Below are 288,358 nucleotides of genomic sequence, written 5' to 3'. Positions count from 1 at the left end.
AGAAAGTTGTCTTGACATGCATCTGGTGAATTTTCCATCCTATCTGCATTGCTAGGGATATAAATGACTGGATAGAAGTATATTTGGCAACTAGGGTGAAGGTCTCCTCATAGTCTATCCCTTCTTTCTGTGCATACCCGTTCGACACAAACCTAGCCTTGTACTTCTCCACGCTACCGTCTGCAGCATATTTGATCTTGTAGATCCTTCGAGAGCCCACAATTGACCTACCCACAGGTCTCGAAACTACCTATGAAACATCATTAGTCATGATAGAACTATACTCTACCATGGCATCTATCCACACTTGATGTTGTGTGGCCTCTTGATAGCTGGAAGATTCTTCAACCTATGCCACCAATGCTTGGTACTTGTCTGGTTGTCTACGTTATCTCTTGTTCATCCTTGGCGCTTGAATGAACTCCTCTACATTTCTCAATGTCTGATGAGCTTCACCGTTGGCTTGACCACTAGTGGTGGGAGGATCAACCAACTCCTCATCCTACCTTTGTTGCGCCGTCTACTGCAAACTCACTGGATATCCTACACCTGAGGATATGTTGGTATTGGTAATTGTACTAGATCCCTATGACTGTCCTTGCAACGGTCCTAGCAGTTTCCTCTGCTGCTGGGCCAATGGAGCTTCTGTTGGCTCACTCTGATCACCTACTAGCATTTCGCGAGATTTCTTGAAGGCTTTATCCTCCATGAACGTTACATCGCATCTCACTATAATCTTCTTGCTGCTAGGTACATAAATCATGTATGCCTCGGAGGTTTTGTTATACCCAACGTAATAACCTATCTTTATAGTCTGATCCAACTAGTTGCGCTTCTCATCTGATACATGGAAATAACCTTTGCCACCAAATATTCTGAAGTGACTGGCCCTCAACTTCTTCACTGGGAAGACTTATTCTTGTGTTATCTTCGCCAACACCTTGTGAGGAACCTTGTTTTGAATATACACAACCGTGTTACATGCCTTTGCCCATAAGAACCTAGGCAAATCCTAGTCATATAAGATCGCCTTACATCTGTTCTTCCACTTTGCTACCCCATTCTGCTGTGGATTGTATGGAGTTTTCCACTAGCTCATAATGCCTTCACACAAAAACCTATGAAGTCACTATCTGAGTACTCACCTCCGTTAATTGAGAGAAGTACCCTAATCTTTTTCCCTGTTGCATTCTCCACTAGAGCCTTTAACTCGAAGCAATTGAAGACCTCATCCTTGCACATTTCAACTTTCTTCAATGTCACCTTGACTATCCAATTGATTACCTTTTGTGGGGCTTTGCGACTGATTATAATATTTGTCATGGATTAGGTTAGTCAAAATATTCAAAGCACAGGTTAGGCTAGCAAAGTCAAGGATACGACTAGGATCCTTCTCATAGGTACACCTCATTATGTCGAGTTGCACTTGTGTTTACCTATGAAACTTGAGCATGAGTTCCTTATCCATATCTTCCAAGAAATCTTGATACAATTATACATATTTATCCACATTCTTTTGCAGTTCTTAAATGTCTTGGTTATTGAGTTTTGCAAATGTAGAGCCAAGATTAATCTCTCTTTTATGATAGTCCATTTTTTATGATTTTGCATATTAGGATTAAAATGGAGTCACCAGGGTGAATTAAAGTTCCTTGAGAGATGCATGCTTCACCTTACGAGCATTAACTTTTGAAGCTCAATGAAGAACTTGGGTTTCGTGCTTCCAATTGAGTCGCCAATAATGATATATCAATATGCCTTATGGGGAACCAAAACATGTTTCGTTTCCTTGGCAACGATGCCAAATTATTACCGCTCAAACTAGTAGCGGTCCTAGGAGGGAATCCTAAAAGGGCACTACTAGGTCAAAGGCAATAATGGAGCGATAGCCTACTATCACCTCAGCTAAGGCTCCCTGCTATTTACGGACTTTCACTGATGGGAGGAGACCTGGTATAAAGGGAATCATTAGATGAATGAGTCAATAAGGGATAAGGAGTGATTCCTAAGGCCTATTCACAAGAGAGACTCAATTGTATGGATTGCTTGCTTGAGAAGCAAGGTGTAAGGATAAGAGTTGTAAAGGAGATACCTAGTCCTAGAAATCCTTGTGGGAACTTGGTTTCCAAGTGGTTTTTGTGAAATTAGCTTCAATAAGTTGTGGGACCACACGAGACCAAGTGGACCCAAAATTAAGTCAAGGGGGTGGAGTTGACCAGTCAGGGTGTGCTTGATCTAATTGAGGGGGAGAATGGGATCAAAGGGTAAAATTTTAATAATTTTGATGTAATAATCCCAATGAGGTCACTAGCCAAGGGAAACCAAGGGCAAGAATCAATCTCGAAGCTAGGGCTTGAAATATATCAATATTCCACCGTTGAAATTGCTTCAAATTTGGAGGGCCTCTAGAAGACACAACAACACAGTAGAGGGAAAGAGATCGAACTTTTTGGTTGGGTGAATCGTGAGAAAATTGATGCCCTAGGTGACCTATGGAGGCTAGGACTTTGGGGAATATGGAGTCATTATGAAATTTGTGTTTTTAGAATAACTTCACCCAATCAAGGACAACTTCGCATGGAAATAAGGGCATGAGCACAACTTCTAGAAGAGTTTATATTTCAATGTGCATTAATACATAAATTATCAAGATTTCTTCAATAGAAACAATCTCTAGTAACATTCACCCCTTTACACACGATACATGAGATGATGCAATGCTATAAAGACTAAATTTCCACAATTTCGCATTAAAAAAACAGGAAATTTCAGGTCTATTATAACGAAAATCTCAACAACATCAATGTCATAAAGTAAATAAATAGAATAAGCATGAAAGGAGTACTTACATGTGCAAAAAGAGTATATCCAATCATCATATTATGCCAATAATGAAGCTCCAAGACGAGAGAGAATATCCAAACATCAAAATTCATCCATTACATCCAAATTCATCCTCCAAGAAGGATAGCGAAAATATCACAAGAGAGCGTCTCAATCCAAGTGATGATGATCAAAATGATTCATTTCAATTCTATTTATACACACTCTAATGAATTTGATTTAGCTAATTTGGCCTAATTTAGCCTCTAAACTAAAATAATGTGCATAATAACAAAACTTTTGGTGTCAAGCCCACAACTTCTAGAAGAGTTTATATTTCAATGTGCATTAATACATAAATTATCAAGATATCTTCAATAGAAACAATCTCTAGGAACATTCACCCCTTTACACATGATACATGAGATGATGCAATGCTATAAAGACTAAATTTCCACAATTTCGCATTAAAATAAAAGGAAATTTCAGGTCTAGTATAGCGAAAATCTCAACAACATCAATGTCATAAAGTAAATAACAAGAATAAGCATGAAAGGAGTACTTACATGTGCAAAAAGAGTATATCCAATCATCATGTTATGCTAATAATGAAGCTCCAAGACAAGAGAGAGAATATCCAAACATCAAAATTCATCCTTCAAGAAGGATAGCGAAAATATCACAAGAGAGAGTCTCAATCCAAGTGATGATGATCAAAATGATTCATCTCAATTCTGTTTATACACACTCTAATGAATTCGATTTAGCTAATTTGGCCTAATTTAGCCTCTAAACTAAAATAATGTGCATAATAACAAAACTTTTGGTGTCAAGCCCACCAAATAGCTCAATAATGTAAAGATAAGCCTCTCAAGAGGATTGTATGATCAATAAAGTGAATCGTTTTGCCTTTGAGGAGGCCTAATGAAGTCCAAGGGGTGCCATGATGCAGAAATTGACTCCAAACATAGTGCACAAGGGGTTGGCCCCTTGTTTTCCAAGTAAGAACATGTGGTGCTCCCAAGTGGGTGTGGGAGCACAAGGACATCCTCATGGGTCTCAAAATGGATTAAATATGCCTATAAACAATTTATAAGGGATGGAGTAATGACATAAGTTCTCCCTCTACAACGGGAGGTACCCTGGAACATCTGCCAAGTGTATGGTGCAACTATGGAGTTGGCTTGGCATGGTGGACTAGGTGCCATCCTCTTCCAAAAGGTGGAACACGAGCAATCTATGAACACTGTTGGGGATCCATGAAGTAATATTTGCTATATGGTGAAGGCCCATGGCTCTCAATGCTCATCCTACAAGTGCCAATGTGGGCCCTTTAGAGGGCTAGGACCGCGTATAGGGTGACCGGGCCCCAAACGGAGACCCACCTACAATCCTGCATCACATCCCATGTGTCCCTTTTGCCCTCCAATACAACCGGTCATTAGAATAATCAAATAATAAAGCTTACAAGTCATTGGATCAATTGGGTCATGGTGGCACGCCCTTTAATAGTGGGTTTTGGCATGTACAAGTGTCTCCAAGCAAGGACCCTATCAGGTGGTGGTTTCAACCTCTAAAGGGGTTGCCATGTCCATGGTACATCATTTAAGTGGTAGGTGGCAAATGATATAATAATGGAATCGAGTGTGGATCAGGGGAATCATCCAGACCACATGCCAAGGTGCAAGGGTAGGTATAATATGGGAAGACCACACCTAGGTATATGAGTGTAGGAGGGAGCAAATCGTGGTATATGAGTTACTCTGGCCTTTGTTTTTCCACCCTTCTTCATATGCCTCTTGCCTTTGATTGATTTTTCTTCATAACTTCTTGGAGCTTCGGGGGATGTAGGGCATGATGTGTAATATGTAGCAGTGTGAAATTTTATCTATTGCAACTACTGGAAATTATTCTTTTAACTCAAAAATTAATTATGTAGTTTATGTGCTACGACAAATAACAAATAAAATCACAACTCCAATTTTCACCATAAAAATACTACGGAAAATAATATATTGGAAACTGCGATATTCTAGCACACAATAATTTTGGCACAAGATTCTTTGGACAATTGTCCCCAGAAAAACCCAACTTGGGAAAACTGATGCAACAAATGAGGGTTTTATTATTAATATTCAACAGCAATTATGAGTACAATAATTTAGATTCCAAGCTGACAATCTAATCTGAGGAAAAACTGGCAAAAATATCGTGAGAATTTCTCTCACCCCACTACTATTTTCTGCCTCTGAAATCGCTTTCCCAACCTTTGCGCTAAGTTCCCTGTGTCACCCTCTGTGCAGAGATTACGTTGGCCCTCTAGATATTTCGACCTTCCTTCCTTTGCCTCTTTCGAGAATTGGAAATCTTCCGAAAATTCTCACCCCACTACTATTTTCTGCCTCTGAAATCGCTTTCCCAACCTTTGCGCTAAGCTCCCTATGTCACCCTCTATGCAGAGATTACGTTGGCCCTCTAGAGATTTCGACCTTCCTTCCTTTGCCTCTTTTGGGAATTGGAAATCTTCCTCTCAGAATGCTACTGCCCTCCTCTTCCACCTGCTACTCACCCTCTGGATCTATCTTCTTTGCTGAGCTACTTCTTCTGAGAAAATCGAACTGCCTGGGCAACTAAGTAATTGCATTGGATAATTTCTCCATCACCACATCAACCTTCTCTTATAATCTTTTGTTGGAGCACCAATGACCAAGATTTAAACTTAATCAATGGCTAGAATCATCTTTGGATTGATCTGTGCGAGTTTCTAGATGATTCTCACCTTGTCTCAATTAATACTGATTAATTAACCATATTCCCTAAATTTAGACTTTGGAAATATTTAAAAATCGGTTAATACTCTAATAGAGACACTTCTATGTGGAATTTCTAGAAATGATTTTTGGGTTTTCGAGATCTCATGTATTCCAATCTCTCCACAAAATTTCAAGGCTAGAACACATCCGATGCTACAAAAACTAACACTCCCTCTTAGCAAGGAATGTGTTTTAGTGCTACTGCACACCCTGTAGCAACACCCTAACTCTGCATCATCTCTTGTCATGCTACTGATGTCTGGTTGCTGCTGCCCACCAACAACTGAGCAACTCTGATATACGTTGCATTCGTGTTGTTGTTGATACTGCCATACTGTTGCCAAAACTACATATGTAGTGCAACTCCCCCTCATCTTTTGTTGCTATTGCTACAACTTCTACAACTCAAAAGCATCTAAAATAGCCAGTCCCTATGTTCTCTAAAATAGAAGAACTTAGCTCTCCCTAGAGCTTTTGTTAGTATATCTGCTCCATGTTGTACACAATCTCTAATGAAGTGACTCCTAATATCGATGTGCTTCGACCCGTCATGGAACATTGGATTTCCAGGGAGCTTTATGCAACTCTGATTATCACAATAGACACTGGTCACCTCCATCCTCTGTTCGAACAAGCTTACTAGCAACTTCGAAGCCATATAGCTTCGCACATAGCTGTGCTGGTTGCCATATACTCCACTTCTGCAGAGTTCAATGCTACTGACTTCCACATAAACTAAAGTACAGATAGAACATTAAACGATGGACAGAAAACAAGCCAAGACAAGAGACACAAGATGTGGCGGCTAGCCAGGGACAAACCCCATAATGTGTGGGGAAACCCTTTGATCAAATCTTCTTTTATCTTCAATAATTCAGCAGAGAGAAATAGTACAATAAATCTGATTCATATCAGCAGTAGCAAACCCTAGATCAGCAGCATCAACATTAGCGGCTTCATTATCAAACTAGAGCAGACAATATCTTACAAACCGACCCTCGGATTGACTTCATTCCATCACCAAAAGTTTCGGCTTCCAGAGGAGGTTCAGATGAACCTACAGCGCAATTCAGATGAGGAGATCTTCTAGGCCACGCAGGTCAATCTTTAATTCTACAGTTGCAGCTTCAATTTCAGCAGTTTCCGGCTTCAAACTAGGGCAGTCGATATCTTGCAAACCGTTCGTTGGATTGACTTCATTCCATCACCAAAAGTTGCGGCTTTCAGAGGAGGTTCAGATGAACCTACAACGAAGTTCCAAAGAGGAGATCTTCTAGGCCACGCAAGTCAATCTTTACTTCTGTAGTTGCAGCTTCAAATTCAACAGTTTCCGGCTTCAAACTGGGCAGTCGATATCTTGCAAACCGTTCATTGGATTGACTTCATTCCACCACCAAAAGTTGCGGCTTTCAGAGGAGGTTCAGATGAACCTACAACGCAGTTCCAAAGAGGAGATCTTCTAGGCCACGCAAGTCAATCTTTACTTCTGCAGTTGCAGCTTCAAATTCAGCAGTTTCCGGCTTCACATGTGTGAGAGAGAGACCCATTTCAGCGCAGTAGAGAAGCGACTCATTTCTGCGCAGTAGAGAGAGAGAGATGTGATGAGATGAGTGAGTCCAAATGAGGAAAAGTCCTCTTATATATATATACACAACGTTGGTAGGTGAATAGATGCGACTGTTGGGCTTCTGAGCCTACATGAGTTGTAGGTCGGCTTGATAATAATTCCATAATCAAAATAAATTCATATCTCCATGAATACTTATCGGAATCGGATGATCTTTATACCAATCCTACGCCTCTCGACGAGAGGAATCTAATAAAAATATTATCAGCCATGAATAAGATGACCCACATGAAGTTTTTCCCTGGTTGCCAATTTTAACAAGAAACCATCCATGATCCAACACTGAAGCAATACCCGGAGGTACTTTTCCTGTCCACTGAACTCCCTGCCAAATCTGCATATGTGTACCCACAAATTCTGACGTCATCCCCGTGAGTATATGTCAACCCATACTTGAATGTGTTGCGAATATGCCTCAGAATATGCCTTGCTACTACCCAATGTACCCTCTTCGATTCTACCATGAACTGACTAAGGGTAATGATTGAGATGTAGATATCTGGCCTAATGTTGACCAAATACATTTGAGACCCAATGAGTTGTACATACAAGGTGGGGTCGACATCCTTTTCATCTGACGAATCTATCTTCTTCGAATTGGTAATCATGGGTGTAGACATGGGTCTGTAATCTTGCATTATGAACCTCTACCTTCATGGGTGATCGCTTTGTCCAATCTGATGACAAAATTGGAAGCCCCGTCCAATCTATCCTGATCCTTCAATCTGTTAACTGCCATCTCTGCTCCTCTTTTCTAGAATCCCTCTAAGTCCTGATTTCCCTCTCGGAAATCCTTCGTCCAATTGTCGAATCACTCCTCTCCATCCTCCTTTGCCGCTGCAACCCAGATCTATATTTCTTTGCTAGAAATCTGTCGAGGTAGTGCTTCCCTCTACCTTGGTTCAGTCTTCTTAGACACTGTTATGCACCAACAGAAACAACATCTCACCAACTCCTCGAATCAAAATTTTCACAACTCCCTTGGCCCCGGAAACTCGAAGAATCTTAGCCCTTCAAGCTCTACGCAATCACTGCGTGGGCTGAATCTGCTCCTCCCGGCCAACTACGTCAATCCTTCTTGGCTCAGAAAGATGACGTGGCTCTACGTGAGCCTGGTTTGCCCTCGTCTTGCCTCTGTGCTAGCCTATTAAATTGGCAACTAGGGCCAAACTCCATGTGGGTCAGCTTATTTATGGCAACTAATAATTTTATTGGATCCCTCTCGTCGAGAGGTGTAGGATTGATCCAAAGATCATCCGATTCCGATAAGTATTTATGGAGATATGAATTTATTTTGTTTATGTAATTATTATCAAGCCGACCAGCACTTATGTAGGCTCTAGAAGCCCAACCGACGTGTCTATTCATCATCCTCATTTTTAGTATAAATAAGAGAAGACTTTAAGTCATTTGACACACTCTTCATGTGATCTCCTCCTCACCACGTCTTGGGTTTTTGGTGAAGGAGAGACACACAAGAAGATATATGGGATGATGTCCTAGCTTATGCGTGGATGGATATACTAGTATATACACAGCTATACACGGTCCAACATAAATGTAGCTGCAGTAAAATAAAAGAGCCGCAGTCATAACATGAGGAGACCATAATCGCATAGCCATATATACGCAGGACAGCAATATATATATATATATATATATATATATACGCAGGCCATCCGCTGAGATGTATACATCTACTAATTGAACCGCCGCAATATATGGAATCTTCTGGAGAAACCCTACACGTTGTAATGATCACCGTCAAAGGGCGCACTGTAGTCAATGGAGAAGTTGATCCCATACGCAGTTCATGGAAGACATAGATATGTTGAAGCACCCATACGCTGGTTGATATGCCATGCAGAATCATATGTAAGTCAACATATATATAATGGAACGCAAGATATATTGGATACCACGCAACCATATTGGAATTCTGTCATATACCACGCAATATCACATCTTGGAACGCAGTCATATACCACGCAGTCATCACATCTTGGAATGTAGTCATATACCACGCAATCATCATATCTTGGAACACAATCATATATGGAAAGGAAGCTGTAGTGGCCACGCAATCTTAAATATACGCTTATGGAACAGAGTCATGGACATACGTAGGCACACAGTCATGGACATACATACATAGAGGCACAGGATTCAAGCAATATACATATGCACATCGCAGGTGGATATGCAGCAAACTCAATGAATATATACATGCACAATAATAACACAGTCTTGGAAATTTATACGCTCGACATGAGAGTCATATTCATGGGACACAGTCATATACAAGTCATATGGACAGTCATGGGACGCAATGATGTCTGGAATGCATATACGCAGCAATGAGTTCTAACACACAGCAATGGGGACATGTACAACGTGATGCCATATACGATGTATATAAACCTAAGTTAATACACTGCAAAAGGAGACTTCTACACACAGTCAACGTGAGGCCATCTACGTTGTACATGAAGAAGATATATACGCAGATCCGGGAGACACCTACACTATACATGTTCATACGCTATCATGGTAACAACATGATACACTGGTTCATGGAGAAACTCTATACACTGTAATAGAGACCTGTAAACGTTGTAATGGAAAACTGTTAACACATGAAGACCTGTTAACATAGAAAGAAGGATAAGTTAAGAAGTATGCCGAATAGGATCTATACCCTAGTTGCTTTGCTAGGCTGCAAGCCATAGCAAGCAGCTAAGGCTGATATCAACAGAGGCAAATTGTTGCAGCATGATGAAGCAATGAGAAGACAGAGGCAGCAGCATGGTGGGCAGCACTATGAGATCATGTGCATGGGTAGTACAATGATGCATTAGCAGGGGCAACAGCATGATGATGATGCACATTAGTTTGAGCAGCATTATGATGGATAAGATCATGGACATGGGCAACATGAGATCATGGAAATGAAGGGCAGCATGATGATGGATAAGATCATGGACATGAGCAACGTGATTAGTGAAGTATGGTGCAGTATGAGTGGTACAGCAAGAGAACCAAATGCAGCACAATGATAGGTGAAGGAGTCACCTTGGAGAATCAGTTGAAGCAGAATGTCTTCAACTGATCTCATTGTTATAGAAGATGATCTATGGTTAGATCTAGACAAGTCAAAGTGTTGACTTCTGTTGTAATTATACTCTCTCTCTCTCTCTCTCTTTCTCTGCTGAACTTTGAAGATAAAAGAAGATTTGATCAAAGGGTTTCCCCACACATTGTGGGGTTTGTCCCTGGCTCGCACCATATCTTGTGTCCTCTTGCCTTGGCTTGTCTTCTGCGTTTTATATTTATGTTCTATCTGCAGTTTATCGTAATGCTGATGTGATTGCTAACTGTGAATTTTTAAATAAATTGCTCTAGCATAGAACATACCTAATCTTAACATAGCCCTGATGGCTGATGCAACTACTACGTGTGCTCCTCCTAGCTACTGCATCTTCCTCTGTTGGCTTAGAATGCTGACACAGGCATTACGTGAGCCTCTAAGTCACCTCTCCTGCACTGCGTCCCTCCTCCTTCTGCCTCTCCGGCTCTCGAATACCGCTGTCTCTCGGGACAACTGCTTCTCTGCTGCAAATTCTCAGATTTCTCAACTGGTGTCTTCAGTCTTCTATGATCTGCAATCCCTCTGATACCATGTGAAAATTCCTGAATCTAACACATCAGAAATCCTTACTGCAATTACTGGTTTACAATCTCCTACTTATTCTTTACATTTAACAAGTTATTTAATTGCATAAACATTGAAATAAACACTATTGCAACCTTCATGAATATATAGATCATGCACTGAAATAAACAAAGACAATAACACAAGGGACATCGTTATTTTTGGACAATCGTCCTCGGGAAAACCCAATTCGTGAAAACCGGTGCAACATATAGAGGGTTTGTATTATTAAGCAGATTTCGTGAATACAACTACGGTGCCAGAAATGGCTCACCCAACAAAGAATATCCTCGGCAGTAGTATCTCTATTCGAAGACAAATATTCCGGCAAATCAGCAAATGGATGATCAAACCCCACAGCGATTCCCGCTGTTCCTTATGCTGGACAACGAAAGCTGCTCCAAGCACTGCTCTGGAACTGCATCACTCCTCTAGGAGCTGCGACACCTTTTCCCTGCTCAGAATCTGCTGATCTGCTCCTAGTCTGCCCCACAGAATCTCCCCAACGCTACCTTTGAGGCCCAATGTCAACCTCTAGGGCTTCTGCGTCACCTGCGTTAGCCTTTTGCATCCTCTGCATCAGCTCTTCGGCCTCTGCATCAGCCCTTCTAGGGCCTATGTTGTCTCTCCTGGCACTGCACTGCCTCTCTGCTATGTATTCTTCAGCCTTAGATGAAAATCCCTTGTTGAATTGCCCCTCACTGCAACTTTGATCATTAACTCGATTTCCGTAGCAAACCTCACTCCAGAAAATTGAATTCTTTTATCACTTGGTATATCTCCAACTGACCCTCAAGCCTCCTCTTATACTTTTCTCGTTGACGAATCAACGACCAAGATTAAGTCCCTAATCAATGGCTAAGATTAGAACTAGCTTGATCCTCGTCACTTAGAACTTTCTCACCCATATTTTATTAATACACATTAATATTTTTATTTTCCTAAGTTTAGACTTAGGAACTCATTAAAAATATTAATTATTTTAATAACTCCTCATCAGGTGGAATTTCTCCAAACGATTTTTGGGTCTTGGAGATCTCATGTGCCTTAGCCTCTCCACCAATTTTCAAGGCTAGAGCACATCCGATGCTCCCCCAAATCAACATGAAGCGTATCTTCCTTGTCCAAGGAAGATATCCCCATAATTTTGCCACACTTCTAATCCTAGGAAATAGTGCATCAACCCCAAAACCTTCATGTCAAATTTTGCTGCCAGGTTCCTCTTGCAGTCCTCTATGAGCCCTGATGATCCCGTAAAAGAGAGATCATCCACATACAAAACTAGAATGAGTGGCTCACCCTCTACCATCAAATAGTAAAGGGTGGGATTTGCGTTACTCTTGACGAATCCCATGTGCTGCAAGTAGGTGTCAATTTTTATTGATTTGGGGTAGCATCGGATGTGCTCTAGCCATGAAAATTGGTGGAGAGGCTAAAACACATGAGATCTCCAAGACCCATAAATGGTTTGGGTAGATTCTAACCAGTCTAGGAGATATTAAAATAATTAATATTTTTAATGGAGTTCCTAACTCTAAACTTAGGAAAAATAAAATATTAATGGGTATTAATATAAAATTGGGTTAGAAGGTTCCAAAAGTCATGGATCAAGCCAAATCTAATCTTAGCCATTGATTAGAGATTTAATCTTGGCCGTTGAAGGATCAATAGGAAAAGTATAAGAAGAGGCTTGAGGGTCAGTTGGAGAACACACTGATGGAGACCAATCAGTTTGATTTTTGGAGCGGGTTAGCTGAGAAATTCGAACTAGTGGTCTGGAGAGCAGCAAGACGTAGCAAGTACGGAACAAAGAGTCAGGAACAACACCAGAAGACTAGCGCAGATGTTGGAGAGGCAAACGCAGAGACAACTTCTGCGCAGTCACTAGAGGGCCTGCGTGGGTGACGCAGAGAGACCCCGTGCTAATGCAGAGAGGCAGGAGTTGACGCAGAGGGTCTGGGAGCTGCGCAGAGGTCAACAAGTCTGACGCTGAGACTGGAAGAAGTGCTTGATAATTTTTCTCTGTTGGGTAAGCCAATATGGCACCTAGTTGTACTGAAGAATTGTTGAAAATATAAAATACTCGTCTACTGCACCAGTTTTCCCACATTGGGTTTTTTCAGGGACAATTTTCCAAAATATATGTGTTCATGTGTTGATTCTTGTGCATGTGTTTGTTTCTGTATTATAGTGTGATATCTGCAGCAGAATTTATTTTAATTTTTACTGAAGGGTTTTCATAAATAACTCATTGAGAAATAAGTAGGTAAAATAAATCAGTTGTTGCAGTGATAGAATTTTCACAATTTTACCATACCATGCCCTGGAAGCCTACTCGAGTCCATATAGAGCTTTCTTCAATCTGCATACATCTGTGCGCCTCTCCCGAGTCTCAAAACCCTCTGGTTGTTCTATGTACACTTCTTCCTATATCACCCTATTCAAGAAGGCTATATTAAGGCTATTCCCTCTAAAATTATAAATTAATGTGCAAAATATGCCTAGGTCACAAACCGACCTAGGAGCTTTAGTGATGTAAAATTAATCTCCGCATGATCAAATCAAAATGATGATGTCATGCTAGTGTAGGCTTCTTTAGGGCTTGTTACTGCTCAAAATAGCAGGGGTCCTAGGAGGGAATCCTACAAAGCAACTACTAGGTCAAGGGGCAACAATGGAGCAATAGCCCACTGTCACCTTAGCTAAAGCACCCTGCTCTTTAGAGACTTTCACCAATGGGAGGAGTCTTGGTATGAGAGGAATCACTATAATATATGATTGAATGATGGGATATGAGGTGATTTCTAAAGCCTATTCACAAGAGAGGCTCAGATAATGGGCTTACTTGCTATAGAAGCAAGATGAATGGCCCTCTTAGAAGGGATAGGGGATTACCAAGACCTAGGGTTGGCAAGCATTACTTGAAACGAGGTGCCCAAGAATCAAGGATTCTTGAAGAATAGGGTTTTTAGGTAATCTTTGTGAAATTGAAGTTATATGGTAGTGGGACCACAAAGAACCCCAAGTGGGCCCAGACGAGGTTAAGGGTTTGGATTAGAGCAACCAATAGATGATCTTTACCAAGTTATGGAGGAGAATAGGATCAAAGGAATTGAATCTCTCTTGGAATTTGAGTGAAATGATCCTAATGAAGCCACCAACCAAAGGGAACCTAGGGGAGAGAATGGTCCTCAAGCTAGGGTTTGGAATATCTCGAGATCCCACCATGGGATTGAACTCAAATTTGTATGACCTCTCAAGAAGACCCATTCTAATGGACCAATTTTCATGGATGTTCAATGGTTAAACATGATTTTATGATCATGCCCTAGGGAGCTAACTAGGTTGGGGTTTAGAAAGAGGAATAGAAGGCAAGAAGAATATTTTTTCGTGATCACCTTAGGATTAGACCAGTGCCTAGCTAATTGGGAGAATGGAGTAAAATGAAATCAATGTTTAGATAGGCTTAATTCTAGCCAAGAAGTTCCCCAACAACTTTGTATGGCTCGAGAAACAACTAGGTTACAAAGGGAAATTTATATTTCTGTATATTGCAAATGATGACTTATCAAGGAAATTCATGAACATTCATGTACCTCTAGGGCAATAATGCACCATACTTCAAATGTATCTTGCAAGGTTTAGATACTAGTGGGCAGTAGCATGCCTCCTACTAAGCACATGATATCCACCTAGCCTACCACTTGCCTAAGTGTGAGCAATATATGGAGTCTCACTTCTATGCAACAACAAGCTATCTCAATACTAAGGAAGCGGCCAAGATGTGGGTAAAGGAACTGTCAAAGTTTCGCCAGACACCAAACAATACTTACAAGACCAAATCACTTATAAAGGTGTTTCAGTACTTGATAGAGTTGTGTTGCCAAATTTATGGGCACAAGAATATTGAATCCTTCCCAGAAGGATGGGTGTACATGCTGTATCAGATTGTTTCATAATGGAAGATATTCAACTAGTCTGATCTTGTGTCTCAGCAGCTAAACATCAACTTGAACAAGTCAAGAATCCACTTGTTAGCACTCTGTAATTTCCTTTAGGCTGAAAAAGGATTACAAAGGTAACCACATACCACTTTTAGGCTAGAATCTAGCCCTTCTAGCCTTGGAGAGGGCTCTCTCACTAAAGTTATCTCAATCAATTAGTTGACTAAATGATTTTTGATCTTAGGCTAGTTATGAGGATCAAAAGAGCAGGTTGATTTCAATGTTTTGCAGGCAGATGGGAGAAGACACATCCATTGGGCATGGAGTCACCCTCTATTAATGGTTTCAAGTGAATAAGGGATAATGAGGTGATTTAGGTAGGGGCAGGATAGGCAGTTGTTGGTATTTTAATTTGATTCGTTGTAGATAGGGCAAATGAACAGTTGTGAGGATGACACTAGAGCATCAGATTACAAGATGAATTCTAAATGTCGTAAGAGGAAAACATAGACTATTCAGCGAACATAAAACAGAGCACAAGAAGTCGTTAATTCAGAGATATTTTCGTGTTAAGCCAAACATGAAGACATGTATTAAAGCATGAAACTGACAATAAATGATTCACAATACAGAAAAACACATTACCAACAAGGTCTGACACATGAATCCCTGTTAAACCACTCCAACCTTCTTCTATTCACTTGAAAAAATGATTGAGAGTACAAAATAGTAGTCCTCTTTCCACACACTGACTAACCCCCCTTATTGAATACCTCATCCTTATGATTGGTGGGCATGCAATAATCTAGGTATCTATCCAAAAATGTTTGTTTCATATCATTCCAAGTCCTAATAGATTGGGTGACTACCATGAACCATTTCAAAGCAGCTCCTTTCAATGTTGAAGGAAACAGTTTGAGTTTTTGAGAGTCTTCCATATAGTCATAGGTCCGACACAAGACATCAAACTCAAATAGAAATGTTTCAGGATCCTCACTTCGCAACCCATAAAAGTTTGGGAGGACAGATGGTGAAATGTTTTTCATTGTTGTATGAGTCTCCTCAGCGGCTATAGGGAATCCAAATGAGTTATCTCCATCCCTATTTCCCCCATTGTTACCTCTACCTCCTCCATTGTTTCCTCCTCCTCTACCTCTACATCTACCCCCTCCTCCAAATCCATTTACTACTTCCTCTGTCATGATAGTTTCCTCAGAGTTCTCAGAGTCCTCTAGTTCTTCTATTAATGGCAAACGAGGAAGAATTTCTCCCTCTTCTTCTTTAGGTGATTCTACTTCTTTGATTACAATATGTTCCCCTGTAGAAGTGAAGAAAGGTTCTTCTCCTATGTCATATTTGATGGATAGTGTGGGAGAGTCTCCTAATTCAGCTGCTGCCCCTTGAATTCTAGGAATCCTAAGGCTGGGAGTGTGAGTCGGAGATGATGGAGGTGTATCTTGTCTATGCCTTGAAGTAGCTGGAGTTGTGAAAATCGAAATTTTCGCCCTAGCTATAAACCTTCCCCTAGAATCTCTTGCTCTATGCATGTCATTTTTTATTTTTTATTTTTCAAGTCGGGCTAGTAATTCTCTTTCTGATCTTCCAGGTCACACTAGGTGCAAGAAGAGAGCATAATAAAGAAATTATTAAACTAACAACTCCACTAGGTGCAAGAGGAGAGCATACTTCAAGAAGTTATCAATTTTCCCTTTTTTTTTTTTAAGAGATTGGCTACCTAGGTACACTTCACCGACAATGGTGCCAAAATGTTTAGTTAATTTAGTATGTCCTAAATTTCTACATTAACTATCAGTCCGGGATTCGTAAACTGATGAAGTGTGGCGCACTATATGTGCAAGATAGCCTCTTTCTTATATTTTTGTCGTTTTTCAATTTTTATTTTGTTTTGGGGGTTTTTATCTCCGTTTATCTCCTAATGTGAATGGCTATTCTTAAGTCTTTAGAAGGGAAGCATGGATATGGATTTTAGGCAATTATGTCCTCTATAATGGTTTCCAGCACTTTACACTTTAGAAGATCTTAGAATATACTAGTGATGACAGTAATGCTTGAATAAAAATGAAAAATGTGTTGCTATTTAAAACAAGTAAATAATGAACTACTGATCATGAAACTAGTATCTCTGCTGCTGTCTAAATACATAAAAGTGATTTAAGCTACTGCATTCAAAGAAATAAAAAATTGCAAGGAAAGTAAAACTAAAATCAAATTACATCATTCATAATCCGATTTCTCGCCAGTTAGTCTAGCTATGGCTTTCAGAGATAATCGTCAATAACATGAGCAATATGATATCTAATTGCAGAAAAGTAAAACTAAAATCAAATTACAACATTCATAATCTGATTCCTCGTCAGTTATTCTAGCTATGGCTTTCGGAGGTAATCGTCAATGACATGAGCAATCTGATATCTAATTGCAGAAAAGTAAAACTAAAATCAATTCACAACATTCATAATCTGATTCCTCGCCAGTTATTCTAGCTATGGCTTTCGGAGGTAATCGTCAATGACATGAGCAAGTTGATTTCTAAACTAACTAACAAAGCAAATGAACAAGACTGAAATCAACAAAACAGAATTGGAATTAAAAAAACTAAGAAAAGAAAAGTCAGTAGAGAATTAATCCCAAACTAACTAACAAAGCAAATGAACAAGACTGAAATCAACAAAACAGAACTGGAATTAAAAAAACTAAGAAAAGAAAAGTCAGTAGAGAATTAATCCCATGTCACTAGTCATTACGAAAATTATATGCAGATGCCCGGGCTGCCTACTCTATCCTGAAACATACATACACTGATCAGCGTCATACAAAGCTTGTAAAATCATGAACAAAAGTGAAATGTTAATACCATAACAATTGAAATATACACAGGTGGATAACTATGGAATATATGCAATGGAAATAAGGAAACAATGCATAAAACTGTACAACAACAAGGAAAACGAAACCTCAGCGTACAGGGGCCCTCTGCACAGCCTCGGTCAACAGGCTATCAATCCAAAATTATGTTCACGCAATCATGTAGAAACAGAGTCTTCTCATATATTTCAAAACACAGTTACAACAATAAGACTAGTGTCACGGCACAGTGAACTTTGAACAACAAAATTACATTCAAAAAAAGCTAACTCTATGCGTATAGAAATGCGTTATTTATAACAAAGGTTACATAACTGTTTTCTTGTAAAACTACGTGAATAGGAGACACGTAAAAGACAGTGTCCATGGATTTAGCATAATGGTTGCCAAGACTATTAAATCTATCAACTGTGGCTATTGGATTTGCATCGTGGGGCAGTCTACAGGTGGCAACATGACCCCAGAGATTTAGGAATGGCCACGCATCCTTCAGAATCCTTCACATGTTTGAAAATAGAGTCCCGCTGCCGTAAGACTCTTATGTTGAACCACCGTTTGACCACCGTTGACCAGAGCTTCCCTTGATGAATCCGGCTGAACCAATAGGACCTGATCCATGTCCAGGTCATTTCTAACTTGCCCATGTGGCTTGTTTTGCCTGATGACACCTGCAACCTAGAGTTTAACAAAAACAACTGCGGAAAGTTGAATCAGCTGCGGAAAGTGACTGGATTCCGCAGCTAATGAGCAAAATCTAGTTCAAACAACAAACACAAAAACATAATCAGAAAACCACTTAAATGCTCTTTTAGAATAAATATGCAATGATCTCTGATAGCTTATGGAGTGTTGGTGAGGGGAAAAAGTCTAGGAAAATGTGTAGGAGATGTGTAATTTCAAAGCTCTACAGGCATCAGGTTTTTTACGATTCTTTTAAGTATTTATTCCGCATTATAGAATCGTAATTTTGCTTTCAATATGCTGATTCAGCATATTATTTATGTTAATCATATTTTCTATTAATTTAAGCAGCTTGAGTGGCAGAATTTTGATTGTGTGACATGTTTTCAAAAATTGTTAAAGGTTGTATAAAGTGTGAGAAGTACTTTTTCTAATTCTTAAGTGGCAGAAATTTGATTGTGTGCCATGTTTTCAAAAATTGCTAAAGGTTCTCGAAATGCTATAACATGTGAGAAGTACTTTTAGTAATTATATTTTAGAAGCAAATTTGGAAAATAGAAAAATGCCTGGTTAATGGTGTTTTTCTATTGGCGTATTTGCAATATATATCTAAACAGAGTGGCAGAAATTTGATTGCGTGCCATGTTTTCGCAATATATATTTAAACGAGTGGCAGAAAATTGATGGTGTGCCATGTTTTAAAAAATTGTTAAAGGTCCTGGAAATGCTATAACATGTGAGAAGTATTTTTAGTAATTATATTTTAGAAGCAAATTTGGAAAATAGAAAAATGCCTGGTTAATGGTGCTTTTCTATTGGCGTATTTTGCAATATATATTTAAACGAGTGGCAGAAATTTGATTGCGTGCCATGTTTTCGCAATATATATTTAAACGAGAGGCAGAAATTTGATTGTGTGGCATGTTTTCGCAATATATATTTAAACGAGTGCCAGAAATTTGATTGTGTGCCATGTTTTAAAAAATTGTTAAAGGTTCTGGAAATGCTATAACATATGAGAAGTACTTTTTCTAATTATATTTTAGAAGCAAATTTGGAAAATAGAAAAATGCCTTGTTAATGGTGCTTTTCTATGTGAGAAGTACTTTTAGTAATTATATTTTAGAAGCAAATTTGGAAAATAGAAAAATGCCTTGCTAATGGTGCTTTTCTATTGGCGTATTTTGCAATATATATTTCATGTTTAAAGAGAGTGGAAAAAATTTGATTGTGCCATGTTTTCAAAAATTGTTAAAGGTTCCTGAAAGGCTATAACATGTGAAAAGTACTTTTAGTAATTATAAAAAATGCCTTGTTAATGGTGCCTTTCTTGGCATATTTTGCAATATATATTTCATGTTTAATGGTTCTTTTCTATTGGCGTATTTTGCAATATATATTTCATGTTTAGAGAAGTTCGCTTTTCAACCCATTTCCATTACTCTTCCTATATAACACATCTAGCATGAATGTTAAGAACAAAGAAATGGATGAAATATTTATTGCCAACTTAAAGAGACTAAGAAGAACAGAGTGAGAGCAGAGAGTAATATGACCTCTTTCTCTTCATGCACTTCTGATAATCATACAAGCCTTAGTTACATCGCAATTACCTTAAAATTTGATGTAAAAGTACTTTTCAGGACGATCTCCTCCTTCCCCTTTTAGATCAGGGGATTTGAGGAGATTTAAGGAGTTGGATTTGCTTTGAGGAGATTTAAGGAATGGGCTTTGCTTGTGAAAGTCAAATGTGTCTTTTGTTGTGTAAATTATGTTTCTCTTCATGAGTAGGAGTATATGCTTGCCATTTAGCTTTTTTTGGGTGGGGTATTTCTTCATGAGTAGGGGTATACTTTTCAGGAGGATCTCCTCCGTCCCCTTTTAGATCAGGGGATTTAAGGAGATTTAAGGAATTGGCTTTTGCTTGTGAAAGTCAAATGTGTCTTTTGTTGTGTAAATTATGTTTCTCTTCATGAGTAGGAGTATATGCTTGCCATTTAGCTTTTTTGGGTGGGGTATTTCTTCATGAGTAGGAGTATACTTTTCAGGAGGATCTCCTCCTTCCCCTTTTAGATCAGGGGATTCGAGGAGATTTAAGGAGTAGGCTTTGCTTTGAGGAGATTTAAGGAATTGGCTTTGCTTGTGAAAGTCAAATGTGTCTTTTGTTGTGATGTAAATTATGTTTCTCTTCATGAGTAGGAGTATATGCTTGCTATTTAGCTTTTTTTTGGGTGGGGTATTTTTGGTACAGTCCCCTTTTTCTTGGTGTGCAGGAGCAAGTGCTTGCTTTTTCGGTTTTCGTGAGTCGGGATTTTCCTGGTACCCTTGTTATCCTTGTCATCTACCTCTCTGACTTATGATGCACTTATTTGTTCCTTTAAAGAATCAGCTTCCACCTTAGAAAGAAGTCTCCATCGTTGGAAAAACTTAAAAGCTTTCCATCCTTATCTTTCACTGGTTGATTTATTTCCAGTACGCTTTGCTTTTCATGTGCATGCTATGAGCCCAACCGGAAAAGTCACAGAGCATTTGGTCATGGAGAAAAGGTTTGGATGCTGGAGGTGATATGAACTTTAGAGGTGACCAAACAGAAAATGCTGATTCAAAAAAGGTTCCTTCATTTCTGATCACAGGAATGAAATGAATGATGCGAGATGAAAACCCTTTTTAAGGAATAAAGAGATGGCAATATATTTCTACTGGATGGCTAGCTTTTGCTTTATCTCGAGACCAATCCGTCATATTAGTATCAAGTAATTGTCCCACAGATTTGGGCAGCGAATAAAGTGGTCTCTTCACATTATCCATGGACAAGTCAAATACTTAAACCAAATATTTAAGGGTTATTTTATCATGCAAAGCATAATTGGCTGTCTTGATTTCATTGTTTCACACAAGACTCCTTGATCCGATTGTGGGTGGAAAGCAATGATTTCATGGTTTTCAGATGCACTCTGTGGGAAGACAGCATCTCATGTAAGGTACCACAAAATTATTGCTTGTTACAAATACATGAGGATAAGTCCCCATCATTATCGTATCCACCACACTATCCCCCAAAATATATGGATGTTGCCTGTCAATCAAGGCAGGCTTTATTGTTTGCTGGCAGAGTGGTTATTATGTCAGGTTAGAACTTCTGGAAATGGCTAAAACACTCCCATCAACATTTGCTGAGATTGTGGAGATTTTATGTGGTGATTCTGTTCAACAAGCATTGGGATTCTACCAAAAGTTTGTTGATCATGCACATACAGAAAAAGGGAAAGTTGCAGGAAATGTGCTTCCAAGTTTAAGCAGAGATCTTCATGACAACCTTCCTGTTCTTGATGTTTTTTCAAGTTCCGAGGTTGCAGCTACTGCAGTCCTGACTAAAGAACAGGAAAAAACATTTTAGGTGGAAGTTAAAATGTTTAAGTCCCCATCATTACCGTATCCAACACACTATCCCCCAGAATATCTGGGTGATGCCTGTCAATCAAGGCAGCCTTTATTGTTTGCTGGCAGAGAGGTTATTATGAGAGGTTAGTATGTCAGGTTAGAACTTCTGGAAATGGCTAAAACACTCCCATCAACATTTGATGAGATTGTGGAGATTTTATGTGGTGATTCTGTTCAAAAAGCATTGGCATTCTACCAAAAGTTTGTTGATCATGCACACATACAGAAAAGGGAAAGTTGCAGGAAATGTGCTTCCAAGTTTAAGCAGAGATCTTCATGACAACCTTCTTGTTCTTGATGTTTTTTTTCAAGTTCCGAGGTTGCAGCTACTGCAATTCTGACAAAAGAACAGGAAAAAACATTTTAGGTGGAACTTTCCTCAAATGATATTGTAATATTCCTAATTAGCCATGGCTAATTGGAATATTCGATTTTGCTCAATTTTGCCTTCTATAGTTATTTATAAATAAAAAAGGTGAGGAAAGGGGGGACATAACTCACTTTTAGAATAAAGTCACTCCTCAACCTTGTAACTTAAAGGGGGGCCAAGGGGGCCAAAGGACCACGTAGAGGAGGGACCCACACAGACACTTGGAGGGACTGCGCAGATGGAGAGGAGCACGTGGCAAGAGAAGGGGCTACGTTGGAGGAGGTGGGCCTCGGGGTTGAGACAGGCCAACACTATAAAGGGGAGAGGAGCCTCCTCATTTTGTCATTCGATTATGTGCATTTGAGCTAGTCACTTCGACTTGGAGCACGCTGGTTGTTTAGCCTGTCTGCAGCACTATTTAGTGCATTGAGTGTCTCCGTTCGGAGATCTCACCCTTAGCCCCGGAGGACTTCGAGTGCCTACTCGAGCAAGGTAGTTTTCAGCAGTCTTTTGTAGTAGGATTGATTTTTGGCATTGAGGAGGAGTTGAGCATTTGAGGACTGCGCAGTCTTGAGAGAGAGGGACGCAGTTCTTTTGGAGGTAATTCTAGATTGGGGGTTTTGTGGAGGATTTGAGTGGAGAGATTGAGCAAGGGATCAGCCCTCGCATATTGGAGGATTTTGGCAGAGTTTTGGAGGATTCTACTCAGTGGCAGCGCAAAGCCTTGAGGGGCAGCGTAGATCCCCATGGGGGTGATTTTCGGGGGTCGATTATTTCAAAAAATCTTTCTGGGTTTTTCTGGGTTTCTTGAGTAGAGTTTGATTCCAGAGTTTCAGCATTTTCTGAGGAAGGGAACAACCCCAAATCCTCATTTGATTTCCAGTAGCAGCAACAGCACGACAGTTCTCCAGCAGCTTGGACGCAGTTCAGAGAGAGGCCATTTCTTTACTATTCTGAGTGTATTTCTTTACTTGCCTTGTGCAAGTCGAGGTGATCTTTCCGATCACCTCTTGTACTCATTCCATTACTCAGTATAATAAAATGGCTTAGCATTTTTCTCTGCATTTCTTGAGTATCTGATTATATTTCATGTTTACATTATTATATGTTGCACCACTGTTATTTCTATCACTTTGAGCTTCCCAGTTACTATATCATTTGTACGTATTTGGTTGGATTTTACTGGGGTTTTGGGGAATATCCCTGAAATGGGATATTACAGTGGTGTCAGAGCATAAATTTGGCTCAGCCTGTGGAGCTAGCAATCTATGACACCGGAGGAAAAGCCCTACATCTGTTACAGAGGTAGGAGATACAGAGACACTGGGCGTAGGTTGGAGAACACCTACGGAGAGGGAGACTGTGTTCGGGTGGTGGACACAGAACAGGAGGAGCCTGTGGTGAACGCTGAACAGGAAGAGCTTGTGGTGGACGCAGAACAGGAGGATCTGATGGCAGATGAGGACGGGAAGAGATTTGCGGACATGCTCCTAAAATCAGTGCAGGATCTGTCAAGGCAGATGGAGGTGATGGGGTAGAGATTCACGGCAGTGGAGGCTAGACAGCGTGAAAACCCACAGGTTTTCCAAGTTGGTGAGGGATCGGGCACATCCCACCATTTTCCAGAGCAGGGTGCCACTCAGCGTGATATTACTCCGCAGATGGCCTCACATGCCCCTACACGCTCTACCATGCCCACTTTCCTAGGAGCAGACACGGGGGCCAGAGCCCAGCAGGACGCAGAGCCCAGTCATATAGGCGATTATTTTGCAGAGTACCAGGCCTATGGGCAGGAGTTTAGGGATGCTCTCTCATTCAGAGACTTTGTTCAGCTCCAGCGAGATAGTAGACCCTGCGACCATCACAGAGGACACCGACATTATCACGATGGAGACACCCACCGCACAGCTAGTAGATTCCACTTGCCTACGTTTGATGGTTCATCAAACAGTTCGGCAAGGTCTTGGGTGGAGAAGCTGGACATCTATTTCTAGCTTAACTAGATGTCGAAGGCAGAGGCCATCAAGGTGGCGACATTACATTTGGATGGTGAGGCCCAGGATTGGTGGTTCCATGGGATGGTTACACTCGGACACTCCTCAGTGACGACATATGCCGAGTTCACCAGGAGATTGATGGAGAGGTTTGACCGGAGGGATCCGGAACAACACTTTGTTGAGCTGACGAGGCTCAAACAGACAGGGAGCCCAGAGACCTACATTGCAGACTTCTTGAGGATTTCAGTGATGGTGCCAGATCTATCCACGACACGGAGGATCTACATGTTTGTTGAGGGGTTAGCAGAGCCACTTCGGGGTCTAGTCAGGTCCACTAGACCAGCCACACTCCAAGATGCTATTAGCAGGACCCGAGACTTACAGGATACCTTACCCAGGACCTGGACGCCTTACCCACAGAGACAGGCTTTCCAGCCTAAGGGGAAGGATGTGAGGATTCCGCCTCCGAAGGGGAATCCAGGACGAGCACAGATTGATGATGATGCCAGGAGGGAGTTGAAGAAGAAGCGGTTGTGCTTTACCTGTCAGGAGCCGTGGGCACCAGGACATAGATGTGCTGCTGGCAAAGCACATTTTATTGAGGTCTTCTCCGAGAGCAATGGGGAAGAGGATGAGGAGGACGATGTGGAGGCAGGAGATAGTCATGCCATGTAGGGTCCCTTGCCGCCTCCACCACCACCAGCAGGTGGTGCAGCTTTTGCACCTACCGGAGGAGCCCTTGCAGCATTGCGAGGAGTTCCCAAGTATTTGACGCTGCGCGTACGGGGGACAGTACGTGGCCAACGAGTATTAGTTTTGGTTGACAGTGGGGCACCCAAAACTTCATCGATGCACAGATGGTTGAGTGGAGAGGTATACCGATAGAGAGCTTCAATGGATTTTCAGTTTTGGTCCTAGGAGATCAGACCATGGTGTGTGCTCGTTATGTTCCAGAGTTATCAGTGACGATGGGCACCTACACATTGACTGACCACTTCTTCGTGGTCAATATTCCGGACACCAACATACTACTAGGTGTCCAGTGGCTTATCACATTTGGGAAGGTCATGACAGATTGGAAGGCCCTAGAGATGGAGTGGAATGACGAGAAAACAAGGAAGCATGAGAAGATACGGGGACAGCACACATACCCGCCTCAAACTGTTTCAGCTCATCGGATGGAGGCAGTCTTTCGGAAGGGAGACGTAGAGTGGGCAGTGGAACTTCGTGCATCAGAGGTAGGGACTACAGGGCAGAGAGTGCACCTAGAGATACAGTCCATCCTTGACCGGTATGCCATAGTATTTGGGGAGATTCCGCCGGGACAGCCACCGGACTGGGGGTTTGTGCACACCATCAAGCTTGAGCGGGGCATACAGGCAGTGATTACTATCCGTTATAGGCATCCCAAGGCCTATCGGTATGAGATTGAGTTGGCCATTCAGGAGTTGCTGGCTCTTGGGCACATTCGGCGAAACACGAGTCCTTTTGTTTCTTCCATGGTGTTCGTGAAGAAGAAGGACGACACATTGAGGATGTGCATTGACTATAGGACCCTGAACAAGAAGGCAATGAAGAACAGGTACCCCATACCCAAGATCGATGAGTTGATGGATGAATTGAGAGGAGCACGGTTCTTCTCAAAGATTGATTTGAGATCTGGGTACCATCAAATTCCCGTGAGGGAACAAGACATTCCCAAGACCGCCTTTAGGTGTCACTATGGGCACTTTGAGTTTTTGGTGATGCCCTTTGGGCTAACCAACGCTCCAACTACATTCCAATCTTGCATGAATCACATCTTCCGCAGTCACTTAAGGAAGTTCATGTTGGTGTTCTTTGATGATATCCTCATTTACAGCAGGACTTGGGAGGAGCATCTCCAGCACATTGAGACAGTATTGCACATCTTGGAGCAGCAGTTCTATGCCAAGCTCTCCAAGTGTGAGTTTGGTTGACGAAGATGTTATACTTGGGACACATCATAGGGGTGGACGGAGTGAGGGTCCACGAGGAGAAGATCAGGGCCATCAGAGATTGGCCAGAGCCGAGGAACGTGACAGAACTTCGAGGATTCAAGAGTTTCTCACAGCTTGCTGCACCCCTGACGGATTTGACGAGGAAGGGGGCATTCAATTGGTCGGATACAACGTAGCGAGCCTTTGATAGGCTCAAGGAGGTTATGAGCAGCTGCCCAGTGCTTGCATTGCCGGATTTTTTGCAGCAATTTGTTTTGGAGTGTGATGCGTCGAGAGAGGGGATTGGCGCAATATTGATGCAGGGAGGTCACCCTATAGCCTTTGAGAGATGGAAGCTCCTTCCGCACGAGAGGTTGTATTCTATATATGACAAGGAGATGCTGGCCATCATGCATGCATTGGCCAAGTTCTAGCAGTATTTAGTGGGCAACAGGTTCAAGGTGAGGACTGATCACAACAGCCTCAGGTTCTTTTTGGAGCAAAAGTAGCTACAGGAGAGGCAACAGAAGTGGATCAGTAAGATCCAAGTATATGACTTTGACATTGAGTATGTCAAGGGTAAGAACAACGTGGTAGCACATGCCCTTTCACGCAGACCAGCCATGTTGTCTCTTATGAGCTTGGACGTAGATTGGAGGGCTCGACTCTTAGTAGAGTACTCTAAGGACAGATTTGCATGTGAGGTTCTGGATGGACAGGTGGCGAATGACAGGTACAAGGTGGTCGATGAGATCATCTACTACAGGGACCGAATCTTCTTGACTGAGGGGTCTCAGCTCAAGAAGAAGATACTTCAAGCATCACATGATTCACCATTGGCCGGCCATCAGAGGTTTACCAAAACCTACAGGGCCATTAGAGAGAGGTTCTCATGGAAGGGCCTCAAGGAGGACGTACTCCAGCATGTCCGGGAGTGCGATGTTTGCCAAAGGAACAAGGGGGAGATGAAACATCCCGCAGAATTATTGCAACATCTTCCAATTCCGGAGGGGAAAGGGAGTGTATTTCGATGGACTTCATAACAGGGTTTCCCATGGTACAGGGCAAGGATTGCATCTTTGTTGTCGTTGATCTACTGACAAAGTACTCACACTTTTTCGCCATATCTGCACACTACATAGCAGCACAGATGGCCGAGCTATTCTTCAGAGAGATCTTCAGGTTATATGGTCTTCCCAAGACCATCACCAATGACAACGACAACCGTTTCATGGGCGGATTTTGGCAGGAGCTTTTCCAGTTGGTGGGGACGGAATTGACATCGAGTACTAGTTATCACCCATAGACGGACGGGCAGATAGAGATAGTTAACAAGTGGCTGGTGGGCTACTTGCGTAACTATGTCAGTGGGTAGCAGTGAGCATGGCTGAAGTGGCTGCATCTGGGGGAGCACTGCTACAACACTACGCATCACATGTCCATTGGTATGTCACCATTCTATGCTTTGTATGGATATCATCCTTGATCTTTTGCTGACATGATGTTTGGTGCTAGCAAGGCTCCGAGAGCCAAGATTTGGATACAAGAGAGTCAGGATATTCTCCGAGCTCTCGAAGATAATATGGCAACAGCGCAGAATCAACAGAAGTTGTATGCTGACAAGGGTCGGGTGGAGAGACAATTTGAGGTAGGGGACTTGGTCTACCTATGATTACAACCATACTGACAGTCGTCACTGAAGCAGAAGGGGGCTGAGAAGCTCAAGCCCCGCTTTTATGGGCCATACAGGGTGATACGCAGGATTGGACAGGTTGCTTATGAGTTGGAGCTGCCCCAAGGCAGCAAGATCCATAACGTCTTTCATGTATCATGCCTAAAGAAGGCATTGGGGCAGCGTGTGACAGTGACAGATGAGCTACCACCCACGGATGATGAGGGGCATTTGGTGTTGCAGCCAGAGGCTATTATTGATACCAGGGAGAGGCAGCTACAGAACAGGACAGTCCAGGAATTCTTGGTGAGGTGGAAGAATTTACCGGATGAGGATGCCACTTGTGAGAGTGAGAAAATTTTGCAGCATCCATCACTTCAGTTGTTTGAGGACAAGCAACATTTTGCCGGGGGAGATTGTAATATTCCTAATTAGCCATGGCTAATTGGAATATTCGATTTTGCTCAATTTTGCCTTCTATAGTTATTTATAAATAAAAAGGTGAGGAAAGGGGGGACATAACCCACTTTTAGAATAAAGTCACTCCCTAGTAGCACAACATTGTAACTTAAAGGGGAGCCAAGGGGGCCAAAGGACCATGTAGAGGAGGGGCCCACGCAGACACTTGGAGGGACTGCGCAAATGGAGAGGAGCATGTGGCAAGAGAAGGGGCTACGTTGGAGGAGGTAGGCCTTGGGGTTGAGAGAGGCCAACGCTATAAAGGGGAGAGGAGCCTCCTCATTTTGTCATTCGATTAGATGCATTTGAGCTAGTCACTTTGACTTGGAGCACGTTGGCTGTTTAGCTTGTTTACAACACTGTTTAGTGCATTGAGTGTCTCCGTTCGAAGATCTCACCCTTAGCCCTGGGGGACTTCGAGTGCCTACTCGGGCAAGGTAGTTTTCAGCAGTTTTTTGGAGTAGGATTGATCTTTGGCATTGAGGAGGAGCTGAGCATTTGAGGACTGCGCGGTCTTGAGAGAGAGGGACGCAGTTCTTCTGGAGGTAGTTCTGATTGGGGGTTTTTTGGAGGATTTGAGCGGGGAGATTGAGCAAGGGATTAGCCCTTGCATATTGGAGGATTTTGGCAGAGTTTCAGGCAGAGTTTTGGAGGATTCTACTCAGTGGCAACGCAGAGCCTTGAGGGGCAGCGTAGATCCTCAAGAGGGTGATTTTCGGGGGTCGACTATTTCAAAAAAGCTTTCTGGCTTTTTCTGGGTTTCTTGAGTAGAGTCTGATTCCAAAGTTTCAACATTTTCTGAGGAGGGGAACAACCCCAAATCCTCATTTGATTTCCAGCAGCAGTAGCAGCACGGCAATTCTCCAGCAGCTTGGACACAGTTCAGAGAGAGGCCATTCCTTTACTATTCTGAGTGTATTTCTTCACTTGCCTTGTGCAAGTCGAGGTGCCATCTTTCCGATCACCTCCTGTATTCATTCCATTACTCAGTATAATAAAATGGCTTAGCATTTCTCTTTGCATTCTTAAGTATCTGCTTATATTTCATGTTTACATTATTATATGCTGCACCACTGTTATTTCTATCACTTTGAGCTTCCCGGTTACTATATCATTTGTACGTATTTGGTTGGAGTTTACTGGGGTTTTGGGGAATATCCCTACAAATATTGATTGGAACATTAACATAATAGCTGATGAGACCACTGAGATCGACTTGGAAATCGGTACCATTGAGCAATCTGAGACTTGTAGAAATGACAAAGTGGAACAAACTTTACATCCAGCCAGTGAAAAAATCGAGTTTGTATTACAGGATGACACTTTAAAAGGTGGATTTCAGTCATTAGATACTAAGAATGACAGAATTGACCATGTAGAAGATACTGGAGTATCTGAAGCTATTAAACCAGAAGTATGCTGAGACATTAGCATTGAAGATGCTTCCGTAGCTGCGACTGAAGAAACTGTGGAACAGGAGTCATCAGCACACCATTTGAGCAACTTCCCTGAAGCAACTGAAAATGAAAAACACCCTCTTATTTGTTTAGGTTTTGAGAAGTATATTATATAAATATGCATTCCATAACTTCGCAAAATCAGTTGAAACAAGACTGCTTTAATCATTTATTAACTTTATCAAAAGTTTATGCTTTTCTAGATCGTGGAATACATGAAATCTCAGAACCGAATCCTGGTTCTCTAGATTCTTTTGGCAATCCAGGGGATTGTTGTCGTGTTTTATTTCTTGTCTAACATTGTTGAGGATGCAATTACCATATTGGGTCCCTCAATCTTGAGATATGTGCACATGGAGAAGGTAACCCAGGCTGCTGTATGTGCATATGGAATACTGGGGAACGTCTCCTACATATTTAAGAGGGTGACCACTTTTGTTTATGAAACGAGCACAATGTAGGTATTTTGGTGCTGTATATGTGGGGCCTGGTGTACATATCGGTCTTGAGTCCATTCATTTCAGGAAACATATTTTTTGGGGGATATTCCACAAAGAAAATGCTTCATTTCAGAACCCAACGAGGGCTCTGTAGTATGTACACATGTATGCTATCACAGTTGAACATACAGTGTTTTGCCACTTTTATCAAGAATAGATATTTTGTGTGAAATAGTTTTGGTCACGTATTCAAGTGTTGTGAATGTATTCCAGGCTCTTGATTTGATAAGGGGAAAAAATATGCTACCTGTTGACCTCTACTGGTCAACTACCCATGCAGTACGCCCCCTTCTTTGCCAGAAGGGGCAGCACCTGATCAGCGTTTCCGTGCCATCCTGCAGTCATCAGCAGCTTGATCATTTTGATTGTAAACCCAGTCTGCATGTATGAATTGTAAATAATCTTAGCAGACATGAGTCGTGTATGTGTATTGCCTAGGTGGACCTAACTTTCTAGTGGTAATCTACGTCCCGGAAGGTTTTTCGTCTCACCGATCCATGGATCGGCAGAGTTTTCCTTCAAACCTGACCCCAAAGCCGGGATGGATTTTGTCATTAGAACTTTAGGAGAATCCTAGTGTGTTGATCTGCTAGATTATAGTTGTGTCGCAGAACTAGGTGTTTTGTGAGGGTCTATGTTAAAGGGGTTTTCTCCCTTAAGATGTAAATTGTAAAAGTCATGATGTAATGTGTCCTGAGGGTCGAGAAATGTTTTAAATCCCCTCGTGAGTCCTAAGTCCTAGGTCCTAGGTGATGTTTCCGAAGGCTTAGTTCGATGATCCATTTAAAAAATGAAATAAAATAATAAATAATAAAAAATTTAAAAATTTAAAAATTTAAAAAATGAAATAAATTAAAAAAAATAATAAAAAATTTAAAAATTTAAAAAAACTAAATAAATAAAAAAATAATAAAAAATTTAAAAATTTAAAAAATTAAATAAATAAAAAATAATAAAAAATTTAAAAAATTTAAAAATTTAAAAAATAAAAAAATTTAAAAATGAAATAAATAATAAATAATAAAAAATTTAAAAAATTAAAAAATTAAAAAAATAAAATAAAATAATATTTTAAGTGAATAAATCGACGGATGAGATCAAGAGATGTCTTGATCCTCATCAACGGTCGAGATCATTTCTACATGGATCATTCGAACTAGCCGTTGGGATCATTTCCTTTATATAGGGTCTTAGGTGGTCATTTCAGAGTCATTGGATCTGTGAGTCTAAGACTGAAGAAGCTCTCTTGTAAATCTGTTTCTGGTTAATAAAAGAAGACTTTGGGATCCATATCTTGCTGGTGTTACTCTCTTAAAATGCTGTGAGATTGTTTCATTTTCTGCATATGTTATTTTCAGCCGTTAATAATAGCTTTTTGTAGAGTATTGTGAGCACAGGTATCTTGTTCACTTGCTGGGGTTTGGGTGCTGTTAGGATTTCTGAAGTAATGGCAGGTATCTCCATTACTTGAGATCTAGCAGCATTTTTGCCCTCTTTATTGACAGTTGTTTTGAGCTGTGCAGAAAACATCATTGAAGGAAATTTTGTGGGTGTTCGGGAAGTTCTCGGCTGAACCAGCCAACTCCCACAAGCATTTTGTGTTGAGCCCAGTTGGATTTGATCCTAGGTCTATCATTCGGTTTATTTTCTAATTTGCATGAGAGATTTTTTGAAGTTCTTCACAGTGAAAATCTGAATGCTTTATTTCTTTAAAATATTCCTGTGCTTACTGCTAAATCTGGCTGTTAAGGGGCTAAATCTGTACATTAATCAGTTGTCTTAGGGTTTCAATTTTTTCTGATCTTCGGTTTCAATCTTTTGTTTTATCCAGATTTAAGATTAGGGTTTCATTCTTTTTCCTTTTTATTTATGTTGCAGCTGCTCAGCCAGCAAATCCAAGCCACAGGAAAATACTCAGCACGGAACCAACCTCAATGACCTGTCATGCACTGGATCTCACACGTTTTCAACCAGATCCGTCATTTTCTTTTGGGTTTTGTTCAGATCGCATGAGTTCCGGGGATGCAGTTTTATGCAAAGATTAGATCTGTCTCTATTTACATATCAGAGTGCATGATCTTTTGGGCCACGATTTGTTTCAAGTTTCATTGAGTGATCCATCGTTCCTGCGTGATTAAAAGTATTGAAACTGCACAGCGGGTAAAAATCAGAGGACGCAGCGTGTGATCGAGCTCTACAGGCTTACGATTTGGTCATTCCAGTCGTCCGCCATCGTATTCATGCTTGCACATGTCTTTCTGGTGGGCGTTAGGGAAATTTGCTTGGGTTTTGATAGAATCGTTGGCGATCAAATCCGTCCAAGCCGAAGTCTTTGCTACCTTCCCCACGTCTTTCCACACCTGCAAACGATCAGAAGTTTCTGCGGCCGTCCCGCCATACACTAAAGCACTCAGCAGAATTCTTTTCTTATGAATAGAATAGCGTATTGAGGAACCGAAACTGGAATAGAGTCTTTTCATGCCGCCAACAGATCGAAATCTTTCCAGCAACCCATCACGTAGGTTTTACTCACTGAAATCCACAGGTACCATTGCATTTCATCGGGCCAGGTAAATCGCGCTCAGCTGAGTTTCATATGTCGCCGCCATCCCTGGTCGAAGGTTTATGCGTGATAGCGAAATCGATTTTGTTTTGTGTTGTAGTCATGCGTGGTTACGTAGGTTAGCATAGCGTTTAGGTTAGTGTTAGTATTTAGTTAGGTTTTGTTTTTTTTTATTAGATTTTAATTCGATTTTAGTTTAGATTTGTTTTATAAAATTTTTAAGTTTAGTAAGTTCAGATTTAAAATTTTCATAGTTTTGATTTATCTTTAAAATAGATTCTATGTTAGTTTTTTTTAGATGTAAATCTTGTATAGTTTTCTTTTATATTTAAAATAGATTTTAGATTTAGATCTTAATTAAATTTAAATTAGATTTTAAATTAGATTTTTTGATTTGGTTTTAAAATAAAAAAGAAATAAAAAAAAAATTTAGTTTTATTTTTATAGTTTGGTTATTTTTTTTTATTTTTAGGTTTTGCTTGATATTTAAAAAAAAAAAAAAATTGGGGAAAATTTTCTTTTTCGGATCCAGTTTCAGTTGTTTATCACGTTATATCTTTCATGCTGAGATCTAAAATTTTCAAGTCGAGATACGAATACGATATTTGGTTAATGATTCTTGTGGTGGTTTTAAAGTATTCATCTTTTCGAAATTTTCAGTTTGGATATCGTTTTGGTCATTTTAAGAGCATTGTGATTTAGCTGATGATAGATGATTGTTGTTCATGGTCCATATTTTTTATATCATTTAACAAGTAATTGTTTTAAACACAATCTCTTAAGGCACTGGTCTGCTAAATTAATCAAATCCATCTAGTGCTTTTCATGTCGTGTCTCGTATCTCCCAACCAACTGGTCAACAGTTGGTCTCATCATCTCACAGGGACTACCCCCCTTAGCCGCGGGAGATAGGCTTAAACGGAGGGATCGGGGATCAGAGTGACAGCCCCCGGTCTGAGCGTTGTCGTGTCAATCCGCGCGACAACACTACCACTAATGGATTCTCACTTAGAAGGGAAATTTCTAACAGAAGAAGGAACTGAGTTTGTGCGCATTGCTTCGCGTTAATTACAAGCTGACCAGCTTCCACAAAAGCAGACCTGGATCAATATTTTTGAAGGCCTTTGGGGGTAGTGGTATTTTTGCTGTGGGGTTAATGTGAATAGGTATGTTATGGCAGAACAATTTCTTTTTCCAAGGAGGCATAAACCTGTTAAAAAAGTGGGGTTTATTGGCTTGGATCAATATTTTTGAAGGCCTTTGGGGGTAGTGGTATTTTTGCTGTGGGGTTAATGTGAATAGGTATGTTATGGCAGAACAATTTCTTTTTCCAAGGAGGCATAAACCTGTTAAAAAAGTGGGGTTTATTGGCTTGGAAAGATGGCAAGAGGTAACAGCAAAAACTGCAGCATAAAATGAACACATGCATCAATAACATTGAGTTATGGAAAGAATAGCACGAGACGTCTATTAACATATAACAAATTCTCCCTTCAGCAGGTACAAAGAATAATCTGCTGATAAGAGGTTTCCCATCTCACCTACACCTCGGAGTACTCCAACTTCCAAGGCATCTTCATTTTATGCATGCCTATGCCTCTATCTGTTACACTACAAAAGAGATTTCAATAATGGCAGCAATTACAAAACTATGCGTTACTGTTCACCTGTTTTTATAAAATAAACAACATTGCAAACATAATTAACAATTAAAACTATTTCCAACGAAAGAAACTTAAAGAAACTTGTTTGTAGGCTGACTAGCCTTGGCAAAAGCAAACATAGTTCAATGTTTTCGAAGATCTTGGGAATAACAGTATTTTCGTATTCATGGGTTCCTTAACGATGAAAGAGGGACTCATAGGGGCCCTACGAACCAGGGTGATGGCCATAATGATAGGAGGTAGAGCTCATGTTTGGCTTTTTCCCGCGTGCTGAATTTTATTGTCCCAACCATCTTTTTCATTTTGTGGTACATTTCCGCTTGTATGTGGCCATATTATGCTTTTATGTTTCTTTTTCGCTGCATCAACTTCCGAGCCATCATTCCGAGCCTGATCCAAGGTATGGACAAGGGGAGGTGGAGGCTAACACCTTGTGGACCCAATGGAAAAATGTAAACGTAGATGGACAAAATGTGAATAGGACTTGTAATGAGCGGAGGGAAATGAGATACAAGGTACCGCGAAGCAGGACCACACAACCAAAATCAAGGTTTCCCATGTAGTGCCACTCCTAAAGCTAATGGCCAATAAAGGAGATCCCATGGGACTAGGATACAAGATAACCCCAAAACTAGCTGGAACCGTAATTCAACAAACTTACTGGGAACATGTCAAGAGCTATCCAAAGCCTCTCAAGGTTGATATTTAGGGGATATAGTCTCTGGATAGCTAAGAGGGCATCCAGAGTTGTATTCAGAACTACTGCTTAATAATTGAAAACCCTCAGAGCTGCTGCACCATTCTTGCTGCATTGAGTTTTTTCGGTGACGTTTATCCAAAAATAACGGTGTCCCTTGTGTATTTGTCTCATTCTATTTTTAGTTCATCATCTGTATGTATGTGTAGTCTACAATAGTGTTTTCATTGTTGTTTAAATAATTAAATAACTTGTTGAATGTAAAAACAAGTAGGAGATGATAAACCAGTGATTGCAGTAGGATTTCTGATGTGTAGATTCAGAAATTTTCACACGGTATTAGAGCATTGCAGATCATAGGAGACTGAAGACACCAACCAAGAGATCCAAAGAATTAGCTGTAGAGAAGCAGTTGTCCCAAGTGACATCACTATTTCAGAGGCAGAGGAGCAGCTGTAGGAGTGATGCAGAGGCTCATGCAGTGCCTGCGTCAACATTTCGAGCCTGCAAAGGGTGACGCAGAACCCGAGAGGAGCTTACGCAGTGACTGCGTCAGCTCTCTGGGCCAGTGTAGAGCCAGAGAGGTTCGAATTAGTTAGTTGTCGAGGTTGGAGGAGCAGAGCACATTCGATCAGTGGAGCTGGTGGGACATTGTTGTTGTTGGTGTAGAACAGTGCATATGGAGACAAAGCCGAGGTAAAGGGAGTCACTACCTGACAAATTTCTAGCTAAAGAAATCTAGATCCGGGTTGCAGCAGCAAAGGAGGATTTCCGGGTTGCAACAACAAAGGAGGATTTCCGGGTTGCAACAACAAAGGAGGATTGGAGAGGAGTGATTCGATAGTTGGCAAAAGGACTTCCGTGAAGGAAATCAAAATTCAAAGGGAGCTTGTTCCTTAGAGAATTTTTAGCGCCAAAGAAATCCAGATCTGAGTTTTGCTTGGGCAGTAGCGAAAGAGGGAGAGGGAGGTGGGGTGATCTAGAGTTGTAGTTTGAAAAAGCTACAAAAGGGGCAGGATCCTTGAGGTGCCCAAACTCTTGGATCACATACGGCTACGAGAGCCCTTAACAACAGTAGCAAAATGACAGGCGTCGGTTGGAGCGAGGTGTGATGGAGCAATAGTGGCAGAGCTAGAGTGCCAAAGTCTGAGGCAGGGTAGTGGATATTGTAGCATCGCAAGAGGCACAGAGCAGGTTGCAGCTGCCAGCAGCGCAGTAGCAGCAGAGGGTCAACACAAATTAGCAGCAAAGGTAGCTTCAGCATCACGAGGCATTCATACTGACCAGCATGTCAGTTCTTGGGTGAGTTTTATGTTGCTTACTTCTCAGCAACTGAGTTGCAATGCAACAGTTAGCAGTGGCAGTGCTATGGGCAACATGATGTAGCATATTGAGAGGGAGCTGTAGTACAAATGTAGCAATGGCAGTGGCAATGTCATGGGAAACAATACAAGATGCAGCAGTGCAGTGGATGAAGGGCAGCAGGCCAAGCATTAGCAGCACAAAGGACCGATGTTGTGGTTAGTGTAATGCTTTTGTTGACAAGTGTTACTAGAGCACATTCTTTTAAGAGGGAGTGTTGATTTTGGGTAGCATTGGATGTGCTCTAGCTCCGAAATTTTGTGGAGGGGCTAGAATACATGATATATCAAGAACCCAGAAATCGTTTGGAGAAATTCCACACAGTTGAGGAGTTATTAAAATAATTAATATTTTTAATGGGTTCGTTAGTCTAAACTTAGGAAAATAAAAATATTAATGGGTATTAATAAGAATATGAGTGAGAAACTTCTAAGTGACAAAGATAAAGTCTGTTTTAATCTTAGCCATTGATTAGGGACTTAATCTCGACTATTGATTCATCAACAAGAAAAGTATAAGAGGAGGCTTGAGGGCCAGTTGGAGATACACTTGAGAGATCAATCAGTTCGATTTTTCTGGGGCGAGATTTGCTAAGAAAATCGAACGAGTGATCTGTTGCAGCAGAGGGGTAGGGATAGTTGAGGTTGGAGGACCTTCTCCGAGACCTTGAATACACAGCTGAGAGAGGCTTAGAGACGCCAGAGGAGGCAGTGCAGACCCAGGGAGGCTGACGGTGGGCCAGGAAGAGCCCACGCATTTCCAGCGCAGGGGTAGAGCTACCCTCCAGAAGAAACCCGAATTCAATTGAGGAGCAACAGGATCAGCGAAAAAGGCTGACGTTGGAGCTCCAGGAGGCAGAGGAGGCAACGCAGTGCTGACGCAGTGTCCCAGTGTGCTCCACGCAAGCCCACACAGCTACTGCGAAGGGGCAGCGCAGTTGTAGCCGGGGACAGTCAGTCCAGTTGCCGGAACGGAGAGATTTTTTCCAGGTGAAGTTAGGTAATCTCACTTAGGTTTCTGCCAGTATATTTTTATCTTTGTAACTGGATAGCCAAGAGGGCATCTTGAGTTGAATTCAGAACTATTGCCTAATAATAGAAAACCCTGAGAGCTGCTGCACCGGTTTTCCCACATTGTGTTTTTCCGGGGACGTTTGTCCAAAAATAGAGGTGTCCCTTGTGTATTTGTCTCATTTTATTTTGAGTTCATGATCTGTATGTATGTGTAGTCTGCAATAGTGTTTTTCATCATTGTTTAAATAATTGAATAACTTGTTGAATGTAAAAACAATTAGGAGATGATAAACCAGTGATTGTAGTAGGCTTTTTGATGTGTAGATTCATAAATTTTCATAGTCCTAAAGTTTAGTATTCTAAAGCATACCTTGATGGATTGAGTTAGGCAGAGAAGAGGCCAAGTTCCTTTTCAAAATCGTAGAACTTGTTGAAGTTACTTGGATTGAGGGACCGAATCATGTTGCTAGTGCCTAATGAATTTGTCATATGTCTCTAATCCCGACATCTTTAGGTGGGGATTCTGTAGAAGAATGTTGGACTTGCAAGAAGAATCTAGGGATTGAAAAATTGAACATTCTAAGGATTTAGATAACTCAGGTTAGTAAACCCTAGCAAGCAAAAATGGTTTGGACAAGCAAGCCCTAGGGCTCATGGGAAAAACCCTAGGATTGGACTTTTTCTCTATGAATAGAAATTCTAGATCTTGCAAGGAAGGAATGTGAAAATTTCTAACATGAAACTCTACTGCAGTAACTGATTTATTTCTCCTACATATTTCCCACAATAAGTTATTTACAAAACCCTTCAGTAAACATTAAAATAAATTCTACTGCAGTTATCACATAATTACATAGAGAAACTAACAATGAAATACAAGCACAAGAATCAATCACATCAACACATTTGTTTTCGGGCAATTGTCCCCAGAAAAAACCCAATGTGGGAAAAACGGTGCAGCAGATATGGGTTTATTTATTAATCTTTAGCAACAATCACTTTACAAGGAATGATTCTATAGGAAAACTAAGACACTTCTGAGAGAAACACCTGAGACAAAGTTTCTCCTCCTCCTGGAGAAGTTCTGACACCTTGGAGACCCTTCACCCACTTCTGCGTCACTCTGCGTGAGGACTGTGTCTCCAATGGTGTTGTCTCCCTGCTCTTCCCTATGTGTTGTCTCTCAACTGCCTTGCGTCACCTCCTCCTTAGTCCCTGACTACTGTTGATGTCTTCCTCTTCCTTCACCCCGCAACTCTCTCTCTAAAATCGAACTCCTCGAGAATTGATTTTCTTTGGGTTATTGAGTATTTTCTCGGTGCATCTCCAAATGATTCTCAAGTCTTTTCTTATACTTTTCTTGTTGATGAATCAACAACCGAGATTAAGTCTCTAATCAATAAATAAGATTAAAACAGACTTGATCCTCATCTCTTAGAAGCTTCTCACCCATATCTTTATTAATACCCATTAATATCTTCATTTTCCTAAGTTTAAACTTAGGAACACATTAAAATATTAATTATTTTAATAATAGACGGCCTCACCTCATGGTACTCCAACTAGTTCAGGATTGGCATCTCTCATGGTCAAACCCTAGGGAAACTCATGTCTCAAATCCACATGCGTCACTCTAGGCCATGATGCTGAAGAGATACCCACTCCATGAGTGTCCAGGTCTCAGGGACCATTCTCTCTAGAATGTCTGTCGCTCATGTTATCACATCAATGCTCCCTCTTACTAATAGAAGGATTAAGGAAAGATCAATATTAAGATGAGCATCATCATCAATATCAGAATCACCAACATCAACATAATCAAATTTCACCATCAAACAACTATAGACATAGTCTAGGTGAAACACCAAAGGCTTCATCAATGGTAAACAAGCTCACTCTAGAAAGAGATTTGAGCACGATGCTAGGAGGTTCCTGCTCACTATATAAAGAGATCTGAGTGACCACTGGAATATTCTCCAACCAAGGTCTAACCGACACAAGGAGAATATCCTCTGTCGAACAATTCTTCAAACCAAGGTCAAAGTGAAAGAGGGAGAATGCCTTCTATTAGATCATTCTCCAACCAAGGTTAAAGTGACACAAGATTAATGTCAATCCACCAGACCATTCTTCAACCAAGGTGTATGTGCTTGACACATGGATAATCTCCCTATTAGGTCATAGTACATGACACAAGAAGAAGAATGTTAATCCATGATTTTATCTAATTTGTCAAACCATTCTCTAGCCAAGGTCATAATGACATAGGGAGAACTTCTCCAACCAAGGTCATGATGACATAGGGAGAATATCAGACCATTCTCCAACCAAGGTCATGAAGACATAGGGAGAATGTCCATGAAGTCTCATCAACTCTCCCTCTCAATGAGAGAGACAATCTCCACAAGCCCAAGCTTGTCCCGGAAGTACATAAACTTCCCTCTAAAAAGAGGCATTGTAAGAATATCAACTATCTATGTAAGAATATCAACTATCTACTTATCAGTGGAGATTTCTCTATCTATGTAAGAATATCAACTATCTACTTATCAGTGGAGATTTCTTGGAGCTTCATAGCTCCCTTCAACACCCTATCTCAAATGAAGTGATACGTACTTTGACCTATCATCTTGGTCACCACCAGCACCTGATAAAAAAATAATCCAACAAGTAGCCTCAGAAGTCATACAAATTCTCAACTTGCCAATCCAACTGCAATATACTTGGTCTCTAGCATACGAAGTGCAACAGATGACGACTTCGTGTTTATCCAAGAAAATTATAACGGAGCCCAAACTAAAGCAACAAATTATTTCTATCTTCAGCACTCTTTGCCCAAACTAAGTTTGCAATTGTACTTCTCATTCATGAACAAATGTACCATGTTGGTAACACATGTTGAGCAACTTCGGTTACATGGTAGTATGCCAAACTCCCAAATATCCTAAAATGACTTACCTCTGGCTTCTTATCGGTGAAGACATTCTCTAGAGTAATCTTACCTAAAGCCCTGTGAGGGGTCCTGTTTTGGACATACACTGCCATGTTGCATGCTTCTGCCCATAGAAACTTGGGCATGTCCTGATCATACAAGATCGTCCTGGCTGCTTCAACAATAGTCTAGTTCTTCCTTTCTGCTACTCCATTCTGCTCCGGATATAGGGGGTTGTCCACTTTCCTCTGATGCCTTCCCTTGCACAAAAATCAGTGAAGTCCTTGTCGACGTATTCTCCACCATTGTCTGAGCGCAATATCTTTAACTTCTTTCTGGTCAAATTCTCAACTAGAGCCTTGAACTCTTTGAATCAACCAAAAACCTCATCCTTGGTTTTTAGAAAGTAGATCGAAGTCTTTCTGGAATGGTCATCAATGAAGGTGATGAAGTATTCAGCACCACTAAGAGCTTTTGTGGACATGGGTCCGCAGATATCTGAGTGTATCAATCCCAGAACACTCTTAGCCCTATTGTTGCTTATGGAAAATGTTACCTTGGTGTACTTGCCTAGTGCACATCCTTTGCATACATCATCTCGTTCAGTACTTAATTCTGGAACTCTTGATACTATTCTCCCGAGAATTCTTGGAGCCTCATGGTGTAAGTGTCCCATCCTCCTGTGCAATAGTTCATTGAAATCTTTTTCCCCATTGCTGCCTATCAATGCCATTGGATATTCTAGTTGTAATCTATACAACCTGTTACTTCTGACTCCAATCTGGGCCTTCTTTTTCCAACTCAAGTGTTTGACATATACTTTCTCCTTAATGAAGAAAACATCATATCCCTTGTTTTGAAGCTGAGATACATAGAGTAAGTTCTTCCCCATTGCTGGCACATGCAGCACATTGGTTGCTCGAAGCCGATCCCCTGCTTTTGTTTGAGAGATTACAGTACCTCTTCCTACGGGGGTACATTTTGACTTATTTTCCTTCCCATGGTGATCTGAAAGTTCATCCTTTCTTCCTGATAATTCGAAAAACATTCTCGTATTCCTATCATATGCCAGGAAGCTCCACTATCATTATACCAAACCTCAGAGGAGGCAGAACTTGCTAGGAAAGTGACTTCTTCTTCTAATTTGGAAGCTAACATAGAATAATCATGATCCATATTCTTCATGCTCTCTTCTTTCTCTGGAGATCTGCGTGAGTCCCTTTGAGTTGATGCCCCAACATCATGCTCCTGACTCATAGCAGATTCTTCAATCTTGTTGCCCGATCTCTACTCTGATACCATGTGGGAATCACAATTGTCGTTAGACCAAAACCCGCAGGTGTTAGTCAACAATCGCATCACCAAAGATAAGGATTCACGAGAGGCGGTTAATCCATGTCACGAAACACACGAGGAGTGTTGGTTTATCCAATGTCCAACAATCTCCCCCCAACGTGAGCCAAGTGTGTATCGAACTCGTGACCTACGCTCTGATACCATGTGAAAATTTCTAACACGAAATTCTACTGCAGTAACTGATTTATTTCTCCTACTTATTTCCCATAATAAGTTATTTACAAAACCCTTCAGTAAACATTAAAATAAATTATACTGTAGTTATCACATAATTACATAGAGAAAGTAACAGTGAAATACAAGCACAAGAATCAATCACATCAACACATTTGTTTTTGGACAATTGTCTCCAGAAAAACCCAATGTGAGAAAACCAATGCAGCAGATGACGGTTTATTTATTAATCTTCAACAACAATCGCTTTACAAGGAATGATTCTATAGGAAAACTGAGACACTTCTAAGAGAAACACCTGAGACAAAGTTTCTCCTCCTCCTGGAGAAGTTCTGACACCCTGGAGACCTTTCACCTACTTCTGCATCACTTCTGCATCACTCTGCGTCAGCCTGCGTGAGGACAGTGTCTCCAATGGTGTTGTCTCCCTGCTCTTCCCTCTGCGATGTCTCTCGAATGCCCTGCATGACCTCCTCCTCAAACCCTGACCAGTGTTGCACGAAGCGGGGACGAAACGGGGACGTTTTTTGGAAGCGGGGACGCGGAAGCGTCATTTTCCAAAAATCTAGGAAGCGAAGCGTCTGCTATATATATATATTTCTATTTTTTTTGCATTTATACTCAAAACAAACATCCCAAATACCAAATTAGTTGTAGAAGACATGAAAACATGCATATTTTTGCATAAATCAAGATAGATATAACATCCATTGTACATTAATGATTAATTATTCGAGCATCAACCATCTAGAATCTAGATTCTTCTCCTCTTGTCTAGCCTTTGCCTCTACCTCGATTGTCTAGGGATATTAGTCAACATTGCCCAATTTTGATCAAACTACCTAATCCAAGACTTAAAATATGGTAGAAAAAGCTTAACATGCTTGATCGATGATTTTGACTTGATTGAAAGGTAATTTTTTGCTAAGGGCGTGACAAAGGAGTTCAACAATTAACACCACCAACATTAGGGTACATATAGGGCTTGGTGCTCTTGATTAAATGCTAATCACATACCTTCCTACTTGATATAATTTAATGAAATGCCACAATCCCATTGATCCTGAATTCCTGAAAACTGTTAAGTCTGCTGAATTTTGAATAGGATATGAAATTCTATTTTCTCCATATGAAGTCCAATGAGGCTAGAACCACTCTCAAACATCCTGAGTCATTTCATGGTAATGTTAAAAATTTAAGTAAAAGGATGAAAATGAAAAATAAAGGAGAATGTCACTTTTACTTTAAGAATTTAACATTACCATGAGGGAGCATCTGCTATATTTATATTTTTTTTTATATTTTTTTTGCCTTCATTCCTCACCCTAACCCAAGGTGGACCCACCCCCAACAAGAAAACAATTAAAAAAAAATTAAAAAAAACCGATTTTTTTAGGCCGCACGGCGCACTTTTCTGAAGCGCGTACAGAATCATACAGGAACCGTATGATTCGGCGTCCGAAGTGTCGCGCTTCGTATGGCCAAAGTGTCGTACGAAACACGCTCCGGGGATTCTGAAACGCGTTTCGGAGGGACACTTGCGAAATTTCCAGGAAGCGTCATTATCAGTCCGAAATGCGTTTCGGAATTTTGGAAGCGCGTTTCGGGAGGCGCTTCCTGGACGCATCCGTACGAACCGCGCTTCGGGGGTTAGATCCGGAGGGGACGTTTCCTGCAACATTGTCCCCGACTGCTGTTGATGCCCTCCTCTTCCTCCACCCTGCAACACTCCCTCTGAAATCGAACTCTTCCTTGAGAATCAATTTCCTCGAGTTACTAAATATTTGCCCAGTGTATTTCCAAATGACTCTCAAGTCTTCTCTTCTACTTTTCTCGATGATGAATCAACGACCGAAATTAAGTCTCAAATCAATGGCTAAGATTAAAACAGAGATGATCCTGGTCTCTTAGAAGCTTCTCACCCAATCCCATATCTTTATTAATACCCATTAATATTTTTATTTTCCTAAGTTTAGATTTCAGAACACATTTAAAATAATAATTATTTTAATAACTCCTCATCCAAGTGGAATTTCTACAAATGATTTCTGGGTTTTGGAGATCTCATGTGTTCTAGTCCCTCCACAAAATTTTAGAGCTAGAGCACATCCAATGCTACCCAAAATAAACAAGGAATGACATCATGATGATGTAGGTGAAGCTGATAAAGTTGTAGATGGAACCAAGAGGTTTAAGGATCAAGAAAGAGTTGATATCAAAAGATAAGAATTATATATCTCTTATTTGATTATTATTATTATTATTGTAGTCATTTTACTATTAGTTATTCTCTTATCTTTGAGTTCTCTACTTGGTTGTAATTATTCTTCCATGGCCTCCTAGTGAGGATAGTAGGTACATAATAAAGACTACCAAGGTTTTCACAAGCTGATGGAAGAAGTGAATAAGATCCTCCAACCTCAACTATCCTTGCCCCTCTACTGCAACAGATCACTTGTTCGACTTTCTCAGCAAATCTCCCCCCAAAAAAATCGAACTAATTGATCTTGTTGACCACTACCGGTCAACTACCCATGCAGTACTCCCCCCTTTTCTTTGCAAAAAGGGGCAGCACCTGAGCGACATGTCCGTGCCAGCCTACAGTCATCAACAGCTTGATCATTTTAATTGTAAACCCAGTCTGCATGTATGAATTGTAAATAATCTAAGCAGATCAGAGTCATGTATGTAAAATTGCCTAGGTGGACCTAACTTTCTAATGATAATCTACGTCCCGGGAGGTTTTTCGTCTCACCAATCTACGATCGGCAGAGTTTTCCTTCAACCTAACCCCAAAGCCGGGATGCATTTTGTTACTAGAACTTTAGGAGAATCCTAGTGTGTTAATCTACTAGATTATAGTTGTGTCGCAGAAACTGGGTATTTTGTGAGGATCTGTATTAAGTGGGTTTGTCCCCTTAAGATGTAAATTGTAAAAGTCATGATGTAATGTGTCTTGAGGGTTGAAAAATGTTTTAGTCCCCTCATGAGTCCTAAGTCCTAGGTCCTAGGTGATGTTTCCAACGGCTTAGTTCGAATGATCCATTTAATAAAATAAATAAAAAATTAAAAAATGAAATAAATAAAAAATAATAAAAAGTTCATAAAATAAAGCAAAAACCCTAAATAATAAAATAATAATATTTTTGTGAATGCATGCAAAATATCATTTTTTAATAAAATCGACGGATGAGATTAAGAGATGTCTTAATCCTCATCAACGGTTGAGATCACTTCAACATGGATCACTCAAACTAGTCGTTGGGATCATTTCCTTTATATAGGGTCTTAGTCTTAGGGGGTCATTTCAGAGGTTTATCTGATCTGTGAGTCTGTACTGTAAAAAAAGCTCTCTTGTAATCTGATTTCTGGTTAATAAAAGAAGACTTTGGGGTCCAAATCTTGCTGGTGTTACTCTCTGGAATTGCTGTGAGATCTTTAATTTTCTGCATATTTCAGTTTGTTTTTAGAGTATTGTGAGCACAGGTATCTTGTTCACTTGCTAGGGTTTGAGTGTTGCCAGGGTTTCTGAAATAATGGCAGGTATCTCCATTATTTCCCGAGATCTAGCAGCATTCTTTCTTTCTTTGCTGATGGTTGCTTGAGATGTGCAGGAAAACCTTTTATTAAAGAATATTGGTGGGCGTTTGGGGAAGTTCTAGGCTGGACCAGCCGACTCCCACAGGCTCTTCTTTGCAGAGCCCAGCTGATTTTGCCCTGGGTTAATCATTTTAAAAGTTGCTTTTCTGGTTTACATGAGAGATTTCTGAAATATTATCTGATATTCTAAAATATTCCTGTTCTTATTTGTTGAATCTGGCTGAAGAGGGGCCAAAATTTGTAGATTAATCAGCTGTTTTGGGGTTTTGCTCATATAGGTTTAATTAGGGTTTTTCAGTGATCTTTTACTTCTCAGGTTGCCATGAAATTGTGAGAGCTTGCAGTTCAGTTGTGTGACTTTTTGCCAACAAAGGTGCTGAAGCGTTAGTATCGTGGTCTGCTGATATTACGGCTAAAGGATTAAATCATTGTAAACCTGTGCAAAGGATTGAAGGACGCAGTACTTTTAGAAAGCGCTGGAGGCTGCATGTTTCAAGAAAATAGCCGAACCTTAGTATCATTACATTTGCGTTGTTCGCCTTTCTGCCATCCTCAGAATCATCTAGTGGTGAGAAAGCACAATGTACATCGTACCAGTCAAAGCTTCCGCAAGAATTGTGAGAGAGGTAGCATCTACGTATCTCTATTCAGCACGAAAGCTTCAAGATTTCAGGTATCTGCAAATCATCCGGCGGGCCAGGTAAAAATCCTAAACAATTTTTCGACCTCCATTAAGAAAAGGAATATCTCTGAGTGAATTGATTTATTCATTGAGATCTTCTCAGCCCGCATTTTCCAAAATTTACGCACGGTGACAGCTAAACCGACTTTTACTGTTGTGATCACATTTTAGTTCTGCAATCTGGAAATTGAATTTAATGTGTATCCTTTGGGAAACATTTGAAAGGTCCTACGTATGATCCTTTGCCTGCGTGAGATTTTCTTTGTATGAACCAGGGTCACAGGTGTTCATCAACTCTTAAAAAGCCGTGGGCTGTAGCACGTTTAAACCTCGGTGTTCAAGTGTTCCCCGAGTTCTGTCACGCGTCTCAGGTAATAACACAAATCGCTTTCGAATTCTGTTGAGAGATATCGCATGCCAGGTAGCGTAGCTGGAGTGGTAATGCATTGTTTTGGTCAGCACTTGCTTATGATGTTCTGATTGACGGCTAGGGTTTTCATTTCGATGCGTTCTGATTTCTTTTTGTTTTATCGCTGGTTAGCATAGTCTTAGTTAGGTTCAATAATCATGTAGTTTTGTTTTATATTAAAAATACTTTTGTTTATTAGTTTTTTTTTTTTTTAGACTTAGGCTTACGTTTTCATATAGTTAATGTTTTAGATTTCATTTAAAATAGATTGTAATTTTTCCTTCTTATTTAGGATTTAAATATGGTTCAGCTTTTTAGATTTTAAATTCAACTTATAAATTTTCTCTCTTTTAGATTTTTATTATATAAAAAAATAAATAAAAAAAAGGGATTTATTTAACATAGTTTAGGTTTTTTTTTTTTTTTTTTTATTATAGTTTAGGTTTTAGAATAATTTCTAGTTTTCATTTTTAGATTCAAAAAAAAAAAAAAAAAATTGGAAAATTTTCTTGCTTGCAGAAATTTTCATGTTCAGATTCAAAAGTTACTGATGTGGAATGAATATTTACTCGTACATGAATGTTAGCTGCATATGGTATCTAGTCAATGACTGTGTGATTGATTAAAGCATTTATTTCTTTTTAGTCGCTGGATATATTTATTTGAGGAACTTTGTGGTTTTACTGGATATTTAAAGCATTGTTCTCATTATTTGATGATAAATGATTGTTGTTTATGGTTCATGTTCTTATATTGTCTAGCAAGTAGTCATTTAAGCACCAATCTTATAAGGCACTGGTCTATCAAATTAATAAAACCATTTTAGTGCATCTCGTCTCCTAGCCCAACTGTTTGGCAGTTGGCCTTCATCATTTCACAGGGTCTACCCCCCTTAGCCACAGGAGACAAGCTTAAACGGAGAGACCGGGGATCAGAGTGACAGCCCCCGGTCTGAGCGTTGTCGTGCCAATTCGTGCGACAACATTTTTTGGCGCCGTTGCCGGGGATAGAGTTTTTCTGTCCTTGGTACTTTCATTTCAAGCTTTTCTGTGTTCAATTTCTTGTTCAGGTGGCGACTCCACTTCCTATATTATCTGCAAGAGTGTACACTAGAAGACATCCAAGCAGTCTGTGCAATCCTACTCCTGATCCTGAAAAGGTTTATAGGGTGCGATCACACAAACTCGCTTCTCGTACACTTCTTGGAAATCTTGGACAAGAAACCCTCTCCGATATTCATTTGCTCTTTAAAGGTCAAGTTAGGTGCAGCACCATGAGTCTGTATGCCCCTTGTGATTTTTCTAACATTCCTGGATACCCCAATGCTATTCCATCTGTTGGGATAGACAAATTGCCTAGCTTTCAAGGAGATAATGCTATTACTGTTAATTTCCATTTGCAAGATTTCAATATATGGATGGCTAAGTATGCTAGATCTCCTGATTTTGATCATGAAGATCTCGGGATGACTCTTTTTATCTTGACTCTAGGAGGTGATGCTTATGACTGGTTTACAGAAAAACCTCCAAATTCATTTGACTCTTTACAATCGATCATTAATTCATTTAGAGAAAAATATGGAGATAAGAGAGAGGGAAGACATCTTGTAAAAGCCCTTACTCTAATGAAAAAGAGAGAGGATGAAACTGTTGAAGAATTTAATAAAAGGTTTAATGGTATTATTAGAGAACTACCTCAAGACTATAAACCTACAGATAAAACTCTCCAAGACTTTTACATTGATGCCTTTAGTCCTGAACCATCTTATGAGTTAAGGCGTGCTAAACTTAATGATTATAGAGATTGCCAAGCCTTAGCTATAGAACTTGAAAAGGACAAGGCAGCTTCTGGGAAGTCTGAAATCCCAGGTTTTGATAGGGCTGCTACAAAACTAAAGGAACCTAAGGGAAAAGCAGTCCAAGAACCTGAAAGTGAACTTGTTCTCAAGTTGCTTCAAAAAATTGAAACTATGGAAATTAATCATAATAAGGAGATAAACACTTTGCAGAATAGGTTAATTCAAATGGAAAGAGCGCAATCGCAAAATTTTCAACCTCGAAATAATAATAACAGAAATAGTAATTGGCAAAGAAAGGGTCAATCTAGTGAGCAGAGGCCTCCTAATCCGCTTACTAATCTGGTTGATAATGCTCCTCCTTATTGTCGTGCTTGCGATGCTTTTCACGAAGAGTCCTCTTGTCCCATCATCAGAAGACTCTTGGATAATGGAATGTTTGGGACAGGTGAGCAAATAAACGTAGTAGGGAGCAAATTTCCTCTGCTTACGAATGATTGGATAGAGGTTAAGGAAAGGAGCTATGATGTTATGAATCCTTCATCTGTTTTTAGTATAAATAACCTTGAAAACGAAGATGACATTTTGGCTAGGTTATATGGTGAGAAACCCTCTCCTGAGAAAATTTTAGAAATTGCTAGAGATAAGGGTTTAACATACCAAAGAAGGGATAAAGATCAGAGCGGGAATCAAATTCCCCCTCGAACTTTAAACCCTGGTATAAACTCTGGAATAGATGTCGATTTGGGAAGTTGGTTTAATAATGCTAAAATCTGGGTTCCTGTATCTGAGATCGCTATGATCCCTTCCCAAAGAGACAAGTTACTAAAAGCAATTCAGGGTCCTCAAGTCAACGCTTCTCAACAGAAGATTCATGAGGTTGATTATCATGATGCTCCTATTTATCTGCAAAGCGTAGATGCTGATAACAAAGATCATCAACCCTTCTTTATCACCTTATTAGTCAATGGGTATAAATTGAATAACTGCATGTTGGATTCAGGTGCATCTGCTTGTGTTATGACTAAAAGGGTTATGGAACAGCTTAACTTAAGAGTTTCCAGACCCTACTATAATATATGTGCCATGGATTCTAAGAAAATCGAAGTACATGGTTTAATCAAGGATTTGCAAGTTCATCTTTCGGTTTACCCAGACATCATGGTTGTTATGGATATTGTTGTTGTTGATGTACCTGATGCTTGGGGTATGCTGTTATCGAGAAAGTGGGCCTCTGATCTAGGGGGAAGCATTCAGATGAATTGGTCATATGCTATGATTCCTTCTCCTAGCGGTGGTGGTTTCGTTAGACTAAATAGAGAGCCTGAGAGGAAATTTCATGTTGAAGATCCTAAGAAGCCTCATAACGAAATAATTAGAGAACAATCTGACATCGGGAACTACTCTATCATGTCCAATTTCATAATTCCTCCCGATGATGAGATTAAAGATCTTAAGGATGAAGTCTGGTATATGTACTTTGATGGTGCGTCCTCTAGTCATGGTAAAGGTGTCGGAATAGTGCTTAAGTCTCCCCTTGGTCACATATTCAAGTTTGCCTATCGTTTAGAATTTGAAGCAACCAACAATGTCGCTGAGTATGAAGCCATATTGTTGGGACTTGAATTGGCCAAAGCTTTCAGGATTAAATTACTTAGCATCAAGGGGGATTCCGATCTGGTTATCATGCAGCTTAAAAACAAATTCACATGTAGAAATCAAAGATTAAGAAACTATCGAAATGCTGTGTGGGATACTATGGAGCACTTCGATGCCCTTAACCTTGAAGCAATTCCTAGGGAGCTAAATAGTTTGGCAGATGAACTTGCCGTAGCTGCTACCACTTTCCAGTTGTCTAACGCGTTAATTAACGATAAAATTAAAATGGAAGTAATATTCAGACCATCTGTTCCAGACAACTCAGAGCATTGGCAAGTTTTTAATGATGAAAAACAAGTCGTTCGTTTTCTCAATAGTTTGGATGAGTTTGAGGATTTCCGGATAGTTTCTGGCGAGGATTGTTCTTTAGATCATAGACATATCATAAATCCTACTCCCAGAAATGTGGTTGCCTTAGAGCAACATTTCGATCGGCATGATGCCACGAAGCTGAGAGAAGAAAACAAGTTGGACCCAGGCGAGTACCTTGAAGTTAACATTGGTACTCCTAAAAAACCGAAAATGGTTAAAATCGGTAAAGGTACTAGTTTAGAGGAAAGGAAAAAGTTAACTGATTTACTTCGCGAATATCGAGATGTTTTAGCTTTTTCCTATGATGAGTTGAAGGGCTATAGGGAAGATATTATGGAGCATACTATTCCCTTAAAAGACGAAAATGCTAAACCCTTTCGGTAGAAACTTAGGCAGATTAATCCTAAGTTAGCCCCCCTGGTCCAGAAAGAACTTGCGAAGATGCTTCCAGCAGGAATCATCGCTCAAACTAGGCATTCGACATGGTGTTCGAATTTGGTGATTGTCAGGAAGAAGAATGGTACAATAAGACTTTGTGTCGATTTTAGAAACCTTAATCTAGCATGCAAAAAGGATAATTACACTTTGCGAAACATGGAAACTTTGTTGCAAAGGGTAACTGGGTCTGGAATGATGTCATTGCTAGATGGCTTTTCTGGGTACAATCAAGTTTGGGTTAAAAGGGAAGATCGACACAAGACCACATTCACAACACCATGGGGCACTCTTGAATACATTAGAATGCCATTTGGGTTGACAAACGCTGGGGCTACATTCCAGAGGGCCATGGATTATGCCTTCAAAGGGTTGATCGAGAAAATTATCGAAATTTACCAAGACGATCTTACCGTTTTCTCTAAAGATGGTATCAGTCATATAGATCATCTTAGGAAAGTTTCGATAGATGTAGAGAATATGGAATTTCTTTGAATCCGGCTAAATCTGTTTTTGGGGTAATAGAAGGGAAATTACTCGGTCATATCATTTCTAAGGAAGGAATCAAGATCGATCCCGAACGAGTTGAAGCGATTCAAAAGATTCCTCTCCCACATAATCTCAAATCCCTTCAGTCTTTCCTTGGAAAGATAAATTTTATTAGAAGATTCATCCCAAATTATGCAGAAATAGCTAAGCCCATTCAAAGTCTTCTGAAGAAAGATGCGAAATTTGTCTGGCAAGAAGAGGGCAAAAGGGCTTTCCAAGAAATCAAGTCTGCTATTGCAAAAGCTCCTGTCTTGGTTAGTCCTGACTACTCCAAGGATTTCATGATTTTTTCTTTCGCTTCTGAAGATACCATCGCCGGTGTTTTGCTTCAAAAGAATAAAGATGGTCACGAACAGCCTATTGCTTTCATGAGTAGAGCACTTCAAAACTTTGAGTTGAAGTACAATACCATGGAAAAGCAGGCCTATGCCCTAGTCAAGTCTCTCAAGCATTTTAAAACTTATGTGGGTTATTCTAAGATCATTGCTTTCGTCCCACATTCTGCTGTTAAGGACATATTAACTCAAACTGATTGCTTAGGGACTCGTGCTAGGTGGGTTACTAAGATACAGGAGTACGATTTAGAAATTAGACCCACCAAGCTGATCAAAGGCCAAGGTTTAGCTCAAATGTTAACTGAAAGTAATGAAAAGACTCTTGGTTTGTTCTGCCTTGACGATCTATCTTCACCAGAGTTGAGAAGATTAGCAGAGCATGAATGGTATAAGGACATAGTTTACTATTTGACAAATCTTGCATGTCCTAACCATTTAGTCGCTCATAAGAGAAGGGCTCTTAGACTAAAAGCCACTAAGTATTGCCTTATGAAGGATGGCCTTGGATGGAGAAATCCTGAGGGCATAGTGCTTAGGTGTGTTGATGATGTTGAGTCCAAAAGATTAATCTCCGAATTTCATTCAGGATTTTGTGGTGGTCATTATGCCGCTAGAACTACCGCCCACAAAATCCTGAGAGCTGGCTATTATTGGCCTTCGATTTTTTCTGATGTGCACAAGTATGTTAGAACGTGTCAAGCCTGTCAACTATTCACTGGGTAGCAGAAGCTTGCTGCCCTTCCTCTACAACCTGTTATTGTAGAGGCACCTTTTCAGCATTGGGGTCTGGACTTCGTAGGGAAGTTCCATGAAAATTCTAGCAATGGCTACTCTTGGATTTTGACTGCTACAGATTATTTCACTAAATGGGTCGAAGCCATTCTTGCTAAGAATGCCACTGAAAGGGTTATTATGGATTTCATTGAAAATAACATCATTACTAGATTTGGTGTCCCCGCTAAGATCACTATAGACAATGCCAAGGCTTTTAGTTCTTCAGAGTTTACATCTTTTTGTTTCAAGTATGGCATTGTCTTATCTCATTCGTCGAATTACTATCCTCAGGGTAATGGTTTGGCTGAATCAAGTAATAAAAATCTCATAACCATTATCAAGAAGATAGTAGGAGATAACAAGAAATCTTGGGACAGCAAAATCAAGTATGCTTTGTGGGCAGACAGAATTACTAAGAAGAAATCTACTGGTAAATCTCCCTTTGAATTGGTTTATGGCTTGGATGTTACCTTACCTGTGCACCTGAAGTTGCCAGCTTATCAGCTTCTCCAAAATTTTTCTACTAATAAAAATGTTGTTCAGAATAGAATAGATCAGATTGTCGAGTTAGATGAGGCTCGTCGTACAGCTTTTGAGGCTATATGTAAAAATCAATCTAACATTAAGAAAAGCTTTGATAAATGCTCTCGATCTAGATCTTTGCAGGTTGGAGACATGGTTTTACTTTGGGATCGCAAGAATGAAAAACCGGGAAAACATAAGAAGTTTGACAGCTTGTGGCTGGGACCATACATCATTAGAGATATAGCTGGGCCAAACTCATTCTACTTGAGCAAATTGGATGGTGAACCACTTGATCTACAAGCGAACAGCCAAATGCTCAAGTTGTTCTTCAGAGATGATATCTGATGCCATGGGGCATCTTTTGTATTGTATTTCTATCCCTACTCCTTGTCTTTTCAGCATTTCATTTCTGTTTTTAGGATTAGATTTACTTTTCATGTTATTAGTTAGTCAATAAATGAAGAGCTTTTATCTTTCCTGTACTTAATGTATATGATGATTTTGGAATGGACGCTACTTATTTTTATTTGTGTGTTGTATGGATGCAGATTCTGGATTCTCACATTCCTACAGTGCAGCAACGTGTCCCCAAGTAGAGCCAGATGTTGACCACTACCGGTCAACTACCCATGCAGTACTCCCCCCTTTTCTTTGCAAAAAGGGGCAGCACCTAAGCGACGTGTCCGTGCCAGCCTACAGTCATCAACAACTTGATCATTTTAATTGTAAACCCAGTCTGCATGTATGAATTGTAAATAATCTAAGCAGATCAGAGTCATGTATGTAAAATTGTCTAGGTGGACCTAACTTTCTAATGATAATCTACGTCCCGGGAGGTTTTTCGTCTCACCGATCTACGATCAGCAGAGTTTTCCTTCAACCTGACCCCAAAGCCGGGATGCATTTTGTTACTAGAACTTTAGGAGAATCCTAGTGTGTTAATTTGCTAGATTATAGTTGTGTCGCAGAAACTGGGTATTTTGTGAGGGTCTGTATTAAGTGGGTTTGTCCCCTTAAGATGTAAATTGTAAAAGTCATGATGTAATGTGTCTTGAGGGTTGAAAAATGTTTTAGTCCCCTCATGAGTCCTAAGTCCTAGGTCCTAGGTGATGTTTCCAACGGCTTAGTTCGAATGATCCATTTAATAAAATAAATAAAAAATTAAAAAATTAAAAAATGAAATAAATAAAAAATAATAAAAAGTTCATAAAATAAAGCAAAAACCCTAAATAATAAAATAATAATATTTTTGTGAATGTATGCAAAATATCATTTTTTAATAAAATCGACGGATGAGATTAAGAGATGTCTTAATCTTCATCGATGGTTGAGATCACTTCAACATGGATCACTCAAACTAGCCGTTGGGATCATTTCCTTTATATAGGGTCTTAGGGGTCATTTCAGAGGTTTATCTGATCTGTGAGTCTGTACTGTAAAAAAAGCTCTCTTGTAATCTGATTTCTGGTTAATAAAAGAAGACTTTGGGGTCCAAATCTTGCTGGTGTTACTCTCTAGAATTGCTGTGAGATATTTAATTTTCTGCATATTTCAGTTTTCAGCCATTAATCATAGCTTGTTTTTAGAGTATTGTGAGCACAGGTATCTTGTTCACTTGCTAGGGTTTGAGTGTTGCCAGGGTTTCTGAAATAATGGCAGGGATCTCCATTATTTCCTGAGATCTAGCAGCATTCTTTCTCTCTTTGCTGATGGTTGCTTGAGATGTGTAGGAAAACCTTTTAGTAAAGAATATTGGTGGGCATTTGGGGAAGTTCTAGGCTAGACCAGCCGACTCCCACAGGCTCTTCTTTGCAGAGCCTAGCTGATTTTGCCCTGGGTTAATCATTTTAAAAGTTGCTTTTCTGGTTTACATGAGAGATTTCTGAAATATTATCTGATATTCTAAAATATTCCTGCTCTTATTTGTTGAATCTGGCTGAAGAGGGGCCAAAATTTGTAGATTAATCAGCTGTTTTGGGGTTTTGCTCATATAGGTTTAATTAGGGTTTTTCAGTGATCTTTTACTTCTCAGGTTGCCATGAAATTGTGAGAGCTTGCAGTTCAGCTGTGTGACTTTTTGCCAACAAAGGAAGGTGCTGAAGCGTTAGTATCGTGGTCTGCTGATATTACGGCTAAAGGATTAAATCATTGTAAACCTGTGCAAAGGATTGAAGGACGCAGCATTTTTAGAAAGTTGCTGGAGGCTGCATGCTTCAGATCTACACAAAAAATAGCCGAACCTTAGTATCATTACATGTGTATTGTTCGCCTTTCTGCCATCCTCAGAATCATCTAGTGGTGAGAACGCACAACGTACATCGTACCAGTCAAAGCTTCTACAAGCATTGTGAGAGAGGTAGCATCTACGTATCTCTATTCAGCACGAAAGCTTCAAGATTTCAGGTATCTGCAAATCATCCGCCGGGCCAAGTAAAAATCCTAAACAATTTTTCGACCTCCACTAAGAAAAGGAATATCTCTGAGTGAATTGATTTATTCATTGAGATCTTCTCAGCCCGCATTTTCCAAAATTTACGCACGGTGACAGCTAAACCGACTTTTACTGTTGTGATCACATTTTAGTTCTGTAATTTGGAAATTGAATTTAATGCGTATCCTTTGGGAAACATTTGAAAGGTCCTACGTATGATCCTTTGCCTGCGTGAGATTTTCTTTGTATGAACCAGGGTCACAGGTGTTCATCAACTCTTAAAAAGCCGTGGGCTGTAGCACGTTTAAACCTCAGTGTTCAAGTGTTCCCCGAGTTCTGTCACGCGTCTCAGGCAGTGTTGTTAAAATCGCGATAAAATCGCGATTTTATCGGAAAATCGCGATTTTTTCCCCTTCCCGCTTAAATCGCGATTTTTATACGAAAAAATCGCCTACTTTTTTTTTGCCGATTTTTACTGAAAAAATCGCGCTTTTTTCAAAAAATCGCGCGATTTTTAACGAAAAAATCGTGGGGGCTCAGGACAGCATAGTTTTATAACTTTTTTTGGGTTTTTTCATGCAATGTTTTTTGAAAGAAACAAATAATTTTTGAGTGGGGTAGCTTAATGATCAAGTCTAGGCCCTAGTATGGATATGCTATTCATGGTAATGTTAAATTCTTAAAGTAAAAGTGACATTCTCCTTAATCTTCATTTTCATCCTTTTACTTAAATTTTTAACATTACCATGAAATGACTCAGGATGTTTGAGAGTGGTTCCAGCCTCATTGGATTTCATATGGAGAAAGTAGAATTTTAGATTTCATTTAAAATCCAGCAGACTTATCAGTTTTTTAGGATTTCAGGATTGGGAGATTGTAATGTTTCCAGGTGACACCACCTGCCCGGGCTACCCCTGCCACCAGTAGAGGACGTGGTCTACCTCCTATAGCTCCTACTTCTAGTTCTTCAATGTCTAGATCACATCAGACTCCACTGCCATTTCCACCTGCACGGGCACCAGCATCTACATCTAGAGGGAAAGGGAAAGCTGTGGCATTTTCTCGCAAGAGGGGCAGAGGAAATCAATAGGATTAGACTTTCATTTTATTGTATATGACATTATGACATGATGAGATACATTATCATATTTTTTGTTGATATTTTGAGGCTGAGTTGGGACTTACTATTCAGGACATGATTCAATGTTATGTGTGATTTTAGCGCTAGAAATGATATTAAACATCTTATATATTAGTTTTTTTATCATATTTATGTGTCAATGTATTTATTTTATGTTGTAGATGGTTTAGATATTAAAAAAATTGAAAAAAAATGAAAAAAAATGAATATTTTTGTACCAAACGATTTTTTCCCGCTTTTTTCCGATTTTTTCCCGATTTTTTCCGATTCGTTCCCCGCGTCGATTTAATCCCGATCGCGCTTTTAACAACATTGGTCTCAGGTAATAACACAAATCGCTTTCGAATTCTGTTGAGAGATATCGCATGCCAGGTAGCGTAGCTAGAGTGGTAATGCGTTGTTTTGGTCAGCACTTGCTTATGATGTTCTGATTGACGGCTAGGGTTTTCATTTCGATGCGTTCTAATTTCTTTTTGTTTTATCGCTGGTTAGCATAGTCTTAGTTAGGTTCAATAATCGTGTAGTTTTGTTTTATATTAAAAATACTTTTGTTTATTAGTTTTTTTTTTTTTTTTAGACTTAGGTTTACGTTTTCATATAGTTAATGTTTTAGATTTCATTTAAAATAGATTGTAATTTTTCCTTCGTATTTAGGATTTAAATATGGTTCAGCTTTTTAGATTTTAAATTCAACTTATAAATTTTCTCTCTTTTAGATTTTTATTATATAAAAAAAAAATTAAAAAAAGGGATTTATTTAACATAGTTTAGGTTTTTTTTTTTTTTAATATAGTTTAGGTTTTAGAATAATTTCTAGTTTTCATTTTTAGATTCAAAAAAAAAAAAAAATTGGAAAATTTTCTTGCTTGCAGAAATTTTCATGTTCAGATTCAAATGTTACTGATGTGGAATGAATATTTACTCGTACATGAATGTTAGCTGCATATGGTATCTAGTCAATGACTGTGTGATTGATTAAAGCATTTATTTCTTTTTAGTCGCTGGATATCTTTATTTGAGGAACTTTGTGGTTTTACTGGATATTTAAAGCATTGTTCTCATTATTTGATGATAAATGATTGTTGTTTATGGTTCATGTTCTTATATCATCTAGCAAGTAGTCATTTAAGCACCAATCTCATAAGGCACTGGTCTATCAAATTAATAAAACCATTTTAGTGCATCTCGTCTCCTAGCCCAACTGTTTGGCAGTTGGCCTTCATCATTTCACAGGGTCTACCCCCCTTAGCCACAGGAGACAGGCTTAAACGGAGAGACCGGGGATCAGAGTGACAGCCCCCGGTCTGAGCATTGTCGTGCCAATTCGTGCGACAACAGATCTCTCAAGTGTATCTCCAACTGACCGTCAAGCCTCGTCTTATAATTTTCCTGTTGATGAATCAACGACCGAGATTAAGTCCCTAATCAATGGCTAAGATTAAAACAAACTTGATCCTCATCACGTAGAAGTTTCTCACCCATATTCTTATTAATACCCATTAATATTTTTATTTTCCTAAGTTTAGACTTAGGAACCCATTAAAAATATTAATTCTTTTAATAACTCCTCATCCGGGTGGAATTTCTCCAAACGATTTATGGGTTCTGGAGATCGCACGTATTCTAGCCCCCCCCCCCCCAAAAAATTTCGGAGCTAGAGCACATCCGATGCTACCCAAAATCAACACTCCCTCTTAGCGAGGAATGTACTCTAGTAACACTTCTCAACAAAAGCATTACAATGATCCACGACATCGGTCCTTTGTGTTGCTGATGATCCACTGCTTTGCTGCATCCTGTATTGTTGCCCATGACACTGCCACTACCACTGCTGCATCCTGTACTGTTGCCCATGACACTGCCACTGCCACTGCTACATCTGTACTACAACTCCCTCTCAATATGTTGCATCATGTTGCCCATAACACTACCACTACTAATTGCTGCACTGCAACTCAGTTGTTGAGAAGAAAGCAACTTAAAACTCACCAAAGAACTGGCATGTTGGTCAGTATGGATGCATCGTGATGCTGAAGCTACCTCTGCTGCTAATCTGTGCTGACCCTCTGGTACTACTGCGCTGCTGCAACCTGCTCCATGCGTCTCACACTACTACAACATCCACTGCACTGCCTCAAACTTTGGCACTCTAGCTCTACCACTATCGCTCCATCACACGTCGCTCCAACCGACACTTGTCATTTTGCTGTTAAGGGCGCCCGTAGACGTATGTGATCCAAGAGTTTGGGCACCTCAAGGATCCTGCCCCTTTTGTATCTTTTTCGAACTACAACTCTAGATCACCCCACCTCCCTCCTGGAGATGTGGATGCCATCTCTGCCAAACGAATGTCGAACTAGTTCCTCCTCTCCCTCTTTCGCTGCTGCCCCAGCAAAACTCGGATCTGGATTTCTTTGGCGCTAGAAATTCTCTAAGGAACAACTCCCTCTGAATTTCGATTTCCTTCACGGAAATCCTTCTGCCAATTTTCGAATCACTCCTCTCCGATCCTGCTTTGCTGTTGCAACCCAGATCTAGGTTTCTTTGGCTAGAAATTTGTCAAGGCAATGACTCCCTCTACCTTATCTGTCTCCACAGACACTATTTTGCACCAACATCGATAGCGTCCCACAACCTCCACTGATCGAATATGCTCTGCTCCTCCAGCCCTGACAACTGACTGATTCGAACCTCTCTCGATCTGCACTAGACCAGAGAGCTGAGGCAGTCATAGCGTAAGCTCCTCTCGGGTTCTGTGTCACCCATTGCAGGCTCAAAATGCTGACCAGGCACTACGTGAGCCTCTGTATCACTTCTCTGGCTCTGCGTCACTCCTGCCGCTGCTCCTCTGCCTCTGAAACAACACTGTCACTCGAGACAGCTGCTTCTCCACAACTAATTCTCTAGATCTCTCGGCTGGTGTCTTCAGTCTCCTATGATTTGCAATGCTCTGATACCATGTGAAAAATTCTGAATCTACACATCAAAAATGCTACTGCAATCACTGGTTTATCATCTCCTACTTGTTTTTACATTCAACAAGTTATTTAATATTTAAACAACAATGAAAAACACTATTGTAGACTACACATACATACAAATCATGAACTGAAAATAGAATGAGACAAATACACAAGGGACATCGCTATTTTTGGACATACCTCCCTGGAAAAACTTAATGCGGGAAAACCGGTGCAGCAACTCTAAGGATTTTCGATTATTAAGCAGTAGTTCCGAATACAACTCTAGATGCCCTCTCAGCTATCCAGTTACAGAATAAAAATATACTGGCAGAAACCTAAGTGAGATTACCTCACTTCACTCAGAAAAATATCTCCATTTCAGCAACTGGACTGACTGTCCTTGGCTACAACTGCGTAGTCCCTTCGCAGTAGCTTTGTGGGCCTACGTGGAGCACACTGGGACACTATGTTAGCACTGCGCTGCCTCCTCTGCCTCCTCGAGCTTTGACGTCAGCCTTCTCGACTGATCCTGCTGCTCCTCGACTGAATTTAGGTTTCTACTAAAGGGTGGCTCTACCCCTGCGCTGGAAATGCATGGACCCTTCCTAGCCCAGTGTCAACCTCCCTAGGTCTGCGCTGACTCATCTAGCATCTCTATGCCTCTGCTGTGTATTCGAAGTCCCAGAGAAGATCCTCCAACCTCAACTATCCCTGCCCCTCTACTGCAACAAATCACTTGTTCGATTTTCTCAACAAACCTCGCCCTAGAAAAATCGAACTGATTGCTCTCTCAAGTGTATCTCCAACTGACCCTCAAGCCTCCTCTTATACTTTTCCCGTTGATGAATCAACGACCAAGATTAAGTCCCTAATCAATGGCTAAGATTAAAACAGATTTGATCCTCATCACTTAGAAGTTTCTCACCCATATTCTTATTAATTCCCATTAATATTTTTATTTTTGTAAGTTTAGACTTAGGAACCCATTAAAAATATTAATTATTTTAATAACTCCTCATTTGGGTTGAATTTCTCCAAACTATTTCTGGGTTCTAGAGATCTCATATATTCTAGCCCCCCCACAAAATTTCAAAGCTAGAACACATCCGATGCTACCCAAAATCAACATTCCTTCTTACAGAGGAATGTGCTCTAGTAACACTTCTCAACAAAAGCATTACGCTGATCCACAACATCGGTCCTCTGTGTTGCTAATGCTTGGTATGCTGCCCTTCATCCACTAGCATTGTTGCATCTTGTACTGCTGCCCATGACCCTGCCACTGCCACTGCTACATTTGTACTACAACTCCCTCTCAATATGCTGCATCACGCTGCCCATAGCACTGCCACTACTAACTACTACACTACAACTCAGTTGTTGAGAAGTAAGCAACTTAAAACTCACCCAAGAACTGACATGCTGGTTAGTATGGATGCCTCATGATGCTGAAGCTACCTCTGCTGCTATTGCGCTATTGCAACCTGCTTTGTGCCTCTTGCACCACTACGCTGCCTCAAACTTTGGCACTCTAGCTCTGCCACTGTCACTCCATCACACCTCGCTCCAACCGACACCCGTCATTTTGCTACCGTCGTTAAGGGCTCTCGTAGCCGTATGTGATCCAAGAGTTTGGGCACCTCAAGGATCCTGCCCCTTCTGTATCTTTTTCGAACTACAGCTCTAGATCACCCCACCTCCCTCCTGGAGATGTGGTTGCCATCTTTGCCAAACGAATGTTAAACTGGTTCTTCCTCTCCCTCTTTCGCTGTTGTCCCAGCAAAACTCGGATGTGGATTTCTTTGGTGCTAGAAATTCTCTAAGGAACAAGCTCCCTCTGGATTCCGATTTCCTTCACGGAAAAATCCTTCTACCAACTGTTGAATCACTCCTCTACGATCCTCCTTTGCTGCAGCAACCCGGATCTAGATTTCTTTGGCTATAAATTTGTCAAGGCAGTGACTCCCTCTACGTCAGCTTTGTCTCCACAGACACTGTTTTGCACCAATAGCAACAACGTCCCACCAGCTCCATTGATCGAATATGCTCTGCTCATCCAGCCCTGACAACTGACTGATTCAAACCTCTTTGGCTCTGCACTAGCGCAGAGAGTTGACGCAGTCACTACATAAGCTCCTCTCAGGTTTTGATACCATGTGAAAATTTCTGAATCTACACATCAAAAATCCTACTGCAATCATTGGTTTATCATCTCCTACTTGTTTTTACAGTCAACAAGTTATTTAATTATTTAAACAATGATGAAAAACACTATTCTAGACTACACATACATACAAATTGTGAACTGAAAATAGAATGAAACAAATACACAAGGGACACCGTTATTTTTGGACAAACGTCCCCGAAAAAACTCAATGCGGGAAAACCGGTGCAGCAGCTCTGAGGGTTTTCTATTATTAAGCAGTAGTTCTAAATACAACTCTGGATGCCCTCTCGGCTATCTAGTTACAGAGATAAAAATATACTGGCAAAAACCTAAGTGAGATTACCTCACTTCACCTCGCAAAAATCTCTCTGTTTCGGCAACTGGACTAACTGTCCCCGGCTACAACTGTGCTGCCCCTTCGCAGTAGCTGCATGGGCCTGCGTGGAGCACAATGGGACACTGTGTCAGCACTACGCTGCCTCCTCTGCCTCCTGGAGCTCTGACGTCAGCCTTCTCGGCTGATCTTGCTGCTCCTCGACTGAATTCGGATTTCTACTGGAGGGTGGCTCTACCCTTGCGTCGGAAATGCGTGGGCCCTTCCTGGCCTAGCGTCATCCTTCCTAAGTCTGCGCTGCCTCCTCTAGAGTCTCTCTGCCTCTCTCTACTATGTATTCGAGGTCCCGAGAAGATCCTCCAACCTCAACTATCCCTACCCCTCTGATGCAACAGATCACTTGTTTAGTTTTCTCAGCAAAACTCGCCCCAGAAAAATCTAACTAATTGATCTCTCAAGTGTATCTCCAACTGACCCTCAAGCCTTCTCTTATACTTTTCCCGTTGTTGAATCAACGGCCGGGATTAAGTCCCTAATCAATGACTAAAATTAAAACAGACTTAATCCTCGTCACTCAGAAGTTTCTCAGACATATTCTTATTAATACCCATTAATATTTTTATTTTCCTAAGTTTAGACTTAGGAACCCACTAAAAATATTAATTATTTTAATAACTCCTCATCCAGGTGGAATTTCTCCAAATGATTCCTAGGTCCTGGAGATCTCATATATTCTAGCCCCTCCACAAAATTTCGGAGCTAGAGCGCACTGATGCTGCCCAAAATCAACAAGGACTGGCAGCCATATCTTGTCATTAGCACAAAATCAATCTTTTCAACATCTGCTACCTTCAAATGTTCATTACTATGTTTTTGAAGACATACCAATCCTTACACCTTCAACACTTTATACACAGGTCATAATCATAACATATCAAGATGGATCAGAAGGTGTATGCATAACTCTTCATAAGCAGCAAAGTGAGTTGCACATGGACCTTTGGATGATAGATTGGGTGTCATAGGTTTGTTGGAGGGCAGCGTGTTGGCTACCCAAAGTATCCCTAGAGCAACAGATAAGAAGGACGTTGTTGGTGCGTGATTGGGTGATGGATTGCAGCCTTATGTGTAGCTCTTTGATGGACAAAAGAGGCTACTAGAAGGCAGATTGGAGCCCGAGACTTGTGTGTGGAGAAGGACTTCTACAACAGATGATGGGCAGTCCTCCTAGACCATGTTCATTGTGGGAGATGGACATCTTGTAGTGATAGGTGGCAGCCCTCTGTGCCCTATGTTGGTCTTCATCGGAGCAGCACATGAAGACCATAGAAGGTGGAAGTCCCTAAGTAGCTGAGGAGTAGCAGTGGGCAGTTGAGAGTTGTTCACAAGTGGAACTATGAACAACTCGACAAGAGTCTCGATGTTTTGTGGCCTTGATGGACCTTTAGGCACAACTAGAGAGCAGATTGGATAGCCGAGGTTCAGTGGCCAGATGGACTTGGAGCATTGATAGAGGCAGAAGCTGCAGATCAGAAGCTGAAGGATCGGGAAGGTATAGGGTACGACCGAGAGGAGCTAAGAGAGCATGTGATATCTAGATAGTCAAAGTAACTTGTTGAGGGTAGATTGGTTGTCGATGGACAGACACCAAGCCCCAGTTTGTATCTTGTACTAGTGGATGTATGAGGGCCATTATCCCTGGTACGGGAGCCCTAGATTGTTGTATTATATGTTGTTTAATATAATGAAGTTGGGTTGAAAATTGTAAAAAGTTATGTTCTGTGCATGTGTGATTGACTTCTTTATATTCCATTGTGCAAAGTAGTATCGTTGAGATTCTTGGTTTGGTAGCATCAAAGATTTTAAGATTCTGTCCTAGACCCAAGATCGTAGAAATTCAACAGTATCTTTGCAGCTATGTGAGACACCATGTGATCTCGAACCCCATTGAGAATCAATCTCTTTTCTTTCGCCATCTCCTTCTTGTAGGCCTTCAGCAAATCCGCATTTGCAGGTACAACTACCATGCTATCGATATAAGCTTTAAGATCGTATTCATCTAGAAGACACGAAATTCTTGCCTTCTAGATCACATAGTTGGAGGCTCCCTCCAATCGATCTTGATCTCTTAAGACCTATTGATGCCATCTCTGCAAAAATTTTGAATTCCCCCTCTTCTCCTTTGCGCAGCTGCTCACTGGCTCTACACACTCCTTGCAGGAGTGGGCAAATCTGCTCACAACTACTGCTGCTCTGCTAGGAAAAATCGAATTTCTGGACTAGAAGTCCCCTAAGAAAAGAATTCCCTCATTGTGTGCTCTTTCTCCCTCCTCATGCTATTTTGCACTAGCAAACCACTGCAAAATATCCCCGTCCTAGCTAAATATTTGCTCTACAAGGAAAATTGGTTCTACTCCCTCTGCCTCTGATAATCTTCGATCTGGAAAATTTATTCTCAGTCGACTCTCTCAGAGAAATAAACTTTCCTCGAAAATTGACCCTCTTGGCCAAGGAACTGTGCTGCTGCTAAGGGTTTCGGACTGTTGCCTAGGTAGAGTTTCAAAATTCCTCCGTCCTTCTGCAACTGAGCTCTTTGACTTCTATCTACGCTCTGATCAAGTTTCTTCTATTTATTAAATAACTTGAACAAATTATTTACTGCATTCAACGTAAATATCAAAATTAATATGCTGCAACCTTCACAAATATAAAACTGCGGAAGAAAAATAGTGTTGGAAGAATAGATGCACGCACACAAAAATAACATTGTTATTTTTGGACCAATGTCCCTGGAGAAACCCAACTCGGGAAAACCCGTGCAACAACTGAGGGTTTTATTATTATGCAATAGTAAATCTGGGTACAAATCTATGAATAGATGCACACAGACACAAATAACACTGTTATTTTTGGACCAATGTCCTTGGAAAAACCGGTGCAACAACTAAGGGTTTGATTATTATGCAGTAGTAAATCTGAGTACAAATCTATGGAAGCTCAAATCTAGCTATCCATATAGAGAAATGACTGGCATGAGATCTAGTGAGACAAATCTCACTCCCACCGATGATCCAACATTGACCTTGGCTCAAGATGAGATGCTCCTTGATGCCTCTACGTTAGCCTACAACGTTTTTCTTCCCACAAATCAGACCAACATCTCTCTCACTAACTGATCAACTACTATCTGGAAAATCGATCCTCCTGACCTCCGGGCTCCCACTCCATCTTCTGTCACTGAATTTTGACTTCTCCCTAGCTGAATACAAATCTCCCTCTGAAGCACTGCGTTGCCTCTCTATGGCACTCACTACCTCTCTACTATGCACTCACTAGACTGGAAAAATATCCTTCTGGCCTAACTATCCCTACCCCTCTCTCACTGCTTCAACTTCACTAAATCACCTCTGACAACTGACTGCGGCTACTATGGAGATCGATTTACCAGCAAAATCGAATTCCTTGTCTCTCAAGTGTGTTCTCCAACCCTCATCGAATTTCTTCTTATAATCTCTCGTTGAGGCATCAACGACCAAGATTAAAACATAATTGATGGCTAAGATTAACCAAAAATTGATCTAAGTCTTCTTCTAGAAGATTCTCACCATGACTTAATTAATACCTATGTTGCAGGAAATGTGGGGGGGGCGTTTCCGGTTGGAAACTGGGACGAAACGCGGAAATGCGTTTGGTACGGCCAGGAAACGCGTTTCCGGCCATACTGCCACGTTTCCCAAAACGGAAACGTGGCAGTACGGTCGGAAACGCGTTTCCCAGCTGTACAGCCCGCGTTTCCCAATTGAATTGTGTTTTTTTTTTATTTTATTTTTTCAAATTTGTTTTTTAATTTTCTAGATGTGTGTCTAAAGTTATAAAAGTGAATTTTTTGCCCTAGTGTTGACATGCAGTTCATGGTAATGTTAAATTCTTAAAGTAAAAGTGATATTCTCTTTTATTTTTCATTTTCATCCTTTTACTTAAATTTTTAACATTACCATGAAATGACTCAGGATGTTTGAGAGTGGTTTCGCCCTCATTGGATTTCATATGGAGAAAGTAGAATTTTAGATCTCACTCAAAATCCAACAGACTTATTTGTTTTTCAGGATTTCAGGATTGGGGGGATTGCAATGTTTCCATTGGATTTTATCATGTACTAGGGTATGGAACTTCTATTTAATCAAGAGAACCAAGCCCTCTATGCAAGGGAAACTCCCAATAATCAAAATCATGTAGGGTACTAGGGTATGAAACGTGTATTTAATCAAGAGCACTAAGGTCGTTCGACTATGTAGGAGGAGACTCCCAATACAATAGTGGTCCTTCTAAAGAATGGGATGTGGATGCAGAAAATCCTGATTTGGATCTCTCTCTTGCAGCCTTATAGTCTTTATTGTACTTGCAACCTCATATATTAATATAAATAAAGGCTGATTTTGAGATTTGGATATCTAATAAAGGTTGCTTTTGGATATTCCGATAGTTTTATTTTCATTATGTGATCATTCATGAGTAAATGTGATGTAAATTAAATCTTAATGTTTAAGTGTAATAAATTATAATGTATCATTTATGCTTTATGATTGCACACACACACACACACACACACACACACACACACATATATATATATATTTAAATATTTTCTATATATATATATATATATATATTCGCGTTTCCCCATTTCCAAAATTTGGGGAGGTCGCGTTTCGTATCGCTTCCCGTTTCGGAAACTCGTACCCGTTTCCCCGTTTCGTGCAACTTAGATTAATACCCTTTAATTAATCAGTTTTTCTAAGTTTAGACTTAGGTACCATTAAAAAAATATTAATTATTTTAATTAGGTCATCTCTAGTTGGAATTTCCAGAAACGATATATAGGTTTTGGAGAATACATGTATTCTAGCCTCTCCAAAAAGTTTTGTGGCTAGAACACATCTGATGCTGCAAAAACTAACACAAAACTACTGCCAACACTGCATCTGCAATGCAACTCCCTCTCCATCTACTGTTGCTCCAACTGCAACAACTGCAACTGAAAAGCATCCAAAACACTGAATCAATGTGATCAGTATGATGCATCTGTCTCCCGAGTCTTTGACTGCTGCTAGTCTTTGCACTCTCACTGAAGCCTCTGTGCTGCTGCTAACTCTGCTCTATGCCAACTGCACTGCTACCAACTCTGCACTGCACTACTAGTATTTGACTGCTACTAGGTACTGCATCTGTCACTCTAGCATCTGACTGTATCATCTACAGCTAATCCATCCTGCAATCGAAATACTGTGGGCTCCAGTAGCAAGGTTTTGATTCAAGAGGTGGACCTCAAGAATCCTACCCATCGTGTAGCTCTCTGGGGCTACAAAACCAAATCACCCCACCTCACTCTTGAAGGTATATCGGTGGTCATGGAAAACTCTTCCTCCAGTCTGGAGGACAACCTGTCGATCTCCGTAGATGTAGCCTGCTGATCCTGCTTCTCCTCTTTGTCCTTGTTTCTGAGAGGACATTGAGTGTTGTAGTGGCCAAACTCACCACATTTGAAGCATTTAACCTTGGAAAGGTCTTTCTTCCTCTTGCACTGCTCCTGTTGCACCTTTGATGCGAGGGCCACATTTTCCTCTTCCTTCACTTGCTTCATCCCACTATTGTTACTGTTGCCACTGATGGTGCTCTTCACCAAATCTAGCCTCATCTCCTGCTGCAAATCAACCCACATTTGATCCCACTCTAACAACTTGTCTCTACCCAAAATACTCTAGATGAAGACCTACCAATCTTCAGAAACGTTGTTGAGAGCTAACTACATCAATTTTGTAGGCTGGGGTGCTGACCCCACTGTATACAGTTGGTCTCGGACATCCTGAATCCTACTGAGGAAGGGGTCTATACATTCCCCTTTCTGCATCCTTATACATCTCAACTTCTCCTCAAGATACATCTTGCTGCTTCCTCTGCCTCTGGTAATCTTTGATCTGGAAAATTTATTCTTTATCGACTCTCTTAGATAAATAAACTTTTCCTCAAAAATTGACCCTCCTGGCCAAGGAACTGCACTGCTTTTGGGGTTTTGATCTGCTACCCACAATGAACAACAGAACTCCTTTCTTCGCTACTAAGCTCTCTGGTTGATCATCTGCGTTCTGATACCATGTGAAAATTCGGCTAACCCCAAATCCTACTACAACAACTGATTTAGTTTCTTTATTTGTTAAATAATTGAACAAATTATTTACTGTGTTCTACGGTAAATATTGAAAATAATACACGACAACCTTCACAAAATAAAATACCATAGAAGCAAAAAAATAAGGCTAGAAGAATAAAGGCACACACACACAAATACACAATTATTTTTGGACTAAGTCCCCGGAAAAACCCAACTTGGAAAAACCGGTGCAACAACTAGGGGTTTTAATATTATGCAGTAGTAATTCTGAGTACAAATCTATGGATGCTCAAATCTAGTAATCCGTACAAAGAAGTGACCAACAATAAATCTAGTGAGAAAAATACCACTCCCACTGGCGATCCGACACTGACCTTGGCTCAAGTTGAGCTGCTCTCTGCTGCCTCTGTGCAGTCCCTGCGTCAGCCTACACAGTACTGTGTCCCACAACTCGGAACTACTTCCCTCACGCTATTTGACCAACTTCCATCTGGAGATGGGCCCTTCTGGCCTCTGGACTCTCTTCGGCTTTTGGCATTGAATCACTGCTTCTCCCCAACAAATTACGAAATTCCCTCTGAGCATTGCATTGCCTCTGCATGGCTCTGCATTGTCTCTCTGTGGCACTCACTACCTCTCTGCAATGCACTTACTGGAACTGAAAATCCTTCCTCCGACCTTACTATCCCTACCCCTCTCTCAATGCTTTGAGCTCACTAGTTCTCTCTGGCAACTCAATGCTGCTACTTTGGAGTTCAATCTGCCAGTGAAATTGAACTGCTGGTGTCCAATGTGTGTTCTCCAAGCCCCATCGAGTTTCTTCATTTAATCTCTCGTTGAGACATCAACGACCATGATTTAAACTTAATTGATGTCTAAGATTAACTAAAACTCGATCCATGTCTTTTTCTAGAAGGTTCTCACCATGAATTAATTAATACCCTTTAATTAATCAGATTTCCTAAGTCTAAAAGGTTCTCACCATGAATTAATTAATACCCTTTAATTAATCAGATTTCCTAAGTTTAGACTTAGGAAACATTAAAAAATGATCAATTATTTTAATTAAGTCGTCTTTAGGTGGAATTTCCATAAACAATTTCTTAGTTTTGAAGAATACATGTATGCTAGCCTCTCCACCAAATTTCGTGGTTAGAACACATCCAATGCTACAAAAACTAACACATAAACTTCCCTCTAGAAAGAGGCATTGTAAGAATATCAACTATCTACTTATTAGTGGAGATACTTCCCTCTAGAAAGAGGCATTGTAAGAATATCAACTATCTACTTATTAGTGGAGATGTCCTGGAGCTTCATAGCTCCCTTCAACACCACGTCTCAAATGAAGTGATACGTGATCCCTTCAACACCCTGTCTCAAATGAAGTGATATGTGATTTGACCTCTCATCTTGGTCACCACTAACACCTGATCAATAAATAATCCAACAAGTAGCCTCATAAGTCATACAACTTCTCAACTTGCCAATCCAGCTGCAATATACATAGCCTCTAGCATACGTCGTGCAATAGATGATGACCTCGTGCTTATCCAAGAAAATTATAACGGAGCCCAAATTGAAGCAAAAAATTATTTCTATCTTCAACACTCTCTGCCCAAACTAAGTTTGCAATTGTATTTCTCGCTCATGAACAAATGTATCATGCTGGAAACACATGTTGAGCAACATATCTTGGTTCAGCCATAGACTTTTATGTTTCCTTCACTCGATCACAACTGCTTTCTGGACTCCCTTTTGTGGTAATTAAATCTGCTCCCTCTACCACTGTTGTCTTTCAATATACTAGACATCAATGAACTATTCTACTCACAAGCTTGAGATAGCTCTTATGTACACTTCTTCCTCCTCAATTATTGAGGAAAATAGTCTCTACATCAACCTGGTGCAATCTTCAAAACAATGATAATAGAAGTGTACCTCACAATAGGGACAAATGTCTTGTCACAATCCTCTCCCTCTTACTGGGAGAACCTTCCATTGCTAGACCTTGTAGACATCCTGATCAAAGCATACTTCAAGCTTTTTGATCTGATCACTCCCTCCGAGTTCAGGTACAATATCTCCCATTGCTAGACCTTGTAGACATCGTGATCAAAGCATACTTCAATCTTTTTGATCTAATCACTCTCTCCGAGTTCAGGTACAATATCTCTCAACACAAGTCATGATTATGAGAAACTCCTCTTTCTTTGATTCGTTCCTTCACTTCTTCCATCGGCTTGTGAAAACCTTGGTAGAGAACTCAAAGACAACCAAGTAGAGAACTCAAAGACAAGAGAATAATTAATAGTAAAATGACAACAATAGTAATAATCAAATAAGAGATATAGAATCTTATCTTTTGATATTAGCTCTCTCTTGATCCTTAGACCTCTTGGTTCCATCTGCAACTTTATCAGCTTCATCTACATCATCATGTTGTCATTCCTTCCTTGCAAGATCTAGAATTTCTATTCTTATTAAAAATGTCCAATCATAGGGTTTTTCCCATGCGCCCTAGTGCTTGCTTGTCCAAACCCCTTTTGCTTGCTAGGGTTTACTAACCTGAGTTATCTAAATCCTTAGAATGTTCAATTTTCAAACCCTAGATTCTTCTTGCAAGTCCAACGTTCTTCTATAGAATCCCAACCTAAAGATATCGGGATTAGAGACATATGACAAATTCATTGTATACTGCTTTAGCAACATGATTCGGTCCCTCAGTCCAAGTAACTTCAACAAGTTCTGCAATTTTGGAAAGGAACTTGGCCTCTTGTGTGCCTAACTCAATCCATCAAGGTATGCTTTCGAATATTGAACTTTAGGACTGGCAGCCATATCTTGTCATTAGCACAAAATCAATCTTTTCAACATCTGCTATCTTCAAATGTTCAATACTATGTTTTTGAAGACATACCAGTCCTTACACCTTCAACACTTTATACATGGGTCATAATCATAACATATCAAGATGGCTTACATACAGTACATCAGAAGGTGTATTCATAACTGCTCTTCATAAGATCGTATGGCCATTTCACATTGTAGTATGAAAACTCTTTCAAAGAAAGCTTCAATGTTGATGCTTAATACATACAGCACATCAGAAGGTGTATGCATAACTGTTGTTCATAAGATCGTATGGCCATTTCACATTTTAGTATGAAAACTCTTTCAAATAAAGCTTCAATGTTGATGCTACTTTAAGCATATTCGCCCTTTACCACAAAGCTTCAGAGAATCATCTGAAATCTTTTGGCGTTGCACAGAGAATTGACTTCGCATAGAGCAGAACTCCTCTAGATTCTGGTCATAAATTCAATCTATAGACAGTGAATCTCAATACAAGGGAAGACATCTTTCAGCTTCATAATCAGAGTGTAGGCTGACCCTAAGCTTCAGAGAATCATCTGAAATCTTTTGGCATTGCACAGAGAATTGACTTCGCATAGAGCAGAACTCGCTCCTCTAGATTCTGGTCATAAAGTCAATCTATAGACAGTGAATCTCAATACAAGGGAAGACATCTTTAACCTTCATAATCAGAGTGTAGGCTGACCATATTCCTGAGATACAGTCTCGAATCTTTTGAGGGTCCTGAGGTATGGACCCGAGGTTCTTCATATCTTTAAGAAAGAACACCTTCCAGATTTACTGAGATCTTACAGTTGTATACAATAGAGACTTCCACCTATCTGCAATATATATAAGCTTGAAGGTCTGATACATTGGATTTTCGTACTTCATCAGACATTTGACAACACCAGGAGACTTCAGTCTTGAGGTATACAAAATCACAGTTTTCTATCATCAAGGAACCTCAGCTTTTTGGCCTACAGCAATTGGTCTTTAGGGTTTCTTTTCAAAAAAGTAGGATGGCTGGTGTTTACCCATTACTATGTTGATTTTTACATAGTCTTCTATATGGATAATTACTTTTGATGATTTGATTTTCAAAGACACATATTTATTACTCGTTATTCCATCATTAAGCAATTATACAACAAGATGACCAACCACCAAACACCAAATCAGCCCTCCACAATTCTGTCCACAGAAGCTCTGCAACAAGGTCAAAAATGTCCTCCAAGTCTGCCTCAGAACTTGCACTATACAAAGAGATATATCACAGATAAAGACTCCAAGAGGGCTGAAACAGGTCCTCTGTCTCAGCTCAGAATGCGCACTAAATCACAGAGATGTAGCACAGAAATCAAGGTCTCAAGAAGGCCTAAGTTTGACCTCTGTCTCAACCTCAAAGTTCGGATTGTTCCACAAAATTGATGCCTCAGACATTCACATTCTACCTCAAGAATTTTGCACCATGTCTCAGAGATATGTCTCTGGGCTTTCTACAGAATTTGGCTATCTTTATTGCTAGAGAGAGCGAGTGCTTTCCTTCTGATTTTTTCTTCACACAGAATAGAGATATAATGTGTGATCCGAATCTAGCTTTGGAGGAGAGCAAATAAGCTCAATTTATAGTGATCTCATGGGCAGGCCTACTTGGTCACTTGTGGAGGCAAAATACAAATCCAAAATTTTCATTTTTCCTGCTCTTGATGAGCCTTATAATTTTCTTTTTGAATACAAAATAAATTTTTTTCTTTTTCTTGAAAGCATGAAGACCATAAATAAATTTTCTTTTACAAATATAAGTGAAAATATTATGAAGACCAACCATAGTTACAAAATTCAACATTACAAATGATTAAATTCATCTATAGCACGGGACCCTCAATATTTACAGTTATCCCCAATACAAACTTGAAATTTGAAACATACGAGTATGCCTAGCAGAAAACCCACCATATAACAAGATATTAAGTTCACATTAGCAACATAGTACTGTGAACCAGATCCTATAGCCACACCTGATCAAATATGGGTTTAGATGTTAGCTTCCATTTCCTTTTATAATTTCCCTCTAATGTGCATGGTTATTTAATTAACCATGTAACAAATAGTTAATTAATAAAAAAAAATCATCAGAGGGGCAGATGTTAAGTACTTACCTGACAGCACTGCCTGTATTCCATTAAGAAGGATAGATGCAGTAAGAAATGGAACCAACTCTGAGACTCTTTCTGCGACAGTCGGGCTGCTTGTGAAGAGATAACCCAAGACATTTTTGCAAAGAAGAAAAACTATTGCAAAGAATATGCTGATAATTGAAGATGTAGCGACCGAAACAAAAACTGAAAAGCATGCAGCCTCAGCATTCCCAGCACCAAGTTCATTGGAGACCCTTACACTGCAAAAGGGAATATTATGAAGCGCGGGGAACATCTGGAGCATAATGTATATGGCAGTCATATATTACAGAAATTGTTTAATTACGAACCATAATGTATATGGCAGTCATATATTACAGAAATTGTTTAACTATGAAACCCAAAGAATATAGTTAGTAAACAACTAAAGCATTAGGCAGATCATATGGCATGACCCTGCTTTTATCTTGTATCTGTACAAGATTTTGCAGTGCACATGGGCTGTGCATTCAGATTTTCTTAATAGAAGTGTATAAATTTATAAAATAAAATAAAAAACGATCAAGTGAAACACAAATGGTTCAAAATGATTATGAAGATTAAGCAAATTATATAGCTCCTCAACCATATCGAACTGCATTTTAGGAATGATGTGACTACCTTTAAGCTCCATAAGATTTCTTCTTCAGCTTAGATACACTTTCACATTGTCATTGAATAAAATGCTTAAGTTGGAAATTTGGAATAGCATTATAGCAGAGAAGAAGAATAAGATCTAGGGCACTGGATTCTAACAGTACTAGCGCTGCTTATGGCTGTGACCAACTGGTTTAGCTTGACTTTGAAAGTTTGAACACAAGCCTGTTCACATAATTATATCAATCAGATGCCTATCTTAGAAGTTTCTCTCCAATTTAACATACGCGCCCTCAATTTATAATGGATTAAAACCAATGGACTAGCCAAGAAGTTTTCTCTGACTATTGCCTCACTTTATTCATATGCCCAATCTCTAGATGTAAGAGGGAAATATGTCCAACTACATCAGATATCAAGAAATTGTGTCACTGTTTTCAGGTCATTGTAGACAAAGAAATTACATGTATAAATTTTGTACGTTGGCATTGTTGTATATATCAGAGTTCAAGTTTAAGTTTGTAATCAAAGCAGAGAATGCATCATTCATATTACTCTGTCTAAATCTAGTAAGTCTAGCAAGAGAGAGAGATGAGATAAGATCTACATTATTCATGTTCAGACTAGCGATAACAAAAATCTTGTAGCTATTTTTTGTTGATTTAGGGTAGCATCGGATGTGCTCTAGCCACGAAAATTGGTGGAGAGGCTAAGGCATATGAGATCTCTAATACCCAGAAAGGGTTTGGGCAGATTCTAAACAGTTTGGGAGATATTAAAATAATTAATATTTTTAAAGAAGTCCCTAAGTCTAAACTTAGGGAAAATAAAATATTAATGTAAATTAATATAAAACTGTGTTAGAATGGTCCAAAAGTCATGGATCAAGCCAGATCTTATCTTAGCCGTTGGTTAGGGACTTAATCTCGGCCATTGATTTGTCAACGAGAAAAATATAAGAGGCGGCTTGAGGGTCACTTGGAGAACACACCAACAGATAAAGATTTCGACTTTTTGGGGCTGGGTTTGCTGAGAAAGTTGAGAGAGTGATAAGAGTTGCAACTGAGGGGCAGTGAATACATAAGCAGAGAGGCAGAGATAGCATCGGGAGGATCAGCGCAGTAGTCGGAGAGAGGGACACAGAAGCAGCCAAGGGTTCACGTAGAGGCAGCCAGGGGTTGCGCAATGCCTCAGAGGGCCAGCGTGGGTGACGCAAAGGGCCAGAGCACTGACGCAATGCCTCCAGAGGCTGACGCAAGCCAAGCCAGAGTCACGCTGGGCTAGAGAGAGGCTGACACAATCCCTAGAGGCTAACGTTGGGGTTTCGTGGGGTAGATTGGAGTTGTGGAGCTACCGGAGTGTTTATCCGGGGTTTTAGCCAAAATATCTACTTCCGAGTAGAGAGGTACTACTGGCGAGATTTTTCTCCGTTGGGTGAGCTAGATTTGGCACCCAGATTGTATTCTGAAACTGCGTAATGAATCAAACCCTTAGATAGCTTCACTGGTTTTCCCACATTGGGTTTTTCGGGGACATTAGTCCAAAAACAACGGTGTCACTTGTGTGCTTGTTTCTATTTCCTTCAATTGATGATTTGTAATGTGTTGAGCATGTACTTGTATTTATTTCCAATATTTACATGGTAAATAACTTGTTAATTAACAAAACAAGTAGGTAGGAATAAATCAATAAAGTACATGAAGGGTTTCTAACGTGTCAGACTTGGAAATTCAACAATTTTCAATATTTTGTTTTACAAACGATTGTAATAAAGCACTTAAAAAAGTTCTCCAGGTTTAAGATTCACCTTATAGCAAGGTTGAAGCCATTCACCTTATAGCAAGGTTGAAGCCAAGTGGTATCATCATCTCCTGAAGTATCATACTAATGTTGCAATTTAAAAAGAGAAGCCCATTCAAACTAAGATTCTAGTATCGTTTTGAATTCAAAAAAGAACGAATTTAGATATATCATGCAGTTTCTGTTAAATCACAAATTGACCATCACACTAAAGGTTTCAAACTATTAGAAGTCCAAAATCTATTAGGAATTATCAAACAGATCGTTATAATCTGGTAGTTATTGATAAATATTAAAAATGATGCAGACAACAATTTAACCAAAAACATAATTAATGACCTTTGATAAGCAATGTCATGGAGCATCAGGATTAACTACCTTATGGAATGTGGAATGTGCATCCATATCAACTTCTGGATCATTCACTATTCCAACAAGAAAAAAGAGGATTTGATAGTACCATATCTGCAAACTAATTTATAATTTTATATAACCCAACATGATTCAAAGAAGAAAACAATGAGAAAATTGAAAGCATTACATAACATGCCGCTGCAAGGAAGTGACTATTATAGATAACAAGAGTTGAATACTTACAATACCATTATGACCGATAATATAGATAGTCTTAAGCATGATAGAAGTTCGCAGAATGCAATTAATTTGAAGCCCGTCTGTGAAGATTACGAGTATAGAAGCTGCCAACACAATACATTGTGTCATGACAATACTAACGAGACCTAGTTTTAGTTTAAAGTAAAAGATTAACACTCCTAAGAATGATAGAAGTTGGCAGAATGCAATTAATTTGAAGCTTGTCTATGAAGCTTTGCATGAAGCATAACACATTATGTATAGAAGCTCAATGATGGTCATATGCCAGCACGATACATTGTGTCGTGACAATACCAATGAGACTTAGTTTTAGTTTAAAGGCAATTATCATTTAGAACATTCTCACCTAGTTTTATATTAATACCCATTAATATTTTAATTTTCCTAAGTTTAGACTTAGGAACTCCATTAAAAATATTAATTATTTTAATATCTCTCTAACCAGGTGGAATTTCCCCAAACCATTTCTGGGTCTTGGAGATCTCATGTGATTTAGCCTCTCCACCAATTTTCATGGCTAGAGCACATCCGATGCTACCCCAAATCAACACTCCCTCTTAGCGAGGAATGTGCTCTAGTAATGCTCCACCACTGAACATCACACTGATCATCCGGCATCAATACCTGTGCGGATGCTTGGTCTGCTTCCAACATCCTCTGCACTGCTGCTTCCTGTATCGTTGCCCATGGCTCCATCACTGCCACTGCTGCTTCTTGTACTGTTGCCCATGGCTTTGTCACTGCCACTACTACATCTGTACTGTAGCTCCCTCTGCATCCTTGCTGTTGCTGGTCCTTCCTCCCAACACTGCATCTGCACTGTAGTGTTGAAATTTCTAAGTATTACCTGTTAGAATTTTTTCTGTATTCTCTGGTTTATTTCGCCTACTTGTTTAATTAGTAACAAGTTATTTAACCATATAAACATTGAAATAAACACAATACAGTCTCAACCATCTACAGATTACAAACTGAAAGAAATGAACAAACACACAAGGGACACCATTATTTTTGGACAATCTTCGCCGGAAAAACCTAGCATGGGAAAACCGATGCAACAGTTCTGAGGGTTTTATTATTAAGCATCTTTTCTTGAGTACACTTGGTGCCAAACTGGCTGAACCGACAGAGAAAATAATCTGGCAACAATACCTCTCTTCGGAAGTGGATATTTTGGAAGTTTTCTCCATGAAACCCTCTCCAGCACCTCTCTGAGGCACTGCGTCAGCCCTCTAAGGCTTTGCGCAACCTCTTTGGCCCTCTACGTCACTTCTGCAGCCTCTGCATCAATCATGCAGGCCCTCTGGGCCTCTGTGCAGTCACTGTTGGCCTCTACGTGGCTTCCTCCGGCTCTGTGACTGCCTCTTTGCCTTTGCACTGGTCTTCCGACACTATCTCTGCCTCTGTACTCACTGCCCCTCGCTGCAATACTGATCACTGGTTCAATTTCTCTTAGCAAACCCAGCTCTAGAAAATCAAACTCACTAATCACTTTGGTGTATTCTCCAACTGACCCTCAAGCCTCCTCTTATACTTTTTCTATTGAGTCTTTGTTAAAATTGGAAACTAGGGCCAAACTCCATGTGGGTCATCTTATTAATGGAAGCTGATATTTTTCTTGGATCCCTCTCATCGAGAGGGGTAGGATTGATCTAAAGATCGTCCGATTCCGATAAGTATTCATGGAGATATGAATTTATTTGTGTTATGGGACAATTCATCAAGGTTTGCCAGCAACCAAATAAACCCCACTTGTTCTCAACGTTTTAGTATAAATAAAGGTGGCCTTCAAGTCATTTTCAACACACTTGGGATCTCTTCCTCTCTACTTGTCTTTGGGTTTTAGTAGGAGAAGAGATCCTAAGGGATAACGCTGCCCTAATCTAGAGGGCAGAAGTAAGAACTGCCAGGAACTGCTGAAACAGCCGGAACTGTCGAGAACTACCAGGAACAGCCGGAACTGTCGAGAACTGTCGAGAACAGCCAGAACATCTGGAACTGGCAGAACTGTCGGAACAGCCGAAGCTGCGAGAACTATCGGGAACTGCTGGAACTGGCGGAACTGTCGGGAACTGTCGGAGCATCTATCTCTGAAGGAGAGTAGCATTCGGAGAGCAGCATGCAAAGGACAACTAACTAACATTGGGACAGTTGTATGGTACTTAACAGCAAATACACCAAGCATGCAATGTTACAACTAGCATGCAAGGGATAGCTAGCATGCAACAGCAAGCATGCTAAGGACAACAAGCATGCTAGGGACAACAAGCAAGCAAGGTGCAGCCAGAGCATAGGTCAGCACGACAACATGGTGAAGCAATGGCACATAATGCAGTACAGTGATGGGTACAGTCATGATTAATGAAGCGTGATGAGATGCAGCATAGTGATGAGTGTGCAGCATGGTGTAGCGCGGTGAGTTACAGCATGATGACGAAATGCAACACAACGATAGGTGAAGGAGTCACCTTGGAGAATCAGTTGAAGCATCATGTCTTCAACTGATCTCCTGTATCATCTTCTTAGAGATGATCTTTGCTCTTATCTAGATAAGTCAAAGTGTTGACTTCTGTTGTAAACGTACTATCTCTCTCTCTTTCTCTCTGTTGAACCATTGAAGAACATATAAGAAGAATTGATCAAGGGTTCCCCCACATTGGGGTTTGTCCCTGGCTAGCGCCACATCTTATGTCCTCTTGTATTGGCTTGTCTTCTGCGATTTATGTTTATTTTCTATCTACAGTTTACTTTAATGCTGATGTGATTGCTAATCTGGAAAAGATATTGAGCTAACAGTGAAAATTGAAATAAAGTGCTCTAAGCATTGAACATACCTAAAATTAATAGTCTTCAATGGCCGAGATTACATCTCTAATCAATGACTAAGATTAGATTTGGTTTGATCCATGCCCTTAAGAACCTTCTAACCCAGTTTTATATTAATACCCATTAATATTTTATTTTTCCTAAGTTTAGACTTACGAACTCCATTAAAAATATTAATTATTTTAATATCTCCTAAACCAGGTAGAATTTGCCCAAACCATTTCTAGGTCTTGGAGATCTGATATGCTTTAGACTCTCCACCAATTTTCATGGATAGAGCACATCTGATGCCACCCCCAATCAACACTCCCTCTTAGCGAGGAATGTGCTCTAGTAATGTTCCATATCTAAACATCACTCAGATCATACGGCATCGGTACCTATGCTGATGCTAGGCCTCCCCGCCCAACATCCTTTGCGCTGCTGCATTCTGTACTGTTGCTCATGGCTCTACCACTGCCACTGCTACATCTGTACTGCAGCTCCTCTGCATCCGTGTTGCTTCTAGTCCTTTCTCCCAACACTGCATCTGCACTGCAACCCCCTCTCATCATGCTGCATCGTGCTACTGTTACTACTACTACACTGCAACTCAGTTATTGAGAAATAAGTAACTAATCCACCCAACTACTGACATCCTTGTCAGGCTAGAAACACTCTTGATGCCGAAGCTCCCTTTGTCGCTATCTCGTACTCCCTTTGCTTCTCTGCGCTACTGCAACAACTCCATGCCTCTCGCACCGCTGAAACCCCTCTGTGCCTTCCTGCATTGTTGTAACATCCACCGTGCCTCTCACACTGTTGCAATCCCTACTGCGTTGCCAGGGACCACTCCATTGTAGCACTCTCTGTTGCTTCATCCGCATCCGTTTCTACCGACATCAGCCATCCTGCTACTGTCTCTTTAGGGCTCCCATAGCTGGATCTGATCTAAGAGTTCGGGTACCTCAAAGATCCTACCCCTTATCGCCTGTAGTCTTCCTGACTACAGCTCGATGTCTCCCCACCGCTTCTCTAGAGGTACATGAGCGCTCATGGCACAATCGTCATCCTCCTTTACCTCCTTCTCCGCCTTCGCTGGTTGTGCCTTGGAGTCAGACGCCTCTCCCTTATTCTTCTTCCTCGGACATTGGTTCACATAATGCCCCAGTTCCCCATAGTTGAAGCACTTAATCTTGGAGAGGTCCTTTTTCTTTCTCTTCCCCTGCTTGCCCCACAGATGCCAGAGCTGCATCCCCTTCCTCCTCTTTCTTGACCCAAGCTGCTTACCGCCTTGGTCAGCCGTCTAATCTCTTCTTGGTGAAAGTTTCCCATAGTTCTTCCCATACTAGAAGAATCGCTCTGCCCAAAATACTTTGGACGAATGTCTCCCACTCCTCGGATACTACGTTTAAGGCAGTCCTCACCATTAATTCCTGATCTGGCATGACCCCTATGGAAGTCAGTTGGTCCTAGATCTCCTGCAACTTGCTGAGGAAGTGATCTATCTGCTCCCCCTTCTACATCTAGTATGACCACAACTAATTCTCTAGAAGCATCTTCATCTGCACGAAAGTGCCTTGATACAACTTCGTCAAGGTGTCCCACATTTCCTTTGCCGTCTCTTTCTCGACAATATGCTGGACCACATGATCCTTGACCCCGTCAAGGATTATGCATTTCGCCTTAGCCATCGCATCCTCATACCTCTCATTTTCAGTTGGATCGACCGGGATAGCCACGACTCTCAAGGCGAAGGCCTTGATGTGATGCCTATCTAGAACGGACAGGATCCTGGCCTTCCAGATGACAAAGTTGGACGCCCTGTCCAGCCTATCCTGATCCCTCAGTCCATTCATGGCCATCTCTGCGCTCTTCTTTTCGACTCCCTCTCTGTTGGAATTTCTAAGTCTAACCGTTAGAAATTCTTCCTGTACTATCTGATTTATTTATTCTTACTTGTTAAGTTACTTAACAAGTTATTTACCATGTAAATATTGAAAATAAATACAAGTACAGTATCAACACATACAGATCATCCACTGAAGGAAACAAGCACACAAGTGACACCGTTGTTTTTGGACTAATGTCCCCGGAAAAACCCAATGCGGGAAAATCGGTGCAACTATCAGAGGGCTTTATTATTAGGTAGTTTCATAATACAATTTGGGTGCCAGAAATAGTTCAACCAACAGAGAATGGCCTCGACAGTAGTACCTCTCAGTCGGAGATACATATCAGCGCCAATCTGCCCCACGAAATCTCCCAGCATCATCCTCTAGGGTGTGCATCAACCTCTCTAGCCCAGCATCAGCCTCTGGAGCCTCTGCGTCTCCCACGCTGGCCCTTCTCAAGCTCTGCGCGGCTACTGGCTGCCTCTACGTGGCCTCTAGCTGGCTCTGCGTCAACCCTCTCCCGGATTTTGCGCTAATGCTCCCGGTACTATCTCTGCCTCTCTGCTACTGTATTCACTGCCCCTCAGCTGCAACTCTGATCACTCCTTCGATTTCCTCAGCAAGCCCTGCCCCAGAAAATCGAATTCTTGATCAACTCAATGTATTCTCCAACTGACCCTCAAGCCTCTTCTTATACTTTTCTCGTTGACAATTCAACGGCTGAGATTAAGTCCCTAATCAATGACTAAGATTAGATCTGGCTTGATCCATGACTTTTGGACCATTCTAACTCAGTTTTATATTAATTCACATTAATATTTTATTTTCCCTAAGTTTAGACTTAGGAACTCCATTAAAAATATTAATTATTTTAATAGCTCTCAAACTGGTTAGATTTTGCCAAACCATTTTTGGGTCTTGGAGATCTCATGTGCTTTAGCCTCTCCACCAATTTTCAAGGCTAGAGCACATCTGATGCTACCCAAAATCAACACTCCCTCTTAGCGAGGACTGTGCTCTAGTAATACTCCTCACTGAGTATCACCCTGATCATCTGACATCGGTCCCTATGCTGATGCTAGGCCTGCTGCCCAACATCCTCTGCACTGTTGCATCATGTACTGCTACCCATGGCCCTGCCACTACCACTGCTGCATCCGTACGACAACTCCCTCTGCATCCGTGTTGTTGCCCATGGTCCTGCCACTGCCATTGCTACATCCGCATTGCATCCCCTCTCATCATGCTGCTCATAGCACTGCCACTGCAACTTAGTTACTAAGAAGTAAGTAACTGATCTCCCAACTTTGACATCTCTGTCAAGCTAGAAACATTCCCGATGCTAAAGCTCCCTCTGTCGCTGACAAGTGCTCCCTGACCTCTACATTGCTGCATCAACTTTGTGCATCTCGCACTGCTGCCTTACGATGTCCTGGGACTCTTGCACTGTATGCCTCTCTGTCGCTCCATCTGCATCTGTCTCTACAGACATCTGCCAGTCTTGCTACTCCTCTTCGGGGCTCCCATAGCAAGGTATAATCCAAGAGGTTGGGTACCTCGAGGATCCTGCCACTCATCCCCTGTAGTCTGTCTAACTACAACTCAATGTGTCCCCACCTCTTCTCTCAAGGTGCATGAGCACTCATGGCACAGTCGTCATCAGTCTCCACTTCCTTCTCCACCTTAGCCAACGCAGTCTTGGTCTCAGAAGCCTCTCCCTTGCTCTTCTTCCTAGGACATTGGTTCGCATAATAACCCAGTTCCCCACAATGGAAGCACTTGACCTTGGAGACGTCCTTCTTTCTTTTCTCCTGCTTTCCCGCAAATGTGAGAGCCACATCTTCTTCTTCCTCCTTTTTGGTTCTGACCCCTTTTCCGTTACTCCCCGCCTTGGACACCCGTTTGATCTCTTCTTGACAAAGAGTCGTCCACAGTTCCTCCCAATCTGGAAGGCTTGTCCTGCCCAGTATGCTCTGGACAAATACCTCCCAATCCTCTGAGACTGCGTTCAATGCGGTCCTCACCATTAGTTCCTGATCCGGTGTGACCCCTATGGAAGTTAGTTGATCACAGATCTCCTTCAGTCCACCAAGGAAGACATCTATCTGCTCTCCCTTATGCATCTGATATGACTGGTTTTCAAGTAACATCCTCCTTTGCACAAAAGTATTATGGTACAATTTCTTCAGGGCCTCCCACATCTCATTTGCCGTCTCCTTCTCAGCAATGTGTAGCACCACGTGATCCTTGACACCATCAAGGATGATGCACTTTTCCCTGGCCATTGCATCCTCGTACTTGTCATTTTCAGCTGGGTCAATCGGGATTGCTATCGTTTTTAAGGTGAAGTGTTTGATGCGATACCTGTCTAGAATGGACAAGATCCTGGCCTTCCAGACTACGAAGTTTGAAGCTCTGTCCAATCTATCCTGATCTCTTATAGCCCATTCATTGCCATTTCACTCCTCCTCTTTTGACTCTTTCAGTCTCTCTACTTCCCGTTTGGAAGTTCTCGGTTTGACTCCCTCTGAGCCTCGATTTCCCTTCTGGAAATCCCTCTACCAATTCTCGACAGTGACTCCCTCCTCCTTGGTCTTGCCCTGTTAGGTACTGTTCTGACCACAGGTTCCCACCAGTTTCGCACTGCAACTTACCCACAACCTCCTATGCCCCAGCAGTCTGAAGATTAGAGCCTCTAGGCTCTGCGCAATCTCGACACCGGCACAATCTGCACCTCTTGGCTACGTAGGTCAGGTTTTCTCCTCTCTGCTTTAGCGTTGATCCTCCTCCTGGCTCGAACTGATGACGCAGGCTCTCTGCATCACCCCTTCTTGTTGCTTTCTGCTAGGAACAACTTCTGTCACTCGGGACAACTATTTCCGCTGCTACTACTCTACTCGGATGATGCCTTCAGTTATCCTGTGGTCTACAACCACGCTCTAATACCATGTTGGAATTTCTAAGTCTAACCATCAGAAATTCTTCCTGTACTATCTGTTTGATTTCTTCCTACTTGTTCAATTACTTAACAAGTTATTTACCATGTAAATACTGAAAATAAATACAAGTACAGTATCAACACATACAAATCATCAACTGAAGGAAACAAGCACACAAGTGACACCATTGTTTTTGGACTAATGTTCTCGGAAAAACCCAATGCGGGAAAACAGGTGCAACTATCAGAGGGTTTTATTATTAAGCAATTTCAGAATACAATCTGGGTGCCAGAAATAGCTCACGCAACAGAGAATGCCCTCGGCAGTAGTACCTCTCAGTCGGAGACAGATATTAGCTCCAATATGCCCCACGAAATCTCCCAGCGTTAGCCTCTAGGTTTTGCGTCAGCCTCTCTAGCCCAGCGTCAGCCTGTGGAGCCTTTGCATCTCCCATGCTGGCCCTCTTCAGGCTCTACGCAACTCCGGGCTGCCTTTGCATGGCCTCTAGCTGGCTCTACGTCAACCCTCTCCCGGCTTTTGCACTGATGCTCCCGGTACTATCTCTGCCTCTCTGCTACTGTATTCACTACCCCTTCGCTGCAACTTTGATCACTCCTTCGATTTCCTCAGCAAGCCCTGCCCCAGAAAATCGAATTCTTGATCAACTCAATGTGTTTTCCAACTGACCCTTAAGGCTCTTCTTATACGTTTCTCGTTTACAATTCAACGACCGAGATTAAGTCTCTAATCAATGACTAAGATTAGATCTGGCTTGATCCATGACTCTTGGACCATTCTAACTCAGTTTTATATTAATTCACATTAATATTTTATTTTCCCTAAGTTTAGACTTAGAGACTCCATTAAAAATATTAATTATTTTAATATCTCTCAAACTAGTTAGATTCTTCCCAACCATTTCTAGGTCTTGGAGATCTCATGTGTTTTAGCCTCTCCATCAATTTTCAAGGCTAGAGCACATTCGCTGCTACCCCAAATCAACACTTTGAGTCTCTACTTCCCTCTCGGAAGTTCTCTGCTAGAATCCCTATGAGTCTCGATTTCCCTCCTGGAAATCCTCCTGCAAATAGTCGAATCGCACCTCTCTGATCCCCTATGCTCCTACAACACTGATCTGGATTTCTTGGCTAGAAATCTGCCTAGGTAGCGACTCCCTCTACCTTGGTTCTATCCCGTTAGGTACTGTTCTGCCTCGACAACAACAACACCCCACCAACTTCACTCTCTGCAATCTTCCCACAGCTTCCTATGTCCAAGTAACTGAAGAACTGAGCGTCTAGGCTCTACGCAATCCCGATAGTGGCTGAATTTCTCCACTAGCCAATTGCGTCACTCCTACTTGGCTGAGCAGGATGACGTGGTTCTTCGTGAGCCTCTTTTTCCTCTCACTGCTACTACGCTAGCCCCTTCTCTGGCTCGAACTGATGACGCAGGCCCTCTGCATCACCTCTTCTTTGCTTCTTTCAGCTAAGGAACAACTTCTGTCACTCAGGACAACTGTTTCTATTGCAAATTCTTTGATTCAGCGGGTGCCTTCAGCTCTCCTATGATCTGCAACACTCTCGTACCATGTTGAAATTTCTAAGTATTACCTGTTAGAAATTTTTCTGTATTCTCTGGTTTATTTCACCTACTTGTTTAATTACAAACAAGTTATTTAACCATATAAACACTGAAATAAACACAATACAGTCTCAACCATCTACAAATCAACAACTGAAAGAAATGAACAAACACACAAGGGACACCGTTATTTTTGGACAATCGTCCCCGAAAAAACCAACTTGGGAAAACCGGTGCAACAATTCTGAGGATTTTGTTATTAAGCAGCTTATCTTGAGTACATTGGGTGCCAAACTGGCTCACTCGATAGAGAAAATAATTCGAAAGTAATACCTCTCTTCGGAAGCAAATATTCTGAAAGTTTGCTCCACGAAACCCTCTCTAGCACCTCTTTGAGGCACTGCGTTAGCCCTCTAAGGCTTTGCGTAGCGTCTCTGGCCCTTTGCGTCACTTCTGAGCCTCTGCATCAATCACGCATGCCCTCTGGGCCTCTACGTGGCTTTCTTTGGCTTTGCGTCTACCTCTCTGCCTCTGCACTGGTCTTCCAGCACTATTTCTCTTAGCAAACCCCGCTCTAGAAAATCGAACTCACTAATACACTTTGTTGTATTCTCCAACTGACCCTTAAGCCTCCTCTTATAATTTTTCTATTGAGTCTTCAACGACCGAGATTACATCTCTAATCAATGACTAAGATTAGGTTTTATATTAATACCCATTAATATTTATTTTTCCTAAGTTTAGACTTAGGAACTCCATTAAAAATATTAATTATTTTAATATCTCCTAAACCGGGTAGAATCTGTCCAAACCATTTTTGGGTCTTGGAGATCTCATGTGCTTTAGCCTCTCCACCAATTTTCATGGATAGAGCACATCCGATGCTACCCCAAATCAACACTCCCTCTTAGCGAGGAATGTGCTCTAGTAATGTTCCACATCTGAACATCACTCAGATCATAAGGCATCGGTACCTGTGCTGATGCTAGGCCTCCCCACCCAACATCTCTAATGCTACCCCAAATCAACATGCAGCTCTCTCTCATCATGTTGCATCATGCTGCCCATCGCACTACCACTGCTAATTGTTGCACTGCAACTCAGTTACTGAGACGTAAGTAACTGATCTACCCAACCACTGACTTCCTTGTCAGGTTAGAAGCCCCGTGATGTTGAAGCTACCTCTGTTGCTATCCTGTGCTCCCTTTGTTGCCTCTATATTGCTGCAACATCACTGTGCCTTCCTGCATTGCTGCAATCACCTCTGTGCCTCTCGCTCTGTTGCAATCCCCACTGTGTTGCCAGGGATCCCTACACTCTAGCACTGCCTTGTCGCTCCATCCGCATCTGCTTCTGCCAACATCCGTCATCTTCCTACTGTCTCTCGAGGCTCCCATAGCCGGATATGATCCGAGAGTTTGGGTACCTCAAGGATCCTGCCCCTCATCTTTTGTAGTCCTCTTGACTACAGCTCCATGTCTCCCCACCTCTTCTCTAGAGGTGCATGAACACTCATGGCAACATCCACTGCCATCTCAGCTCCTTTTCTTGGACTCCTTCTGAGTCTCAACTTCCCTCCTGGAAGTTCTCTCCTAGACTCCCTCTGAGTCTCGATTTCCCTCCTGGAAATCCTCCTACCAACTGTCGAACTGCTCCTCTCTGATCCTCTTTGCACCTGCAACACGGATCTGGATTTCTTGGCTAGAAATCCCTCAAGGCAACGACTCCCTCTACCTTGGTTCTGTCCCATTAGGTACTATTCTGCTTCGACAGCAACAACACCCCACCAGCTTCCCAATCCACAATCTGCCCACAACTCCCTAGGCCCCAGTAGTTGAAGAAACCGAGCCTCTTAGCTCTGCGCAATGCCGGTGAGACTGAATCGCTCCTCTGGCCAACTGCATTAAGCCTACCTAACTGAGTAGGATGACATGGCTCTTCGCGAGCCTCTTCTGCCTCTCTTTGCCTCTGCACTGGCCCTCTCTTTGGCTCGAAATGATGATGCAGGACCTCTGCGTCTCTCCTCTGTTGCTTTCTACTTAGGAACAACTCTATCTCTCGGGACAGTTGTCTCTGCTGCAAATTTTCTGATTTTGTTGGTGCCTTCAGTGCTCCTGTGATCTGCAACCCTTTGATACCATGCTGAAATTTCTAACACATCAAAAATTCTTCTGGCATTATCTGGTTTATTTCACCTACTTGTTTATTCCTTAACAAGTTATTTAACCATATAAATACTGAAAATAAACACAAATGCAATCTCAACTCATCTACAGATCATCAACTGAAATAACAGACAAACACACAAGGGGCACCGTTATTTTTGGACAATCGTCCCTGGAAAAATCCAACTTGGGAAAACCGGTGCAGCAGTTTTGAGAGTTTTATTATTAAGCAGCTTTCTTGAGTACAAGTAGGGTGCCAAACTGGCTCACCCAACAGAAATATCTATCTGGCAGTAATACCTCTCTTCGGAAGCAGATATTCAACAAGTCTACTCCACAAAAATCCTTCCAACGCTTCTCAGAGGCTCTGCGTCAGCCCTCCTGGCCTCTACGTCACTCTGGAACCCTTTGCATCAACCCTCTAATGCTCTGCGTTGACTCTCCGGCCTTCTGCGTCACCCACGCAGGCCCTGTTAGCCTCTACGCAATCCCTCTGGCCCTCTGTGTGGCTCCTACTGGCTCTTCGTAGCCTCCCCAGTCACTGTGCTGGCCCTCCAGCACTATCTCTGCCTCTCTGCTATGCACTCACTGCCCCTCGCTGCAACTTAGACCACTAGTTCAAATTTCTCAGCAAACCCTGCTTCAGAAATCGAACTGACTGGCCTCTCCTGGTGTATCTCCAACTGAACCTCAAGCCTCCTCTTATACTTTTCCTGTTGAGTCTTCAACGGCCGAGATTAAGTCTCTAATCAACAGCTAAGATTAGATTTGGCTTTATCCAGACATTTAGAACATTCTCACCCAGTTTTATATTAATACCCATTAATATTTAATTTTCCTAAGTTTAGACTTAGGAACTTCATTAAAAATATAAATTATTTTAATCTCTCACTAACCGGGTGGAATTTCCCCGAACCATTTCTAGGTCTTGAATATCTCATGTGCTTTAGCCTCTCAACGAATTTTCATGGCTAGAGCAAATTAGATGCTATCCCAAATCAACATTAATCATAGACACAAAATAAAAAAACTTATATCAATCATTCATTAACATATAACATTCATTCATTCATCATTAAAAAAAATATGTGATTTTGTAAATAAAGAAACATACAACAATCATTCATTAACATATAATCAACATTAATCATAAACACAAAATAAAGAAACATATATCAATCATTCATTAACATATAACATTCATTCATTCATCATAAAAAAACATATGTGATTTTGTAAATAAAGAAACATACAACAATCATTCATTAACATATAACATTTATTCATTTATGATTTTGTAAATAAAGAAACATACGACAATCATTCATTAACATATAAAATTCATTCATTTATTAATCATAGACACAAAATAATTCATCTCAATAAATTTTATCATCAAAAATATGTTTTCATAATATGAACATGATGGACAGATGCCCTAAGCAGATAAAGGATTGGCTGAGATTTGGTATAGGCACTGCAAGTAGTGAACTGATGGACGAAGTTATAAATGCAGGTCGACTAGGACTATGCAGGAACAGTCTACCCTCCCAGCGCAATTAAGGCACTGCGTCATTTACTCTTTGTACATAAATGAAGTTAAGACTTGGAATTCCATTCTGTCGGAGATAGGTTATGTAGAGACAAATAGGTTACACTTGGTGGGAAAATTTTCCTTTATTCTTGTTGCCTGTGGACACTTACATTTCCTCTGACAATAGTTATCATAGTCTTGATGGCTTGTTTTGTATCTTCACTTGCAATTGGTGTTCTTGAGATGGTACTTGAGTTGCTAATTCAATTTATGCAGTTTTTTGCCAGCCCCTTGTGTATCCAAATTGAGTTTCTACACAATAATGCATGTGATTTATCTCTGGCTTAGAATCATTTAGAGAATATTGTGGTCAACATTGATTGTGTGCTCTGAGTGCAGCTGCTTTTGTTGATATATTGTTTTGCAGTTTCTTCTCTTATAGGTTTTGGCACTGTTGATTTCTTGACAGTGTTTTCTCTCACCTAAGCCTAAATTTTAGTACCTAATAAGAAACTTGAGGAAGGGAGATACGTCAAACCTAGAAGCACAACATTATGTGACATTACCGAAGACTCTACCTCAAGAGTCAAGATGTCCCATGTAGTCACAAAATAAAAATTAGCATTTGGTCATTAAGTACATGAAAACATGTCAGGAAACCTTCCTATTTGCCGTGTTTGAGTTTTGCATGGGAAAATGTTACTTATGTAATCATCAGGTTTTTACATAAACCTTAAGTGGATGTCAACCAGAATTGGTCAAAACAAGATCTTCTAATGTTTTTCTCTGTAATTGTTTCTCTTTTAATATGGTTAGAGCAAACTGTCAGTTTACAATTATTTAATAAGAGATCTACCATCATGATGACACCTTAGTTCCCATTTGAACTCTATGGTACCCCAGAATAACTTATCACCATTTGGACTAGAGTAAACTAACTTTGATACTGTCTCAAACAGCAATGCTTGCAGGTTCAAAGTTGAAACTATACCGTCCAAAAATATATGGTAGTTTAGCATCATAGTTGAAACTACAATTTGAGTGTTGGCCAACTTGTAGCCATTCATAGCTTTTGGTCCCAATTCTTATTACATTGAGAAAAAAATCATTTGACAAGTTCAATTGATTATGGCTGCAATGTGCTTGAAACCTAATGATATGTCTCAAGCATGTCAAAACGTGTTATCATTGTGTCAAAATATTTTTTGATTGTCCTAAAGATGCTGAAGTTGTGTGGCATGCCCAGATAAGGATTGGAAAATTTTGCATTGCAGAACAATTCCAAGAATTTTGTAACTTGTTAAAATGTCTCCAGCATCACTCTATGACCCCATGTAGAAAACAAGGTTTTGATGTTTGTAAAATTTTATGATGTGTGTGAGCTTTGGCCATTTGCACTAAAGAAAGGAAGGTTTGAAAAACTGCTGGTTACCCAAACTGCATTTTGAGCATCTTTTCACACACGCATACACATATTTTTATGGAAAACTTCTTCTGGGAAACCCTGCAAGCATTTTTTCACATTAATTTTGTGGATGGTGCTTGGGGTAAATGCTGATGTATTCCTAATCTGAAGGGACCTAGGTGGATTTGACCTCATGACCTCCTTAGCTAATATGGCTTCTGCATTGCAAGTCAAACCACTCAACTAACCCTCGGGACTGGAAATACTTCATATATGTGTGTGTCTTATTTTTAATCTAAATGTAGAGCTAGTGACCATATAAGCAAACATTTTTTATGTGCAACATTTCCAACGAGGTTGGATTCTAGGATTCCTTTCCTTTTTCACTCCCAAAAATAAATTAAAAGAGCACAAACAGGGATCCCAATCTATGACAAAACTATGATGTACACCAAAATATAGCAATATAGAATCTAGATTTAAAACTAAATGCAAAATCTGAAATCATTTCATAAAGAAAATCATCAAGGGGAAGCTAATGAGGTTACGGATGAATATAATCACAACTAACTTAGTAAGATTAACAGGTAATTCTTCTTGTGATCAAAGCTTTGGCTTGGAGTACTAACATGATCTATTAACACATGGCCAGCTAAGTATACAGAAAAGTAAGTTTTTTGGTAATTCTTCTTGTGATCAAAGCTTTGGGTTGGACTACTAACATGATCTATTAACACATGGCCAACTAAGTATACAGAAAAGTAAGTGTTTTAGTATTCTGTAGTATTTTATGACTATGAATTTCTAACAAATGAAGCAAAACTACCTGATTGGTCAAACAGGGCTCTCAACCTCTTAGTAGTTCAAATTCATTTCTTGATACTCATCTTCCTTTGTGGCAGGTATCTTGATGTTGGACGAGCCATTGTTGTCAGTTTACAATATGCTGCACAATGCCCTTGTGGATATTGTCACATAGCAGATGTAGAATCCCACCAACAAGATGATCACATGGAAAGCTTTTTCCTTGCTGAAACAGTATGGCTCATGATGAGTGGATGTGTGTAGTGTTAATAGTATGTTGCACTTCCTCAGCGTTTATTTATGCCTTGTTTTCTTTATGCATTTTGCATCCATGGAACCTTTGTAGTGAAATAGAGCTATTAACTCATTACAGTGGTACAAAAGATATCAACTTCACAGTTAAAAATTTTCAAATTGGAAAAGGCAATGCTTACATGTGTTGACCAAGAGCATCCATCAAAAAGTAGGGGTCCTTCAAGGTAGTTATTGGCAAGCTAGCCAAAATGAGAGCAAATCTATGAACCAATAGAAAATCTTAAAGGGTTGATCAATCCTCAATGGTAATTGGTCTCCATTGGCTAATCTTGTTTGGAGGAATGTCTATAATAACATAAACATAGTTACTTTTGATGAGACACGAAAGAATGAGTAGAGGATAGCCAACAAGGTCAAAGCCCTAATAATTGAATCAATACTTTTAACGAGAAGGGAAAGAATGAGTAGAGGATAGCCAACAAGATCAAAACCCTCATAATTAAATCAATACTTTTAATGAGAAGAAATAATGAGTAAAGGATAGCCAACAAGGTCAAATCCTTACTAATTGAATCAATAGAAACTATGAGGAAAGAATAGAAATCAATCAATTACGATGAAGAAAGAATGGCTCAATTAATAAGAATTAGTGAATTAGATAAATCTAGAAAATCTTGTAGAGAAAATTTCCTTTCTCCCAATAATCCTCAAAAGAAACAAAGCCTCCTCAAAAGAAACAAAGCCTCATATTTATTTGATGGCACTTAATTGTGAGAACAGCTTGGTTGGACCACGTTAGACTCACTCAATTCAACCTCTTCTTGGCATGTCAAAATGAATGTATGTATTTATATTTTGTACTTGCCATGTCTTTTGCAATATCTTCTCGATCCAAATCAAATTCTTGGCTCTTTTGCCTCACCATTTTTTTGTCAATTTCAAGCCTAGTTACTTTAAATGCTCATTTCAATTAGGCATTGTCACAGCAACCATGACGATTGAGGGACTCTCTACAGCTTTGTATAGATTGAGAAGGACACTAGACCATGGCATTTACAAGGTTGACATTTATGGAGACTCAAATTTAATTTTAATCTTTTTGGCAAGATATTAGCTCCTTTCCAACCAAGATTGATTGACATATTGGACTGAGATATTAGCTCCTTGCCAACCAAGACTCATTGACTTATTGGACCGAGATATTAACTCTTTGCCAACCAAGACTGATTGACTTATTGAACAAGACATGGCAGATTGTGAAACATGAATACTTTTGAGGATGTCTACATACAACATGTTGACAAGATTTGGAATCATGTAACTAATAGGCACACAAAAGAAGCAAAGGAATTGCACAATGAAGTTTGAACAGATGGATACATTTAGACAACAACCCTTGACCATTCTGAGAAGGTTGAAGAGGAAGCACGTAATTAAGAAATTGATTTAAAAAACAAATTTCTTGTCCTAATTTGAGTTAGACATACGTTACAACACCCTTGTTCATTTTTTGGAAATGTTGTGGACAATATTACAACACTGTGGGTTCACTCATCAACACCCTACTTAATACTCTAAACTATCAGAAAGTACACTAGAGACAATTACGCTATTTCTATAAACCAAGAAGGTAACAAGTGCTATGTTAACTATATCATTACAACAATCACAGGATATGTCAATGTGCTAAATCAATCAATCATTCCAAAATTTCATGTGAAACACAGCGAACTAATATCCAATCACACAAAAAGACACCATGAGCATGTGAAACCAATGTGGAAAAAGCCGACCTTGGGAATAAATTGGCAAGGGTCTAGAAATTGAAAAAGTCTTTAAAGTCGGGAGGTTTTTGAAAAAATTGGCAAAACTCAAAATTTAAAAAAATACAAAAATATTAATTTAAAAATAAAAAAATAAATGCATTTCAACATAAATATGAAAAAAAAATCTAATATATAATATGTATAAGAAGTCTAGTGCTACATCACATATCAAAATAGTGAATCAAGTCTTGAACCCTGACTCAGTCTCAACTCTCATGAGTCAAAATATCAACAAAAAATATAATAAACGTATATCATGAGTCATCTACATGTCATAAAGTAATCAGTCACTGAGATCCTCTGCCCCTTTTACGGGAAAAGGAGGTGGCCTCTGTCCTCTGCTGCTACCCATACTAGATGGTGTCACCTCCTCCTCCTCAGAGAGAGAGAAATTAAAATACATACCTGGCAGCAACAAATGTTGAATTTTCTAAGTCTATTCGTTAGAAAATTAATCTATATTCTGCTGATCTATTTCTTCTACTTGTTTAAAAATCGAACAAGTTATTTAATGCATTAAATACCGAAATAAACACAAGACAATCACAACATCTAAAGATCATTAACTGAAAGAAAACAAGCACACAAGTGACACCGTTATTTTAGACCAATGTCCCCGGAAAAACCCAATGCAGGAAAACCGTTGCTGCTATTCTGAGGGTTATATTATTATGCAGTCTATCGGAGTACAACAGGGTGCCTAATCTAGCTCACTCGACAGAGAAAAATACACAGCAACAACACCTCTATATCCAAAAACAGGTATTCAGAAAACTTGTCCCACGAAACCCTCTCCGGCACAACTGAAGCTCAGCGTTGGCCCTTCTGGGCTCTGCGTCAGCCTCCTATTGACCTGCGTCAACCCTAGGACCCTTTGTGTCAACCCTCTGAGGCACTGTGCAGGCCTCTGCATCACTCCCTCTGCCCTCTACATGGATGACGCAGTCTCTCTGGGCTCTGTGTATCCTGAACTGACTGTGGATTTCGCTCTCTCTGCTTCTGTGCTGGTCTCCTAGTATTGTCCCTGCATCTCTACCTCGTACTTGTTAGTGTCGGTCATGATGCCCTCCATCAGTGATCAAAAAATCTCTTTGCATATGCATAAGTAGGTGTCTCATCATGTCAGTTTTGCATTCCATTAGGCATGCCATAAAACTGATGGAGGAGCTGGTCCTTGTTCCCTTCTTGGCTTTGCTGGATCAGGTCATATCCGTTAATGAACTTGTGTCACGCTTGTTTTGTTTTGTCTTGAAATCCAAAGCCTTAGGTCTAGGGTTTCAGTCAAATGTCATTGCAAGATCATGAGTCAGAGGTCCATGAGTCCCCAGCAAGCCAGAAGGAAGTATGTAAATATGTTTCATTGATATTTTTCATCATGTACAGCTTATTTATACCTTGGATTTAAAACCCCTGTTTTTAAAGCCAAAGTCATGTCAATTTTGTAAAGCAATAAGGAAATTTCAAAAATTCTTCAAAATGCCGGCAATAACCCTGGTCTCCTCCCTAGAGTCCATCAGATGGTCTACCTGCAAAAAGAACGGAGCTAAAACACCCAAAAGATCAAATTCAGAACAAAGGAAAACTCAAAACAGTGTTAAAAGAAAGTGTCAAGGCAAAACATTAGAAAGTGGGTTTGGTAAGTAATTTTTTTTTAAATTGAGCTTATAAAGAGTCAAATTCCCTCTCAATACCCTCATTGTGCATCCAAAGAGCTTGCAAGAAGAAGTGAGAGGGCGAAGAGGCGAAAGGAGGCAAAGTGCAGAGAAATTGAACCAATTTCAGGTGCGCTACCCGTCAGAGGTTGTGCGCTACGTGTTGGGCTGTGCGCTACCCGTCAGGCGCCTCCCAGCAGTGGTAATTTGTAACGGGCGCTACGTGTCAGGCTGTGCGCTACCCGTTGAGTGCCCTGCGCTACTCGTCAAGCTGTTAACACCAAAACCGCCCCAAATTTTGTCCAATCGCCCTCTAAGTTGCAAAATCGACCGAGGTAGGGTCTATACACTTGATGAATTGATGAATGGTGAATGATGAGCTTTCATTTATATGTTTTATCACTAAGAATGCAAAGAAAATAGATTTTGGTGATTGCTTGTCAATGTAGGCATAATGCTAGGGTTTGGTGTTTTCTTTTCAAGGTTTTAATTTCCCATTTATGCTCCCTCCATGTTTCCCCATTGATTTCACAATTGTCATCATATGTCTCTATCTTATCTTATTTGCAAAGAATATGAAATTTTCCTCCTTCCAAGTATCAAACCCTACCCCTCCCTAAACACATTCCCAAAACCCTAAATACCCTCCATTGTGATGTAAAAACACACACAGCAAAAAGAACAAAATGCTATGAAAGAAAAACAAAATGATTATGTAAAAAAAAAAGAAAGCAATATGATGATAAAATGCCAAAACAAAAAATAAAGAAAATGTGGCTGTGTATATAAACAAAAGCAAAGGAAATATTGCTATGTATATTTGATCAAAAGTAATGTTGTTGTGGTCCTAAAAAGCAAAAACCATGTTTTCCCTTTTATCCCCTAATATCCTTGTCAATAAAACCCCTTTTCCCTTTTGACAAAATGTCAATGAAGCCCTTTTCCCCTAGCCTCAAATGTACATGAACCCCTTTGAAAAAACAGAGTGTGCCTTATGATGTACATTGAAAGACAGAAATCAAATGAGCGAGTTATCTATGCTGTCCCATTCCCCTGTTGAGCATACATGTCATTTCCCTTGGTTATTATTATCCATGTTACCCTAATAAAAACATTTCTTTGCAAATGATTTCCCGCTGATTAAGATGAGATTATATGTTTGACAGTTTATGAATTGTCCCTTGAAAATTCCTTGTTTTCATATGTTTCCCTTTCCTTGTTAAAAAAATCCCCTCCCCTAACATTTCCTTCATGATTTTTTCCCCTTGAAAACAGCATACAACTCAGCATTTTTGCAGGCAAGGGCAGCAGTTTACTTTGTCTATTTTCTCCACTTTGCTCAAAAGCACCATGTCAACCACCGAGACCTATGAGCAAGGTGATGACCAGTCTTCTTCTACAGAGGTTGAGGTACAGCGGAGGCCTCGTAGAGGGGGCAAAGGTGGTCGTCCTAAGAGAGAGGAACCCACCTCATTGGCAGAATTGCAGGCCTGTCCTTTGGCAGTGAGTTGCTTTCGGTATATGTCATGTTTTCAGTTTTGCGAGAGGCTTGCTCAGGTCCAGCACCACAGGGAGTTGGCCCGATTATTTGTTTTGCACCTTCATGATGGGCAGGTCACTCTGGCAGGTGTGAACTTTGTGTTGTCTCCGGAAGTGATTTCAGAGGCTACTGGGATACCAAATGTGGGTGAGGTGTGGCCTAAGCGCAAAGTGTTGGATTATGTTCATTTTGAGCCATATGTCATGCCAGCCTTCATGAGACACTTGTCGGGGGTTTTTCCTTTCAGATTTCTCTGGAGGGAGTATGCTCCGATCTTGAGACTCATCATGCGTTACTTTACATGTGAGGGCAGGTTTTCACTGGTGTACTCTTATCACATCCGTCTGTTGATGCACTTCACCCGAGTGAGGATGATGAACATCCCAGTTTTCTTCTTCCAGAATATTCAGAGGATGGTGCCTATATTACAGAGGAAGACCCCAACCCAGCAGTTTACGAGTTTATATCACTTTGGTCTCATCCAGCTCATTGTTTCCCATCAGCTGAGCCAGCAGGGCATTCCATGGGAAGAGTTCATCTCTCATGAATTCTTCACAGCGCCACCACAGCCACAGCCTGAGCCAGAGGTCATTTATGAGGAGGGAGGTCCATCTCACCAGCCAGAGATCACTGTTCCGAGACATGTAGCTTCCTCACCTCGGGTCACCTATCAGAAAGGCCCAAGGGCCTTGTTTGCAGCAGCTCGGCGAGTACTTTCTCCACAGCAGGTGGAAGGGGTCTCGCCTTCATCTTCAGATCAGCGAGTGTTATCTCCACATCAGGTGGAAGGGGCCTCGCTTTCTTCATCAGCACAGGAACTGCAGAGGGGCAAAGAGCCCATGATTCATGAGGATCCAGTGATTGATCTCGAGGCCAGTTCTCCTAGCCAAGAGGCGAAGGAGATCATTCAGCATCTTAGGGCTGAAAATGATGTTTTACAGAGGAGACTTGAGGGTGCCCAATGGACCATCACCTACCTGGAGCAGCGGAACAAACAGTTAGAGGAGGAGAAAGTACTTGATGAGTTATGGAAGATTCGTACTGACCGAGTCCTGAACCGAAGAAGACCCGGTGATCTATTGCCTGCTGAGAGAGAATCCATGCTCATCCGGGTCAATGCACACTTGGAGAGGTTGTTGGCTAAGGCCAACCAAGAGAAGAAGCTACTGAGAAACATGAAAAATAATTATTGGGCAAGGATGCATGTTTGCAAGGCGAAGATGAAAATATTCCAAAGAAGGTTGACCGAAGCTCTTGGGAAGAAGAAGAAGGCCAACCCACTCTGTATCTTGGCTGAGGCCTCTCTCACTCACCATGATACTCATTAGCCTCTTCCTAGCAGCTAGCACAAGAAATTTTGAAAGTTTTGAGGCATTTTTGGCATTTTTGGGAAATTGACAGGTTTTGGCCTTTTAACGGGTAGCGCCCCGTGCGCTACCCTACATGGGGGCAACTCAGAACGGGAAAAACTCAGCATTTTTGGAATTGTCATGCAAAGTTACACCTACCTCTGGATGGACTTCAGTTTTTATGGAGATTTGGGCCTCCAAAAGGTCAAAACACATGCAAATTTTGACTTTCTGCCCCTATTTTGAGTTGCAGAAAGCTGTCTTGGGAGAATTGAGTTTTGAGGGGTCAAATGAACTCCAAATTCAAAAATTCCGGTGGGGTTGGAAAGAAGACTCGCAGACCTTTCCAATGAGCTAGCTTGCACCTGATTTGGACACCGGGAAGGCCCTCAAACAGGCCTCTCAATGTGCGCTACCCGTCAGGCACATGTGCGCTACATGTCAGGGAATTTTGCCTATTTTGACCAGTTCGGCCAGAAAAGTACAGTTTTGACTTGGGTTACCTTTTTGGGCATGTAAATCATGGATTTTTATGTAACTTTCATGGCTCTAAGATACTTTTACTCTCCTTGATCACTTCTAGAAGTTTCTTGAATGTAAATGGTAAATATTTAATGCATGGATAGGTTTCCTAAGTTTTAGAGGCAAGTTGTTTTGACTGCCTATTATCTAGTGCTTAGTTTGGAATTAGTTGAAACAGCTCCTAGGAAGCTGAGCTCGACCCCTAGAGGTGGGGAAAGGAGTTAGATCATCTATATTATGCCTTCTCTTGCTCATTTTCATGGTTGGACTCTTGAGGGAGAAGCCCCTTTTGTATATTTTACTTGTATCTCTGCAATTTGAGGAAAGGGAAGACCAGGGTTTTGCAGACATCATTGGGATTCTTGTGGACTCTTGTGTTGATGGTGTGTTCTCTTATTGTAATTGTAAGTGTGTTTATGTGTTCCATCTCTTTCTTTACTGCATCTTATTAAACAAATGAAGTGATAAAGTTTGAATTCATGCTTGCCATGCTCAGCTTTCAAATTTGTTTAATGTTTATGTTTTCCACTGTCTAGAGAGGATTCAATGTCATTGTTTGCCCTCTTTAGCTTCTCTTTTTTCTTCTTTGATCATCCATCTCAGCTAAAGGCATCAGCACAAACTCCTACCTTGCCCCAAAGACCCACCTGCAAAAACTAAGCTCAATCCCCGCACCCTGAATCGCACTCCCTCCAATTGCCACCAAAAACTTTAAATCAACCCCCCTTATCAGTTTCCTAGCCTAATATCAGTGTTCCTAATTGGGTCAGCTCATCCTATTGAAAGATCTACCGAGTTTGACCGGAGAGAGCCTTCTCATACCCCATAGGGCTAGCTACGAGGTGAAATGGTTTGATGTTGCCTTGAAGGTTTACCTTCCTCAGCCTAGGGTGAAATCTCAAGTGCTAACAGTACTCACTGCCCCTCGCTGCTAATCACTAATTCAACTTTGCTTAGCAACCCCGCTCTAGCAAAATGAATGACTGATCACTCTGGTGTGTTCTGCAACTGACCCTCAAGCCTCCTCTTATACTTTTCTCGTTGGTCCATCAACGACCGAGATTAAATCTCTAATCAACGACTAAGATTAGATTTGGCTTCATCCGTGACTTTTGGAACATTTTAACCGAGCTTTATATTAATAACCATTAATATTTTATTTTTCCCCAAGTTTTAGACTTAGAAACTGCCTTAAAAATATTAATTATTTAAATATCTCCCAAACCAGTTAGAATCTACCCAAACCATTTATGGGTCTTGGAGATCTCATGTGCTTTAGCCTCTCCACCAATTTTCATGGCTAGAGCACATCCGATGCTACCCCAAATCAACACTCCCTCTTAGTGAGGACTGTGCTCTAGTAATACTCCTCACTGAGCATTACTCTGATTATCCGACACCAATCCCTGTGCTGATTCTAGGCCTACCCACCCAACATCCTATGCACTGTTGCATCTTGTACTGCTGCCCATGGCCTTGCCACTGTCGTTGTTGCATCCGTACGGCAGCTCCCTCTGCATTTGTGGTGCTACTGGCCCATCCTCCCAGCACTGCATTTGCACTCCATCCCCTCTCATCATGTTGCATCGTGCTACTACATATTGATACTGCACTGCAACTCAATTACTGAGAAAGAAGTAACTGATTCAACCAACATCTGACATCCTTGTCAGGCTAGAAACACTCCTGATGTTGAAGCTCCCTCTGCGACTAACAAGTGCTCCCTCTACTGACCTTTGCGCTGCTGCAACAACTTCCTGCATCTCGCACCCTTGCACACCTCTTTGTGCCACCTTGCACTGGTGCAACACTCCCGTGCCTCTCGCATTGTTGCAGTCTGCTAGCCTCGCGCTCTCCCGGGACTCCTGCACTGTAGCACTCTCTGTCGCTCCATCCGCATCCATTTCTATCGACATCTTCCAGTTTGCTACAGCTTTTCGAGGCTCCTATAGCAAGGTATAATCCAAGAGGTTGGGTACCTCAAGGATCCTGCCCCTCATCGCCTGTAGTCTGTCTGACTACAACTCAATGTCTCCCGACTTCTTCTCAAGTGGCACATGAGCACTCCTGGCACAATCGTCATTCTCCTCGACTTCTTTCTCCGCCTTCATTGGCGCTACCTTCGAGTCAGAAGCCTTTCCCTTACTCTTCTTCCTCGAACACTGGTTCGCGAAATGAACCAATCCCCCACAATGGAAGCACTTGACCTTGGAGAGTTCCTTCTTCTTCCTCTTTTCTTGCTTTCCCGCAGATGCTAGAGCCACCTCCTCTTCTTCCTCCTCCTTGATCCTACCCCCTTTGCCTCTACTCCCCGCCTTGGTCATCTGTCTGATCTCTTCTTGATGAAGAGCAACCCACATTTCTTCCCAATCCGAAAGACTCGTCCTGCCCAATATGCTCTAGACAAATACCTCCCAATCCTCGGAAACTATGTTAAGTGCGGTCCTCACCATTAATTCCTCATCCAGCGTGGCCCCTATGGAAGTTAGTTGGTCGCGAATCTCCCTCAACCCACTGAGGAAGACATCTATCTGCTCTCCCTTTTGCATTTGGTATGCCCTTTAGCTAGTTCTCCAAGAGCATCTTCCTCTACACGGAAGTATGCTAGTACAATGTCTTCAAGGTGTCCCACATCTCCGTTGTCGTTTCCTTCTTGGTAATATGTGGTACCACATGATCCTTGACCCCATCAAGGATGATGTACTTAGCCTTAGCAATTGCCTCCTCATACCTATCATTTGCTATCGGGTCAACTGGGATAGCCATCGTTCTCAAGGTGAAGCCCTTGATGCAATGTCTGTCTAGAATGGAAAAGATCCTAGCCTTCTAGACCACACAGTTGGACGCTTCGTCCAGCATATCCTGATTTCTCAGCCCATTCATGACCATCTCTCTGCGCTTCTCTATTGACTCCTCCGAGTCTCTCTACTTCCCACCTAGAAGTTCTCGGTTTGACTCCTGCTGAGTCTCTCTACTTCCTGTCTGGAGGTTCTCTTCTCAACTCCCTCTGAGTCCCGATTTCCTGCCTGGAAATCCTTGCCAACATCAAGTTGCCCCACTTCGATCGTCTGTGAAATTGCAACATTGATCCGAATTCCTTGGCTAGAAATCCGCTTCGGCAACAAGTCCCTCTACCTTGGTATTGCCCTGTTAGGTAATGTTCTGACCACAATACCCCACCAGCTTTGCTCCGCAAACTACCCACAGCCTCCTATGCCTCAGCAACTGAAGGATTGAGCCTTTTGGCTCCGCAAAATCCTGCCACAGGCAAAACAACTCCCTCAACCAACTGCGTCAACCCTCTTGGCCTCTACGTGGGCTTGTTTCTGCCCTCGTTGGCCTCTGCGCTGCCTCTCTCTGGCCCAAACTGATGACACAGTCCCTCTGCATCACTCCTTCCTCTGTCAAAATCAACTCTGTCACTCGGGATAGCTGAATCTGCTGCAAATGCTCTGCTAAGCTGATGCCTTCAGTTTTCCTATGATAGCAACCACGCTCTAATACCATGTTGAATTTTCTAAGTCTATCTGTTAGAAAATTAATCTTTATTCTGCTGGTTTATTTCTTCTACTTGTTTAAAAATCGAACAAGTTATTTAATAGATTAAATACCGAAATAAACAAAATACAGTCACAACATCTAGAGATCATCAACTTAAAGAAAACAAGCACACAAGTGGCACCGTTATTTTGGACCAATGTCCCCGAAAAAACCCGATGCGGGAAAACTGGTGTAGCTATTCTGAGGGTTATATTACTATGCAATCTATCTGAGTACAACAGGGTGCCTAATCTGGCTCACCCGATAGAGAAAAATACACGGCAGCAATACCTCTATATCTGAAAACAAGTATTCAGAAAACCTGTCCTACGAAACCCTCTTTGGCACAACTGAAGCTCAGCGCTGGCCCTTCTGGACTTTGCGTCAACCTCCTGCTGACTTGCGTCAACCTCCTGCTGACCTGCGTCAGCCCTCTGAGGCACTGTGCAGCCTCTAGGAGCCTCTCCGTCACTCCCTCTTGTTGAGATTTTCTGTTTTGGAGCAAAATAGGAAAAATCTCAGCTGATGACAACAATAGAAATTCAGTTCCTAGATTAGCTCCAGGTTGTTGGGAGGGAGTTAATGCCTCCTATATTTGATGTGAGTGAGTTAATGAGGCTGTTAGATTCTCTATGCTATATAACAGGCAACCATTCGGATGGTTTGGTGTGAGTGTGAGAGATTTGTGAGGATTTCTTGATGTAATCTACTGTTTATTTAATAAATTCCTGATGCCTATGTTTGGTGGACGTAGCCCAGATTGGTTGGGTGAACCACGTTAAATACTGTGTCATATGTGTATGATATTCTGCTGTGTGTTTAATTAATATTGTTGTGCCTCTGAATTCCAACAATTGGTATCAGAGCATGTTGGAGGTGCTGCCTGGAGGAGCTGACTGGAGGCACTGCGTGTGTGTAAGTGATCTGATACGTGGAGCGCTGAGGGAGCTGTTTGCGCACTGCTGTGTATACCCTGTGCAGCCTACGTATACCTGAAGCCTTTGACCATGCGGTGCGTTTGCTGTGCGCTTTGATTGGAGAATTGAATGCTGGTGCGTTCTCCAGGTATTTTGTTTTTGTTTTTAAACAAACACACCTGCGCGTTGAATATGGGAAGCAATCCTTGCATTTTTTAAAACGTTTCACATTATAATGCAACCAAATTTAAGATAATCGTATTAAGGATCCGGTGGCCCACGAATCCACACAGAACCGTAATTGTTTTTTTTTTTTAAACTGCAACACGAAATTGTAATCTGGTTATGTGTGGGTTATGTTTTCGGAATCGTTGTGCTGTGAGAGCACTCCGTGGACGGGGAGAACATGATCAGAACCGAGAGTTTGAAAAAAAAAAATCTGTTTACGGTGGGCCTGTATTCATGCTTCAATACTTTAATTCCTGGTGTAAAGTGTATCACATGTTATAACTTACCAGCGACCATATAACAAACGATCAGTCCCTAGCTGTCAAAGCCTACATGAATTGCAGTAAGGAAGTGAGTGCGCGGTAAAGTTTTGGTGATACCATCGAACAGTACTTTCAAATTTTAATCTGCATTATGATCCAAATGCCCAAAAGGCTTTTGCATGTTAGCACGGTCCTCAAAGTTTGAAAAACTTCTTAAAAGAAGCTAATTCTGGAATCAACGCAGGGGAGTTGGATTCCATTTTTTTTTGTGTCCAAATCACGTGAAACTATGCTAACAGTTGCACAGAAATAAGTTAGTTTTTTTTTTGTGCGTAAGTGCAAAGGGCAGTTTTTTTTTAAAAGGCACAGGTACAAAGGCATAGGCAGGTCTGGAAGGTAAAGATGCACGATCTGCTGGTTCAACAAGGTGTGGCAAAAGCACCGTTGGGGAAAAACAAAAGGCCTCCTTCCATGACGGAGGATGAATGGGATGAGATGGACGATAGAGCTCTGAGCACAATTCGGTTATGTCTAGCGGACGATGTTCTGTTCAACATTGTGTCAGAGAAAACCGCCGCAGGCTTGTGGTCGAAGCTTGAGAAGCTCTATATGACGAAATCTTTGACAAATCGGATTCTCCTGAAACGGCAGCTTTACGGTTTGCGGATGAAAGAAGGTACCTCAATTGCTGATCACCTGAATGTTTTTAATACCTTACTGGTGCAATTAGACAGTCTAGATGTGAAATTTGATTCAGAGGATAAGGCAATAACTCTATTATGTTCTTTGCCTGAATCCTGGGATCACTTTGTTACTTCCATAAGCTTTAGTACATCAGAAATTCTTGAGTTTGACGATGTTGTTGGAGCCTTGTTGGTTGAGGAGACGAGGAAGAGGTCGAATGCAGACACCTCTACATCAGAGGTAATGATGGCCAGAGGTCGCTCACGAGAGAGACACTCCGGGGGAAAGCATAGCGACTCTCGCTCAAAGTCCAAAGGAAAGAAGCCAAAGGTGAAGTGCTGGCATTGTGGCAAGGCTGGACATCTGAAAAAGGACTGCTGGAAGCGAAAGCAAGCTGCTAAAGAAGGCTCTTCGACAGAAAAGAAGGAAGCCAACACCACAGATACAGGTTCAGTATCTGGTTCAGGTATGAGTGATGAGGTATTGTCTGTTAATGTTTCAAAACATGATCAACATTGGTTGTTAGCTTCTGGGGCATCTAACCACATGTGTATTCATAAAGATTGGTTTAAAACATATAAATCAATTGATGATGGTGTTGTGTACATGGGTAATGATGTAACATGTAATATTGTGGGAATTGGGAGCATACAACTGCAAATGTTTGATGGGACAACAAAAATATTAACAGATGTGAGGCATGTACCAGATTTAAGGAAAAATTTGATTTCATTAGGAGCACTTGATTCAAATGGATACAAAACTGTAATTGAAGGTGGAGTTATGAAAATCTATAAAGGTATCTTACTAGTTATGAAAGCTAAGAAAGTAGGAAATCTATTTCAGTTAGAAGGTAGAACTGGGTCAGATCATGTGTCTGTGTCTGAACATGACAATAGTTCCATTCACTTATGGCATCAAAGATTGGGGCATATGAGTGAAAGAGGATTGAAAATTTTGGCTGACCGAAAGTTACTTCCTAATCTAAGATCTGGAAAATTGGATTTCTGTAAACATTGTCTGTTTGGTAAAAACAGTAAACAAAAGTTTAAAACAGGCAAACATACTAGTAAAGGCATACTTGATTATATCCATTCAGATGTTTGGGGTCCAGCCCCTATAGCGTCATATGGTGGCTCGTCATATTTTGTATCATTCATTGATGACTTTTCTAGGAAGGTTTGGGTCTACATGTTGAAGAGAAAGTCTGATGTTTTTACAGTTTTCAAGCAGTTTAGAGCATTGGTAGAAAACAACACTGGTAGAACTATAAAATGTTTAAGAACTGACAATGGTGGTGAGTTTTCCTCCAAGGAGTTTGACAGCTATTTCAAGGATGCAGGGATCGAGAGACATAAGACCACGGTTTATACTCCTCAGCAGAATGGAGTTGCTGAACGCATGAACAGGACTCTTCTAGAGAGAGAAAGGTGTATGCTGAGTAACGCCGGGTTGCAGAAGGAGTTGTGGACGGAAGCGGTGGCAACAGCTTGTTATGTGATAAACCGGTCTCCATCAATGACCATAGACTGCAAGATTTCGCAAGAGGTATGGAAAGGACACCCTTGTGACTATTTTAAACTCAGAGTGTTTGGTTGTGATGCATATGCTCTAGTGCCTAAACATCAGCGAACTAAGTTAGATCCAAAGTCTAAAAGGTATATCTTTGTTGGGTATGGTGATGGAACAAAGGGATATAGATTGTGGGATCCTACTACCCGCAAAATCATCATCAACAAAGAAGTAAAGTTTAATGAATCCTCTCTTGTACAGTTAGATGTAGATAATAGATTGAAACAGGATGATGTATCTGATTTCCAGCATATTCAGTTTGACAGCATTTCTAGTGATAGTCATAACGACCATAGTTTAGATTCTAGTCATGAACAGGTTTCAGAATCAGATTATGAACAGGGTTCAGATGGAGGTCATGAACAGGTCTCAGATGGAAATCATGAAGAAGTTCCTACAGATGATAGACAACCAATTGTGGAAGCACCAGAAACATTCTTAAGGAGGTCTACAAGGATCAAACGCCCTCCGAGAAGGTATGATGATCATGTTACTTCAGTTGCTTTGATCGCTAATGATGATGAACCTTTGTGTTATCAGGAAGCTGTAGAAGGTTCAAATAGTGACAAATGGAAAGCAGCCATGAAGGAAGAAATGATGGCCTTAGGTAAGAATGGCACGTGGGATCTGGTTGAACTTCCCAAAGGTAGGAAAACTGTGGGATGCAAGTGGGTGTTCAAGGTGAAACGGGGTGTGAATGATACGGAAGACAGGTACAAAGCGAGACTGGTTGCAAAAGGGTTTTCTCAGAAAGCTGGCATAGACTTTCATGAGATATTTTCACCAGTGGTTAAAATTGTTTCAATTAGACTTGTGTTAGCATTAGTGGCTTTGCTTGATTTAGAGTTGCAGCAGTTAGATGTTAAGACTGCATTTCTACATGGTGATTTAGATGAGGAAATATATATGGAACAACCGGAAGGGTTTGTTCACCATCGCAATGAGAAATTTGTCTGCAGGCTCAAGAAGTCTTTATATGGCCTGAAGCAGTCGCCTCGGCATTGGTATAAGAAGTTTGATTCTTTCATGTTGAGTCAGAAATATGTTAGAAGTGAATATGATCATTGTGTTTATTTTAAACAGTTGAATAATGGCATATTCATTATCTTGGTATTGTATGTTGACGATATGATTTTAGCAAGCAAAAGCATAGAAGAAATCAACAGGTTGAAGGCTCAAATGGCAAGGACATTTGATATGAAAGATCTAGGAGCAGCAAGACAGATTTTGGGCATGGAGATTTTCAGAGACAGGAGTAATGGTAAGCTATGGCTATCACAACAAAAGTATATTGAGAAAATACTTTTGAGGTTTGGTATGAATAATGTGAAGCCTATTTCAGTCCCTTTAGCTTCCCATTTTAAGCTTTCTTCGAGTTTATGTCCTAATACAGATGAAGAAAAGGATTATATGTCTCGAATTCCATATGCCAATGTAGTAGGATGTTTAATGTATGCGATGGTTTGTACTCGACCAGATATTTCACATGCAGTTGGGGTTGTCAGCAGGTACATGGCAAATCCGGGTAAAGAACACTGGTCAGCAGTGAAATGGGTGCTTCGGTACTTGAGAGGCACAAGTAGTTATTGTATTTCTTACAATAAGAGTAGTGAATTTGTTTGCGGATATGTTGATTCCAATTTTGCAGGTGATTTGGATAAGAGAAGATCAACTTCAGGGTACGTCTTTACTCTTGCAGGTGGAGCTATAAGCTGGATGTCAAAGCTACAGAATATTGTTGCTTTATCCACTACTGAAGCAGAATACATTGCTGCTTCTCATGCTTGCAAAGAGGCGGTTTTGTTGAAAGGTTTGCTTGGTGAGTTTGGTAGGTTACAGGACAACATCAGGTTACTTTGTGATAGTCAAAGTGCAATACATTTGGCTAAGAATCCAGCCTATCATAGTAAATCAAAGTATATTCCAATTAAGTACCATTTTGTAAGACAGGTTATCACTGAAAGGGGAGTCTCTCTGGAAAAGGTGCATACAAAGGAGAACTGTGCAGACATGTTCTTGAAACCAGTTTTGTTGGAGAAGCTACGCTGGTGTTTGGCTTCTCTTGGCTTGCAGAAAAGATAAAATAATAATAACAGGGCATCAGGCTAATTGTTGTCAAGGTGGAGATTGTTGAGATTTTCTGTTTTGGAGCAAAATAGGAAAAATCTCAGCTGATGACAACAATAGAAATTCAGTTCCTAGATTAGCTCCAGGTTGTTGGGAGGGAGTTAATGCCTCCTATATTTGATGTGAGTGAGTTAATGAGGCTATTAGATTCTCTATGCTATATAACAGGCAACCATTCGGATGGTTTGGTGTGAGTGTGAGAGATTTGTGAGGATTTCTTGATGTAATCTCCTGTTTATTTAATAAATTCCTGATGCCTATGTTTGGTGGACGTAGCCCAGATTGGTTGGGTGAACCACGTTAAAGACTGTGTCATATGTGTATGATATTCTGCTGTGTGTTTAATTAATATTGCTGTGCCTCTGAATTCCAACACCTCTGCCCTCTGCGTGGATGACACAGTCTCTCTAGGCTCTGCGTAGCCTAGATTGACTATTGCTTTCGCTCTCTCAGCTTCTGTGCTAGTCTCCCAGTATTGTCTCATGCTCACTGCCCCTCGCTGTTGATCACTGATTCAAATTTGCTTAGCAACCCCGCTCTAGAAAAATGAATGACTGATCACTCTGACGTGTTCTCCAAATGACCCTCAAGCCTCTTCTTATACTTTTTTCGTTGGTCCATCAATGGCCGAGATTAAATCTCTAACCAACAGCTAAGATCTTATACTTTTCTCGTTGGTCCATCAACGGCCGAGATTAAATCTCTAATCAACGGCTAAGACTAGTTTTGGCTTGATCCATGAATTTTGGAACATTTTAACCCAGTTTTATATTAATACCCATTAATATTTTATTTTTTCTAAGTTTAAACTTAGGAACCTCATTAAAAATATTAATAATTTTAATATCTCCCAAACCATTAAAATCTGCCCAAACCATTTCTGGGTCTTGGAGATCTCATGTGCTTTAGCCTCTCCATCTATAGACTAAAACATGCCTTTAACTACACCAAGAATAGCCTAAAGCACATGAGATCTCCAATACCCATAAATGGTTTGGGATGATTCTAAACAGTTTGGGAGACATTAAAATAATTAATATTTTTAATGGAGTCCCTAAGTCTAAACTTAGGGAAAATAAAATATTAATGTGAATTAATATAAAACTATGTTAGAATGGTCCAAAAGTCATGGATCAAGCCAGATATAATCTTAGTCGTTGATTGGGGACTTAATCTTGGCCGTTGATTTGTCAATGAGAAAAGTATAAGAGGAGGCTTTAGGATCACTTGGAGAACACACCGAGTTGATCAAGATTTTGACTTTCTAGGGTTTGGTTTGCTGAAGAAGTCGAGAGAGTGATCAGAGTTGCAGCTGAGGGGCAGTGAATACAAAAGCAAAAAGGTAGAGAAAGCATCAGGAGGATCAGTGTAGTCGCCGAGAGTGAGGGACGCAAAACCAGCCAGGGGTTCACACAGAGCTAGCCAGGGCTCAAGCAAAGGCAGCCAGGAGCTACGCAGTGCCTCAAAGGGCCAGTGTGGGTGACGCAGAGGGCCAGAGCGCTGACGCAGGCCAAGCCAGAGTGGCACTAGGCGAATGCTGGGCCAGAAAGGGCCAACGCTGTCCCTTGAGGCTGATGCTGGGGTTTCGTGGGGCAGATTGGAGCTGTCGAAGTGATTATCCGGGGTTTCAGCCAGAATATCTACTTTCGAGTAGAGAGGTACTACTGCCGAGATTATTCTATGTTAAGTGAGCTGGTTTTGGCACCCAGATTGTATTCAGAAACTGCATAATAATAAAACCCTTAGATAGCTACATCGGTTTTCCCGCATTGGGTTTTTCTGGGGACATTGGTCCAAAGACAACGGTGTCACTTGTGTGCTTGTTTTGTTTCCTTCAATTGATGATCTGTAATGTGTTGAGCATGTACTTGTATTTATTTCCAATATTTACATGGTAAATAACTTGTTAATTAACAGAACAAGTAGGTAGGAATAAATCAGTAAAGTACATGAAGGGTTTCTAACAGTTAGATTTAGAAACTTCAACAACATACAATTAGCCATTTCCTTTAAGGTATGATTCTTCCTTTTAGCTACACCATTTTGTTGTGGAGTGTATGTGTCAGACCAGGCAGTAACTCCTCAACCAAAATTGATTCGTGTGTATTATTCCTTCAGATAGGTCTTCATTATATACATGAGGGACAGACTGTTCACTTCATCTCCTGATGACTGTTCATATTACTTATTTATCTATTTACATTATATTCACCCAATCATGAGGATTAGGTGTCAACATTTCCCCCCTTAATCTGAAGGGATGTTGGTGAGTCCAAGCATCATTCTGAATCGTTCAAGCTTTTCTCTTCCAAGCACTTTGGTGAAGATGTCTGCAATTTGCTCATTTGTGGAACAATGACGGAGATGGATTGTTTTGGCCTCAACATGATGTCGAATCAGATGATATTTAGTATTGATGTGCTTCATTCGATCATGGAACTTTGGATTCTTGGCCAACTTTATTGCAGAGGTATTGTCAATCATGAGTGGAGTTGATTGTACTTGTTTTACCTGCAAATCTTCAAGAATTTTCCTGAGCCACACAATTTCTTTTGTTGCTTCAACTGCTGCCACGTATTCTGCTTCTATTGTGGAATCTGCTGGAACTGATTGTTTACGTGATCTCCAGGAGACAGCGCCTGATCCAAGACTCATAACATATCCTGAAGTAGATACCCCAGTTTCTTTGTCTCCATTGAAGTCTGAATCAGAGTATCCAATCAAGCTAAAGTCGTCCACCTGTGTATACTTGATTCCAAATTCTTGAGTTCCCTTCAAGTACCTTAGAACTCTTTTTGCAGCAGACCAATGTCCCTCACAAGGCTTTTGCATAAACCTGGAGAGGATTCCAACAGCAAACGAAATGTCTGGTCTGGTAGTAGTTAGGTAGTTGAGACTTCCTACAAGCTGTCTATACTTTGTTGCATCCTCAAATTCTTTTCCTTCAATAGATGTGAGCTTTAAGTTTTGTTCCATTGGAGTAGTAAGAGAATTGCATTCTGTCATGCCAAACCTCTTCAACAGATCTCCAATGTATTTCTTTTCAGAAAGAAATATGGACTTCGGATGTTGGGTTACTTCAATGCCAAGATAGTAATGAACATAGCCCAAATCAGTCATTTCAAAACTTTTCCCCAATTCCTTCTTTATGGATGCAATGTAGCTTTCATTGTTCCCTGTCATCAAAAGATCATCTACATATACCACAAGATATACAACTGTTTTGCCAACTTTCTTGACAAATAAAGTTGCATCATCAAGATCATAATGTTTGAAATTGAGTTTCAGAAGATGCTCAGTGAGTTTTTCATACCAAGCTCGCGGTGCTTGTTTGAGGCCATACAAGGACTTCACAAGTTTGCATACTTTATGTTCATGTCCTTTCACAGCAAATCCTTCAGGCTGAGACATAAAAACATTCTCTTTTAGATCTCCATTTAAGAAAGCAGTTTTTACATCCATTTGATGGACTTTCTAATCGTTCTGAGCTGCTAGGGCAAAGAGTGTCCGGATGGTAGCCCATTTTGCTATGGGGGAAAAAGTCTCCTCATAATCGACCCCTTCCTTCTCTGCAAAACCTTTTGCCACAAGCCTAGCTTTGTGCTTGTCAAGTGAACCAGCAGCTTTATACTTGTTCTTGTAGACCCACTTGCAGCGAATTGGTTTGGTTTCTAATGGAGGATCAACCAGCGTCCAAGTGTCGTTCTTTATTAGGGCATCATACTCCTTTTGCATCGCTTCTTTCCATTCATCATGAGAAACAACTTTTTTGAAGGAAGTTGGTTCAAAATCTGTAGACAAGTTCAATTCACAATCATAAGAAACATCCATATCAACAGGTGAATTAGAGTCATCCACATAACCTCCATTCTGCCGGTTTGAATTTCTAGTTCCTGTCTTTCCAACTTCATCAAGATGAACACTTTCAAGTGTCTTTGTCAGCCACTTTGGGGGGGGCCTTTTTTAGATGGTCGAGGCTGCTCCACTGATTGAATTGGGACTGAATCAAGATTGAGTCTCCCAATTCTATCAATCACATCACTTAAAGCATCATCCGTTGTTGGAGTTTCATGCAGGGGAGAGTGTTCTTCAGAAGAAGATTCCACATGTTGATCTAGTATAGGAATCCCCCCTTCAAGATGTGGAATCTGATTATCAAATTCTTGAAATGATTTTGCTTTTGCTAATCTATCCAAGCGATCAAGAACATTGTCAGTTTTGGATGATTCAAGAAAAATTACATCTCTAGATACAACAAACTTTTTATTTACTTCATCATAGAGACGGTATGCTTTGGAAGTGTTTGAATACCCCAGGAAGATACACTTACGAATTCTAGCACCAAGTTTGTTTCTATGTACCTTTGGTATCAAGGCATAACAGGTGGAACCAAAGACCCTCAAATGCTTTACCAAAGGAAAATGTCCATACCACATTTCATATGGAGTCTTGTTTCTAATAGCATTAGATGAACAGCTATTCTTTATATATGCAGCACATAGAACATCATCAGCCCAAAACATTATCTTTACATTTTTTAAGAAGAGCATGGATCGTACCATATTTAAGATTGTCCTATTCATTCTTTCAGCTACACTATTCTGTTGGGGATTATAAGGTATAGTTCTTTGATGTTTGATCCCATGTTGGCGAAAATAGTTTTCAAATTCATTTGATGTGTATTCTTTTCCATTATCAGTGCGAATAGACCCAATATGAGATTGTGCATCATTTTCAATCCATTTATGAAAATTCTTGAATGTTTGAAAAGCATCAGATTTGTTCTTCAATAAATAAACCCAACACATTCTAGTGTAGTCATCAATAAATGTCATCTTATATTTATTTCCATTTGCAGAAGGAACATGCATTGGACCAATATCTGAATGAATGAGTTCAAGTTTTATAAATGCTCTTGAATGTGATTCATGAAAACACTGTTTGCTATGCTTTCCTAGAATGCAAGCATTGCTTAAATTTCCTAGGAATTGTAGGCAAACTAGCAACACCATTTTTCTTCAACAAGCGGAGGTTGTCATAGTTCAAATGTCCAAATCTAGCATGCCATAATAAACTTGATGGAAGTGTACCTTCTTCACGATGAGAATTGTATGAGAAATGTTGTGCACAAGCAAAGGTTCCTTGCAGCTTGAGAAGCCTTTCTTCTTCTAGTCCCCTCATGACAAGTGAGTGATCAGATACTTTTCTTACCTCAAGCTTGCCATCAAATATATGAATGGAGTGACCTTGTTAGCGGATGTGGACCAAGGACATCAAGTTTCCCTTGAGCTGTGGGAGATATAGAACATGATGCAAAAGAAAGTCTGAAAGACCAGGCAGTTTAAGCCTGATTGTGCCAAGCCCTGATGGCTTGATTTTTGATTGGTCTGCAAAGTATATTGCTCCATCAACATTGTCAGTAAATTCTTCAAAAAAATCTTTTCTATGAGTCATGTGGTAGGTTGTTCCTGAATCAAGCAACCAATCATTTTTCCAAGAAGCAAGTGAAGCATTAAATAAATCTTCATTTACTCCAATGTTACATTGTGCCACAACATAGTGAGCAGATTCGGGTGCTTTACCTTTGTCTGTATCATCAGTTTTACCTTTTTGTTGGTTTCTTTGCTGCTCAATTTTGTCCCATGGTAGCTTGCATGTAGAGGCATCATGTGATCCATTTCTTTTGCAACGTATGCGGTGAAAATCTGCCTTTTCTCCTTGAAAGTGTCTGCCCCCCTACCTCTGAAATGTCTTCCTCTTCCTCTTCGACCACCTCTTCCTCTTGAAGAATCTTGAGCAGGATGTTTTTCTTTATGAGCAAGGCACACAGCCCCTTCAGAAGATTCAGGGGTTGTCTTCTTTCCAAAAGCTTTCTCTCTTTCAGCAAACTTTTTCACAAGAGAGTCAACAGTGATATCTTTGAGATTTCCATTTGCTTGCAATGACTCAAGATAATTGGAGTAAGTAGGATAAAGTTCCTTAAGAAAAGCAATAAGAGGAATATCCAATTCAACCTTAGTGGATTTGATATCATGCATTATAGACTTTACTTCAGATGCAAGAGCAAGAGGATCATTATTTTGCAGTTCAAGAGTGAAGAGTTTAATCATGAGTTGAACAACTTCAAGTGCAGAATGTGAGTCATAAAGTTCTTTCAGCTTTTGTAAGGCTTCAAAGGCAGTTGAAAATGACGAAATATGGCGACTCACCTCTTCATTTACAGATGTTGCGATTAATGCGTAAGCTTTGTTGTTCTTGTTTTCCCAAATGACAAGCTCTTTGTCTGAGGTAGGTTGTTCTGGTTCATTGTCTCTGTCTCCGACACACACTCCTTTCCACAACTCATTGAAAATGAGGGTGTGTTTTATCATCCGAGACCACTCAAGATAGTTCTCCTTGCCAGTGAGAACTATTCCCACAATAGATATGATTGAATGCATACTATAAAAAAACTTCTGCTAGAAAAAAAATCTGTGTACTGTAAAAGTACTTCTACTGGGAAAATATGCTTCAAAATACTATAGCCTTATTCTTCCTTCTCATTTAATATACAAAGTTCAAGACTCTATTCTATGCATATAGACTATCACAAATTTTTATTTTTATTTTTTGTATTACAATATGCTTGCAATTCAAGAGAAATAATATATAAGTTATTATATAAGTCTTCAAACTTAGCTTCTGGACTTTCGAATGAGTCTTCAAACTCAGCTTCTGGACTACATATATATGTGAACAACTTCTGGACTTTTGAGCGAGTCTTCAAACTCAGCTTCTGGACTGCGTATATATGTGAACAGCTTCTGGACTGCGTATATGGAGCAGCGTTCATATACCTTAATCGGAGCAGTGTTCAACTCTTCCACTACGCCACTCTATTGTGAAGTCAGATGCAATACCATTGTCGTCATTGTGGTTGGAATGGATGCGCACCAGTGGCAAGACAACGTTGTTGCATCGACTTATTGCTCACACAAAGATGTCAGAAATACGAGGATATGTTTTGAATCTTGACCCTACAGTGATGACTCTGCCTTTTGCTGCTAATATCGACATTCGAGACACTGTCAAGTACAAGGAAGTAATGAAAGAGTTTAACCTCACATGAAGCATCGTGAAGATGCCATTTCCGTTCACATTCCCAGCTTGACCATTACCTTCTCACGCCATTAAATTATCTCATCTATATATACAGGTACAGGCCGGTGGGCAATACTAGTAATTCAGCAGGAGCAGGTGCGCCACATTTGGTAGAAAAACAACAATGTGTTTCTGCTATCAATTTTCAAAGTAAAGCAAAGCAATGGACAGAGAACCAGAGGATCACCAGTTCCTCGTCATCATGGGAATCGCTGGAGAGGCCTTCAAGGTCGTTCAAGGTCCTACCAGCAGCGGCGTCACAATTTGGGAACCGTTTCACCTTCCAAACGTAAATGGAGACACCAAGATCAACATGAAACACGCCAATGACAGATTACAGGACCAACGTGTATACAACGTTCAGAAAAAAGCAAAGAACGCTTTTCGAAAATCGCCCTTTGCAATGGAGCGCTGCTACCAGGTCAGGGAGGTCAGTTCTGCAATATGGGCAGAAAATAGGCCAGGCAGAAAAGGGAGTTACAAGGGCAGGAATACTAAAAATAGAGCTAGCTTTGATACCAATGTCAGACCAGGCAGTAACTCCTCAACCAAAATTGATTCGTGTGTATTATTCCTTCAGGTAGGTCTTCATTATATACATGAGGGAGAGACTGTTCACTTCATCTCCCGATGACTGTTCATATTACTTATTTATCTATTTACATTATATTCACCCAATCCTGAGGATTAGGTGTCAACAGTATGGAACAGTATGTTGCATTTGAATTCCATGCTCAATGAAAAAGTTGATGAATTTGTTGTTAACATATTCTCCGCCATTATCAGATCTTAGCTTAAGAGTTTGATGTCCAGATTGTTCCTCAACAAAGGCCTTAAAGGCCAAGAACATGTTAAATACTTCACTCTTGAGTTTTAAGAAGTATACCCAAGTGCGTCTGGAGAAATCATCAATGAAAGTTAAGAAATACTTGTAGCTAGAGAATGAAACAACTGGAAGTGGACCACATAAATCACTATGCACAAGCTGTAAAGGGGCTGAGACGTGCCAAGAGGCATGTTTTTCAAAATTATCCTGATGATGTTTTCCGAGTACACATCTGGAACAAACACCATCTCTGCAAGATACCATACCAAGACCTATCACCATATTTCTTTACATAGATTTTGAAGGGAGTGATAGTTTAAGTGACCAAATTGTTCATACCAAAGTTTGCTCACTTCATCATTATGAGCAACAAATATTGAGAGAAGAGTTGATGACCCAAAGTTGTTAAAATTATACAACCTTGTAGAATCATCAACAATTCCAGTAGCTAAAATATGTCTAGGATCTCTTAAGTTCTTAATTACAACATTGTGAGGTGAAAATTCAATGGTTTTACCTTCACCTGAATGAGTTATCTGATATACAGATAGAAGGTTGCAGGATTAGGTTGGAACACATAATACATCATTAAATTGACCATTGTCTAGATGAATAGTTCGAGTCCCTACAACACTAAGAGATCTATCATCACCAACATATATATTTTTGGTGTTACAATCATTAAAAGAAGAAAACATGGCTTTGTTTCTGGCCATGTGATAAGAAGCTCCAAAATCAATGAGCCACTCATGAGAATGAGAAGAAGAAGATACATTTAGTGCATAACTAGACCGAGATGCATGACAACCACATGCAGAAAGTGCTATTCTTGAAGATGAAGTTGAAGTTGAAGAGTGCTCCAAATGGATGTTATGCTTCTTCATTGCTGCTTCCAAGGCTTCCATCTTGGATTCTAAATGGCCATCTCGATTACAAAAGTTGCAATGTCTATCAATCTTCTTCCCTTTGTTTTTATTTGCCTTATCATTTTGTTGAATTGATTTTTCATTTTGTTGAGACTGAAAGTGCTTAGGACCCTTGTTTGGTTTAGGACCATTCTTTTTAGGATACTGCTTCTTAGGATTCTTTGAATTTGGTTGTTGCTGGGCTGCTAAGGCTTTCTTAGAAGAGTTTCCAGTATTAAGAAGACCAAGATGTAAGAATTTTTCTTGTTCTCTTATTAAAGAATCACAAAAGACATCAAAAGAAGGGGACTTGTAGGCTTGTCCTTGAGAAATAAAGGCTTTTCTAATAGAATGGAAGGTGGAAACAAACATAGAGTAGGTTGGTCATAACTTAGTAAGAATGGAATAGATAAGGCTGCCATCTTCTTTCTTAACCTTAACACCTTCCAAGAGAAGTCTAAGGGTCTTGAACTTGGACAAAAAAATCTTCAATGAAAGAAAAATTATTGGGGTCCAACGTAAGCAACTTATTTTCAAGTTGATGGGCTCTAATTTCATTTTTAATTCCAAAAACTTTATTGCGTTGTTTCATTGCTTCATCAGGGTTATCAAGTTCTGTGATATGAAATTTAAGGTTTGAAGAAATAGACATCTCTATCAACACACGTGCTTGATCTTGCTTATTTTCCCATTTGACTGCCTTATCTTCATCTTTAGGTTTAGATTCTTGGCCTGAGGCTATTTTATAAAGACCTTTACTTCTAAGTAAATCCTCCATATAGAACACCCATTGGAAGTAGTTGGCCCTGTCAAGAATAACTTGGCATGGAATTTCTAGTTTAACAGAAATTGAAGCTATAGATGCTGAAACTAAGTGTTCCAATGGAAATATCTCAAGAAATTAAGCCGATTAAAAAAAATGGCTCTGAAAATGACTTTCGGATGAAATTATGGTTTTTTGAAGAAAAGTTGTTGATGATGCCGACGAAGTACGTGAATGTGAGGAAGTGAATTATAATGTTATATTTAAAAAAATCCCCCCTCTTTCCAAACTTAATATAATTAGCTCACTTTAAAAAAAAAAATATGTGACCCTCTTTTATAAATAAATGAAAGTCACTTTTACAATGATACTTTATGAACTACCCACTAAATTGTAACTTAAATAAAAGATAAAGAGACTTTAGAATTATAAGTGACTCACTTTTTATAATGGGTGAGAACATTTTTACATAAAATAACTTTAAAACATAAGATACATGTGCTTTTTGAAAAAGTAACTCAACAAAAAGAAAGACTTGAACCCAATACCTCTATTCTCATAAAGTAACTTTGGACCAAGTGAGCTAGTTTAAAAGGTTAGTAATGTTTGGAAAAGAGGAAGGGTTTTTCTTTTAGTCACTGAAGCTTTGGAGTGCGTGCTTACTCGAGAAAGTGTTTTTGCCTACAAAACAAAAAACCACACAACCCAAAATGGACATGCAAAAAAACAAAACCTTACGACTTGAAGTTAGATTTTCCCGGAAACTAAATATTTTCCTCCATGTTTTCGGTTTTTCGAGATCACACTACGGCGCAGAGGAAAAGAGCATACGCATGAGAAAAATCATTCCTTTCTGTTTCTGATTTGCCCAGATCGCACAGAGTCGCGGGGCAAAGAGCATATGCAGAAATGAAAGGTATAGATCCGGTAATAAAAAACAGAGAGAAATAAACCGAAATAAACAAAGAGATAAATAACTAAAACTGCAAATAAAGACAGTATACCTCCAGATCTTAAAAATGACGTAGTCAGGGCTATCGCAAACCTTTTCGCGTGAAACGAAAAGGGTTCCTCACTAGAACAAATGCTCCTAACACAATAGAGCAGTCCTCTCGGCCCGAAAGCAATCAGAAACAATAGATCTAGGAAGCGAAAGTCGGATCTAGTTGTATCGGCTTCGAATTTGGATCACCAACAAATGCGACCCTCAAATAGCTCTGATACCATGTAGGAATTTTTGGGTAAGTTTCTTAGATAGAACACCGAAGGACACCGCTCACAAACAGATCACATATCAGTACACCAGTATTCTTGACGTGGTTAAAACCCTCAAAGAGGGAAACAGTCCACGACCTGAGCCAATGCGACCACTTCAGGCAATTTATTAATGTAAAAGAAAGAAAATTTACATAAACTTCTCTCATGAACGATCACCTTACAAATGACCCTCTATGCTTTTTAAATAGAGATCATGGACCAATCAGGTGTTAAGCCATAGATCAAGTGTCGGTAATATCGAGAAGAGAATGAACCGTCGGATCACTTCATGTCTAGAACATATCGTGACCGTCAGATTGTTAGTTACAAAAGTACATAGTAAAGAAACACACTTTACCTAACTCTACAGTAGACCAAGTTATACTTAACTATTTCCTATGTGTCATGACAATACCAATGAGACCTAGTTTTATTTTAAAAGCAATTATCTAAGAGAATATAAAGTGAAAGATTAACACTCCTGCCGAGATCCAAACTATAGGTAAGAATAAACTCTGTGCATGTAAAAACTTTTGAACAAATACATTTACCACAAATGTAAACAGTTGGGGAAGCATGCATTTCAAGAGAACTCTCGATTTAGTAGTAATGGCAGTTGTTTGGCCAAACAGTTTGAATATAGGTTCTGCAAAAAGGCATGGAATGGAAAATAAAAGTGTAGCTCCTGTGAGTATGATGATTGATTTCCTGTGAGTATGATGATTGACAATTGCATGTAGATCTAAAGCATATGGAATTGTCTAGATCCAAAAGCTTGTCCGCAAGTGTTCCTAAAGCACTTAAAGAATCAGCAAAATAATAAAATAAATTAACAAACATTTTTATGACTAAATAATAATTTAAAAGACTTGAGTGCTTGAATACCTAAATGAGCTCCTCTTGGTTTCTAAAATAATTTATTCAAGTAGTCTAATCTTATAGCAAACCTCCCTCGATTTGAGGGAGCAACATCAAAGTCAACATTGACTTTGTTGTTGCTCTGTTGGATTGAGGGAGGTTTGCTCCAAGATTATCCAAATCCTAATTGTAGTTTAGATCCAAAAGCTTGTCCATAAAGTGTTCCTAAAGCACTTAAAGAATTAGCAAAATAATAAAATAAATTAACAAACATTTTTGTGACTAAATAATAATTTAAAACACTTGAGTGCATGAATACCTGAATGAGATCCTCTTGGTTTCAAGAATAATTTATTGGAGTAGTCTAATCTTGGAGCAAACCTCCCTCGATTTGATAGAGCAACATCAAAGTCAACATTAATTTTGGTGTTGCTCTGTTGGATTGAGGGAGGTTTGCTCCAAGATTATCCAAATCTTAATTTATTCTCTGCTAAACAGGGCCAACCGCGTGAAGGTGGAAACTCTTATAGCCCCTCCCCCCCCTCACATCACTCTCAATTCCCTAGTACCCAATCTATCTACTAGAAAATAGTTGAAAGAAACACATTAAGATTCATGCATCGATATTAGCAAAACCAAAAAGTCATTAAAAAACATATGTGATTTTGTAAATAAAGAAACATATAGCAATCATTCATTAACATATAACATTCATTCATTCATCATAAAAAAACATATGTGATTTTGTAAATAAAGAAACATATAGCAACCATTCATTAACATATAACATTCATTCATTTATTAACCATAGACACAAAATAATTCATCTCAATAAATTTTATCATCAAAAATATGCTTTCATAATATGCATATGATGGACAGATGCCCTAAGCAGATAAAGAATTGGCTGATATTTGGTATAGGCACTACAAGTAGTGAATGTTGAAGTTTTCAAGTCTACTAGTTAGAAACCCTCCATGCACTTTATTTTATTTATTCCTACCTACTTGTTTCGTTACATTACAAGTCATTTACAATTTAAATACTGAAAATAAACACTAGTGCATGCTCAACATATTACAGATCAACAACTGAAGGAAACAGAAACAATCACACCATATGACACCATTATTTTTGGACCAATGTCCCTAGAAAAACCAAATGTGGGAAAACCGGTGCAGCTATCTGAGGGTTTTCTTATTAAGCAATATCAAAGTACAATATGGGTGCCGAAACTAGCCTACCCAATAGAGAATTTCCTTGGCAATAATACCTCTCAGTTTGAGACAAATCTCTTCGCTGAAACCCCGGATAATCCTTCCGGCAGCTCCTCAGCACCAATCCGCCCTAGAAACCCCAGCGTCAGCCTTCTCTGGACTGCGTCAGCCCCTCTCTGCCCAGCGCTGGCCTTGTGTAACCCCGGATTGGTTTGTGTCAGCCTTACGAGGCCCTGTGTCAGCCCTCTGGCCCTCTGCGTCAGCAACACTGACCTCTCTGAGGCTCTGCACAACTCCCGGCTACCTCTGCGTGGCCCTGCGTGAGCCCTGGTTGGTCCTCACTGTCCCCAGTTTCTGCGCTGCTCTCCCAGCACTATCTCTGCCTCTCTGTCTCTCTGTACTCAATGCCCCTCAGCTACAACTCCGATCACTGATTCTATCTCTCTTTGCAAACCCCGCTCTAGAGGATAGAATGATTAATCACTCTGGTGTGTTCTCCAAGTGACCCTCAATCCTCTTATACTTTTCCTGTTGACATATCAACGACCGAGATTAAGTCCCTAATCAACGACTAATATTAGCTCTTGCTTGATCCATGTCTTTTGGACCATTCTAACACAGATTCATATTAACACACATTAATATTTTATTTTCCCTAAGTTTAGACTTAGGGACTCCATTAAAAATATTAATTATTTTAATATCTCCTGATCTGTTTAGAATCTGTCCAAACCCTTTCTGGGCATTGGATATCCCATGTGCCCCAACCTCTCCACCAAATTTCATAGCTAGAGCACATCCTATGCTACCCCAAATCAACACTCCCTCTTAGCGAGGACAGGGCTCTAGCAATACTCCTCACTGAGTATTACTCTGATCATCCGGCATCGGTCCTTGTGCTGATGCTAGGCCTGCTGCCCACCATCCTCTGCACTGCTCTATCTTGTACTGCTGCTCATGGTTCTGCCACTGCCACTGTTGCATCTGTACGACAGCTCCCTCTACATCTGTGTTGTTGTTGGTCCTTTCTCCCAGCACTACATCTGCACTGCACCTCCTCTCATCATGTTGCATCTTGCTGCGCACTACAACTCAGTTACTAAGAAGTGAGTAACTGATCTCCCAACCTGACCTCTCTGTCGAGCTAGAGACACCCACTGATGCTAAAGCTCCCTCTGCCACTGACAAGTGCTCCATCTCTGACCTCTGCACTGCTGCAACAACTCCCTGCATCTCGCACTGTTGCACACCTCATTGTGCCATCCTGCACTAGTGCAACACTCCCTTGCCTCTCGCACTGTCGCAGCCTACTAGCTTCATGTTGTCTTGGGACTCCTGCACTGTAGCTCTCTCTATCACTCCATCTGCATCCATCTCTACCCACTCAGCGAGTCCTGCTACTCCTCTTTAGGGCTCCCATAGCAAGGTCTAATCTAGGAGGTTGGGTACCTCGAGGATCCTGCCCCTCATCGCTTGTAGTCTGCCTGACTACAACTCTATGTCTCCTCAACTTCTGCTCAAGTGGTGCATGTGCATTCATGGCACAATCATCGCCTATCAAAACTTCCTTCTCTGCCCTTGCTAGGGCTGCCTTAGTCTCGGAAGACTCTCCCTTACTCTTCTTTCTTGGACACTGGGTCACATAATGACCCAGCTCCCCACAGTGGAAGCACTTGATCTCGGAGAGATCCTTCTTCTTCCGCTTTTCCTACTTTCCATCAGATGCTAGGGCAACATCTTCCTCCTCCTGCTTGACTTTGATCCCCTTGCTGCTGCTATCGGTCTTCGACTGCCATCTGATATTTTCCTGACAAAGAGCCGCCCACATCTCGTCCCAAGGTGGGAGAGTCCCTCTGCCCAGTGTACTCTGGATAAACACCTCCCAGTCTTCTGAGACAACATTCAGGGTTGTCCTCACTATCAACTCCTGATCCGGCGTGGCTTCTATAGCAGTCAACTGATCTCGGATCTCATTCATTCCTCCGAGGAAGGTGTCAATCAGTTCTCCCTTCTTCATCTGATACGACCTCAATTGATTTTCAAGTAGCATTCTTCTCTACACATAATTATGCTGGTACAATTTCTTGAGGGCATCCCACATCTCATATGCCGTTTCCTTCTTGGCAATGTGTGGTACTACATGGTCCTTGACCCCATCAAGGATGATGCTCTTGGCCCTCGCCATTGCCTCGTACTTGTCGTTATCATTGGGGTCGACCGGAATAGCTATAACCTTCAAGGCAAAGTTCTTGACACGATTTCTATCAAGTACAGATAAGATTTTGGCCTTCCAGACTGCGAAGTTCGACGCTCCGTCCAGTCTATCCTGGTCTCTTACTCCGTGTAGTGCCATGATGCTCTTCTACTTCCCTCCTGGAAGTTCTCTGTTCGACTCCTCCGAGTCTCTACTTCCCGTCTGGAAGTTCTCTTCTGGACTCCCTCTGAGTCTCGATTTCCCTCCTGGAAATCCTTCTACCACTGTCGAGATGCCCCCTACTCTGATCGTCTTATGCAACCACACCACTGATCCAGGTTCCTCGGCTAGAAACTCTCGGTAGCACCCTCCTCTTGGGCTTTCTCTGTCAGGTATTGTTCTGACTACAGTACCTCACCAACTCCACTCTGCAATATTCCCACAGCCTTCTAAACGCCAACAACCTGAAGGTGAGAGCTCCTAGGCTCTGCGCAATCCTGACAACAGCAACCCAACCTCCTCAGCCAACTACGTTAGCCCTCCCAGCTTCTGCGTGGCTGTGCGTGAGGCTCCCTTTGCCTTCCTTAGCCTCTGTGCTGCCTCTTCCCGACTCACCCTTGATGATGCAGGCACTGTGTCACCCTTCCCTTGTTGTTGCTCTGCTAGAAACAACTTCTGTCACCTCAGGACAATTGTTTTCATTTGCTATTGCTATGCTCAGCTGATGTCCTCAATCCTCCTATGATCTGCAATCACACTCTAATACCATGTTGAAGTTTTTAAGTCTACTATTTAGAAACCCTCCATGCACTTTATCTGATTTATTCCTACCTACTTGTTCTGTTACTTTACAAGTCATTTACAATGTAAATACTGAAAATAAACACTAGTGCATGCTCAACATATTATAGATCAACAATTAAAGGAAACAAAAACATTCACACCATATGACACCATTATTTTTTTACCAATGTCCCTGGAAAAAACCAATGTGAGAAAACCAGTGCAGTTATCTGAGGGTTTTCTTATTAAGCAATATCAAAGTACAATCTGGGTGTCGAAACTAGCCTACCCAACAAAGAATTTCCTTGGCAGTAATACCTCTCTGTTTGAAACAAATATCCTGGCTGAAACCCTAGATAATCCTTCCGGCAGCTTCTCAGCACCAATCTGCCCTAGAAACCCCAGCGTCAGCCTTCTCTAGACTGCGTCAGCCCCTCTATGCCCAGCGTTGGCCTTGCATAACCCCGGATGGGTCTGCGTTAGTCTCCCCGATTTCTGCGCTGCTCTCCCAATACTATCTCTGCCTCTCTGTCTCTCTGTACTCAATGCCCCTTAGCTGCAACTCCGATCACTAATTCTATCTCTCTTAGACAACCGCGCTCTAGAGAATAGAATGACTAATCACTCTAGTGTGTTCTCCGAGTGACCTTCAAGCCTTCTCCTATACTTTTTCTGTTGACATATCAACGACCGAGATTAAGTCCCTAATCAACATCTAAGATTAGATTTGGCTTCATCCATGTCTTTTGGACCATTCTAACATAGATTCATATTAACACACATTAATATTTTATTTTCCCTAAGTGATGCAGGAGCATTCAGCTCAAGAAAAATCATTGTATTTTAACAGACATAGGGGGTCTTGTGTTTCCAAAGAGGTTGGTTTCCTAAGTGTTGGATTAATTTAATTATTAAGGTTTTGAGTGATTTTAATGAGAGAAGCTAGAATAGGAATTAAATTAAGAATAATGAGGCATATTTGTAAATGTTCTTAAATATAGGAGAACATGAGAGAATCAGGATAGTTGAGAGATTGAGAGATTCGAGAATTAATTGTAAAACTTGGATTAGGAGTTAGTTCATGATTTTGTGGATTAGAGAGGATCCTTAAAGATAAGGAAGAGATTTTAAAATTTTGTTGAGAAGTTTATGGATCTAAACTAGGAATTGGTTATAAAAACCTTTTGTATAAATGTAAGCTAAAAAGGCAGATAAAAGAGTTAGATAGTTAGCTGGTTAGCTAGTTAGAGTGTGAAGAAGTTGATTGTAAGCCTATGGGCAGATTGTGAAATAAAGGCCACTGATATTGGAAATCAGGCTTGAGAGAGAAATTGTGTAAATGTTTATTTATCAATACAGAAAATTCGATTTCTGATTGTGTGGTGTATGTAGTTATGTAATTAGTGTAATTCTGCATAGTATATGTATGCGGGTGAGGTTCGAGCAAAACATAGAGAAGAAGGGGAGTATGTAGGATCGAGGTTTGTCGATGAATCCGATCAAAGGATCCAAGTGAAGTTCAAGGATGGCAGTGAATAGAGTACACAAAGTTAAGCTCAGGAGGAATTGTTATGCAGAACAACTAAAGAACTAGAAACCCTGAAGTAAGTCGAAACCAAAGAAGCACACTGAAGAAATGGCATAAAGCCGAAGTAAAGAGAAGGACGAAGGAATGAAGTGATGATGCATAGGAGTCGTTGATTTATAAGATCAACGAACGAGGTTGAAGGCGATGGGCATCCAAGATTAAGTCGCACAACATTAAGTAAAAGGAATGAACAACGGAGATAGGAGAGAGGAAACTGCTTTATCGGATAGGTAATCCTCTTGTAAGTGACCTGTGCGATATCGTTGCTAACCGTTGGACCAAGTGCGCTTGATCAAACGGTAGAGGATAGCCGATAAGCCCTGCATCGCAATATTTCCTTCATGAGTGAATGAACCTTGGGCCTTAAGAAAATGCGATGTGCGATGCGCGATGCGTTCGCTGATTAGTTTCGCATCGCAATATTCCATGGGTGGATGTACCTTGGCCCTAAGCAATTGCGATATGCGATGTGTATCATCAACCATTGGATTGAAGGGTAAGATCAACGGTGGAGGATCGCCAATTAGAATCGCATCGCAATATTTCAGGAGTGAATGAACCCTGGCCTTAATCGATTTGCGATGTGCAATATCAAATGGTGGAGAATCGACAATTGGGTTTGTTGATCGAGGATATCATCAACCGTCGGATTAAAGGTAAGATCAACAATGGAGATTGAGGCCGATAATGCTTGGGACTAAGCGGACCCGAGAAGGTTATGGATGCGGTTTTATTTTATTTGGAGTCCGGTTGTGTTTATCGCATATCGCATGCGAGAGGAGTCTTAGGAATGCAGTGTAGAGTCACATGTTAGTATGATCCACGATATTGCGATGTCGTTGATCTGATGGAGTAAAATCAATGGTGGAGGATGAATGTCATAAAGGTAGAGCGTCGGGAAATTTGTAAGGTCGTGGAATGGCGGAAAGCGTGATAACATCCCGCGAATCGGGAGTTCCGAATGCCAGGTTCTTAAGAGTCCTTTGAATCCCACGGTTGTGATAAAGGTAAGGTTTACGAACGCTTTGTGAAATATTTCTATTATATAAGAATTATAATAGAAATAAAGCGATTAAAGGTTTTATGGGATAAGTTCGAATATAACCAAAGTTAAGAGTGGGGTTTGGTTAATGTGCGTAGGGCATAGAGATTAACGAAGGTTTATGAGGGTGAATAAAGTTCCGCTGAAGAGGTTCAAAAGGGTTTCACCATGGAGGAAGCAATAAGGCCTGGGACAAGTGACATGCAATGATATTTTTGCATAATGTGGGTATTGTTGGGGTTGCCCAACATTAAAGTGGTATCAGAGCAGAACAAATAAATTTTGTGTGAAAGTTTCTTTGAGAAAATTTAGAACAGAGTTATGTGTTAAGTTGTGTATGCAGGAAAGAGGAGATCAGATTCTAATATGACAAACAGTAAGCACACAAAGATAATGTGCAACAGAATTTAAAGATGCGGAGATAGAGAACAATCCATTCAAACTGCAGGAGAATGGTAGAACAAGATCATGCAGAGATCTTGAAGGTAGCAGCATAAGGAGGTGAGAAGACTACAACAACCTAGAGCAAGGAGTGCTCAATTGGTTATAGAGGAAAGAACAAGAAAAATGCTAAAAGACTAAGCTCAGAGGAGAAAAGATTAGCGAAGCATATGTAGCAAGAAGGAGACTTGTTACTGCAGAGGTATTGTTGCAGCTCACAAAGGCAATTCCACAAACGATGTGGGTAGAATTGCTAAGGGATAAAAGAAGCTCGTAAAAGTTTCCGAATGAAAACAGAATGTGGCAGAACCTTGAGGAATTCCAACAGAGGTTGGATAAAGAGGACAGTTGTGTTCTTAAGAGGTGCAAATGAGTTGAAGCCTAGAAGGAGCAGAGAAAAGTGCTCAAAAGAGGTTCCAGAGACAGAATACCAAGTGCTTGCCAAAATACCAAGTACAGAGATGTTAAATTGTCAACTAGGGCCAAACTCCATGTGGGTCAGCTTATTTATGGCAGCTGATATTTTTACTAGATCCCTCTCGTCGAGAGGTGTAGGATTGATCCAAAGATCATCAAATTCCGATAAGTATTTATGGAGATATGAATTTATTTTGATTATGTAGTTATTATCAAGCCGACCAGCTCTTATGTAGGCTCTAGAAGCCCAAACGTCATGTCCATTCAACCTCTACATTTTTAGTATAAATAGAAGAGAACTTGAAGACATTTTACCCACATCTCTTGTGATCTCTCTCCACGTGTTTGAGTTTTGTGGACAAAGAGATCTAGAGGAGAATATGTTGTTCTAAAGGCTGATCTAGCCTTACCCTAGCTGCAGTCAAAGAAGGCATAACAACAGTCTGATTGGAGCTCAAGTGCCCTAGCCGCAGGTCAATCAATAGCCCTAATCTACGCAGTCAAGGAGGCTTCCATAACGCAGTAAAGGGAGGCTTGAACGTTGTCAAAGGAAACCCTAAACGAGATCTAGCCGTAGTCATAAAGGTTATCTAAGCCGCAGTTGGAAAGGCCTGAACCAACAGTATGTGAAGGCCTAAATCCACAGTTCTAAAGAGCCCTTATACGTTGTCCAAAGAGGCCCTCTCACGCTAAACAGAGGTGCCCTAAATCTACAGTCTATTGGGCCCTAAATCTCTGTTTTATTGGGTGCAAGTAAGGGCATTTCCAGTGAAGGAATAAGGGACGTTTAGGTCACTCCTATGACTGTTTTGGAGTGAAAATTAACCAGCAGAAAGGCCACAATAAAGGAGACAAATTTTGCGCTGTTTTGAATATTATGTGTGGGCTGGAAACTCTGTTTCAGTAGGCCGTGGGTACAGGAAGCCACCTGTGGTAGGCCGCAGGCCCTAACCCCACTGAAAAGGCATTGCGTGGGACTGTTTTGGGGCTAGATTGAGCCCTAATCAACAACGTGGAGGCAGAGGACTTATACAAGGGTAGGACGCAGTTTTTGAAGGTTGTTTGGTGACTTGGTTAAGGGTTGTTGCAGCATATCGATGCCCTAACTAGTCACAGCTAGGAACAGTAGCAAAAACAGATTAGAACAGCAATTTGTGCATTGTGTTGGGTCAAGAAAGTTGACTAGTTTTGGATCAGATTGTTGGGCAGCCTGTTGGAGCAAGGGCAGCGTGATGTATGAGATCATGAGCAGCATGATGTAGCATGATGGTGCTACACAGTAAGGTGCAACGAATGGACGAGATGCTGAATGATGATACGTGAAGGAGTCACCTTGGAGAATCAGTTGAAGCAGAATGTCTTCAACTGATTTCATCGTTATACGAAATGATCTATGTTAGATCTAGATAAGTCAAAGTGTTGACTTCTGTTGTAAATGTACTATCTCTCTCTCTTTCTCTGCTGAACTTTGAAGAACATAAAAGAAGAATTGATCAAGGGTTTCCCCACACATTGTGGGGTTTGTCCCTGGCTTGCGCCACATCTTGTGTCCTCTTGTCTTGGCTTGTCTTCTGCGATTTATATTTATGTTCTATATGCAGTTTACTTTATGCTGATGTGATTGCTAATATGGAAAAGAAATTAAATAAATTGCTCTAGCATAGAACATACCTAAAATTAACATGGAATCAGAGCTGAGGTGAAGACAATGCCCAAGCAAGAGTGAAAGAGCAATCACTGAAGACAGTTGGGACAAGACAGAAGGATCAATGGGTTCCTCATAATTCACCTAGAGTGAAGTTGAAGCAGAGAATGTTATCAGAATGACACAGCGGAAGTTTCTGATGGCATACCTAAAGATCACTTCATTGGGAAGTTCGGATCTAAGGGTGGATGGAAAGGTAGATGTCTTGGTTATGAGTTCGGCCCTTATGTGAAGGAGTGTCCGAATGACAGAGATGCAAGTCATCAAAGACACGGCTGACTCTTCAAGGAAGCAAGGAACCCCAGGTAAGAAGAATCAAATATTGTTTCTGATAAAGAAGTGTTATCTTGTATTGGCCCTCTCCTTCAGATTCTTTGGAAATCTGGCATATTGATTGTAAAGGCACTTCATCGGACAGAAGGGTGCACTCTCTAATTTGGTAGAGAGGGAAACTATCATGGGATTACACTTGGAGCCAATGCCACCTATCCTGAAATGGGAATGGAAGTCAAAGGTTTTATGGTGGCATTCGTCAATGGAAAGGTACATGTTTGAAAATTGAATTTTCGAAGATGTTCTAGAGTTCAAGGATGTATCAAGTTGGAGGAAGTTCACTGGGGACCATGTCCATTGACACAGCGCTGGAGGTCTGTGAGTCAAATGGTCACAGAGATGCCCGAATTCAAAAAGAGCATGAAGGTACATGTTTGAGATGTACCAAAGGAAAATCTTACAAGGGGACCATTTCCCTCATGTCGCAGGTCCACAGGTGTGGAACAACCCGAGGGGTTTGAGATTGATGATCAGGAATCTCACATAGGCTGGTGGAAGAAAGCCCTCTATGGCTTGAAGCAAAGCACCCTGGGCGTAATATGAGAGGATTGATAGCTGTCAGATGAAGCTGAGATTCACTAAGAGTGAAACCGATCCAAACCATTACCCGAAGGTTGAGGATGATAGACCTCTCATACCAGCACCTATGTCTGACAGGTGCAGACCCTCTCATTTGTAGAAGACAAAGGGAGTTGGATTCCGGATGTGGAATGATAAACTGCAAGCCTGTGACTACCTTGAGGATTGTAAGTTATATGGTAGTGATGTCGGACCAGATTTGGGAATGCCTCAAAATTTCATAAACTCATTCGCATTGATGTTCTTGGTGAACACTCCGTTCGAACATATGTTTCGCAGTTAGCATGGTGAGTTCATATTTGGTTGAGCCTCATTGGATTGGTGCCAAGAATCTTCTGAGATATCTTCAGGGCAAAATCTCATGGATTAAGATACACTATCGGAAAGATGAAATTGCATTATTATTCGAATGTTGAATGGGTAGGCAGTGTGGAGGATCACTAGAGCACTTTTCAGTGTTGGTTCTCTTTGGATTCTGCTTCGATGCAGGAAGCAGAATTCGGTCGCTATAAGCACCGCCAAGACCAAATACATGGCTACGAGCATGATCTCGTATGACGCTACATGGTTGCGGAAGCTCTTAAGTGAGTTGTTTTTCTCTGTGACAACCAGAGGTGGGATTCGATTATTGACGAATCCTATATTCGACAATTGCTCCAGCAAACAAACATCAGATACTGCCTTATTTGGGATATGGAAATTCGATGAGCAAGGAGGCTCCATCGCATTGAGATGATGTACAGGTTGCTAAAGCCCCAGGGAAAAGATCAAATCTGTGATTTTCCCGAACGATTTGGAGTCGTCGAGAGACCTTTGTAAAAGAGTTCTTCATGTTGCATACATTGAGCTCTTGGAACTCTGGAGGGCTTGCGGTTCTTACTGGAGCAACATACGACCAAAGGGTGACTCACCCTCCCATGGTGGTGCGCACTAAAATAAGATGATTCGCTCTCTTATGGGACAAGATGATTCACTCTCTTGTGGAACAGGATGATTCGCTCTCCTGTGTAGCAGGATGATTAGTTCTCCTGTGAGGCCTGGATTGATGTGTTCTCCATGGCGACTGTAGCAGGATTGATGTGTTCTCCTGTGAGGCCTCGATTGATGTGTTCTCCATGGCGATTGTAGCAGGATTGATGTGTTCTCCTATGAGTCCTGGATTGATGTGTTCTCCATGGCGACTGTAGTTGGATTGATGTGTTCTCCTGTGAGGACAAGATTGATTAGTTCTCCTGTCGAGGCATCCTACCCATGCAGTCTGGGACTCATGGGAAGTACCTCTCATCTGATCAATGAGCAAGGAAATGAAGTTAGGGACCATAGTAGTACCGATGGACGCATCGTTGTATCTACCATACTCCCTACGCTAGGATGACCTCCATTGATCTGGGATCAATGATACTGGTCTGGACCAGTGGTAGGAGTGGTACCTACTATGAAGCTGACTTCGGGTCGGTTGAGACTAGTCTAGGACCAGTGGTACATACTCTGAGACTGACTTTGTGTCAGTGCAGTACTAGTCTGGGACCAGTGAGAGTGGTACATACTATGACGCTGGCTTCAGGTCGGTTGAGACTGGTCAGGGACCAGTGGTAAACTCTCTGAGACTGCGATGCTAGTCTAGGACCAGTGGTAGGAGTGGTACCTACTATGAAGCTAACTTCGGGTCGGTTGAAATTGGTCTGAGACCAGTGGTACATACTCTGAGACTAACTTTGTGTAAGTGTAGCGCTGGTCTGGGACCAGTGAGAGTGGTACATACTATGATGCTGACTTCGGGTCAGCTGAGACTGGTCTGGGACCAGTGGTACACTCTCTGAGACTGCGTTGCTGGTATGGGACCAATGGTAGGAGTGGTACCTACTATGAAGCTGACTTTGGGTCGGTTGAGATTGGTCTGGGACCAGTGGTACGCACTCTGAGACTGACTTCGGGTCAGTGGAGAGTGGTATGAGACATTCTCGATCAATTCTTCTTCTTCATAGTTCAGCAGAGCTAAGTAGAGCAGAGCTGAGTTAGAGTCAGCAGAGTCGAGCCAGCAGAGCGAGCAGAGCAGAGCCAACAGCGCTGAGCAGAGCCGAGCCAGAGCCAGCAGAGCTAAGCAGAGCCAGCAGAGCTGAGTAGAGCAAAGCAGAGCCAGCAGAGCTAAGCCAGAGCCAGCAGAGCTAGCAGAGCTAAGCAAAGTTGAGCTAGAGCCAGAAGAGTTATGCAGAGCAGTGCAGGGCACTGATGACAAAGATAGTACTGTTAGACTTATGGATCAACGGATGGAGTTCTCCCTAGTTGAGAGGGAGTGTTAAATTGGAAACTAGGGCCAAACTCCATGTCGGTCAACTTATTTATGGCAACTGATATTTTTATTGGATCCCTCTCGTCGAGAGGTGTAAGATTGATCCAAAGATCATCAAATTCCGATAAGTATTTATGGAGATATGAATCTATTTTGATTATGTAATTATTATCAAGCCGACTAGCTCTTATCTAGGCTCTAGAAGCCCAAACGTCATGTCTATTCAACCTCTACGTTTTTAGTATAAATAGAAGAGAACTTGAAGACATTTTACACACCTCTTGTGATCTCTCTCCACGTGTTTGGGTTTTGTGGACAGAGAGATCTAGAGGAGAATACATTGTTCTAAAGGTTGATCTAGCCTTACCCTAGCTGCAGTCAAAGAAGGCATAACCGCAGTCTGATTGGAGCTCAAGTGCCCTAGCCGCAGGTCAATCAGCAGCCCTAATCTATGCAGTCAAGGAGGCTTCCATAACGCAATAAAGGGAGGCTTGAACACTGTCAAAGGAAACCCTAAACGAGATCTAGCTGCAGTTATAAAGGTTATCTAAGCCGCAGCTGGAAAGCCATGAACCAACCGTATGTGAAGGCCTAAATCCGTAGTTCTAAAGAGCCCTTATACATTGTCCAAAGAGGCCCTTTCACGCTAAACAGAGGTGCCCTAAATCTGCAGTCTATTGGGCCCTAAATCTCTGTTTTATTGGGTGCAGGTAAGGGAATTTCCAGTGAAGGAAGAAGGGACGTTTAGGTCACTCCTATGACTGTTTTGGAGTGAAAATTAACCAGTAGAAAGGCCACAATAAAGGAGACAAATTCTGGGTTGTTTTGAATATTATGTGTGGGCTGGAAACTCTGTTTCAGTAGGCCGTGGGTACAGGAAGCCACCTGTGGTAGGCCGCAGGCCCTAACCCCACTGAAAAGGCATTGCGTGGGACTGTTTTGGGGCTAGATTGAGCCCTAATCAACAGCGTGGAGGCAGAGGACTTATACAAGGGTAGGACGCAGTTTTTGAAGGCTATTTGGTGACTTGGTTAAGGGTTGTTGCAGCATATGGATGCCCTAACCAGTCACAGTTAGGAACAGTAGCGAAAACAAATTGGAACAGCAATTTGTGCCTTGTGTTGGGTCAAGAAAGTTGACTAGTTTTGGATTAGATTGTTGGGCAGCTTGTGGGAGCAAATTTGGAGGCTTGATTGGGTGATCGTAAGCCTTCATCAGTGCAAATCTTACAGTGTAGTATTGGATACCATTGACATGATGTAAGGGCAGCGTGATGTATGATATCATGAGCAGCATGATGATGCATGATGGTGCTACACAGTAAGGTGGAGCAAATGGACGAGATGTAGAACGATGATACGTGAAGGAGTCACCTTAGGGAATCAATTGAAGCAGAATGTCTTCAACTGATTTCATCGTTATACGAAATGATCTATGTTAGATCTAGATAAGTCAAAGTGTTGACTTCTGTTGTAAATGTACTATCTCTCTCTCTCTCTCTTTCTCTGTTGAACTTTGAAGAACATAAAAGAAGAAGGCAGGGGGCATTCAGTTGGTTGGATACAACGCAGCGAGCCTTTGATAGGCTCAAGGAGGTTATGAGCAGCTGCCCAGTGCTTGCATTGCTGGATTTTTCGCAGCCATTTGTTTGGAGTGTGATGCGTCGGGAGAGGGGATCAACGCAGTATTGATGCAAGGAGGTCACCCTAAGCCTTTGAGAGCCGGAAGCTCCTTCCGCACAAGAGGTTGTATTCTATATACGATAAGGAGATGCTGGCCATCATGCATGCATTGGCCAAGATCCGACAATATTTAGTGGGTAACAGGTTTAGGGTGAGGACTGATCACAATAGCCTCAGGTTCTTTTTGGAGCAGAAGCATCTACAGGAGAGGCAGCAGAAGTGGATCAGTAAGATCCAAGCATATGACTTTGACATTGAATATGTCAAGGGTAAGAACAACATGGTAGCAGATGCCCTTTCACATAGACCAGCCACGTTGTCTCTTATGAGCTTGGACGCACACTGGAGGGCTCGACTCTTAGTTGAGTACTCCAAGGACAAATTTGCATGTGAGGTTCTGGATGGGCAGGTGGCAGATGACAGGTACAGGGTGGTCGATGAGATCTTCTATTACAGGGACCAGATCTTCTTGACTAAGGAGTCTCAGCTCAAGAAGAAGATACTTCAGGCATCACATGATTCACCATTGGCCGCCCATCAGGGGTTTACCAAAACCTACAGGGCCATTAGAGAGAGGTTCTCATGGAAGGGCCTCAAGAAGGACGTACTCCAACATGTTTGGCAGTGCGATGTTTGCCAGAGGAACAAGGGGGAGATGAACCATCCCACAGGATTATTGCAGCCTCTTCCCATTCCGGAGGGGAAATGGGAGTGTATTTCAATGGACTTCATCACAGGGTTGCCCATGGTACAGGGCAAGGATTGCATCTTTGTCGTCGTTGATCGACTGACAAAGTACTCATACTTTTTCGCCATATCTGCACATTACACAGCAGCACAGGTGGCCGAGCTGTTCTTCAGAGAGATCTTCATGTTACACGGTCTTCCCAAGACCATCACCAATCACAGGGACAACCGTTTCATGGGCGAATTTTGGCAGGAGCTTTTCCAGTTGGTGGGGACGGAGTTGACACCGAGTACCAGTTATCACCCACAGACGAACAAGCAGACAGAGATAGTTAACAAGTGGTTGGAGGGCTACTTGCGTAACCATGTCAGTGGGCAGCAACGAGCATGGCTGAAGTGGCTGCATCTGGGGGAGTACTGCTACAACACTACACATCACATGTCCATTGGTATGTCACCATTCTATGCTTTATATGGATATCATCCTTTATCTTTCGCTGACGTGATGTTTGGTGCTAGCAAGGCTCCGAGAGCCAAGATTTGGATCCAAGAGAGTCAGGATATTCTCCGAGCTCTCAAGGATAATATGGCTACAGCGCAGAACCAGCAGAAGCTGTATGCTGACAGGGGTCGGGTGGAAAGACAGTTTGAGGTAGGGGACTTGGTCTACCTATGATTACAGCCATACCGACAGTCGTCACTGAAACAGAAGGGGGCTGAGAAGCTCAAGTCCCGCTTTTATGGGCCATACAGGGTGACGCGCAGGATTGGACAGGTGGCATATGAGTTGGAGTTGCCCCAAGGCAGCAAGATTCATAACGTCTTTCATGTATCATGCCTGAAGAAGGCACTGGGGCAACATGTGACAGTGACAGATGAGCTACCACCCACGGATGATGAGGGGCATTTGGTGTTGCAGCCAGAGGCTATTATTGATACCAGGGAGAGGCAGCTACGAACAGGACAGTCTGGGAATTCTTGGTGAGGTGGAAGAATTTGACGGATGAGGATGCCACTTGGTAAAGAGAAAATTTTGCAGCATCCATCACTTTAGTTGCTTGAGGACAAGCAACATTTTGCTGGGGAGAATGTAATATTCCTAATTAGCCATGGCTAATTGGAATATTAGATTTTGCTTAATTTTGCCTTCTATAGTTATTTATAAATAAAAAGGTGAGGAAGGGGGAGACATAACTCACTTTTAGAATAAAGACACTCCCTAGTAGCACAACATTGTAACTTAAAGGGGAGCCAAGGGGGGGGGGGGCAAAGAACCACATAGAGGAGGGGCCCACGCAGACACTTGGAGTGACTGCACAGATGGAAAGGAGCACGTGGCAAGAGAAGGAGCTACGTTGCAGGAGATGAGCCTTGGGGATGGGATAGGCCAACGCTATAAAGGGGAGAGGAGCCTCCTCATTTTGTCATTCGATTATGTGCATTTGAGCTAGTCACTTCAACTTGGAGCACGCTAGCTGTTTAGCCTGTCTGCAGCACTATTTAGTGCATTGAGTGTCTCCGTTCAAAGATCTCACCCTTAGCCCCGGGTGACTTCGAGTGCCTACTCGGGCAAGGTAGTTTTCAACAGCCTTTTGCAGTGGGATTGATATTTGGCATTGAGGGGGAGCTGAGCATTTGAGGACTGTGCAGTCGTGGGAGAGAGGGAAGCAGTTCTTCTGGAGGCAGTTCCGGATTGGGGGTTTTGTGGAGGATTTGAGCTAGGAGATTGAGCAAGGGATCAGCCCTTGCATATTGGAGGATTTTGGCAGAGTTTTGAAGGATTCCATTCAGGGGCAGTGCAGAGCCTTGAGGGACAGCGTAGATCCCCAAGGGGGTGATTTTTGGGGATCGGCTATTTCAGAAAAGCTTTCTAGGTTTTTCTGGGTTTCTTGAGTAGAGTCTGATTTCAAAATTTCATCATTTTTTGAAGAGGGAAACAGCCCCAAATCCCCATTTGATTTCTAGCAGTAGCAGCAGCACGACAGTACTCCAGCAGCTTGGATGCAGTTCAGAGAGAGGCCATTCCGTTACTATTCTGAGTGTATTTCTTCACTTGCCTTGTGCAAGTCGAGGTGCCATCTTTCCGATCACCTCCTGTACTCATTCCATTACTCAGTATAATAAAATGGCTTAGCATTTCTCTCTGCATTTCTTGAGTATGTGCTTATATTTCATGTTTACATTATTATTTGTTGCACCACTGTTATTTCTATCACTTTGAGCTTCCCAGTTACTATATCATTTGTACGTTTTTGGTTGGGGTTTACGGGGTTTGTGGAATATCCCTGAAACGGGATATTACAGCTACTTTAAGCATATTCGCCCTTACCACAAAGCTTCAAAGAATCATCTGAAATATTTTGGCGTTGCACAAAGAATTGACTTCACATCAATGTTGCAAACATCAGCATCGGGATAAAATCGACAAGGGTTCGAAAAACCAAAAAATCTGTAAAATCGGTAAAATATCGGTAAAAATCGGCAAACCTTAGCAAAATTAAGATGCCATCAAAATATCTGTAAAAATCGGAAAACATCGGCTAGGCCAAAAAAGCGTGATTTCTAGATAAAATCAGGATGTTATCGAGATGTTTGCAACACTGCTTCACATATAGTAGAACTCAGTCCTCTAGATTCTGATCATAAATTCAATCTATAGACAGTGAATCTCAATACAAGGGAAGACATCTTTCAACTTCATAATCAGAGTGTAGGTTGACCTTAATCCTGAGATACAGTCTCAAACCTTTTGAGGGTCCTGAGGTATCGACCTGAGGTTCTTCGTATCATTAAGAAAGAACACCTTCCAGATTCACTGAGATCTTACAATTGTATACAATAGAGACTTCGACCTATGTGCAATATATATAAGCTCGAAGGTCTGATGAATAGGATTTTCGCACTTCTTCAAACATTTGACTACACCAAGAGACTTCGGTCTTGAAGTATGTTATGGTATGTTCTATGCTTATAACAATTCACTTCTTTTCCTTATTATATTCGATAGATTAGCAATCACATGCACATAAATTTAAGTGCAGATAGAACATTAAACAATCAACAAAAATCAAGCCAAGACAAGAGACACAAGATGTGACGGCTAGCTAGGGACAAACCCCACAATGTGTGGGGAAACCCTTTGATCAAATCTTCTTTTATCTTCAATAATTCAGCAGAGAGAAATAGTACAATAAATCTGATTTATATCAGCAGTAGCAAACCCTAGATCGGCAGCATCAGCATTAGCGGCTTCATCATCAAACTAGGGCAGACGATATCTCACAAATCGACCATCGGATCGACTTGATTCCACCACCAAAAGTTGCGGCTTTCAGAGGAGGTTCAGATGAACCTACAATGTAGTTCAAATGAGGAAATATTCTAGTCCACGCAAGTCAAACTTTACTTCTGCAGTTGCAGCTTCAGTTTCAGCAGCTTCCTTCAAACTAGGGCAGTTGATATCTTGCAAACCGTGCGTCAGATTGACTTGATTCCACCACCAAAAGTTGCGGCTTTCAGAGGAGGTTCAGATGAACCTTCAGTGCAGTTCAGATGAGGAGATCTTATAGTCCACGCAGGTCAAACTTTACTTCTGCAGTTGCAGCTTCATTTTCAGCAGCTTTGGGCTTCACGTGTGAGGGAGAGACCCTTTTCTGTGCAGTAGAGAAGAGACTCTTTTCTGCGCAGTAGAGAAAGAGAGATGTGATGAGATGAGTGAGTCCAAATGAGGAAAAGTCTTATATTTATACACAATGTTGGTGTTTGAATAGATGCGACTGTTGGGCTTCTGAGCCTACGAGTTGTAGGTCGGCTTGATAATAATTCCATAATAAAAAAAAATTCATATCTCCATGAATACTTATCGGAATCGGATGATCTTTATATCAATCCTACACCTCTCGACAAGAGGGATCTAATAAAAATATTATCAGCCATGAATAAGATGACCCACATGAAGTTTTACCCTAGTTGCCAATTTTAACACTCCCTCTCAACTAGGGAGAACTTCATCTACAATCTGTCTATCAGTCGTTACTATTCATCCATCAAATGCACTGCCCTGTACAGCTTGACCCTTGCCCTGCTCTACTCTATTCTGCCTGTTCTGCTTTATCTTGTTCTGCCCTGTACTGATCTATACGACTTTGCTCCGTTAAGTGGTGCTCTGCTTTGTTCTATTTTGCTCTGCTTTTGTCCGAATTATGAAGAAGAAATTATCGAGGATGTATCATACTGACTCAAAATTAGTCTCAGAGTATGTACCACTGGTCCCAGACCAGTGTCAACCAACCCAAAGTCAGCATCATAGTGAGTACAACTCCACTGGTCCCAGACCAATATCATCCTCCACTGACTCAAAGTTAGTCTCAGAGTGCGTACAACTGGTCCCAGACCAGTCTCAATTGATCCGAAGTCAGCTTCATAGTAAGTACCACTCCTACCACTGGTCCTAGACCAGTATCACAGTCTCAGAGAGTGTACCACTAGTCCCAGACCAGTCTCAACCGACCCGAAGTCCCCGTCATAGTTTGTACCACTCTCACTGGTGCCAGACCAGTACTGCACTGACACAAAGTCAGTCTCAAAGTATGTACCACTGGTCCCAGACCAGTCTCAACCGACCCAAAGTCAGCTTCATAGTATGGTACAACTCCTACCACTGGTCCCAGACCAGTACCATTGATCCCAAATCAATGGAGGTCATCCTAGCGTAAGGAGTACGGTAGATACAACGATGCATCCATCGGTACTACTATGGTCCCTAACTTTATTTCCCTGCTCATTGATCAGATGAGAGGTACTTCCCATGAGTCCCAGGCTGCATGGGTAGGATGCCTCGACAGGAGAACACATCAATCCTGCTACAATCGCCATGGCGAACACATCAATCGAGGCCGCCATGGAGAACACATCAATCCAGGCCTCACAGGAGAACACATCAATCCTGCTACAATCGCCATGGAGAACACATCAATCCAGGTCTCACGGGAGAACACATCAATCCTACTACAATCGCCATGGAGAACACATTAATCCAGGCCTCACAAGAGAACACATCATCCTGCTACACAGGAGAGCGAATCATCTTGTTCCACAAGAGAGTGAATCATCTTGTCCCACAAGAGAGTGAATCATCTTGTTCCAGTGCACACCACCAGGAGAGGGTGAGTCACCCTGTGGTCGTATGTTGCTCCAGTAAGAACCGCAAGCCCTTAGAGCTCCCAGAGCTCAATGTATGCAACATGCAGGACCCTTGTACAAGGGTTTCTTGACGACTCCAAGTCGTTTGGGAAAATCACAGATTAGATCTTTCCTCGGGGCTTTGACCAGGTGTATCGGCCTGTACATCATCTTAATGCGATGGAGCCTCCTTGCTCATCAACTTACCATATCCCAGATGATGTCTATCTGCTGGAGCAATCGACGAATACGGGATTCCTCAATAATCAAATCCCACCTCTGGTTATTATAGAGAATCACAATGGTATGTGTTCAAACAGCTCACTGAAGAGCTTCCCCAACCCAACAAATTCATACTCGTAGATATGTATCCGGTCTCAGCGGTGCTTATGGCAACCGACTTCTGCTTCCTGCTCATCCATTATATCGAAGCAGAATACAAAGGGAAACAACACTAAAAGTGCTCCAGTGATCCTCCACACTACCTACCTAATCAGCGTTCAAATAATCATGCAGTTTCATATTTCCGGCAGTGTATCTCAATCCATGAGAGATTGTGTCCTGAAGACATCTCAGAAGATTCTTGGCACCAATCTAGTGAGGCTCAACCAAATATGAGCTCACAATGCTAACTGCAAAACATATGTTCGGACGGAGGTTCACCAAGAACATCAACGCAAATGAGTTTCTGAAACTCAGAGGCATTTCCCAAATCTGGTCTGACATCACTACCATATAACTTCTGAAATTTAAGATCCTCGAGGTAGTCACAGGGTTGCAGTCCACCACACCAAATCTTTTCGGAATCTTCACCACATATTTTCCTTGAGATAGGAAAATTTCCCTTGGCTTCTGCCACACTTCAAGTCCTTGGTTCTTCATTTCAAATTTAGAAGCCAACTCCCTCTTACATTTGTGAATGAGAGGGTATGCACTTGTTAGAAAGAGGTCATCCACGTACAACACCAATCTGAGAGGCTTGTCATCTCCAACCTTAAGGTAAAGGTTAGGATTGGCTTCACTCTTAGTGAATCCCAGCTTCATCAAGTAGCTATCGATCCTCTCATACCATGCTTGGGGTGCTTGCTTCAGCCCATCGAGAGTCTTCTTCAACCTGCATACATGAGATTTTCAATCATAAATCTCAAATCCTTCAGGTTGCTCCACATAGACTTCTTGTTTGATCGAACCGTGCAAGAACACAGTCTATCCATCTGATGTAGGTTCCATCCTTGTGAAGCCACAAGGGCTATGATCAAGCGGATGGTCGTATATATGGCAACAGGTGCAAATATCATAGTCTATACCTTCCTTCTGGGAGAAACCATGAGCAACAAAACAAGCCTTATACTTTTTCGTGCTTCCATCTGCTGCGTACTTTATCTTGTAAATCCATTTTGAAGTAACAATTGTCTTGTCCGGGGTCTGGGAACTACTTCCCAGACATCATTCTCCACAATAGACTCATATTCTATGGTCATAGCATCCTTCCATACTTGATGCTTGACGACATCTCAGAATGATGAAGGCTCATTTTGTATGATCGTGCTCATGATGGTCAGGTATCCCTGATACCTGTTAGGTTTCTTACTTTGGCGGAAGGTTCCTTAGGGTGCAGCATGTCCTTCACCATCATCAAGTAACCCCCTAAGCCATGAAGGCCTCTTCCTAGAAGAGGAAGGCTCATGTGGATGAGGATCAATCGGATCCATGGGTTCTTCTACATCATGCATTGATTCATCATCCTTTTCTTTCGGTTCCCTGGTGTCGGCTTCTTGAGAGCTCCTCAAAGTCGGAAGATTGTCCACCTTGCTGAGAGCCATATCTTCGTCAAAGGTGACATCATGACTAATCACGACTTCCCTTTGACCGGCTACATAGATTCTATAGCCTTTAGTATTTTCACCATAGCCCACGAAAATTCCTTTCTTTCCAGATGCACCCAATTTATTTCTTTTCTCTTTCGGCACATAAAAATATACAGGGCTTCCAAAAAAATCAGAAACATCAGGTTTCTTACCGGTGAACATTTTTTAGGAGTTTTGGAACCTAATGCTTGATGAGGGCATAGATTTTGTACATAATCGGCGGTGTTTGTAGTTTCAGCCCATGGAAACTTCGGAAGTATTTGATCATATAGCATGGCCCGGACAGCGTCCATAATCGTACGTTCTTCCTTCCCGCCACACCATTCTACTCAGGAGTATGTGGTGTAGCAGTCTCCCACTTAATGCCAGCCTCAGATATGCCTGAGTGAACCAACTGTAATATATCGGAGGCCTTGCTTTGGCTTGAGGGGAATGGTCCCCTTTTGAGCTTTCCTTCGGCACACCCTGGACATACACCTTCTTTCTCTACTCGGAATTCGAGCATCTCTATCACCATTTGTCTTACACCGAGTATAGCTTTATAATGAAGGGGGGCAAACCTCCAATGCCAAAGTTCGGACTGAAGAGATGTGTCATAAGACATGACACATAGCGGACTTCCATCGACCTGATATAATGAATCAACACTAAACCCAAGATTAAAGGCATCTTTAACATTATTTTTCCATATACGTACCTTGCCATCACTGAAGGTTACCTTGTAGCCTTTGTCTTCCATTGTCGAGATGGACACTAGGTTCTTTTTGAGGTCAGGTGCATTTAATACATCCTGGAATTTCTAGCCTTCTTGAATGGTTGTCCTCTTCCACGATTCCCAGCTCTCTTCTTAACTTTTGCTATTGAATTTGTCATTCCTTTGATTGCCATCAAAGGGATTTTGATCATCGTCCCAGTGTGAGTCCTTTCTATCAGGACACTCCCTTGCATAGTGACCTGCTTTATCGCAGATGTAACATCGTCATTTTCTTCCACCCTTAGGTCCAACATTTCCTTTTGATTTAGTCCCTGAATTATTTCTTTTCTTAGCATGAGAAGAAAAGGCAGTAGGAGGACCTTTAGGCATGAGCATTTCTTGCTCTTCTTCCCTTGTTTCTTCTTGAATGCATCTAGCCATTAATTCCTCGAAACCAGGAATTACATTATTGTTCAGAAGAGTAGTCCTGAACACGTACCATTCGGATGGTAATCCTCCAAGAGTCGTGAGTGCCATTTCCCTGTCAGTAATAGCCTCCCCAATAGATAGGAGATCGTTCTTGATCTTGGTTATTCTTAAGAAGTATGCTTGCATACTCTCATCTTTACCCTTCTTGATTTCCCTCAACTTATTTCTAAGAAACAAAACTTGATTTGCATCATTAACTTTAAATAAACTCACCAGTCTATCATAGATTTCCTTGGAGGTGTTCAGGTCAGAGATGTAGACCACCAAGTGCTTGTCGATAGAGTCCCGGATGATCTTCTGTTTTGACTTCTCTGGTTTTCCATTTGTTCCATGCAGCAACAGATGCATTTGATGGAGGCTCAACAATATTGCCTCTTACATGGTCCAGCACTCCTTGATCTTCTAGGGTTAGATCGATAGACATCTTTCATCTGTGATAGTCAGCTTTCTCACGAAGCTTGCCTTCGGCAGAGTGTTAAGGACCCCATAGTTCTTTTAGGATAGCCTCGCCAATCTTCTCTTAGTGATTGCTCTTGCTCTTTCTCGGGCTTTGTCTTCACCTCAGCTCCGATTCCATGTTAAGTTATGGTGTGTTCTATGCTTATAACCAGTGTTGATAATATCGGTATCGGGGAAATATCGGCGAGGGTCCAGAAAATATCTTAGCGGCAATATCGGCGAAAATATCGGCAAAATATCGGCAAGCATAAAAAATGCATAATATATTCATTTTTTTAAGATTTTTAAACATATAAAGCAATAACAACATGAAATAAACACATTGGCACATAAATATGAAGGAAAAACTGATATATATGATGTCAAATAGAAATGATACATCAAAGGCGATACCAAATCCTGTTGATCCCTGATAATTGTCCATTCAAGGACTCAAATGTGGAGAACCAATACAAAATAACATCACATATATAGAAGTATCTCATCATCATGAATTATATGTAGCATAACAAATAAAACTAGTAGCTATATATCTGAAATCACTGCCCTCTCCCCCTTTTACGGGAAAACATGATGGGCTGTTTTCCAGGCCTGCCCCTAGTAGCAAGAGGCCTTGACCCTGCCTCTGCACCTAATGTCAAATAATGAGTGCTAGGTATGGGGCTATGCTCTCCTATATCTATAGCAGATGGTGTTGATGTTGATGCTCCCGCAGTGTCCTCCTCCTCCTCCTCCTGCTCCTCCTCTGAGTGTTGCTGCTCCTCTAACTCCGAGTCATCCTCTTGCTGCCCCTGCTCTAATGGATCATCTGCGACTGGCTCTAACCATGAAGGTGACTCCTCCAAGAGGGGCTCCTCAGACTCCACCCTCCACGGAGACAATACATCAATATTGTCTAAGCTAAGTCACATGACACGAGGACACGAGACACGGAGGACACGTAAATACGAGTATTCAATACGAAATGCAACGACCTGGAAACAAGACACGGAGGACACGTTTTATATATATATATATATATACCGAAATATAGTTTTTTTATCCATATTAAATTGCAAGTTGCAGCTTATCTAATCAAATTAAAATATAATTACTTCTCAAATTTCATAGTTCACTTTAAAAAAATAAATAGAATCAAAATTTACTATTTAGAAATTAGAATGTGATATGCTTGGCTTGATTCTTGAATATTCAATGTTCATTGTTCATGTACAACTTACAAGCACATAAGAAAATAACTAAAGCCTAATCCTATTGATTTCCTCTGCCCCTCTTGCGAGAAAATGCCACAGCTTTCCCTTTCCCTCTAGATGTAGATGCTGGTGCTGGTGGAGTTGGCAGTGGAGTTTGCTATGCTCTAGAAGCTGAAGAACTAGAAGTAGGAGCTATAGGAGGTAGACCACGTCCTCTACTAGTGGCAGGGGTAGCCCGGGCAGGTGGTGTCACCTGGAAACATTACAATCTCCCAATCCTGAAATCCTAAAAAACTAGTAAGTCTGCTGCATTTTGAATGAAATCTGAAATTCTACTTTCTCCATATGAAATCCAATGAGGCCGGAACCACTCTCAAACATCCTGAGTCATGGTAATGTTAAAAATTTAAGTAAAAGGATGAAAATGAAGATTAAGGAGAATGTCATTTTTACTTTAAGAATTTAACATTACCATGAATAGCATATCAATACTAGGGCCTACAACGCTCAAACCCTCCTTGGCAGCAACCACATAGCTCTCCCCTTCCTTCTCCAGCAATCAAAAATGAAAATGATATGAAAAAAAACCAAAATCAGATTTTTATAGGGCATGCAGAAATTTGTTACAGTCACCGGGCGATATTTTCGATCATCGCGCGATATTTTCTGAAATATCGGCGATATTTCGGAAATCGCGTGATATTTTCAAAAGCCGAAAATATCGCGATATTTTGTCGGTGATATATCGGCTCGCCGAAAATATCGCTATATTTCTGAATATCATCAATATCTCGCGATATTATCAACACTGCTTATAACAATTTACTTCTTTTCCTTATTATATTCCACAGATTAGCAATCACATGTACATAAAGTAAAGTGCAGATAGAACATTAAACGATCGATAGAAAACAAGCCAAGACAAGAGACACAAGATGTGGCGGCTAGCCAGGGACAAACCCCACAATGTGTGGGGAAAACCTTTGATCAAATCTTCTTTTATCTTCAATAATTCAGCAGAGAGAAATAGCACAATAAATCTGATTTATATCAGCAGTAGCAAACCCTAGATCAGCAGCATCAGCATTAGCGGCTTCATCATCAAACTAGCGCAGACGATATCTCACAAACCGACCGTCGGATCGGCTTGATTCCACCACCAAAAGTTGCGGCTTTCAGAGGAGGTTCAGATGAACCTACAATGCAATTCAAATTAGAAGATATTCTAGTCCACGCAAGTCAATCTTTACTTCTGCAGTTGCAGCTTCAGTTTCAGCAGCTTCCTTCAAACTAGGGCAGTCGATATCTTGCAAACCGTCTGTTGGATTGACTTGATTCCACCACCAAAAGTTGCGGCTTTCAGAGGAGGTTCAGATGAACCTTCAGTGCAGTTCAGATGAGGAGATCTTCTAGTCCACGCAGGTAAAACTTTACTTCTGCAGTTGCAGCTTCATTTTTAGCAGCTTTGGGCTTCATGTGTGTGAGGGAGAGACCCTTTTTTGTGCAGTAGAGAAGAGACTCTTTTCTGCGCAGTAGAGAGAGAGAGAGATGTGATGAGATGAGTGAGTCCAAATGAGGAAAAGTCCTCATGTATTTATATACAACGTTGGTCTTTGAAAAGATGCGATTGTTGGGCTTTTGACCCTACATGAATTGTAGGTCGGCTTGATAATAATTCCATAATCAAAATAAATTCATATCTCCATGAATACTTATCGGAATCGGATGATCTTTATATCAATCCTACACCTCTCGACGAGAGGGATCTAATAAAAATATTATCAGCCATGAATAAGATGACCCACATGAATTTTTGCCCTAGTTGCCAATTTTAACAAAGTATACAAAATCACAGATTTCTTTCATCAAGGAACCTTAACTTTTTGGCCTACAACAATTGGTCTTTAGGGTTTCTTTTTCAAAGTAGGATGGCTGGTCTTTACCTATTACCATGTTTGAATTTTAAATAGTCTTCTATATGGATAATTACTTTTGATGATTTGATTTTTCCAGACACATTTATTGCTCATTATTCCATCATTAAGCAACTATACAACAAGATGACCAACACCAAACACCAAATCAGCCCTCCAAAATTATGTCCACAGAAGCTCTGCAACAATGTCAAAAATGTCCTCCAAGCCTGCCTCAGAAATTGCACTATACACAGAGAAAGTCCATCAAAGGTCTTCTACATCTTCCACCTTTTACCTCACCATTTCTGACTCTATATGCCCAATCAATGAAAGGCACTAGTCTATGTATGTTGATTTTATAAAACTTATCTTCTTTTTCTACTTTTATCGTAAACTAGGGTTAGGGTTTGGAAAAATCTATATTTATTAGCTTAACTCACCTTATATGTTATTGTCCTAGAGCTAGGGTTTGGATCTTCTAAACTGAGAAGGGAAAAATTATCATATTATGCATTTTTCAACCATAATTCTAGGGCTAACGTCTAAGGTTTGGTAATTGTTTTGTTGAAACCATAATTCTAGGGCTAACAACTGGTTTCATAATTGTTTTGTGTATTTCAACAATTGAAAATATGTTTTATCCTTTCTCTTGTTTACCTATTGTAATTACTTCGTTGATAATTATCATTTGTGAGATATTTATCATTGTTGTCATAAATTTTGCATGCTTTAAAATGTCTTGATTTCAAACCCTATTTTGTAATAGCAATCCCTCAATTAATGGTGATATCTTTGGAATCTATTTTGAATATCACCAGGAATTATATTAGCCCTCTAGACTTAGGTAATTGGTTCCTTACACTCACCTTCTCATTTTGACCTAGTTCCTTACATTATTGAATATATTTCTTGGCTGTCTAAATTAACAAATTCCTTAGAGGGTATTTAGCCTAGGAATCCTTGGGTCACTTAATTTCTATGACTTGTTGGGGGTTCGCCATTGTGGGGATAACATTCATCAATAAAAGAGTTGATAGTGAAAGTGGTGGGTGATCTCGTTGTTTCCCTAGCTCTAGAGTGTCTACTAAGACTTTGCATTAGGCTGTTAGATTTTACAGCAACAAAGGCAATGGATTAATATCAAATGCCTATAAACATTGAATGTTCAAACTTCAACCCAACCATAGTAATTGTTGCACTCAATATTTTTCCAATAAGCCACCCCTGAGATGGGGCTATTAGGCCATATGGTCAAACACCTATTGTTGTCTCTATCTTTGACACACATCCCAATTTCGAAACTAAAACGGTTGTAGTTTGTTCACTCTAAAAAAATCTCAACTCAACAACTCTCTTTCCTCTTTCATATTAACTACCAAAGAAGGGAATTCTCTTCCCTACAATACAATCACTATGGCTATCCTAGCTACTCACAAGGCTCTAACTCTAACATAAATTGATCTAGAAAACTCTTTCCTAGGAATTATAGGGATACTTATATATCACGAACTCTTATCAATGCCAATAATTTCTCATGGCACATGGGCATATTTTTCACATGGGTTACCCTGACATAATTTATTTCAATCACGGCATGTTGACTTAGCATTCAGAGAGTTGCGCAACTACAATCTAGGGAAAGGATCAAGCGTTCCGGGACAAAACCAAAGAAGCCTACGTAACTCACTTTCACCACTAAAACCAAGGTGGGTATGACATAGAATGACATAAGTTGGGACTTTAACTAGGAATAAAATATTATAACTTGTGTTTGGCCGCTTTCAGACCCTTACGCCAAATTGCTTCCTTCTCTTGTGGAATCATAGCCCCCATGTACTTTTCCTTGTTCTTTGCAATGATGATGTATTTTATTATGATTACATTCAACTTAAGCGTTTACATATTACTATTGAAATTTTGATGTTATGTGTTGTAACAATTACTTATTTCAAAAACTTATTTCCACTGCAATATTAGTTAAGCAATTGTAGATAAAACATAAACCAAATGCACAATTAAAAACAACCAAGAACATAAATGGGACACAAAGAATATAGGTCCAATGACCAAGGCAAAACCCACAGGGGGAAAACCCAGCCAGATTCTTCTTCTATTAGATATCAATTGTTTAGCAGAGATACAAAGTACAATGAGAGCTCAGGAGAATGAGTAATTTCGCCCACATCTGAACAAGTTGTAGCATGAAGATCACTAGTAGAAGCTGCTGATGCAAACACTGAATGATCCTTCAAGTTCTGCTCTTACTCTCCAAGTCTCTCTCTCTCTCACAATCTGCTTCAAATCTCTCCAACTCAATCTCTCTCAGTTCAAATCCTTCTTTCAAATTGCACAAGTAGTGAGTAGATGAGATGATATGAAATACATATCTAGGAGGAGCAACAAATTCTAGTCATAAAGGAGGAGTAATACACATGCCTTGAGAAAGAGTAATATATGCCATTTAGGGATTATAACTCGTGCCATTATGAAGAGGAAACACCTGCCTTGTAACTTATGTCATTAAGATGAAGGCAACACATGCCTAAATGGGGGAATCCCACATGGCTTAGTAACTTATGCCATAAAGGAGAGAGGTATGCAGGCCTTAATAGTTTATGCCATAAAGGAGAGAGTGTAACATATGCATTAAAGAGTGCATAAGAGGAATCTTTTATGACATGCTTTAATGAGTGTGTAAGAGGAATATGCCATGCTTTTGATGAGTGCATAAGAGAGAGTGTAACGAATCCATTAAGTGAGAGAGTAACATATGCATTAATTGAAGAGAGTTACATATGACATGATTGAGTGCCATGATTAAGAGACATGAATTTCCTTTTAATAATAATATAATAATATCATAAGGGATAATAGTAATAATAATAATATAGATTATTAAGTCGAGATTGAACTATTAGGATTGATTAATGATAAGTTAAATGATTTTCCATCAAGTATACTTGATTACCAATTGATGTAACATGATTTACTATTTTTGTAAATTCATGCTTGAGATGATAGACATGACTTTCTATTTTTAGAAAGTCACTCCAGAATTGTCAGAAATGGAATTTTATTTAAGGAAATTCCTCTGTGAGCTGCCAATTTTCAATAATTACATCACTTTGCCCTCATCCATTCATTGTATGTACAAAGATGCATTGTCAATCAAGGATCAACATCGATGATTGTAGAAGCATGTGAAAGATGTGAGCATCGTAATCTCTTTACCAAACTCTGCTATGCTCTGATGATAACAATGACGAGTGTTTTGTCGAGGACCGAATGTCAAACCAACTCACTAGGAAGGACAAGAGGCAAACAAAAGAGAGAGAAGAAAACATTGGAGATAGTAATGGTGGTGAAGTGTAAATGAAGATGGAATGCGGAAATGCACATGCAAGTCACGAAAGTGCATCAAAAGGTGGATTAAATACCTATGAAGGTAATGGCTAGCAATGCAAGCAAGGTTGCAAGAAATGTGAAGATTGGTGGAGCATCAATGAAGGCAAGATCTAGAAATACTAGCACAAATGTAGTTATTACACAAGAGACAAAGACTTTAAGAGGCAACAACAAATGCTACATCAGGCAACACTGGCATGGAACAAGATAGGGGATGAGTGACAACAATTCTTTTGAGGTACAAATACAGATGGAAATCAACACGTAGCTAGTGAGAGAATGAGGAAAGAAGAATGAAAAAAGGAAGAAACATAGAAAGAGAAGAAGCAAAGAATGGCAGCAATGACACCAAAGAAGTACTTGCAAAGTAGCAATGCAAGATTCTAGAGAATAATACATTGGATACATGAAGCATGCTCATGTAATTATGACTTAAACATTCAAAACTATAATTGTAGATTCTTTATTGAACATAAAGAACATTTAAGTCCACATTTTACACCATATGAGTAAGGACAATGGACCATAACACTTATCTTTTATGAAAAAGAAGTATCGAATGGCTACAAACATTGAACATTCCACCCCACCATAGGCATTGTTGCACTCAATATTTTCACAATAGGCCACCCCCAAGCTAGGGCTATGAGTCGATGAGAACAAACACCTATGGTTGGATCTAAGATAAATGTATCAATGTCCAACAAATGATTATAGAGGTAGATCATTGGGACAAACAAGCATAACTACTTCAATTCTAATACAATATCTAAGCTATGATAAACAACTATTGAAATAAGGCAAGAGGCAACTAACCTAACCCTCATAGAAGTAGAATCTTAGCTATACTCCAAAATTAAATGCTAAAACACAATCTTGGAGTGAGAATGTAAGAGAATGATACCTGCACTTACCCAAACATGACCAATGTAATGTAAGAGTCAATTCAAGGAATGACATCTGAAAAATTAATCCTCGTTTACACCCTAAGGGAAAAGATGTCAGTAGTATACAATAAGATCCATAAACAAGGTGCAGAAAGGAAAGTGAAAGTATTATTTCCCAAATTTGACTTGGTTTCCCTCATATAAAGAGAGGTAAGTCGAAATTAGGAGGATCTTTGTCACACACACTCATTTCTCTTTTGTAGGAGTGCACACTAGTTCTCTCTCTCTATAGCGAATTGTCTTAGGGAAGATAAAATTGCATGGATAAACTTTTTTAGATTGATGAAGTGATGCTTTTGATGAATGGTGCAAGTTTATTGTGAGTATTTTCTAGCATTTTTCTAATGTACTGAAATTTGGCTTTTTATTGATTCTTCATGATATGTTATATCTTTTCTGGACTCTAACATATCCATATGCAATATTTGTTGGAAATATTACCTATACTAAGAAGGGGGTGAATCAGTATTGGACACTTTGAACAATTGTTTAAAACTTCATAGACAACATGCAAATAATACTTATTAACAATGCATTAATTTATGCACGAAACTTATCAATGTTTACAAGTACCAACTTGAAGGAGGAAACAACCCCTTAGTTTACCAACACCTATTAGAAGGAGGCACCAACCCCCTAATTTACAGGCTTCAACCTGAAGGAAGCTACAACTCCCTTGCCATGCTCCACCTTGCCACGCTTGATTTAACAAAGAGAAATAAGGGCCCTCGTACTAAGGATATTGGCCCTCTCACATACACTACATGAGAAAGAGCTACAGTAGTACCTGTTGTCCAAGGTGCAGGCCTATAACAACCTTCAAAAAGTGTTTCAAAACCCTTTTTAAAAATGTGCCAAATAGAACTTCAAAAACTATGCCAAAACCCTTTAAAATGTTCCAAAATCCCTTCCATAGATAGCCTCTTCAATCCAGCCTCTCCTTACTTTTGGTTCATAAGATATGAACCCCATAAAAGCTTATTTTCTTCGCTTGTTTAAACAAATCCAAATTTTCCTTGAGCGAATTGCTAAAATGCCTCCTCCTCATGCCTATATATAGCATTCTTCGGGGTCCAAACCATCACTATGGGGCTGACTTGTCACTGGCTGGGAACGACTTGTTAAAGGTAACATAATTAATAAACTTCAAAAATTCATTATCTCCTCAACAGTAAGGAGTAAGAGTGTGACAGATACTGTTCGAAAAGGTCTTGAAATAATTTTTCCAACCATCTATGTTATGCTTCAATTTGAGCTAGGTAAATGGAGTAGAAATGCATTCAAAGAAAAGGTATCAAATTCTCTTTTTCTTGGACAACCTTTGACATCAATGACAACTTCTTTCAACAATATTTGTCACCAAGTATCCATCAAGGAAACCAGAGTTGCATTCCTTGACCTTAAGTCTCCTCGTATTGAAAGTCTCTAGGGTTTGGCTGAGAAGTTCTCTTATCCCTCTCCCACTCCATCCAAGGTCTTCAACGTCTTCCACCTTTGACCTCACCATTTTTTACTCCATATACCCAATCAACAGAAGGCACTAGTTTATGTATGTTGATCTTATAAAACTTATTTTATTTTTCTACTTTTATTGTAAACTAGGGTTAGGGTTTTGAAAAATCTATATTTATTAGCTTAACTCACCTTATATGTTATTGTCCTAGAGCTAGGGTTTGCATCTTCTAAATTGAGAAGGGAAAAATTATCATATTATGCATTTTTCAACCATAATTCTAAGGCTAATGTCTAAGGTTTCGTAATTGTTTTGTTGAAAAGGGAAAAATTATCATCTTATGCATTTTTCAACCATAGAAAACTATAATTCTAGGGCTAACAACTGGTTTCGTAATTGTTTTGTGTATTTTCAACCACTGAAAATATGTTTTATCCTTTCCCTTGTTTAGCTATTCAATAGCCTTAATTACTTCTTTGATAATTATCATTTGTGAGATATTTATCATTGTTTTCATAAATTTTGCATGCTTTAAAATGTTTTGATTTCAAACCCTAATTTGTAATAGCAATCCCTCAATTAATGGCGATGTGTTTGGAAACTATTTTGAACATCACCAGGAATTATATTAGCCCTCAAGACTTAGGCAATTGGTTCCTTACACTCCTCATTTTGACCCAGTTCCTTACATTATAGAATATATTTCTTGGCTATCTAAATTAACAAATTACTTAGAGGGTATTTATCCTAGGAATACTTGGGTCACTTAATCTCTGACTTGTTGGAGAGTCACCATTGTGGGGATAACATCCATCAACAAAAGAGTTGAAGAACAACCACTATAGTGAAAGTGGTGGGTGATCTCATTGTTTCCCTGGCTCTAGGTGTCTACTAAGACTTTGCATTAGGCTGTTAGATTTTACAGTAACAAAGGCAATGGACTATAACACTTATCTTTTTAAAAATGAGGTATCGAATGCCTATAAACATTGAATGTTTAACCCAACCATAGGCACTGTTGCACTCAATATTTTTACAATAGGCCACCCCAATGATGGGGCTATTAGGCCATAAGGACAAACACCTATTGTTCTCTGTAACTTCAACACACACATCCCAATTTCGAAACTGAAACTGTTGTAGCTTGTTCATTCTAAAAACAATCTCAACTCAACCACTCTCTTTTCTTTTTAATGTCAACTACCAAAGAAGGGGATTCCCTTCCTTACAATACCATCACTATGGCTATCCTAGTTACTCGCAAGGCTCTAACTCCAACACAAACTAATCTAGAAAACTCTTTCCTAGGAATTATAGGGATAGTTATCTATCATGAATTCTTATCAATACTAGTAATTTCTCATAGCACATGGGCATAATTTTCGCATGGGTTACTCTAACATAATTTATTTCAATCACGACATGTTGACTTAGCATTCAAAGAGCTGCTCTCGTACAATCTACGGAAAAGGATCGAGAGTTCTCGCACAACAACCAAAATCCATGTAATATGTATGCATGTCCACAACTAACCACATGGCTCCCAAATAAGCCCATGTAACTAACTTTCCAACTAAAACTAAGGTGGGTATGACATATAATGGCATAAGTTGGGAATTTAACTAGGAATAAATGTAATGTTCCAAACTTATAAACAATGAAATATAAAGAAAGATCGATTTACAACACAAAAATTTTAAACATTCAGCCTTAAGTTGCACTGAAACAGATACGGGAATGGATACAGATACGAGGTTTGAAACGGATACGACAAATTTTCAAAAAATCAGATACGATACGGCAGGAAATGACACACACACATATATATAACAAAAAAGAATTTCGTATTACCATTCATCTTTTAGAATCTATATTTTTGGTAGCATCGGATGTGCTCTAGCCATGAAAATTGGCGGAGAGGCCAAGGCACATGAGATCTCCAAGACCCAAAAATCGTTTGGGGAAATTCCACCCGAATGGAGAGATTAAAAAATTAATATTTTTAATGGGGTTCCTAAGTCTAAACTTAGGAAAATTAAAATATTAATGTGTATTAATATAAAAAGGGTGAAGAAGTTCTAAATAACGAGGAACCAGCCAAATCTAATCTTATTCATTGATTAGGGACTTAATCTCGGCCGTTGAATCGTCAACAGGAAAAGTATAAGAGGAGGCTTGAGCGTCAATTGGAGATACACCAAGGAGGCATGAGCGTCAATTGGAGGCATGAGATCTCCAAGACCCTAAAATCGTTTGGGGAAATTCCACCCGAATGGAGAGATATTAAAAAATTAATATTTTTAATGGGGTTCCTAAGTCTAAACTTAGGAAAATTAAAATATTAATGTGTATTAATATAAAAAGGGTGAAGAAGTTCTAAATAACGAGGAACCAGCCAAATCTAATCTTATTCATTGATTAGGGACTTAATCTCGGTCGTTGAATCGTCAACGGGAAAAGTATAAGAGGAGGCTTGAGCATCAATTGGATATCCTCAATCCTCCGAGGAAGGTGTCAATCAGTTCTCCCTTCTTCATCTGATACGACCTCAACTGATTCTCAAGGAGCATTCTTCTTTGCACAAAAGTATGATGATGGTACAGCTTCTTGAGAGCCTCCCACATCTCAAATGTCATTTCCTTCTCGGCTATGTGTGGTACTACATGATCCTTGACCCCGTCAAGGATAATGCTCTTGGCCCTCGCCATCGCCTCCTCGTACCTGTCATTATCATTGGGGTCGACTGGGATAGCTATTACCTTCAAGGTGAAGTTCTTGACACGATTCCTGTCAAGTACGGATAAGATTCTGGCCTTCCAAACTGTGAAGTTCGACGCTCCGTCCAGTCTATCCTGGTCTCTTACTCCGTGTAGTGCCATGATGCTCCTCTACTTCCCTCCTAGAAGTTCTCTGTTCGACTCCTCTGAGTCTCTACTTCCCGTCTGGAAGTTCTCTTCTGGACTCCCTCTGAGTCCTGATTTCCCTCCTGGAAATCCTTCTGCCGCTGTCGAGATGCCCCCTACTCTGATTGTCTTGTGCAACCGCACCACTAATCTGGGTTCCTCGGCTAGAAACCCTCGGTAGCAACTCCTCTGGCCTTTCTCTGTCAAGTAATTTTCTGATTACAGTACCTCACCAACTCCACTTTGCAATATTCCCGAAGCCTTCTAAACCCCAGGAACCCGAAGGTGAGAGCTCTTAGGCTCTGCGCAATCCCGACACCAGCAACCCGGCCTCCTCAGCCAACTGCGTCAGACCTCCCAGCTATTGTGTGGCTCTGTAATAGGCTCCTTTTTCCTTCCTTAGCCTCTGCGCTGCCTCTTCCCGGCTCACCCTTGATGACACAAGCATTTCGTCACCCTTCCTTGTTGCTGCTCTGCTAGAAACAGCTTCTGTCACCTCAGGACAACTGTTTTCTGTTGTTATTACTCCGTTCGGCTGATGTTCTTTAGTCCTCCTATGATCTGCAATCACCCTCTGATACCATGTTGAAGTTTCTAAGTTTACTTAGTTAGAAACCCTCCATGCACTTTATCTGATTTATTCCTACCTACTTGTTATTTTCCTTAACAAGTTATTTAAAATGTAAATAATGAAAGTAAACACTAGTGCATGCTCAACATATTACAGACCAGCAACTAAAAGAAACAGAAACAAACACACCATATGACACCATTATTTTTGGACTAATGTCCCCGGAAAAACCCAATGTGGGAAAATCAGTGTAGCCATCTGAGGGTTTTCTTATTAAGCAATATCAGAGTACAATCTGGTCTACCCAACAGAGAATTTCCTTTGCAGTAATACCTCTCAATTTCTGACAAATCTCCTAGTTGAAACCCCAGATAATCCTTCCAGCAGCTACTCAGCACCAATCTGCCCCAAAAACCCCAGCACCAGCCTCTCTCTGGACTGCATCAACCCCTCTCTACCTCACGCTAGCCCTGCGTCACCCCAGATGGGTTTGCGTTAGCCTTAAGAGGCCCTGCATCAGCCCTCTGGCCCTCTACGTCAGCAACGCTGGCCTATCTGAGGCTTTGTGCAACTCGCAGCTGCCTCTCCGTGGCCCTGTGTGAGCCCTAGATGGCTCTGCGTCATTCTCCCTAACTATTGTTCTGCTCTCCTGACACTATCTCTGCCTCTCTATCTATCTGTACTCAACTGCATCTCCCGATCACTAATTCTATATCTCTTAGCAAAACCCGCTCTAGAGAATAGAATGACTGATCACTCTAGTGCATTCTCTAAGTGACCCTCAAGCCTCCTCTTATACTTTTACTGTTGAGATATCAAAGTCGAAATTAAGTCCCTAATCAATGGCTAAGATTAGATCTGGCTTGATCCATGTCTTTTGGACCATTCTAACATAGTTTCATATTAATTCCCATTAATATTTTAATTTCCCTAAGTTTAGACTTAGGGACTCCATTAAAAATATTAATTATTTTAATATCTCTTGAACTGTTTAGAATTCGCCCAAACCCTTTCTGGGTATTGGAGATCTCATGTGCCCCAACCTATCCACCAAATTTCATGGCTAGAGCACATCCAATGCTACCGCAAATCAACAGTTGTTTTATCTGCTTTGTGCCTCCTGCACTGCTACAACACTCTACTGCGCTGCTTCAGAATTTGGCACTCTAGCTCTACCATTGTCGCTCCATCATCCCTCGCACCAACTGACTCCCATCATCCTTCTAGTGTCATTAAGGGCTCCCGTAGCCATATGTGATCCAAGAGTTTGGGCACCTCAAGGATCTTGCCCCTTTTACTGTAGTCCTCCCGACTACAACTCAACAATATCACCCCACCTCTTCTCTAGAGGGGCATAAGCACTCATGGCACAATCATCATCATCGCCCTCTTTGTCAGCTTGCGCTGGAGCAGCCTTTGAGTCAGACTTCTCTTCCTTGCCCTTCTTCCGACGGCACTGATTGGAAAAATTACCCAGTTCTCCAAATCTGAAGCATCTGACTTTGGATATATCTTTCTTTTTCCTCTTCTGTTGCCCTTGTTGTCCTGCTGATGCGAGAGTTGCATCCTCCTTTTCCTCCTTCTAGACTCTGATCCCTTTGCCGCTGCTTCCCACCTTGGTCAACCGTCTATTCTCTTCCTGTCGGAGAGTTGCCCACATCTCCTCCCAATTGGGGAGAGAAGACCTGCCCAAGATGCTCTGGGAAAAAGGTTTCTCTGTCTTCAGTGACTTCATTCAGGGCAATCCTGACCATGAATTCAGGATCTGATGTAGACCCTACAGAAGTTAACTAGTCTCGGATCCCTTGCAACCTCAGAAGGAAGGGACAGATTTCTTCTCCCTTCTGCATCTAATATTGTCTCAGTTGACTCTCAAGCAACATCTTCCGTTGAACGGAAGTTCCCTCGTCCAAAGTGGTCAAGGCCTCCCACATTTCCCTTGTTGTGTCCTTCTCAGCAATATGTGGGATCATATGATCCTTGACCACGTTCAAGATCATGCACTTCGCTTTTGCCTGAGCCTCCTCGTACCTCTTGAGAGAATCAACATCAACCGAAACAACAACCGTCTTCAGGCATAATCCTTGATGCAATTTTTGTGCAAGACTGCTAGGATCTTGGCCTTCCAGATGACAAAGTTGGATGCTCCATCCAATGTGTCTTGATCCCTTAATCCTAACTGCCATCTTTGCTCAAATGAGAGTCGAACAGGTTCTCTTCTCCCTCTTTTGTTGTTGCCCTAGCAAAACTCGGATATGGATTTCTTTGGTGCTAGAAATCCTCTAAGGAACAAGCTCCCTCTTAAATTCGATTTCTTTCACGGAAATCCTTCTGCTAACAACTGTTGAACCACCCCTCTCTAATCTCTCTTTGTTGTTGCTCAGCGTTGGATCTAGATTTATTGGAAAGAGGTCTTTTGAGGAACTAATTCCCTCTACTTTACTTCAAACCCCACTAGGTATTGTTCTGCACCAACAAAATCAGCACCCCACTAGCAACTCCAGATGAAGTCTACGCTGCACCTCTAGCCTTGGAAACCAGAAAAATGAGACTCAATAGTCTCTGTGCTGGCCCAACAATCACTACGTTGCCCTCTGCAGCTACAACGTCACACGAACACGCTGACGCGGGCTCTACGTGAGCCTCCCTTGTTGATTGTGTCACCCCTCCTTTGCTCTCTCTGCTAAAAACTGTGTTGTTTCTCAGGACAACGGTCTTCAACACAGATTCTCCTTTGTCCTTTCGCTAATGGCTTCAGTCCTCCTTGATTTGCAATCACTCTAATACCATGTGAAAAATTCTGAATTTAATAAACGAGAAATCCTACTACAATAAACTGATTTACATTACCTACTTGTTTTCTTCATTTAACAAGTTATTTTTGGAAAATATTCAGAAAATATAAATGTAAATACACTGCAGCCTACACCACTATACAGATCAAGAACTAAAAAATAAATGAGACATCATGCAAAGGACACTTATTTTTGGACTAAACGTCCCCAGAAAAACCCAATGCGAGAAAACCAGTGCAACAGTTTTGAGGGTTTTCTATTATGAAGCAGAAGTTTTGAATACAAATGTTGGTTGCCTTCTTGGCAAAGAAGTGATAGAGAAATACAATAATGGAGAACCTGAGTGAGTTTTACCTCACTTTACCCGACAGAACCGGCTGATCTGGTAGCAAAACTGGTTGGCCCCAGCTACAACTTCGCAGTAACTGCGTTCAGCCCTTCTGCCCACACTGTCAACTTTCCCGGTTGTTCCGGCAGTTTCCAGCAGCTCCCCGACTTTCTACGTTTAAGGCAGTTCTTCCTCCGCGCTGGCCCTCCTGACTCTGCATCAAGGCTGCGTGGGCCCAGACTAGCCCAATGTTAGCTCTCCCGGCTACTGCGCTACCTCCAAAAGTCTCTCTCTGCCTCTGTCTGTATTCCCGAACTATCACTGTCCCTCAACTACAAGATCTCCCCAATCGATTTCCCTCCTGAGAACTTCTCACCTCAAAAAATCGATTTCCTCAATCTCTCTCTCTCTCTGTGTTCTCCAATTGACCCCAAAGATCCATTTATACTTTTCCTGTTGAGAAATCAGCGACCATGATCTAATCTCTAATCAACGACTAAGATTAAATTAGACTTGATCCTCGTCTCCTAGAAGCTTCTCACCCATATTTTCATTAATACCCATTAATATTTTAATTTTCCTAAGTTTAGATTTAGAAACCCCATTAAAAATATTAATTATTTTAATAAACTACAATCCGGGTGGAATTTCACCAAACGATTTCTGGGTCTCGGAGATATCATGTGTTCTAGTCCCTCCACAAAATTTCGAAGCTAGAGCACATCCAATGCTACCCAAAAACCAACAAAACCAAGGTGGGTATGACATAGCATGACATAAGTTGCAACTTTAACTAGGAATAAAATATTATAATTTTTGTTTTCCCACTTTCAACCCCACTTGCTTCCTTCTCTTATGGAATCATAAACCCCATGTTCTTGTCCCTTGTCTGCAATCGATGATATACCTTATTATGATTACTTTCAATCTGCGAGCTTATATATTAAATCACTCTGCCCTCATCCATTCATCATATATATGCATTTTGTCAATCGAAGGGTCAAAATTGGAGCCTTTTGAAGCATATGAAAGATGTGAGCATTGTAATCTCCTTACAAATATATGGCATGTTTCTATGATAACAATGCTAGTGTGTTTTGTAGAGGATTGAAGGTCACAACAACTCACCGGGAAGGAAAAGAGGCGAACAAAAGAGGATAAGAAAACATTGGAGGTAGTAATAGTGCTTAAGTGCAATCAAAGACAAAAGGCCAAAATGCGCATGCAACTCAAGAAAGTGCATCAAATTTGGGGAAGTTCATGAAATACCTATGAAGGTAAGGGTTGGCAATGCCAGCTAAGCTACGAGAAATGTGAAGATTGGTCGAGCATCAATGAAGGCAAGATCTAGAAATAATAGCACAAATGTATTTGCAGCGCAAGAGGGAATGAATTTAGGCATCAATGAACACTATAGCAGGCAACATTGGCATGGAACAGGATTGGGGGTGAGTGATGACGATGCTTCTAAGGTACAAATGAAGATAGAAATCTTGGACATCAATAAGCTATTGAGAGAACGAGAAAATAGGAATGAAAAATAGAAGAAACATATATGGAGGAGGAAAGAAAGGTAGCGATGACACCAAGGATGTACTAGTGGAATAGGATTGGGGGTGAGTGACAACGATGCTTCTAAGGTACAAATGAAGATAGAAATCTTGGACATCAATAAGTAGCTATTGAGAGAACAAGAAGATAGGAATGAAAAATAGAAGAAACATATATGGAGGAGGAAAGAAAGGTAGCGACGACACCAAGGATGTACTAGTGAAGTCGGAATGCAAGAGTTTAGAGAAGATTACATTGGATAAATGATTTAGGAAGCAATCCGCTAGCTGCAGTCTAGAGGAAGAAAAAACCAATACCAATGTTTTTTAGAAGAGATGAGGAGCAAATAGCATGGTGACTCGTACGATCTAGGAAAAAGTTATATTGAGTCGAGCCCTGCTCAATACAACGGCCTAGACGGAACCAACCATTGACGAGGTGATCGAAAGCGAATGACACCAAAGGCAAACAAAGATAGGCAAAATGCAAGAAATGGAAAAGACTAATTCCATCATTACAGGGACAATTTTATAGGTTAGGTATGGATCCCCAAATCTCATATAAAAAATGCTATACCTAATCATTGATGCGAAACAAAGTTACAAGGATTGATTGTAAGAATTATGATGACAAGCAAGCATAAGCAAAGAAAAAAGAAATGGGAAGGAGCCGATGTGTTATGTGTAGTTGAAAATAAGGAGATAGTAGAAATAATAAGATAAATGCACCAATGTCCAAAAAACAACCATTGAAGTAGGTCACTAGGACAAATAAGTCCAACTACTTCAATTCTAATACAATAGCATATGCAGCTACCTAAATAAGGTAACAAGCAATAAACATAAGTATCATAGAGGTAGAAAATTAGCTATACTATGAAATTAAGTGCTAAAACACAATTTTAGAGGGAAATATAAGAAAATGACACGTACACTTACCGAAATGACTTATCCAAATGCAAGCACTGCAATGCAATGCAAGAGCCAAATAAAGGCATTTTATTAAAAAACTAAGACCCTATTTTCACATGCTAGAGACAAAGATGTGAGTAAAATACAATAACATCCATAAACATGATGCAAAAAGGAAAGTCAAAAGATTTAGAAAAATGATACATGTGCTTACCTATACACAAAAAATAATGATCTAAAAGTTGTTGAGGCATGCAAAAAATGTGAAACATAGTAATCTCATTGTCTAATCAACATACCTACTATGATAAATTTATCGCTTTGGCTTGAGTAGAGGCAGAAGGAACACCATCTCCTTAGAAAGTACAAGAAATGAGTCGATGTGAGAGCGGAAAGGAAAAGATGTAACTACATTAGTAAAGCACCAGTTAAGTCAAGAAACAACCATGCCAACCTGCATCTAGAAACATAAACAAGTGGTCTCAATCCTAGAGAAACACCCACAAATTTATCAAGTGGAAATGTAACTAATAAGATGGAAAATAGAGGCAAGAAAACGAAATGGATGACGCAAAGATGTATCTCAAGTTTACAATGATGGGAGAGTAGAGAAACAAGTTTACCAACAAAAATCTTAAAACAATAACTGAACTGTCATATGTAAGTATTGAACTAACACGAGACATAAGAAGCCTAACTACCATAGGGATACAATAGTCACCAGATTTGTCTTCAGCAGGCAACCCCTGATAGTCACCAGTGTGGCCGATATATTTTTCCATTTGAACTCTGCTCCCTGAGCCAGTCATATGTCCCCCCGCCCATCTGTCAAGAGCTTATGTTTGGAGGTGGGCAGTCCAATCCTAAAGGTATGTTTTTCATTGTGCAATCAGGTGCTTATGCTTGTTTTTCCTCGAGCACTTTCGGCATGGATTATTGGGTGACTTGCAAGAAGGAATGGTTTTGACTTTAGTTTTGTTCCCTCACCTTAAATGGGGGTTTAATCCTCAATCCTAGTCCCATGGGATCACCCCAATTGGCTTATAGCTTCAATAAAAGCACTACTTGGGAAACCTCGATTTTGGTAGTGCAGTTCTATTTTCCCATTTCACATTTTTCACTCCCCTCCGCACATTACAAGCCCTATTTCATCATCTTCCCTCTCTAGGTCCACATGACCACTAGTACACCCCCTCCCCTTGTCCACATGTTTGGGTCGGGCCTAGAAATGTTGCCCCGGAGGTTGATGCAGCTAAAAAAAAGGTTAAAAGCATATCATGGCCACAAAAAAAGAAGAGAATATCATAAAATACAAAAGATGACTGGGACATTAAGATAGCACATGGACCAAAGCCAAACATGAGCTCTACCCCTTCATTATGGCCACCACCTTGGTTCCTAGGGCCCCATGAGTGCCCCCTCCGCATCATTAAGGAACCCATGGACGTCCCAACAGTGGTGAGTGATGAACTAACCCACCATACGGGGATAATAAATGCTTATATCATTCACAGCATGCTCTCATCTCCTAGAGCCCCGAACAATAATACAAAGAAAAATCAAGAAAAGGCAAAAGGCATATGAAGAAGGGTGGAAAAAACAAAGGTCGAGGTAACTCATGTATCCACAATTTTCCCCCTACATCTATACAAGTAAATATATGGGCATCCCTCATCATTACCACCCTTGACCCCATGGCATTGGGCCTTGAGACCCCTGTGTCCCTATCCACCTCATCATTATTCACATGACCACTATCACTTGAAGGATGTACCTCGGACCTGTCTTTCCCCTTCGAGATGGGGAACACCTAATAGGGTAGGCACTCCTACCTAGGGAGGTAACAATACTACATGCTCAAAGCCCCAAATTTGGAAGGGAAGCCCATTATGAAGTCTCATTTGTGCCCTTGATTGACAAGATTGGTTCACTTAGATGCACTAATGAATTATTGTACCTAAAGGTGAGGAAGTACATTGGATCTTATATGTAATTGGCAGGTGGTACCATCATGGGTTGGGTGTTGATTTCTGTAGCATCAGATGTGCTCTAGCCTCAAGATTTTGTAGAGAGGCTAAGACACATGCATTCTCCAATACCTAGAAGTTGTTTGGGAAAATTCCACCTAGAGATGATTTAATTGAAATAATTAAATTTTTTAAATGGTTCCCTAAGTCTAAACTTAGGAAATCTTGTTAATTAAAGGGTATTAATCAAATCTGGTGTGAATCTTTTAGAACAAGACAAGGATCAACTCCCAGTTAATCTTAGCCTTTGATTATGTTTTAATCTTGGTCGGTGGTGCTCCAATGAGAGATTATAAGAAGGAGCTTGATGGGCACTTGGAGAACATATCGAATGGGAGAGATCAAGAGATCAAATTTCTCAAGAGTAGCAGTGTTGAGTTGCCTAAGTAAGATCGAGTGATCTTCTTGCAGTGAAGGGCAGGGATAGTAGTCCAGAGGAGAGTTTTCAAGATCCGGAGAGTACAACGCAGAGGAGGCATAGAGAGATTGAGAGACGCAGCACAGTGCCACACAAAGGCAACGCAAAGATTCAGAGGGAGTTCGAAATTCAACTAGGAGAGTTGAGATCTAGTGCCAAAAGTCGGGGTGTGAGACCAGAGGGTCGAATTTCCAGATAGCAGGAGATCAAAGGAGGAGGTGACACAGATCCCAGAGATTGTGACGCAAATATGCGTAGGTTGAAGCAGAGGATGCACAGAAGCAGCATGGGGCTAGCCTTCCAAATCCTGATCAGGGTCAGATCGCCAGTAACACTGTGAGATTTTCCTCACCAACTATTTGCTAGTTTATTCGCTGTATCAGACTGTCGGTTTGGGCATCTAACGGTTTGTACTCATAAACTATTGCATAATAAAACCCTCAGCTGTTACACCGGTTTTCCCAAGTTGGGTTTTTCCGTGGACATTGTCCAAAAAGAACTGTGTAAATGTGTGTGTGTTTATTTCTCTCTAGTGCAGTATTTAGTTTCCGCGGTATTTATTTTGTGTAGGCTGCAGTGTATGTATTTCGATATTTGTTGTAGAAAACTGCAAGTAATTTGTTTAAAGGAATTTAACAAATAGGAGAAATATCATCAGTTTGCTATAGTAGGAATTGGGTCACCGATTTTTCACATAGTATTAGAGCACAGATCGGAAGCCGAAGAGCTCAGTAGCAGAAGAGGAGAAGGAGGTTCAAATTTCTGCATAGGCAGCCATTCGTAACCCCAGATCAAATCTTACCAGAGGTGGAAGGAAGCAGCAATATTTTTCTTACAGAGTAGATCTTCAACTGGGACGCAAATTGTGCAGCAGTTTGCTAGTGCAAATAGAGTCGGGAGGAAGGAAGAGCACACGCTGAGGGAATTCCTTCCTCAGGGGAACTTTTAGCCAAGAAGTTCGAATTTTACTAGCAAAGCAGCAATGGTTGTGTGCAGGATTTCTCACTCCAGAAGGGAGTGAGAATAGCTGGGCAGCAACTACGCAGAGGAGAAGACGAAGCAGTTCGAGTTTTTTTCATGAGAGATAGCATCAAATGGGTTGAGAGATCAAGATCAATTAGACGGAGCCTCCAACTATGTGATCTGGAAGGGAAGGATTTCCTGCCTTCTAGATGAGCATGATCTCAAAACTTATGTCGATAGCGTGGTAGCTTTACCCGCAGATGCGGATCTGCTCAAGAAGTACAAGGTGGAGATGGCGAGAGCTAAGAGGTTTATTCTTGATGGGGTTCGAGATCATGTGGTATCTCACATAGCTGGCAAGGATACTGCTCGGCAGATGTGGGAAGCACTAGCTACATTATACGAACGATCTTCTGAGCAATGGAAGATGTACTTGGAGGAGACGCTAAGATGCACGAGGATGCAGAAAGGGGAGCATGTAGACCCCTTCCTTACTAGGCTTTAGGATGTCTGGGACCAGCTGGATTCAATAGGATCAATAGCCCAGCCTACAGAGTTTGTTCGATTAGTGTTGAACAACGTTTCTAAAGATTGGCAAGTTTTCATACAGAGTATCCTAGGCAGAGAAAAACTATCCTATTGGGAACGTGTGTGAGCTGATCTGCAGCAGCAGGAGATGAGGCATGATCTGGTGAAGGCAACCATCAGTAGCAGCAGTAGTGGGATGAAGCACGTGAAGGAAGAGGTGGGTGTGGCCCTTGCATCAAAGGGGCAGCAGGAGGAGCGCAAAAGATGTTGATTTGGGGTAGCATCGAATGTGCTCTAGCCATGAAAATTGGTGGAGAGGCTAAAGCACATGAGATCTCCAAGACCCAGAAATGGTTTGGGTAGATTCTACCCGATTAAAGAGACATCAAAATAATTAATATTTTTAATGGAGTTCCTATGTCTAAACTTAGGAAAAATAAAATATTAAAGGGTATTAATATAAAGCTGGGTTAGAAGGTTCTAAATGACATGGATCAAGCCAAATCTAATCTTAGCCATTGATTAGAGATGTAATCTCGGCCGTTGAAGGACCAATGGGAAAAGTATAAGAGGAGGCTTAAGGGTCAGTTGGAGAACACACCAGAGTGATCAGTCATTCGATTTTCTAAAGCGGGTTTTGCTAAGAGAAATTGAATCAGTGATCAATTGCAGCGAGGGGCAGTGAGTACGAGACAGAGAGGCACAGATAGTGTCGAAAGACCAGCGCAGAAGCAGAGAGGCAAACATAGAGCCAAAGGGAGCCACGTAGAGGCTAGCAAGGACTGCGCAGAGGCCAGAAGGGCCTACGTCATCCACGCAAAGGCTGCAGGAGTGAAGCAAAGGGCCAAAGAGGCTGCGCAGAGCCTCGGAGGGCTGACGCAGAGGGTTCTAGGCTGATGCAGAGGCCAGGAGGGTTGACGCAGTGCTTTAGATTGTGCTGGAGAGGGTTTCGTGGGGCAGACTTTCAGAATATCTACTTCCGAAGAGAGGCATTACTGCCAAATTTTTATCTTTGTCGAGTGAGCCAGTTTGGCACCCAGTGTACTTAGAAAAGCTGCTTAATAATAAAAACCCTCAGGGATGTTGCACCGGTTTTCCCAAGTTGGGTTTTTTCAGGGATGATTGTCCAAAAATAACGGTGTCCCTTATGTGTTTGTCTGTTATTTCAGTGGATGATATGTAGATGAGTTGAGACTGCATCTATGTTTATTTTCAGTATTTATATGGTTAAATAACTTGTTAAGAAATAAACAAGTAGGTGAAATGCACCAGAAAATGCAGGAAGAATTTCTAACGAGTTAGACTTAGAAATTTCAACAAAAGAAAGAAGGACATTTTGAAGATCAAGTGCTTCAAGTGTGGTGAGCTGGGCCACTACAACACTTAATGTCCTCTAAAAAAGAAGGACAAAGAGGAGAAGCAAGATCAGCAGGCTACATTCGCTGATATCGACAGGTTGTCCTCCAGATTGGAGGAAGAATTTGCCATGATCGTCGAGCTACCTCTAAGGGTGAGGTGGAGTGATCTGGAGTTGTAGCCCCAGAGAGCTACAGGATGGGCATGATTCTTGAGGAGGTCCACCTCATGAATCAGTACCTTGCTACATGAGCCCAAGACATGCAGTAGAAGGATGGATCAGTGGCAGTTGGTGCAGTCAGGTGCCAGAGTGAGATGCAGTAACTAAGCAGCGCAGAGCAGAGTTGGCAGTAGTGCAGTTGGATCCTGGTATCGAGGGACTCCTTCACTATAGGATAGTACAACGATCAGGGACGATCCAATGTAATATTTGGGACCCTGGTCAAGTTTGCAGTGACAGTGGGGATCCATCGTCAGAGAGGGCGCTTATTCGAGCACTGCTTGAGGACAATAAATTTTTGGTGCATTGGAGGAGCTTGCCGGATGAGGATGCTACTTGGGAGGGCAAGCACATACTTGAGCATTCAACACTAAAGCTGCTTGGGGACAAGCAACATTTGGGAGGGGAGGACTGTCATGTCCCTTCCTAAATTAATTTGGAACAAGACTAATTATTGCATTTTGGGGCCAATTTTGGAGATAGTGGAGCCCATTCGATTTTATTAGGAGATTAGACTCAGGAGAAGTTATTTTGTTGTGGTTAAGTTCTACGTAGGGGCCACTCACACTAGGGAATACACATTCCCTACTTCAAATTGCTTGGAGAGGAAAAGTCGATGGTTAAGTGAGGGCCCACGATGGAGGGAAAAATTGGAGGGAAAAGTGCTCCACGAAATCTATATAAGGAAGGCAACTCTCCTCATTTCATCATCTTTGGCATATCGAATTTCTCTTTGGTTGCTCGAGTTGCTTAGCCGAGTCACTTGTTGTTTAAAAAGAGTTCTTCAAGTGAAAAGCTCACCCTTTCTTCGGGGAACTTCGAGTGCCACTCTAGAGAGGTTTATCTTCATTCTTCTGTAGGAGGATTTCATTGCGGTTTCTAGCAGTTGCATCCATCTCTAAATGGTGCATATTTCTGGAGGACGCAGTGAAGGGAGGTCGAGTTTGTTTGTGGTATCTAGTGGAGGAGTTTTGGTTGGGAGAATTTCCAGAGAGGAGGCATAGGCATTTTTCTGCCATTTTGGAGAGTTTTGGAGCTAGAGGAGAGTACTCCCATTCAATGTGACTTTCGCACTTCCTGGGCCAGTGCAAAGGAAACATTTTGTGCTCACATGGGAGGTGGAGACTCGACCATTGAGGTTGATCCTTTTCGGGAGAGATAAGGAAAACATTAGTGGAGGTGATTGCTACTTTTCCAGAGTGTTTGAGGAGGATTTTGCTGGTATATTGGCAGACAGTGTGCTTCAATAGTTTTGGAGGGCGTAGGGCCTTTGGGGGTCGATTTTGGAAGGTCCAAATCCGGTCAAACCATTTCTGGGTTTTTTTGAGTTTTTGACAAGGACCTCAAAAATAAATTTGCAGAAATTTTTGAGCACCAGTGGTGGGGTTTTCAGCCATATCTTTGCAGCAGACAGTGCAAATTTGTTGTGGTAGCGCGGAGCAGCAGTTGGACAGTTTCTGGGTTATCATTGCTTCACCTGGGCATTGCTCCACTTGCCAAAAAAGGCAAGCCCAGGTGTATTCCTTCCATATATTTGTACTCTTGCACCAGTTATAATAAAATGGCTCAACTGCGTCCATATTTCAGATTGTTCTGGGTGTTTATTAAATTGTTTAAAAAAAAATTGTGGTGTAAATTTGCTATTTGCTTGCATGCATTGTTTTCCCTATTTTGCAACATTACATAGTTCTTGTTTTGTGTTTGTAGAAATTAAGTTGCTTTTCTTCTGTCCTTCATTCTTTTCCTGACTCACATCTTTTTTAGTTAGTACAATGATGCCTCTAAGTTGGTGACCACATGTACATATCTTGCTTCAACAATAAGGCTATCACACACATTTTTTGCACATCTCAATAGCATTCTAGATTGACAGTGCTTTTTCCTATGGAAGTAGATGTAACGTATTTTTAGATCTTCTCCATTCCTTTTCTGTGTTTTGTTTAATTCATTTTTGGATCTTGCTTTACAATAATCACATCTAGCTTGTTATGATCACCAAGCGGACTCTCATTTTTAATATGGCGTGGCTTGAAGAGGCCTTGTTTTGTATCTCAATAACTTAGGTAAGCATAGTTTTTGTTACCACACAACCTAGAAGGGCCCTAGGAGGGGAATCTATGGAACAACTACTAGACCAAGTGATAACAATGGGACAAAGACCCACTGTCACCTCAGCCAATGTCCCCTACTCTTTATGGACTTTCACTAATGGGAGGAGTCTTGGTAGGAGGGAAATCACTCTGTCAATAACTAGGTATGAAGTGATTTCACAAAGCCCATTCAAGGAGAGACACAATAAAGGCTCAATGCTTCAAGGAAGCTAATTCATTCTCCAAGAAAGACCTTTGGATGGAGATCAAGACTTAGGGCTTGAGATTTGCAATGATAATAGGTATGCCTAAGATTAAGATTCGGATGATGATATAGGACCTCTCAAGAAGCTTTATAAGATAATTTGAGACTTCAAATAGGCTCTTCGCTCTTCTTGAGAGACCTACTGAGGACTTACACTAGACCTAGGGTTTTGTAGGGATAATCATGGGAAGAAATTCCACCAAGGTATTCACTAGGTCAAGGTAAGAGAGAATAAAGGGTCTCTTATGATTTATTCTATCGAATACCAGGCTCATATCCTTATGGAAGCCACCTATCCAAGGAAAACAAGCTAGGTTCCCCTATAGGGCACAAGGATTTATGCAGAATTAATTGTGAGAATTCCACCAAAATTTGAGATCATCAAGGCGAAATGCTAAGGAAGAGTTCTATCTTAACGAAATCCCAAAATTCCTTCTCCAAGAGAATTGACTTAATGCCCTAGCTAGTTGTCCTAGAAAAGAGTGGCTGAATTTTTTAAGAGGAGAAAAGAGAGGTTGATCAAACTCGAACCAGTGCCTAGTCCCTTGGGCTATGGAGAATAAGATGATTCAAAATTGGCCAAAACCATCCTTAAGGAGGCTAAAGAGTAATGCCCTAGCCACCAACCTTTAACATTTACCGACTCAAGATTTATGGATTTTCATGTAAGGAAAACACAATTTCATCCACTAGGAACAGTCATCTATTGTCATGCAATGAGTAACATATGCAATTGCCAACCAAATAGACTTTAACAATGATATTCAAAAAATTAGGGCACAAGAGCATTAACTAGTTGCAACAATTCCATACATTAGTTGTTATTTCAAGAGGAATTTTGAACAAGAAGTACTTACAAGATGACAATAAGATATATCCAACCATAAACCATGAAGTAGCTCCAAAGAAGATCAAAATTCTAGCTCCAAATATCGAAATGCATCAAAGAATCTCCAATAGCATACCAAGAGAAAAGTGCGAATATGTTTACAAGAGAAAGATTCTCTCAAATGAGACTCATCTCTATTTATATGAGTCCCTCCTAATTCGATTTAGCCTAATGAGCCCCCAAAAATTATAAAATAGTGTGCTAACAACAAGTCTTGGTTACAAGCCAACCAAGTAGCTATCACAAGTTATGAAAAAGCCATCCCGAAGTAAGCCAAATTGTTGATGTCATGATGTAGAAGGGTTGTTGGAGGGCCTCGTTGAGTCCTCTAAGTGCCATGATGAGAGAGAGGGTTCCAATAAAGATGAGTTAGGGGATGGCCCCTAATTTTCCATCCAAGTCATCATATGGGTCCCCAAAGTGGGTTTGGGGCACATCTGTTGGTCTCATGGGTCTCTTGATGAAAGATAAGCCTGTAAACTGCTCCAAATGTGGGCTCTAACGGTGGTTCCTGCCCTCCCATGTCTCAAGGGCGAAACAAACCTCCTTTGGGTCTTGGATGAACTGCCTTGATCATGCTAAGTCGGTTGGGTCATGCTGCTCCAAGTGCATCGTCTCGCGAATAATCTGGGGAAATGAACAAACTGTTGAAGGTGCTGAGAGTGCCCATGGCATGGAATGATGCTAATACACATGATGGAATCCCATGGCTTTCAGTGCATTCCCTGCAAATGTCAATATGATCCTCTAGTGGGCTCCAGCCCCAACTAAGTTGCCAAATGTGAAAAATCGGTGACCCGATTGCTACTGCAGCAAACTGATGATATTTCTCCTATTTGTTAAATTCCTTAAACAAATTACTTGCAATTTTCTACAGCAAATATCGAAATACATACACTACGGCCTAGACAAAATAAATACTACGGAAACTAAACACTGCGCTAGAGAGAAATAAACACACACACATCTAGACAGTTGTTTTTGGACAATGTCAGAAAAACCCAACTTGGTAAAACCGGTTCAGCAGCTGAGGGTTTTCTTATTATGCAATAGTTTATGAGTACAAATCGTTAGATGCCCAAGCTAGCACTCTGATACAGAGAATAAATTGGCAAAGAGTTAGTGAGGAAAATCTCACACTGTTACTGGTGATTCGACACTGATCAGGCTCTGGAAGGCTAGCCTCGCGCTGCCTCTGCATCAACCTACGCAGATCTGCATCACAATCTCTGGGCTTTATGTCACCTCCTCCACCGATCTCCTGTTGTCTAGAAATTCAACCCTCTGGCCCTCCAGTGTCACACCTTGTCTTCTGGCACTAGATCTCGACTCTCCTAGTTGAATTTCGAACTCCCTCTCATAGTGTTCCTAACAATCCTATATGCAAAGACTTGACTAAAAGGAGACCTATAGGCGATTTGGAACCAAAGTCCAATTAGAGCATAACTCTTCTATCTTGGTTTAGCAACAAGGTACCTTATGTATTGAAATCTCAGTCCAATACTTGGCTTCAAGTCATTATTCCTATTAGGGGTAGGCGATTTGGAACCAAAGTCCAATCAGAGCATAACTCTTCTATCTCGGTTTAGCCACGAGGTACCTTATGTATTGAAATCTCGGTCCAATACTTGGCTCCAAGCCATTGTTCCTATTAGGGGTAGTCAAATCTACAGGGCTACGTGGCGAAGTTCATGAAATCCTATGAAGGTAAGGTTTAGCAATGCCATCTAGGCTGCAAGAAATGCGAAGATTGGCGGAGAATCAACGGAGGAAAGATCTAGAAATACTAGCACAAATGTAGTTGTAGCACAAGAGGCAATGACTTCTAAGAGGCATCAACAAACGGTACATTAGGCAACACTAGCATGGAATAAGATTGGGGGTGAGTGATAATGATGCTTTTAATGGTGGCTTAGCATTCGGAGAGATTCTATCCTACAATCCATGGAATATGTATGCATATCCATAACTAACCACATGGGTCTTGATGAAGCTCATGTAACTCACTCTCCCCATTAAAACTAATGTGGGTAAGGCATCCCCCACAAAGGGATCCCCAATGCGGGCCCTCCCCACCCGCTCTGACATGATGATCGAACACATCAACAAGAGTCACACCATGAGTGCCATCTTCCAAGAGGTTGACCTATGTGTCACCCTAATGACTCACACCCATATAATACTCTTATTCATTAGCTGAAATGATGACTATCACTTAGTGCTAGACCACCCTCAATCAGTTCTCCAAGGATTCCATGGGAGCCACACAATACCTCTATCACAACTCTGAGTAGTGTGCAACGCCCTTAAACCATGCTTAGTGCGCCTAGATTAATGGCAATACGATCTCCCTCTATCTCAGTCAAATTGTGCATACCAAGAATCTCTCGTCCTCTCATCAAGACCATCTAGAGTTATTAAGAACAACATTCCTCTTGGTTAGAGATTTCAACTCAGTGCATGCTGCTATGCATGTCACAAACTGGTTTATTTGGCTTCTTGGCCCAAGCCTCTCCACCTCCAGGGTAAGACTACTCTCGCTCTAGCTCAGTTTCCTTCGCATCAAATTATTCTTGTTTAGGCCTTACTCTCGTTATCTTAGTCTATGGATTGGCATATCTCTAGCCAACTATTTGATTTAACTCGGTCTTTTATCCATTCTCTACCTTCCTAAGCTCTCCCTTCTCGACCCTCTGTTCAGCCTCTCCATCTGCTTACCCTCTGCTTGCATACCATCTCCTTCAAGCCTTTGTTCGAGCATCAAATCCCAACTATCTTAGCCCTCTTGCTTGCTTCCAATTGCCACTGCGCCAGAATCATCCCCCCCTTTTGACCACCCTTTCATTGCTCCTTAATTGTTGTTAATTCAACTAACAAATTCCCCCGACCAGTATCTTTGTTGCACCTTGACTTGCAGACGACAGCCAGCTCATCGTTTGGCCAGTGGTAGATCTTACACCTTTGTCACCGCTCCATCATCAATAACTTACCCTCATCCTCTCAACTGAGAGCCGAAATTCAAGCAAGACACTCTCTGGCTCGCTATGAACAGGTTATCCTTGAGCTAATCTGCTAGGAGATTGAACAAATTGAGGTCGTTGTTCGAAAAGAGCACCAATACACTCTAGATCATCACATCATCACATCCATGTTGATACCCAAGAATGGGTTCCCAACTTAGGTACCTTCACATGATCTATATATGCAGGCTATATGCAAGCCGTTAATGTCTACCAGCACATAAAAATTCTTCTTAAGCGCATCCTTATAGATTACAACAATGCCCAGCAGGTAAGCATTGGCAAGCTTGTTGAATTCGAGGAAAAGCCAGATGGAATGGATCACAAGCTCAACATCCTCCTTAGCAAATGCAACAACCACCCCTTCCCTGGAAGTGTAGCTATTCCTCAGCAAACACCCAAGCAGGACAATTCCAAGCAATAGCTAGCATGTAAGTTCAATTTTTTGTCTACAGTTCTTATAATGGATTCTCCAAGTCTATGTTTAGCCAATATGTGTACTTAGTTCATGTTTTGGACTATTTGTTTAGCAGATGTTATTATCAAGAGATGTTTCCACAACCTCAAGACTTTGTTGCTCAGCCTCTAGTCTAGTTTCCAAATGGGATGGGTAGATTTTTTTTTACTATGTAACCTTTCAAATTCGAAATAGTAATACAAAGTGCCTAAATTATTAAAAAAAAGTGGGTAAGACATAGAATGGCATAAGTTGGGACTTTAACTAGGAATAAAATATTACAATTTGCATTTGATCGCTTTGAGCCCCCCCACACCCCCTTGCTTACTTTTCTTGTGGAATCACAGCCCCAAGTTCTTGTCCTTCTTTGCAATCAATGATGTATTTTATTATCATTACTTTCAATTTACAAGTTCACATATTACATTAGTTCTCCCTCATCCATTCATCATATATACAAATATTCATTGCTAATCCAAAGATCAAAATCAATCCCCGTTGAAGAATGTGAAAGATGTGAGCATTGTAATCTCCTTACCAAAATATGGTATGTTTCAACGATAACAATGTTAGAGCATTTGGTGGAGGATTGAAGGTCACACCAACTCACTAAGAAGGACAAGAGGCAAATGAAAGAGAGAAGAAAACAATGGAGGTAGTAATAGTGGTGAAGCGCAATCGATGAATAAAGCCAGAAATGTATATACAAGTCAAGAAAGTGCATCAAAGATGGAGAAGTTCATGAAATACCTAGGAAGGTAAGGTTTGGCAACATCAGGTAGGTTGCAAGAAATGTGAGGATTGGTGGGCTATCAATGAAGTCAAATCTAGAAATATTAGCACAAGAGGCAATGACTATAGGGAGCCATCAGAAAATAATACAACATGCAACACTAGCATGGAACAAGACTGGGGTGGGTGACGACAATTCTTTTGACGTACAAACAAAGATAGAAATCTTGGACATCAATATGTAGCTAGCGAGAGAATGAAAAAATGAAGAAGCATAGATAGAGAAGAAGGAAAGAAAGGTATCGACAACACCAAGGAAGTACTAGCAAAGTCAAGATGCAAGAGTTTAGAGAAGAATACATTGGATAGATGATTTAGGAAGCAATCCCATAGCTGCAGTCTAAAGGATGCAACAACCAATACCAATTTTTTTTAGAAGAGATGAGTAGAAAATAGCATGGTGACTAGTATGATCTAGGAAGAAGTTATATTGAGTTAGGCCCTACTCAATACAATAACCTAGATGAAACCAATCACTAGTAAGGTGATCGAAAATAAATGAAACAAAAGGCAAACAGAGGGAGGAAAAATGGAAGAAATAGGAAAGAATAATTGCATCATTACAAGGGCGGCTTTATAGGTTAGATCTGGATCCCTAAATCTCATACGAAAAAACTTTATACCTAATCATTGATGCAAAACAAAGTTACAAGGATTGATTGTGAGAAATATGACGTCAAGAAAGTATAAGCAAAATAATAAATGTGAAGAAGCCAACACAGTGTGTAAAGTTGACATGGGAAGAAACCAAGACATTATGTGAAGTTGAAATTGTGGTGAGAGTGCAAAAAGTAAGATAAATGTATTAATGTCCAAAAACGACCATTGATTAGATCACTAGGACAAATAAGTCTAACTACTTTAATTCTAAATAAAATACCCCAACTATGATATGCAACTCCTTAAATAATGCAAGGACCAACAAACATAACTATCATAGAGGTAGAATTTTAGCCATACTATGAAATTAAATGTTAAAACACAACATTAGAGGGAGAATATAAGAAAATGACACCTACACTTATACCCAAATGCAAGCAAAGCAATGCAATGCAAGAGCCAATTAAAGGCATGCCATTCGAAAAATGAGACCCTATTTTCGCATGCTAGTGAGAGAGATGTGAGTAGAACACAATAAGGTCCATAAACAAGATGCGGAAATGAAAGTGAAAAGATCAGAAAAATGATACATGTGCTTACCTATGCACAAAAACTAGAGAGCTTGAAGTTGTTTAGGCGTGCAGGAATTGTGAACATTGTAAATAAGATCCATAAACAAGATGTGGAAATGAAAGTGAAAAGATCAGAAAAATGATACATGTGCTTACCTATGCACAAACACTAGTGAGCTTGAAGTTCTTTAGGCATGCAGGAATTGTGAACATTGTAATCCTATTGTCTAATCAATATACCTACGATGATAAAGTCATTTCTTTGGCTAGAGTAGAGGAGGAGGAAACACCTTCTCCTTAGAAAGTACAAGAAATGAGTGGAGGTGAGAGTAGAAAGGGCAGGATGTAGCCACACTAGTGAAGCACCAATTAAGGCAAGAAGCAACCATGCCAACTTACAGCTAGAAAGAGAGACTAGAGGTCTCACTGCTTGTGAAATTCCCACAAAGTTATTAGGTGGTAACACTACCACACCTATCTCGTGCCAATACTTGATATAAGGGAAATCTAGAGATTGTCTGAAACATAAGCAGTAAGTTGAAAAATAGAGGTAAAGAAAAAGAAATAGAAGAAGCGAATATGTATCTCAAACTTCAATTTATAGGAGAGTAGAGAAACAAGTTTAACAACAACAATATTAAAACAACAACTGAACTATCAAACTTCAATTTATGGGAGAGTAGAGAAACAAGTTTAACAACAACAATTGAACTATCATATGCAAGTATTGAATTAGATCGAGCAATAACAAGCCTAACTACCATGGGGATACAATATTAGCTAGCCTATGAAAATAAGTGTTGAAATGCAATTTAAGACTAAGATAAAACCTACACTTACCCAAGTGATTGAGATACAATGCAACCCCTCTTCAAGCCACACATGTTAAAAATGAGATTCCAATTGGTGATGATAGCAAGCTAGATGTGGTTATTTTAAAGCAAGATCTAAAATTGAATTAAACAAAATACAAAAAAAAAATAGAGAAGATCTAAAAATATGTTGTGTTCTTAAGAACAAGCATTGTCGATCTAGAATCCTACTAAGATGTGCAAAAAAATGCAAGTGTGATACTCTTATTGTTGAAGCAAGATATGTACATGTCATAATCTTAGAAGTTTCACTACACCAACTAGAAAATATGCAAGTCAAGCAAAGAATGTGAAGGTCGGAAGAAAAGCAACTTAACGTCTACAAAAATAAAACAAGAACTAAATTATGAAATGTAACTATTGAAATAACACAAAGTAGAAATCTTAACTAGCATGAAAGTAAACAATAATCGGATATGAAATTAAACACTAAAACAACATGCCAAAAAGAAACATTGAAAGATAGATACATGCATGTATCTAAGCCTACAAAACTGGGTTTGTCCTTCCACCACCATGTGTCCCGAATCTTGCGTGCCGGACATGATTCTCGAGGGACATGTGTCCAATTCGTGGGTCAAGCCTGTTTGAACATGAGGGATTCATGGACCTAGCAAATATGATTCACCTGAGCAACGTGTCATGACTTTGGGACATGCGTCCCTCTCGAAAGTGTGCCACAGCTCTTTAAAAGCCCAATTTGGGCTTCTTTCTCTTCATTGTAATTCATCTCTCTTGTTGTGGGTGTGTTGGAGCCAATAGCAAAGAGTTTAGGAGTGTTTTGGAGGTGATTCAGGAAACCAGTAAGTGCGTTTTGCTTTCATCCTCTTGTTGTGACAGGAATTGGAGCATATATGGGAATTTGTATAGTTTGAAGAAGAGAGTGCTTGAGAATCCCAGGGCAGAGACAATGGTGTATGTGCACACCAACCTTTGTTTTATTTATAGGTAGAGGGAGGAGTGGTTGAAGGGAAAGACAAAGATGTGGAATGTGTTTCCTCATGTTATGGGTTTGGACAATAATGTTGAGTTGGAATTGGCCAACTTGGATCTTAATGAGCCAGGGTTAGAGCTTGTCACTTTTGATGATGGTGATACTCTTGAGGGGTCATCCTCCACATGAGGAGATCCAAAGATTACATTGGAAATAGAGGAGGAGGATGCAGAGGAGAGCAATGGTGACCATGATACTGATGTTGATTTTGATGATGATGATTGATGAGATACCTACTACCTTGTAGTTGTTTTGTATTTTCTATTTCTATTTGCCATTGGCATTGCTAGTCAAGAGTCCTCAGGAATTAGTACCTATGTAACACACTTTGATTTTAATGACTTAATGAAAAAACTAGTATTTGTTTTGTATTTTCTATTTCTATTTGTCATTGGCATTGCTAGTCAAGAGTCCTCAGGAATTAGTACCTATGTAACACACTTTGATTTTAATGACTTCATGAAAAAAATTGTAGTTTCTTGTCTTTCTCCTATTGGATCAATGATGTATCTGTCACAGTTGTAGTTGTATGCATAATGTTACAAGTTACAACTTACAAATTTACAATGTAGAGTCTAGAATCTAGATGTATGTCTGAAAATCTGATGTATGTAGGCATTGTTGTACTCAATATTTTCACAATAGGCCACCCCCAAGCTATGGCTATGAATCCATGAGAACGAACACCTATGGTTGGATCTAATAAAATAAAATAAGATAAATGTATCAATGTCCAACAAATGATCATAGATGTAGGTCACTGGGACAAACAAGTCTAACTACTTCAATTCTAATACAATAGCCAGGCTATGTCATTCAATCACTTAAATAAGACAAGAAGTAGCTAACGTAACTATCATAGAGGTAGAATCTTAGCTATACTACGAAAATAAATGCTAAAACACAATATTAAAAGGAGAATGTAAGAGAATGATAGCTGCACTTACCCAAACACGAGCAATGTAATGCAAAAATCAATTCAAGTCATGACCTTTGAAAAATGGATCCATGTTTTCACATCCTAGGTACAACGATGTCAGTAGTGTTACCCACCAAAAGTGGGTGACCCCACAAGAGAAATTGTCTCCCATCATCTCTTCCAATCAACCAGCCAGCAACCCTTGATAGCAACCTATAGCCGATGTTGAAGTGTTTGCATTATTCATCTATTACCTCGTCCATCTGTCGAGAGCGCATGTTTGAAAGTGGGCTTCTGATCAAAAGATACGTTATTCATTTTGTAATCGGGTGCTTATGCAAGTTTGTATTTGGGAATTTGACATGGATTATGAGGTAACCTAGAAGAAAGAGAGGTTTTGATCTTCATCTTGTTCGCTCACCTTAATGGGGGATCAATCTTCGATCCTAGTCCAATGGGACCTCCCTTAATGGCCCAATGGGTATAGGAAGGGCACTACTTGGAAAACTCTGATTGAGATAACATAGTCCCATCCCTCCCTATTCCATAGTTACCACTTTCCATCTCACATTGCAAGCCTTTATCTCACCTCCATTCTTCAGGTTCAATTGACCAACCCACTTCCCCATCCACATACCTAAGTAGGGCTTGGAAATTTGCCCCGAGAAGTTAATGCAGTTAAACGAACAAGAAAGAGCATAAGAGGGCCACAAAAGAAAAGAAAAGAATATCAAAATGAAAAAGATGGTCAAGTCATAAGATTAGCACATGGGAAAAAGCCAAGCATGAGCTCTAGCTCACTCATATGTCCATCACCCGGTTCCTGGGCCAATGTCACCTATCACATAAAAGAAAAGAAACCCTTGCATGTCCCAAAACCTAATGGACGGTGAGCTGCCACATTATTAAGCAGTTAATAACTGTTATACATCTTACAAAGCACGCTCTAACTGTTTGAGCTATAAGTAGTAATATAAAGAAAAATCATGAAAAAGTAAAAGGCATAAGAGGGGTGGAAAAACAAAGGTCAATTTGGTAACTCATGCATCCATGATTACTCCCTTCACATCTATACACTCAAGATCTGGAGTTCCCCATCATGCTCGTCCCTTTGACCATGGCACTTGGCCATGAAGTCTTCTCCCCTCTGTTCTATCATCAGTGTTCACTGGCACCTGTTGATTGAAGGGTGGACCAAAGCATGTCACTTACCCTTAGGGGCTAGAAGAACCTAATAGGGTGGTCTATTAACCACTCCTACCTAGGAAGGTAACACCATTGTAAGTTCAAAGCCTTAATTTTGGAAGGGAAGTGTTGTATGAAGTGTCAAATTGCTCATTTCTTGCAAGCTTGGTTCACTAGATGCAAAAATGATTAAATGTACCTAATGGTGAAGGTTGCAACACTCGATATTGTGTGTGATTGACAAAAGGTTCCATCCATGGGCTGGGAATCTTAACTAGGGTCCAAGTCCGATAGAGGAACATATATTGACACCCACAGTTGAGGCGTTGAGATCCATGGGACTTGCAGAAATTGTAGAGGATCAGTTGCATCCTTGGGCACCTTCAGCACCCACAACATTCCAGCACTTTGCCCTGCATTGTTGACTTTTTTGGGACGATGCACTTGGACTAGCATGCCCCCAATCGACTTAGCATTGATCAAATGGAAGGCAATTGATTCAGGGCCCAAAGAAAGTTAGTCTCACACCTTGAGACATGGGAGGGATAGCAGCACCTTGGAAGCCCTCAACATTGGAGCAGAGATAGGCATTTTGACCACCTAGAGACCCATGCAACCACTTTTGTGCCCCAATGTCAAAATTGGGGTCCACATAGGGAGATTAGCAAAGATCTAAGGGCCAACCCTTAGAGAATGATGTTTTAGGGCTTATACACATTTCATGGCAACCCTAGCCGTCAACGCTAGCCCTAGAAGGGATCATGCATCCATGACCTCAACATTCTCTCCCCAACAACTCACATATGTGGGACAAATTTTATTTTTTGTCATTGGCTACTAGGTCAGCATGTGACCCAGCTTGTAGTAGCACATTATTTTATGATTTTTAGGGGCATTAGCCTAAAATTAGTATCGAATTCCTCGTATTGTTGAAATTTCTAAGTCTATCACGTTAGAAATCCCTACTGCATCCTCTAGTTTAAATTCTCCTACTTGTTTATTACATTAACTAGTTATTTATAACTATAAATACTGAAAATAAACACAGATGCAACCTTAACTCATATGCAGATCATCCACTGAAATACTGGAACAAACACATAAGAGACACTGTTTTTTTTGGACAATCGTCCCCAGAAAAACCCAACTTGGGAAAATTGATGCAGTAGTTTTGAGGGTTATATTATTATGCAGAATCTTGAGTACAACTAGGGTGTCGAACTGGCTCACCCAACATATATTTTTACACGGCAATAATACCTCTTCTCAGAGACAGATATTCAGCTTCTCAGCACTAGTATGCCCCACGAAAATCCTTCTGACGCTTCTCCTAGGCTCCGCGTTAGCCCTGCTACCCTCTTCGTAGCTCCTGAACCCGTTGCGTGAACTTTCTGCCTCTCTGCGTCAGCTCTTTGACCTTCTGCGTCACCAACGCAGGACCCTCAGTCTCTGTGCAACCACTAGTTGCCTCTACGTGCTATGGCTGCCTCTGCGTAGCCCCTCTTCCATTGCGCTGATCCTCAGGCACTATCTCTGCCTCACTGCTATGTACTCATTGCCCCTCGCTGCAACTCAGATCACTTGTTCGAATTTTATCAGCAACCCCCTCCAGAAAATCGAACTGACTGATCAATCTTAGTGTATCTCCAACTGACCCTCAAGCCTCCTCTTATACTTTTCTTGTTGAGTCTTCAACGGCCGAGATTAAGTCTCTAATCAACTGCTAAGATTAGATTTGGCTTGATCCATGTCATTTAGAACATTCTCACCCAATTTTATATTAATACCCATTAATATTTTAATTTTCCTAAGTTTAGACTTAGGAACCCCATTAAAAATATTAATTATTTTAATCTCTCTCTAACCGGGTGGAATTTCCCCAAACCATTTATGGGTCTTGGATATCTCATATGCTTTAGCCTCTCCAACAATTTTCATGGCTAGAGCACATCTGATGCTACCACAAATCAACAATCCCTCTTAGCGACGAATGTGCTCTAGTAATGCTCCTCCAATGAACATCACACTGATCCTCCAGCACCAGTACCTGTGCTGATGCTTGGCCTGCTGCCCAACATCCATTGTACTGTTGCCTCCTATACTACTTCCCATGGATCTGTAACTGCCATTGCTACATCTATACTGTAGCTCCCTCTCAAAATGTTGCATCAGGCTGCACATAGCACTATCACTGCTAACTGCTGCACTGCAACTCAGTTACCGAGAAGTAACTGATCTACCCAAATACTAACATCCTTGTTAGTCTGGAAGCCTCATGATGCTAAAGATACCTCTCTGCTGCTATCTTGTGCTCCCTCTGTTGCCTTTGTGCTGCTACAAACACCTTTGTGCCTCTTGCACTGTTGCAACCTCCTTTGTGCCTCTCGCACTGTTGCAAACACCTTTGTGCCTCTCACACTACTACAACCACCATTGCATTACTACAGATCTCTGCACTCTAGCACTGCCTCATCGCTCCATTACATCTTTCTTCTACCCGACATCCGACATCCTGCTATTGTCATTCGGGGCTCCCGTAGCCGGATATGATCCAAGAGTTTGGGCACCTCAAGGATCCTACCCCTCATCCTCTGTAGTCCTCCTGACTACAGCTCGATGTCACCCCACCTCTTCTCTAGAGGTGCATGAGCACTTATGGCGCAATCGTCATCAGTCTCGACATCTTTCTCCACCTTAGCCGAAGCTGCCTTGGAGTCGGAAGCCTCTTTCCCTTGTTCTTCTTCCTGGGACACTAGGATGCATAATGACACAACTCCCCACAATGGAAGCACTTCACCTTGGAGATATCCTTCTTCTTCCTCTTCCCCTGTTGTCCCGCAGATGCCAGAGCCACATCCTCCTCCTCTTTCTTGATTCAACCACCTTTGCCACTACTCCCCGCCTTGGTCAGCCGTCTAATCTCTTCTTGGCGAAGAGCTGCCCACATCTCTTCCCATCTTGGAAGAGTAGCTCTGCCCAAAATCCCATGTCTCCCACTCCTCGGAAACAACATTCAAGGCGGTCCTCACCATAAACTCCTCATCCAACGTGGCCCCTATGGAAGTAAGTTGGTCACAAATTTCCTGCAATCTGAGGAGTAACGAATCTATCTGCTCCCCCTTCTGCATCTAGTACGACCACAGCTGATTCTCTAATAGCATCTTCCTCTGCATGAAAGTGCCCTGATACAATGTCGTCAAAGTATCCCACATCTCCTTTGTCGTATTCTTCTCGACAATATGTGGTACTACATGATCCTTGACCCCATCAAAGATTATGCACTTTGCCTTCGCCATTGCATCTTCATACCTCTCATTATTGGCTGGGTTGACTGGGATAGCCACAGTCCTCAAGGTGAAGCCCTTGATGGAATGTTTATCCAGGACTGCCAGCAGGGAAAATTTTAAGGACCCCCCCTAAATTTATAAATATAATAAATGGGCGAATCTCCATGGTATATAGGAAAAATTGAAGGCGATTTTATCAATAATATAATATGCATATATAATTTTTTGGCGAATCTCTCACCAGGCATGGCGAATATTTTACTCAATTATAAAATCTTGTAATAGGTTACATGCTGGTTTAATTCCCCCATTTAAATAGGCTACATTCCAGGTGAATACCATGGGTGAATACCATGTGCCATTTTGGTGAATACCATGGGTCAATACCATGTGCCATTTTGGTGAATACCATGGGTCAATACCATGTGCCATTTTTATTTTTATTAATTCTAATATTAGGGTTAATAATGGTTTTTTGCATGGTATTAATAACAATCTAGTCCATGGTATTTGTCCCATAGTATTTTGGCCATAGGTTTCACCTAAATATAACCCATTTTTTGAGTGTTCGTAAATATATGGTGACTTATGGAGTAATATAAAAAAATGTTTTATTTGTTTACCATACCTCTCGTTTATTTATATTTTTATTAATTTACCATACCTCTTTTACAAATATGGTATTTGGCCCATAGGATTCACTTAAATAAAACCTCTTTCTTGAGCCTTCATAAATAGAACGAGGGTTATGGACTAAATATAAAAAGAGGTTTTATTTATTTACGATACGTCTAGTTTATTTATATTTTTATTTATTTACCATACCGTTTGAGTAAGTATAAAAAGACGTTTTATTTATTTACCATACCTCTACTTTACTTATATTTTTATTTGTTTACACCGTTACATGTATATAAGGTGACTTATGGAGTAAATATAAAAAATGTTTTATTTATTTACCATACCTCTCATTTATTTATATTTTTATTAATTTACCATACCTCCTTTATAAATATGGTATTTGGCCCATAGGATTCACTTAAATATAACTTATTCTTGAAAATGGGCGAATGGATTCACTTAAATAAAACCTATTCTTGAAAATGGGCGAATGGAAGGTTGTAAGTCATAATTTCAAGGGCTAAATTTACCTTTTTTACCCTCTCCCTTAAAATAAGGTGGGCTATTTGAGGTGTTTTGTAAAAATTTACTATGATACAAAATATTCGCCCACTAAAAATTTAAAACCCCTTAATTTCGCCAAAGGGCGAACATTCGCCCCTAAAATTATCCTTGACTGCCAGGATCCTTGCTTCCAGATGGAAAAGTTGGAAGCCCCGTCCAACCTATCCTCGTCCCTCATCCTGTTCACGGCTGTCTCCGCTATTCTTCTAGACTCCCTCTGAGACTCGACTTCCCTCCTGGAAGTTCCCTCCTAGACTCCCTCTGAGACTCCCTGCTGGAAATCTTCTCGCCAACTGTCGAACTGCTCCTCTCCAATCCTCTTTGCGACTGCAACTCAGATCTGGATTTCTTGGCTAGAAATCTGTCAAGGCAGCGACTCCCTCTACCTTGATTCTATCCTGTTAGGTAGTGTTCTGCTTCGACAGCAACAACACCCCACCAGCGTCCGAATCCACAATCTGCCCACAGCTCTATATGCCCCAGCAACTGAAAAAATTAAGTCTTCCTATTGAATTTTCTAAGTCTATCCGTTAGAAAATTAATTTGTATTCTGCTAGTTTATTTCTTCTACTTGTAAATTATGAACAAGTTATTTAAAACATTTAAATATCGAAATAGACACAATACAATCACAATATCTCCAGATCATCAACTGAAAGAAAACAAACACACAAGCGACACCATTATTTTTGGACAAATGTCCCTGGAAAAACCCAATGCGGGAAAGTCGGTGCAGCTATTCTGAGGGTTTATCATTATGCAGTATTTCCTTAAGTACAACTAGGTTCCTAACCGGCTCACCCGACAGAGAAAAAACACATGGCAAAAAAATATTGTGCCATGAGTGCTCACGCACCACTTAAGCGAAAATGGGGAAACATAGAGCTGTAGTCAGATGGACTACAGGCGATGAGGGGTAGGATCCTTGAGGTACCCAGCCTCTTCGATTAGACCTTGCTACGGGAGCCCCGACAGGGAGTAGCAGGACTGGCTGAGTGGGTAGAGACGGATGTGGATGGAGCGGTAGATATAGCTACAGTGCAAGAGTCCCAAGACAACGCAGAGCTAGCAGGTTGCACCAGTGCGAGAGGCACAGGAGTGTTGCACCAATGCAAGGCACAGAGAAGTGTGCAACAGTGCAAGATGCAGGGAGGTGTTGCAGCAGCGCAGAAGTCAGAGAGAGGGAGCACTTGTCAACGGCAGAGGGAGCTTCAGCATCAGTGGGTGTTTCTAGCCCAACAGGGAGGTCAGTTGTGAGATCAATTACTTACTTCTCAGTAACTAAGTTGCAGTGTAGCAGTGGGCAGCACGATACAGCATGATGAGAGGAGGTGCAGTACGGATGCAGTGCTGGGATAAAGGACCAGCAACAACACGGATGTAGAGGGAGCTGTCGTACAGATGCAGTAGTGGCAGTGTCGGAACCATGGCCAGCAGTACAAGAGGCAACAATGCAGAGGATGGGGGGCAAGAAGGCCTAGCATCAGCACAAGTATCGATGCCGAATGATCAGAGTAATACTCAGTGAGGGGTATTGCTAGAGCACAGTCCTTGCTAAGAGGGAGTGTTGATTTAGGGCACATGAGATCTCTAATACCCAAAAAGGGTTTGCGCAGATTCTAAAATCATGAGATATTAAAAAAATTAATATTTTTAATGGAGTCCCTAGGTCTAAACTTAGGGAGAATAAAATATTAATGTGTATTAATATGAATCTGTGTTAGAGTGGTCCAAAAGACATGAATCAAGCCAAATATAAACTTAGCCGTCGATTAGGGACTTAATGTCGGCCATTGAGATGTCAATAGGAAAAGTATAAGAGGAGGCTTGAGGGTCACTTGGAGAACACACTAGAGTGATCGGTTATTCTATTCTTTAGAGCGGGGTTTGCTAAGAGAGATAGAATTAGTGATCGGGAGAGCAGCTGAGGGGCATTGAGTACAGAGGAATAGAGAAGGCAGAGATTGTGCCGGGAGAGCAGCGCAGTAGCCAAGGAGTGTGACGCAAAGCCAGCAAGGGCTCATGCAGGGCCACGCAAAGACATTCAAGTGCTGCGCAGAGCACCAGAATGGCCAGCGTAGCTGACGCAGAGGCTCCTAGAGCTGACGCAGAACCTCCTAGGGTTGACGCAGGCCAAGAAAGTGACACAGGGCCAGCGTGAGACAGAGGGGTTGACGCAGTCCAGATTGGGCAAACGCTGGGGTTGCAGCAGCGATTTTGTGTTGAGGAGCTGTCGAAAGGGTTTTCGGGGTTTCATCCAGGAGATTTCTCTCAAACTGTGAGGTATAGCTGCTAAGAAAATTCTCTGTTGGGTAGGCCAGTTATGGCACCCAGATTGTACTATGATATTGCTTAATAAGAAAACCCTCAGATAGCTGCACCGGTTTTCCCGAATTGGGTTTTTCCAGGGACATTGGTCCAAAAATAATGCTGTCATGTGGTGTGTTTGTTCTTGTTTCTTTTAGTTTTTGATCTGTAATATGTTGAGCATGCACTGGTGTTTATTTCCAGTATTTCCTTTGTAAATAACTTGTTAGAGAAAAATTAACAAGTAGGTAGGAATAAATCAGGAAAAGTGCATGAAGGGTTTCTAAATTAAGTAAACTTAGAAACTTCAACAAAATTTGGTGGAGAGGATAAGGCACATTAGATCTCCCAAACCCAGAAATCATTTGGAGAAATTCCACCCGAATGAAGAGATATTAAAATAATTAATAATTTCAATGGGTCCCTAAGTCTAAACTTTGGAAAATAAAAATATTAATGTGTATTAATATAAAATGGGTGAGAAATTTCTAAGTGACGAGGATCAAGCCAGTTCTAATCTTAGTCGTTGATTGGGGACTTAATCTCGACCGTTGAATCGTCAACGGGAAAAGTATAAGAGGAGGTGTAAGGCCCAAATTCAGACTATATACATTTTTTTTTTTTTAAACAGCAAATACAACCAGAAAAGAAATGCATTAAATCTCAAGGTTATTCAATACTATTTAACACATTCCTGGGCATGAGAGGGAGTAACAATAACTACAGTCCCAACCTGCAACTATTCACTTCAAACTCCACCTTGGATTCGGATTCGGTTAAAGTAGACAAATTATACACTGCCAAGCAACTCTAAGACTTTAATCTACATATAGCAATCCTCCTCCTTTACCCCAACTTCCCTTCGGCTTTTTATAGCCTCAGAAACGCGTCAACACCACCAACATTGTGCCTTCTTGGCACGAAGGGATCGACCATATGTAGGGATCGAACCCACGACCTACATCCCAGCAATCGTCATTTCGTGATCCACAACCTTCAATTCTCAGCAATTTATAACGTCGTCATTTCGTAATCCACAACCTTCAATTCTCAGCAATTTATAACGTGAGAGCCGCACAACAAATTGACCACAGTGGGAGTCGAACAAACGACCTCTTGATCCGAAGTCGAACGCGCTAATCCACTGTTCTATATCTTCACAATGTTTGGTAATTCGCACCAGCCTATGCGACAGCACCAAGTCACACCACCTCAGCACCGATCTTCTTTCCAGCAAAGTTCTAGACCAACTCACAGTTCAGTCAGTAGTAGGAGCCAAGTCCCTAGGAGGGGGTGTTGGACTTGTGGGGGTCCTCACTACGAGAGTGATTGCCCTCAAAAGACAGGTAATACCAACTCAACTAAGAATGCAACTACAATGGGGGATCTGGGGAGGGCTCATCGCATCCATGCAGCAGTGAACAATCACCAGGTCGAACACCAGTCCACTGTGTTAGAAACCTCAGGTAATATTGATGGTATGAGTTTTGTCATTTTAATAGATCCAGGGGCTACTGATTCATTTATTTCTATAAATGCATTATCAATGATTAAACATAAAGCAACTCCACAGTATGAATTTAAACATGTAGAAATGACATGTGGTATGAAAAGAACTGTAGGAAAAATGGTAAAGGATTGTGAGGTGGACCTGGGTGTATGTAAGACCAAGATATCCTTGTACTCGACAATTCTAGGAGTTTATGACGTAGTTATAGGAATGGATTGGTTGGAGCAGCATGAGGCACTCCTAGACTGCAAGGACAAGATTCTACATTTCACGGACGATGACGGCCAACGAAAATCATTAAGGGGAAAGAACCGAGGGGTGTCCTTGAGGTTCATCTCCTCCTTGCAACTAATGAAATTTAGGCGAGAGGGATGTCAATTGTTCTCAGTGGTAACTCTAAACGAAAAGACTGACTCTGAAGATCTTGATAAACACCCATTTCTTGTTGAATTTAAGGATGTATTTCCCAAAGAATTACCCGGGCTACCCCCAAAGAGGGAAATTGATTTCACCATCGACCTTAAACCAGGCACGAAGCCTATTGCAAAGGCACCCTATCGGATGTCGGCTGCAGAGCTAAAGGAATTGCAATTCCAATTAAAGGAATTACTAGCATTGGGGTTCATATGACCTAGCATATCTCCATGGGGAGCCCCAGTGATTTTTGTTAAAAAAAAGGATGGGTCTTGGCGACTGTGCATTGATTACCGCCAGTTGAATAAAGTGACGATAAAGAATCAATACCCTTTGCCTAGGATAGATGACTTATTTGATCAAATGAAAGGGGCAACTGTGTTTTCAAAAATAGATCTGAGGTCGGGATATCATCAGTTGAGAATCAAAGAAGAAGATATTTCGAAGACAGCCTTTAAAACAAGATTTGGGCATTATGAATTTGTAGTCTTACCCTTTGGATTGACAAATGCCCCGGGTGTTTTCATGAGTTTGATGAACGGAATATTTCGAGATTACTTAGACAAGTTTGTACAAGTCTTTATCGATGACATTTTGATCTACTCAAAGACCCCAGAAGAGCATGATGAACACTTGAGGATAGTTCTACAATGTCTTAGAGAAAACCAATTGTACGGGAAGTTGTCAAAGTGTTCCTTTTACCAAACCAAGATTCATTATCTTGGACACATTATCTCTGGGGAGGGTATTGCAGTAGACCCAGTAAAGATCGAGGCCATCATGGAATGGCCAACACCAACCAATGTTCATGAAATACAAAGTTTCATGGGCATGGCAGGATACTATCGTAGATTTGTCGAAGGGTTTTCAAAAATAGCAAACCCCATTACTGAGCTCCAAAGAAAGAACAAGAAATTCATCTGGACTGAAAAATGTGAAGAGGCATTCCAAAGGTTAAAGGTGTTATTAACGATGGCACCAATTTTGAAGGTGCCGAATATGGAACAAGAATTTTTGGTTTGCACTGATGCCTCCATAGAAGGATTGGGTTGTGTGTTGATGCAAGAAGGAAGAGTAATAGCCTATGCATCAAGGAAACTCAGAACCCACGAAGAAAACTACGCAACCCATGATCTAGAAATGGCAGCAATTGTTTATGCACTAAAGATTTGGAGACGCTACCTTCTAGGAAGGAAGTTTGATCTTAGGACTGACCATTGTGGGCTACAACACATATTCACTCAAGGTCACTTAAATGCAAGGCAAAGACGATGGTCTGAGCTAATTAGTGAATATGATTTCGATATCACTTACATCAAAGGAACGGTAAAATAGGGTGGCTGATGCTTTAAGTAGGAGGCCGCGGATATTTTCAGTGATTCTCTTGAAGACAAATTTGAGGGAGAAACTGCTTGAATTACAAATTAAAGACACCTGGTAGCAGGAGGTTAGAAAAAGTTTGAGGGAGGATGAAAGGAGGGTCCCAAAATATGAGGAATACTCCCTTGATAATGATGGGCTACTACGATTTTGAGGAAGGATATATGTACCACCAAATGAAGATATACGCCAATTAATCTTAAATGAAGCACATCGCGCTGTATACATGGCACACCCTGGTGTTAATAAAATGAGTGCGGATCTGAAACCACTCTTCTTTTGGAAAGGGATGAAGAAGGACATCGTGAACTTGGTAGCAAGATGCTTAGAGTGTCAGCGAATAAAAGCCGAGCACAGGCATCCGGCAGGCTTATTGCAGCCCCATGAGATACCAAAATCTAAATGGGAAGTTATATCAATGGACTTCATTGTGGGACTACCAATGACCTCAAGAAGACATGATTCCATATTTGTGGTAGTGGACACGTTGACCAAAAGCGCCCATTTCATACCAGTTAAGACTACATATAAGGCACCAGAAATTGCGAGGGTTTTTATTAATGAGATTATGAGATTACATGGAGTGCCTAGAAAGATCATATCCGATAGGGGAGCAGTGTTTACTGGAAGATTTTGGACCAGTTTCCAAGAAGCTTTGGGAACCCAGTTGAACTTCAGCACTGCTTATCACCCGGAAACAGATGGGCAGTCAGAGAGGACAAACCAAATCCTTGAAGACATGCTTCGGATGTATGTGATGGACCAACAAAAGAGATGGGAGGAGTTTTTACCACTTGTAGAATTTGCTTACAATAATAGTTATCAGAGTTCCATAAAGATGGCGCCATTTGAGTTCTTATATGGAAGACCTTGCAGAACACCTCTCAGTTGGGACCGACTAGAGGACCGAGTATTAATAGGACCTGAAGTGGTGCAAGAGATGGAAGAACAAATGACCATGATTAGGAGGAGGCTAAAGGAAGCGCAAGATCGACAAAAGAGCTATGCTGATGCTCATCGAGTAGACCGAAGTTATGAAGTGGGGGATAGGGTGTTCCTGAGAGTAAGGCCCCAAAAAAGCTCTATAAAATTTGGAAAGGGAGAAAAATTGTCTCCACGGTTTGTGGGACCTTTTGAAATCTTAGAAAGGAAAAGTCCAGTGGCATATAGGCTTGCCTTACCTCCATCTTTAGCACGTATGCATGATGTGTTTCATGTTTCTGTTTTATGTCATGACTCATTATATTTCAGATCCTTCGCATATTATTGATTTTGGTCATTTGCAGGTTTCGGACGAGGGAGCAGTGATGACTGAACCAGTTTGCATACTGGACCAGAGAAATTTGCAGCTTAGACGACGGTTAGTGGACCAGGTCAAGGTCCAGTGGGACAATTATAGTCCTAGTTCAGCTACTTGGGAGGACGCCGAGGAGATGCGTCACTGTTTTCCTTACCTATTCCAGGGACTTCAAGGCGAAGTCTATTATTAAGTGGGAGTGTATGTAGTGCCCGCTCTAGTTGACTGACAGTGATATGACACAAACATTTATTTAGCCATAAGGCCCACACTTTATTCTTTGAGGACCTCAGGTTGAGGATCCGGGCACATGACACTATTATTAGTGATTGAGATATTCATGGTTGTGATGTTTATGAATGCTTTCCATTGATATTATGATAGCATGAATGGTTATGTATCTTATCTATTGGTATTCTGATGATTGCAACATTAAATAGTTAAGTTTGGTCTCTAGTTGAATTTATGATGATGAGGGTAGTAAAGAATATGTATGCTCTCTACTAAAAGCATGATGATGATAAATTTGATGTATAGGTATATTTCTGTTGCTATTACGATGTTGATAGCTTAATAAATATGTATTTTTCCATTGATGTTTAATGATGATAGCCATGATGGATGTGTGTGTCCCCTATGTTACCTACTTTCTTTAGTTCAGGCTTACAATGGACAATGATGTGAATGACTAGGAATTGTTAATGCTGCTATTATGACAATGACTAACATTGAGAAACCTTGTTACTGATGATTATTGAGTATGGCAGGAAACCATCAGAGGCACTCGCATATGACGAGTTGATGACACCTGGTTTGATGAAAATTCATATTATTTTTATCTTTGAAAGTCTAAGTCGATCTTGAAATTTGCCATATATGTTTAACTATATTCTGATGATATGTTAATGGTTGCAGGCACAGATTAGTTGCTTGACCAAATGACTCACATATGGGTGATGGAGTTGTACAAGTGGATGGAACTACATGGGAGGGGTGGGACAGAGTCCCTGATCTCACCCACTAGCACTCCCGCCGTGACTTGGGTTGGAAGGGTTGAAACACCTTCGCCTTGAAGATCACGATGCCATGAGGGCAGGTCCCAAAGTTGGGTCGCTCATGAGGATTTTACCGGGGGGGCGCATCAAGGCGGATGCCTTGATCCCCGACACCATTAGTCTCACTATAGCAGGCAACATAAGAGATGATGGTGGTCTATGACGTTGCACTATACTTTCCCCTCGTAGTCACTGGATGCTTGAAGGGCAAGTGGTGTGGCACCCTTGGAACTTCAGGGGAATTTCTTGAAGGGCACGACCAACTTGGCACCCTTGGCATCACAAATAAACTATTAGGTGTGGCACCCTTCGAACTTCTAGGGAAGTTCTTGAAGGGCACAACCAAACTCTGCACCCTTGGAATCATTAAAAATAAATAATAATAAATAAATATAAGCAAGGAATGAAAACTAGGTAAATTTACATTAAGGGTAAATGATGATTAGAAACCAATGTAATTAAATCAAAAATAAAACTTGGAATAAGGAGGATCATAGGAAGAAATAAAATAGAGTACCTTAAAAACTCTACCCTTCCCATGTTGGAAAATACTAGGTAGATTATGTGGTTTAATTAGGTAAAAGGGGAAAGACGAACATAATTGTAAGGATAAAGATTAATCCTAAACTAATTAAACCTAATTAAGAAAAGAGGAAGGTGAATTAAAAAAAGAATGATAAATTAAATTTAGAAAAATGTAGAGAAGCTCCATGTGGCAACAACCAACATAAGAATATCCATCTAAGAGATAACCTGAGTTAAATTAGGGAGTAGATTGGGGATAAAATCTTAACTCATTAATTGGCTTCAAGTAATGAACACAATTTAAGGAATAAAAAGGGGGGGGGGTAAAGAGACAACTAGGAGAAAAAATAGGAATCTTGTGAGGTGAGGAAAATATTAGTTTTAAATAAAAAGTTAAGTAAATAATTTTGGGTGACCCTTGATGAGAGAGTGACACATGGGTAGGTGAATAATCAAGCTATTGAATAAAAATATATATATATACAATTATGCATGACATGCCAAGTGTCATCTATGAGGACTCTTATAAAAGAAGGGGCAAGCCATGGGAGAGGGAACTTTTTGGAACCCTATTGTTGGATGGATGAGATGTTGTCAGAGCAGTGATTACGAAGCTATAGTGAGTTTGGTGAGGTAGAGGATTTTTAGAGACGGGACTCTTGAACCAAGGTGTGCTCTCCGCTACCAGCTAGTGCTTTCCTCCATTGTACAACCCCATTGCAGCTTGGGGGTCCGCGGGGAATAAGAGTACCCAAGGAGTAGGCTAGGAGGTTAACCAATGGGTCTTCGCATTCGGATCAAGTACGTCATCATTCACTCGTGGAGGTGACCGACAACAAGGGAATACCAGTAACAGCAGAGCAAGCGGAGTCTCGCCTTTTGGTGAACGGTACATATGTATTTCATTACTATTTGATCTTAGTTAAAAGTATGTAAATGTTATGATATGTTTCCTAAAATGAGTGGCAAGAATGTGTTAAATAGTATTGAATAACCTTGAGATTTAATGCGTTTCTTTTCTGGTTGTATTTGCTGTTTAAAAAAAAAAAAAATTATATAGTCTGAATTTGGGCCTTACAGGAGGCTTGAGGGTCGGTTGGAGACACCAAGAGAGATCAAGAATTTGATTTTTTGGGGTTGGGTTTGCTGAGGAAATCGAGTGAGTGATCAATTGCAGTGAGGAACTGTTCAGCAAGGGATTTCGATCCAAGGTTGAAGAGTACATATCATAGAAGCAGCAACGCAGAGCCTAGGAGGGTTGATGCAAAGGCTAATGAGGCCAACGCAGAGGACACAGAAGCCGAAGATTCAGACGCAGAGGACACAAAAGTCGAAGAGGCAGACGCAGAGGACGCAGAGGATCTAGCACCCTAGTTTTATTCAAAAATCTGCTTAATAATAAAACCCTCATATATGTTGCATCAGTTTTCCCGCATTGGGTTTTTCCGGGGACAATTGTCCAAAAATAACAGTGTCCCTTGTGTTGTCTCAGTTTATTTCAGTTGTTGATCTGTATATTTGTGAAGGGTGCAATTGTGTTTACTTCGATGCTTATGTTATTAAGTAAGTTGTTAATGTAAAGAACAAGTAGGAGATAGTAAACCAAATATTGCAATAGGGGTTTCTGATGTGTTAGATTCAGAAATTTCCACATGGTATCAGAGAGATTGCAAATCAAAGAATACTGAAGAAGCTAGCCGAAGAAATCTAAGAATTTGCAGCAGAGAAGCAGTTTTCCCGAGAGACAGCATTGTTCCAGAGTTGAAGAGGCAAGAGGAGGAGTGACGCAATGCAAAGAGGGTGACATAGAGGCTCACGCAGAGCATGCATCAGCATTCTGAGCCAGGAGGGCCAGCACAGAGGCAGAGAGGGGCACAACAAGCTCACGCAGAGCTACGTCATCCTTCTTAGCTAAGAAGGATTGACATAGTTAGTCGGGAGTAGCAATTCAGCCTATACTGGGATTGCATAGAGCCTGAAGGGCTCAGATTCTTCAGTTGTTGGGTTAAGGGAGCTGTGTAGATTGTGATTTAAGGTGCTGGTGGGATGGGAGTAGCAGTTCAGCCTATACTGGGATTGCACAGAGCCTGAAGGGCTCAGATTCTTCAGTTTTCGGGGTTAAGGGAGTTGTGTAGATTGTGATTGGAGGTGCTAGTGGGATGTTGTTTCTATTTGTGCAGAACAGTGTCTAAGGAGACGGAACCAAGGTAGAGGGAAGCACTACCTCGACAGATTTCTAGCCAAGAAATCTAGGTCCAAGCTACAGTGGAAAAGGAGGATTGGAGAGGAGTGATTCGATAGTTGGCTGGAGGATTTCCAGGAGGGAAGTCGAGACTCAGAGGGAGTGTAAAAGAGGAGCAGAGATGGCAGTAAATGGATTGAGGGATCAGGACAGATTGGATGGGGCTTCCAATTTTGTCATCTGGAAGGCCAGCATCCTGTCAATCCTGGATATTATCGCATCAAGGAGTATGCCCTAAAGATCGTAGTTGTCCCAGTTGACCCTGATGCAAATGACAAGTATGAGGAGGCCATGGCGAAGGCGAAATGCATTATTCTAGACGGGTTCAAGGATCATGTAATACCACATTGGTGAGAAGTCAACAGCAAGGGCAATGTGGGAGACCCTGACCACCTTATACCAGGGCTCTTCCGTGCAGCAGAAGATGTTATTGGAAAATCAGCTGAGGTCATATCATATGCAGAAAGGAGCGGAAATAGATCACTTCCTTCTCAAGTTGCAAGGAATTCACGACCAGCTTACTTTTGTGGGGTCTACACCGGATCCTGAGTTTATGGTCAGGACTGCTCTAAATGCAGTCTCCGAGGACTGGGAGACGTTTTTCCAAAGCATTTTTGGCAGAACGACTCTCCCCAGTTGGGAGATGTGGGCAACTCTTCGACAAGAAGAGATCAGGAGGTTGACCAAGGCGGGGAGTAGCGGTAAGGGAGTTTGAGTCAAGAAAGAGGAGGAGGATGTGGCTCTAGCATCTACGGGACAGCAGGGGGTTCAAAAGAGGAAGAAAGAGGATATCTCCAAGGTCAATTGCTTCAACTGTGGGGAGCTCGGACATTATGCATCTCAGTGCCTCAGGAAGAAAGGAAAGGGAGAAGCTTCCGACTCAAAGGCAGCTCCAGCAAAGGCGAAAAGGATGTCGAGACTGATGACGATTGTGCTATGAGTGCTCATGCATCTCTAGAGAAGAGGCGGAGAGACATAGAGTTGTAGTCAAGAGGAATACATGCAGGGGAAGGATCCTTGAGGTGCCCAAACTCTTGGATCACATATGGCTACGAGAGCCCTTAATGATAGTAGCATGATAACAGGTGTCGAGTGGAGTAAGATGTGATGGAGCAGCAAGGCAATGCTAGAGTGCAAAAGTTTGTAGCAATGCAGTGGAGGTTGCAGCAGTGCAAGAGGCACAGAAGAGGTTGTAGCAGTGCAATGGCAGCAGAGGGAGAACATGATAGCAGTCGAGGTAGCTTCAGCATCACGAGGCTTCCAAACTGACCATGATGTCAGTGTTTGTGTGAAGTCAGTTACTTACTTCTCGGTAACTGAGTTACAGTGCAACAATTAGCAGTGGCAGTGCTATGGGTAGCATGATGCAGCGTGTTGAGAGGGAGCTACAGCCTACAATACAGATGTAGCAATGGCAGTGGCAGAGTCATGGGGAGCAGTACAGGAAGTAACAATGCAGTATATGTGGGGCATTAGGCCAAGCATCAACACAAAGGATTGATACGAAGGATCAGTGTGATGCTTTTATGGTGAGGCATTACTAGAGCACATTACTCGCTAAGAGGGAGTGTTGATTTTGGGTAGCATCGGATGTGCTCTAGCCATGAAATTTCGTGGAGAGGCTAAGGCACATGAGATCTCCAAGACCCAGAAATCGTTTGGAGAAATTCCACCTGGATGAAAAGAGATTAAAATAATTAATATTTTGAATGGGTCCCTAAGTCTAAACTTAGGAAAATAAAGATATTAATGTGTATTAATATAAAATGGGTGAGAAAGTTCTAAGTGGCGAGGATCAAGCCAGTTCTAATCTTAGTCATTCATTAGGGAATTAATCTCGACCGTTGAATCTCGGTCGTTGAATCGTCAAGACAAAATGGATAAGAGGAGGCTTGAGGGTCAGTTGGAGATACACCAAAAGAGATCAAGAATTCAATTTTCTGGGGTTGGGTTTGCTGAGGAAATCGAGTGAGTGATCAGTTGCAATGAGGGGCAGTTCAGTAAGGTATTTTGATCCAACGCTGAAGAGTACATATTAGAGAGGTAGCAAAGTGTTGGAAGAGGCAGCGGGGAGCCTAGGAGGGTCAACGCAAAGGCTAAGGAGGCCAGCGCAGAGGGCGCAGAAGCCGAAGAGGCAAACACAGAGGATGCAGAGGGTGACGCAGAAAGCCGTAGAGGCTGACGCGGACATCGTAGAGGGCTGTAGAGGCTGACGCTGTTGAAATTTCTAAGTCTAACCCATTAGAAATTCTTCCTGTACTATATGGTTTATTTCACCTACTTGTTTAATTATTTAACAAGTTATTTAACCATATAAATATTGAAAATAAACACAAGTTCATTCTGAAACATCTATAGACATCAACTGAAAGAATAGACGAACACATAAGGGCAATGTTATTTTTGGACAATCATCCCCAGAAAAACCCAACTTGGGAAAACTGGTGCAGCAGTTCTGAGGGTTTTATTATTAAGCAGCTTTCTTGAGTACAACTGGGTGCCAAACTGGCTCACCCGACAAAGAAATCAATCTCGCAGTAATACCTCTCTTCAGAAGCAGATATTCGGCAAGTTTTCTCCACAAAAAACTCTCTAACGCCTCTATGAGGCTCTGCGTCAGCCCTCCTGGCCTCTGCGTCAGCCTGGAACCCTTCGTGTCAACCTTCTGCTGCTCTGCGCTGGCTCTCTGGCTCTCTGCATCACTCCCGCAAACCTTGCGCAGTCACTCTGGCCCTTTGAGTGGCTCCTGTTAGCTCTGCGTATCCTTCTCTGCCTCTGCACTGGACCTTCGGCACTGTCTCTGCCTCTCTGCTATGCACTCACTGCCCCTTAGTGCAACTCAGATCACTTGTTCGATTTCTCTCAACAAACCCCGCTCCAGAAAATCGAACCCTTGATCTCCCTTGGTGTGTCTCCAACTGACCCTCAAGCCTCCTCTTATACTTTTCCTGTTGAGTCTTCAACGGGCGAGATTAAATCTCTAATCACGGCTAAGATTAGATTTGGCTTGATCCATGTCTTTTAGAACATTCTCACCTAGTTTTATATTAATACCCATTAATATTTTTATTTTCTTAAGTTTAGACTTAGGAACCCATTAAAAATATTAATTATTTTAATATCTCTCTAATGGGGCAGAATTTCCCCAAACCATTTATAGGTCTTGGAGATCTCATGTGCTTTAGCCTCCACCAATTTTCATGGCTAGAGCACATCCTATGCTACCCCAAATCAACAGATGTTGGGCTGAAGAGGCTGCGCTAAGGAGGTTCTGTGGGGCAGACTAAGAGCAGATCAGCCAGGAGAAGGTGTCGCAGTTCCAGGGAGAGTGATGCAGTTTCAGAGGAGTGCTTGGAGCAGATTTCGCTGTCCAGCACAAGGAACAGTTAGAGTCACTATGGGGTTGTTCATCCGGTTGCTGATTTTCTGGAATATCTGTCTCCGGAGAGAGGTACTACTGCCAAGGATATTCTCTGAAGGGTGAGCCATTTCTGGCACCCTAGTTGTATTTAGAAATCTGCTTAATAATAAAATCCTCATATACGCTGCATCGGTTTTCCCGCATTGGGTTTTCCTAGGGACGATTGTCCAAAAATAACGATGTCCCTTGTACTGTCTTAGTTTATTTTAGTTGTTGATCTGTATATTTGTGAATGATGCAATTGTGTTTACTTCGATGTTTATGTTATTAAATAACTTGTTAATGTAAAGAACAAGTCGGAGATAGTAAACTAGATATTGCAGTAAGGGTTTCTGATGTATTAGATTCAGAAATTTTCATAGTAGCAGCAAGAAAAACTGCGCATTCCAAAAAGGAGTGCAAGCAGCAGAGCAAGCAACTAAGAAAGAAAGGGAGGAGATTCATGTTTATTTTCCAGTTTTTTTGAGTTATGCATAAATGGCCTCAACAGGACTTTGAGATGGGGATAGGTGAGATGGAGCCTCTAATTATAGTATCTGGAAAGCCAGAATGTATTTCCAGCGAAACGACCATGGTCTGAAGACATACGTAAATAGAGTTATAGCCATACCTATAGACCCAAAAAAGCTAGAGAATTACAATAAGGAGATGACCAAGGAAAAGCAGTTGATCCTTGATGGAGTTCGGGATCATATAGTCTCACACCTAGCAACAGCTAAGAATACGACCAAAGAAATGTGAGATGCACTTACTACGCTCTTCCATAATCCTTTCGAGAATCGAAAGATGTTCTTGAAAGAGAAGTTGAGGACCACTAGGATGCATAACGGTGAAGGGGTCACTCCTTATTTCACAAGAAATCAGAATATCAGAGATGAGCTTGCAACAGTTGGAGAAACACCTCAAGGGAGTGAGCTAGTGCATACAACTCTCAAAGGTTTCACCCAAGAGTGGCCTAGTTTCATCCAAGGTATCACTAGACGAGATAATCCACCGAGTTGGGATCGATTGTGGATTGAATTCACACAAGAAGAGATGACACTTGCTCTGGTTTAGGCTCGCTCTTGAGAGCAATATCAACGATAATAGTAGCAAAGGATCAATGAGTGTGAAGGACGAGGAGAATGTTGCCCTTGCATAGAAGGGGAAGGCAAAAAAGGTCCTAGTCAGGGACAAGGCTCAAAGGGAGAAGAAAAGAAGAAGAAAGATCTGTCGAAAATTAAGTGCTTTAGATGTGGTGAGTTTGGTCACTACAGTACTCAGTGTCCCAAGAAGAAGAAGGACGAGAAGGAGAAGCAGGAGCAGGCAGCAGATTCGGTAGAAATTGATAATTTGTTAGTTTTTGTAACATCGGATGTGTTCTTTCCATGAAATTTGGTGGAGATGCTAGAATACATGAGATCTCCAAGACCCAGCAATTGTTTCTGGAAATTCCACCTAGAAGTGACTTAATTAGATTATTAACCAATTTTTTAATGTTTCTTAAGTCTAAACTTAGGAAAACTGGTTAATTAATTAAGTCAAAGTGAGAATCATCTAGAAACTCACACGGATCGATTCCAAGATGATCTTAGCCATCGATTAAGTTTGAATCTTGGCCATTGAAGCTATCTTAGCCATCGATTAAGTTTTAATCTTGGTCGTTGGAGCTTCAACAATGGATTATAAGAGGAAGTCGATGGGCACTTGAGAACACCAAAAATTCAATTTCCTTAATGGATCGATTTCCAAAGTAGCAGCAGTCAGTTGCCGGAGAGCCAGAGATCGAAGTAGTGAGTGAGGGGCAGGGACAGTGAGTCTGGAGGAGATTTTCCAGATCCAAAGAGGCAACAGCAATAAGGTCGAGTTATTCCTAGTGAGGTAGCGTAAAAGAATGCGCAGTTGCTTCAGATTGGTAGTTCGATTTGCTGGAGAGAAATTTTTTCTCAGCTCCAGAGGTCAGGCAGAGGTTCCAAAGTGTCAGAGAGATTATTTCCTTAGCAGAGGCAGGGAAGACGACTTCATTAGAGACTGCTTGAAGGCTTGATGTCAAAGAGACCGCGCAGAGCAGCGCAGAGGCTGGTGTAGAGGCTTTAGGAGACCGAGTTTTCTGAAGGCAAGTTGTGTCGGGATTGCTGGTCGGGTAAGTCCCTTCAATAATTTTGCCCAAATATAATTGTTGTTTGAATTGCTAGTTAGGCATCCATAGATGTACTCATATTTTCACTATTGCTTCATAAAATAAAATCCTCATTTGCTGCACCAATTTTCCCACATTGGGTTTTTCCGGGGACATTTATCCAAAAATAGCAGTGTTAATTTTATGTGTGTCTGCTAGTATTTTCTTAGTTCCAGCGCTATTTATTTTCCGCAATTTTATTTGAGAAGGTTGCAGGGTGTTTATTTCGATGTTGCCGTAGCAATAAAATGAATAATAATTTTATCAATTAGAAGAAATAATGCCATTTTCTGCAATAGGATTCTGGTTTTTAGAATTTTCACATAATTTGTCCAACAGATTGGAGGACGAATTTGCTTGTATCCAGCTATACCTCTAGGAGAGAAGTGGGGTGACATTGAACTTTAGTCAGCGAAGTCGTAGAGTTTTGGGCAAGGTCACTAAAAGAGGAGCAACATCTGCAATATACTCTACTCATGGATCATTACCCTTTCAACAGGGGCCCACAGTTTTAGTAGCAGATGGATCAATATCAGCATGTTGCAGTCAGATCTTGAGGCACTGTTGCAGTACTAGTTGCAGTCGATTATTGAGGGGCACAAAACCAATAAGGGCGCAGACAGAGACTCAGTAAATAGTGGAGAGGCTAGTTGCAATTAGAGACTCAAGAGATAGTTGCAGAGCTAGTACAAGGACACAATTGATTCAGAGTTTGGTTCTTAGTTGCAGCAGTTGAAGAAGTTGCAGCAGCATGAGATCAACTGCAGCGCAAAGTAGAGTTCGCAACATTGTGGGAAGCACAGTCTAGTGTCAGCAACAACACAGATGCAGGGTGGTTCAGCTACAAGGTGGCAAATGAATCAGAGTATATGCAGTGGCTTAGTGGGCAGTGGTTGGTTGTCATAGTTGTCAGCCATCAGCAATGTGAGGGAAGATGTTATGGGGCAAAACACCTTCCTCGCTAAAGAGGGAGTGTTAGTTTTTGTAGCATTGGAAAAGTGTTCTAGTCTTGACTTTTGTTAGAGAGGCTAAGAAACACAAGATCTCCAAAATCTAGAAAAGGTTTTGGAGAAAACACCTAGAGACAACTTAATTAAGTTAATTGATCAATATTTAAATATTTCTAAGTCTAACTTAGGAAAAGTGATTAATTAACAACAATTAACTAAGAAAAGTGAGAATGTTCAAGAAACTCACACAGGTTGAGTTTGAAATGATCTTAATCGTTGATAGGGATCTAATCATGTCTGTTGGTTCACCAACGAGAGATTATGAAAGCGGGACACTAGGATGGAAATAGATACATTGAGTGGGTGAGTGATGTAAGCATATCGAATTTCCTAGAGAGCAGAGATTTAGCCAGGAAGAAAATTCGAGCCAGAGATAGAGTAGAAGCGGCAGAGAAGTAGTAGTTGTGAGATTCTAGAGGAGTTTCCAGTTCCAGAGAGGAAGCAACAAGAGATCGAGTTTTTCCTCAGTGAGACTACGCAAGGGCCTGTGTTGATTTTGGGTAGCATCGAATGTGCTCTAGCCATGAAATTTGGTGGAGAGGCTAAGGCACATAAGATCTCCAAGACCTAGAAATCGTTTGGAGAAATTCCACCCGGATGAGGAGTTATTATAATAATTAATATTTTTAATGAGTTCCTAAGTCTAAACTTAAGAAGATAAAAATATTAATGTGTATTAATAAGAATCTGGGTGAGAATGTTCTAAGTGACGAGGATCAAGCGAAATCTAATCTTAGTTGTTGATTAGGGACTTAATTACGGTCATTGAATCGTCGTCAACAGGAAAGGTATAAGAGGAGGTTTGAAGGTCATTTGGAGATACACTGAGAGGATCAAGAATTCGATTTTTCTAGGGCGCGATTGTTGATTTGGGGTAGCATCAGATGTGATCTAGCCATGAAAATTGGTGGAGAGGCTAAAGCGCATGAGATATCCAAGACCCAGAAATGGTTTGGGGAAATTCTACTTGGTGAGAGAGATATTAAAATAATCAATATTTTTAATGGGTATTAATATAAAATTGGGTTAGAAGGTTCTAAATGACATGGATCAAGCCAAATCTAATCTTAGTCATTGATTAGAGATGTAATCTCGACCGTTGAAGACTCAACAAAAAAAGTATAAGAGGAGGCTTGAGGGTCAGTTGGAGACACACCAAGATTGATCAATGAGTTTGATTTTCTAGAGCGGGGTTTGCTAAGAGAAATCGAACTAGTGATCAGAGTTGTAGTGAATGTATAGTAGATAGGCAGAGCCAGAGCCAGCAAAAGCTACGCAGAGGGCCATAGTGACTGCGCAGAGGGCCTGCGTGAGTGACGCAGAGGCTGCAGAAGTGACGCAGAGGGCCAGAGAGCCTGCACAGAGCATCAGAAGGCTGGTGCAGAGGGTTTCAGGCTAACACAAAGGTCAAGAGGGCTGACGCAATGCCTCGGAGAGGCGTTGGAGAGTTTTCGTGGAGCAAACTTTTCAAATATCTGCTTCCGAAGAGAGGTATTACTGCCAGATTGATTTCTCTGTCGGGTGAGCCAGTTTGGCGCTGTGTTGTACTCAAGAAAAGTTGCTTAATAATAAAACCCTCAGAACTGTTGCACCGGTTTTCCCAAGTTGGGTTTTTCTGGGGACAATTGTCCAAAAATAACGGTGTCCCTTGTGTGTTTGTCTATTTATTTCAATTGATTATCTGTAGATGGTTGAGACTGCATTGTGTTTATTTCAGTATTTATACGGTTAAATAACTTGTTCAGTAATTAAACAAGTAGGAGAAATAAACCTAATAGTGCGCGAAAATTTCTAACGGGTTAGACTTAGAAATTTCAACAAAGGTTTGCTGAGGAAATGGAGTTAGTGATCAGAGTTGCAGTGAGGGGCAGTTCAACAAGGGATTTTCATCCGAGGTTGAATAATACATAGCAAAGAGGCAGCACAGTGCCGAGAGAGACAGCGCGGGCCCTAGAATGGCCGACACAAAGGCCATAAAGCTGACGCAGAGGATGCAGAGGGCTGACGCAGGTGATGCAGAAGCCATAGAGGCTGACGTCGGGCCTTAGAGGGAACGCTGGGGAGATTCTGTCAGGCAGACTGAGAGCAGATCAACAGACTCTGAGCCGGGAGAGGGTGATGCAGCTCCTAAAGAATTGACACAGTTCTAGAGTAGTGCTTGGAGTAGCTTTCACTGTCCAGCATAAGGAACAACCGGAGTCGCTATGGGGTTTGATCATTCGATTGTTGATTTGTCGGAATATGTCTCCGAATATAGGTACTACTGCCGAGGTTATCCCTATTGGGTGAGCCATTTCTGGCACCCTAGTTGTATTCATGAATCTACTTAATAATACAAACCCTCTGTAAGCTGCACCGGTTTTCCCGAATTTGTTTTTTCCGGAGATGATTGTCCAAAAATAATGGTGTCCCTTGTGTTATTGTCTCAGTTTATTTCAGTGCATGATCGGTATATTTGTGAAGGCTGGAATAGTGTTTACTTCGATGTTTATGCAATTAAATTACTTGTTAATGTAAAGAACAAGTAGGAGATTGTAAACCAGTAATTGCAGTGGGGGTTTCTGATTTGTTATATTCAGGAATTTCCACAGCCTGCACAAGCAGCTTGAAAGGAGGGTTCAATTTAGTTGGAAAGAGAATCATTTCAGTTGTTGGAGGCCGAGAAAAAATCCAGAAGGCCAAAGAGTCATTCTCAGACGCTTAGTTTGGCAGAATGACGACATCAAAGCAGTTCCACAAGCAATACGAATTGGCCTACGCAAAGACTGACGCAGGATTGTTCAAGTATCCATTTTGAGCCAGTTTTAGAGTTGAGATCAAGGTTGGGTGAGACAAAAATTATCTCACTAACTTTTGGCCAGATTATTTTGCTAAGGATCGCCATTTGGCATCCAAATTGTACTCATATTTTTCACTACTGCATAATAATAATAAAACCCTCATCTGTTGCACCGGTTTTCCCACATTAAGTTTTCCCAAGGACATTTGTCCAAAAATAACGGTGTCAATTTTATTGTGTGCTCTATTTTTCTCAATTTCCAGTTTATTTTCCTCAACGTCTTTATTGTGAAGAAATTGCAATGTGATTTATTCAATATTTGTCGTATCAAATAAACTGGATAATTTGATTAGTTAGAAGAATAAATTCCAGCTGTTGCATTTCAAGCAAATTTTCACACTACAAAATATAATATATGACTATTTAAAAACCCTACCCTTATCTCAAGGCCAATGTTGCACGACTCGTACTCGTATAAGACTCGTCTGGCTATTGACTCGTCGACTCATATAAGACTCGGGAACGACTCGTCAAAATACAAAAAAAAAAACTTAAACTATGGTAAATTTTAGGGACAAAAAAGAAAAATGACAATTCCAATCCTTATAAGTTATAAAAACCACAATATATGCAATAATTCATAACATCATCTCATATCTATAAAAGTACAAGATAACATATTCGGTTTTTGTAAGCAAAACATTTAGATACTGAATAAGAAAAGGAATCGTGATTCCATAATTAAAATAAAAAATGGAAGTAAGCTCAAAATTCAAATACATGTCATAAATGATAAATGATTGTCTCATAGCAATAATGAGTCTCATCACTCATGGACGACTATGCCTACAATAATCCCTCGTGGAGCTAGTGCCAACATCGAAAGGCTGAAGCAACTGTGAGGCAGGTGTATTTGGAGTCTCCATTTGAGATGGAAAACTAGAGAGATCCTCAGTCTCTTCATCAAGCCAACTCAAATCAGGGGACTCCTCCACAACCCAATCAGACTCTAAATCAATAGTATCCAATAAAATTGGATATGTATCCTTTGGTTGCACTTGTTTTGTGAGCATTCAAAGGTTGTGGTATATGAAAACCAACTTCTCCAACCTCTAAGGCTCCAACTTATTTCTCTTTTTGCTATGGATGTGCTCAAACACTGACCACTTGTGCTAAGAAGAAGAAGCACTGCAGGTTGACTCAAAACTCTGATGGTGAATTCTTGTAATTGTGGTGCCTCAGTGCCACAATATATCCACCAATGAGTTGTAAGAAAATAACAATAAAGATTATCAGTTTGCAATGCCAAACATATAAAACAGAACTAGCAAAATTACAAGCTAAGTTCTAACAATTTGCAATTACAAGGCATTTTCTTGTCCTTGAGACTTTGGCTTGAGCTAAATCCAAACATGCCAGATGCTTCCTTGTACATATCTCATTGTATGTTGATTTTGTCTTGAATATCTTGATCCAAGAACATCTTCCAAATGCATATGATGACACCTTTCATCACCTCGGGATCTCTTTGGATGTTAGACCCCTCATTATAGAATAAGCTCTGATTGAGATATGCTCATGCTGCATGCAATGGTGAATGTAGTTGCATGTTCCATCTAGAATCAATAATTTTCCATAAAGGGATATATTTAGATTTATTTCCCTTATAGAAAGTCTTGATGGCCTCTTTGGCCCTGTCCATGCCCTCATAAATATATCCCATTGCACGTTTATCTCCATCTATCAATCTCAAGACTTTCACAAGTGCTTCAGTGAAGCTGACAATCACAGTGACTTTGTCCTACAAACTATCACCAAAGATAGATGCTTTCGCAAACAATGCTTCTGGTTTTGTGCTATCTTTCCAAAATATCCATTGTTCACTACAAAACATTCTTCTCAAAGCTTGGTACTCATACAAAGGATTTGGAGGGAAAGAAAGTTTGTAGTAAATGATGTGACAACGGGGCGATTAAGCTCACCCTGTGTGAAACACCCAAGCATGATTATAAATATACTTGGTAATTTTCTTGCACTCTTGCACAACATATTGCACCCACTCCAACTTCCCAATGTCCTCTAGTATCAAGTCTATGTAATGGGCAGTGCATGGAGTCCAAAAAATGGTGGGACATTTGGCACAAAGCAACCTTCCAGCTGCCACATAATTTGCTGCATTGTCTGTGTTTTCTTGGACAACATTTGCAACCCCGACTTCCTCCACCACATCAAACAACAATGTAAAAATCAAATGTGCATCTTTTACATGTGCAGTTGCATTAATGGATTTTATGAACATGGTTCCTTTAGGGAAAGCTACAACAAAATTTATTATTATTCTACCCCTCTAATCTATCCACCCATCAAACATAATTGTACAACCTGTAAACTTCCATGAGCTTTTAATGCTCTCCAATTGTTCCCTGACATGCTCAAGCTCTTCATCTAGCTCTTTCCTCCTGAGTGCTTTATAAGATGGGGCTTTGTATCCAGGTCCAGCACTTGCAATGGCATCCATCATGGGCTAATAAAAATAAGACTTTGCATAGTTAAATGAAAGACTATTATGGTACCAAAACCTCCTCACTGCCATATTTGCCTCCTTCCTATTCTTTTCATTAAAGCTCTCCAAGGTTGGTTGAGATCCTGGAGTTGTACGAGGACTGGAGAAATAAGAGGCTATACTCATGTTTTCCACAACACTTGAAGAAGAGTTACCAATACCTGCACTTTGAATCTGTGGTTCACTCTAAGATGAAGATCTACCTATCCCAAGAATCTCATCCTTCCTTTTTTCCCTCTCAGAACTTTCTTCTTTAATGGCTTCCAAAGCAGCTACCATTTCAGTAGTGACTTCATCAGGGCAATTTTTACATCTCACACCATTCCAAGGAATTCTAGCTAGGTGGCATTTTAGCCTGTTATATCTGCATGCATTGTGGCATCGCAATAATTGCACTTGACATGGTGGTCATTACCGACAATGAGTCGTTGACCATGCGCCCATGCTGGATCACGAGGCTTTCTAGTACCCTTTGGTGGCATAGTGGCGGAATACGGAAGAAAAATAAATAAATTTTTAAAATTTAATTGATAATCTCAAATCTGCAATTCTAAATTCAATAATTTAAATGTAACTTTTTTTTGTTTCAATTTTTTTTAATTGCTTTCTCAATTCAATTTCAACTTCTTTTTTTTAATTTTTTTTTTGTTTTCATTTTTATTTTTTTAATTTGCAATTCTAAATTATTATTTTTGTGCCTTGTGGTTGAGAACTCAACCACAGGGCCTGTGGGCTGAGGAGACACACAGGGCCTTGTGTGGCTGAGAAACTCAGCCACATAGCCTTCGAGCTTAAGAGACTCTCTCCTCAGCCTGCAGGCCCTGTGGCTAAGTTTCTTAGCCACACACAGGCTGTTTGCGGTTGAGAAACCCATGAGGAGAGAGTTTCCTCAATCCGAAGGCCCTATGGCTGGAAACTCGGCCATAAGGCCCAAAAAAAAAAAAACCAAAAAAAAATTAAATTGAAAACAAAAATATTTACATGGAAAACATTCAAACAAGCAATCCAAAGTTTGTTCATGAAGCTTACTTGTTTGTGATGAAGTTGGGTCTGGTTTGATGAAGCCTCCTTTATCCTCCTTTAGCCTCCTCCAAGAGCTCTTCATTGTACAATGGAGTCACTCAATACTCTCAATACTCATAGAAATGAGTCAAACACTCAAATGACAAGAGAATGACAAATGGAAGGGAGAGAGATGCTTATAAAGCATTTTCTTGCCTCCAATTTCCCTTTCCCTCCACCTCATTTCCAAAAAAAAGAAGAAAAATAAAAAAATTGCAAATCGAGGGTCGACGAGTTGAATAAGGGTTCGATACGAGTCTTAGCCACGGGTTCTATGTGAGTGACCCGTCTCACTATAGAACCTGCCAAGACCCATAGGTACTTGCGGGTCTTATACGGGTTGTGCTACACTACTCAAGACCATTTTACTTGCAAATATGGATCCTTAACTGAAGCATAAAAACTGATAGCTTGGAGGCTTGAATGTAAAAATACACGAGATATTTAAAATCATAATTTATTAAGATATATATATATATAATTGTACAAATGATTGAATGTTTACAATGAGGCCCTGCTTTTATACCTAGGCAGGTGACCTTTCATGATTAGGCATGTCTTTTAGACATGCCTTTTCACTTAACTAATGACTATTTTAGATAATCATTATTATTTACATTTATTTATAGTTATTTTATTTTATGTAATTTATATTCGTAACATTGCCCCTTCCTTAAGAAGCTTTGTCCTCAAAGCTATATCGCTGGCAATTGTCTTCATCTTATGGTTGTCATCTCAGTATATGGGACTTGACGTTACTGGTACCATAGTTTGAATAATTCGTATGATAAAATTGTTTTGACTCCAGGGTCATGTCTATTCCTCAACCGAGGGTTATGTCTCCAATTATTATTTTTTTAATAATAATGTTGTTTTTTTCACTTTTTTATAATAATGGTTTTATTATTATTATTATTATTGTTGTTGTTGTTATTGTTATATATTTAATTAATTAAATTTGTTTGTATTAGTGTATTAATGTTGTATGAGTAACTAAAAAACACATCCGCAGACCAAAACAACACACCCCCCCCCGGCCGGTAGAGAATTTACAGGAGGAAAATGTCAATGAAAACGTTGTGTTGTATCGCAACAATTGAACGGGACAGAGGAGTCAAACTATCAAATATTGACCATGTTTGTCGGATATTAAATGAAATTGCAGCAGATCATTATTTATGTTTTGCTTCGGAAGGAGCTAATTCTGGAATTTGGGATCTCAAAAAGTCTACAGTTGTGGCTTGCATAAAAATGTCTAGAGTCAGTAGTGCATCTAGTAAACTCTGTGTTTTTGCGTTCCAGAATCCAAGTAAATCGGCGCTACCCACGTTTTCGAAGAATATTTTTGCGATTTCCGATGCTGTAAGCCAATGCTTGGCAAGGAGATTATTCCAGTGCACACTCTATCGCTCAATTGTTAGTGTGATCATTTCGTGGATGTGCATCAATAGATTTATTTCAATGACATAAGTGAGCAACACTTCTGAAGACTCTTGGGCAAACTGGAGCATTTCACGGAGCTAGAAAAGGGACAGTTCGATAGCTTCAAAGGCATCCCCCACAATTCCTATGCGATCATCCTCGTTCTTCAAATTGCCCATTGTATGTATCAGAATTTGAAGAAACGCTCGCAGTATTTTCTTCTGGATTCTGATAACACCTGCGCTATTGTTAATTAAAATATGCGAAAAACGACAGAATCCATTCAAAATGCGAGCTAAATTTCTGAGATCTGTTGAAGAAAGGGGCGTGGGAATTTTTATTTGAAGTATTAAATAGCCCTTTACATTCAAGCTTGGTTCACTAAGATGCAAAAATGATTATTGTCCCCGATGATTGGTTGCTTTCACTAGACTTTATGTTGTGATTGTTAGGTGGTTCAACAGCCCATGTCCTGGGCACTTTACCCACATGTACACAGGGCCCATAGAAGTATATCGACACCCACAGTTGAAGCGTTGGGAGCCTTGGGTCTCCAAGCAACAAAAACACATCATACCTACCCTGGGCACCTCCGGGACCCAAAATGCCCCCAAGTTGGCCTAGCACCATATGAGGGATGGCAACTGATTCAGGGCCCAAATGAGGATGTTCTCACCTTTAGAGACTTGGGAGGGCTAGTAACACCTGGAACACCCTCAATGTTGGCGCAGATATGGACATTTTTCCACTGTTGGAGACCCAGGAGACCCCATTATTATGCCCCAAATGGATTTGGGGACCACAAAGAGCCACTGATAGAGATTTGAATGCCAACCCTTAAAGGATGATTTTTAGGTGCTTTTACATCACACTTGGAACTCTAGAGCACCAATGCTTGGCATTTGGAGCATCTTCTATAGATGACGTCAACCAAGAAGGCCTGAAGGCTCACACGTGTGGGCTTTCTTTTTCTTTTATGTCGAGAGTTAGTGGATTGGCTTGTAACCCAATGCATCATTGTGATTTTACTTGCATCATTTAGGGGCTTTTTAGGCAAAATTAGAGCTTATCCTCCTCATATAAATAGACGAGTGGATTGTTACATTTTCCTAATCATCTCTTTGACTATTGAACCCTCCTTAGAGAGATTTTGACATCTTTTTCTTGGTGAAGATCTGATCGGATGGTTATTGTTCATTAGAGCTATTCACTTGACTTTGGAGACATTGTCTTGGATCAATAAAGGATTGTTCATGCATATTGTCTTGCAAGTGAGCTTGTTTATTGAAAATTTTCTGATTGTATGTCTAATGTATGGATTTTGGAATAAATTGATGATCTAGGGTTTTCCCATTATGCCCTAATTTATTGAAAATCAACTGCATAGAATCTAGATCTCATTATTGTGTGCATTACTCATATATGATATGTGAATGGTAATCTCCTTGGTGTATCTTGATTATAGCTATCCCAAGTGACCTTGATCCCTCACAAAGGCAATAGTTAGGGTTCGTGCTAGGGCATCAAACATCCTTACTCCTTTGGAAGTTATTGTTTATATCAAGCATTCTTAAACTCCATCCACCCAAGGGATAGGCACTGGCCTTGTCTAGTTGGTGATCAAACCATATTTTATCCACAAATTTGAATTTTCTCTCTCCATTAATTTGACCCTCTTAAGGTCGAACGACCAACTAGGGCTTAGTGCAAGTGAAAATTGGCTACAAAGAGGAATTTTCGGTCTTGGAAGGTCTCAACATCTAGGGTTCAGTGGATGCCTCAAAATCATTTCCCTTTGGTAGCCATTCCTTCCATTTTCATCCATAATTTCTCTTGCCCTAGTTGTTTGCCCTAAGATAAAACCCTAATTTGGATACAACTTCAACTTAAGGGCTTTTTTAAAGTTTCATGTGCCTTTATCTTGATAATACTCAGCTAACCTTTTCTTAGCACCTTGACCTTTGGTCATCCCAACTCACAACTTATCAATCAAACCCTAAGTCTTGTGTTGCCTCAATTTGGCCTCTACTTGGAAAGCGAATTGCCCCTTCTTCAATGTTGGAGCCCTGTACTTAAGTTGTGCCTTTCCCTTAGGAACCTCTTTGTCGCCTTGAACCTCTAAACCTAGAATATCTATTAGGTGACCTACATACTGGGACTCCTCCCATTGGTGAAAATCAAAGGGGTAGTAGTTGTGGTGACAGTGGGCTACTACCTTATTGTTGTCACTTAGTCTTGTGTTTGCCTTGTAAGGTACTCCTCTACAAGGCCTGCCATATTTTGCGGCAACAAGGTGATAATGGCTACCCCTCCTCATTGTTGCCATAAACTCTGGCCCCTCGCCTGATGAGTCCTTTCACCATACCTATTAAATTTTGCGACAACATTGACCATACAAGTCAAGATACTTTTCATATCTCCCTTCCCAAACTTGAATTGGGGTTGTTAGAGGTTTGATTGCTTGAGCAAGCAATGATGTTGGGCAAAACAAGGTATTGTTAGAGCATTGAAGAAGCCAACCTTTTCTTCAATAAAGAACATGCACAATGTGTGTTCTTGCAAGTGCTTGCTCTGTTTCTTCTATCAGAGAACTCAATCTTCTATCGCAACACTCAATACACACATATATGTATGTATATGTATATATGTATTATACTATACTATAATCCCTTATATATAGGGATAGGTATAGTACATAGGGGATCCTTATATATATTTGGATACACTAGGAACTTACCTGAGCATGTATTGTTAGAGCATTGAAGAAGCCAATCTTTTCCTCAATAAAGAACATGCACAATGTGTGTTCTTGCAAGTGCTTGCTCTAAGCATGTGTGTTCTTGCTAGTGCTTGCTCTGTTTTCTTCTATCAGAGAACTCAATCTTCTATCATAACACTCAATACACACATCTATGTATGTATATGTATATATGTATTATACTATACTATAATCCCTTATATATAGGGATAGGTATAGTACATAGGGGATCCTTATATATATTTGGATACACTAGGAACTTACCTGAGCATGTTCTAATCTAAAGTGTCATGTCTCTCTCCCTCCAAATCTAGATCCCTTTCCCTAAGGTGCATACCTCCACATCCCCCACTCCACACCCCCACCCTGGTACTTACTTTGAGTCTTAAGTTTTTCTTTCTCCTGACCCTTAGCACACTCAACAATATATCTTACCTCTTACTCCAACCTCAGTCTTCCATTACTGATATTTAACATCTTGTCGAGAACTCCTTTAGCTGCCATGATAATAAAAATCCCCATCAAGCCGCCCCATATCCAGCCTCAAACTCAACCAGAACAGCTTATTTCTTTCCTCATTGAATAGCCATAATGAAAGAGGAAGGAGCAAGAAAGCTATAGAAAATGAATTCACATCTCAGTGAAAATAAATGCTTGAAACAACTGCTATTATTCCAATCCTGGTCATTAGCACAAGATGCATTGTACCATCTGGAGTTTGGAGGAAACTCTTTTGATTCTCTTCCACATGTCCACACATTTATGAAGCATATCTCAGAATTGGAAGAAAGACATGAAGATATCATGATCAGGTTGTTTTTACTTTCCTTGGGACCAGGTAATGGTGGCTGACTCAATCACAATTGCAGCCCAAAGGCAATTCCTTCTCTAAAAGCTTTGATTGAAAGATTTCATGGGTTTTGTGGCCCTAGACTGCAGGAGTATGAAGACACCTACCAGCACTTGTTGGAAACCTTACAACAGGAAAACCTCTTGGCCTTTTTGAAGGTAAAGAAGGTGTTGTTGAAAATAAAGAGAAAATATTAGAAGAAGAACATCCTTTTGACCTTTTTGAAGATAATGGCACGCAAGGAGTGGAGGGGGAACCACAAATATTTTCCAGCTGAGTCTCCCAAGTGTGAGGAAGAGCTTGCTGCCCCAGAGCAAGAAGAAAGAGATTAGAATGACACGTGATTTTGATCGCATCGTTACTGTTCCAAAAGGACAGGGACTAGTGGAAAGCCTTGAGGAGGAAAATCCTCTCAACCTCCTTCAGAACATTGGTGCTCTAGATCAAGGAGATAGGTTGAAAGATAATGTCCCAAATCATGATAATGTTGCTGCTGCTATACTAAGTGATTTTTATGCCCTTAATTCAAGAAGAGCAACACTGCTAGCATTGTTGAACAAGGTACTGCAAATCTAAAAGAAAAATGCCACGTCAAACCTGATTCCCAAGTGAATTTGGATATGTGCCTTCAGCAAAACAGAGGGAGATCATAAATACTATGTTTTAATGAGTAACCAGTTTATGATGATGGAGCATTCTTTGATAAACTCCCTGTGGCAGGGAATCAATTTGATACTAAGGTTTTGATAGGAATGGGAACAGCTCTAGAGAGTACTTGAAGATTGATAAGGGTGGACCATTGTACCTTTGAACAACAGCCCAGATGATGATTGTGGGGATCTAATTGAGGAAATGAGAATAATAGATCATTTCTTAAATGCACCATCCACTAAAGACATGGTTTTGAACCATTGGCAAGATAATGATGACAAAGTTGAAACTATAAACTGGCAAGCTTGTGTGACAATTATGACCATGATAACAGAGAATGTGGTGCTGCGCTTAGGATAGGCTTAGGCCATGGAATACAAGAGCAGGGAGTGAGGCATTCCAGAGAAATAATGCAGCCAAAACTAAAGTTTAAATCAATGGAAGATGTTTTAAAGAGCAAGACAGATGTTGCACAAAAGTTATTGGAAAATACCAGCAAGCATAAAATTGGACCTAAAAAACCAAAAAAATAAAAAATAAAAATTGGAAACCAGAAAAACTTAAAAAAAGTCGCAAGTATCAAAAGAGAGATCCAAGATATTTGAACATTGCTCAGGAGAGTAAACCATATCATAAATAGTAGCATTTAGGTTTAAATATCAAGCAATGATTATGAAATTTTATCCTGTTAAGGAACATGGTGGTTTTGGTATTCATTTGCTAGATTTAAATTGCATTTCAAAGAAACCGTATTTGCTAAACTAGTGAAAAATGCTGAAAAAATGGGTAACGGCTATAGCTTCCAAAAGGAGTTGGAAATCTAAAATCTTTATCTTGATGCTTATAGTTGGACTTGCAAGTAAAAAGATAGGCTTTTCTAAGAGGCCGTTACATCCAACAACTTTCAAAAACCAAAGCAGTGAGAAACTTACTGTACCTTTTAACTGTACCAGGGAAGCGATGGCCATTTTGCAAGTTGTTTGACTACCAAGGTTGGCTGTAACTGTGTTCTTGGATTTAGGCTTTAATCACAATGCTTAGAAATTGAAGTTTATGTTTGCAGTAGGAAAATAAATCCACACAGAGGCTCTCCTATGGATTTACAATGTTGGTTTAGGTGCCCTTTAATGAGATTAAATATGATTTCTTAGAAGTTTAAAGTTTAATGAATTTGAATCCGTTGGTTTCTAATATGTTGGTCAAGGCCCATATTTAGGCTAGGAGATCTATGATGCTACCTAAATGTTCAAAGTTATAAACAATTGAGTTAGTCCCCTGTATCATTTCCTCAATGATTTGATGGAACCCAATTGTACTCATCTATATTAGGAAACCCATGTAGACATATATGAGTGTGAAACAATAATGAATCTTCGTAGGCATCTTGTTTGCTTGAAATTTGCATCTAAAAACTCTTGATGCATATATGGGATGTTCTGTTCAATTGTTTTAATAGATACATTATGTTGTTCGAAAGTGCATTTAGTTGATTTTTATTTGGTATTAGACTAAAGGCTTGTGGAACTTAATGCAAGCAGTGCAACATCTAATCTACAATTCAACATGTGTGCAAATGCCCAAACTTCTTCTTGCATCTCTAAGGCTAGGATGTTAAAAACCCTTAACGCAAATGATATTTAGTGGCACGGAGTTAGCCAATGTGCAAGAGTACCGTTGGATCAACAAAGACAAGTGGAAAATGTAGAATGCAGACTTCCTTTGGCCAAGCATGTTGTAGAAAGACCAGTAATCAAGGATTGTTCAGTTATGGAAAAAGAATTTCGTTACAACTTGTTGTAGAAAGACTAGTAATCAAGGATTGTTCAATTATGCAAAAATTATCTCCTTATAACCAAGACAGAAAGGCAAATGCAAAAGTATACCTCTCAAAGTGTTTAACAGGGTAAAAGCATACAAATACCAACAAAGTGTCCTAGCTGGGTCATTAATAAAATAAAATTCAAAGAAGCAAAAGAAGAAAGAAAGAACACACAACATGAAGGTTTTCAAAACTGAATTGTATCATAAATATAGATATACAAAAATTTCAATAATAATTAAGTTCTAAGCTTCTATAATTGTCATTCTGCACATTCCAAACAACTTGAATTCATCCTTATCCTACAATTTTGTCATTTTTCTATATGTTTTCCCAAACATCATTTGTATAATGTTTTTACTAAAAAAACAGAAAACAAGATAAGAATATAAATGGCATACATACACATTGAGCACTTTTGTAAAACCCTTAGTTGAAAAAAGGAGTAAATATCATTGAGAATCGGTACCTAAATAAGCTTCAAAAGAATGAACCAATGTTTGCATGGAAACAAATCCCCACCACTAGGGATGCATCCTTTATATTTCACCATCCACGAGTTCATGAACATTGGAGGGGGACATCTCAGACGACATAGGGGACTTCCCCCACCACATGTCCCTTGTGATTCATGTCCCTTGTGATTCACAATCCTAAAATAAATGGGCACTGTAGGGGGAAGTTCCCATTAGGAAGGGGAGGTCCCAGAGGACATGGGAACATTGCCAACAGAAGGAAGGGTCTTGGAGACATTGCTTAATGGTTTTGAGGACATTTGGATGGCTCCTTTCCAAACCTATACCCATGTGGTACTGAATCTATACAAGAAATATTTACTCATTTTTTAACATTCATGCCAAGACAAATATTACTATGCAATGCCTGCTAGAATATTCATACACTCCTGTGTTGTGTAGGTTCTTGTACCTTGTATACTCTCTGAGTCTCTGTTATACACTGTGAAAAGGTATGAACAAATGTTGCATGGAAACCCATCCCCAACCATGGAGCATACTCTGCATTTTTCCATCTTTGGGGATTCGAAGATTGCAGGTTCTGGGGACATTTGGATGACTCCTTTCCAATCCTACACTCATGTGGTACTGAATTTCTAAGAAAAATATTTAGCCACTGATTTCATATTCATGCCATGACAGAGGTATTATGTAATATGTTCTACAATACCCTGTTGTATGTTTTTGTAATGGAGGATAATCAACGCAATAAGTTTTCATGCCCTTGTATTGTCATGTGGTACTGAATTTCTAAGAAAAATATTTAGCCACTGATTTCATATTCATGCCATGACAGAGGTATTATGTAATATGTTCTACAATACCCTGTTGTATGTTTTTGTAATGGAGGATAATCAACGCAATAAGTTTTCATGCCCTTGTATTGTAGGTTCTTGTGCCTTGTATCTATTTTCTTTTAAAAATGTTCCATAAAAGGGTGTGAACCAATGTTGTATGGAAGCTCATCCCCAACCCTGGTGTGTCCCCTGCATTTCTCCATCCTTGGGAATTTCGGGATTGCAGGGTGAAATCCCCTTTTGGAAAGGAATGTCCTCAGGACGTCACTTAGACATTTCTTGCCAAAAAGACGTAGGGGAGAAGTCTCTAGATGCTTTCAATGATGTCGAACTTCCACTATCCAAACTAGCCACGGGTTCTCCACGAAAAATATTCACTCACTACTAGACATTGAGCCCCTGAAAAAAATTATTATAATCCTATCACTAGCATATTTGGTAGGCTTATGTACTCTATATTTATGATGTCCTAGACTTATTATTTAATAATTGCTATTCAATTGCAACATAATCCTACTAAAATCTTTATTTTTTATCATGTGTTGTTATAATTTTGTTTAAATATATTTTGTCGCTCATTCACAAAAAATTTGGGCATTCTTCTAACTTCCCCAAAAACCCGTTACCTTTATCCCCTGTCAATGAAGCTGGGTGCAAAACTAAAACGCTCGTGTATCATCAAAGACCACTTCCAACAACTTGTAAGAAATAGAGAAAAGATAAGTATAAGCTAAATCCACCATATATCACAAGGCTAATCAATAAATTTAAGAAATAGAGAGAAGAGAATACCATATACATGCTGAAAATAGCTACAATAAATGTAGAAGAGTATCACATACTACATATATCACCAAGGCTAATCAATAAATTTAAGAAATAGAGAGAAGAGAATACCATATGCATGCTGAAAATAGCTACAATAAATGTAGAAGAGTATCACATACTACAGAACAATAAATGTAGAAGAGTATCACATACTACAGAAGAATATCACATACCAGAGTGGATAACTGAATATTTATGTCTTGTTTTAGTTTAAAGGAAAAGTAGTTTCAGGTTGGCAAATTTTGAGACTTACCTCTCCCAGTGATGAAAGGAGGAGGAAGAAGCGAGAGCATTTATCATTGCTTTGAAGCCCAAGATTCGTCAAAGGAGTAAATGTGGTCTTGATTGTGAGCTACTTCTTTCTATCCAATAGAAGCATGAATACTTTGGCTCAACATATTCCTACTTTGGATCGGCATTTTTGGTCGAGGTGCTCCTGGGGAGTACGTCACAAGTTGCAGGAAAGTAAAAGCATGAATGAGCTAAAGAATGGTTTAGCTCAACATATTTGGACGAAGTGCTCCTAGGCAGTGTGTTATCAATTGCTAAGGGAAAGTAAATATTTGGTGACAACCCCACCCAATATGTTTACCTCTTCAACAACCATATATCCCACCATTCTTAACTTCACCGAGGTTTCAGTCAACACAATTTGTTACCTAATTGTTTTTCCATGCTGATCTTTGTTCATAAGATTGTCTTAATTTTGGTGACTCCACATGTATTGATGGGACAACAAGTCCTCCGTCGAAATCATTGAGCAATGATAAAAGACCACTTTGTCTTTAGTTGCCTGCCCATGATTTGGTTCAGCGGATTTCAACGGGTTCACTGGCTTTTTCGCTTGTTCAGATCGGTGAGGCCATTTTATTTTTGCTTTTTCTAATTTGGATGTTGTCATTGTTGGACTTTATGTTTTTAATTCCATGGTCACGACCAAATAAAGTGGGAATTTTTTGACGTTGGCCTCGATTTCCGTTTGCATTTTTCGATAGAGAAGTGTTTAGCATTTTATATAGATTATTCCCTGCTTTTGTTGATTATCATTTGTTTCTTTTCTTCGATGTCTTATACATTTTTTCATTTTATTTTTATAGGATAATTATTTAATAGATTTTATTTGTTATTATAGTATAATTATTTAATAGATATTTGTGAGTTTCATCCTTAATAATTAATATAAATTATTATAATTGCATTATTTTATTTTTATAATTATTATTAATAATTAATAAAGATTTACAAAATTTTATTTCCATGTAATTGCAAATTAATAAATATTTTATTTCTATGTAATGATAAAATTAATAAATATTCCATTCCTAATAAAGGTTAATGTAGCGATGGGCTCTGCCTGAAGAACAACATCAATATCTTCTGGAGTGCCACACCAAGTTCTTTGAAATTCCGAGGTGACTGCTATATCTGTATTAAATATGTCGGAGTGTGAAAAGATTTCAAACATTCCATATCTGCAATTCAAGATGTGCAGTTGGAAGAACATCACACTAAACATGCAAAAGGCACGTGTCAATCCAACACTGCGGTGTTTCATTTATGTCTTGCTCTTAGAGTGTTCGGCTCTATTCCTGTTTGTTAATTTCATGTTTTCCAAAAATACCGATAACAACAACAGTGAGGACTTTGTTCTATTCCCTAAAATCTCAATAGGGAGGGTTTTGTTCTATTCTTTGCTTTAAATATTTCCACAAGGTTTTTGTTATATTCTGTCCTTTAACCATTTGCTTTAACCTCGCAGGGTTTTGTCCTATTATATGTGAAAATCATTTCTATTTTAGCTTATTTTATAAGTCCATAATAATAATAGAAGACTATGAAAAATAATAATAATATAAGAGCATGAATAATAATAGTAGTAATATAATTTCTGCAGAAGAAGTATGGGAGATGCAATTTTTTGATATATCATGAACAGTTTTGTTTTCTTGGGGAAATTGCATAAAAAGTAATGAAATGCATGCGCAGACAAATAGGTGGCGTCACACACGTCCCTATTCTAGGCAGGAAAGTGGGTAGCTACATATCTTAGTCTATTCAATTTGACTCTGACTGAGAGTACGAAAAGAAAGGGATCGATGCGCTCATCTTGGCCCCTAGACTCTAGAGCCCATTCGTAAATTTGAACGGACGGTCCTTAATATCCAACATCAATGCGGTAAATGCAAATTCCCTCAGATATTCGTAAATTTGAACGGACGGTCCTTAATATCCAACATCAATGCGGTAAATGCAAATTCCCTCAGATATTCGGGCTCCGTAAGGCAAGACAAGACGCTGTCCGGGCATGCTGCGTTGGTTGGCAGCAGAACTTCAGGTTGAATAGACGTCAAAAATAAAAGGCATAAATAAATTTACTAAAGAGAGCCAAAATAGGCAAAATTATCTCCAAGAGGACGCGAGTTTTAAAGATAAAGATGATTAATACTTCCTATCTAAAGAGGTCATTTCTCAAATTTAAAGATAAAGATGATTAATACTTCCTATCTAAAGAGGTCATTTCTCAAATTTTGAAAACCAGTTTTATGAGTAAAAATTTCATGTCAGATATCAAAACTAGCTCCAATTTTTTTTTAAATAAACCATATATGAATATCATGAAAGACCAAATTTCAAGTAATGCAAAAATTAAACTAGGTTAAACTCTGCAAAAAAAAATGAAAACTGGAACTAGAAAGTTAGAAAAAATGAGAATTACACACCAGAGACAGGTTAAACTCCGCATTTTCATTAGGTTAATCTAATGAGTCCATTAAATGCATGAATCTTCCGTCGGTAGAAGTAATTTAAGAAACTGACCTTATCAATGACTTAAGCCTGGACTCGACTGAAACGTTTCCCAAAGTGGCGCTCATGATATGTGTCCCTGAGCTCATATCGCAAAGTGGCGCTCATATGTGTTCCTGCCCATATCATTTATAGGTAAACAAACACTTTCAAACGAAATGAAATAAATTGTTTCTGATTAATAATAGTAACATTAAAATTTTCTCTTACCAGTTTGACATCAATTTAATGCACTCCAAGCTTTAATGCACTCCAAGCTATAGATTTCTTCTCGCCATGAGATGATCGAAAACACAAAAAAAAAAAAAAAAAAAGAATATAAGGAAAAAAGCGGTGCACCGCACAGACATGGAACAGCAACCATACCAGAAAATTCTAGGAAAAAATATCGTTTCTATAGCAGAACATAAATGTAAGAGAAACAATTAAAATAAAATCACTGCCATGCATGGAGGCAGCCCTTAAAATTAAGGAAAATGGTAACAGAGCATAGAATTAAAATGGTAAATGTAAGAAAAACAATTAAAATAAAATCACTGGCATAAGGCAGCGTTTAAAATTAACGACAATGGCGATGCAGAAGAAAATCCTACAGAAGTTTGATATGAATAATAAAACCAGCTCTAGATGACAGAACCATCGACTGAAACCCAGGTTTTATATTCAAAATGGAATTACCGTTGGAAGAATGGAGCGGCTGCCTTTCCTTAATTAGAAATGGAGCGGCTGCTTTTCCTTAATTAGAAATCGTAGCCGATGTTTTTTCGATATCGGAAATTGAACCGGAAAAGCAGTTTTCGGGAATAATCTCGTCCTGCACAGAAATTGAACTTTGCGTTGTGGTTATATGGCTTCCTCACGGTGAATGGGACGGACAGTCGTCAGGTCTAGTTTGAGCGTGGCATCACCACCTCGTTACATCACCGTCGTGTCTAGTTTAGTTTGAGCGTGGGAATCATTACCGTCAGGGCTAATTCTATTTTTCTCTTACCTAGCATTTGCACCAAATGTTGCAAAGAAAACGTGGTAAGGCATAAGTTTTAGATGAATTGTGACATATAAAAAATCATTGAATATAAAAATTAGTAAACAAAATGCCATTCAAACAAATATTTACACAATTTGGCCATCAATATCAACCTTTGATAGATTTCATGGGCAATGTGCATGGATCTACCTCTTATTCTTATACTCATACATCCTCATAAATAAATAACCAACTTATGACACTGACCAGAAACCAGAGCTGTTGTGGATGGATTCTCAGATAAAACAATCTCATACCCATCTCCATATGAACTCATTCCTTCTGCCACCATCTACCACACATGGCCCCTCCACCTGCTCCTTCCCATTTACGAGATGCATATACATGTTTATAAACCACATCAAGTAAATTGTCTCTCTCACTCGTGTGAAATCATGGGTCTTTGTAAGATTTCCCAAACTCTACAAACAAAACTCGTTTTTTCAATATCCTACTTCCATTCTATTCTTCAAGGTGGCTCTTTATCCAACTCTGCAAAAATGAATGCTGGGTCTCCTCATCTACCCTAGCGAGCCTTTAAAAGTTCAAATCACAATTCAATATATTAGTGCAAACTCAAACATTATGACCAAGCAATGAACACTTGTTACTATAATAATGAACTGCATCCCTATAAGATTACATGAATGAATGTAGCAATTCTTGTGACTCAATCAATTTCTGTAAAAACCCAACATCTCGAATATAGATAGAAGTCTAGAGAATAGATCTAACTTTGTAAGAACCTATCGTTCTCAAGCTTTTAATCACTCCTATACAATATAAACATGGGAAGAAAATATAGAGACTTACCACATGAGAGGATAGGAATGAACTGTTGCAAAATAAAGTCCTTTGATTTGGTTATTGGTGATGAAATTTGTTCCCACATAGAATCCTGGATTGATCTCTTTTTTATTTTCCATAAAAATCTTCCAAACTAGCCTCGAGAAGATGGTTTCCATCATCCATGTTTCTCATGACACCACACATGGAAGAGATCTAACATTTTCTAAAAAAAAAAGTATTCCATACACTACTTGAAGAATTCAAGGAAGGAAGGGCCATTCTATTTTGCACCTATTTTCCTATACGAAAATCCTTTTGCACTTGAAAAAGGAAATTCCCTCAATGAATATTTAATACATTCACCACCAACCCTAAACAACATAGGAGACAATAATTTTTCATGTTATTTGTAGCTAACCTATAATATACTATAAAATTTAAGAGACAAAATTAATCTAATAACGTAGAGACACGTATGGAAACACCATAATCACCATAATTAACACACACATTCATGGTGGACATTAATCATATTTATCCTAACAATTGAAGAGAATGCAAAGGGGATTAATAATAATCAAAATACCAAAAGTTAATCAAAATACAAGAAAGAAAAAGTTAATCAAAGTAGAAGAAGAGGTGAGCCGAAAAGGTAGAAGCACATATTATGTTATCACTGTGATGGGTTTAAATCCCCAAAGGCATGTTCTACTCAATGAATCTTTGGAGTTGAATTCTCCATTTGGTAGGCTTTGATTTCATTGAGTATTGAGTCATGAATATTTGGGGTTGAATTCTCCATTTGGAAATCATTCACCCAATTTCCTCATTGCTTATATCTACGTCTCCATATAATCAGTTTTCCTCGCTGCTTCCTCCACTTGTAGCCTTTCTGTAAGCAATCCATATCTTAATTACTAAAGTAATTACACAAATATATATATATATATATATATATATATATATATATATATATATATATATATATATATATATACATTGCGTATGGAAAACTTTGTCGAAACAACGTTACCCAACAAAGCTTAAGGTTATGGAGTTTATGTTTAATTTTCTGAAACGACATTTATGGTGTTGTTACCAAAGTTCATGTTCACAATAAATATCTTCACATAGGGATTCCCTACACTTCATCTGTAGTTAATTCGCGGCGTTCTAAAAAAATACAACTGTCATTTCAATTCTGCGTTCACCCAATTACCTTATCCTTCCTGATGGTTTTTATTGTTTCTTTGTATTAATTGCCTGCTCTGCCTGGTACGTAGCACGAACAGGCCCATCCCACCACAGTTCCCTTCCTTGATCACTTCATTGCATCGATGGTGGGGATCCAAGTCATTGAATCCTACGGCTATGATTGATTCCAGGTTTATTCAAGCCAGCTCTCAGGAACTAGGCTGCATTTTCCTCTTTCGGTCCAGAGCGCCAGCTCCGCTTTCCTCTCTGTCTCCGCGAACTGGTTCCTTCCTTCATCTCGACCGTGACCATCTGGCGCAGCGAATGGTTTCAACTCTGAACGGCGATTCCAGGGTAAGAAATCACTGTTTATTTGCTTCTGTATTATCTCTTCTCTACGGTTTACGGTTTCAGTGATTTATATTTTCCTGATTAATTCAATTCAAATACTAATGAAATTTGTGAAACCTCTGCCTATAGATTCTGTCTCAGAGGATCCAGGAGCTACCCGTCAAGTAGTAAAGTGGTCACCCTACTAGGTTCCAACGCTCAAGAAGTTCCGGGTAAGTGTTTACCACCGGTCCTCTGGTTACTTGGCTGAGATGTTCGTCCTCTCCACGGATTTGTTGTCTATACTTCTCGAATCTTTTGTAATTAAGTTCAATGGAAAGTTGTATAGTTGATAGCCAAGCACTGAGAAATTTTCGTTTTGCCCTCTATCGAAACGAGGGTTTGATTTCCGGCTTCAGTTGTAAAGTCTAAGTTAGCCGAGGGTTTGATTTCCGGCTTCAGTTGTAAAGTCCAAGTTAGCTGAGGGTTTGATTTCCGGCTTCAGTTGTAAAGTCCAAGTTAGCCGAGGGTTTGATTTTCGGCTTCAATTGTAAGTCCGTGTTAGCTTAGTTCTTTGAGCGGTTCTCCCATGTCGAGACCCCTTGTTTTAATCTTGTTTTCTTTCACATTATCTTGTATTTTTTGAGAATCTCCTCAGGATAAAGATTATGTTTTTCTTCTCTTATCAATGAGACTAAGCTTATTGTTCTGCTGGTTAATAATTTATATGCTCTAGACGTTGTATTGGCTATGGGCTTCTGCTGGATATCAAGGTTTTAATGGTCACCTTCTGTAATATAATCACATGGTTCCTAATCTGAGCGTTCAAGGTTTTATGTGTATGTTCATGAAATTATTCATATGTATTTATGGTTTTTTCCGCATTCCTTCTAAATTATATTAATGTTATTCTTGTGCTCTGCTTTGTGCATTTATTCACTGTATTTACCATTGTTACTTTGTTCAAGGGCATTGGAACGTATTACCAGGGTATCTCCATCTGAATTTCCATTTGAAATTATTGTTTACGTAGAATGTTTATGTTACTAAACTGTTATTGCTATCGACCTTTGCTATCTTAGATGCGAGCTATCTCCTTTTTTTCTTGCCGTTGTTGTTTTGGCGATGGTTTAGTTATTCCCTCCTTCGAGGGTTACTTGAATCGTCCAGCGTTGAAGATTTCCTGCCTGTGTAGGGTTTATGGGGATTTCTTCAGGGTTTTGAATTCCTTCATTAATATGATTTCCTTTCGCACAGGTCGACTCAACCTAGGGTTTGGGTTCCGGTCTCTCTTCGTTTCTTTCTTCTTCTTTTTTATCTCAAACTTCATCTCAGGTTAACTATCAGTGGGAACAGCCCCCTGCGCTTGATGGATTTCCATCATTTCCTGGTAATTCCTTCTGGCGCAAGCATCTTTGTTCAAAGTTTGCTGGTCATAAGATTTTAAGTTACAAATTCTGGGTTACCCTTAATCCTCTAAGGTAATTATTTTTCCAAATTTGCAATACTCTGCAACAGTATAATCTTGCAATACTTTTACGATGTGGCTACATACGTGAGATCTAGTTCCTGCTTCTACCCAGCTTGTGGACACCCTACAGTTTTGAGACAGAGATTGTCTTTAAAGAATGGGTTTTCTATAGCTATGGTAATTCATTCTTTCCCGTCATCTCTTTCTTGTTTCTTTGTTTACTACAGTACTAAACTCTCTACTGTTTATAACTCAGGAACCTTACAGCGTAAAAGCAATTCATTAAACTATTGTTACCTTTGCATTTTACATTCAATTGAGGTTTTAAAACAAATGGTCTTTCATTTTCTATAATGGTCTCGTTTTCTTAGCTATGCAGACATTGTTGCTTATTCTTTCATTCACTGCTAGAGTCCTATACAGTCACAGTAATAGTTCTTTCTTTTTCTGTAAAAGTCTCTTTTCTTTTTAGCTACACAGACATAGTTGTATTTTCCATACCTGAACACGAAGATCAAATGTAGAACCCTTTTGAAAGAAAACAAACTTGTCTCCATTCAAATGGGGTAAACATTTCATTAGCCAAGCAACCGCGGCATCATATCTTATCCGATGACATTGAAATAAAGTTAATCTAAATTATTCCCATCAACGTTGAGCCCACAAAATTGAGGACCCGTAGGAACATTGATGATCACATATTTTATTAGCCATGATACCGCAGCATCAGATCTGATCCGATCACATTAAAATAAAGCTAATCTCAATTATTCTCATCACCATAGAGCCCACAAAATTTGACGACTCATAGGATCGTTATTGACCACATACTCCATCCTTGCCTGCTACTCCATTCTTTCGACAGTGGAACAGTATAAGACCTTCCTCAGAAAACCTCTGGCTGGAATTGACATACCCATAATCAAAGTAATGAACTTACAGGTAAATATCACCAAGTTTCTGCAGGAAAGTTTTGAGAGCAGTATTTGTCGCAGTTACGATGGAATGTGAGGCAGGTGGTTACAAATCAACGATTCGTAAACAAGTAATGATATTCTTTGTAAATATCACCATGTTTCCACTTGAGGGTAGCAGGTACGATGGAGCACCATGGAAGGCAAGTCGTTACAGAGGAACAACTAATTACATTCAAGGTAGGTCGTTACAGATGAACAACTAATTGCATTCGAGGCAGGTTGTTACAAATGATCAATTGAACAAACTATTAACCGACGTAAACCAAGAAGTCAGTGTAAATTTCCATAGATGAACAGTTGAATAAACCGTTAACTGGTGGAAACGAATTTAGTTTAAATTTCAATCGATGGTCCAAGGGCGGAAGACGATTCAATCGTCTAACAATTAATCTTATGGCGCAGATTATGCCAACGTGGCATGAAGGGGAGTTCATTTCAGAGAGAACACCTTACGGCGTAATTATAATGAGAGAAAATTGAAATTTATAATTAAAGTTGAACGCATAGATACAGAAATCGACATGGAGTTGCTATATATGGTATAGTAGTACGAATGAAACAAGTTTTTTTTCCTTGTAGAAAAACGGATGAAATAAGTTAATGACACGGGTGAAGAATGATGAGAAACGCCATAATCAGATGGAACTTTGTAATATATTGTGGAAGTCGTATATATGGGGTTAGAAGAATTATATATCAATTTTTTGGAATTTTATTAAATTATAAAATTAAATATAATCCTTATCAAAATATAAAAGGGATAAGAGCATTAATTTACCAAGTGCGTAATTTGGGTATGGAATTTTAATATGTTTAAATTTTTTGTGCAATTTTTTATAAGTTTTTTGATATAAATATTTTTTTTAATCATATTATTGTAATGTTAGTTTACTTAGTTTACTTCTCATATATATGTTATTGGATTTTTTTGGAAGAAGATATGTAATTTAAAAACAAGTAAAGTGATGAGTATTAAAGATTTATTATAAGTTTTTATTAATATATAAAATTATTTTATTTAACTATGTTAGTGTATTTTTAAATAATGGAAATGTTAATGTAAATTATATGTGATAAATATATACAAAGAAATAAGAAGCAATTTGTATTGCATAGTTATAAAGTAGTCATTAAAATAGGAGTTCATCATTAAGTTAATAGTCAAAGTAGTTATTAAAATAGGTGTTTATTGTTAAGTTAGTGACCAAAGTTGCTAAAGTGATGAGCACACCTGATTTAGTTGAGCACGCCTAATTTAGTTGAGTTAAAGATACAGTTGAAGGAAATGTTGGACAAAGGATACATCAGACCTAGTGTATCGCCTTGGGGTGCACCAGTGTTGTTCGTAAAGAAGAAATATGGTATTCTTAGATTGTGCATTGACTACAAGCAGCTGAACAAGGTAGTGACCAAGAATAGGTATCGTTTCCTGAGGATCGATGTTTTGTTTGATCAGTTAAAGGGAGCAATAGTCTTCTCTAAGATCGACTTGAGCTTGGGATACCATTAGGTACACATCAAAGAAGAGGATATCTTCAAGATTACGTTCAGGACCAGGTATGGATATTATGAGTTTGTTGTTGTTCCATTCGGTTTGACTAATGCTCCAACTACAGTCATGTGTTTGATGAATAGTGTTTTGCGTCCGTATTTGGATAGGTTTGTTATTGTGTTCATTGATGACATACTAGTATATCCTAAGAATGAGGAAGAACATGTCAAACATTTAGTAGTAGTATTGAGGTTACTAAGAGAGAATTAGTTGTATGCTAAACTTAGCAAGTGCAACTTCTTTCATACTAAGGTACATTACTTGGAGCATGTTGTCTCCAAGGACGACATAGCAATAGATATAGAAAAGATAAGGGTTATCATGGAGTGGGTAGCTCCTAAGAATGTGGATGAGGTGAGATCATTCATGGGATTGACAAGCTACTATAGGAGGTTCATCAGGAAATTCTCACGCATTTCATATCCTATCACATAATTACAGTGGAAAGGTAAGAAGTTTGAATGGACATAACAATGTGAGGCTAGTTTTGAGCAACTTAAGCAGTTGTTGACACATGCACTGGTACTAAATATTGCAGATCTATACAAGGAGATTATAGTATGTACATATGATTAAAAGAGAGGAATCAATGGAGTTCTCATGAAAGAAGGATAGGTATTGTGTTATGAGTCACAGAAATTAAATGAGCATGAGCAGAACTATCCAACGTGTTGTTACCTTCTGAAAAGAGAGTTCCAGTTGCACCAAGAGGGAAAAAGAACATATATGTTTGGAGCTAGCCTCCAAGCCATAGAAGCACTCAAATCCAAATCGGACACCATCCAATGGATAGTGCTCAGAATTATCTTTCCAATGGTATATGGAACCCCCCAAATCGACTCCAGAATCAAAAGCTAGAGAAGGCTGAATGTTACCCTTGAAAACCAGAAGCAAAGAAAAATGTTTAAGTTTAATCTCGAATCTCCCAAATCGGAGTTTTCTAAAGCAGAAGTAGGGGAGCACATCTACAATTAGAAATCAGTGATCGTCGATATCGACTTATCGGCAATCAAAGGTCCAAGGTGCATCGGATTATCAGCGATCGAAGGTCCGGGAGCATATCACAAATTGCATATCGGAGGTCCCTAGTAACAATGAGGAAAGTGGAGCAAAGAGAAAACTAGCGATCAACAATCACCAATATCGGAGATCAGAGGTTCCATCGATCCTACATATTGGCACGCTAACATGGTAACAACTCTAAAAATATTGCGAAATGGAAAAGTTATGATATAGTGTAAAATCACCAGGAGGGTCAAAAAGATTTTAACAAAGGATTTTAGTAAAAAAAAAAGTATCGACGGGCCTTTTCTCTCTCCTCCAGGGGGCACATGGCAGAACACTATTAGATCTGATAAAGACACGGGGCAATTGACATCATCATGACATGGCAGTATGGAGGACATGTGGCATGCTAATCTAGAATTTTGAGGGGTCCTATAGGGGCATATCCGGGTGACACGTGTCACCACTCACAAGGTGACACGTGGCAAAGGATGACGTCATCGCACAGATTGGCGATCGAAGGATGAGAAAAATCGTTGTATCAAGTTTAAACCTATGATTTACCAATTGAAGGGCTCTGATAAGGGGGCTAGCTAGTGGTCACAAGGAGAGCGAAGAACCAAGAGCTAAGCAGGACAAACGATCCCGCATATATGTGATTGCAAGTATCAAATGGTGGAAACAAAGACGATGCTATGAAATTACCAATTGCGATATCCTGGGTGTGCCCCGATTGACGTTCAACAGTAGCAAGCAATAGAGGGTGCAGACTCTCCCTCATCCTTTTTCCAAGTGGTCCAGACCGCATCGCACATCGGAGATCACAATATTGGGGAGAGAGCACCAAAGGCAAGCATTAGAAATCATTGATATGCGGGATTGTGTTTAACAAAGGGATGAACCTCACACACGCAAGCCCAAAGGTCCTAGCACCCAAGGACTAAAAGACTGGTCATAGCCCCTGGTCACATGAAGCAAAAGAGGCTAAAGTGGATCAGAATGTCCTGTCTCGTAAGGACCTTTAATGGGAAATCTCGATCCGGTAACTCTGTAATAAAGTAATGCAAAACTTTAAAGGTGTGGTGGGTTGGAAGATGCAGCATGTAAGAAAGGAGATGCAACATTCAAAATCGACATGGCCTGACCTAGTAAGGCCCCTTGTGACATGAAACCAAGGTCGACACTGACAGAGTAAATGAAGACAAGGAATCTCAGGAGGAATTGATAATCCCGCATGGTGCTCCATGCATAGGGAAGATGAAGTAACACCCAGGCGACCTCTGCTTATGTATTGTGACATTAAACTGATAGTTGACGCCTCCCAGTTCTGGAGAATGAATTATTCGAGTAGTAAAGGCAGAAGCAACGAGACTTAGTTGGGTGGCACAGAAGGTCAGACCATGGACAAGCAACAACGTAAGCAAAGGAAATCCCAGGGATGGGCATGGAGAGATTTTGGTTGGCATTTCCATCTTATTGTTGACATGTTTTGTAATCATGTAATGTGTTGACCAATTAATAAAGAAAATAATATTTTGTAGTCATTTTTGGGCCACAGAGCCATCCCAGGCCGAGACAGCGAGTCGATATGATAGTTGAGGCTCGGATGAAGATATTTTTTTGTAATTATTGTTCAATGCTCCCCTCTCTAGATAAATGGTGGGAAGCAACATTTCACAAAGGTTCAAAATCCTAAAGAAATAACTACATGTTATTTTCAAGACGGTATGACTTTATGATATGCGTCCTTCAGAATATTAAGGAAATGGTGGTGATTCCTCCTTCGAGTATTACAGTATGTTACCCCCCGTTTAAATTCCATTATGGTGGTGATTTCAGGTAATCATAGCTTCTAGAAATGTTTCATATGTTCTTACATATTCATTTCTATTGACTTGTTAATGCATGTCCCTGTATGGATCTTTGAGATTATATTTTTAAATTGCGCTCCATGAATCATCGCACCCAATCCTCTTTCATCCATTATGTCTACCTGTAACTCAGATAAGTGTAGAATTCTTGATGCTTCAAGCTCTATGTGATGAGTGTATAATTATTGACGCTTCAAGCTCCATGCAGTGAGTTATTCTATCTCCTTATCTTCTCTCATTCCTCTGCCAAAGCTTATTAAACTGTAGCTCCTTGAACTACTTGGCCTCCATTAATTTATAATATATTTCTGTGAGTTGTATATGTGAAGAAGTACCATAAATACATGTCCTATGCCTTTAGATGAATGAACCCACCCATGTTGTTTAAATATATATGAAGACATATGTACAAAAATATATGTGATGTCTCCATCTTCCTGAGAATCATATGAGACACACATAATCTAGATGTTCCAGACACTGGTCTTGTAAGCAATCTAAGGCTGTCTCTGGAAGTGACAACATAACGCATGACCTTGAACTAGAAACAATTATACATGCATTGAATATTTGGAGACATTATCTTCTTAGTAGGAGGTTCACATTGATGAGCAATCACAGTGGGTTGAGGTATTTGTTTGACTAGCCGAATTTGAATGTCAGGCAAGCTAGATGGTTGGCTACCCTTAATGAGTTCAACTTTGAGATCAGATACATCAGAGCGAAAGAGAACCAGGTTGTAGATGCTCTTAGCAAGAAGGTACATGTAAATCATATAGCATCTATGAGCTCTTATGGGACAAAGTTACATGATAGGATTTTGCAGGAAAGACAACGGGATGACAAATACATGGAGATCATGCACAAGTTACAGTAGGGTATAGGTACAGGTGTAGGTATAGGTATAGGTGATCAAAATGCAGACTACCGTCTCACGGCAGATCGGTTGGTGAGTTTTAGAGACATGATCTATGTACTAAATTGCAGTGAGCTCAAGAAGGTTATCTTGAGAGAGTTTCACGCGAAGCCATACTCAGGTCATCCAGGATATTAGAAGACATTGATGGTGAGTTCTACTATTGGCCAAATTTGAAGAAGGAATTAGAAGAGTTTATGGCTATATGTTTAGGTTGTCAGTAGGTAAAAGTAGAATGCAAGCATCTAGGTGGTCTACTACAACCTATAGCGATTCTGGAATGGAAATGGGAGGTCATTTTCATGGATTTCATCATAGGTCTTCTGAGGACAATGAAATAACATGATTCTATTATGGTCCTCGTTGACAAGTTGCGCAAGGTAGATCACTTCATTCTGGTAAAGATTACATATTCAGCCAGTGAGGTAGCACATGTGTTCATCAGAGAGGTAGTGAGACTACATGGTGTTCCAAAGAAGATTGTGTCGGACATGGATGCAAATTTCACTTCCAAGTTCTGGAAGGAGCTATTTGTAGGCTTAGGTACATAGTTGGTCTTCAAGACAACTTATCATCTTCAAATAGATGGACAGACATAGAGGGTCAACAAGATCTTGGAAGATATGTTGAGGATGTATGTGATGCACCAATAGAGGAAATGGAAGGAGTATCTTCCATTGGTTGAGTTCACATACAACAATGGTTATCAAGAGTCATTGAAGATGAGTCCTGTTAGACTCCGTCTCATGTCAGAGATTGATTCTTCTTCAAAACCCTGTTTTGAAGAAGAAATCATTAAATGTGTTGTTTCAGATTATGTAATTTATTCTCCACTCTTCAAAAGGCAGCAGCTTCCTCAACTCCTATCTCTACAAAAGCACAAACACAATTCAAAACATCATCAGCAAGCAAAGTCTGGCAATTTAATAATCAAATCAACAATGCCTTCCGCTCCTTCATCCTCACAGGATGCATGGGAAGAAAAATCTTTCAAATTCAACAGTAAAAGTGAAATGGTACCAGGCACAATTGTACAACAGCTCTCTTATTCACAACTAGCTGAGGCAACTAAGCAATTTTCAACGTTTAATCTCATTGGCGGCAGGAAGCTCTGGTGGTGTTGATGTGCCTCTTAGTAGTGGATCATTTCTCTCAAATATTGAGCGGAGGCACAAACTTATGAGCAAGGAGGACTCGGGCACGCTACAGAGGGACTGTTTTACGATTAGTATTGCAAAATGCAGGTCCAGATCTTGAATCAAATATTCATAGCCTCATATACCCTTGCTGCCGTGGACGGTGTTCCGAGAGCCTCGGAATTCGGAGAAGCAAACTTACAGACATTTCCACCGAGCAATGTTCAAGGCAGAATGTGGGGATATCAACCTACACCTAATGTGGATGGTCCATCTGCTCTGCCTGATGTAGGTGGTGAACATAATGCACAACCATCAAATGGCTGGAGGGGTGTTTTTAGCATTGCAACATACAGGCCTTACTTCAATGTGGACACATACGTTGTGGTTGAAAGAATTATTGGTTCACTGTATCCACACAAAGGAGACTTCATTAAAACGATTGCCGATAATCCTGATATGTATGGACCTGTCTGGATTTCCACAACTCTCGTCTTTTTGGCAACAGTTCTTGGAAATTTTGCGGTCTATTTATCTTTTGAACCAAGTAGCACTGTTATTGAGTGGGTTTATGATATCAACTATGTGAACTGGGCTGCAGCCATATTCTATGCGTATATATGTCTGGTACCGCTTGGATGTTACTTCCTACTTCAGTACTTGGGCATATCTTTGAGCTTAGTGGAAATATGGTGTCTGTATGGCTATTCTCTGTTCATCTTCGTTCCAGCTTCGTTCCTCTTAATAACACCAACAGAGATTTTAAGGTGGATCGTCATTTCACTTGCGGGCTTACCATCGGCTTTCTTTGAAGCTCTCAATTTGCAGTCTCATATAATGGCTATATCTGACAAATGGACGATACCAATTGTTATTTATGCTCTTAGATCCTTGAGGAGGCGGAATACCTACCAGGTTATGTCATCTCTGAGGGAAGATGAAGATGCGGTTGTGAAGCTTCGATTAGCGTTAGATTCTGTAACCAGTTTTCATGCAGGGTTTTTCTCAGCCAGAATGAAGGTTATGCCAGGCTCTTCAGAGTCAGATTCAATGAAAATTGCTGGGCACGAAGGATCAAATTTTCCAAAGAACCTGTCTATCCCGTTTTGGGCATAAACTGGCAGATGATGCTTATGCTGGGAAAAATGAACTTTCCTCTGTTGCACTAGATTGTAACAAAGCATGTAATCATGTCAATGAATTGGATTGAAGTCCCAGTGGTATCGACAAAGGGTGCATCGATATGTGCAAATTATTGGAACGTCATGGGCACTGTTGTACTTCATCAGTTTTTTTATGTAATAACGGTGTTGCTTCTTGTAAACCTGGTGGTTGCATTCGTATTGGAGGCATTTTTTGCTGAAACAGAGCTTGCTGGCGTTGATCGCATAGTTTTAATCCGGGCTCTTAAGCTGCTAGAGCAACGTGGGAAAATTTGGCTCACGTCTTTGACAACTGCTCTTCACTTCAAAGTCACCTGAAGACACCTGTTACCAGATGCATAAGAGTCTGCGCTCCAATTGTTAGGCTTTTTTTTTGGTTAGAGATTTTTGAGGGGAAAGTTATTACATGTTCTATTTATGTAATTCAGGTGAGACAGCGCAGGAGTTTTTGGGTTGATTTGTTTTCTTTTACAACAGAGACTTATTTAATGAAAATCATTAGAGAAGGAATCAACAGGCAATGAATGCTTTGTGACCGCTATTCAAACGGTGCCAGAACAACAGAATATGATTCGATGCCTATTTCCAGACTTTATTCAATGGGATCAGCGCTCCGGTTTATTAGCCATAGGATTTCAAGAGAAACGAATTTGTCTATTTCGATCCTTAATCCTGATTTCATGATATTTTTGCTCCAGATTTTGTCTCCTAATAAGCCAAATCATCAGCAGATTTAGAGGAACGCTGCATTACTTTAGGATAGAATATAACGCTCTTTTCTAATTTGTGAAATATTAGTTAAAACAGCGCCCCTGTTTTGGGCAGCATTGTATTTATTGTATTAAAAAATTCATTTGTAGAGTAGTTAGAGAGGGGAGAGTTTCTGAGTGCTGAGTGCTGGAACAGAGCTTTCAATGTACAATTTTCTGCAGAGATTTTTAATGAAAATTTTGCAGCTCTAATTTCTGAGATTCATGTGGTATGTTAATTTAGCATAAGTTTTCCCTTTGTCTCATATGTAAACTGTTATGTTTCATTCACCTCATGATCATTTCTAATTGAGAAAATGAAGTGTTTAGGTAGAATTCATAGTATTATATGCTCTGCCTATAAGTTTGTTCAATTCAATGTTTTCTACTGTTTAAGGAGGATTCAAAGTATTGTTTGCCCTCCTTAGCTCCTCACCTGTCTTGCCATCTCATTTAAAACTAGATTTGATGCTAAATTCCTTGCCTACCTTGCCTCAGTCGTCAACCTGTGTTGTTCATTATATTTCTCTGTTTGAAACTGTGATTTTGCCCATGCAGCCCAGAAAAACCCCGTCATTAAAAACCCCAAAAACTTTAAATCAATCCTCCTCATCAGTTTACTAGCCTAATATCTTTGATCCTAATTGGTCAGCTCACCCCATTGAGAAAAAACCTTGAGTCTGACCGGAGAGAGCCTTCTCCTTCCTCGTAGGGCTAGCTACGAGGTGTAATGGTTTGATGTTGCCTTGAAGGTTTACCTTCCTCAGCCTAGGGTGAAATCTCAAGCGCTAACATAGTGGCGACCATACTGGGGAGAACATTCAACTTGTTGATTGTTTTGTCCCGGTACATGCAATCAAATTTCAGATCTGATGCTGATGGTGGACAGCAGTGAGGTACATATGCAGGCTGAATCATTCACCTGGCGACTCCAATTCGATCCAGACATTCTAGTGCCTGTTGATATGTTCATGCAATGGTAGGGTATGTGGCAAACCCTGCACTGTGTGAAGCTCTAAACGAATTTAGAGAATGCTTAGTGGATATTGAAATTAATGAAGAAGTTTTAAGTTTTTTCCTTCAATGTTTGAAATCTCCGAATTATCATCCTAGCGTCTGTGAGTTACTTGTTGAAAGAATCGAGAAGGAGATTCAAGATTTAGATGAGCAGATCCAGTCTTATGATTTCCAAGACCCTAAAAAGTTCTTGGAAATCCTTCCTCCTTCACAACAAGAAATGACAGACTTGCCTATAGAGGTATACATTGACAGTGTGCAGCTGGAAGCATGTGTTGCAGAGTTGGGGCAGCCAACAGAGTCCGGTGTCCGTGATCCTATTGCGGCATACATGGACACATTTTTCAGGTTGATTGACAGATCAGGCTGTATTTTCCGTGACCAGGGTCAGTATGTGCATGAAGGGCTGCCAACACTTGCATCTGTGACTTCGTGGCAGCATTCTCAAGCGGCTTCATTTTCAGGTTTACTTGAATGGTTAATTTGGCATTTTAGTATTACCTGATCTAGTGTTTGTACAGCAGATTAGAGTAGGTTTTGTAAATAAATAAGCAGCCATAAGGGCAGCATCTGGTTTTAGTTTGCTTGAAGATTGTTTGAGTTCAGTTTCAGTTTGAAAATAAGTCAAGAGTTGTGTTGATGATGACTCCATTGCCCAATGGGTGAAGGCACTGTTTGCTCTCCCAAAGTTCTGCGGTTCTTGGCACCTCCAGGAAGCTGCAGCTGCCATCCCAAATGGAGCCAATGTTAGACTCCGTCTCATGTCAGAGATTGATTCTTCTTCAAAACCCTGTTTTGAAGAAGAAATCATTAAATGTGTTGTTTCAGATTATGTAATTTATTCTCCACTCTTCAAAAGGCAACAGCTTCCTCAGCTCCTTTCTCTGCAAAAGCACAAACACAATTCAAAACATCATCAGCAAGCAAAGTCTGGCAATTTAATAATCAAATCAACAATGCCTTCCGCTCCTTCATCCTCACAGGATGCATGGGAAGAAAAATCTTTCAAATTCAACAGTAAAAGTGAAATGGTACCAAGCACAATTGTACAACAGCTCTCTTATTCACAACTAGCTGAGGCAACTAAGCAATTTTCAACGTTTAATCTCATTGGCGGCAGGAAGCTCTGGTGGTGTTGATGTGCTTCTTAGTAGTGGATCATTTCTCTCAAATATTGAGCGGAGGCACAAACTTATGAGCAAGGAGGACTCGGGCACGCTACAGAGGGACTGTTTTACGATTAGTATTGCAAAATGCAGGTCCAGATCTTGAATCAAATATTCATAACCTCATATACCCTTGCTGCCGTGGACGGTGTTTCGAGAGCCTCGGAATTCGGAGAAGCAAACTTACAGACATTTCCATCGAGCAATGTTCAAGGCAGAATGTGGGGATATCAACCTACACTTAATGTGGATGGTCCATCTGCTCTGCCTGATGTAGGTGGTGAACATAATGCACAACCATCAAATGGCTGGAGGGGTGTTTTTAGCATTGCAACATACAGGCCTTACTTCAATGTGGACACATACGTTGTGGTTGAAAGAATTATTGGTTCATTGTATCCACACAAAGGAGACTTCATTAAAACGATTGCCGATAATCCTGATATGTATGGACCTGTCTGGATTTCCACAACTCTCATCTTTTTGGCAACAGTTCTTGGAAATTTTGCGGCCTATTTATCTTTTGAACCAAGTAGCACTGTTATTGAGTGGGTTTATGATATCAACTATGTGAACTGGGCTGCAGCCATATTCTATGCGTATATATGTCTGGTACCGCTTGGATGTTACTTCCTACTTCAGTACTTGGGCATATCTTTGAGCTTAGTGGAAATATGGTGTCTGTATGGCTATTCTCTGTTCATCTTCGTTCCAGCTTCGTTCCTCTTAATAACACCAACAGAGATTTTAAGGTGGATCGTCATTTCACTTGCGGGCTTACCATCGGCTTTCTTTGAAGCTCTCAATTTGCAGTCTCATATAATGGCTACATCTGACAAATGGACGATACCAGTTGTTATTTATGCTCTTAGATCCTTGAGGAGGCGGAATACCTACCAGGTTATGTCATCTCTGAGGGAAGATGAAGGTTGTGAAGCTTCGATTAGCGTTAGATTCTGTAACCAGTTTTCATGCAGGGTTTTTCTCAGCCAGAATGAAGGTTATGCCAGGCTCTTCAGAGTCAGATTCAATGAAAATTGCTGGGCACGAAGGATCGAATTTTCCAAAGAACCTGTCTATCCCGTTTTGGGCCTAAACTGGCAGATGATGCTTATGTTGGGAAAAATGAACTTTCCTCTATTGCACTAGATTGTAACAAAGCATGTAATCATGTCAATGAATTGGATTGAAGTCCCAGTGTTATCGACAAAGGGTGCATCGATATGTGCAAATTATTGGAATGTCATGGGCACTGCTGTACTTCATCAGTTTTTTTATGTAATAACGGTGTTGCTTCTTGTAAACCTGGTGGTTGCATTCGTATTGGAGGCATTTTTTGCTAAAACAGAGCTTGCTGGCGTTGATCGCATAGTTTTAATCCGGGCTCTTAAGCTGCTAGAGCAACGTGGGAAAATTTGGCTCACGTCTTTGACAACTGCTCTTCACTTCAAAGTCACCTGAAGACACCTGTTACCAGATGCATAAGAGTCTGCGCTCCAATTGTTAGTTTTTTTTTTTTTTGGTTAGAGATTTTTGAGGGGAAAGTTATTACATGTTCTATTTATGTAATTCAGGTGAGACAGTGCAGGAGTTTTTGGGTTGATTTGTTTTCTTTTACAACAGAGACTTATTTAATGTATTAAAAGAAAATCATTAGAGAAGGAATCAACAGGCAATGAATGCTTTGTGACCACTATTCAAACGGTGCCAGAACAGCAGAATATGATTCGATGCCTATTTCCAGACTTTATTCAATGGGATCAGCGCTCCGGTTTATTAGCCATAGGATTTCAAGAGAAACGAATTTGTCTATTTCGATCCTTAATCCTGATTTCATGAGATTTTTGCTCCAGATTTTGTCTCCTAATAAGCCAAATCATCAGCAGATTTAGAGGAACGTTGCATTACTTTAGGATAGAATATAACGCTCTTTTCTAATTTGTGAAATATTAGTTAAAACAACACCCCTGTTTTGGGCAGCATTGTATTTATTGTATTAAAAAATTCATTTGTAGAGTAGTTAGAGAGGGGAGAGTTTCTGAGTGCTGAGTGCTGGAACAGAGCTTTCAATGTACAGTTTTCTGCAGAGATTTTTAATGAAAATTTTGCAGCTCTAATTTCTGAGATTCATGTGGTATGTTAATTTAGCATAAGTTTTCCCTTTGTCTCATATGTAAACTGTTATGTTTCATTCACCTCATGATCATTTCTAATTGAGCAAATGAAGTGTTTAGGTAGAATTCATAGTATTATATGCTCTGCCTATAAGTTTGTTCAATTCAATGTTTTCTACTGTTTAAGGAGGATTCAAAGTATTGTTTGCCCTCCTTAGCTCCTCACCTATCTTGCCATCTCATTTAAAACTAGATTTGATGCTAAATTCCTTGCCTACCTTGCCTCAGTCGTCAATCTGTGTTGTTCATTATATTTCTCCGTTTGAAACTGTGATTTTGCCCATGCAGCCCAGAAAAACCCCGTCATTAAAAACCCCAAAAACTTTAAATCAATCCTCCTCATCAGTTTACTAGCCTAATATCTTTGATCCTAATTGGTCAGCTTACCCCATTGAGAAAAAAAACCTTGAGTATGACCGGAGAGAGCCTTCTCCTTCCTCGTAGGGCTAGCTACGAGGTGTAATGGTTTGATGTTGCCTTGAAGGTTTACCTTCCTCAGCCTAGGGTGAAATCTCAAGCGCTAACAAGTCCTTTCGAGGAATTATTTGGATGGAGTTGTAACACTCCCATCAACTGGAGTGATCCAATGAATAGGGTACTTATTAGACCGGACATGTCAGCAGACATGGAGCAGAAAATGTAGGTTATAAAGAAGAATCTAAAGGCAGCACAGGATAAACAAAAGAGTTATGCAAATCAACACAGGGTATTCAAGGATTTTTTTGGTTGGGCAGCATGTGTATTTGCACATCAAGTCCAAGAAAAGCTCTTTAAGGATTGGATCATGTGCCACATTGGAACCACATTATGGCAGACCTTTCGAAATCCTTGAGAGGATTGGACTAGTGGCATATCGACTTGCACTGCCTCCAACAATGAAAGTCCATGATGTTTTCCATATTTCATTGCTTAAGAAGTATATAAAGGATGTTGATCATGTTATTGATTGGTTTGTATTGCAGGTGGAGCAAGAAGGAAAGCTCCAACCGGAGCCTCAGTGCATATTGCAGCGAAAACATCTCATGCTCAGGAATAGAGCCATATAGAAAGTTAAAGTGCAATGGAAGCACTTTGGGCCTGAAGAAGCTACATGGGAGATGGCGGATCAGATGCAGGCCTTGTATCCTTCATTGTTTGTTGGTTGAGGCAAAGTAGTTTTGGTTTGATGTTGGTATATGTTTGGAATATGTTTTTCTGATGTTTTGGTATATGTATGTATATGTATATGGATGTAAATACCTCCATGAGCTAGGTTATAAAGCTCCAATAAGCGGTATGTTTGTTCTATTGTTATGTTGTCATGATGTTTTGTTTTGAGTACGTTTTACATTGTAAATACTGCAACGAGCTAAGTTATAAAGATCCATGGGTAGTATGTTTGTTTTTCAACGGTTTTGTTGAAGTCATGGTGTGGTTTAACACCGAGGATGGTGCTTCCCAAGGGGGAGGGTTCTATAACAACTCTGGTGAAATTTCATGTAATAAAACTTAATAAAGGCAAAATAAGACCACGGTTAAGGGACACATATTCCAAGCTAAATGTTGGGCAAAGATATCCTAGTGAACATCACTGGATGTGTTTTTTGGCTAAGGAAAATTAGCAAAGGCTAAGGCAATGACATTAGAAGGAAAAAAGGGATTTTTGACACATTATTTATGAAAATAAAGGAATTTAAGACAAAAGTAAGGTGAAAGGTCACAGGTTGCATGCGAGGAGGAAATTGAAGGAAAATAACGGAAAATGAAGAAATTAGAGGCCTCATTCATAAAAAGGCTTACGAGGATCAGTTGGTAACCTTTTGTCAGTTCATATTTGGAGCTCTCTCATTATTCTCTCTCTCTCTCTATCTCACTCTTGGTCACTTAGAGTTTTCTTGGGGCAATCTAGCTTTGGATCAAGGAAGGAAAAGCAAGCAAAGGGAAATGAAGGAAAGCAAGGATCAAGGAAGGAAAAGCAGGATCAAGCAACTTTAGCATGAATACTTGCAGTACCCTTTTGCATGTATGATTTTCTAGCTAGTTTGTACATGCATGGATTTTCATGTTGGTTTATGGTTCTCTTGTTGTCAGTGGCATGGTTTTGCCGGGTTGTAACAGTGTTTTTCAGCCTATCCTTTCCTTTTTCCAGATGCCATGGTGTTGCCATGTTTATCTCGGTTTTTGAGCTTTGGTTTTCCGAATGGATTTCAAAATCCAGGGTGGAGGTGGTCTCAAGTTCCATTCCCAAAGGCCTATGAATCCCTTGACTAGTTTTGGCGAGATACACGGCAACGCCTAAGGGGGAAGTTTCGGTTTAGTGCCTAGTGATCCGGGTTTGGATTGCGGTACATCCTGAGAGGTTGGTCTCAATTTAGGGCCTAGTGATCAGGTTTGGATTGTGGTAAATCCTGAGAGACAAGGAGACAAAAATTTCCTCAAGGATAGTGATGGATTCCATATGGCATTCCAAGTTCGGTTCGGTTGTGATTGGAGCACTGGTTTTTGTGTGATCGTGGTTTGATGAGGGTGGAGGTGGTTTAACCTCTAGATTCCCTTGGTTGTTCTTGGATTTGTTGTTCTATGAGATCCCACATTCATGCTTGGAATATGGCATGGTGGTGGTTGATTGAAAGAGAGATTTGGTTCAGCCATGTCTATGGTCGAGTGGTACATGGAAGTCTCGAACCTGACCGGATTTGCCTAGGATTAATAAAAGCTAAGTTCTCTTACTTTTTCACTTTATATGTGGATTTAATTGCTATCATATCTCTGATCTTTACATGGTTTTATGCTAGTTATAAGCATGGTTAAATGAATGGTTCATGTCATGGTTATTTCTTGTATTTACTTGTAATTGTTAAATGGATGGATGAAAGACCTAATTGATGATATAATAGTTCATGGATAAGGAGGTGATCCTTCTGGTTATGTTTCATAAGTTCTTTTAGTCATTTATGCATTGTCTTGTATCCTAGACCTGTAGGTTGCATTAATGCCAAGTGTTTGACAGAATGTCAGTCCCAGTTGGGGATCCTCAGGCTTAGTCCTGAGGTTGATTGTTGATTTTTTTATCTTGTCATCATTTCTTTGACTTATTCTGGAGGTTGTAACAAGTTCTTGGCAGAGGCCAGGGTTCTAGGTTACAAACGTGGCTCAAATCTCGGGATCGGTTGCATAGGTTTGTTAAGAAAAGTCCATAGTTGCTGGCACACAGGCCTATGAGAGCGACTTTGGGTTGTTGGACACTATCATGCCTATAGCATGGGAGCGACTTTGGGTTAAAAGGCTTAAAACATCAGTTGGACCTAGGGACATGATGTCTGATTGGTTGACATGTCTCCTGGGGGTGTTGTTGTTATTGTGGATGGGTTTGTTTGATGAGTTCCGCCGATTCCATTTCCTTAAGGTCACCAAGGAGATTGAATCCCTTATAGTAACCTCTCTCATCACAAGTTTTCCCGACTGGTTGGTTTCTTGGGTGGACCTGGGAGGAGGGGGTGTTACAATTAATTTAGTTTTTATTAGGATTTTTGAATTAAAATTGCCTAATTTTAGCTCGACGTGCCTTTTTTTTAGAACTGTAATAATTTTGACACTTCAACTTTGGAGGCTCATAAGTTGAGTTTTACTTGGCCAAATGAGGCCCAACATGACTCGCTAAAAAAGATAAAATCATGGAGAATATTTTTGAAGTGGTTTCATGACCAAATTTGGTTATTAATTGAGCTAAAAATTAACAGAAAATTAAGCTCTGAATTTGCAATCAAAAGTAATTTTCGGAGTTTTGTTTTTGCATTTTCATTTTCCCAAAGCTTCTGTTGATTGCATATCCATTTGATTTTGTCCTCTTTTACTAACAAGATCTTTACATGGATTAATGGGAAGCTCTTATGTCTTTTATTTATTTATTTAATTGAATTTTGATTCGAGAAGTTTGTTTTCCTAGATTTTGTAATTATGATTATGATTTGCAATTTAATTTATTTTTGATTGGTTTTTGGCAAGAGAGCGGCTGAGGAGATTAAGTACAAGAAATTTGGAATAATGAGAAGGGACCAACAAGGAAGAAGATGAAAGATTGGCAACAACAATTTCAACAGTTCTCCATTTTTAGTTTTCATTAAATGGCAGTTTGCAGCAATGAATAAGGGGTTCCAGAGCTGAAACTTGGGGAGGAAATTCTTTGCAAAGAGAGGGATTTTTGCACTATTGTAAGGGGCACAATTTTTGTCGAGTATTAACTAGTTTGGACCAAATTTGTGGAGATTAAAAGAGATGTATTTCAGCTCTAAAAATTTCATGCTATCATGAAATTTTCTGAGAATTTCATGTACTCAAAGGCTTTGATCAGATATTTAATTATTATACACTTTTGTCATAGATAGAGGTTGATGGATGGCCTGCATTTAATAAAATTTGATGCAATTCTTGATCCCGATAAGTATGTGTCTTTTTAAGTGTTGCACTATTGTAAATTCATTTAATTATATGATTGTTTAAATATTTTGAAAACTATCTTTTAATGATGGATCTAATTGCTATCAAGTTAAATAACGAATTTGAATAGATAAACATCACATACTTGTTAACTATTTATCAAATTCATATCAAATTTATCTTGGTTTTAATAATGATTGTTTTACGAGAACTATTTCCTTAATGCAATCATATATTTTTTAGTTTGAATTCATTTTATTCGAATTTGGGTGTATGTGCTCCAAAGTTCTTATGATCATTCGTCATATAGTTGAATACATATACTTGCTTGAACTAGTAATAAGTCTTGGAACTATTTACTTGGCTTATTGACTTCCATTTTATTCCAAATTCAACGCTGGCCCAAATCCCCTTTTACCTTGCTCTTAGTTGAGAGGGGGATTAATCCTTCTTTCAATTGAGATAGATTGAAGATTTATTTTATGTTACTTGCATATTAGAGTAGATCTACATTTAGTTTTAATTATTGCATTCTAGAAGTCTTCTTACACAAGGGTATAATTTAGAGTGGCTTGGCTGAGTCATTAATTTAGCTTAAGGATCACTCTCTTGCAAGAGCTCTGCAAGAGGGAAAATTTGATTTCTCTTTTTCTATTGGCAAGTAATAGACATACTATAAGCCATCAGAGAAGGAGAGAGGGTACCTGGACCCAATTGAACTAGTTGGAACCACTACATCAAATAGATAAGAGATTAGTTGGAGCTTTGACCATGCGGTCTCCCTTACAAGTTGATGAGGTCATTTTTTCCCATCAACATTTTTGGTGCTATAAGGAGAGCCACAGTAAATTGTGTTTTTCAAGATTTTGTGCTTTAAAATTTTATCATATTACTATGGATCCACTTAAAAGACCTCTTTGGAGTTTCTTTATTGGACCTCATCCAACTACTACTTCAATAAAGGCAGTCTAGACCCTATCTAAGGTAAAGTATAATGGTAAGTAATCTTCTTCTAATCATCTCCTTCAATTTATTTTAAGTTGCAAAAAAATCAATATTGATGAAGATATTATTTGCAGGATCTTCACTTTTAATTTGACAGGTAAATCCAAAGACTGGTGCTTATCTCTACCAGTTGCCTCCATACATAGTTGGGGTGATTTTTTGAAGTTTTTCCTTCATGCATTTCAGGAATATGATTAGGAAAAGGTGTGCGATAAATTAGAATAATTGCGTAGGATTAAAGGTGAGACTTTGGATAATTTTTACATTAGAATTAAAATAACTTTAATGCAATTTCGGTCCAAAGATTTGCCTCCTCAATTCCAATTAATTGGATGCTTACGACATTTAATGTCTTTCTCCTAGGATAATTATGAAGAACCAGAAAGAATATCCATTGTTGATAAATAATCAATTGCTCAAAACATCAATGTCGATCTTCCACAAAATGAAATTGCAAATACTACTAATCAACAAATGGAAATTGTTGTTGCTCAAATAAATGATGCTTATGTAAGAATTGCTCCAAATTTACACAATGTTGATGAAGTAGAAATTTGAAAAAATGTACATTTCATTAGCAACAATCAACATCAAATGAATCAACAACAATTAAATCAGCTAGATAATGTCAACATCACACAGACTACTATAATTAATTTAGAATCCTCTTCTACTGAAAATAAATTGCAAGTTATAGAGTAGCTTAGCAACAATTTGCAAATCAATCAAATGCACAAAGAATCTGATTTTTATGAAGAAATTGATCAATAGTCTAAAGTTTGCCATGATTCAAATGTAGAAGAATATGAATTGTGAATTTTAGAAAATGAGCAGTCTTCCGTAAAGAGAGAAACTTTTAGGTATTTATCTTCAACCTCTTATTTATGTCTATATACTGATCTTTTCAGTAATGAAAATTTAATCGTTAATCAATCAACAGTCTCCTTGAACACAAATTTAATTTTAAAAGGCAAAGGAGATGTTACTAATTTATTTAATGTTTAATCAATTTTGATTTTGGTAGAGAAAATTTAATTAATAATATTTACGATGATCCTGGAGATTCTTCTTATCTTGCATGTGATCTTCTGCTTGGTTCTGATTTATTTCATTCAAAGGAAAATAACACTAATGAAGTCATTGATAACGATGATTTAAAAACTAAAAATTCTGAGCTTCGTTTCCCTTTTTCTTCAAAAATAATTTTGGCTCAATCCCATATTCCTCATTTCGTAAGTGAATCTATTTTTGAAGACAAAAATATTATTAGTTTAAATATTTTAGTTAATTCTCAATCATTCAATCATCATAGTGATTTCAGTAGTCATGAATCCATTCCAATATATGATTCATACAATGATGAAATAACCTTTTTAAATCATAATCTTGAAATTTCTCATCCCCTCAAGTGAATGCAAACAATGATTTTAACTTTATAATTTTTGTTGACATTTGTGGGAAGGAAAATTATGGAAATGAATCCCAGCCATGTTGTACCATTATTTGTAACATTAATGTAAATTTGAATCTGCTTCGTTTTCATTTTTCTCGGTTTGAATTAATGTTTCTTTAAAATTTCTGAGCACATTGTATTGGCACTTTAAGTATTCAAACTCCAGACACTCGTCAAGTGCATTAATAAGCTTGTATGAAAATCAATTTCCAAACTCCAGGCATGAACGTCGGCTACTTCTTATTTTGAAATTTTATTTGATGAACATGTTTGGTCAATTTATTTTAGACTTTCAAATAAGTGCTATTGGAAGTAATGCTTCCATGTGTCATTGTGAGTCTGGAGGTTTCAATCTAGAAGTAGTTGTTTTCCTATGTGTGAGTTGTCTTAGTTATCTCGATCCACTTTCTTAGGATCTAGATTTGTCGAAGTTTGTGATCCATATCCTATATATCTAACCAATCTAATCATTAAACAAATATAGTGTGATTTGTGTTGTGTGCACAATATTTATGCTCTCGGTCTCATATTTCTAACATGGTATGAAAGCATGTTCCGGCTTGATTCCCTTACTAAAAGGCCAGGAAAATGTGAGGGAGCCTTGAGTATTATTGTTCTGTACATAGATAGATTAATATAGGTGTGTGAGAATTGCTTTTTGTTATGAAATTTATTTCTCCATATTTAGATATGTGTGTGTATAAATTTGGTTTTGTAGATCTGTATGCAATGAATAGGCAACATTCCTCTCTTTGTCCGTGAGCTTTCCATCAGAGCTGAGCCACTTGTATTAGTTTAAATCTTTTTCATATATTCGTGGAGGAACCGAGCATGATAATGTGCACTTTTGCAACTTCAAAAGAAGGCCACCACGTTCTCACTGTTACTATTGGAGAAAGATTGTGTGGGAAAAGAGAGGCCTCAACACAAATTACAACGATCTGATCATTATAGAGTCATCCATTGAAACTCGTGTTTACTTTCCCTCTCAAGTTCATGCCTCAACCCAAATTGCAATGATTTGATCATTATAGAGTCATCCATTGAAGCTCGTGTTTGTTTTCCCTCTCAAAGTCATGCGTTTAAATCAAATCTCCTAGTGTGATCCAAGTTTGTGCGTGTATATCAAATTTTATAAGATTGGGTGTTTCGTTTCAACTATTTTATTCATATGTGTGGAGTTGACCAGGATTGTTCTCAAGACAACCATACTTGTCATTGAACACTCATGGGAACATAATTATGGTCATACCTTGACAAAAGGTCGCAAGATCGAATCTGAGATGGACCAATAAAGGTGGAAAGCGTATTACATGCATCCACTGGTATAATATCAGCCAGATGCTCATTTTTGCAAGATGGACGTTTGACCAAACAATCTTGTTTTTCTTGTTACAGGACCACTAAAAATGGTGTGGAAGAGCTTGGAAAATGTGAATCGACTCAGATCACTATGAACTGTGTGAGTAGATCCGTATCTCAGGATGGCAGCATCCATGTTGTATCACTTCCCTAATGTTGTCAATTTTTCAACATGCAGTATTTTCAAAAAGTCAACGTCTATCGGGTAGGAGTAAGATTCCAATAGAATTGATGGCCCAATTTTGTGTTCCACATGGATCGATTGCTGGACATGATTATGCGTCATTTTGCATTCTGCATTTTGCCTCCTATTTCAATGGTTTCTCTTGCCATTCGTCTCGTTCTTTATGAGCATGTATTTCATATGTTAATTTATTATTTGATCATTCATTTAGTTACCATGGTTAATGTGGTGATTTATGTGTACTGAGTGTTTATTGTTTATATGATCAAGGTGGAATGGAGTCATACGTTATGTGTAAATTTTAATGGATTTCTGAAGGAGGGTATCTCACACTCTACAATTTTGTTGATAGATTTGTGAGATGATTTATATAAAGAACCACAAAGAACGAGCTAACCATTGAATAGACTAATGCGACCTGTCGTGCTCTGAGAGCATTAGTTACATGTAGTTTTTAATAAGGTCAAGTTGGTGTGACTTGTCATGCTCCGGGAGCGTCAAAACATGTTATTTTTATACAAGGTCAAGTTGTAGAATTGTCTGCTGAATACATTCTGTACCCATAATGCTATCCTAGATAATTGATGAAGGTTGCAGAGGGTCGTGGATTCAACGAATGGTGGCACTTCCATAAGATGGTTCGGTATCGAGACTGACCCGTTACGCTCCAAGAGGTTGAGAAGTGTCAATTTTGCAAAGTACGTCAACGATGGTTTGAAGCGGTTACGTCTTAAATGGATCAAGTGGGAAGCTCAAATGTGTGGTGAGGAAAAGAGTGGAAACCATAAGATTTCAAAGTGGATATGAGTGCTAGTAACGACCATATCAGAAAAATATGATAGAGATTCATTTATTAATGTAATGTGTGTTTGTTACATGTAAGCATTAAGGGAGGGTATTGGAAGTAATGCTTCCATGTGTCATTGTGAGTCTCGAGGTGTCAATCTAGAAGTAGTCATTTTCCTATGTGTGAGTTGTATTAGTTATCCAGATCCACTTTCTTAAGATCTAGATTCATCGAAGTTTTTGATCCATATCCTATATATGTAACTATTCTAGTCAATAAAGAAATATAGTGTGATTTGTGTTGTGTGCACAATATTTATGCTCTCGATCTCATATTCCTAATAAGTGCTTCACAGATTCAAGCAAGTGAGAGTGTATCATTACATTCTAGTCAACAATATAATTCTTTTAGAAATATTCTAGATTTCTACCTGCACTTAATTGATTCATTTGAAGAGAGGATTTATTTTCATGCTCTTTCTCTTGCACATAATACACATGCATACAAATTTGGAAATCCATCATTTGAAGATGCTTTGTTTTAGACTTTGGGTTCCTTTCAATCATTCACTACAATACATCCTGATTTTTAAGATCCCGTAGGCATATGGTTGGAAGAATTTCAAGTTATGATTTTTGTAAATAAATTTATTTGCCAAATTATAATGTGAATAGTAGGTTGAGTTTTCCTTTTAATAATTTAGCTGTAGTTTTATTTTTGCTGATCTTTTATGTTTTCATTCGTGCAGAAATAAAAATGAGAGAGTGGCTTCATTGGAAGTATGATTTTACTTAGTCATATGCTTTCTCAGTTAGTTAGATTAGTAATATAATTAGTTTAGCTATATTTCTCTTTCATGTTTTTATTTATTTCAATATTGCTGATTTTTAATAAACATGCAATGAATCCCAAACATTTACCTTAATATTCACTTGACTTTTGGTAAAGAGTGGTTCAGAGCTTGTTTACTATCTAGTATTTTCATACCATATTCATATTTGTGGTGCACTTGTTTATCTTGCTCCCTACAGCTAGGCACTTTTGAAATAATAAATTTACAAGCATGGCTAGATTGACCTCATGCACCACTCTTGTTCTTCAATATGAAGTGGATATAAATCCCTTGCTCATTACTTAGTATTAAATTTAGATTAAATAAGTAGTTGATTTTGAACATATGAAAAATTGAAGATAATACATAGGGGAATGTCGAGATCTATAAGGTAAATTTACAATCAGAATCTTCCAGGTATGCATAGACATGTTCATGTTCATATGTTGTTAATTTGATCCTTTTCATAGTTTACTTCTTATTTATGTTTTTCTTCTTTTTGCAGGTCTTCATTAGCTTGATTTGGAGACTTAATTTTTACAAGCAAATTAATTAGCTTTACAATAAAGCGAGCAGTTAGCCCTTTCCAAACCATTAACTTGTTCAAGGAAGTATTTGCTTTCTCATTAGAATTTTTGTATTCTGCATTGGTACTTCTCTACATATTTCCTTTCTTTGCAAATTTCCAAGACGAGTCAATAATCATATTCTGCCTCTTGTTGATGCAGCTAAAATGAAATGCTTGAATCCTTTGTGCTCAGATTGGTTGTGGGTCTACAAATTTCTGCGTTCTAAATGTTAAATCAAGGAAGGCCTATAAGCAAAGGAGAATTACACAAAAAAATCTTGCAGCGAGTTGTAAAAGTGCTCCTTTCCAACTTTGCCCATTTTGAATGTTATATTTGTTGAGTTGAGTTGAACCTTTGAATTGAACTCATTCATCTTACATCCTCTTTAGTCACACATTCCTTCATCCGAGAGGATTCATAGCCTCTATCTTATAAATCTCAAGAATCTCGATCCTATGCTTTTGTTTCATTTTTAAGAGAATAACCTTTCCGAGATTTTTTCTTTGTGACTTCGAACTTGCAATCCTCTCAGACTGTTGGGTCCGTATTATATTGGAGCTATTTTATAAAATATTACGAAATTTTTTATCTCCGATATTTGAATGCCTGATGTATCGAAAAGGTAACATTCGCATGTGATACATTAAAAGCCTTTGCTATTAGACATTTTTGATATCATAAGTTTTATTCATGAAGTTATGAAATGTTTTCATCTCAAGGTCTTTCTTCCTGATGCTTTCCCTATATATTGTGACTTCAGATATCGTAAGAGAGATTCAATTAAACCTCCGAAAAATAATTTTGCCGAAAACGTTTAAATAACAAAGGCTTTGTTTATTAGAGTTTTGTCTATCAAGAAATTTTTATTTCGAAATGCCTTGTTTATTAAAGCTCTTACCTTCGACACATCATACTTTGGGTATTTCCATATCAGTGGATTACCATATCGTAATTCTATTTTAAATTACTCTCTGATATTTCCATCCCGAAATCTGATGTGGCAATATTCATGTGGCTTCCCATCATTTCAATTAAAGGATTTAAATGTGATACGAGTCTCAAAAGCATAAATGGTTTACATTTTATTTATTTTGATTATTGTAGAACCTCGAAATATCGAGCTATTATCATAAATCAATTTAATTTCTTCCCGAGATTTCCTTTTTTCTTCTTTCCATCTCCTAACCTCAGAATTTTGGATTATGTATTCTCATAGGCCTATGATCAATTCACCCATTATTAAATTATCCGATAAATCATTAATATTCACATGGAGTCCTCTTTGATTATCTATGTATCTTTATATTGACTTCCATGTTATCATGGTGTTTGAGATCTTCGGTGTATTTTTAATGCTAATCATTATTCATCGGAACAACTAAGTGACCTCAAGGATATACATTCTTCATAGTGTGTGCAAATGGACATTATCGTTGTGCCCTCATTGGACATCCATCTCCACATAGGTTGGGCCTCTTTTTACTCTACACGACAATCTTCCTCGCTAATGAAAATTTCATCACCTGTTGCTCGCTTACGTTTTTTTCTTTGTCTCACTAATGGATTCTCATCTCATCATCCCGATCATCTTTTAGTGTGCATCCTCGTTTTCTTTTCAAGGCACTCTTGAGAAGCCACTATGGTAATGCAACAGTTGGTAAGGAAATTTGGAACACGCAAAGATAATGGATCATATTCAATTTTTGTTTAAATTATCTTGTGGTTTTCTTATTTTTGATATATCGCTCCATATTTATCATGAAAATATTCAAGGCCTCTGCATATACACATATATGCTACATAGGTTGGGACTTGGTCTTGATTTTTGAGAATATATGAAAATATTGGAGTTGATATGAAATCTAAAAGACAAAGATAATAATTGTCGTTGCAATTAATTGAGAAGCACATTTTCTTTTTCATTTATGACAGACATTGTTTACTTCAGATTTCTTGAACATGAATCATTATTTTTCCTAGCTTTACTGTTTGCAATAAATTATGATTTTGGGCCAATGAAAATTCATAGAATATAACTTCTTTATGCTTTTAATTCCAATTAAAAGAAGAGGTTATCTTTTGTTGGAGAAAATCAACATCTTTCAGGTAAAATTTTAACAAAATTCTTCAAATGGTAAGCTTCATATGCCCATTTTCATCCTTTTCTATTTCTTTTCATTTTTGTTTCAACTTTGTTTTAGTTTTTGTTGACATAAAACTTTGTTTTGGAGGACTTCAAGATTTTTTTTTTTTTTCACACCCATACCAACTCAGATTTGGAACTCATTCTCTTTGTTGTTTGCCTCTGAGTTTTGGAAAGAGAAGTAATGATGCTCATCAAATAAGTTATATTTTGGGCCCACAAGATAACAATTCTTTAGGAATATTAATTGGATATTAATCCTACTCAAATAGTGAAATTCCAAGGTCTCTGCAAGCTTGTTGTTGACTATGTTAACTTTCCCAATCAAGATCCTTGTTCCGATAATGAAATATCTATGCTGAAAATGAAGCTTTTTGTCTTCATGATGATCCTCATTCTCGGTATACTGGCATCAAGTTTAATCTTCATAATGATACAACACGTCAAATCTTGAGCATAAAAAGAAAAGAGTGTTGAGGTTGAAATATGCCCCTTATCAATTGATTAATAATGTTTTATTCGAAAGAATTATGAAAGTGTATTTCTTCGTTGTCTAGAATAAGGTGATGCCCAACAAGTACTCCATGAACTCCATTCAGGTCCTGCAGGTGGTTATTTTGGTGGTGATACCACTACGGGTTGGGTATTATTGGCCCACATTATTTAAATATTCTTATGCCCTAGTACATAAGTGTGAAACTTGCCAAAAGACTACTAGTAGGGCTAAGAAACCAATGTTTCCCCTTCAACCTATCACTATTGAAGCTCCCTTTTAGCAATGGGGCCTCAGTCTTGTCAACAACACAAATACATTTTTATAGCTACAAATTACTTTATGGGGTGGGTAGAGGCGATACATTTACGAGTAGTCAATACCAAAGAGGTGATTGCATTTTTGGATTATCATATTGTTACTCATTTTGGGGTTCTAGAATCAATAGTGTTTGATAATACCCTCTTACTCTGCTTCTCAGGAATTGGATTCTTATGATTTTGATAAAGCAAATAAGATTAAATACTCAACAAACCATTACCATCAAGGGAACAATATTGTTGATTCATCAAATAAGAATTTAATTAAAATCCTAAAAAATTCTATTTATGAGCACCGCAAGAACTGACATACTACCCTTTCAATGCACTTTGGGCTGATAGGGTCACCCCTAAAGATGTCATCTCTAATTCCCCCTTTTTTCTAGTTTATGGCAGAGAATTAATTTTACCCCCTAATATTTTCCTTCCTTCTCTGCAACTGTCCCAACAAGTCCAGGAAGTCAAGTCCTTTGTCATGCAAATCAGGATAGATGGCTTATTGAAATTAGAAGAAGAAAGGGAACAATCAAAACTTGAACTACATCAACATCAGTAGACTATCAAACATTGGTTTGATGATAGGTCTTCTTTTGAAGCGGTAAACTTAGTTTAAAAACGGGATAAAGCTCACAAAGATAAAGGAGAACATTCCAAGTTTCAAAGGTTATGGCTGGGACCATTCATTGCTACATAAAAGATTGGTCCTAGTATGTTTCGTTTGCAAACTCTGGAAGGTCTGGTAGAACCTCTTCCGATCAATGGACAACTTTTGAAGAAGTATTTTTCTTGAGTCCCTTATGGAATTTCATATCTCTATAAATATTATCTTTCCTTGCATTTTTCAATGTGATTTTTCCTGCTTTCTTTTGGATTGTTTGATTTATTCCACAACTTGAATATCAATAATTTTGTCTGAAAATTATTTTAAGTAAATTTCAAAATTGATGTTATATATTCATGCTCTAATTGTCTAGCCTTTTCGTTGTAGTATCAGTTGAATTTTCTGTTCGAAATTCTTGATAAATTTAACTAGCATTACATAAAATCTTTATGTTATTTGAACTTGTTTATTAAGAGATTCCTTGATATTATCAATGGATTTCTTTTACTGAAAGAGTTTAATCAATATGAAGTTGGTAAATTTTAAACTTTTCATGCCATTCCATCCCTTAAGGAGATTTAGATTTGCTTCCCTATCAGCTAGACTATTCTAGTAAGGAATAACAAACAATTACTATTGGTCTCAAACTTTCTTGTGTTGTTTTACTAGGATAAAAGCGCTCTGGTAAAATTGGTGAAAAATACGTCCATGCCAAGGCTACAGATCCCTATAGCCGACATTGGATCCTTCTGTGGAATTTGAGATTCCAAATTTAAATTTTATCGAAAATGTAATCTAATTTTTGAGGGTCTGCATGTCATCCTTTCCTTTAAGAGGCTTATGAGTTTGCTTCCCCAACAAATTATAATATGACAATTGAACCAAGATTTATAATCATCCTTATGGGATGCTAGCATCTAAGTCAGATTAAACGATATTCCTATAGAGGCTATAGATTCCTACAGGAAACATAGGCAATGCTTGTGGTATTAAAGTCACCAGCTTGGTTACCCACCCTATTTTTCACGCCATTGGTTATTAGATTCTCTAAAAATTAATATGGATTTTGCTTGTAAAGTTTTTGCTTGCTATCATTGTTTTAACAAGTTTTTATGAACAAATTAATTGTATTCAAGTAGGACTACAACAATCACTCTCATATTTTTGTGGGCATTCACATTCTTAAAGCATTTGATTTTTTTTATTTATCTAATCTATTTTTAGTAGGCAACCAAAGTATCTAATCTATCTAATTGGTCGGTCCAATGAATTGCCAATTGTAGGCAACCTGATCGAGTCCCTTCTCATTTTTGGAAAATGATATGGGTCCCTCCTTAAATTTATCTTTGGGTTTTCATTTTTAACATTTGTCTTTGATTTTATATGATTGTAATGGTCTTCATGTACAATTTCTTTCTCTCATTGATGATATGACATATCCTTGGTTACTTTGACACGTGTTTTCATTTGGAAGATCCACTTTCAATGTTTGCTTGATGAACTTGTCTCTCATTCAGTAGTAATATAAAAACGTTGTCTCTTTGCATTATTCTAATGTGTTATTGAAGGTCTCCGACTCAATATCACATATGAATGTTAAAGTGAAAAGGGTCGCTACGTAATCCTGATTTTATAATAGCCATACCTTATTTAATTTTTCATATTATAACATATTTCTGACATTTTATTTCATATGTATTGTTGAATTATGAATAAGCCCTAACGTTTACATTCCTCATGATAAAATTAGATTTTAGTTTTCTTCAATGAAAGATAACCTACCTTATTTCAATTTGCATATTATAACATATTTCTAACATTTTATTTCATATGTATGGTTGAATTATGAATAAGCCCTAACATCTACATTCCTCGTGATAAAATTAGATTTTAGTTTTCTTCAATGAAAGATTTTGTTGAAGAAAAGTAAAATTATTATTTTACATAGAAAAAACATTTATCATGAATTTGAATGTTAGATGATTGTAGACAAGTATTCCCTTGTCATGAAGCATAGTGATAGTGTCTTAAAATAGAGAAACCTACTCTCTATGTTTGCCAATGGTGTCTTACAAAAAATAATCTTCTCTCATGGTATTTTTGATTGAGTAAATACTCTTCATCTTCATCAAAGTCAACCATAATAGAAAAATATACTATTTAGTATTTAACAAATTGCAAAGTAGTTAAGCAAAGCACATGAAGTATGAGGTTCCACAAAAAAATTTATAATTGTTCTTTTAAAAAACAAATTTCATACTAGTTTCTCCCTTTTCCTTAGAAGAAACTTCCCCTTAAAACATAAATTTCCTAAAAACTATTAATATGTTTAAGGTGCCTTTTAATCTTTATGTATATAAACTTTATTTATTTTTTGACAAATTCACTTTTAAAATAATGAGAATTTTCATACGTTTTTATTTTCAAGAAATTAAAAATAAAAATATATCTCAAAGACTTCTACCTATTTATAAAATGTTGTATAAAAGGTAAAGGGTAGGTATTGAATTTGAATATCTTTTCTTATTAAGAATAATTATCAATTTTTGAAAAGGAAACCCTTATAATATAACAAATTATAAAGTATATAAGTATTTTCTTAATTTAGATTTCTGTGATCCATAATTATGATGTTGGCATATCTTTCGATACTAATCACATCCAGAGTATTTTGTCGACCCATTTTGAACCAATGATTCCAGAGTATTTTGTCGACCCATTTTGAACCAATGAATGTCATCAGAACTAACTAGTGTCATAAGATGCAGAGTCAAATCTAGGCAATTGAATAAATAGTATAACCATTATTGACCCACAATATAAAATATTCAATAAGGATGAGGAAACTAATTTATAACTAAATCCATATAAAAATATATTTATTAAATCAAAATAATACCCTATATGGTTACAAATAAATATATGATGACTCTCCCCAATAACTATTTAGCTAGCAATTATACTCTAATGGTCGAATTATCAACTCTTCCCATAGCTATCACTATTTATTCAATTGCCTAGATTTGACTCTACATCTGGTCTTGATGATGAACCAACCATTAGGTTGTCTAGATCTTATGCTACATTTGATGCTGATGATGAACCACACTAGTAAGTTCTAAACTAAATACTTAAAAAAAAAAAAAAAAATTTATAAAATATAATACTAATATTATATTAACCCTGATATTATAATCTTAATATATAAAAATATTCAAAAACATCTTTATGTATTTAATATTTTGATGGTTTTATATAAAGTGAAGAATACTCAACTTACAACTCATAGTTATAATATAATAAGATAATATAATAAGAGAAGAAAATATATAGAAATAAAGTCAATTATTTTTTATTACCAATTTTTTTGGAAAAAAAAACTTTAATTAAAATAAAATTATTTCCTATTTTATATAAATAATAAAATAATTTAAAATTTTCATCAATTAATGAAGTAATTTATGTTATTATATATAATTTTTAATGTATTATTATTTATAAAGTTGATATTTTAATGAGATAATGTATTATTAAGACTTTTTTTATAATTATTTGTTTATGTAATTTAAAATCCTCTTCTTATTTTGATTTAAAATTATATATAATATTTAAAAGATTCTATATATATATATTTTGTTTTTATGTATTAAATTTAATTAAATATATATATTTAAAAAAAATAACCAAATTACAATTTATGTTATATGTACAAATATACACAAAACAATTTTGAAACTTTACAAAATTTAAATTATTCTAATAAACTTTTTGCTGGTTAAATGTTTTGATTAGAGTTTCATATTTTCTTATATTAAAAGAAAATATTATAAAATATATACAACAAAATATTTATATATGCATTATCCTTAACTTCTTTTCATAATGATAAAAATTTAATTCCTTAATATCCATTAGCTCTTTACTCTCCTGCCCCATATCATCTTTTGCTTAATCTATCACCTGGAGTGACTATATTCTCACTGATAAAACGACCATTTTGTCATACATAGTACTAATAGCACCGTAATTTTATATATATATATATATATATAACACGCATCTTTACTGATAAAACAACCATTTTGTCATATATAGTACTACTAGCACCGCAATTATATATATATAACGCATCTTTACTGATGTTCTGAGGCGGAAATGTAACATAGCATAACACGAAACTTTTAATTAAAATTACAAGCTCGGTATTACGGAATCCTTTTAATTAAAATAGGAATCCTTTATCTTAAACCTGCTTTGTCCTCGTTGTTAAGGTTGAAGACCTGGATCAACACATGCCCATAAATCTTTCACACTTATATATCCAAATTTATAAATCATTACAATAACGAAGCAAGGTTATAACCATATAGATGTAATGTTATATAACTTAGAGGTATGCCACACATTTAAGAATAAGGTTGGAAGGGGGTTATATCCAATTTCAAAAGATTCAATTCACTAATTTTGCATTTGCATGGGTAAAAGATTGATCAGTTTTATATTTTTAGAAGTATTGATTTGTTTTTATTATGTTAGTGGAAATGGTTATTAAAGTATTTTTATTGGTTTATATTGTTTTTTCTTATCCATACAGAATTTTATAAGCTTTTTTGAAATAGGTCTTATTTATTTTTATTTAGCGAAAAAGCATTATTTGAGGATAAATAATTTTGAGGAGACATTTATAAAAAGAATTAGAGCAAACACAACTCAAATTGAATTTGAGGATTTCATTCACTTTAAATTGGAAGAACCTCAATAAAGACATGAAAGCTAATAACTACAATAAAATCATCAAAACCATTGAATTTGAGGATTTCATTCACTTTAAATTGGAAGAACCTCAATAAAGACATGAAAGCTAATAACTACAATAAAATCATCAAAACCATTTAGGCCACAAAGGGAAATTTAGAAGCTAGAGAGAACCTAGACAACAAAATATTTGAAATTATAAAAAATGCTCTTTCATATTCAAAAGCCATTAAGTGAGATAAGATGAAGACTCATAACTCAAGCTCACATTAACCAAGTGTTTTTGCTTTTCAAGAGTTGTTTCTCTTCTAAATAGCTTCTTCCAAATAGAGGTATCCACAATTCCTGAGCAAGTCCAAACACCCGAGAAATCCATTGTCTCAAATGTCTTGCAAAGCATGAATAACCATGCCACATTGAATAACCATGTGCAAAGTAGTTTGGAACAAGTGAGAGAAACATGCAGAGAAATGGGCTACCCATGCACATCCCCTATATACATATTGATACCAACGATAAATTTAAAAACTATTCCCCTTGAGCATGTAAAGTTTTGGATTCCATAAACTAGGGAATTAATATTGAACTAATTACTTCATTTTTTATCAAAACCCCACTCTCTAGATTATAAATAACTTTATCAACTATGACCATTAACTTAAATGAGTTGCTATTTTAGTAATTTCTCTGTAACTAAATAATATAAATGACTTCTTGTTTCATTATACATATCAATCAAATATAATACATTAGCATTTTCATTATTTGAAAATATACCAAATAAAATTAAATAATATAATTTTATATTAATAAAATTTTATAATTTAATACACATCACCCTACTTGTTTTTAAATTATATATCTCTTTGAAAACAACCATTAATTACCTTATAAAAATAAAAATAAAAATTATATTAAAAAATTATAAAAAAAATAAACATTTTTTTTAAACATATGAAAATTCCGTAACAAAATTATATAGATGGTAAAACAATACCCCTGATATATATTTCATCCTCGCCACACGTACATTCTACATTTATATCATTAACTTCATTAACTTATTTCATGCCTACCGTTGTATCATAAGCGTGAAGCTTGAATTATAAATTTCATCTGACAGGAATTATTGCCCCGCTCAAACTACACGCGAGTAGCGACGATAATGTAACGAGTAGTGATGCCACGCTCCAACTAGACCTGACGGCTGTCCATCCCATTTCACCGACACCGCAACGTTCAATTTCCCTGCACGACGGGAAGACTGCTTTTCCGCTGAAGTTCAGATAACGAAAAAGCAGTCGCTTCAATTTCTAAAAATAGAAAAGCAGCCGCTCCATCCTTTCAACGGTCATTCCATTTTTGACATAAAACTTGGGTTTCAATCGATGTTTCTGTTATTACTCGCAGAAAGCTTCCATTGATTTTTCTTCGGTCATTGCCCTTTTCGTCAATTTTATGGGCTGCCTCCATGTATGGCCGTGATTTTATTTTAATTGTTTTTCTTACATTTATGCTCTGTTATCAGTGATTTTAATTTAATGGTTTTTCTTACATTTATGCTCTGTTACCATTTTCGGTGCTGCCTCTGTGTATGTCAGCGATTTTATTTTAATTGTTTTTTTCATTTATGTTCTGCTATGGAAATGATATTTTTTTTCGAATTTTCTTGTATGGTTGCTATGCAATATGTTTCCATGTCTGTGCGGTGCACCGTTTTTTTCCTTTTTACTATTTTTTTGATTTCGATCATCTCATGGCGAGAAGAAATCTACAGCTGGGAGTGCATTATTTTGAAATCGAACTGGTAAGAGAAAATCTTATTGCTACTATTATTAATCAGAAAGAATTTATGTCATCTTGCTCAGTTCAATATTTTGTCATGGCTGTAGATCATTTATAGTATGATAGATGTTCGAGAAAATCTTATTGTTACTATTATTAATCAGAAAGAATTTACGTCATCTTGTTCGAAATTGTTCATTTACTTATAAAAGATATGCGCAGGAACACATATCATTAGCGGAGCAGGAACACATATCATGAGCGGGGGAGCGCTACTTTGCGAAAAATTTCAAAAGAGTTCATGCTTAATTCATTGATAAGGTGAGTTTCCTAAATTTTTTCTACCAAAGATTTATGCATTTGACGGATTCAGATTGACCTAATGAAAATAGAAACTTATGCAGAGTTTAACTTGTTTCTGGTGTGTAATCTTCTCATTTTTTCTATTTTCGGAACTAGAACCAAGTTTAATTTTTGCATATCTTGAAATTCGGTCTTTCGCATATTCATATACTGTTTATTTTCAAAAAAGGTGGAGCTAGTTTTGATATTTGCCATAAAATTTTACTCATAAAATTGGTTTTCAAAATTTGAGGAATAAATGGCTTCCCCTTCGAGATAATTTTTTGCATTTTTTTAGTAAATTTCTTTATGCCTTTTACTTTTGAGGCCTACTGAACCGGAGTAAGACGTGGGAAGGGTTATCTTCGGAGTCAGTTTTTGTTGGGCAAAGCAACATGCCCGGTGGAAAGGGTTCTCTTCGGAGTCAGTTTTTGTTGGGCAACGCAACATGCCCGGACCGCGTCTTGCCTGCCGACATTAATTAAAATTTTCATCTACGGCACCACGGAGCCCTAATATTTCGGCAATTTGCGTTTCGCGAATTGATATTTGATATTACGTACATTACGGAGGAGGATTGTCTGTTCAATTTTATGAAAGGGCTCCAGGGGCCAGGGGTTAAATTTGACGGGTGACCCTACCCGTCAAGGAATTTTTTTATGACGTTTTTATTTTTAAACTGCCCATCATATGACTTTTAAAATTTATTTGTACAAGTTTTATCTAATTTTAAATTGTACAATAAAAGAACAATAGTTGTGAAATAATTTTCAAACCAAAAACATAATGTGCATGATTTCTGGGTTGGATACAACGACCCTTTTGGTGGCTCCCCCAACAACCGACTTTGCAGACAAGAAGTTGTGTTCAACCTCATTTCGGACAAAACCCAACAGTCTAATGCTATTTACTGCACAAACCGCTGTTGAAAGTCCAGTCCAATTTTTTACAACAAATACAAAACAAAGCTCAATTTTTTACATAACCCACTACTCAGAATTCCGCTGGTTTAATATCCCACTAAAGACAAATGGATTCAATGCATCAAGCTCTACTGAAATTTTATTTGTGCTCTGTGAACTGGTTTGTTAAGAATAAAATCGAGCATAGCATATTTTTTTAATGGATTATTTATTTATTTTTAAATTGCTTCAAAGAATCTTTCACAATTAATTTATAAATTGAACAAGGTTAAAGTTGACTGGGCTGCCCCGTGGAATAGTAAAAAGCTTAAACTATGTAAATGTTCAAAAATAGATTCAATATCACCATGTACACAAACTAAATTTTGGACAGTTTCACCAAAAAAAGTAATTGTCAAAACACCACTATTACAAACATAAAAATAAAAGCAAAAACTTTAAATATTTAAAGTAGGAAGTGCTTCTAAAATGTGATGGAAGGGGCTTAAAAAGCATTCATGAGCAGAACCCACACAACACAGGTAAGTCATGACAGCTAACAGAACAATCCATCGGAGATTCTCAATGCACATAAATACTGAAGAGATGTTGTATTCCCCTGCATGGAAGAATACAAAAACATTCAAATACAGAACTATACCTGCTCCATATGACCTTGTGGGAAATAAAACACCCGCTCCCCGATCCTGGGCAGCGTAACAAGAGGTCCAGCACAGGCATGCCACAGCTCCTCGTATAGCGCATCTTGAGCACCTACCACAAATTCAAACGATAACCATGGCAAGATCAGGAAACTGCTACACCTATAACTGGATGAATCATCTAAAAAAACCCATATGACCATGGAAAGATCTCAACCACGCCCAACAGAGATCCTAACATACTATAAAAGAAAACAGAACCATTGCAATTTGCAATAACCAGTAAGCCTTACTTGGTGAAGAATTCGAGTAGCCATGTGGACCGCCAATCTGTCCCATAACAAGCCCTCCCTCATTGGACATCGAAGAATAGCCATCTACACCCCCATTACTGCTATTGCTCTGATTAGAACCACCATTATTGGCCCCCAAACCAAAATTCCTAAAATTTTCAGCATAAGCCATAACCACCACTAACTTTTAACAGCGGCCAACTAATATCCTCTCCCAAAAGCCGTCTCCGCCGCTTCTATCAAACCCACCTGCACTGATGTAACCCCCGCCTTCCTTAACCAGGCCTGGGAATCTCAACAACTCCCCTTAAACTCCCAGACATACCCATCTCAAACCAGCTTGCAATTCCTTTGACCCAGTTCAGATTACGGCCCATCTCAAACCAGCTTGCAATTCCTTTGACCCAGTTCAGATTTCGCCGTAATCTGCACACCCATCAAGCGATACGCCGAATTCTCTCGATTCCCAAGCGAGATTTCGCCCCTTCCCCATGCTTGCAACTTGCCACTACTCCTGGTTGTTGGTGGGTGGTGCTAAGGCCATAGTTGCTAACCGGCCACCGGAGTTAAAAAACACCCAACCCCGGTTACCTCCTTGTCCCTGATTCGTGAGATGAGGAGAGAGATTCGTACTGTGCCAGAACAATCCAGTCGCCACATTGTAACTTACAGCCTACACGTATAAAAAAGATATGACGTAAGGTTAAATATATATATAAAAAAATTTATAAAACTTTTAATTTTTAAACATGCCCGTCAATATGACGTTTTTGAAAATGAATGGCAAGTTGCGCATGACGTGGAGGTTTAAAATCAAAACGTATTTTACGGGTAAAAATGCGAAATACGGGCATACGGGCGTCAAATTTAACCCCTGCCAGGGGCCATGATGAGGGCATTGATTCCCTTCTTTTTTCCCGCACGCCTAATCAGAGTCAAATTTAATAGAAGAAAATACTGCTCATAAATGTCATATGTAGCTACCTACTTCCCTACCTAGATAGGTATTAGGCACGTGTCTGTGCCGCTGCATTTCCGTATTCTATGCAATTTCCCCTTAAAAAACTATTAATAATATATCAAAAAACAACATCTGCTCATACTTCTTTTGTAGAAATTATATTTGTATTTTTACAAAAACATTATTATTATTATTATTATTATTATTCATGGTCTTACATTATACTCTTCTATTACCATTATGGAATAATATAAAATAGAAATGATTTTTTTTTTTTTTTTTTCCATATAATGGGACAAAACCGTTAAGGAAGTTATAGTTATACCAAAGAATAAATGAAATCTTTATGGAAATGATTAATAGACAGAATAGAACAAAATCCTCCCTATTGAGATTTTAGGGAATAGAATGTTGCTATATGTATTTCTGGAAAACACGAAATTAACGAAGAGGAACAGAACCAAACACTCTAGAGGCTTGACATGACATTAAGGAAACATGGCAGTGTTGGAATGACACGTGCTTTTCGCATGTTTAGTGCAATGCTCTTCAAACCGCGCCATCTTCACTTGAGGATAGGGAATGTTGGACAGATTTAATGATGGAATGACTGCAGGTAGGCAAGCGCGGCAAGAGCTAACCAGCCATACATTGGGTATTAAATGCCCAATGTAGGCTGGCCCATCTCTATGTATATCATGGGGTCATCCATGTACACCATGTCTGACATCCCGATCCCCGGCGAATTCCCGGCGACTCCACGACAACTCTGACGCCAGCAGCCATAGATAAGACATGAACTTAAATGCATTTAATGCTACCTCCGCACCAAAAGATTTCAAAATTCAAATGCGTTCCCGCCTAGGATTTCAAATTGAAATATTGAGCCCGGAGTTTCTGCAACAGATTATTGATTAGGGAAGAGATGGTTCTCTGCTTCATTGTGAACCTCTGACGCACCGACTTCGGCACCGTCCCCCACTGCAACAACATCCAAGGCAACTCCATAATCGACATCAGCAACAGGCTTCTCATGGCCAGATCTCTTCCTCATCTGCGGCTGCTGGATCAATTTCTCAAGTTGAGGGGCATGGATATGATTGCGGATCAAATCTAGGCATTCAGGCTATGTAAGCTCCCCTCACAACGCCGCTAAAATCTCCAACACCATATTATGATCTCCATACTTTTAAAATCGAAGTTTATATTAGAAATAAAAAACTATTTTACTTGATTCCGTTCCGTTTTAATTGATGTTTCCGTGCAGGCGAGGATACAATTCAGTAGCGTTGAAGGCAGAAAGTAGAGGACTAATTCGCGCAGAACCAAAAGGGCAGAAAGTAGAGGATTAATTCGAGCAGAACCAAAACAAGCTGTTGATACGCCTGCTGCAGGTTATTAAAAAGGTTTTGGATGTCAGATCCTGTAACGGGTTATTATATCCCGGGATATCTCTTTGGTGAGGCCGATGTAACCGAACAGAGAAAATATTCTCAGGATGGATTCAACTAATTCCAGCTGAGTACCAAATTAAGGCTGCTCGATTCAATTTCAAATATAAAACTTTAATGATGTGCAAGTCCAGCGACCCTTTTGGTAGGAAGAGATGTACTTTGGATCCTTTTGGTAGGAAGAGATGTACTTTGGATGCATTTACATATTATTGTATTGTTTTATTATCATTTTATTAACTATCAATGAAGGAAGTGTGTGTTGTCGAACTTCTGAGTTTGAAGTTGTTGTTTTAGATAAATTGTTTTGTCTTGTATGACCATATTGCATTTAATTAATAAAATTGACTTTAATTCTTAGAAATCAGTCTAGGTTGGCTTCTGAATTGTTAGCTAGTGTAATCCTAAAACCAAAAGCTAATCGTGAATACAAACAAGAATACAAACAAGGCATTGGGGAATTCTCCAACTCAGTAAAAATAAAAATGTGTAAATTATTCAGAAGGCATGGGAAATTTACTAAATCAGTCTCAAGATCGATATTAGGGGGACACTAAGGATGTAGAGATTTACATCATATTCTTATTTTTATTTTGGTTGTAGGGCTTTCTCGATGGGGTTGTTGGTTTTAGGGCTTTTTGGATTAGGTTGTTAAAAATAAATTTTTGATAATAAAAAAATTTACTTATGTGTGGGTATAAATAAATTTAATTATAAATTTTACAAGTTTTAAAATATAAATTAGGTGACAATATTTTTTTTTGAAATTGTTAGTTCAAATTTTGTGTTAATTTTTTCTTTAATATGTTGGATGTTATAACTTGTTGATTCCAGAACTTCAAAGTAAAAAAATTTGACAAATAAAATGAGTAATAAAAAAATCATTCATTTACTAGAAAAACTAACTTAACTGCAATAAAAGAAATTATTTATTTACTACCAAAATTAACTTAACGGCTAATAATAGCAGTGCAGACTTCAAGTTAGAGGGTTCCCAAATGCAAAAATTCTCACTTACATGATTGTAAGAATAGGCTGTAAAATGTATTATTTTGAAATAGTCCTTTGAAATTAATTTTTTTTAGAAGGATCATATTACATTTTAAGTTATTTGTTTAGCATCACAATATGCTTATTCATAAGAATATATTAGACAATTTTTTTCAATAAATAAGATAAATGGAAAAATATTTCAACTATTAAAAGAAGGTAAAATATTTATGGATTTTTAATCGTAATATGCTAAGTCATTATATGGTACTCAATTTATTTTTGTCAGTTTGACTTCAGTAAGAAGGCATAAATTCAAGGAAACATCAAAAAACTTGTTAATACATTGTTTTATGGTAAGGTTCTATGTGGTGATGGAAAGAAAATCTCTTCTCATGTAATTAGAAACTTTTCACGTTGACTGGTATTTAAAATAGTGAAGTATTTAAATCATGTCTGTCATATTGTTCAAAAAAAAATTGTGAACTATAATTGCTTTAATTGATGGGTTTAAAATTTGTAAAAACCTCTATAGTAATTTAAATTAGTAAAAAGCTTAGATACCAACACACTTTCTTGTTGAAAACATAGGGTTAGAAGTAAAATAGTTAAGAAAGTAACAAAAAAACATATAAATTTAAATAAGATAATAAATGTGTTACAAAATAAAGATAACTGATCAATTAAGTATTTAATAACGATATAAGATTTTCTTTTTGGTTTTTACCTACTATTCTATATGTCTCTATGTGTGGGGTCCTAGTCATGGAGATGGATTCCATAGATTATCTTATACTAATGACCCATATGATAAGATGTAGATTTCGTCTACTTTGGATTGCAATGTTGGTTTCTCATTGAGGGTCTCTTAGGTGGGCACATCCTTTCCCTTATGAGAGGATGGCGTCTTAATGGAATTGATGAAGTGTCTATATGTATAAATAGTGGTGTGGCAACAATGGAGATTCTAGTTGTGTATACAAAGATTCCATTTGGTTCATGTGCAATTCTGCTACAAACATTTGGCTTTCTTTGTTAGAAAATTTCATCATTATAGTTCTGCAAGTTGGCTTAATTTACTTCAAATGGATGCTTTCTGGAAGTAGTAACTCAACAATCGACCTACTAATTGTAATGTGGAATATTTGAGTACACTTAGTTGCTAGAATTCGGAAAAGAATGAGAAAACAAGTAATTAGATGCCATAACTAGTTATCCAAACTTGGGGTCACTTGATATCTAAGATTGATAATTGTAGAGTACTCAAAGATTAGTCCAAACTGCCAATGAAAGACTCATTGTCTGAAATACCCCATGTAAAATTGTTGTTAGAGAAGATCATGAATAGAAAATGTAGAGACCATAAAATGTTCAAGATATTATTATAAGACTGCTTCCAACAATGAAAAAGACACAAAACATATACTACAATGAAATGTCCATTATGGAGCCTGTTGCTTATGTCTTGGCTCTACTTTCTTCCATATTCCTTCATCGATTCAAACTAAAAAAAAAGTGTTTTTGAAATAGTCTCCAAGACAAATGAGACGTGGTATACTGCAACTTTAATATTTTGAATTTAATTTTAAAACTCAAAAAAAACTGCCCCATCACATTTAATATTTAAACTACCTTTTCAACTCACCATATCACTTACTCAACCATTTGGAAACTGTAGCAGTGATCCTAACGAAGATTACTTCAGACGAAGGGGTTGACAGAAAATGGATGACCAAAATATGGGAGGAGGAGGATGCTATAAAAGTGCCAAGATTATCAATAGCATACATGCATACATATAGATAACATAATCCTAAGGTCTCTTCATTCAGGTGGATAATTCTCATCGTTCTCCCACATAATGGATACATTTCTCCCACTACTCATCATTAAATAATGGATACATTGAAAAGATATATTTTGGAATCAATTCAAGAAAAACTATGACCTTTATAACTCTATCGAATGGGAACTGTAACCCATAGTAAATATAACCAGTGAGAACTATTACCACAATTACTCTATATGACAAGAACTTTGATCAATGAATGACTAAGATTATTATAGGTCGTTGGTCATAATAGTTATCTGATCAACAAATTTCCTATAGCTATGACTAATAGACATTGATTATAGTTATTGTGAGTCAAGGCTCCTAACTAACAAAGGAATTATTCCCTAGAACTATGACTGGAAAAAAGGGTCCTATTTTAATTTCATTGTCAAAGCTCCCACATCATAATTCTTGTGGTCATGATTCTTGTAAAATAAATTAAAAGTTCCTAATTGACAAGGGAACTATGAACAACAGAGGAATGATTCCTAAGGTCATAATTCATGAGGGTCAAACTTCTCGAGGTCATAGTTATTATGCGTCATAGTTCATAATGGTAAAATTTCTCAAGTTCATAATTCTTGTATGTCATAGTTATTATGGTCATATTTATCATGGGTCGTATTTTCTATTGGTTAGAGATTCCAATGATAAGAAAGCTCATAAAATTTCTTCAATGAGAGTCGATGAAGTGCTTGTTGGACAATGAGGGAGGGAGGGAAATAAAAATAGAGAGAGAGAGAGAGTAGAAAATGTGTAAATGGAAATAGAGAGTTATAGAGTGTTGGGAATAAATTAGTCATAATGGTATAAACAACAATTACATCCATACAATTCCATTCCATCAAATTCTACAATACTAGCATTCTCAAATTCCATAAAAGTAGGGTTTTCAAATTGCACAAAATTAAGGTCTTCAAATTTCAATTCAATATACATTCACAAACGTCGCCAACTTGTGATGCAAGGTAAATATGGTTTTTTTACTTACATTGTATAATTATGCACTCAAATTTGAACTCACTATATTGGAGTTTCCACATTCCACATTGATAGGGTTTTCAAATTACACAAAGCTAGGGTTTTCATAGTGCATAAAGTTAAGGTTTTCAAATTTCATTATGATATTTCCTAATAATGCACGTACACTTTTGAGCCATGCTAAGCAGGTAGCCTAGTTTGGGCCTTACAGAGCCTAGACAACTAGGACCACGTGTGCATTCCTAAGGACAGGCACACGTTCTTGTGGGCATGTGTTCCTCATGATAGCCCCATTTGCACTTCTGGGGTCATCATTCTTGTGCAAGTTCCCTTAGTTAATTCTCACTAGTTTTTTCAATTATGCATAATCCTTCTCAAGGTCTCATTATAGAATTTCTCACAACATTCCTTCATACACTTCAAGCTAGGTGTTTTCTCATTAGTCTACATAGTTTATTTCTTTTTCCACATATGAAGTCATTGCCACACATATGTGATTCCACAACCACTTGCCACACACTTATTTATAATATACAAGTAGAGTGCTAATTTATTTCATCATTACTATTCCATAATTACAAAAGCCTCCATAATGTTCTAGTTGATTTCTTACACTTGTTTGAGAAAATTTCACATATATAACTTTATGTATCCATTTATTACCCTTTTATGTTCGTATCATCATTCTAGATTGATCATGGTTATGAGCACTACAATAGGTTATCATTGCTCATTTCTTAAAACCCCAATTTATTTATACTTATTTTTTCTATCTTCTCATAGGTTTTGTATTCTTTTAGGGGTAAGTTTCTTCCAATTTTGACTTCATTCGTATGTAATTTAGGGAATTGTGATACTATTTATCATCTACAGTTTCTCTTGATTCATATTGAATTATTATATTGTTCTTTATCTATCTCAATGCTTTCAGAGTGGAAGAATTACTTGAATGAGCTTGTAGGGTATTTTTTATCGATGGGTCCCAATTTGAAAATTTTGGGTATGAAATCTTCCATAGCCATTTTGAGGCATTAAACAATTTTTTTTGGGGTAAAAAAATTATCGCTTGTGTGAGACCATTCAGTACTCAAAGTTTGTATATAAAATCTATGCCTCTCACAAGTTGATCTACCATATTTACTGCCATGGTACAAGTCAATGTGACATTAATCCCTATTACTCATGCATATTGGGATAACCATGTATGGAATTTCAAAAATACTCTAGAAGGTACAAATTTATAACTTTAATTGAGGGTTGAGGGAGTCAAACCTTTCATATAATTAGATATTGGGTTATGTTAAATATTAGGCCACTAAGAGGAGTAAGGGTTCCATTTCATGGTATTATATTTTCTTCCATATTTGAGCAAAGCAATTAGGAGTGGGATGCCAGAGAGAAAGAAAAAAAGGATTAAGATTTTGTAGCAGCTTTACAAGATATAGGTATTAGGAAACTCTATAGAGAGTACCTCTTTCTTTGTATCTACACATTTTTCCATACTAGAGAATAGATATCAAACAAACCTCACCTTCTAGCTAGGTTTCTCCCGTAAGGGTTTCCCAAGGAAAAATTGTGCCTATTTCAGTTAGTGTCTGTATTTATTTTCAGTTTATATTGCTTGCATTTTAGCTAATTTATATTTAAGCATACAAACAATAAATAAAGAATCCGAGATCTAAAAGGAATTAACATCTACATTAAAAATTTCAATATTTTATCATATCTATTATGGCGAATTATTCCAATGGAATAACCACGACAATTCACTGATCATCTCCACATCTTGCCTGAACAACTAGTGTCTTCTTTACTACCACATGTTATGATAGCCAGTTTAACATATTATGTGACTGTATGTTACTTTATCTTTGATGTTCTTTTCTTGATGTCCATGGTTAGGCTTTTATTGCCATTATTCCCATCTTCAAAATTAAACATCCTCAAAGAAAGGCAATCCAATAATCATTAATTAGGAGTCAGGCTAAACAATTATCTTGATTTCATTTTGTATTTGAACCCATCATTCATATCAACTGAAATTGCATTTTCAAACTATGCCATGATCGCTAGGTTGTTACTTTCATTAATAGTATAAAAATATTCTAATATGAGGACAAGTATAAAAGACAATTAGTTCATAAAATAATTATTAAAATTTATTTTCCCACACATTACAACTATTTATTGGTCGTATCTATATTCCCTCGCCCTTGTAGCACTAAGTAAGGTTCCAAATTCCTTTATCCTCCCTTAATTAACTATATAAACCTCATTACATCTAAAATGTAATAATAAACCTTTATATTCACATAAAGTTACTCATATTCATGAAGTTAAATAAATTCAATTTACCATTTTTTTTTAATGGTTATACACATTTATCAATAACCAAATTATTCTCATCATAACTTAGTCCACAATAGTAAAATTATTATTTATAAAAAAATATAAATCACAAAAAAGATAAATGTAAAAGTATTTCCCAAAAATTTCATATGAAGATATTAACTTCTTATGTATTAATTTGTTACATGTCTTACATTTTTGAACTTCTTATAGAATGTTTGAATTCATTTTAATCATTCTTCCAAATTGTGGAATGTGTAATTATCTATCTTTAACATTTTGTTTTTAAACCATTGCACTAAATTATATCTTTAACAAATATCATATAAAGACATTACAAATTAAATAAAAATAGAAATAAAATAAATCTCATATAAAAATATATTAGTTATAAGTAATTTTTTTTCCTCTTTTAATATTGTTTCAATATTTTATTTTATCAATAGATATGTAGGAGTTAAATGTTAGATGTTAGACATAAATATTTTATAAATTCAATTTTTTTATATAGTAAGTTTGTTTTTATTAATAAAATTACAAACACATTTTTAGATAAACCATCCTAAATCCATCTTAATCCCGATCTATCAAGCAGCGAGAGGGATCAAATCTCTTGAGGTGCAAACCTCTTTTTTGAGTGCAAAACTTGACGAAAGGTTCTCACCTCGAGATATTACATAATTCCTCTATTTTAACCAGAGATTCTTCATTTATTGATCTCGTTTAATTTCTATGCCCAATGTTAAGTTTGTGGCACCAAGATCCTTCATGAAAAATTTAGAGAACAACTAGGTCTTCATATCCTAGATAGTTTATTTATCATTTATAACTAGCAGTATATCATCCACATGTAAGACCAAATAAATAACACTCTCACCAACTATTTTAAAATACACAAAATTATTCACTTTGCTCCTTGTGAAACCAAGTCCTTGCATATATGTACATCAAATTTCTAATATAACATCCTTGGTGATTACTTTAACCCATAGAAAGACTTATTTAACCTACATACCCGTTCTTTCTTACCCTTCAATGAAAGTCTTTCTGGTTTCTTCATGAATATCTCTTCTTCCATATCCCCATGTAGGAATGTTGTATTCGCATTCATTTGTTCTGCCTCAAAATATAGAGTAGTAGAAACAGATAAACGTAATATAATAGAAGCTAACATGGCAACATGAGAGAAAATATCACCAAAATCAATTCATGACACCTATGAATAAAATTTCACTACTAATCGAGCTTTGTACTTCTCCACTTTTCCTTCAAAATTCATCTTCTTCTTAAACACCCGTTTGCTTCCAATCGATTTACTTCCAGCAAGTAGTTCTACCAGATCTCACACATCATTCTAGTTTGGGGCTACTATTTCTTCCATCATGGCCTTCTTCTAGAGTTTTCCAACCTTTGAATCCACTACCTCCCTGATATTTCTAGGATCATCATCAATAAAAAAGTAAATAAAAAAATTGAAAAATTAGATGGACTATACCTCTCTAGCTTCCTTCTTTGTTCAACTAATCTCCTCAAAACCGCAGTGTGTGGTTCTTCCTCTTCTGATTCCTATTCTCTTGTAGAGTTTGATTCTTCCTCATTTAGTTAAAACTCTACTTCTATCATTCATTTTCCTTTGATAGGACTTCCTGTCTGATAACATCCTTCACCTCTGTAAGTACCACATTATGATAGTGCAAACCTTCCTTGTTTCTCGGTTCTAAAGCTTGTAACCTTTTAAACCATCTTTACACCAAATAAATATGGGATAAATATGCACCTTTCAGATTTTCTATTCAACTTGGTTCTTTTCTCCTGTGGAACATGTACATATGCATTACAACCAAACACGTTGAGGTGTGAAAGAGAGGATTTCTTACGAGTCCATACTTCATGTGGAGTCTTATCCTCCAACACTGATGAAGGTGACCTGTTAAACAAGTAGCATGTGGTATCCCTTCCTCTACCCAGAACTCCTACCCTAATCCAATGCCACTAAGAATGCTTCTTTCATTTTCAATCAACATCCTATTCATCCTTTCTGTAACTCCATTTTATTAAGCCATGTATGGAGTAATATTCGACCATGATATACCATACTTATTTCAAAACACTTTTGAATTCCTTCTTGCATAAGTGTCCACTATTATCTATCATCATGATCCAGGGGATCATTAAAATTCTCAAAATTCAGAGTGCTCAAAAGTTCTCAAAATTGGTGCCAAAGCGAATATCTCATCGTCCTGAATCAAACATAACTTGTTTCACTCAAAACCAATAACGTATGCTCCCGATATCACGTTCTAATTGATTTGTCAAACAACTAAAATGTTTGTAATATTGGTTGCAGGTACAACTAGTCAGTAGTATGTACGCTGACTAGGCAGGTGACTCGGAAATTGATTGTGTGTTTGTGGGCCAATGGTTTTTCACCATGTATCTCAATCTGGTTGGTCGAAATTTCTTAGTTTTTGATTGGTTGTGGGTTCGTTGATGTGGTTCAATGATGGAGGGCCACATGGGCCAATCGTTGGCTTCCACATGGCCTCTGAAATGTGCAGTGAAATTTAGTATGGGGTCTAAGCACCCCATGGGAATCAAACTCATGACCTACCACCTAGCAACAACAAGCCATACTATCACACTATTCATTTGTTTCTTACCCATATTGTTCATGGGTTATATTTATAGTGGTAGCACAAATGTAATGGGGGAAGGTGCCAGGGCTAAGCCCTAGCCCATTTCCACACCCCACACCATAGGACCATGGCGGAGGGAGCCTAAGGCTAGGGATTAGCCTCGGCCCACAGTCCCAATGCTCACACCATGAAACCACTCTAGAGCCATAACAAAAAACCGCAGGCGGAGAGCAGAGGGGACCAGCCCCGGGCCAGATGTAGCTAATATGACCACCAACATAGAGTAGAAGGGGGCTTAGCCCTAGGTGCTTGCAGCCGCGCAAACCCTAGGTCATATAACTCATCACATGACCACAATCTACAGAGTTTCGGGCGCACGTGCCAGGTGGGCACCAGGCCCAGGTTTTATGGGCGCATACAACCATGATGCAACGTGTTGGGGGCCTAGCTAGTGGGGGCAGGTGGTTAGCCTCGACCCCTAGGCACGTGGTCCCCATATGACCATATATTTTGGAATTGGGGGGTTAATGGACAATTTAACTGTGTGAAAATTTCACCTGAAGGGCGGGATTGTACGCGAGGTTTACACGTTGGTTCCCGGTTTGGGGTCATATTATGGCAGGATATACAATAAAGCCTAGAGACCAGTAGATAAGAAAATTCCTCACGGTGTAGGTGGAGAAATCTGGCAGCATCCATGTTTGTGTTAGGGCCTAGTGATCTGGTGGGGATTGTGGTAAAGACTGAGGAAACCTAATTTGTTTTTGTTTTGAGTCCCACATTCATGCTTGGAATATGCCTTGGGGGTGATTAGATGAAAGAAATATTTGGTTCAACAAGTGTATGGTAGGGTGTTTCATGGAAGTCTCAAACTTGTTTGGCTTGCATTCATTAATAATAACTTCTTCTTGGTATTTCATGTGTAAATGTATTGGGTTACATCCTTGTTATTTGTGTTGGTTATATGTTGGTTATGAGTATTGTTTTATGACATACTTGATGTATGTTGCTCATTATGTTTTGATTTGTAAATAGATGTACAATGAATATATGACCTAATAGATGATAATTAAGCTATTGTGATATGGGAAAATTTATTCTTTACGAATCTCAAATATGTATGAGACCCCTATGCTCAGATATGTTGTTATGACCTGTAGATTTTATATTTGTGACATGTTTGATGGAATGTCTATCATGGCTAGTAGGAGTCTTGTCAAGTCATTGAAGTGTTTTCATTTTCACCTTTTTCTAATGCCATTTATATTTTCTGAAAGTTTCATTAAGTTCTGAGCAGCGGTTTGAGCCTTGGCCCTCAAAAAGTGACAAATAATATGGGGTCGTAGGCTCAGAACTAGGTGGAAGTGGTTAGCTCTTGCCACACCACTATTTATACATATAGACACTTCATCAATTCCATTAAGACGCCATCCTCTCATAAGGGAAAGGATGTGCCCACCTAAGAGACCCTCAATGAGAAACCAACATTGCAATCCAAAGTAGACGAAATCTACATCTTATCATATGGGTCATTAGTATAAGATAATCTATGGAATCCATCTCCATGACTAGGACCCCACACATAGAGACATATAGAATAGTAGGTAAAAACCAAAAAGAAAATCTTATATCGTTATTAAATACTTAATTGATCAGTTATCTTTATTTTGTAACACATTTATTATCTTATTTAAATTTATATGTTTTTTTGTTACTTTCTTAACTATTTTACTTCTAACCCTATGTTTTCAACAAGAAAGTGTGTTGGTATCTAAGCTTTTTACTAATTTAAATTACTATAGAGGTTTTTACAAATTTTAAACCCATCAATTAAAGCAATTATAGTTCACAATTTTTTTTTGAACAATATGACAGACATGATTTAAATACTTCACTATTTTAAATACCAGTCAACGTGAAAAGTTTCTAATTACAAGAGAAGAGATTTTCTTTCCATCACCACATAGAACCTTACCATAAAACAATGTATTAACAAGTTTTTTGATGTTTCCTTGAATTTATGCCTTCTTACTGAAGTCAAACTGACAAAAATAAATTGAGTACCATATAATGACTTAGCATATTACGATTAAAAATCCATAAATATTTTACCTTCTTTTAATAGTTGAAATATTTTTCCATTTATCTTATTTATTGAAAAAAATTGTCTAATATATTCTTATGAATAAGCATATTGTGATGCTAAACAAATAACTTAAAATGTAATATGATCCTTCTAAAAAAAATTAATTTCAAAGGACTATTTCAAAATAATACATTTTACAGCCTATTCTTACAATCATGTAAGTGAGAATTTTTGCATTTGGGAACCCTCTAACTTGAAGTCTGCACTGCTATTATTAGCCGTTAAGTTAATTTTGGTAGTAAATAAATAATTTCTTTTATTGCAGTTAAGTTAGTTTTTCTAGTAAATGAATGATTTTTTTATTACTCATTTTATTTGTCAATTTTTTTTACTTTGAAGTTCTGGAATCAACAAGTTATAACATCCAACATATTAAAGAAAAAAATTAACACAAAATTTGAACTAACAATTTCAAAAAAAATATTGTCAGCTAATTTATATTTTAAAACTTGTAAAATTTATAATTAAATTTATTTATACCCACACATAAGTAAATTTTTTTATTATCAAAAATTTATTTTTAACAACCTAATCCAAAAAGCCCTAAAACCAACAACCCCATCGAGAAAGCCCTACAACCAAAATAAAAATAAGAATATGATGTAAATCTCTACATCCTTAGTGTCCCCCTAATATCGATCTTGAGACTGATTTAGTAAATTTCCCATGCCTTCTGAATAATTTACACATTTTTACTGAGTTGGAGAATTCCCCAATGCCTTGTTTGTATTCTTGTTTGTATTCACGATTAGCTTTTGGTTTTAGGATTACAGTAGCTAACAATTCAGAAGCCAACCTAGACTGATTTCTAAGAATTAAAGTCAATTTTATTAATTAAATGCAATATGGTCATACAAGACAAAACAATTTATCTAAAACAACAACTTCAAACTCAGAAGTTCGACAACACACACTTCCTTCATTGATAGTTAATAAAATGATAATAAAACGATACAATAATATGTAAATGCATCCAAAGTACATCTCTTCCTACCAAAAGGGTCGCTGGACTTGCACATCATTAAAGTTTTATATTTGAAATTGAATCGAGCAGCCTTAATTTGGTACTCCGCTGGAATTAGTTGAATCCATCCTGAGAATATTTTCTCTGTTCGGTTACATCGGCCTCACCAAAGAGATATCCTGGGATATAATAACCCGTTGCAGGATCTGACATCCAAAACCTTTTTAATAACCTGCAGCAGGCATATCAACAACTTGTTTTGGTTCTGCTCGAATTAATCCTCTACTTTCTGCCCTTTTGGTTCTGCGCGAATTAGTCCTCTACTTTCTGCCTTCAACGCTACTGAATTGTATCCTCGCCTGCACGGAAACATCAATTAAAACAGAACGGAATCAAGTAAAATAGTTTTTTATTTCTAATATAAACTTCGATTTTAAAAGTATGGAGATCATAATATGGTGTTGGAGATTTTAGCGGCGTTGTGAGGGGAGCTTACATAGCCTGAATGCCTAGATTTGATCCGCAATCATATCCATGCCCCTCAACTTGAGAAATTGATCCAGCAGCCGCAGATGAGGAAGAGATCTGGCCATGAGAAGCCTGTTGCTGATGTCGATTATGGAGTTGCCTTGGATGTTGTTGCAGTGGGGGACGGTGCCGAAGTCAGTGCGTTAGAGGTTCACAATGAAGCAGAGAACCATCTCTTCCCTAATCAATAATCTGTTGCAGAAACTCCGAGCTCAATATTTCAATTTGAAATCCTAGGCGGGAACGCATTTGAATTTTGAAATCTTTTGGTGCGGAGGTAGCATTAAATGCATTTAAGTTCATGTCTTATCTATGGCTGCTGGCGTCAGAGTGGTCGTGGAGTCGTCGGGAATTCGCCGGGGATCGGGATGTCAGACATGGTGTACATGGATGACCCCCATGATATACATAGAGATGGGCCAGCTTACATTGGGCATTTAATACCCAATGTATGGCTGGTTAGCTCTTGCCTTGCAAGTATGGCAGTCGCCTAATTTCAAAAGACGTGGCGTGGAAATCCAATGACATTGATGTATTATCGTATGTTGTTTTTCGGACAAAGCCCATCGCGACTTTAACCAACCATATATTTAAAATAATTGTAATGTTAAAATTGTAAAATGTTAAAGATTATTTACAGGATAATTGAATCTTTCCTTTAGCAATTGATGGTGATGTAGTTAGCCTGGTTGATTGCATAAATAAATAAATAACCAATAGCTTTACACTTATTAGGATTGGAATATTTATTAATTTTATAATTACACTAATAAAATTATATAAATTTTTATTAATAATAATTATAATTAAAAAAAAAAAATACAATTACGATAATTTATAGTAGCCGTTAGGATGAAATTCACAAATGTCTATTAAATAATTATACTATAAAAAAAATGGACATCCCCTCCTTGAAAGAAAAAAAAAAGAATAATAAATAAAAATAATCTATATAGAATATCAAACATTTCCACATCCAAAAATGCAAACGAAAATTGAATCCAGAATCCCAAAATTTCGACTTTATTTGCTCATTGCCATGGAATTAAAAGAAGAAAGTTCAACCTTGGCAACATCCATCCAAATTTTGATAAAAAATAAAATGGCCTCTCCGATTTCAACAAGTGAACCAAACCGTGGGTAGACAACTAAAGACAAAGTGGTCTTTAATCATTGTTTGATTTAGGCAGTACACTTTTTGTTTTTCCTATCAATACATATATATATATATATATATATATATATATATATAATCACCAAAATTAAGACTTTGTCTCATCAATACATATATAGACATATATATATAGATCAATACATGTAGAGTCACCAAAATTAAGACAATATTATGAACAGGGGTCACTGGTCAGCATGGAAGAATATCAATTTGTAGCATAGAAAAATATCAATTAGTTAACAAATTGAGTTGATGGAACCCCCCGCCAAGTTAAGCACGGTGTGATAAATGGTTGTTGAAGAGCCAACATAGCGGAAGCGGTTGTCACCAAAAATTTACTTTCTAGTAGCAACTGATAACATACTCCCTAGGAGCACTTCATCCAAATATGCTAAGCTCTTTTACTTTCCCGCAACTGGTGAAATACTACACAGGAGCACCTCGTCCAAATATGTCGAGCCAAAGTATTCATGCTTCTATTGGATAGAAAGAACTAGCTCACAATCAAGACCACCTTTAATTTAACGCATTGATAAATGCTCTAGCTTCTTCCTCCCCCTCCAGTGAGCCAAAGTATTCATGCTTCTATTGGATAGAAAGAACTAGCTCACAATCAAGACCACCTTTACTTTAACACATTGATAAATGCTCTCGCTTCTTCCTCCTCCTTTCATCATTGGGAGAGGTGAGTCTCAAAATTTGCCAAACCTGAAACTAATTATCCTTCAAACTAAAACAAATTATTCCCTTCACAGGCATAAATTTTCAGTTTTTTTTTTAAATACCATATCCACCGTGGTATGTGATATTCTTCTATAGTATGTGATATTCTTTTTCATTTATTGCATCTATTTTCAGCATGCATATGGTATTCTATTTTGTCTATTTCTTACAAGTTGTTTGAAGAGGGCTTTGATGATACAAGAGTGTTTTAGTTTTGCACCCAGTTTCATTGACAGTGGATGAAGGTATGGGCTTTCGGGGAAGTTAGAAGAATGGCCAATTTTTTTATAGATGAGCGACAAAATATATTTGAAGAAAATTATAATAGCAAATGGTTAAAACCAAAGATTCTAGTAGGATTATGCTGCAATTGGATACATGTAGCAATTATTAAATAATAGGTCTAGGACTTCATAAATATAGAGTACATAAGCCTACCGAACATGCTATTGATACGATTATCATTATGCAATTACTAAATATAGGTCTAGGACTTCGTAAATATAGAGTACATAAGCCTATCGAACATGCTATTGATATGATTATCATTTTGTAATGTGCTCAATGTCAAGTAGTGAGTGAACTTTTCTTGGAGAACCTATTGCTAGCTTGGACAAGGGCACTTAGATATCATTGAAAGCATCTAGGGACTTCTCCCCTACGTCATTTTGGCAAGAAATTAGGGACAGTTAGATGTCATTGAAAGCATCTAGGGACTTCTCCCCTACGTCATTTTGGCAAGAAAGTAACGTCCTCAGGGACATCCCTTTCCAAAAGTAGATTTCCCATGTCCCCAGATCCCCAAGAATGGAGAAATGTAGGGAACACCTCAGGGTTGGGGATGGGCTTCCATGCAACACTGGTTCACACCCTCTTATGAAACATAGTTAAAAGAGAGTAGATACAAGGTGCAAGAACCTACAAAACAAGGGAATGAAAACTTATTGTTGTGATAATCCTCCATTATAAAAGCATACAACATGGCATGAAGACATATTGTTGTGATTATCCTCCATTACAAAAACATAGATGAGAGTATTGCAGCATGCACTACATAATACATTTGTCATGGCATGAATATAAAATCAATGGGTAAATATTTTTCTTAGAAAATAGTGCGGGATTGGAAAGGAGTCATCTAGATGTCCCCAAAACCTGCAATTTCTGAATCGTTGGAGATGAAAAAAATGCAAGGTATTCTCCAGGGTTGGGGATGGGCTTCCATGCAACATTTGTTCATACCTTTTCACTAAGTGTATTTAAAAGAGAGTATACAAGGTACAAGAACCTACACAACACAGGAGTGAAAACCGTTGTTGTGATTACCCCCCTTTACAAGAGCATATGTGTATTCTAGCAGGCATTTGCATAATAATATTTGTCTTGGCATGAATTTAAGACCAATGAGTAAATATTTCTCGTAGAGAATCCACACATAGGTGCAAATTTGGATGGCATTTGGAAAGGAGCCGTGTGAATGTCCCCAAAACCATTGAGCTTCAATCTTTTCAATTTTGGCAGGAAACATTCAAGGGATGTGAGGGAAGTTCCCCATGTCCTTTGGGACGTCCCCTTCCGAATGGGAATTTCCCCTACAGTGCCCATGTCTCTGAGGATTGTGGACTACAAGGGACACATGGTGGGGGAAGTCCCCTATGTCCTCTGGGACATCCCCTTCTAAATGGGGATTTCCCCCTCCAATGAAATCCCCCTCCAATGTCCATGACCCTGTGGATGGTGAAATATAAAGGATACATCCCCCGTGGTGGGGATGTTTTTCCATGCCACATTGCTTCATTCTTTGAAGCTTATTTAGGTACTAATTCTCAATGATATTTACTCCTTTTTTCAACCAAGGGTTTTACATAAGTGCTCAGTGTGTATGTATGCCATTTATATTCTTATCTTGCTTTCCGTTTTTTGGTAAATACCTTATAATTTGTGTGTATATATAAAAAAAGGTTATACAAACGATGTTTGGGAAAAACATAAAAAATGACACGATTCTTGGGGAAAAATATAGAAAATGACAAAATTGTAGGATAAGGATTTAGTAGGTAAAACTATAAAGAACAAACCACATATTTTATGGGTTACAAAATGTATTACAAAACTCTACAGAATATTGGTTGTGTGTTGGACTTGAACAAATAATGAAATACCATTTTAATATCACCCTTCATAAAAGTAAACCTCGATCCTTAGAAAACTTCCTTGCATAACTATACAAAGATTTCTCACTATAAAACATTTCACACATTGCAATGTGGTCTTACAGCACAAGACAACACTTTTACTTGGGATTGATAGATTGAAATGGGATTGATAAATTTATTTTTTGGATAAGTCATAAAATAAATTAAACAACATTCAAGATAGAATTTAAATGGATTTTGTAATCTCTTGTTTCCAAAGAATGCATAAGAGTGTCAACCAAAACAAAAAGAAGGATCATGTAAAATATGAGTGTGGAAAAAAAGAATCAAATGTCCTTTCTTTTCCATTTTTGATGAAAACAATTTTTTTTACATGATTGGTGTCATGTCAAGTTCAACTGTTTTCTATCTTTGATATCATATTACATATATTTGATTTCAAGTTGTTTAGAATGTGGAGAATGACAATTATAGAAGCTTAGAACTTAATTATTTTTGCATGTCTATATTTTGTATACAATTTAGTTTTGAAAACCTTCAAGTTGCTTGTTCTTTCTTTCTTCTTTTGCTTCTTTGAATTTCATTAGTGTATCAATGACCCAACTAGGACTCCCAATTGCAACATGCTTTTTCCTTGTGAAATACTTTGAAAGGTATACTTTTTCATTTTCCTTCTTCTCTAGGTTGCAAGGGGATTTTTTTGGCATAATTGAAAAATCCTTGATTTGTAGTCTTTCTACAACATTTGTGGCCAAAGGAAGCCTGCATTCTACATTTTCCACTTGTATTTGTTGATCAAATGGTACTCTTGCACATTGGCTAACTCTGTGCCACTAAATGTCATTTGAGTCAAGGGTTTTTAACATCTTAGGCTTTGAGATGCAATAAGATGTTGGTGCTTTTGCACACAATAATACAACAAGCCTTCAGTCTAATATCAAATAAAAATCAACTAAATGCACTTTCGAACAACATAGTGTATCTATTAAAAATCAACTAAATGCACTTTTGAACAACCTAGTGTATCTAATCAAATAAAAATAAACTAAATGTACTTTCAAACAACACAGTGTATCTATTAAAAATCAACTAAATGCACTTTCGAACGACATAGTGTATCTAATCAAACAACATAGTGTATCTAATCAAATAAAAATCGACTAAATGCACTTTTGAACAACATATTGTATCTCTTAAAAATCAACTAAATGCACTTTCGAACAACATAGTGTATCTATTAAAACAATTGCAGACAACATTCCATATATGCATCAAGAGTTTTTACATCCATTGTAGGTAACTTCCAAGCAAACAAGATGCCTACGAAGAGTCATTATTGTTTCACACTCATATATGTCTACATGGCTTTCTTAATATAGATAAGTACAATTGGGTTCCACCAAATCATTGAGGAAATGATACAGGGGACTAATTCAATTGTTTATAACTTTGAACATTTAAGTAGCATCATAGATCCTCTTAGCCTACGGGTGGGCCTTGACCAACATATTAGAAATCAACGGATTCAAATTCGATATAAAATCATACTTAATCTCATTAAAGGCGCCTAAACCAACATTGCAAGTCCATAGGAGAGCCCTTGTGTGGAATTTTTTTTCCTGACTACAAACATAAACTTCATTTTCTAAGCATTGTGCTTAAAGCCTAAATCCAAGAACACAATTAGGCCTAACCTTGGTAGTAAAAAAACTTGCAAAATGACCATCACTTCCCACGGTACAGTTAAAAGGTACAGTAAGTTTCTCACTGCTATGATTTTTAAAAGCGGTTGTATGTAGCATCCTCTTAGAAAACCATATTTTTTTACTTGCAAGTCCAACTAGCAACTTGCAAAATGACCATCACTTCCCAAGGTACAGTGGTTTCTCACAGCTATGATTTTTAAAAGCTGTTGGATGTAACAGCCTCTTAGAAAACCCTACTTTTTTACTTGCAAGTCCATCTATAAGCATCAAGAGAAACTTGCAAAATGACCATCACTTCCCAAGGTACAGTTAAAAGGTACAGTAAGTTTCTCACTGCTATGATTTTTAAAAGCTGTTGGATGTAACAGCCTCTTAGAAAAGCTTATTTTTTTGCTTGCTATTCCAACTATAACCATCGTGAGCAAGATTTGATATTTGCAACTCCTTTTGGAGCTATAGCTGTTACCCATTTTTTCAGCATTTTTTGCTAGTTTAGCAAATTCGGTTTCTTTGAAAATGCAATTTAATCTAGCAATTGAATACCAAAACACCATGTTCCCTAAGAGGATGAAATTTCATTATCATTGCCTGATCTTTAAAAGGGTAAAGGGAATGATTGACCTAAATGCTACTATTTATGATATGTTTTCCTCTCCTAAGAAATGTTGCGAATATCTCAGATCTCTCTTTTGATATTTCCAACTTCTTCTAAGTTTTTCAAACCCAAGGTCAAAACATGGACGCTCTCAGCAAAACTGACTGCATGCGTCTGAAACTATTTGGATGCTCTCTCAGACACTGTGTTAGGGCATCTGTGACTACTCGAATGCTCTCAGGAAGACTCTGTGTGTTCATTTGGGGTCAAACTCACCCATTACTTCTCCAAACCCTCAGACGCTCCCTTCCAACTACTGTGCGTGCGTTTGGGACTGTCTGGATGCTCTCAGGATCACTCTGTGCGAGCATTCGAGGACTGACACCTCTAGATGTGCTTCTGAAACCTTGGGCACTTCCTTACACTTTTGTTCCAGCATCTAGGGCTTTCTGGATGCTGCCTTGACCACTGTGTGCCAGCATCCAGGGACTAAAATGCCAAGTTTTGTTCTAGCGTCCAGGATTCAAAAAATCCTAGATCAATGTGATCTTCACCCCTGTGATTTCGGACCCTTGCGCGAACTCCTTTCGTCAAACCTGTGTGAATCAAGACAAAAGAGAAGAATAGAAGATGGCTTGATCAATGTGATGAAATGAGCTTGAGGTCGCTTCTATTTATAGGCTTTCCTGAGGGTCCACTTGGGTTTAAGGCCGCCCTAAACAATTTCTCATGTGCTTAGGGCCGATCCATTCCATTATACATGTATAAATAAAATAATTCAAAAATCAACTTCCGCTTGACCAAATAGGGTGATCTTTAGGTCGATTTTGGTCCTCTCGAAAATAAGAATTTAATGCAAGCATCATCTTGGTCATCTGAGTTGTCCAAGGTGGAATTTGACCCTAGTTGCAAAAATTAACACTCCCTCTCAACCAGGAAGAATTCCCATTTGATTTTCACATCATCTTGTCATGTTGTGGTCATGCTTTGACTGTCTCAGCTCAACTCTATTTGCTAAAAATTTCTCAGATCTAAAAGAATAAGAATTGGGGAGCAATAGCTTCCACCCATACCGAGCAATAGGATAACTCATCATATAGGGGAGCACATCTTCGACCCTGAAATCTCATCGGGGAGCTCATTCTCAACCCGAAACATCAAAAGGGGAGCAACTCTCAACCCAATCCTATTGCATACTGATCTTCCCATCAATGAATCTCAGTAGTCATGTGGTAGAAAACCTGCATCATAATCGACTTGGGTTGTACACCCCAAGTACACTCTCAACTCATTGGCCAAATGAGGAGCAGTATTCCCGACAAGCCCTGCTTGTGGGTATGATGCCAACTGGGGTATACTCTACAAAGACCCGAGAGGGAAGCAACATTCTCAGATGCTATGAAGATAGGGGAGCAACATATCCAACCCTATGGGTAACAGATAGGGGAGTACCCTATTGTCCAAAGATCCCTCAACCCTAGGAGCCCTCTATCTCAATTCCTCACCCTGGGAGCTCATGCAGGGTAGGAAGAGTTGGCTTAATGTCCTCGATCAGCATTTCCCCTTATCCGGAGGGGTCACATCCATCAGTCCAAGCTACTCTCTAAAGACCAAGAACTTTCCTTTCGTTAATGCCTTGGTGAGAATATCTGCACTCTATTCATCTGTCGATATGTGATGGAGTCTAACAGCTCCTCTTTGCACCATATCTCAAATAAAGTGATATCCAATCTCAATGTGCTTGGACTTGTCATGAAACACGGGATTCTCTGCCACAGATCCCACTCTTGTTGTCGCAATATATCACTATAGTGTCTCGGACCTGCTCAAATAGCTCTCCAAAGAGCTTCCTCAACCAAACAGCTTCGCAGCTAGTCATGCTAGCGAAAATGTATTCTGCTTCGGCGGTGCTCAATGCTACATACTTTTGTTTCTTTCTCATCCAGGATATCATGACAGATCCAAGGCTAAAACAACATTCAAATGTACTCTTTCTTTCGATAACATTTCCTGCCCAATCAGCATCAGTGTATCCATGAAGTTGAACATCTCCAGCAAAATATCTCAGGCCAAGTGTGATCGACCCATGCAAATTTCTCAATACGTGTTTGGCATCTATCCAATGTGCATGGAGGGGCTCAGTCATGAATTGACTCAATGTGTTTACTGCATAGCATATATTTGGACAGGTGTTCACAAGGAACATCAGAGCCCTAATAAGTTGTCTATACTCGGGATTTGCCAAATTAGGTCCTACAACTTCTCCACATAACTTCTTGAAGTTCATTTCCATCGGTGTAGCCATGGATTTGCATTCAGTCATTCCAAATCTTTCCAGCAACTTTACGATGTATTTTCCTCATGAAAGGAAAATATCACCAGGCCTTTGCCACACCTCAAGGCCTAGAAAGTAGTGCATGAGACCAAGGTCCTCCATCTCAAATTTAGAGGATAGCTTCCTCTTACACTCAATCGTCAGAGGCTCACTACCTCTCAAGAATAGATCATCAACATACAAAACAAAAATTAATGGCATACCTTGTACTACCTTGAAGTAGAGGTTGGGATGGACATTGCTTCTTGTGAATCCCAGCTTCATTAAGTAATTGTCAATGTGTGCATACCAAGCTCGGGGAGCTTGCTTCAAACCATACAATGCCTTCTTCAACCTACAAACATGTGTTCTTCGATCTTCCACTTCAAATCCTTGTGGTTGTTCAACAAATACTTCTTCCTGTAACATGCCATGCAAGAAAGCGGTCTTTACATCCATCTGATGAAGAGTCCATCCTTGACTAGCAGCAAGGGCAACTATCGAACGAATGGCTGTGTATCAAGTCATGGGAGCAAACACGTCATCATAATCTTCTCCCTCTTTTTGAGAGAATCCTCGAGCTATGAACCTTGCTTTGTATTTCTCAATGCTGGCATCAATTCCATGTTTGATCTTAAAAAAAGTAGCCTCTTTGAAGTCATAACAAATTTCCCATTCGGTCTTGGTACAACATCCCATACATCATTTTTCACAATCGATTCATATTCCTTGGCCATAACATCCTTCCAAACTTGTTCTTTTATTGCTTCTTCGAATGAGGATGGTTCGACTTGAATCATAGTGCTCATGGCTGCAACATATCCCTGGTACCTGCATGGTTGCTTCCTTTCTCTAAATGATCTACAAATGGGAACATTTCTTTCAGCATTCTGTAGAGTATCGCGGAGCCAAAGTGGTCTCTTCCTAGTAGGAGGATCACTTGGTGGATTATCTAATGGATCCATAGGCTCCATGGGATCATCAACCATATCAAACTCAGGCATGGAAGGACCATCTAGAATATCCTAGTCATCATTCTCTTCCTTGGGAGGAGGAGGCGAGGAAGATCTTTTGCTTTTCCAAGAGTGGCATCTTCATCGAATGTTACGTCCCTGTTAATTTCAACCTTCCTCTGACCAAGTATATATATTCTATATGCTTCAAAATTTTCACAATAAACCACAAACATACCTTTTCTTCTTGTAGCTTCCAGTTTGTTCCTTTTGTCCTTTGGCACATGAAAATATACGGGGCATCCAAATATACGAAGATGGTTAATATCGGGCTTGACACTTGTGAATATTTCTTCAGGGGTCTTGTTTTCTAACACTTGATGAGGCACCCTGTTTTGAACATATACATCAGCAAATGTGGCTTCTGCCCAAAGGAACTTTGGCACCTTTTGATCATGGAGCATGGCATGGGAAACTTCTAATATAAACCTATTCTTTCTTTCAGCGAAACCATAATTTTCAGGAGTATATGTCACAATTGTTTCCTTCTTGATCCCTTCTTTCTTGCAAAATGCTATGAATTTGTTTGACATGTATTCCCCTCCATTGTCGGACCTGAAGACTTTGATTCTCTTTCCTGTTTGATTTTCAATCAAGGCTTTGAATTCCTTGAACATTTCAAAGGCTTCATCCTTATGCTTAAAGTAGTATATCCATGTGTTTCTTGAGAAGTCGTCAATAAAGGTGACGGTAGTAGAGATAATGACCAATAGAATGTACAGGCATTAGACCACATATATCAGAATGAATGAGATGGAGGATGTCATTTGTCTTGTTCTTACTAGAGGGAAATGGTCCCCTTGTTTTCTTTCCACTTGCACAACTTGGACAAAGTCCATCATGATGAGCTTGAACATCGGCAATACCTGTGACTAGTTTCTTCAATTTTGGAAGAGCATCATAGTGTAAATGAGCCAACTTGCAGTGCCATAACTCGCTCATGTTGATTTGGGGTAGCATCGGATGTGCTCTAGCCATGAAAATTTGTAGAGAGGCTAAAGCACATGAGATCTCCAAGACCCAGAAATGGTTTGGGCAAATTGTACCAAAATATTAATGGGTATTAATATAAAACTGGGTTAGAAGGTTCCAAAAGTCATGGATCAAGGCAAAGCTAATTTTAGTCATTGATTAGAGATGTAATCTCGGTCATTGAAGGACCAATAGGCAAAGTACAAAAGGAGGCTTGAGGGTCAGTAGGAGAACACACCAGAGTGATCAGTCATTCGATTTACTAGAGCGGGGTTGCTAAGTGAAGTTGAATAGTGATCAGCAGCGAGGGGCAGTGAGTACTGGACAGAGAAGCAGAGATAGTGCCAAGAGATCAGCGTAGAGGCAGAGAGGTAGACACAGCAGCCAGAGCAGGCCACGCAGAGCCCAACAGAGATAGCGCAGAGGCCAGAGGGTCTGCGTCATGCACGCAGAAGGAAGCAGGAGTGACGCAGAGGGTCCCAGACACTGCGCAGTGCCTTAGAGGGTTGACACAGAGGGTTCTAAGGTTGACGCAGAGGCTAGGAGGGTTGAAGCAGTGCTTCAATGGTGCTAGAGAGGGTTTCGTGGGGCAGGTTTTCTGAATACCTGCTTCCAAATAGAGAGGTATTACTATCGGTTGTTTTTCTCTGTCGGGTGAGCCAGTTTGGCACCCAGTTGTACTCAAGTATATACTGCATAATAATAAACCCTCAGAATTGTTGCACCGGTTTTTCCGCATTGGGTTTTTCCAAGGACGAGTTGTCTAAAAATAATGGTGTCACTTGTGTGTTTGTTTTCTTTCAGTTGTTGATTTATAGATGGTTGAGACTGTATTGTTTTTATTTCGTTATTTATATGCTTTAAATAACTTGTTCGTAATTAACAAGTGGAAGAAATAAACCAAAAGAATACAAAATAAATTTCTAACAGATAATACTTAGGAATTTCAACATGGTATCAGAGCGTGGTTGCAGATCACAGGAGAGCTGAAGGCATCAGCTAAATCAGAGCATTTACCACAGAATCAGCTGTCCCGTGTGACAGAAGCTGATCCTTGCATAAAGAGATAGAAGAAGGGTTGACGCGGAGGGACTGTGTCATCAGTCCAGGCCAGAGAGAGGCCAACGCAAAGGCTAAGGAGGGCAAAAAGAGGTTCACGCAAAGACCAGGAGGGTTGATGTAGTTGGTTGAGGGAGCATTTCCCTCAGTGT

General features: G+C 39.4%; 2 protein-coding genes, 3 long non-coding RNA genes and 1 pseudogene across 5 annotated transcripts; 3 read left to right on the top strand and 3 right to left on the bottom strand.

Moving 5' to 3' along the window:
- Positions 1-64,074: 64,074 nt before the first annotated feature.
- LOC149260603 (protein DETOXIFICATION 36-like) lies at positions 64,075-206,661 on the bottom strand (annotated as a pseudogene).
- Positions 206,662-213,131: 6,470 nt separating this feature from the next.
- On the top strand, positions 213,132-233,597 carry LOC149260602 (uncharacterized). The gene is made up of 2 exons (XM_089460316.1): positions 213,132-213,359; positions 232,590-233,597. The coding sequence occupies exons 1-2, from the start codon at positions 213,132-213,134 to the stop codon at positions 233,595-233,597; spliced, it is 1,236 nt and encodes a 411-aa protein (XP_089316442.1).
- Positions 233,598-236,663: 3,066 nt separating this feature from the next.
- On the top strand, positions 236,664-237,725 carry LOC149260601 (uncharacterized). The gene has a single exon (XM_089460307.1). It carries the CDS (start codon positions 236,664-236,666, stop codon positions 237,723-237,725), a length of 1,062 nt encoding a protein of 353 aa, XP_089316433.1.
- A 23,592-nt stretch (positions 237,726-261,317) lies between these two features.
- Positions 261,318-262,206, bottom strand: LOC149260600 (uncharacterized). The gene is made up of 2 exons (XR_016248307.1): positions 261,655-262,206; positions 261,318-261,473 (listed from the first exon to the last, which is right to left on the bottom strand). It is a non-coding gene; the product is annotated as an uncharacterized LOC149260600 (long non-coding RNA).
- A 1,156-nt stretch (positions 262,207-263,362) lies between these two features.
- LOC149260599 (uncharacterized) lies at positions 263,363-264,187 on the top strand. Its single transcript, XR_016248306.1, has 2 exons — positions 263,363-263,745; positions 263,883-264,187. It is a non-coding gene; the product is annotated as an uncharacterized LOC149260599 (long non-coding RNA).
- Positions 264,188-275,920: 11,733 nt separating this feature from the next.
- On the bottom strand, positions 275,921-276,652 carry LOC149260598 (uncharacterized). Its single transcript, XR_016248304.1, has 2 exons — positions 276,463-276,652; positions 275,921-276,325 (listed from the first exon to the last, which is right to left on the bottom strand). It is a non-coding gene; the product is annotated as an uncharacterized LOC149260598 (long non-coding RNA).
- Between the last annotated feature and the right edge of the window lie 11,706 nt (positions 276,653-288,358).

The sequence above is a fragment of the Pinus tabuliformis genome, chromosome 6 (genome assembly GCF_031772625.1).
Source record: "Pinus tabuliformis cultivar Carrire ecotype Pingquan chromosome 6, CPIR1, whole genome shotgun sequence".
NCBI classification, from domain to species: domain Eukaryota; kingdom Viridiplantae; phylum Streptophyta; class Pinopsida; order Pinales; family Pinaceae; genus Pinus; species Pinus tabuliformis.
This window is presented reverse-complemented; position numbering and strand designations above follow the sequence as displayed.

Excerpts from the sequence above, each read along its gene's own strand:
- LOC149260602 (XM_089460316.1), top strand. The coding sequence starts at position 213,132 with ATGACACGTGATTTTGATCGCATCGTTACTGTTCCAAAAGGACAGGGA. Across the intron at positions 213,360-232,589 it reads TGCTAGCATTGTTGAACAAG|GTCCAGATCTTGAATCAAAT; the intron begins GTACTGCAAATC and ends TGCAAAATGCAG.
- LOC149260601 (XM_089460307.1), top strand. The coding sequence starts at position 236,664 with ATGCAGGTCCAGATCTTGAATCAAATATTCATAACCTCATATACCCTT.